At 43.4% G+C, this 210,827-nt stretch overlaps 4 protein-coding genes across 8 annotated transcripts; 1 reads left to right on the forward strand and 3 right to left on the reverse strand.

Annotated features, from left to right (window-relative positions):
* Positions 1-11,839: 11,839 nt before the first annotated feature.
* Positions 11,840-52,483, forward strand: LOC117368923. Of its 2 annotated transcripts, XM_033962700.1 has the most exons (5): positions 11,840-11,969; positions 14,471-14,693; positions 31,485-31,622; positions 45,494-45,607; positions 51,757-52,483. In XM_033962700.1, exons 2-5 carry the CDS (start codon positions 14,516-14,518, stop codon positions 51,987-51,989), a joined length of 663 nt encoding a protein of 220 aa, XP_033818591.1. In that variant the 5' UTR covers positions 11,840-11,969; positions 14,471-14,515; the 3' UTR covers positions 51,990-52,483. The 2 variants fall into 2 exon arrangements, with proteins under 2 accessions (XP_033818591.1, XP_033818592.1); XM_033962701.1 differs by lacking the exon at positions 45,494-45,607.
* A 20,473-nt stretch (positions 52,484-72,956) lies between these two features.
* Positions 72,957-113,162, reverse strand: LOC117345717 (lens fiber membrane intrinsic protein-like). 3 transcript variants are annotated; one of them, XM_033914786.1, is made up of 5 exons: positions 113,142-113,162; positions 88,742-88,947; positions 88,504-88,653; positions 84,038-84,148; positions 72,957-73,236 (listed from the first exon to the last, which is right to left on the reverse strand). In XM_033914786.1, exons 2-5 carry the CDS (start codon positions 88,905-88,907, stop codon positions 73,187-73,189), a joined length of 477 nt encoding a protein of 158 aa, XP_033770677.1. In that variant the 5' UTR covers positions 88,908-88,947; positions 113,142-113,162; the 3' UTR covers positions 72,957-73,186. The 3 variants fall into 3 exon arrangements, with proteins under 3 accessions (XP_033770677.1, XP_033770675.1, XP_033770676.1); XM_033914784.1 differs by lacking the exon at positions 113,142-113,162 and adding an exon at positions 111,584-111,641; XM_033914785.1 differs by lacking the exon at positions 113,142-113,162 and adding an exon at positions 100,958-101,063.
* Positions 113,163-115,639: 2,477 nt separating this feature from the next.
* On the reverse strand, positions 115,640-145,047 carry LOC117369383 (lens fiber membrane intrinsic protein-like). Its single transcript, XM_033963867.1, has 5 exons — positions 144,535-145,047; positions 135,395-135,604; positions 127,569-127,718; positions 119,192-119,326; positions 115,640-116,065 (listed from the first exon to the last, which is right to left on the reverse strand). The coding sequence occupies exons 2-5, from the start codon at positions 135,567-135,569 to the stop codon at positions 116,004-116,006; spliced, it is 522 nt and encodes a 173-aa protein (XP_033819758.1). The 5' UTR covers positions 135,570-135,604; positions 144,535-145,047; the 3' UTR covers positions 115,640-116,003.
* Positions 141,667-204,247, reverse strand: LOC117369382 (probable serine/threonine-protein kinase DDB_G0284251). Of its 2 annotated transcripts, none has more exons than XM_033963866.1 (5): positions 204,061-204,231; positions 192,424-192,589; positions 188,563-188,689; positions 184,430-184,537; positions 141,667-141,905 (listed from the first exon to the last, which is right to left on the reverse strand). In XM_033963866.1, the coding sequence occupies exons 2-5, from the start codon at positions 192,576-192,578 to the stop codon at positions 141,897-141,899; spliced, it is 399 nt and encodes a 132-aa protein (XP_033819757.1). In that variant the 5' UTR covers positions 192,579-192,589; positions 204,061-204,231; the 3' UTR covers positions 141,667-141,896. The 2 variants fall into 2 exon arrangements, with proteins under 2 accessions (XP_033819757.1, XP_033819756.1); XM_033963865.1 differs by lacking the exon at positions 141,667-141,905 and adding an exon at positions 167,326-170,876 and having other exon boundaries at positions 204,061-204,247.
* Positions 204,248-210,827: the final 6,580 nt, after the last annotated feature.

Here is a 210,827-nt window from a genome sequence, read left to right on the forward strand (position 1 = left end):
AGATAGTTGGCAATCCAAGGCTCCTGAGTCCTCAACTCATCTGACAGCCCCCCGCCCCCTAAAATTTTGAGTCGAAGGCATATTCTTAGTTTGCCTATGCCTTAATCCAGCTCTGGCTCCAGGTAGCTGAAAGAAACCCATAGTACTAATAATGTATTTTTGCAAAACTGTCAGCTAAGGAAAGCTGCCAGCAATCATTGGATATGAACTGATAGCTTTTAGGGTCAGCCAAGAGCAGAAATAACTGAATATTTTTTCATGCTGTTACACACACATTCAATACTTTTTTCTTTTTTTTTCAGATAATAGGAAAGTTACAACATTTCCCAGCAACTTCACAGCAATGTAATGCCAATGTTTGTGAAAGACCCATAGCCCAAACTTATGTCATTTCCCAACTGTCAAAAATATGGTGTAAAAAATAGAGTTGGAAATGTAGTGACATTGTGAACGCTAAGGCAGGAATGACCCGGTCCTCTGGATCATGAGTTACAAGTAGAGCCAGGGCCACCTTTGCCTTTTTTCATCTACGGATTTAACATTTGTCATTCTAAACTCAATTACTATAATTCTTTATTAATAAATATCACACAAAAAGAAAAGAAGCGCTTTCAGATAATCCAGAATACTGCCATTAAACTCATTCATAACGGGAAAAAGTATGATCATGCCACTCCTTTTCTGATTAAATCACACTGGCTCCCAATTAACCACTTTAAAAATTGTACTCGTGGAGGGGCATAATCGAAAGGGTCCATTTACATCCTTCTCGCAAGTCGTCCAAAGTAAAAAACAGCTTAAGACACATTTTCGAAAGATACGTCCAACTTTTTTTTCATTTTGAAAATCGTCTAATTATACGTCCTGCCAATCTGATCATCCAAGCCACTAAATCGTCCATCTTTATACCGCATTTTCGTCCAACTTTCCTTCCTAGTCCAAAACGCCTAGAACAAGCTTTGTTGGACATGGGAGGGGTCTGCAAAGTGATAGACTGCACACCCAGACATGCCACCTAAATAGTGGGGTACCTTACAGGGCACTGTTGTGAACTTCACAAAAAGGGTGCCATGGCTTCTCCTCCCTACAGCTCCCTTATAGGTTATGGTGAGCCCCCCAAACCACCTCCAGAATCCCCTAGACCCAATTATCTACCACCCCAATAGCCCTTATGGCTGCAGGAGCCACTTATATGCCAGTACAATAGGGTTTTGGGGGTGTATAGGGCAGTGCACATGTTTAAGTATCAATGCAGTGATTACAAGGGCTTATGGGCATGGGTCCTCCTCTCTATGGGTCCCTAACCCACCCCCAAGACAACTTAAGCTGCCTCTGTGCTGGATGACTAGGCTTTCCTATGCCAGGCAGCCAGGTGATGATGGTCTGGAGGCTGAATTTTAAAGATGTGATTAAAATTTTTATGGGGATGGGGGGGTCGTTGATCACTGGGGTAGTGTATGGGGATCTGTTTTATGTGTTTTCAGTGCTTATCTGGTGATCTTAGGTGGGTCTTTGTGACTTAGATCATGGACTTGGACCATGGACTTAGACCATGGACTTAGACCATGGTCTAAGTCACAATGTCCAAGTTCCGTCTAGGCTCTGTTGTAAAACTTTTGGTTATACATGCTGTACGACTAAGTCTAAGCCAGCCCACGTCCCGCCCTCGACACTCCTTCCGAAATGCCCCGTTTAGCTTTGGTCGTTCAGCGGCACTATGAAGGCCTAGGTCATTTAGAAATACGTCCAAAACCCGGTTTTATTATTGGCACTTGGACGTTTTTGAGAAATGTTCATCCAAGTACCGACTTAGGCCAGTTATTGGATGTTTTTCTCTTTTGATTATGAGCCCCTTAGTATTTAAAACTCTTTCCACTAATGAACCACAATTTATTAATAAATTTCTTATCCCTTATAGTACATCACGTTCTCTACGGTCCACTAATCAAAAGCTCATAGTAGTCCCCTCTATGAAAGTTATCGGAACTTGACAACATGATATGTTCTCAGTGATGGCTCCACAACTTTAGAACACTTTGCCTCAGCATATAAAAGAAGAAAATGATCTTAGCCATTTTAAAACTAACTTAAAGAGTTTCCTTTTTAAAGATGCTTTTAATCTTTAAATTATGTTCAAATTTTATACTAGTTCTCATCCAGGTTTCTACTTTTCCCTCCCTAATGTTCTTTCCATCTATGGTTCTTTTCTGTACTTTAAAGCATTTAATTGTAGTTCTATCCCTCCTTACCTTGTGTATTGATTAGTCTGTAAGTCTTGGTCTAAACCATCATTTTTAAATTTTAAATGGTAGGTCTAAATATATGTTTATATTTTTTTATTAATGTTGTAACTCGCTTAGTAAATCTAAATAAGCGATTTATCAAATTAAAATAAAATTTGAAATTTGAAACTTGAACTTAAAAAGAATTCAAGACCAGAGATGTACTATAAAATGAATAAATTAAGATTGGGTTAACAAAAGACTGCAGGTCTAGTTAGCCAAGGGCATAGAAAGAGTAGAGAGGGACAGATTCTTCAAACTTTCGAAAAATAAAAGAACAAGAGGGCATTCGGAAAAGTTGAAAGGGAACAGATTCTAGGAAATTCTTCTTTACCCAACGTGTGGTGGACACCTGGAATGCGCTTCCAGAGGACTTAATAGGGCAGAGTACGGTACTGGGATTAGACAATTTCCTGCTGGAAAAGGGGATAGAAAGGTATTAATAGAGGATTACTGCACAGGTCTTGGACCTGTTGGGCCGCTGCGTGAACGGACTGCTGGGCATGATGGACCTCAGGTCTGACACAGCAAAGGCATTGCTTATGTTCTTATGGATGAACTGTTCCCCATCTCTGACCAATATACATGTATTTTTTGAAGGCCTTAGCCCTATGGAATAAGCAGACAAGATGCCCAGGGCTAGGGGTGGCTGAAAGCATTCTGCTACCTGAGGTGAGGGATGAGCTAGCACCCCCCCCAAGCATAAAAAATGGGGGGGGGGGCAAGAGCTGCTCCAACTATCAGGCAACACTGGCTAGCAACTTCTTAGAGGGTAGTAGCTTTAGTAACACAGTAAATGACAGCAGAGTCTCGCACACCACTCCTTTTAGGCCCAGGTCATCTATGTTTAAAGCAAAACAATAGATCCTGTCAGACAAACTCAAAGAACCATGTTTCTCGCCACACATACTTTAACCTGCTTTTTAGCAAAAACACAAAGGACGTATATGATGCTCAAACAACAAGGAGCAAAATGAGAAAAAAAAAAAGAAAAAGCGCAGTTTAACACAGCACAATAAAATTCTACCTCCCTATAATGTGCAGATCAGAACCAGAACATTTCTCCATGGAAGTCACCATACAAAAAAAATCCCTCTCGCTCTTTAAGATCATCTTCCCAAAATTTATTAGTCATACCCTCTTTGAAAACAATAGGAACAAGAAGAGCAGATATGTTCTCTGTCATGGGCCCACAATGGTGGAATTCTCTTCCTCAATTTATTGCAATTGAATGAGATTTACATTATTTTAAAAAATCTTTGAAAACACATCTTTTTAAAGATGCTTTTAATTCTTAATTTTTTAATTTTTCTTAGCATTTTAATTTTTTAATCCAACCCTTTCCCTTATGTTTTTTTTCCCTTTTTGTTTTCCTAACTAAGACAAATGTAATCTTTTCCCTTTCTTTCCCTCCGCCTCAAGTTTGTCCTGTCCTAATCTAATGTTATTGAGTTTTAATATTGTATATCTATATTTTATGTTTTATATTGTACATCGCTTTGTAAACAGATTCAGCGATAAATCAAATGTTAATAAACCTTGAACCTTGAACCTTATCTGAGCAATAGCAACACAAAGCTCTTCACTATCGGGCATATTCTGAAATACAAAACCTGAAAAGGGGCTCCATATTTTGTAATGAATAAAGTACAAAGATATCTGCAATTAATATTTACCAAAGCTAGCATATTTCAATTAATAAATTCCAAATAAAACACCTTATTCTACTTTTGTTTTACAGATGATTTCTTGTTCTGTTATGTTTAACGTGACAATTAATTTTTTTTCTCAAAACGGAACAGGACTTCCCCCCGGACTCCCTCCCCTGTTCAAAATGGGACGTATGGTCACTTTAAATATAGTGAAAAATATATACAGCAGATATAAATTCTCAAAACTGACACATTTTGATCACTAAAATGAAAATAAAATCATTTTTCTTACCTTTGTTGTCTGGTGATTTCATGAGTCTCTGGTTGCACTTCCTTCTGACTGTGCATCCTTTCTTTCTTACTGTCTTTCTTTCTCTCTCCCTGCCCCCTCTCTTTCTTTCAGTCTTTCTTTCTCTCTCCCTGCATCCCTCCCTCAGCCGCCGCAGCAGCAACAAGCCAGGTACATACAACAACTACACAAGCCTTCCCCCCACCCCCAATGTCAATTCTGACGTCAGAGAGGAAGTTCCGGACTAGCCAGGCAGTGCTGCGCTGCCTCTTCCTCACAAGGCATATCTTCAAACAACATCAAGCAAGGACTGTCCTCAATTATTTTTATCCTTAGACTCTAGATAATCGAGAGTACCAGTGACTAAACATATTATTTCTTCTTGGATTGCAGACTGCACTTTCTTTTTTAATACCCAACATATTTTCATAGCCAAATCACCATTTACAAGCAATGACAACAACTATAGCCCACATGCATGGCTGTTGCAGAAGTGTGTTACACTGTGTGTTTGGCAAATGTCACACTTTCCAGTTTTGAAGGTACCGCTTGTGTGGCTGAAATAACTCCTATCCAGTTGCATACCTATAACGTGTGTTCTCTGTGGATAGTAAGGATATTTCAGCTTTAAGATTCCACCCACCCTATCAGGAGTTGAGGTTTGCTTATTAGTGACCTGAGGAGTACGAGTTACTATATAGATATTTTGTATATTGTATAGTGGCTGGAAATTCTGTGCATTCTCAAAGCTTTATTCTAGATCTTTGATGTTTGGAATCTTCTTCTGTCAGCTCCGTCACCCTGTGACAAAACCACTTTGGTGGCTGAAATATCCATGTGCCCACTAATTGCATTTTCAGGAACACAGAACTCCATGCTGCAAAACTGATGGGGAAGTCAGGAAGACTGGCTAAGGAATGTCTTATCAATGGGCTTACAAGCAGTGGTTCCCAAACCTGCATACCTGTCACTTCCATTATATGCAAATCTCTCTCATGCATATTCATTAGGGATATCTTGAAAACCTGACTGGCTGGGGGTCCCCCAGGACAGGTTTGGGAACCACTGCTCTAGAGCATAGAACATCAAGGTGTGGGATATACAAGCTTCCAGCTTTTTTGGCTTCCCTAGAGAAGGGGAGAGATACCTGTAGAGGTGCTGAGAAAAGAAAGAGTTGATAGGACAGTGGAAGGGAAGGAAGTGGGCAATGAAACTATGAGGAGAGTGAGAGAAGGGCTGAAATGCTGCTGGCAAAGGAGCTGATAAAGGAGCTGGGACAGAGCAGGTGCCAGCTATAAAAGCGGGTATTGGTTGCAGAAGTGCTAAGCGTGGACCATCCCAAAGAGTGAGATGAAAGGCCAGTGTGTAAGATTGTTTTCAGAGGGTGGAAGACTGGGTAAGCCAAATCTGTGTCAAAGGGGAGCCAGCTACTGGGGAGCAAAAGGAAACAAAAAGCTAGGTTAAGGGGACTTGAGAAGCAGAGCAGGCTAAGTAGTTGTAAAGAATAAAGAAGGCAGAAAGCTGTTAATGCTCCCAACCCCAAATATAAGAGGTCACATGGTATTTGTGCAGAAAAGAAAGAATTAAAAAGTACAAAGGGAGTAAGAGGGGAAAAGAAAACAAGGAGGAGTTAGGGGAATGTGAGAATATGAGGGAGGAATATGGTACAGATGGGCTGGAGGGGGGGTAGAGATACAGACTAGTGAGGACTGCTTAGGACAGTGGTAGGCAATTCCAGTCCTCGAGAACTGGAGCCAGGTCAGGTTTTTAGGATATCCACAATAAATATGCATGAGATAGATTTGCATCTCAAGGAGGCAGTGCATGCAAATCCATCTCATACATATTCATTGTGGATATCCTGAAAACCTGATCTGGCTCCTGTTCTCGAGGACCGGAATTGCCTACCCCTGGCTTAGGAGGAAAGGATGGTGTGGATGGGATGAAAGAGTAGAAAGTATATGGTGTGGACCAGCTGCAGGGGGTGGGGAAGAAGGAAATGAGAAGAATTTGTATTCATCCCTAGCTTTAGATTTGACACATAATCTGTTGTGCTGTATACATTTAGATTCAGGCTGTTCGTTCAAACTCACAACTAGCTATATTTTATTTTTCCCTTTATACTTAGAGGAGGGTAGGTAAGATCTACAGCCCCCTCCCCTTGTAGACAGTTGCTAGTACAGGAGTTCCTGCCTCCATCACTCTTTGAACCCCAGTAAGTTGGAGTGCCAAGGGAGTTAAGGGGAGGGACTTTGCATGGAATTACATACTCATATATTAAAGATAGGTGGCTAGTTTTCTGTATTGTTTTACACTTTCAATTTAGTTTTTAAAACTTTTCCAAATATGAGGTGAGTTACAATCAGGTGCACATGCCATTTCCCTGTCTAGTGGATTTACTTAGGAAGAACTGTTAAGGTGAAGCTTAAACAAGCAGTCAGTTTTATAATACACCTTCTCATAAAATACACCTCTAACTACAAGGAGACACGTACTTCATCATAGGTGCATGGCAGGTCAGGTATTAAAGATATCATGAAAGAACACAAGAATAGCCATACTGGGTCAGACCAATGGTCCATCTAACCCAGCATCCTGTTTCCACAGTGGCCAATCTAGGTCACAACTACCAGGCAGAAATCCAAATATTAGCAATATTCCATGCTACCAATCCCAGGGCAAGAAGTGGCTTCCCCCATCGTCTCAATAGCAGGTTATGGACTTTTCCTCCAGTAACTTGTCCAAACCTTTCTTAAACCCTGCTACACTAATCACTGTTACTACATCCTCCAGCAATGAGTTCTAAAGCTTAACTATTCTTTAAAAAAATATTTCCTTCTAGATGTTTTAAAGATATTTCTATGTAACTTCATTGTGTGTTCCCCTACTCTTCGTAATTTCACTTTTACCCATTCTACACCACTCAGGACCGCAACCATATCTTCTCTCAGCCATCTTTTTTCCAAGCTGAAGAGCCCTAACCTATTTAGTCTTTCCTCATATGAGAAGAGTTCCATCCTCTTTATCATCTTTGTTGCTCTTCTTTGAACCTTTTCTAATTCCACTATATCTTTTTTTGAGATATTGCAACCAGAATTGAATACAACAGTGACATACCAAGAGGGGTATGTGTGTGTGGAGGTTGGGAAGGCCAGTCTGCCCCGGGTGCACGCTCTAAGGGGGTGCACAGCCAGTCCACTGGGTCCGGAACCTCCCACCCTATTCTGCCAGTGCTGCTTTCCTGAACCAGCAGCAGTGGCAGTAAACTTTAAATTCAGTCATCGCAGGACCTTCTTGCACTTCCCTTTGGCTGCCGGTTGACTCCCTCCAACGTCACTTCCTTGTTCTGGAACAGAGGCAGCAGCTGCGGGGAAGTGTAGCAAGGTCCTGCGATGACTGCATTTAAGTTTACAGCCTCTGCTGCTGGTTCAAGAAGCATACAGAAGCTGTGGGGAGGTGAGAGGGCAAGATACTTGATAGCATTGGGGTGGAAGGCAATGTTCCCTCTAAGCTGCACAGGTGTGCAGCTGTGAACTTCTCTTCAGAGCCCAGCATAGCAGCTCTTGGCTATCGTGAACCAAGATCAGCACTTCCCACCACCAGAATGTACCTTGGAGCAGGCCAAGCAGCTGCTCTCTGCATACTGGGGTTCCATCCATTCCCCTCTCCCCTGTAAGATCCATCTCTGCAGCTCTTTTATCCTTCAGGCAGCTGGCAGCATGAGTGAACACACGCTTCGATGGCCCAGAAGCTCTCTCTCTGCTACTGCTTCCTATCACTTGTCCCCTCATAGACGGGAAGCAGTAGCAGAGGGAAAGTTTAGGGGCTACAGAAGGCAGTGTGTTCACTCATGCTGATGGCTGCCCGAAGGATGAAAGAGCAGCTACCTTAATAGATCCCATAGAGGGGAGGAGTGCCTGGTGGGGGTGGGGGGTTGGCATTAGAGAAATGCTGGACCAAGGGGATGGAGAGGGAAAAAAAAAAAGATGTCAGACCTTCAGGGTAGGGACGGGAAGAGAAGGACAGAAATGCCAGACCATGGTAGGGAATAGGAGGAGGGAAAAGAAGAAGAGAAGAGGAGATACCAGACCAAAAGAAGGGAGAAAAGGAAGGAGAGAGATGGACTACTGGAGGGAGAGGGAAGGAGAGAGAGATTTGCCAGACCATGGAACATGTGGCGATTACTATCACCAGCGATTCGTCTCATGTAAATTTAGCAAAACCTTGCTAACCTCATTTGTATGCGTGATTTTTTGAGACCCTTATTTGTAGTTTACCATGAAGTGTCATCAACAGCATATTGAATATTTGGATACAGAAAACACCCGCTGGTTTTTCCACCACATTGTTTAGGAAAGAAGTTACACAAAATACTTTCTACATTATGGAAGTTTCCACCCTTACAAATTGAGATATAATCTCCCAATTGGACATTTTTATGTATCTGTCACATTTGTTCAACAGAAGAGGAGTTCAGGATACAATCAATTTCTCTGGAGAGAAGATTCTTAGAGAGGGGGTACCCTAAAAGTGCGGTTAGAAAGACATTGTAAGGGCCCGTTTTGCACAACGGGAACTGATGTTGACACAAACACACAATTCAGATCAAGATTTTGAACAACTGACGTGTACTACCGTTCTCTAGAGCAGCTGAACATTTGATTCAAATAATGCGAACTCACTGGCCAGTCTTACAACTTCACCAGACTCTAGGGAGTTTCCCTAGAATAGGTTATACTAGAGGGAGAACGATAGGCCAAATGTTTGATTTTCAAAAATTTGGGGTAAGGAGACAAACCCATGGTAAAGGTTCTCATAAACAATGTTATAGATGCCAATGGTGCTCTTACTATAGAGGGGGACTCATGGAAAGTCCCAGGTAGAGATTTAACTTTCTTCTCAAACAAATGCACGGATTGTAATAGCAAGAATGCCATCTACGCTATTGTCTGCCCCTGTGCCTTAATATATATTGGACGGACAAGTAGATCCGTGAAACTTAGGCTGACAGAGCACAAGTCTCAGATTGCTACGAAGTCTTTACAAGTTCCGTTGGTCCAACATTGGATAAGTAAGAATCATACATTGGGGGACTTGCGGTGGCATATTATAGATCAAATTAAAGTTAGGGAAGGTGGTAATAATGAACGTTTTAAAAATTATCTTAAGCAAAAATGGATTTATAAAATTAATTCTGTAGTGCCCGGGGGTTTGAATTTAGCTTTAGAATGGGCTTCTCTATTTTGATCTAGATGTCTGGTAATGATGACATCAAGGGTCAGCTGATTTGAAGGGGGTATAAAGAGGCAGAGAAAAAAGCTGCCGCCATCTTGACACATTGTAAATGAATGGTCAGGTGACGACAGAGTGATTGTGGTGAGTGCTAGGATAATAAAATAATTTTTAACATATATATATATATATATATATATAAATATTTACTCTAATATGTTTTTTACTTTTCTAGAGAAACAATCCTTGATAAAGCATTGAATACGCGAAACATATCGGATCCGAGTTTCCCGATCATAAAAACTGAGATAAGTCATAAGCCTTTAGTACATATGTAAAAGCATTTGACTAGTAGCACTTTAAGGCACTTTTTAAGCACTTTGAAACTATTGCACTTTAAAAATTGCACATTAAATATTGAAATCCGATTAGGATAAAAAAGTGGGTCAATGAGGAGACAACACGTCAAGCTTATCGCTATGATAAACATTTGAACGATGAGTGATGTTACTGAGATCCGAAGCTTCAGTAAAGTTATGAAATTTATAGATATTAAGAGTGGTTGAATCATATATTACAATGGATATTTATCACTTGGAATAAGAGGTATTATTGATTTTTTGAGAATGACACGCCTTTTTGAAATCGCTACAATAATGGCTGCGATAGTGGCCCATCGGTTTTTACCACAAAATTTTGAGAATCTAGTCCTAGGTGTGTTAAGTGCAGAGTATGAGTGTGAACTGCACAATGTGGTTAGCACACAGTACTTTCTACACACTGTTACTTGTACAGTTAGTTCTGGTACACTTACTGCGAACTAATTGCGAACAGTCTTAAGGCATGGTAAAGACCTTTTCAGCACCACCACTGCAGAGGATATGCTGAGCATGCTCTCAACAATTACAGTGAAGCCTTTACACTTATTGCATGTTACATTTTGCAATTAAATCATAATAAGTTCAAAACATTATTGAACTTTAGTTAAAGGGCCTCTTAGTCTCCCAGCTATAGTCTTGCATGTGGGAAAGAGGAAGCCGTATTATAGCTATATGATGCAGGGTTCCATGTTAGGATTCACTGCCCAGGCAAAGGATCTAGGTATCATCGTTGAGGATATGTTGAAACCCTCAGAAATTACAAATGAAAAAAGATTCCTTGTTTTGTAGCCAGAAATGACAAATGTTTTCTGATGTTTCTAGAACCACCCAATACAGGCGTAAACAATTTCTTCAATACAAATCTCGAGTAATTTATTTGTGTGCAACTTTTTTCCTAAAATTTCCAGCCACATGTTTGGTTACTTTTCTTAATATATCGTACGCTTTATTTGAACCGGATCAGTATGAAAGATTCCTGTTAGATAAAGAGACAGTGGTTTAAATTAACTTAAAATGTTGTAATACAGGCAAATTATTTTCTTCTTGTATTTTTTCCTATTGGTTAATATGTATGAAAATATTCCTCTCTCTCCTTGACATGGACTCATATTTGCTTTAGATTAGAATATTGTATGTATCATATACTGTAATATTCAAATAAATAAATAATAATTAAAAAGATGTAGCAGAATTAGAAAAGGTACAGAGAAGGGTGACGAAAATGATAAAAGGGATGGGATGACTTCCTTATGAGGAAAGGCTAAAGTGGCTAGTGGTCTTCAGCCTGTTGCTTGAACACTGCTTTGGTATACATTTTTTAATAAATATACATTTTTAAATAAATAAATATGATGGAGATCTATAAAATACTAGGACTAAGGGGCATGCAATGAAGCTACTATGTAGTAAATTTAAAACAAATCAGAGAAAATATTTCTTTACTCAACATGTAATTAAACTCTGGAATTAATTGCCAGAGAATGTGGTGAAAGCAGTTAGCTTAGCATGGTTAAAAAAAGGTTTGGATAATTTCCTAAAGGAAAAGTCTATAAGTCACTATTAGATGGACTTGGGAAAAAGCCATTGCTTATTCCATGGATAAAACAGCATAAAATCTGCTTTACTGACTAGGATCTTGCTATGGATTGGCCACTGTTGGAAATAGGATATTTGGTTTGATGAACCGTCGTCCTGTCCCAGTATGGTAATTCTTATTATGTTATGAATTTTTTGTTCCTCAATCGTATATTCATCCAACTGACTCTCACACAAGCTTCCCGATTTGAATGTGCCTGAAAATCATTTTATTATGAGTTTTTGTCTCTGTGGCAAGCTTCTTTTATAATTCAGTTCTAGCCTTCCCTATCAGTGTTTTGTATCTCACCTGACAAAGTTAACACTGCTTCTTATTTTTGTCATTTGGATCCTCATTTTCTTCCTTCCTCTTGTCCTTTTTGTAAGGACATTGTTATGAATACACTCATACCTGTGGCAATTTCCTGTATTGGGAAGTATTTCTCAATGATTTCTGAAGCTTGTTCTTACAGTTCAAAGCCATAAAGTACTCCGGATAGTCATCCATAGAGGTGTCTTTCTACTCCCACAAAAGATCCTGAGAGAACGCCATAGAACGGTAAGAAAATAAAACAATCTTCAGTGAATATGTATTTCTTTAACAATACTATCATGAAATGAAATCTCTTTGAAGGGTTTCAAATTTGTGATGGGGATATTTGAATTAGCAAGGACTCAGATGCAGTTTCCTAAGGTGTTTTTGATAAAACTGCCTGCACAGATGGCCTTAAAATTATCATGTTGTTGTTATGATATTGTTGAGGATATATGTGCCCAAAGAAACATCAGGGTAACAGACGTCTTCTAGCCAAGATTGTAGAAGGTACAAGATATTCAAATGATTTCCTTAATATCTTGGCTGCAGTGGTGGGATTAGAACTGGCATTTCATAGCTCGCAGAATTTACTAAAATAAAGCCAACATATTTGCTTCTGTTGAATAATACCTTTATAGGGCGAGTGCTAGCCAGTGTTTTAAAGCAGAAGCATGGGGGTGACCGAGGTCCTCTGCTCTATCAGTGTCCTCCTGCACTATTTCTGCAGCACTGTGCCTTTTAAATATGAGATCATGTACCTCATTTCATAACATGACACGTTGGTGAGACGTTCAAAAGATGCCTATTTTGCTTCCAATTTATAAAGTAGTCTCCCAGAACCAGCTCTGATGCCGACGTAACCATTTATACTTGCTCTGAAGCTCATGTTAATGTGTGCTCGTGCTACATGTGATCCTGTGTATTTTATAAAATACATGCATGCATCATAGGTTTGCGGCCTCACTGCTTGAGCTATGTCTTGGGAACACTCACATATGGATTTCATTAAAATAGGTGCACAATTTAAGGCATAGTAGGGTGGAATTGTGGAACTGGAAAAATTCCATCTTAGAAATATACAGTACTTATTAATGTACCACTAGTATTAAGCTAGGATTCTTCTGGAACTAGTAAGATCATTAACTGCACTATGTAAGACCCCCTCTGCTGGATGTAAATTACTTCACTGTCATTATCATGTATAGTGTTACTTGATAGAGAACCCTTTTGGAAAGGAAAAACATAAGTCACTCATATCTTGGGTAGTGACCAGTTTATAGCTCTAACAAATAATACATAATCAGATGGTCAAGGGGTATAAGAGTCTATCACAAAAGATATAAAACAAACAGATGAAATCATTAGTAAACTAATCTATGCACTTGTAGTAATGAATCCTTTTATGTATTCTTTGATCCTTTGTGTTCAAAATGCCAAATTTCCTATATAAGGGGCTGGCTTCTGATTAGCATTTTGAACATACCTTGTCTGTCTTGCATGTCCTTATATATCAATATATTAATAAACAATTGTTAAACCAGGCTACAGCCTCAGCACTCTGAGGTTGTAGGTTCAAACTTCACGCTGCTCCTTGTGATCTTGGACAAGTCACCTAATCCCCTATTGCCCCAGGTACATTAGCGAGTCACTGTAAAAACATATATAAAATATAAACAAATACACAAAACATACTGTTCACTCATACCTCAATATATTATTTCTCATAACCCTTTCTACCTGACATAGTCATCCATAAATCAAATGCTGCAAAATCAGACTTAGAGAAAATGTCTCTGGATTAAATAGTTTTCGCCACCTTTCTAAATTGAAGCAGACTGATAACAGCTGGAAGTATCGACTGACGAGAATTTACAAGCCTCACATTTTTTCAGAGCTGGAACCTCAAGGCTCAATGTGTGCCCAGAACGTAAAGACCTAGCTGGTTGATGTATATGAAGCAATGATCTAATAACTAATGGGCCATCGTCTTTGAGGGCCTTAAAGATCACACAGAGAATTTTAAATTCAATCTGGCTTGCAATGGGTCACCAGTGGAGCTCATACAACATAGGTGTGACATGTTCAAATTTAGATGCTGGACCGCGCCATCTGTGCTGGCTTCACTGTGGAGACAAGACCATTCACTGCTCCACGGGGCAGTGAATGGCCTTGTCCCCGTCCCCGCAGCGACCTTTATTTTTCTCTCCCTGTAACCCGCGGCTAGCCACGGGTAACAACCACCGTGTCATTCTCTAGTTGGGAGGCATGATGGCTAAGACTGACTACTGGGAATTGGATAGGGACTAGCTGGGATAGAGCTGGAGGAGAGGAGTTGGGTAGCAGGGATAGAGAATGTCTGGGTGAGATGGGCCTAGAGAAAGAGAAAATGTGTATGTATGTGTGGCGGGAATTGTAGATGTACAGTAGACTTTATTTTAGTTAAAATATGCTTGAGTTGCCAGACTGACAGCATCAAGACCCCTGCTGCCCAGTGGGCCATCTACTGTACTTTGTTCAGCAATGATCTTGGCTCTCACTTTGAAGGATTTTTAAAATCAATGTTTGTTTATCTTTACTAAAAACTTGATATACCCCCTTTCTACCAATCAAGGTGGTTTACATAAAATGAAAAAGAAACAGAACAAGAATTAAGCCAGCAGCAGCAAGGTTCCTACTAGCAAAATAGTGAATTTAATTGGTCTCTAGCAGTTCCTGTTGTGTGCATTTCTCTGCTTTCTTTGCAGGTATAAGGCCTTGCACAGGGGTAGGAAGAATATTGGTGTGTCAGAATGCTGCTCATCTCATTGAAGGTGGCCATACTGGCTCTGATCTCCCTCAGCACCTTGTTCATGCTGATCTGTGTTACTTCGAATTACTGGGTGATAGAAATCTCTTTCTCTACTGTGAAAAACTGGGGCCTCTGGAAAGTGTGTGAGAATGATATCTGTTACCCTGCTACAGGAGGAGGTACATTTTATTTGTATTTGCTCATTTATAAAATTTGTATGCACTTTTTTTTTTCCTGAAAATTAATTAAAAAATGGTTTATAAAGACAATGAAACAGAGAACCAACCCCCTTCCCCCCCTTTTACTAAACTGCGGTAGATGTTTCTACCGCCACTCAGACCGTTAAATACTTTGACTCTCATAGAATTCCTGGAGCATTTAGCACCTCGGGTCGTGGTAGAAATCTCTACCGCGGCTTGGTAAAAGAGGGCCAAAGAGAGGTAGAAGTCATAGAATATTAAATACGACTCTCACTTTCCCATTTTCAGTAAATAATAACCTCATAAAAACCAACATAAAGTACAAAAAAAAACCTCATCATACTGCCCACCCCACCTAATTTACCACTGACAGAGTAAATATACTTGAAATATCCTTGAAATGTTTCCTGAACTGCTGAACATCTTACTGAACCTGTAAATCCTCTGAGAGTTTACTCCAGGAACTCTCACTTGAAATGCTTTTGATCTTCACTTTACTTTCCTCACTTCCCTCACTGTATCAATATACGGGTCATTTCACAAATAATGCACACTATTTTTTTTTTTTTAATTTACATGTTTTATTTTTTTTTCAAGTATTTCTTTACAATCCTTCAAAATAGTCTCCCTGCTTTGCAATGACCGAGTCCCAACGTCCGGGAAGATTCATTATTCCATCCATGACACCATTTTGTTCAGTTGCCGAATGGCTTGGGTAATGGCGGAAGAAAGCTCTTCCAGAGATGTAAAACGATGTCCATGCATAGGTTGTTTCAACTGTGGAAAAAGGTCGACGTCTGAACTGTATGGAGCATGAGGTAACACCTCCCAGCTGTATTCGCGTAGTTTTTCAATAACGAGTGGAGAGCTCCATCTTCCCCACGACCAAAAAAATTTGATGAGCTCAGTCAAAAATCACACAAATGATGATTTTTGCTTATGATCATGAAAGCATCATCATCACAGATAAAGTTGCATGTGGAAGAAGTGTCACAGCAGTGTATTATCCTGATTTATTTGCAACACATGCGCAGAAAAATGCACAAAACCCAACCTCAGTTGCTCTTGGCTGCTGAGCCACTCATTCTTCACGACAACACTCGCCCACACATAGGGAATGTCATTGAAAAACTATATGAATACGGCTGGGAGGTGTTACCTTATGCTCCCTACAGTCCAGACATGAGACCACCAGACTCTGACCTTTTTTCAAAGTTGAAACAACCCATGCATGGACATCGTTTTGCATCTCTGGAAGAGCTTTCTTCCGCCGGTACCCGAACCATTCGGCAACTGAACTAAAATGGTGTCTTGGATGGAATAATGAAGCTTCCCGGATGTTGGGACTTGGTCATTGCAAAACAGGGAGACTATATTGAAGGATTGTAAAGAAATACTTGAAAAAAAGTTAAACATGTAAATTAAAAAAAAAAAATAGTGTACATTATTTATGAAATGACCCTCGTAAAATAACAATGTTTTTTCACAGAAAGAATATAAATAAGGCAAGACAATTGAGCATTTTCATACCTTTTCATCCCTGTCAACAATCATGCTTCAGCATTCTATCATCTGTTGCATTGTTCTCAACTTTATAGGAAGACCTATGTATAAAACATAGCCTGCTTTCATGCTGTTTATTCAGGAGCACTTAGGGGCCCTTTTATTAAAATGCATTAAAATTTGCAATGAATGCAGCTTAACGAGGGATTTTATCGCACATTAGCTGCAAATCCAATGCGGCAATTAGTGAAGGCATTTACAGTAATTTTTATTCAGCTCATGCATTAATGGTCTCATTAGTGTGTGATACCTGCTCACAGTTAGTACCGGAACATTTACCACTTCCTATTTAGGAGGTGTGTGGGAGACTGAAAAAGCTCTTGGGGTAAAAGGACACACTCTGAAGGTTCAACAAAAGCTTTATTGTTAATAGTTCCTGAGTCAGTTCCGTCACAGACTCAGGGGTTTCAACATACTTCTCACTTCATATGACATCAGTGTACGCCAGCAGGCTAGTTCTCTGGTTCTCATATACTTATTTAGTCAAATCTATGTAGGGTTACCAGATGTCCAGGAAACCCCGGCCATGTCTTCTTTTTAGAGGACTGTCCAGGTGTCCAGACAGACTTTTCAAAACCCAGCAGTTTGTCTGGGTTTTGGAAAGCCCTGAAGAGCTCCGGCTGCATCTGGAGGGCCTTTGAGCATGCGCGGATGATGTCACGTATCTGCGCAGGCAGAACTGGGCGGAGCCATGGGCCCGGGGTTTTCGGCCCAAAATATGGTAACCCTAAATCAATGGCTATGATCAATCTCTGCCAAGCCCCAGTTTATTCATCATAGAATACCAGTTTACCTTAGCCCATCTATCAGTTGTCTCACCTGGACAATCCCATTCACAATTCCACGTCTTCCCAGGGCTTCTTTTCAACCCACAACTAATGAAGCTGCTCTTCATTCTTTCTCAGGGCTCCTTATCAGCCCATAGCTAAGGAAGCTTCTCTTGTGGAAGTCTCCTCCTCGAGACATCTCTGAATGACTCCAGCCTGGGGCAGAAGTACTCCTCCCTGCCTGAACCCCGCCCCTCTTACTCAGCAGGGTTCCATTATTTTCTTCATTGTGGCTGACTCATGCTAGCGACCCTTGCTATCCAATAATATAACAGTTGCATTAGTGAGGGAAAACCCCGTACTCTCGCATAGTGGCTTACTCTGAAACTAGCGCCTCATGCTGTCCAATAATATAATAGTCACATTAGTGAGGGAAAACCCCTTACTCCCTCACAAGGTGCTAAGTGGTCCCACATTAACTGTGCATTATCCAGTTAGCACACAATAAGTATAAAATGCTAATTAGATAATGTTTTCATGCCCATTCCTCACCCATGCCATGCTCCCTGAGAGAAATTCTGAGAAAGTCATTGTTGTATGGTTTATTGAGTGATAGTAAAGTACTGCAAAATGCCTTAACACATTAGCAATTTTTTTTACGTGTTAAATGTCTAATGCCCTGTAATAAAAGGAGCCCTTAATTGAATAGTGCTTCTGAATATCAACTATTTCTACTATTCAATTAATGCTGAGGCAGTGCAGGAGGTGGAGTCAGGGTGGCTAGCAGTGATATTCAGTCGTCTAATCAAGTAAGTGCCTGGATAAAACTAGGACAAGAAAATGGCTGTTCTAACTTTCTATGGACACTGTTTCCTCTAAGCCAGGGGTCTCAAAGTCCCTCCTTGAGGGCCGCAATCCAGTCGGGTTTTCAGGATTTCCCCAATGAATATGCATGAGATTTATGTGCACGCACTGCTTTCAATGCATATTCATTGGGGAAATCCTGAAAACCCGACTGGATTGCGGCCCTCAAGGAGAGACTTTGAGATCCCTGCTCTAAGCTGAGCAGGAGTCCTCCAACTGCATTGCTGCCAGTGAGGGGTGGTTGTTCAATATTGAGTTTTTAATCACTAAGGACAGGCAGGTTCCCTGGAGTCCTGCAGAGCTTGCCTGTCGCTCACTATTGAAAATGTGAGAGTGAAACAGTACCCCTCACTGACAGGACAGTAGATGGAGTAATACTACTTCGTGTAGAGGGAACAGTGAATCCATGCACATGACTAAATATTGGCAGATAACTCGATAAATCTAAATGCGCTGTGTCGCATGCTAGGCCCCTGTCTAGACCAGTAGGCGGGGCTTGCAGTGATTACCCTAGGTCTGGACATGTTTCTTGGAAATGAGAAACCCCTTCAGGGCGATATTGACCAGGCTCCTGCCTAGTGTAGCGGGCCTTATTGTGGAATCAAAGGTGTGGTAAGTATAAAGCAAAACACAGTGTTCAAAAAGAACCAGCTCAGAACTTTTATGCTGTCCTCTGTCCGGGCTCAGTTCAAGAAAGCCACCAATTCATTCAAGCAAACAAAAACACATTTCTTATTCTTATTCATGCACAGCACTTGAACCCCATTGATTGCCCCTGGGCTTCCAGTCTTTAGTTAGTAAGTCCCATTTACCAGGGCAATTTATTCTTGGAAATTTCTCATTGTAAAGTTCACCAATTTTCACCAGAAAAAAGGAAAAGTTCATCATAAGGAAAACAAGTCCCACACTTTAGGCACTTCTCATATTAGCTGCCTGCCCAACAGGTGGAATTGAGCTTCAGCAGGTTCTGCACATTGTGGCAGTTTCCCCAAACTTTCCACAGAAAGCAAGCTCTCTCACTGGGATGGAAAAATCCAAGGCTTCTTTTAGGCAAAACAAAACTTCAAGCAAAAACAGAGCTATATTAACACTCGCCTGGCTGAGTTTAAAGTAATTCCTTGTCAAACTTGTGCTGGAAAATCCTTCTGTGCTGTCTACCAGCACAGCTGGGCAAAAATCAAATATCAAACACAAAAACCACATTGCAGAGTCCATATTGGTAACACACAGTACTTTCCTTTTCCTTCACAGGGTTTTAAATTAAACCAGACAGCAGGTAGTGTTCAAATCCCCAGAGAAACACATACAATTCAGGTTTACTTTTCTCCACCATTATGGACCCACCTCCACGCTGTCCTGTGGCTCCAGGAATTCTGCAGGCAACTCAGTAGTGTCCATTTCCTCCAAATCCTCTGGTCTTTCTGTGCTTTGGAAAAGGGGCTGTTCACTTTCTTAAGGCATCTCCTCTTCCTTGCTAGTGCTGCCCAATTCACCAATTTGAATAGATTCATTGATTCACTTTGATGAATCAATCCAAATCAATTTGTTTTTTAAAAAATTGGGCTCGCTGATTCATTGACCAACCCTCTGCAGCACGTTCCCTCTGCTGCGATTCTGCCCCTGACGTCAGAGGAGGACCAGGACCACGGCAGAGGGAACATGCTATGGAGGCTGATGGCAGCCTATTAGGATCGTTACAGCACCGGAGATCCTCTTCAGGCTGCCCTAATTAACTGAAGGTGAGACAGGGAGGCCAGGGGGGGAAGCTGGAAAATACTACAAAGAAGGGGGGAACATGCAGGCCTTTTGGGAGTATCCTGATGTAGAAGTACACAGGGGGGTGACCCTGGTGCAGAAGTACACGGATGGAGGGAGGGAGGGAAGGAGGGGTCCAAAGAGATGTGCATATGCAAGACTGAGGGGGGGGAGAGAGGGGGGAAAGAAATAATGGGTCTAAAAACAGAAGAGCGGGAGAGAGATAGTGGACAATGGGATTTAGGGAGGGAAGGAACAGAAAGGGAGAGAAGTTGGACTCAAGGGATGGTGTAGAGTGGGGATAGAGATGCTGGATAGGAGGATAGTTGGGAAGAGAAAGGGAGAGATGGTGGACCCTGTGGTGGTGGGGAAGGAGGGAGAGATGCTGGATGAAAGGGTAGTTGAGAACAAGAGATATGGTAGATCTGTGGATGGTGGGGTCCAATGCTGCAGCTGCGGGGATGGAGATGAAAAAAAAGGAAAGATACCAGACTTCCGGGGGAGGGAAGGGAAATGGAAGGGGAAGACAGAGATGGAAGATGGATGGTTAACACCGAGAAAGAAAAAAAATGACAAATGGGAAGGAGACCCTGGCAAGCGAGTTATCAGAAGACAAAAAGAAACCAGATCCTGGGATCAATATGATTTGAATAATGACCAGACAACAAGAGGTAGAAAAAATTATTTTATTTTCTGTTTTGTGATTACAATGTGTCAGATTTGAAATGTGTATCCTGCTAGAGCTGGTGTTAGACCGTGAACGTGAGCTAGGATTTAATAGAGAGAGGAAAAGTCTCTTTTGTTTGTTTATTTTGTTTACACCACAGCACCAGTGTGGGTAGGAGAGGGCAAAGGGGGTGGGGTGGGTGAAGAGGCTATAAAATAAACCCACCAGGATGTTTGGAAAAAAAACCCCACCCAATTGGGCAGGAAAATCGAATCAAATAAAAAAATCGATTCAGTAGGCTGAATCAGGCAGCACTACTCCTTGCCCTGTTAAACTTCTAGTGGAGTGTTCCACCTTCCATGTTCCTGCCACACCCATACCTCCTCGAAACAGACCAGAACCTTACAAACCTCCAAGAGAACATCACCTCATGCATAATGAGACTTCATGCCTGGTCCCTCTCTGTTCAGATGAAATTAAATGAATCAAAGACAAAACTACTCTGGCTCGGCCCAAAGTTAGCACACCTGCCCACCCTCTTCACTCTACCCACAGGTCCTGCTCTTCGCCTTGAGTTCTCAAGCAAGGTCCTCGGCATCATTATCGATTCTTCCCTCTCCCTAAACGATCACCTGAACTCCTTGGCAAAATCATGTTTTTTCAGCCTCCACATGCTTAGGAAAGTTAGATCCTATTTCCACCAAAAACACTTTACCGTCCTGGTTCAATCCATCATCTTATCCAAACTCGATTACTGTAATGCCATTTACCTGTGCCTAACAAAAAAAAGTCTTCACAGACTCCAGCTCATCCAGAATACTGCGGCCAAATTGATTTTTGCTAAACGCAAATTTGATCACGTCTCCCCCTTACTTACCAAGCTTCACTGGCTCCCTGTACTTTCCAGAATTCACTTCAAATGCTCCTGTCTAGCTTTCAAGATAATTCATGGCATCCTTCCGCCACTAATCCCTCTATCCTTCCTCGCCCAAACGCCTGCTACCACCAGATCCGCCCACAGACATAAACTATCCTTCCCCTCTCTACGTGGCATCCCCCACGCAGGCAAACTGGGAAGATCCCTCCTCTCCAAAATCACGGGCCTTTGGAACGATCTCACTATCCCGCTGCGGAACCTGGGCCCCCTCCAGCTGTTCCGGAAACAACTGAAAACCTGGCTTTTCTCTAATATATAACATCTCCTTCCTACTTCCCCCTTTTCATATGCCCTTGTAAACTCTCTCTCCCCTCTCTTCTTGTATTTTTAAGCTTTGTAAACCGTGTCGAGCTCCGCTTCCGTGGAGATGATGCGGTATATAAACTTAAGGCTTAGTTTAGTTTAGTTTAGTTTAGAAGAGGGATGGGCCTTAGCTTCCTTGAATGCAGTGTGTGTCTTTCTCTATATGTTGTGCTCTGGAGCTGTCTTAAAGAGACAGACTTCTTTCTGGGAACTGCAGGCTTGCTAAACTTTAAACCAGGATTATTCTGATAAGGACTTTCTGCCTATCAGTACTGACAGAGCCCCTATACAATTCCCCCTTGCTTTCCTAATTATATCCTTACTGAACTTGGTGGGACAGTATTTTAAGGAAGTTCTTAAGATACCAGAATAAGCTCTATCCCCGATTGAAAGAGCACAATATGTATATTCGGGAACAGCTGCTCCAGATTTGAATGACTGGTTTTCTTGAATTCTCACTTGAAATAGTCATACAGAGGCTTACTTTAATTGTTACTTTCTCTCTGGAATTGGATCATAACAATATCTTACATTTATATTTCTGCATCGGAGGTGACCAGTGGAGTACCGCAGGGCTCAGTCTTGGGCCCGCTCCTTTTCAACATATTCATAGGTGACCTAACTCAGGGGCTTCAAGGTAAGGTAACGTTATTCGCTGACGACTCCAAACTATGCAATATAGTGAGAGATGGCAATTCACCCGATAGTATGACACAGGACCTACATTTGTTGGAGCTTTGGTCCTCGACCTGGCAGCTGGGCTTCAACGCTAAGAAATGCAAGATCATGCACCTCGGCAGCAGAAATCCATGCAGAACTTACACCTTGAATGGTGAGACCTTAGCTAGAACTTCAATAGAACGAGACTTGGGAGTGATCATCAACGCAGACATGAAAACTGCTGATCATGTGGAGAAGGCTTCATCTAAGGCAAGACAGTTGTTAGGTTGCATCCGCAGGAGTTTCGTCAGCCGGAAGCCTGAAGTCATAATGCCATTATACAGAACCATGGTGAGGCCTCATTTGGAATACTGTGTGCAATTCTGGAGGCCACACTACCGAAAAGATGTGCTGAGAGTAGAGTCGGTGCAACGGATGGCCACCAGGATGGTCTCAGGGCTCAAGGATCTATCGTACGAGGAAAGGCTGAAAAATTTGCGGCTGTACACACTCGAGGAACGTAGGGAGAGAGGAGACATGATCGAGACGTTTAAGTATATTACCGGCCCGTATCGAGATGGAAGAAGAGATTCTCTTTCTCAAAGGACCCTCAGCTACAAGAGGGCATCCGCTCAAACTCAGGAGCGGGAAATTTCATGGCGACACCAGGAAATATTTCTTCACCGAGAGAGTGGTTGATCCTTGGAACGAGCTCCCGGTGCAGGTGATCGAGGCAAACAGCGTGCAAGAATTTAAGAGCAAATGGGATGCCCAAGTGGGATCCTTTAGAGGGTTAAGCCAAGGGAACTGTCACCAGGAGTGGGATCCCTAGGATAGTAGACTTGGGGGTGGGTCAGTAGAGTGGGCAGACCTGATGGGCTAGGGCCCTTATCTGCCGTCATCTTCTATGTTTCTATGTTTCTATATATTAATCAGCAGTTTATGGGTTCAAAAATACTTACCGTATTTTTCGCTCTATAAGATGTACCTGACCATAAGACGCAACCTAGATTTAGAGGAGGAAAACGAGAAAAAAACCATTCTGAACCAAATTCTCCCTGCCAGGCTCTGCACCCAATCCCATACTCCTTGCCAAATTCTCCTTGCCACTCTGCACCCTGTCCCCCCTCTGGTGGTCTAGTGGTAGGCCAGGACAAGGCACAGGGCAGGCAGGCCTAATGGCTGGCAGGCAGGTAGGGACAGGGCACAGGGCAGGCCGGGACAGGGTAGGTAGGCCTAGTGGCTGGCAGCCAGATAGGCAAATAGGGCCCCCTGAACTACAACTCCCAAGGGCCTCTTAGGCCGGCAATTTATGGAGACCCCCAGTCTGTCTTTACTCTCGGTACACCTTAGCCATCTGGATACCTGGTGACGCTCCGGCCAACCCCCAGCGAGCATCGTAGTATCCCAGTTTGGAGGAAGTACTGCAGTGGCATGGAGAGGAAAAACACCGGCACCACCACCAATTACAGCTCGACTCTTCCCTTTCCATCTCAAAACATGCCAGCGCAATCTTCTTCTAGCCCTCACATCTTCCATTTCAAAGGGCGTAGGGGAGGAGCGAAGGAGAGATGGGCGGCTAATGAGTGGTGCGTCTGGGTGAGGAAGCGATGAGGGTGTTGCCCTGGGGAGGACGCTCGAGCAAAAAGGCGAGAAGACGTAGTAGACCGAGCCAAGGGGTTCATGCGTGTGCCCTGTGGGGAGGAAGGGGGCTACGGGTCAGAGGCCGGGTGGTATGACATCATAGAGCTTGACATTTTTGAAGATGCTGATTACCTCTGACAGAAAGAGACGGCGTAAAAGATCGGACAGCCTATTATCAAGATGTGGCAGGCAATGAGGCACGAGACAGTCTGTTAAGTACATAGCATCTAGGAATCTAAGAGCCTTGTTCACCGCTCTGCCTCTCACTGCCGCAGGTATGGGGGGGGGGGGGGGTAACTGTGGTATTTGCTCCATAAGACGCACCCTTATTTCCACCCACTTTTTAGGGGGGAAAAAGTATGTCTTATGGAGCAAAAAATATGGTATTTTTCTGATCTTCTCGAGATACACAGTAGCATTACCAGGCATTTTTGAGGGTGGAAGCCTTGGGGGCCAATTTTGTGTTGAAATTTCCTTATATTTTTGTGATAGTTGTTAAAGGGACAGCTTATGATTATTTTAAATCATAAACAGCCACTGGATTTTATTTCTACAAAGGAGAAACTTAAGGTGGTGGTATGAATTCCTTAGAGAAAGTGATTTACTGTTAGTAAGGTAAGCTGAGATGTCTATGTAGTGTTACCCTCTCAGGGTTTTCTTTTTCTCCTCAGTTGTGTGTGCAATTCAATTGGATAACAAGCAGAGCTTTAGTTGGTGTTTGGGTGCAGATCCTGGCATTATGTGATAATCTATAAATGGCATCCAATTCAGAGCAAAAAACAGAAGACAAATCCACGGCAAAACAAAAAACAAACACCACCACTATGGAGGAGACAAAAAAGCCCAAAAATTCCTATGAGCGTCAGAGCATTTAGCATTCCAGTCGTGATAGAAACCTCTACCGTGACTTAGTAAAAGAGGGTCTAAATGTGGTGAAGACTCAAATTCTCTGGTTATCTCAGTTGGTGGGCACTTAACTACAACCTCCCTCCCCCCACACAAACTCACGAAAAAGGCCACCATCTAGACGTAGTAGCCATGTCCACAAAGGAAATCCCAGACCCCATCATCTCCTTACCAGGAGGCACCTGGTGTCATGACATCTGGTCCGACCACTTCACTTTCTACTTTGAGCTAATCTGGTTCCAACGAAAACAAATTACTCGACCAAAAATTAAAAAAAAAGAACATCTCACGAGAGGCCACATCAACCCAGAAAATACTGGGCGCAATATAAAACTACAAGCAGAGATAAAGGAAGAAGTTGATTTCTGGGATCACTGGACCACTACCAGCACCTGCATTTTAGACAACATTGCATCTAAACATAACAGTAAAAGTAATGCAAATAAATATAACAAATGGTTCGACATCGAACTCCTAAAAATGAAACAGTTAGCCAGGCGTCTAGAAAGAATATGGAAAAAAACAGGAGAATTATCAGACCGTAACAATTGGAGAGCTAATATAAAAACCTACAAACAACTGATAAAAGATAAACGCAAAGCATTCTACTCAAACAAAATCAATTCATCCTGCAACAGCTCACGAGGAGTCAATACAAAAGAGCTGTTCAATCTGATTACTAACTTATTCTACACCACCCACTACACTCTACCTACACACAACATTAAATTACCCTCGGCGAACGACCTAGCCCTGCACTTTGACTCAAAAATTAAAAACCTAAGAAACAATTGCTCAACAAAAGAACCTAGTGATCACCATATAGCTAACACACAAGGAAATGAAACCCCTGCAGACATGATCTGGAATTCCTTTCAAGACATAGATTGGAATAACTATACCAAATTATATAACAAATACTCCAAATCATATTGCTTCCTGGACTCATGTCCCCCGGAAATCATGAAAGCGGCACCACTTGAATTTAAACTATCACTACTGCACTACTTAGCCCATAACCTGAAAAACGGAAAATTCCCCACCAACAAAGGCCACATAATAATAACCCCTATCCTAAAAAATAGCAAAGAATCGTCAGCCCTAGTTACCAACTATAGACCAATTGCTTCCACACCACTCATCGTAAAGATCCTGGAGGGACTGGTACACTCCCAATTGATGGAATATCTCGACCAGTTCTCACTCCTTCATGAGACTCAATCCGGCTTTAGACCGCTTTTCAGCACGGAAACGGTAATTGCGGCCATCTTAGATTACTTGCATCTACTATTAAGCAAAGGCCTCAATGCCCTGATCATGCAATTCGACATGAGCTCTGCCTTTGATCTTGTAGACCATGCGAAAATGCTACAGTGCCTAGACGTTATTGGCATCAGGGGCGAAGTGCTAAACTGGTTTCATGGTTTCCTTTCATCCCGCACCTATCAGGTTCGCTTCAACAATGATCTCTCCAACACCAGGAGCAACCCATCCGGCGTACCGCAAGGGTCCCCACTATCTCCTCTGCTTTTCAATATCTACATGACCTCACTGAGCGTTCAATTAACTCAGTGGGGATAAAATTATTCAGTTACGCTGATGACTTTACGATCATTATCCCATTTGCCAACTCCATCTCGGAAACAATTGCAAAAGCATCAGAAGCCATAAACTTGATGGAGCACTGGATGACAGACTTCAAACTCAAGCTCAATACAGAGAAGACAAAATTCTTTGTCGCTTCCCCACGCCCTCTTGACACCAAAACTCCACTAGACATCAACAAACATAACTACCCCATACAGCCCACCATTAAAATACTGGGTGTAACTCTGGACCAATGCCTCACCATGAAAGACCAGGTGGACTCCCTAATCAAAAAGGGTTTTTTCACCCTCTGGAAACTTAAATCCATTAAAGCATACTTTGATAATTCTGCATTCAGAATCCTGGTACAATCCCTCGTATTGAGTCAACTCGACTACTGTAACATCGCCTATTTAGCAATCCCCTAAAAGAATATGCGACGCTTACAATTAATGCAAAACCTGCGGTCAGACTAATCTTCGGTCTAAAGAAGTTTGATCACGTGACGCCATACTTCAAACAGCTACACTGGCTGCCGATGGAGGCTCGTGTAAAGTTTAAGTTCGCCTGCCTCTGCTTTAAAGTTCTTTACGGTCTAACCCTTAAATACATCACTGACCTCTTCTCCTTCTCAGCCAACAGACACAAGAGAAGCTCCCACTTGCACTTCGTTTCTCCCCCGGTTAGAGGTTGCAAACTAAAAAAACACCATGAGCATCTTCTCTCACATCAAGCAGCTCGATGGGGCAAAGACCTAGAACAACTCCTATTGCCCACCACTTACGAGGTATTCAGGAAATGCCTCAAAACTCACCTATTCCTGAAATATCTAGACAGTTGACCCACTCCTCTCTTTCCCCTTGCCAACGGTGTTCCTGCCCTTTCTCCCTATTTTCCCCACATCCCTTAAGTTATCTCAACTTGTACTTCACTAATCTTTTGTAAACCGCATAGAACTTAACGGTACTGCGGTATATAAACTGTTATTATTATTATTATTAGTGCTAGGCTCAAGAATGCTGTTTGCTTTACCATAGTTCCTTTGCCTACTGACCGGAAAAAAGCACAAGTGTGCTCAATGGCATTTTCTGGAATCTTCCATTCCAACTCCAGCAGATACCAGCCCAATGGATAGTTTTATTCTTTGTGCCGATGTGACAGCACAGCAAACTCCAGGTGGCTTGCTTGGGATTGTGTCAGCAAGAAGAGGCATGATGTCTCAAGACTCTTTCCTCAGAGTTTCGGAGGAACGGCAGGAGAGGGGAGATAGAGATGCTTAAGTACCTACTTAATGTAAATGCGCATGAGCTGAGTCTCTTTCATTTGAAAGGAAAACTCTGCAATGAGAAAGCATAGGATGAAGTTAAGAGGTGATAGACTCCGGAGTAATCTAAGAAAATACTTTTTTACAGAAAGGATGGTAGATGCATGGAACAGTCTCCCAGAAGAGGTGGTGGAGACAGAGATTGTGTCTGAATTCAAAAGGGCCTGGGATAGGCACGTGGGATCTCTTAGAGAGAGAAAGAGGTAATGGTTACTGCGGATGGGCAGACTAGATGGGCCATTTGGCCTTTATCTGCCATTATGTTTCTATCAGAGGAGCCTGGATGTAGTGGCTCCATTCAAGGGACTCCAGTTGAAGCTCTAGCTGTGATGGCACAGGAGAGGATCCTTGCAGCAACTAGGGGATGGCAGCATCATGGTGCAGAGCCTCAAGGGCTGAAGAAGCTGCAGGAGTTTTAATTTCTTCAACTCAAGTAGTGAAACTGAAGTTTCATATATCCTGGCTTCTACACTTGTGAGATCAGAAAATATTATACAGTGGCAGCCGGTTAGCAGAGGCAGCGCTATAAACAAGCTGCTTGCGATCAGCCCCGACAGGGCTTTCCTCTGCCGTGTCGGAAGTGATATGACAAAGGAAAGGCCCTGCTGGGGCTGGAGGGGGGAGGGGGTGGAGGTATTCTTACAAATCCAAAAGAAGTTGAAAAGAGTTATAAAGAAGGGATACATACTGTTTGTCTGTCTTCTAGAGGCAAAATAACTCTTCCAAAATGTGATGGAATGGGACATATTAGATTTTGTTGTCAGAGAAAAGCCCCCCTCCAAAAGATCCAGTTCATTTCCGTAAGAAAAGGAGTTCCAGCTTTCTGTAATACAGAAATGTAGAGTGAAAGAAATGTAGCAGTTAGAAAACAGGAAAAATGTAGTTTAAAAGGTGTAATTTCCTACTCTCCCAAATCCTCACTACCCCCCTAAAAAAAACCTTCCCCCTCGCAACTGCTTTATCTCTCCAAGCTACCCCCACAGCCAAAAACTGCCCCCACAACCCCAAAACTATCTTCTCACAATTGACCCCCACCAGCAAATTTCCCATTCCCCCCAAATTCCCACCTGTAATGGTTCCACACCACTTCACAAACTTCCCTGTCCCCCAAACTGTCTACTTCAACTGCCTGACACCTAAGAATTAACCCTGCAACTGTCATACCACATACTGTCCCACCCCCTAAAACTTCTCTCTGGAACTACTTACTACACCACCTCACCATCTATCTCACCCCACATAACTAATTATCTGCAACTACCCCACCATCCTAACACACACACATGCAGAAGGGTTAGAATTCCATGAGGGAAAACTATTGTAATATTAATATGATATAAAATTCTGATAAAGGGTTTATTTAATTCACATTGTAAGAACATTTAATAATAATTTCAAGTGTTTTTTCATAATTGAATGTATTACATGTATTTCACTTGATGTAAGAATTTAAAAAAAGAATAAAAAATATTAAAAAAAAAAAAAGAATTCCATGAGACAAGCTCTGCATGCTTTTTCTACTTGTTGAACTTTTCATGAGGGGAAAATATGAGCAATGTTCTGGAAGGATCCCTGTCACCCCCATTAAAGCTGCAACTGTTCATTTTATATTGTTGCATGACCAGCAAAATTTAGCCATCCCTCCCCCCACCCTAACCACAACATCCTGTCATCTAATGAACTGTTACACTTAGGGCTCTTTTTACAAAAACATGGTAGAGGTTTCTACTGTGGGCTGGAGAGGTAAATACGCTAACACTCATAGAATTCAATGAGCATCAGAGCATTTCCCTCGCTGGCCTGTGGTAGAAACCTGTACTGCCGCTTTATAAAAGCCAGCATTAGTACTGTGCACTTACCACTTTTTGTCCAACATACTACAAGAAACTTTGTTTCCAACTTGCCAAATTGAAGACCCTTCCAGGCACATATTAGACCATGGGAGATTGCCGGTGATCTCCCGCAGTCCTAAGTGATTCTGGAAATTCAGTGTCGGTACCGTATCAGGCAACTTGCATTAAATTTCCAGTCTATTTTTGGCCAGCTGAGACATAGCTGGTTATGCTAATAGTCAGCATCTACTACCAAACACACAGATCATTACTCACAATATCCAACCCACAATATTAGTAATCAAAACAGAAAAAAGGGGGTATGAAGGATAACTAATACTACAATTATTTTGATAAGTTTATTTTGTGTGTCTATTTTATACCTCAAATCTTATTTATAGAACAGTCTATTGTTACTAGTGAACCGCATCTACCATCTTTATCTTCAGCATGCACTTTTACCCTGATATGTAAAGGAATCAATTCATCAATTTAGATTGAATGTAGTTTAGTTTAAGAGGTTGAAGTATCATAATAGATGCATTGTTTTCAGTAAAGAGACCTCCTATAACCTAGATGTTATTCCAAGTCTTCATCCTGAATGCATGTGGTATAATCACTTACTTTACACCTCCTCCCTACCTTTTAAATCAATTTTTTATTTTTATTTTTAGTTAATTGATCAAACTATCAGCTGATTAGGTAATTCATTAAGAGTGCATAATTGAATTACTTAACTATATTAAACATATCAAAAATCTTTTTAATCAATTTAAAACTGCTTAAAAATACAATTCAATTCATCCATTTTATCAACGATAAATTAAAATGTATGAAAACCAAAGAGACAGCAACACTTATCTTTGTGGTTTCCCAGCCAAAACCAACGTTGGTGGGTTGTGAACTACCCGACGCTCAAACTATTTTAGAGCGTTTCAGCTATCAACTAGCCTTCATCGGGGGACAGTGTGGTTGCTGTGCCGCATGCCACCGCAGTAATAGTTGCTCTCAGGTCTCTCAAGATAGGCAGTTAACTGTTTTAATAGTCAGCATCTAGGCAGCTAAGTCTCAACGTCCAAAGATATACTAACATTTTAGACATTATCTTTGGCCAGCAAACTGCTGAATATTGACAGTGACTTGCTATGATGCACAACATAGCTGGTCAGCAGCAAATCTAGAGACCGGGGGCCCGAAATTCAGTGCTGGATGGTCAGAAATGGCTCCCTACCATCTAAATAACATATAGCCATCTATCTGCTGATATTCAGCGGGGGATAGTCAGCTATCTCTCGCTGAATATCCCAGTCTTCGGATTGGCTGGTGACCAGCTAGGTCATGCAACATAGTTGGTCACCACCAATATTCAGGGGCTCATTGGCTATGTTCAGTGGTCAAATACAACTGCCTAAAAGGGTGGTATATCTTTAGCTGTTGAAACTTAGTCAGCTAGCCAATAATATTAGCATAGCTGGTTATCTTGGCTGGCCAAAAATAGACTGGAAATTCAATGCTGATTGACGGATACAGTGTTGGCATTGAATTTCCGTTATCATCGCTGAATGTAGGAGATCGCTGGTGATTTCCTGCGGTCTGAATTTGAGCCTGTGGGGTATTCAGCATGAGATACCCAGCTATCTCCCGGTGAATATAGGCAGAAAGCAGCTATGTGCTATTTAGATGGATGGGAGCCATTCCCAGCCATCTAAATAGCACTGAATATCAGGCCTTTTGTCTATAAGGTTTCCTTCTTTACTTTATCACATGACTTCTACGAGACAGTCATTTTGAAAGTCCCATGTATCACCAAAATTGCTGTTTATTTGGCTAACTACTAGGTAAGAGCAGGAAATGGTTCTCATTCTGTTTCATGGATCAGTCTTAGAAATGACTGTTATTGAACTGAGGTATTTAAACAACCATTTTATGACACTGATTAAGTTTCCCTCTTTTGCTATTAGAATACACCAAGACCTTTCTGATCCTTGGGTTGATTTTTAGTTTCATTACCATCTTTTTCGCTGGTCTGGAGTTGAAATTTGGAGCTAATGGGACCATGGGCTGCCTGAAGCTGTTGACTTATATGAATTTTAGTATAGGTAAGTTATTTTCAAAACTCAAGGGTTCATGGAGGGGTTTTTAGAATGAAAACATTTAGGGATGGATGGTTAGGGGTGTGGGGGTGAAGAACCACTCTTTGTTGTCTGCTGGGAGTTGATCAAATGCTACATCAGGAAGTGAGGCTGGTACATTTTGGAGTATATGGGGGCATCTCTATGTGATAGAACCTATAAGTAGACTATGATGATCACATCTTTGAGATAAAATGTTATTAAATTGGACTTAGAAAGAAGATTTAAGGACTAGTAATTCTTTATTAACTGAAAAAGCTATTGCGCTATGGGGTTAAATGAGTTCATTTTCTCCTTGAAATAAAGCTTAATTTTGAGAAAGAAAGATTATATAAACTTTTTGACCGGCCATCTTGGACTTTACCAATTACTGTCCACACAAGAAAATGAAGGACAATAGGTATCTAAGAGCTTGCCTAAAAGTTAAGTGGATAGCAATAGTATTTAGTTGCTTTCTGGGATACATTTATCCACCTAGGGAGATTGCACAAATAGCAGTCCTAGCTTAAAATGCAAATGCATCTTCAACATCCTTCCTAAACAAATAGGGCTGCTGAATATGAAATAGAAATCATCCACTTATTTGTATATGGCAACAGTGCTTTCATGCCTTCAGTTCATACCATTGATTTCATAAAATGGCCAGATTCTGTTATAATGAGAAAACAGGAAGGCATGCGGTATACTAGATCCAATATAAAGAAAAAAGAAAAAGTAGACCTTAGAGCCACAATTAAAGGTCTTTATTTGTACATATAGAGGGGGCAATATTGATAGGACATCTAAGTCTGAGTTTGGACGTTTTGGGAAAGATGTCCAGAAATCAAGAAGAGAAAATGTCCACTCTCAAAACAGCAAGACATTTATTTATTTATTTATTTTAAATGACCTATGTAGACATTTTGGTCCTTAGTATGTCTATCTTTTATGGCCATTCTCAAATATAAAGATGTCCACATGAAAAATGCACAAAAGCAAGTTTTTTGGATGTTCAATCAGCCAGCATTCGTAGCAAACTGTTCATAGACAGCTGAGCATTCCTAAGCACAGCAGGATTACTGTACAGCAGTGATTCCCAACCCTGTCCTGGAAGACAACCAGGCCAATCGGATTTTCAGGTTAGCCTTAATGAATATGCATGAGAGAGATTTGCATATAATGGAAGTGAGAGGCATGCAAATCTGCTCCTTGCATATTCATTAGGGCTATCCTGAAAATCCGATTGGCCTGGTGGTCCTCCAGGACAGGGTTGGGAACCACTGCTGTAGAGAATGTCATATTAAAAATACCAGGTACAGATGTCACTTTAACTTGCTTCTGTTGTATAATGAGTCCTCCAAACCCCACCCAAAACTTACTGTACCCATCTGTACACCCTTATGCCTGTAGGTGTCATCTTAATGTAGGTGCAGTAGGTTTTGGAGGGATCACCATACAATAGAAGCAAGTTAAAGTGACATCTGTATCTGGAACTTTTAATGTGAAATTCACTGCAGTGACCTTTAGAGTGTCTCTCTGGGCTCAAATGTCTATGTTACCATCTGAAGCTGTAGGAGGGGATGCTGAAAAGTTCACAGTTCAGCCAAGAAGAGAATGACATGGATATGGTTCAATCAGTGATCTGAAACAATGTCAGAACATAGAATTTTGTTTCTGCAAATTGGCACTAAACGAAATAAGATAACACACTTTGCAGCTGCAGTGGCAAAATAATGCTCAGAATTTAGGAAGTTGAATGCTTGGCTGAGAACATTTCAGCACCCCTTCTTTTTTTTCACATCTTTGGGTGGTGGGAGGGGGTTGTTGACCACTGAGGGGTCATCTGCTCAGTTTGGGCACCTTTTTAGTATTTAGACGCTTTTAAAACAAGTCTAGTGCCAATGTCTAAAAAATGCCCTGGATGTTTTTTTAAAGATTTGATTATCCCTGCCAAGTGCCCTAAGCCCACCCAAAGCATGATCCCTTAAGATTTGGATGCACTGGAGACAAAATGACCAGAAAGACATCTAGAAAGTCTGTTTTGAGAATGCCAACCTGGATGTTTTGACTAGTAAGACGTCCAAGCACTGGTTTATGCTATCTTTTGGACATCCTTTTTTTTTTTTTGAAAGGAGCCCCATAAAGTCACAGGGATTAAAAACTGATAAGAACATAAGAAATGCTGCTGCTGGGTCAGACCAGTGGTCCATCGTGCCCAGTAATCCGCTCACATAGCAGCCCTTAGGTCAAAGACAAGTGTCCTAACTGAGACTAGCTTTACCTGCGTATGTTCTGGTTTAGCAGGAATTTGTCTAACTTTGTCTTGAATCCCTGGAAGGTGTTTTCCTCTATAACAGCCTCCGGAAGAGCGTTCCAGTTTTCTACCACTTTCTGGGTGAAGAAGAACTTCCTTACGTTCGTACGGAATCTATCCCCTTTCAACTTTAGAGAGTGCCCTCTCGTTCTCCCTACCTTGGAGAGAGTGAACAACCTGTCCTTATACTAAGTCTATCCCCTTCAGTACCTTGAATGTTTCGATCATGTCCCCTCTCAGTCTCCTCTTTTCAAGGGAGAAGAGGCCCAGTTTCTCTAATCTATTGCTGTATGGCAACTCCTCTAGCCCCTTAAACATTTTAGTCGCTCTTCTCTGGACCCTTTCAAGTAGTACTGTGTCCTTCTTCATGTATGGTAACCAGTGCTGGACGCAGTATTCCAGGTGAGGGTGTACCATAGCCCGGTCAGCTGCATGATAACCTTCTCCGATCTGTTTGTGATCCCTTTCTTAATTGTTCCTAGCATTCTGTTCACCCTTTTCACCACTGCTGCAAATTGCACGGACGGCTTCATCGACTTGTCGACCAGAACTCCCAAGTCTCTTTCCTGGGAGGTCTCTCGAAGTACTGCCCTAGACATCCTATATTCGTGCATGAGATTTTTGTTACCGACATGCATCACTTTACATTTATCCACGTTGAACCTCATCTGCCATGTCGATGCCCATTCCTTGAGCCTGATTATGTCACGTTGCAGATCTTCACAATCCCCCCTTCGCAATCCCCCTGTGTTTTCACTACTCTGAATCACTTCGTATCATCCGCAAATTTAATCACCTCACTCGTCGTACCTATGTTCAGATCATTTATAAAGATGTTGAAGAGCACGTGTCCAAGCACCGAGCCCTGTAGCACTCCACTTGTGACACTTTTCCAGGCCGAGTATTGTCCATTTATCCCCCACTATCTGTTTCCTATCCGCCAGCCAGTTTTTAATCCACATGAGTATTTCATTCTCGATTCCATGGCTCGCAATTTTTCAAAGTAATCGTTCATGTGGAACCTTGTCGAACGCCTTCTGAAAATCCAAATATACAATGTTGACTGGGTCACCCATGTCTATCTGCCCATTTATTCCCTCGAAGAAGTGCAACAAGTTCGTCAAGCAAGATCTTCCTTTGCTGAAGCCGTGCTGGCTGGTCCTCATCACATCGTGTTCGTCAAGGTGGATCAATGATGCGGTCCTTTATCAGCGCCTCCACCATCTTTCCCAATACCGAGGTCAGACTCACCAATCTATAGTTTCCATGATCTCACCTCGAACCTTTCTTGAAGATTGGTGTAACATTCGCCACTTTCAAGTCTTCCGGAATCCTTCCTGATATGATCGACAGATTGGCTATTAGTTGAAGCAGTTCAGCTCAGTGGCGTACCTAGCATATGTGACACCCGGGGCCCATCATTTTTTGAACCCCCCCCCCATCTGTATGAAAACATGATTTTTAGTAACAATCCACATGTCACACATGAATACCTAGGAAAAGGCAGCATCTTACATACTGCAGTGAGCAGTACAACATCAATACACCCATTGTAAAACTAAACAAGCCAGACTAGTACAGATCAATCCTACACCGTCAGTCCTAACAGAAAACCATGTCTTTTTGAACACACAGAACACAGAAAACACCTTTGCCTAGTATGTAATCACAAACGAACCCCTCCCCGTTTTACAAAACTGTAATGTGGTTTTTAGCCACGGTGGTAACAGCTCAGATGCCAACGCGAAAAAACGCTCTACAGTTTTGTAAATGGGGAGATAGAATAAAAATACGTAGACAAAGGTTAAACTGAAGCACCAAGAAGCTGGACTCTGCATACAATGCAACATCACAGAAACAGTGAAGCATCTCACCTAAAGCAAAAAAATAAATAAATAAATAGAATTTTTTTTCTACCTTGTCTTCTCTGGTTTCTGCTTTTCTCATCTTTTTGTCACTCTCTTTCTTTAATCCATTGTCTACCCTCTCTCTGCCCCTTCTATATGGCATCTTCTCTCTTTCTATTCCCGTTCTAGAAACTTTATGCATCCCCCTTCCATTTCTCCCTTCACCCCCATTAGTCTGGCATCCATCTGCTTCCCTTCCCTCCTCCAATGGTCTGGCATTTCACTCTCTCCTCACCCTTCCCTCCACTTCCATCAGCATCTGCCCCCTTTCTCTCCCTCCAACCCAATTCCATGCAGTATCCTTCCCCTTATGTCTCTTTCCCTACAATTCCATCAGCATCTGCCCCTTTCTCACCCTCCACACCCTTCCATACCACCCTGACCCCTTTCTCACCCTTCACCATGATTCCATACCACCCTGACCCCCATTTCTCATCCTTTACCATGTTTCCATTCCACCTTGACCCCCATTTCTCACCCTTCACCATGTTTCCATACCACCCTGACCCCCTTTCTCACCCTTCACCATGTTTCCATACCACCCTGACCCCCCTTTCTCACCCTCCACACCCTTCCATAACACCCTAACCACCTTTCTCTCCCTTCACCATCCTACTATGCTCCTTTCTTTCTTCATCCCAAATCAGCAAGATCCCGCGATGACTGCTTCTGCTCCGGATGGAAGAGGTAAGTGACGTTGGAGGGGGCTGGACCGGCAGACTCAGGGAGATGCGGCAAGATCCCATGATGATTGCAGCTGCCGGTCCACCTCCCCCCTCCACCAATGTCACTTACCTCTTCCGGTACAGAGGCGGTAGACGGGGCAGTCATCGCGGGACCTTCATTCACTTCAGCACGGTTGCCGATTCTGCTCTGTTATAAGTAAGGCAGCCGTGCTGAGGTGCTTTTTGGAGCAGCGCGGGAGGATCCGGATCCGGCCGGCTGTGCACCCCCTTGGAGCGTGCACCGGGGCGGACCTCCCCCCCACGCCCCCTCCTTGGTGCGCCACTGGTTCAGCTATAGTCCCTTTCAGTTCCTCGATTACTTTCGGATGGATGCCATCCGGTCCCGGGGATTTATCGTTTTTAAGTCTATCAGTCTGCCTGCATACCTCTTTTAGACTGACTGTCAACCCTGTCAGTTTCCCATCTTTGTTTCCTGCGTATAGCCTGTTGTGTATATCCTGTTCGGTAAATACAGACGCAGAAAATGTGTTCAGTTTGTCAGCGATGGCTTTGTCCTCCTTTAGCACTCCCTTTATTCCATGGTTATTCACTGGCCCCACAGCTTCCTTTGCGGTTCGTTTCCCCTTAATATAGTGAAAGAATGGCTTGAAGTTTTTTGCCTCCTTGCCTATTTTTTCCTCGTAGTCTCTTTTGGCCCCTCTTACTGCCTTATGGCACCTGCTTTGATGTTGTTTGTGCTTTTTCCAGTTTTCGTCCATTTTTTACCTTTTCCATTCCTTAAACGAAGTCTTCTTGTCTCTGATCATTTCCTTCACTGCTACAGTGAGCCACGCTGGTTCCTTGTTCTTTTTCCTCTTGGATCCATTATTGATATGCTGTATATATAGATTTTGCGCCTCGATGATCATCTCCTTAAAAAGGGACCATGCTTGCTCTAGCATTTTTACATTGCTTATCCTCTTCTTAATCTTCTTCCCCACCATGAGTCTCAATCCTTCATAATTCCCTTTTCGGAAGTTCAGTGCCATGGCCGTCCTTCTGGATCGATGTTTTGCCCCTGTGTCCAAGTTGAAGCGGATCATATTGTGATCACTGCTTCCCAGCGTCCCTTCTACTTATATACCTTGCGCTGGTCCTCGCAGTCCTTTTAGAATTAAGTCCAGAATTGCATTTCTTCACGTATTTTCTTTGACAAGTTGTTCCAGGAAGCAATCGCCTACAGCATCCAGGAATCTGGTCTCCCTACTGCAGCCTGAGGTGCCTAAGTTCCAGTCTATCACCGGATAATTGAAGTCACCCAGGATAACTGCGTTGCCTCCCTTGCAGTTGTGTTTAATCTCGTCTGTCATTTCTCCATCAATTTCTTCGGACTGCCCTGGGGGTCGGTAGTAGATGCTGATCTTCGTTTCCGTTCCATTTGTTCCCGGAATTTTGACCTATAGAGACTCTACCTTATTTTTCATTTCCGGGGTGTTCTCTCCAGTAGACTCAATTCCCTCTTTGACATATAGGGCAATACCCCCACCTTTTTGACCCACTCTGTCTCTGCAGTATAGCTTGTATCCTGGTAGCACAGTGTCCCAAAGTTTGTCCTCGTTCAACCACGTTTCCGTGATGCCAATGATGTCAAGGTTATCTTTTTGTGCCCTAGCTTCCAATTCCCCCATCTTATTCCTTAGGCTCCTTGCGTTCGTGTACATACACTTGAGTTTGTGGCCTTTTACTTTCTTGCATTTCCTTCCCTCTTGCATTTCCTTTCCTTTCGACCCGTCAGGATTTCTGTGTTGCCTATGATCCGGTGAGTCTTCCTCGCTATCTTCCTGCATGGTATCCTCTAGGTCAGGGATCTCAAAGTCCCTCCTTGAGGGCCGCAATCCAGTCGGGTTTTCAGGATTTCCCCAATGAATATGCATTGAAAGCAGTGCCTGCACATAGATCTCATGCATATTCATTGGGGAAATCCTGGAAACCCGACCGGATTGCGGCCCTCAAGGAGGGACTTTGAGACCCCTGCTCTAGGTATACCAGTTCCCGAACCATCGACTCTTGGTCGACTGTCGGCTTTCCCCTTCTTCCTAGTTTAAAAACTTCTCAATTTCTCTCTTGATGTTGCTTGCAAGTAGCCTCGTTCCATCTCCGCTGAGGTGGAGTCCATCCTTCCTGAATAACTTGCTCTTCCCCCCAGAACGTCGTCCAGTTGCCCAGCATGGCCATGTTTCATCGTACACATGCTGCATCAGGGGCAATAAAGCCAGTAGATGTATAGACCACAAATTTCACCATCTGTTGACCCAGGAGAGGAAACATTGCTTGTCTGTTGGCGAAGTTTGTGGTTTTTATATAAAATTGGTTTCATTGCCCCAAATGTTGACTTTGTATGGCAATACATGGCCATATTTGGCATCGTTTTTTAATCCCTAGGACTTTATATGTTATAGACTAGTTGTGGTCTTGGGCGAGTCCCTTCATATATTTGGGCCTCAAGTTTAACTCCAGCCCTGCTTCTGTGTTGTCTGTATCTGATTTATTTGATAATATTTGATAATCCTACCAATTGCAAACTATTATTTGGATCAATATGCAAAGTATTTTAAGCAAGTAGGACTCCCAACATTTTTCCAAATAACCCAAAATATGTTCTACTGCAGCAGAAACTTCTGCCTGAAATTTCAGACATTTCTGAGTACTTTATTTTTCAACAGGATAGTTTATAGTGTATTACTTGTATTCCACCTTTATTCAAAACCTACATACCTAATTAAAGCAATACAAAATAACAATCATACATCACATACATCAAACTTAACATGAAAAAAAATCTTCTAAAAATTTCCAAAATGTGAACGAAGGTGCTGACAACCCATCAAGTCAAATGGATCTTAGGCATTAAAGTGCATATTTCACTTGACAAAAAGATGACGCTTCAACAATTTCTTAAACTGGTGCAAATCTTTCAGTTGTTGAAGGTATACTGTGAGTCTGTTCCATTCTATTGGCCCAGCACATGAAAATATACTCTTAAAATGTCAAGATGTAATTTTATGTGGAAGGATATAACCAGGCCTAATTGAGCTGCAGTGGTCTAGATCAGTGTTTTTCAACTCGGTCCTGGAGTACCCCCTTGCCAGTCAGGTTTTAATCCACATTGAATTTGCATAAACTTGATTTGCATACACTGCCTCCGTTATATGCAAATGTCTTTCATGCATATTCATTGTGGATATCTTGAAAACCTGACTGGCAAGGGGGTACTCCAGGACCGAGTTGAAAAACACTGATCTAGACCACTGCATTCTGCCTTGTAAGTATTTGGGTAATGACTGGTGGGTGATGTCTGGTTTAAACTCAAATAAACCATCAGCAACAGTTTATACTTTATACAAAATTCCATAGTTAACCAATACAATGCAACAAAATTCAAAGTGACTTGCTCAGATCTATTAATCCCACATAATAAACGTATTACTGAATTCAAATACCTGGGCTCAAAATTCATTGATGGCAACCCCCCCAAAAAAACAATGTTGCAGTAATTTAGACCAGTAAGTACAATTGACTGGACAACTTTTTTGAAATCATATCTAGCAACTGGAGGGGCATTTTCGATAGGATGTATAAGTCTAAGGTTGGACGTTTTGGGCAGGATGTCCACAAACCCATTTTCAAAGCTGCCGGACGTCTATCTTTTATTTTTGAAAATGACCTAGGTATAAGTGTTGGTCCTTAGGACATCTACCTTTTTTGGCCATTTTCAAAAATAAAAACATCCACGTGAAAAACACACAATAGCAAGTTTTGTAGATGTATTCAACTACCTTGTCTGATCGGGGCAGAGAAATCATCATCAGCTGAGCCAGTTGTGGGGATCCCTGCCGGCTCAGCTGAAGGGGATTCTCCTTGCCAGGATCATTTGGAGCCCTACACCATTCATATCCTCCAACATTCCTACCCCCCCCATCACCGGACACCCTCAACATCATATAAAACCCCTCCACATCACTGGACACCACCTGACTTCAGGCAACACCCCCCTCACATCAGCTGATACCACCCAACTTCAGGCAACACCCCCCTCACATCAGCTGATACCACCCAACTTCAGTCAACACCCCCCCCCCCCACACACACACACATACATCAGTGGATAACACCCAACCTTAGGCAACAGCACCCCCCCTCCCACATCACCCGACATCCCTGTACCTTGCACTGCAAAATCGTCAAGTGGGAAGCCCACACCCTCCTGCCTATAGGTCCACGTGCTGCGAATGATGGGCCTTCCCCCTCCCAATTCAGCCCCACTTTAGACAAGATGCAGAAATAGATGTCCAGGTCAGGTCTGTTTTAGAATAGAACTTACTTACATAGAGGCTGTTCTAAAATACAGGAGAAATCAATGTTTGTTTGCCAAGTATAGGCAGCATAACATCCATTTTAGAAATACAAAAACATTGAAAACGGTCATGGGTTGAAACCCAGCACATAAACGTGTATAGAAATACACAGTTTGGATATATAAATATGTGTTTTTCCAGTGCTGTCATGGAGACCAGTATTCCTTGCAAGTTTGGCTTTTGGGAAGAAGAAAAACCAATGGGGCATTAAGGGGCAACCTCCCCTTCTCCATCCAGTGTAGTAGTACTGCTCAAGGGCAGCTGTTTACCAAATCCAAAACCTGCTTAGTAGCAGGTGTAATTTCCATTGTTGATTTTTTAGACATTGACATTTATTTCCCTTCTGAAATCTATATATATAAAATCGGAGGTATGTATGTGTGTATGTATGTGTGTGTGTATGTGCCGCGATCACGCAAAAACGGCTTGACCGATTTGAACGAAACTTGGTATGCAGATCCCTCACTACCTGGGGTGATATGTTCTGGGGGTCTCGTGGCCCACCTGCACACATGGGCGGAGCTACAAACAGAAAATCAGATTTCACCCATTCATGTCAATGGAAAAAATGTAAAAAGCTGCCAACGCAAAAACGGCTTGCCCGATTTGAACGCAACTTGGTATGCAGATCCCTCACTACCTGGGGTGATATGTTCTGTGGGTCTCGCGGCCCACCTGCACACGTGGGCGGAGCTACAAACAGAAAATCTGATTTCACCCATTCATGTCAATGGAAAAAATGTAAAAAGCTGCCAACGCAAAAAACGGCTTGCCCGATTTGAACGCAACTTGGTATGCAGATCCCTCACTACCTGGGGTGATATGTTCTGGGGGTCTCGCGGCCCACCTGCACACATGGGCGGAGCTACAAACTGAAAATCAGATTTCACCCATTCATGTCAATGGCAAAAATGTAAAAAGCTGCCAACGCAAAAACGGCTTGCCCGATTTGAACGAAACTTGGTATGCAGATCCCTCACTACCTGGGGTGATATGTTCTGGGGGTCTCGCGGCCCTCCTGCACACGTGGGCGGAGCTACAAACAGAAAATCAGATTTCACCCATTCATGTCAATGGCAAAAATGTAAAAAGCTGCCAACGCAAAAACGGCTTGCCCGATTTGAACGAAACTTGGTATGCAGATCCCTCACTACCTGGGGTGATATGTTCTGGGGGTCTCGCGGCCCTCCTGCACACGTGGGCGGAGCTACAAACAGAAAATCAGATTTCACCCATTCATGTCAATGGCAAAAATGTAAAAAGCTGCCAACGCAAAAACGGCTTGCCCGATTTGAACGAAACTTGGTATGCAGATCCCTCACTACCTGGGGTGATATGTTCTGGGGGTCTCGCGGCCCTCCTGCACACGTGGGCGGAGCTACAAACAGAAAATCAGATTTCACCCATTCATGTCAATGGCAAAAATGTAAAAAGCTGCCAACGCAAAAACGGCTTGCCCGATTTGAACTAAACTTGGTATGCAGATCCCTCACTACCTGGGGTGATATGTTCTGGGGGTCTCGCGGCCCACCTGCACACGTGGGCGGAGCTACAAACATAAAATAAGATTTCACCCATTCATGTCAATGGAAAAATGTAAAAAGCTGCCATTCTCACAGTAATTCAAAAACGGCTTGACCGATTTGAACGAAACTTGGTATGCAGATCCCTCACTACCTGGGGTGATATGTTCTGGGGGTCTCGCGGCCCACCAGCACATGTGGGCGGAGCTACAAACAGAAAATCAGATTTCACCCATTCATGTCAATGGAAAAAATGTAAAAAGCTGCCATTCTCACTGTAATTCAAAAACGGCTTAACCGATTTGAACGAAACTTGGTATGCAGCTCCCTCACTACCTGGGGTGATATGTTCTGGGGGTCTCGCGGCCCACCTGCACACATGGGCGGAGCTACAAACAAAATCATATTTCACCCATTCATGTCAATGGAAAAAATGTAAAAAGCTGACATTCTCACAGTAATTCAAAAACGGCTTGACCGCTTTGAACGAAACTTGGTATGCAGATCCCTCACTACCTGGGGTGATATGTTCTGGGGGTCTCGCGGCCCACAACTCTATGTTGCTTGCTCAAGGGTGGGTTCACCCAAGAATTTATATGTTCTTGCTCCAGGAGGTGAAACTAAAATTGTTGTTTATAATCACGTTTTGCGTTAGTTGTATTGTATTCATTTTGTCAAATATTTCACATTATAATTTGAATATTGTACTTTTTATTAAGCTGTAAAAAAATATTTTCATTCACCACTATAAAGTATCTTTATTTGAATCCATTTACAGTGTTATTGCTATAATTAAATACCCGTGCAACGCCGGGGCATCAGCTAGTCTAATCTAATTTAATCTAATACAGACCTTATTTACTGCACAAATTCCAGCTGGAGTTTCTAAGCAGTTTACAATAGAAGAAGCCCATAGAATTACAGATGGGAAATTACAAAATCATCAAGAAATAAAATTATTAAAATTCTAGTGCAACAGACAATCCATTCCTGAACGTGTGGGTAGTCAATACCTTCTCACGAGAAATGTTGTAGGGAGCTTCATTAGCATTCTTCTGCTCCGCCTCCCATCCTTCTGGACTGTTCTCCAGTTCCTCAGTTGTCTCTTTACAAGTGAGATGGTAGAAGCCAGTCTGCTCATGTTTATTTTTCAATTATATTCAGTTTTTTAGACCAATTGCAAGGCTTTTCAGTGCTGAACAGGATCCCACTCTTGGGATAGCTTTGGCTGTGGGAGATCGTAGATTCTGAGGTCGAGGGTCTGCTTCCAAAGGGCAGACTGCTTTGCAGTGCACCAACTTGGACAGCCTGCACTATCAATTTGAGGGCTTAGGGACTGTTCCCTTGGGAGCAAGGCTTACCCCAGGTTCATCCACAATGGACTTGAGCACAGGTTAAGAGGCTCCCTGGCAGTTTTTACAGCAGCGGGGCTGACTGTTTTCCTCCCCTTGTGTATGCATTATCCGGTAGGGATTGAGGTCTCCAGCTGGTTTGTTGGACCAGAGAAGCAGTCAGAAGATACAATCAGTCCAGATTCCAAGTTTGTTGAGGCAGAGGTTCTCACTGTAAGCTATTTGCAGCACACAGCATGACACAGTGAGTAACAGGTTGACAGACTGTATAACAAAATCAGGGAATTCTTTAAAATTGATTTTTTGGGGGTTCTGGGGTTAGAATTCGATTTCCCCATATCTAAAATCAATAATTTTTATTCCCCAGTGTAATTCCGTCCAGGAAGTCTCATCAAACCTTTGATTATCTCTGCAGGACAACTAAGCCTGGGTTGGCTCACATCCTGCCCTAACCACTCTTTCAAAATCGCCCCTTTCAGCTCTGGGCACACAGCAGGATTCAGAGGCCTAAAATGGCCCTGAATATGTCCAAAAAGCCATTGTGATTATCGGCATAAAGATAGACATACTGGCAGTCTGGACGATCAAATTCTTGGACGTCCAGAAAGACGATTAAAAAAAAATATTATTTTACATTACTGTACATTGATGTCTTCTATCCTGCCAATACCTTTCAGTTCTAGGTGGTTTACAAGAAATTAGCCTGGGCATTCCCAGGGAGATTACAAGGTTGATAGTATGCATCGGGATCTGGGAATGGTCGATACAGTTTGGTTAGATCATGTGACAAATTTCTTGAATAGTATGGTTTTCAGTTTTTTCCTGAATATTTTATAGTTGGGCGTCGTGGTCAGCAGATTTGAGAGGTGGTGGTCTATTTTTGTTGCTCTGGTGGCTAGTAGACTGTCATATATTTATTTGCTTTGCATGCCTTTGATTTGGGGGTGAATAATGTGTGCTTGAGTTCTCCTTGGTCTGGATGTGATTTTAGACGTACTTTTCGAGAATGGACATTTTCCTGCTGCCGACTTTGGGCGACTAGCGCTCTACATCCAAAACTAACTTAGACATATGTTTTGATTATGCCTCCCACATGTTTAATGATATGAGCAGAACAGACATGTTTCTCTGGGAGTGTCCCCATACCCCCCTCTTCTGTTTCCTCTCCAGGGCTGACCATCTACTTTGGTACGAACTGAGGGATTGGAAGACATCCCAGAAGGATGGATAGTGGAGCAAAAGAAGAAGGGTGACTTTTCAGCCTTCCCTTTGGAGTTTCATTTCTCTGAGTGCTTTACTTGCATAACTGATCACTCTCCAAAGACAGTTTCTTATTGAAGTCAGTCTCCTTTTTGTAATATATACATTTTTCTAGACACAACAGTTGCAATTAAACAAAAATAGGGAATAAACATGTATTTACCTGCCATGCTCTTGTCCCACCCAAATCATTCCAGACGTGCATATCTCAGTTTTATAAAATGGAACTTAATTTATGCAAGGTAAATATTTTAATGCCAAGTTTCAATGACCACCAGTGTGAAACATTTGCTGTGAACATCTGTTCATGGTAAATGGAAGAATATTATATATGAATGGACAGACCAGATAAGCCATATGGTCTTTATCTGCTGTCATTTTCTCTGTGTTTTTATAAAAAGCCTTTTCTTATCTGCATTTCAGCTTTTATTGAATTAATTGGGATGGTTCGAGGAAGTTTCATCTTCACTTATAAAGCAAGCTTTTCCTGGAGTTATAACATCGGGTGGGCGGCTGTCGCAATGGCAACTGCTGCTGGTAAGTTAAGAACCATGAAGAGAAAACATTAGGACGACCAATTAAAGGAGACCTGATTCTAAATGAGATCTTTATTCAGGACAGAGGAACAGTTCAAAAGGACTTGGCACAGGCCATGTTGCAGTAAATAATGCCTGCATCTGGAATCCAATGATTTGATACAAAATAATAAAATACAGATACAAATAGAAATAGAAATAGAAAATAATAAAATTAGAACACAAATATACACTTCTCCCTCCATATTCACGGGGGATGCGGGCGGACCATAGGCGTGAATACGGAAAAACCGCAAATAACTTTTTAAATGTTATTCTCGGTTTTTAGAAAAAGCCTTCCGTTTTTATTATTGGAGCCACGAATAACTTTTAAACAGAGATTTCTGGGTAGGCAAGAGCAGCGATTTCTGGGCAGGCATGCTGGGAAGAAGCCTGTCTCTCTATGGATGCTGGGAAGCATGGAAGCAGCACATTTGTAGGAGAAAGCATGGTAGCAGCGATTTTCAGAGTGAATGGTAAGCGATACATTTTTATCGGTACAGTAAAAGGAAAAAGAACTTTAATGAAGATGTCATTTTGGGGGGCAGAATCAGCTTCCGAAAAATCGCAAATAAGTGAATCCGCAGATACCGAAACCACGGATACGGAGGGAGAAGTTAACATTTATATTGACTAAACATCTCATTAGGAACCATGTCTTCTTGACCTTCTTTTGGTTGGGGTGTCCCTACTGTGTTCTCTTTATTTATACCTCTGTGGGGAGTTGTTATTTTCTTTTTAAGTCAAACATTATATCACCATGGTGGGATTTAAGAAGGACATGATAGGATGCATTTCTCTACACATGCCCTAGTTTTGCTACTGGTTCTGTTGCTTCTGCTGTTGGAGACAGGCCCATATTTGGCATGGTAAAATAGGTAACACTCTCTGGCACCACATTTTGATAGGTGCTAGAGCTTTGCTAGGGCAGAAAAGAGTAGCTGCAGTCCAACAAAACAGTAATTCCTAAAAGCCACTCAATTCAAAGAACAACCAGCACATACTGTAACCTGCATTTATATAAGATACTAGCTGATGCCCCGGCGTTGCACGGGTATTTAATTATAGCAATAACACTGTAAATGGATTCAAATAAAGATACTTTATAGTGGTGAATGAAAATATTTTTTTACAGCTTAATAAAAAGTACAATATTCAAATTATAATGTGAAATATTTGACAAAATGAATACAATACAACTAACGCAAATCGTGATTATAAACAACAATTTTAGTTTCACCTCCTGGAGCAAGAACATATAAATTCTTGGGTGAACCCACCCTTGAGCAAGCAACATAGAGTTGTGGGCCGCGAGACCCCCAGAACATATCACCCCAGGTAGTGAGGGATCTGCATACCAAGTTTCGTTCAAAGCGGTCAAGCCGTTTTTGAATTACTGTGAGAATGGCAGCTTTTTACATTTTTCCATTGACATGAATGGGTGAAATCTGATTTTATGTTTGTAGCTCCGCCCACGTGTGCAGGAGGGCCGCGAGACCCCCAGAACATATCACCCCAGGTAGTGAGGGATCTGCATACCAAGTTTCGTTCAAATCGGGCAAGCCGTTTTTGCGTTGGCAGCTTTTTACATTTTTGCCATTGACATGAATGGGTGAAATCTGATTTTCAGTTTGTAGCTCCGCCCATGTGTGCAGGTGGGCCGCGAAACCCCCAGAACATATCACCCCAGGTAGTGAGGGATCTGCATACCAAGTTGCGTTCAAATCGGGCAAGCCGTTTTTGCGTTGGCAGCTTTTTACATTTTTTCCATTGACATGAATGGGTGAAATCAGATTTTCTGTTTGTAGCTCCGCCCACGTGTGCAGGTGGGCCGCGAGACCCCCAGAACATATCACCCCAGGTAGTGAGGGATCTGCATACCAAGTTGCGTTCAAATCGGGCAAGCCGTTTTTGCGTTGGCAGCTTTTTACATTTTTTCCATTGACATGAATGGGTGAAATCAGATTTTCTGTTTGTAGCTCCGCCCACGTGTGCAGGTGGGCCACGAGACCCCCAGAACATATCACCCCAGGTAGTGAGGGATCTGCATACCAAGTTTCATTCAAATCGGTCAAGCCGTTTTTGCGTGATCGCGGCACATACACACACACATACATACACACATACATACCTCCGATTTTATATACGTATATAGATTTGTATGATGACTGTTGAACCTCAGGAGCTGGGGGGGAGGGACGACTGCAGACTAGGTACCTGAAAGTTAATTGAAAAGGTGGTATAAGGCTGAAGGTTCACCTTTGACGACCTCCACCCTTGCACCGGTGCTGTGCCTTGCCTTCACTGTCATGTATCAGTCTGAACCTGATCCTTTATTTATTTATGGGTCCTTTGACTAAGGCGCTCTAGCCGATTTAGCTCACGCTAAATGTAAACGCGTCCATGATGTTCTATAGATGCGTTAGCATTTAGCGCGTGCTAAATCAGCTAGCGCACCTTAGTAAAAGAGGAGGTTAATTTGTTTTCTATCCCATTTTCCTCACGGAACTCAGAACGGGTTATAGGTTAAATATACATAAAATACAGTTAACAGGTTACAATATGACAGTTACAGTACAATTTTATAATACAAAGTTGTGTCCTAATTCTATACATACTCTGAATATTAACAAAACAAAATCCATTCTATTTAAATGGAAAAAAGATATTTCACTCATAAAACCTTTTCTTATTAATAATATACCTATCAGCACGGAACCTACGGTTAAAATTCTTGGAGTGCTACTTGATAATAACTTATCCTATCATGAACATATCTCTTCCATTGTTAAACATTGTTTCTACAAACTTCGACAGATAAGATCAATTTCCAAATTTCTCTATCCTTCATCTTTAAAGATTTTAATCCATTCATTCATCATAACTAAAATAGACTACTGTAACGCCCTTTTTTTAAATATCAGCCAAAAAGAAAAAAGAAGACTGCAAATCATTCAGAACACAGCCATAAAGTTAATCTACAATGCAAAAAAATTTGATCACGTCACCCCATTATTAATTGACGCGCATTGGTTACCAGTTAACCATAGGATCCTCTACAAGCTGATGTTCCTAATTTTTAAGACCCTCACATTCAGCGAACCACAATTTATTTTAAAATCACTTATCCCATACACACCCCAAAGATCTCTGCGCTCATCTAATCAAAATTTATTAACTGTGCCATCATTAAAAGTCATCGGAACAAGAAGAGCTGAAATGTTTACTGTCGCAGGGCCACAATGGTGGAACTCCCTTCCCCATTACATCAGAATTGAAAGTGATATCCTAACATTTAAAAAGCTTTTAAAATCTTATTTATTTAAGGACGCCTTTGATTTATAATTTAACTAAAGGACGCCTTTAATCAATTTTAATGCATAAATTTTTACGCATAAATTTTTATTCATAAATTTTACCCTACCTTTCGTTCTTTCCTGGTTTTTTGTTTTTTTCTTCTCCCACATTGTAACTTTACCCTCCTTCCCTATCTTTCATGTGAGTCTTAATAGATTTTGTAATTAGGTTAAAGTTTCTATATTATATTATTATGTACATCGCCTAGAATTTCGAATTAGGCGATTCATCAAATGTGAAATAAAACTTGAAACTTGAAACTTGATACTGGGGTCTAACGCCAAGAAACACAATATAGAGTTCACAGGTTACAATTTGCCATAGTTATGCTTAACAGTGGAAGTGTTTCAATACAAGTTTTTATCCTAACTAGACACACATTAGGGATCTAATACCAATATACATGGAGGGGAATAATCAAAAGATACGTCTAAGTTCCTTTTGGGCCTAAGTCGGACATGGGAAAAGGTCCATTTTCGAAAAATATGTCCAACATATTTTTTTTTCCCGAAAATCGTCTAACTGTACCGTCCAGCCGTCAGATCGTCCAGACCGCTAAGTCGTTTATCTTTTATACCCCATTTTCGTCCAAAAATTCGTCCAAGTCAAAAACACCTAGAAAAAGGACCTTTTGGACATGGGCGGGGGTCAGCAAAGTGATGGACTGGACACCCAAACATTGCACCAGAGTAGTGGGATACCTTACAGAGCACTGCTGTGAACTTCACACATCTCACCACAACAACTTTACAGGTCATGGTGAACCCCCCCCCCCCAACACCCCCTAGAACCTACTAAACCCTCCTGTCTACCACCCCAATAGCCCTTATGGCAGTGCACAATAGCCCTTATGGCAGTGCACATATTTCACAATGCATGCAGTGGTTAGAGTGGCTTATGGGCCTGAGTCCTCCTCTCCATGGTTCACTAGCCCCCCTCCCCCCCAAGACCTCTTAAGCCACCTCTGTGCAGCTCTATTAGGCTTTCTTATGCCAGGCTGCCAGGTGCAGATGTTCTGGAGGCAGATATATGATGTTTTTATTACAAATTTTATGGCGGTGGGGGGGGATCAGTGATCACTGGCGGAGTGTGTAGGGGTCTGTACTTTGTCCCTGTAGTGGTTATATAGTCACTTTGGATACCTTCTTGTGACTTAGACCTGGTTTTAGATGCCTAAGTCATAACGTCCAAGTTCCTTCTAGGCAGTGTTAAACTTTTGGTTATACATGCAGTACGACTAAGTCTAGGACAGCCCATGTCCCTCCCAAATCCCATCCTCACCACTCCTTCTAAATCAACTCTTTTAGCTCTGGGCATACTGCAGCACTGTGAAGGCCTAAGTCGTTTTTAGATACGTCTAAAACCCGGTTCGATTATCGGCACTTGGACGACTTGTCTTACTGATTGTCTAAGTGCCAATTTAGGCCGGTTTTTAGACGTATTTCCATTTCAATTATGAGCCCTATAATGTACAGTTCAAGGTTAAATTTGTCATAGTTACAGTGAAAGATTTTACAATACAAGTTTTCCTTACGTGACATACTGGGATCTAGTACTTATACACATTTCTTTTTAATCCATTGGTCAAGGGCAGGGGGGTTAGGTGAAGAGGTATGTTTTTATTGCTTTCCTAAAGTTGCGGAGGTCTTCAAGGGATCTGTTCTGCAGGAGCAGTCGCAGAGTAGGAATGTCGTTTGGCAGTTTGCAGTTGAAGGGCACCACCAGGAGGCATTTTGTGGCGTATTTCATCCTGGGACCTAAGAGACCTGATCGGCACGTACGGAGAAAGCGTTGCCATCACGTAGTCTGGTGCCATGTCCTTCTGCAGTGAAAAGTACAGAGCCTGTGTCTCTATGCCTCCCAATTCTAGAATCTCCTGTCTGTGTTCCTATTCTCCCCTATGTCTAGCATCTTCCCTCTGTGTCCATATACCCCCTCCCATATCTGTCATTGCCTGTCTGTGTCCATGTACCATCTCACTTTTTTGTCCTTGTCCCTATGCTCCCCTCTATGTCTATCATTTCCCCTCTTTCTATATAAATTCCTGTTTCTCTGCCCTCCCTCCCTCTGCTGTTTGTTCAGAATTTCACTCCCTCTTCTTCAATCCCCTTAGTCTGGCATCTCTCTTTTCTCTTCTATTTTCTCCTCCCCTCCATCCCCCAGGTCTAGCACCTCCCTCCCTTTCCTTCAGCTCCAGCACCTCTCTCCCTTCCTAAATGCAAAATACATGTTAGAGCTTAATATAAAATTACCAAAATGTTTATCCCGTACTCCTCCCTGATACAATAGAAGGAAAAACAAAAAAACGTGAGTCCTGCGTAGGGTGTATTCTATTAATAAATTCAAAATGATCATGAAGATAACTAGGTATAAGACCATGCAATGACTGTTTTTCCCCTCTTCCCCCTGAATTTCTTTCTTTCTTTCTTTCTTTTCTCTTCTTATTTTATCCCACCCTCTTGGCTTGTTCCTTTCCCACGTCCTTTATTTTAATATGATGTATCCTTTTACCATCTTCCCTTTTGTTCTCAGTGATGTTTTTTAATTGTTTTTAATAGTCCGTGCAAGTTTCCCTTATATTTATACTCTTGTAAAACTGCTTAGAATTTAATAGGCGGTATATCAAAATGTAATAAACTTGAAACTTCCCTCTCTATTTCAGTCCTTTTTTTTTTCTCTAGCTTTTTTTCTTTCATCCTGCCTTTATATCACACACTGTCCTAATTGCTCTCATGTTTCTCTTTCCCTTTCCAGGAGCAATCAGTTTGTATAATCATTTAAAAGAGCCAGTAGAATCTCAAGCCATTGTCAGAATGGAAGAAGGTGTGAATTCAGTGCCACCCCCTGGAACAGAGTCAGAGTCATTGCCAAAGGCAGAGGTGCCACCTGCTTCTGAGATGCCACCATCATATGAGATATCAGTATCTCAGCCACACCCACAATACATGAACAGTGTTGCAACAATCACCCCGGAAACAGTGGCCTAAGGCAGTGTTCTTCAACCTTTTGACACCTATGGACTGGCGGAAATAAAATAATTATTTTGTGGACTGGCACTGGTCTGCGGACCGGCAGTTGAAGAACACTGGGCTAAGTCGTGCCCATCTCCACCCAATATCCTGCCCCAGACCCAGATCCCAATAATAGTACTAATTGTAACACCATTTTTTCCATCCATTTTTCATATATACACACATACAATATAATCGTATTAACAACACATAATGGTTAACCACAAAATTAAAATACACAAAGCACACTGTATGCTTTTCAACATCCATTCCTACCAGAAAACAGATAACCCCATGCAAATGCAGGACCAAAAACTAAAAGTACTAATATTCACAAACAAGCCCTAAGATGCAAGACTCTGCAAGCATTACAACCCCCAGAGAAAAACAAACAAATGCATTTCTTCCTGAACAGACAGTTAGGACAGACAATTAGGACAGATGTAAAATCACTAAATAAAAAAAATAAAAGCATTTCCCCTACCCGTTGTTGTCTCTCTCCCTCCATGTGCTTTGCCTTCTGGTCTGCCCCCCGGTGTTAGCTTCAGGCCGGTCCACGGTGCGATCAATGCAGGGTTTTCGGGCCGGCTCCCTGAGTGCTGCATTGCACAAAGCTGTGGGAAGCAGCTCCTCGAGCATGTCTCACGCCTCATCTGGAAGTCTTCCCTCTGACATTGCGACATCAGAGAGAAGGCTTCTGGGTTAGACGTTTCCCATGGTTTTGTGCACTGCAGCACTCAGGGAGCCGGCCCGAAGATGCCGCATTGATTGTATCAAGGACCGGTAGCTACAGAACAATCTCTTGGGCCCGATGGAGGTGCCGACCCTGTGGACCGGCAGAAAATTTCTACGGACCGGCACCGGTCCATGGACCGGCAGTTGAAGAACACTGGCCTAAGGCACGTTGCATTCCTCTTTCACAGGGAACCAGAGAACATTTGAAATACACTTCTCCCTCCGTATTTGTGGTTTCAGCATTCACGGTTTCAATTATTTGTGGTTTTTAGTTTGCTGGTTCCTCTCTCCCCAATTACATCAGTTTGCATAGAGAAATTGCTGATTCCAAGCGTTTACAGAGAAAATCTTCACCGTGTTTTGCCTCTCCTTCAGGAACAAGCCAGGTCTCCCACCATGTTATTCGCGGTTTCACCATATTTACAATGGTTTTTAATAGAAAACAGCGAATAACGTGAAAAATTTATTCACGGTTTTTCTGTATTCATGGGTCTGTTAATCCCCTATCACAGCAAATATGGAGGGAGAAGTGTAGGTGCACACATTCAGAATATGCTGTATTGTAAAATCAGAGCATATAGCAGCACTCCTTTGCTCCTCTGCTTCATAACCTTGAGATCACCAGATATGAGCACACTAAGGTGTCTTCTGCTTTTTTGTGCACTTCAGTACCTCAGTATTCATCACATATTAGGCATTTGGATTTCCACACCCACATGCATGATTCTACACTCCATTTTCTGGAACTCACCCACTCTCTACGATTTTATAGGTGTCTCCTTATTCTGCAGCCTCAGTGGTATTCAGTGATGTTCTTCAAGGACCACAAGCTGCTCAGGTGTTCAGGATACCGCTAATGAATATGCATACCTCTCCCACTGTATGCAAATCTATCTCATTATATTCAGTAGATATATCCAAAAATACTTACCGTATTTTTTGCTTCATAAAACGCACTTTTTTTCCACCCAAATTTTGGTGGAAATTTCAGTGCGTCTTATGAAGCGAAGGTAACTTTTTTAAAAAAAACACCCCCCACCCACCCCGGTGTACCTTTTTAAAATGACCCACTCGTTGGGGGTATGTGGGCAGACTGCTGCCTGCCGCTGCTCTCCGCCACCACTGCTCACCGCCGCTGCTCCCTGCTGGCCACCGCTGCACCACAACTCAAAGAAAGTAAGGAAAGGGCCAGCTTGCAGCGATTACACGTCGCTGGCCCACAAGCCTTCTCCCGACATCAGAACTGACATCAGTTCTGACGTTGGGCGAAGGCTTGTGGGATGACGACGTGCAATCGCTGCACGCTGGCCCTTCCCTTACTTTCTTTGAGTTGTGATGCAGTGGTGGTGGACTGGGTCCAGAGGAGGAGGAATCGGCAGAGGGTAGGCAGGTTTCAGCATGCAGGTGGGAAGGAAGGTAGTTTCCGGCACAGCAGGGAGGACGAAGGACAAAGGCTGGAAGGCAGTAAGGGCAAGGAGGCATGAACTCAGGACATGAGAGGGAGAACAAAGGACAAAGGCTAGAAGGCAGTGAAGGGGCACGAACTCGGGACATGGAAGGGAGGTATGTCAAAGAACAAAGGCTGGAAGTGAGTGGGAGGGGGCACGAACTTGGGACATGGGAGGGAGGGAATAGAAAGGGACAATTCTTGGGCCTGAGTGAAGAAAGGAAGGAAGAAAGAAAGGAAGGAAGGAGACCCATGAAATCACCAGCAACAAAAGTAGGAAAAATTATTTTATTTTCAATTTAGTGATCATGTATAACTGCTGTGTGTATTGTGTGTATATGAAAAATGAAATGAACAGCCTGGCAGGGAAGGGGAGACAGGGTGCAGAGCCTGGTATCTAACTTTTTCAATTAACCCTTTTGCAATGTTACTTATCAGATTATTGAAGGAATCATCCTCAGGACTGAACTGCGGAGTAATGCTTCTCTGTGCAGCCCTCAGGAGATTCACAATAAATATGCATTATATGATTTTGTGCACAGTACAGTACAGCACAGTACAGACAATATTTCCACATATTCTGTATTTCATGCAAATTCATTTGCAAATTTCTTGAAGCTGTATCTTGAGTACAAGGTTGCGAACCACCACTCTGAGGCTATCCTCTAATAACATCTCTTTCTTTAGAGAGAGCTCCATTTGCCACAGCTATCTCTTGTCTATCACTTACCCAATCAGATAGCTTGGGCCCGGATTCTATATTGGACGCCCATCCTTGGTGTCCTATAAAGAATCGGGCCTACACCTGCCCATAGTAAACCCGATCTGTAACTGACGTCCAGAATCCCCCCTTGGGCTTACCTGCTTGTTGGCCAGATGGGTCCTCACACCGTCCAGCCAGCAGGCCCGCCTCTGTCCAAATGAGGCGGGCCCGGCTCTCCCCTGCCCAACTCAGAGGATCCTAGGGCCTGATTGGTCCAGATGCCTGAGGCCCCTCCCACTATAGGAGGGGCCTTAGGCGCTTGGGAAAATCAGGTCCTAGGAACTTGTGGGTTGGGCAGGGGGAGGGGCGAGCTCACCTCATTTGGACAGAGGCGGGCCTGCTGGCCGGACGGTGCGTGGACCTGTCTGGCCAACTTGCAGGTAAGCTCAAGGGGGAGTTCCGGGGTGGGGGGGGGGGTCCGGCAGGAGGGGTTGGGCACCCTCCTGCTGGTGATCTTCGGGGGGGCCGTTTGGGGGTCCGGCAGGAGGAGTTGGGCATCCTCCTGCCAGCGATCTTCAGGGGGGCCATTGGGGGAGGTCAGGGAAGGGGAGTTGGGGCATTTTGTTTGAGGGGGTTGTTGTGGGGGGGGTCCGGCAGGAGGGGTTGGGTACCCTTCTGCTGCAATCGTCGGGGGTGGAGTAAGGGGGCCTACCGGCAGGAAGAGTTGAGCATCTTCCTGCCGTCGATCGCGGGTTATGTCAGCGGGAGGGGTTGGGCACCCTCCTGCTGTGATGGTCCGGGGTGGGGTGGGGATGGGGCCTACCGTCAGGAAGGTTGAGCACCTTCCTGCCGGCGATCGTGGGTTTTGTTGGCAGGAGGAATTGAACACCCTCCTGCCGCGAACGTCGGGGGGTTGGGGAGGGGAGACTGGTGGCCACCTAGATTCGTCTAAGGCCTTAGGTGAGCTTAGGCAGGCTTGTGGGCCTCCCTAGGCTCCCAGAGGCACCTTCAATATAGGTGGTCTGCCTGGGGAGCATTTTTTTTAAGAAAACGTGCCTCCCGATTGGCTGATTAGACAGCTGTAGGACACCTACAGCTACCTACACTCGGGATGCACTTTGCAGAATCAGGGCCTCGGAGCCCAACCTCAAATAATTCATGAACTTCCTATACAGAACATTAGTACTGGAGAGAAGCAGAAATCAGCACTGCCCCTGACCCAATTGCAAAGAATAGTCAGCACATTAAATCACTTACTCTTCACAAGCTCATGTGTATAATAAACAGCTGTGCTTTTTTCTAGCATGGATTTATGACTGGCTTCATGTCTACAGCTCTGATATAACTTTCAGTTCTGCACTATTCTCAGGGGATTAGGATAGAAACATAGCAAAGAAATGGTATAGCCACTCATTCAAAGTCTGCACTTTCTCTTCCCTCTGCTAGTTGCATTGGTAGATGAAGTATCTCATGAATGGTAGTCCTGTTAAGTTTCTCCTGTCTGTTTTAATACCATCTAACTTTTCTTTATTCTGCTCCCCAACTGCAGCATGTTCAGAGGTTTCCCAAGAGTTGATGCATTTCCAGGGTGCCACATCCTGCTGACTTAGGAGGAGGAAACTATTATTTTTGTAGCCCCATTTCTCTCAGATGCTGGCAAGGGGCACACAAAGTAAATTTTATTTGTTAAGACCAGAGCTGCACCTGTGTATCAGCTGGAGTCCCACAGCATGCCAGCAAAAGATACTCCTTTTATTCGTTGAATAATGCAGAACACACCAGGATTTAAAGTCCAAAACAAAATCCAGCTTTACATCTTCTTGACACCAGGAAGAGGCACACACTTGAACAGGGAACAGTTACTTTCAGAATACAGTCCAATGTTGTCAGTGGCATGTGGTCAGCGCCTTCAAGAGATTTAGTGAATCCCCTGAATGTTGAAACAATTCGCAGCTACAGGCTCCTTACCTCATCCTAAGCATCCTGCTGTCAGGGGATTCTCTGTCTGGTAGTGAATCCGCAGCCCTACATGCTTTTTTTTTTTGTTTTTGTTTGCTACAGTTTGGTTGGTTGAGTAGAAAACCTGCTCAGTCAATCAAACTGCATGAAACAAAAAGAAAGAAAAAGCAAGGCTATAGGTCTGTGATCCTGTACTGCCTCCTGAATCCCCTAGCGCAGGGGTAGGCAATTCCGGTCCTCAAGAGCCACAGGCAGGTCAGGTTTTCAGGATATCCACAATGAATATGTATGAGATGGATTTGCATGCGCTGCCTCCTTGAGATGCAGATCTATCTCATGCATATTTATTGTGGTTATCTTGAAAACCTGACCTGCCTGCGGCTCTCGAGGACTGGAATTGCCTACCCCTACGCATGCAACTTTTGCTTCAAGCAATTTGAATGGTGGAGCAAGCAGCTGATCAACCAATTCAGTTTCATGAAGCTAAAGTTGCACACTCTCAAGGGATTTGAGGTTTTTTTAAGAAAATCCAAGCCCTACAGCCATGCTGGGCCTTTAGTGGAGTAAAAGAATCTCGTTCTGCCCCACTCCCCCTGGCCAGCTCCCTTCTCCCTCATCTGATGCTCATTCCCCAAGCCATTGAGAATTGTTCATGTTGCAGGAAAGGCCCCAGATTCCTCTCCCCTTTCTCCAGCCCTCCTACCCTTACAGGTCCAGTGATTCTCCCTTCCCTCGCAGGTCCAGTGCCACCATGCCTTCCTTTCATTTTTTCTACTCCCAGTCCCACCATGGTGCACTTTGCTTTCAATGTCACGTGTCACATAGGCCTGCTCCAGGGCCTTCCTTGTGCCACATAGAGGAAGACCCTGGAGCAGGCTGAGGTTGGTCATGTCTGGTTTATCTCATCCACTGAACCCCCTGCTATAAATGTCATAGCACGCCACTGAACGATGTACAGATTCTCCTTCACTCCAGGATGTTATTCTCTAATTTGCAAACTAATTTCAGTGATCATAAGGTGGGCTCTGACTAACAGAAGCCAAACCTCTTAATCAACTATGCACTGGTCAGTTGGTGGGTTCTGCCAAAATACAAATCTCCTGCCCATATCCAGATCTTAAATCTCTCCTCTGGAGCGAGGTCACAGAACTTGAGACCACCTTCTAGGAAGACCAAGAGCTGGCTTGACTTCTCTACAGCTTTTACTTAGGCTTCTGGAAACTGCTGGAACTCCTGTTCTGGGTTCCTGGCAGTTTCAGAGATTCCTACAAAGGGGTGCTGAAAAGTTCTCAGCCCACCCAAGAAGACAATGATGTGGACATGGTTCAATCAATGATCTGAAACAATGTGAAAACATAGAATTTAATTTCTACAAATTGACACTTAACCAAAATAAGATAACACTCTTCTGCTACAGTGGCAAAATAATACTCAGAATTTAGGAAATTGGTTGGTTGGGCTGAGAACTTTTTAATACCCCTAGTACTTGTCTGCAAATAGTCTGTGGTTCCATAGAACCCAGGTGCATAAACCTTTTTTCAAACTCCCTAGGTCAAAAGTTCACACCCTCTAGAAGTTATCCATTTAGCAAAGGGTTGTCCAAAGTTAGAAACATAGAAAAAGACGGCAGATAAGGGCTGCGGCCCATCTAGTCTGCCCAACCCAATGACCCTCCCCTATTTATCTCTGTGCAGAGATCCCACGTGACGATCCCATTTCTTCTTAAAATCAGGCACGCTGCTCGCCTCAATCACCTGAAGTGGAAGTCTATTCCAGCGATCAACCACTCTTTCGGTGAAAAAGTATTTCCTGGTGTCGTCGTGCAATTTCCCGCCCCTGATTTTCCATGTATGTCCTCTTGTCGCCGTCGGACCTTTGAAAAAGAAGATATCTTCTTCTACCTCGATACGGCCCATGAGGTATTTGAACGTCTCGATCATGTCTCCCCTCTCTCTGCGTTCCTCGAGTGAGTATAGCCGTAATTTATCCAGCCGTTCCTCGTACGGGAGATCCTTGAGTCCCGAGACCATCCGGGTGGCCATTCGCTGGACCGACTCAAGCCTCAGTGCATCCTTGCGGTAATGAGGCCTCCAGAATTGTACACAGTATTCCAGATGAGGCCTCACCATGGATCTATACAGTGGCATAATGACTTCAGGCTTGCGGCTGACGAAACTCCTGCGTATACATCCCATGATCTGCCTAGCCTTAGATGAAGTTGGTCCTCAAGGGCTGCAATCCAGTTAAGTTTTCAGGATTTCCACAATGAATTTCTATTAAATCTATTTGTTTGCACTGCTTCCATTGTATGCAAACAAATCTCATGCATATTCATTTGGGAAATCCTGTAAACCTGACCTGGCGAAAGCCGAGGTTGGACACTCCTGATTTAGCACATATTGTTTTACTCCAGTTGCCAAAGTGTGCAACTCTGAAAATCAGAGCTGCCCTGTGAACTCCAGAACTCAGCATACAGCACTGATAATGTTAAAACTGTAAGCTTTCAGCGCTGGAAAATAGATGCACTCCTTTACTCCTTACTTCAGTGCATATTGCTGTATGTACCCAGGGCTATATTTTCTTTAGTATGGTACAGTAGGCAGCACCTTTAAGAAGTCTGAAAAGGATAAACCTTTCCAAAAATAATTTGATTGACGCATAAACTTCTAACCAAAAGATACATCAACAGATGTGACAATAGAAGTTGAACTTGACTGGTGTAGAGTCCAGAGACTGGAAATGCATATTTAGCTAGTTTGGTGTAGATCAGGGATCTCAAAGTCCCTCCTTGAGGGCTGGCCCTCAAGAAGGGACTTTGAGACCCCTGGTGTAGATGGAAACACCGGCAGGATAGTTACAAAAGAAAGGGCTGAATTCTGAACATGTTCACCAGCTAGAGCCCATCCAACTTCTGCTCAACGAAGAAGAAAGAGAGATATACAGTAGAACACAGGCCTGAAGGGCAACAGACCCCATGCTAGCACTCAGGAACACCATCCTGCAAACACCAGGAAGCACTAAGGAGAAAACCCTACACCAGTGATGGCTAACCTTTTTGAGCCCGAGTGCCCAAACTGCCGCACAAAACCAAAGAATTTCCTCAAAGTGCCAGCACGTCAATTAAACCTTAATAACAAGATTTTAGTATCTAAAAACTCTTTATAAAGTTGCCTGAACTATGTAACATCATTTTTAAAGGTTGGAATCTTTGTATTGTCAGAGAATCAATTTGATTCACAATCCTTTGGTTTTCATTTCAATTTATTGGCAATTTATAATGTTTTAATGATTTCATTCAATTTAATGAATTTAGGAAGAATTTGATTCAGTTACACAATATATTTTAAATGTATTATGACAGAAGAACGCTCGGTGCTGTAGGCGAGTACTGGGGCAGGTTCAGAGGCGGAGGCGAGGAGTGAGACTTTGCTTCTCACAGCCCCACGGCGGTTCAGGCAGCCGCGAGGAACACATTGCCAGGCAGGGCCGGACTGGGACAAAAAATAGGCCCGGGCATTTTAGGTTGAGCAGCCCAATCACATGACCTCACGCAGGCCCCGCCCATTGAAGTCCAGGGGCAGGGCTAAAATGCAGAAGCACAATGTAATTTAAAGGAAGATGCACAGGAAAGATAATCGTGCGATATGTTCAAACTTTAATGTTCTATAAAAGCAATGACAGACTCTCACCTTTGAAACAAAAATAACAAGCGCTTATCAATAAAACCAAACCACAGGGTCTGCGTTTTTAACAATGAAAAATCCGGATAACAAGAGGCAGCTCAGCAATGTCCAACCTTAGTGAGCTGGAGGTTTATGTGACAGCAGAGGACTAAGAAGAGATGTTTTATTTGTAGTCTTGATGTATTGGAGAAGTGACTGCGATTCCCCAAATAAAATGACCTGTAAACTGGATTAATCGCATTAATGACTATATAACATTGGATTCATCACAATAACAACTAATTAAGAGGTGACCTGAGTGTATGGGAAAAGGACTTTTATTTTTCATTATTGGAGCCTTTGTTATTTTATTATGATGTTTACAAAAGCACTGTGAAGGGCCACATATACACTTTACTGTTTTTTTGCCATAAGGTACAGCGCAGAGGATTAGTGTGTTGGTTGTTCACAGAGAGCCCAGCCCTCCTCTCAGCTTACTGAACTTCTCTATGCAATCATCATAAGCAACTTTTTTATTTCCTCGAATTTAGCATGTCCCCCATGGAAGATACAGAGGTTTTTACAGAGGAGCACATTATTAGACACATTAAAATCCCCCCATATCCTCACCTCTCTAGCATGAGAGCACTAGGAACTGTTCCTGATTACAGATGTCACATGTGGAGTCACACTACAGCCTCACTGAGTTCCTGTGACAGACTCAGTGTGAAGCTTCTCTTCCTCCCCCCACTTCCCCCTCACACACTGCCTGGCTCAAAGGATACTAAGGGGAAGACAGGCAGGCTAAACATCCACTCACAGGACTGCAGCCAGCACAGGAGGATGGGCCGCGGCCCACCGGGACAATGCCCGGTCCTCCCAATGGCCAGTCCGGCCCTGTTGCCAGGTGAGCTGCAAAGCAGACACCGGCACACTCGCCTCCCGCCGCGCCGCATATCTTAATTGCGGACCTTCCCGCGTGCTAGCTGCAAGGCCTTCGCGTGCCACAGCTGGCACGCGTGCTATAGGTTCGCCATCGCTGCCCTACACCATCACTCCAGAGAAAGGTGACTGGTGCTCCTGTAGATACTGGGGAGCACTAGTACTCAGATACTACTCAGCAACACCTTCCTGCAAATACTGGGGAGCAGTAAATTGGTAAGATCAGACTCCATACCTGCACTCAATAACAACCTCCTAAAAATAATGGGAAGCAGTAAAATGATAACAGGAGACCCTGAACCTGCACTCAGTTATACCCAGGATGGCTAAAAATAAATGATTTTTTAAAAATGGATTTTTTAAAATTAAAATTTAATTTTTACATAAAATGCCATTTTTGAGCAAAATTCTATCTAAAGATAATTTTCTATTTAAGATACATTATAGTTAAAAAGTTATTCATCATTAAATAAGAATTAGTTTTAAATTATGTAGCAGGAAGCTGTATATTCATGCAATTTTTTTTGTAAATGAATTATATTAATCCATTCATAATGGCATGGGCAATTTTTCTATTTAGATTATCAGAGATGCTTGGTTTTGTATTTCTCAAAACTGTGAGTTTGGGTCTGTAGAGATAATATGCTGCTTCTTCACAGCAAAAATGTTATAAAATATACAGAGTTAGAAAAAGACCTTAGCCCCATTGTTCTTTGAGAAATCAATGTTGTACACAGAATCAACTCCTTACTTCTTATGTGCAAAGTTTATAAATCTGCACAAGGAGCTAAGTGTGAGGAGGGAGGGGCAAGCAGTAAAAATGAAAGTGAAAACTTTTGAGCAGAATACTCCATAAGTCTTGGGATCTTTGTGTGTATAGCCTGAGGGTTAGCATATTATTCTCTCCTTGGAGGAGAAAACCTATAATGGCAGCAGATCATTTGGGAATATTTTAATGAAGTTCCTCTATCTATGGGCAAGGCAGGCATGTGTGCAAAATGCAAACGCTGCAACAAAGAAATGTAAGGCCTGGTGGGCCAAATGAAATATCATGAGAAGTGCTTTGATGAAGGTGACAAAAGAAACATGTATGAACAGACAGGATCTTCAGGTTGGTAAATATTTTGATTTCATCATATTTCTTAAAGACTGCCTTGAGTAACTGTCATATTTGAGCAAAAATATATTTTTTATTATTAATGCATGGTACCATATTTCAATACAGTTGTTATGAAGAAATAGAGTTAAAACAAGTAAATATTCCTTTTTTTGACGGTACTTAATGGCAGTGAATACAATGAGAAAAACATGATTTAGGGCTAGATTCACTAAGGACACCCAATTGTTCCCCGACCCGATTCACTAACCTTGGTGCTGATCAACCTCCGATCCAATCTGATCCACGCATGCAAATGAGGGAAATGGCATGCAAATGTAGGAAGGCAGCGATTCACTAAACAATTTAAGGAACACCGACTGGGCTGGCTGATCAAAAAACAAGCGACTGCTGAGGACCAGTTTCTCACGTCTTTTCCTGTTCTCTGTGCCCTAAATCCTGCTCTCTCCCCGCCCTGCTTCTCTGCCGTCCTGACTGCATTTCTGCTACTTCTTCTCTTAGCCCTGAAAGGAATCAGTGTCCCGACTCTCCTGCTCTTTCCGCCCCAATTCTCCTGCTCTCGATCGCTGTTCCCTGCAGTGCGAGCCCATGGTTTTAACCTGTGGGTTTAAAGCGGGGCTGCACTGTGGGGAAGGGCGGCAGAGAACAGGAGAGTTGGGGCAGCACGGACTTCTCATTTCAGTCTTCTCCTGCCCCAAAAACCCACTAGATCACCAGTTAAAGCTTAAGGGATGCCGGGGGAAAGCGGGGGTGGGGGTTGGGGGGTGGGTCAGAGCCGGCCCAAATATTATTTGCGTTTTTTTAATATTCGCGGGCCAGCTCTGCCCCTAACCGTGGATATGGAGGGAGAAGTGTATTGAAACACTTTGATCAGCACCAACTATGGAATTAACAATCTTTGCCTATATTTAGTGGGGACTGTAGCTAGCTGTAGAGATAGTTGTCAATGTTCAGCCACTCTCTGGAGAGCCAAGCTGTTTTAGCTAGGACAGTCTTTTTCCTGGAGTAATTTTATCCTTAAAGCTATCCAGAAGTAATGCCCCCTTCAGGGTGGCTCTGGGTCTGGAGCCCAACCTGGCTGGAGTCCCCCAAAGGCAGTCTCTGTCAGTCCCTCACTTGGATAACGTTTAGTGCTTTCACCTGGGGAAAAGAAGTGTTAGTGTATGGGTTCACCCTTTTTTCCCCCAGTAAAAATCTCTTAAAACTTCTGTGAACAAGGTTGGCTAATAAATAGGTTGTTTCAACTATGTACATAGGCCTAATCATAAAGCAAATTGTCATGAACAGCGTTCTAACCAATACTTATACAGTTAACTCAACAACATTAGTCTATGTTTCAAATATTCAAAACCATTAGCTCATAGTCTTTTGAACCTTTAAACTGTCAGCTGTTTTAATATTTTGAATCTTTAAACCTCTTTCAGTTCTGACTGCCAACATTGTAGCTGCAAGCTCCTCCCAAATTTCTCAGTTTACTCAATAGGTGGGCGTGGCTGTGTGCCTAAATCCCTCCTCTCCTTTCCAGTCCACCCTCACCCAGTCCCCAAGATCTCACTCTCTATTGAAGTTCTCAGAAGTAGGTGGCTGCTGTTCTTCCAGGCCAGCAGACTTCCTGCTGTAGTCTTTTGCTTGTTCTCCTTGAGCTCTGAGGACCAATGACCTCTCAAGAACTCTCCTCCACTGCTATTTCTAGGGAGCCCTCTCCCTCATTGGGCTACTGATGCCAATTGAACCCAGGTAGCCCGTTCCTCCACTGGACTACTAGTACCAACTAGTGCTGCCCGATTCACGATTCGAATCAGTTCACTGATTCGAATCAGGTGAATCGATTTGAATCAGTTCGTTTTTGTAAAAAAACGGACTTACCGATTCATCCCGATTAAAGTTCATTCTTTTTTCACTGTCGGCCGCCGGACTCGTTCCCATCTAATGTAACTTTCAGTTTTGCAAAACCGGAAGTTACATCAGAAGAAACGAAAGGACGTGGGATTGTCGAGGGGGAGCGAGCAGACCTTGTGCAGCGGACCAGTCGGAAGCAAAGGGTATTTTTTGGCTGTCTCTGCATTTCTCTTCTCTTCCCCGCGATTCCACATCCAATCGAGTAAGTAACTGAACCAGCAGGGAGGACTGAGAATCGGCAGGGGGGTGCTCAGAATCGGCAGGGGGGGCTGAGAATCGACAGGGGGTGTTCAGAATCAGCAGAGGGGGCTGAGAATCAGCAGGGGGTGCTCAGAATTAGCAGGGGGGGCTGAGAATCTGCAGGGGGGCTGAGAATCGGCAGGAGGTGCTCAGAATCGGCAGAGGGAGCTGAGAATCGGCAGGGGGAGCTCAGAATCAGCAGGGGGGGCTGAGAATCGGCAGGGGGGCTCAGAATCGGCAGGGGGGGCTGAGAATCGGCAGTGGGTGCTCAGAATCGGCAGAGGGGGCTGAGAATTGGCAGGGGGTGCTCAGAATCGGCAGGGGGGGCTCAGAATCAGGAGGGGGGCTGAGAATCGGCAGGGGGCAGAGAATCGGCAGGGAGTGCTCAGAATCGGCAGGGGGGGCTCAGAATTTGCAGGGGGGCTGAGAATCGGCGGGGGGGTGCTCAGAATCGGCAGGGGGGCTGAGAATCGACAGGGGGTGTTCAGAATCAGCAGAGGGGGGCTGAGAATCAGCAGGGGGTGCTCAGAATTAGCAGGGGGGGCTGAGAATCTGCAGGGGGGCTGAGAATCGGCAGGAGGTGCTCAGAATCGGCAGAGGGAGCTGAGAATCGGCAGGGGGAGCTCAGAATCAGCAGGGAGGGCCTGAGAATCGGCAGGGGGGCTCAGAATCGGTAGGGGGGGCTGAGAATCAGCAGTGGGTGCTCAGAATCAGCAGAGGGGGCTGAGAATTGGCAGGGGGTGCTCAGAATCGGCAGGGGGGGCTCAGAATCAGGAGGGGGGCTGAGAATCGGCAGGGGGCAGAGAATCGGCAGGGAGTGCTGAGAATCGGCAGGGGGCAGAGAATCAGCAGGGAGTGCTCAGAATCTGCAGGGGGGCTGAGAATCGTCAGGGAGAGCTCAGAATCGGCAAGGGGGGCTCAGAATTGGCAGGGGGGGCAGAGAATCGGCAGGGAGTGCTGAGAATCGGCAGGGGGACTGAGAATCGGCAGGGGGGCTGGGGATGGAAGCTGAGATTCAGCAGGGGGGGCTGGTGAGTCTTGGAGGCTGGAAGCTGAAATCGGAAGGGGGGGCTGGTGAGTCTTGGGGGCTGGGAATGGAAGCTGAAATTGGCAGAGGGGCTGGGGGTGGAAGCTGAAATTGGCAGGGGGACTGGTGAGTTTTGGGGGCTGGGGATGGAAGCTGAGAATTGGCAGGGGCCTGGAAAAACTGAGAATCAGGCAGGGGGGCTGGGAAACTTTGGGGATGATTTGCTTTGGGGAAGCTGTGAATCTATGTTTCTAACTAATTTTACAGCTATGTTATAGTTTGGATGTTCCTATTTTTGACATGATATTGCCTTGGTTAAATAAAATGTTTAAACTTAAAAAGCTGTGTCATTAACAGTGAATCTTATCGAATCGGAAAATCGATGCAAAAGGGTGAATCGAATCGAATCAAAATATTTTTCTCTGAATTGGGCAGCACTAGTACCAACCATAGCTTGGTAGCCTGGTTCCTCCATTGGACTATTAGTGGTGACTGCACTCCAGTAGCATTATCCATCTTCAAGAGGAGCTTCTGGGGTAGCTCCCTGCTGGAATTCAGACTACCAGCCCTTAACTGGGTTCCCTCTAGAGGGCAACCTCTGCTCTTCCGGCCCTTTTCTTCTGCCTTGAGCTGCTGGTCTTCTTTCTTCAGCCCTGAGCTTCAAGTTCCCAAGGGCTGCTGGTCTTTTCTTCCAGAGCACCTCTAGTGGCATACATCTGCTGTTACTCATAATACCAGCTCTCATAAGAGCTCTGTAGTAGTCAATAACAGGGTTTCCCTTCTAGAAAGCTGTCTCCCAAATGAGTGCAATGCACAGATATAATTTTGTACAGTACAAAACTCATTTCCACCAAACTCCAATTCTAACTCAGCTTATTATGACTCCGTACCATTTTTACCCTCCTTTGAACTCATGGGGAGTAGATTTCCACTTCCCCTATTCTGATTCAGCTCTTCTGTTTATATCCCCACATTCATTTGGACCCACATGCTTTATTCACATTCATGAAATAGTCCCTCAAATGTATGTTTGTTCACCCTCAATTCATGATTTGCATATATATATATATATATATGAACTGGATATAATTCTCCTGTATCACAAATAGATTCAGACTCAAAACCTACTTCTTTGAATTCCAGTTTCCATCCCACCTGCTAAGCACCAATATTTATCATATCATTCCCCTTGTAATTCTCCACCTGAGCACTGTGTATAGATGCACCTTCTTGTCCAGTTGTCTTTCTTAACTAGATTGTAAGCTCTTTTCAGCAGGAACTGTCTCTTCTATGTTTTGATGTACAGTGCTGGGTATGTCTAGCAGCGCTATAGAAATGATAAGTAGTAGTAGTAATCTGCAGGGACTGTTTTCTTGCTCTTTGTGACTCTGTGCAGCGCTGCATGCATTTGGTAGCGCTATAGAAATAATTAATAGTAGTAGTAGTAATCACAACTGTTCCCATTCAGTTTCAATGCCGGTTTATTTCCAAGGGTCCTTTAATAAAAAATTGAACGGGATCCTTACAAAGTTTATTTGGCTGGGTAAATCTGCTAGAATAGCTTTAGTATCTTTGCAAAAACCACAATCGGTGTGTGTGGGGGTAAATTTTCCAAATTTTTATAGATATCATCAAGCTTTCATTATGCGTCAGGGTATGTACTGGATCCTTCCTGAACTCATGGAGCATCTTCCGGACTGGCTTATTTTAGAATGGCAACTTATGTCCCCTTTAAGGTTAACTTTAATACTCTGAGCACTTCACCAATTTTTAAATTTTATATTTTGAACTAATTCTTGAGCCTCAGCCCCACCACTCACCGCCTCAAAATACTTTCATCGCGGCAAGCTTTACGTGGTTATTTCCTCGTTGGCTCATTTACTTTCTACGTTTTTTCCTTTTCTTTTCAACTATTTTAAAAGTGCATTGTGCCTTATATTATTGCAAATTTTCCTAATACTTATAAATCAAAGTGCTTAGTGCTTACTTATTTCATCAACTTCATATATATATTTATTTTATGAATAAATAAATAGATGTAAATACAGCAAAATAACTTAGCTTTATATCGTTCATTCATTCATCTAACTTCATAAACCTTCAGCTTAGTTTTGCTTGGTTTGGGAGGGGTCCAACATTAAAATTCATTAACAATTTAACATCTATACCAGTACAACAATCCACGTGTCAGTCCTTATGGTTGAACTCCAAGATTCAAATAGGCAAGTCTAAGATCCTCTGGAAGCATTGGCTGCAGGCAGGTATACGTTCTTTAGATGATGTGTTATCAAATGCTTGATTTTTCATAAATGCAACAATCATTTGGCATTGCAAAATCTCAAGCATATAAGTGGTTGCAGTTGAAGCACCTCTAGTGGCATACATCTGCCATTCAGAAGGGGTTCACTGATTGGCGAAATTTAAAGAATCAGTATAGCTTGCCGGGCCTATGATTCCAGACAGATTTGCTAGGGCATCAGGCTGCCAATTGGTATAAATTAATATCGGAATATTTGAATAAAAAAACCAAAAACTAGTTTAAAGGATATCTGGAGCATTGAGGTAAAGCAGAAGATTTCTGCTACTCAATGGCCACAGATTTGGACTTGGAGGATGAGATGTACAGCATCAGCATCTATGAGACAAACTTGTTTTTTTCTGTTGCATAGAGTTTTTTAGACCCCAGTTCGTTTGCAGAAGTTAGACAGTTCAAAGTCTAATAGATGCTGGCATTGTCATCTTGAAGTAGGGACACTGTTCTATTATCCTTTGATACTCATCTTTTGGAAATCAATATCGGGACAAATTAATTTGATTTTGGAGTCTTCAATTCCATTATCGTATGAGGTGGTTATTTGTGGTACATTGTTGTCAACTAAACCTCCTTTAGACAAGTATAAAAATAGATTATTTTCCATCATGACTGGGATAGCCATGCAAATGGTTACCAAAAACTGGAAAAATTCAGATCGACTTAATTTCTCCTTTTGGTGAGACTTTTTATGTTTATGCTACAAATATGAGAAAATGAATTCAGAAATGTTGTGTAATAATAAGTTATTTAAATTAACATGGAGTTCATTGACAGATTTTGTTAATGATGATTAGCTGGTTTATTCTCCTGATTTCTTATTTGATTTACACATCCAGGGTAGGTGATTTTCACTATGGGCTCTTTACTAAGCTGCGGTAGTGTTTTTAGCGCACGCTGCAGATAACCCCATGCTATGCGGAAAAACTAACGCCAGCTCAATGGAGGCGTTAGCGTCTAGCATGCATGGCATTGTAGCGTGCGCTAAAACTGCTAGCGCAGCTTAGTAAAAGGCGCCCTATTGGCCTGTTTTACAAAGCCGTGTAGCAACAGTCCCAAAGCCCTTTAAATCTCTAAGGGCTTTGGGGCCGTTAGAACAGTGCAGCCGCTAGCACGGCTTTGTAAAAGAGATCTTATATGTCTGAAATAATGCATTTGGTTTTTGTTCTTGTATTTGGGTGGGAGGGAGGGAGAAAAGTTTTTGAAGTATTTCTATGACTGATATAAATGCAATTTTGAAATTAATTATATGTAAATGTATATTTTAATGCATTGTTTTTGAATGAAAAATTAATAAAAAGTTTTAAAAAATGCAAACAAATAAATGCTGATTTTAAACAAACTGTACACAAAATTTTCTTCTTTTCAAGTTCTGTCAGAAAACCACCCCATGGGGGATTTCATAGATAACTGTTGAATACTGCCATCTATCTGTAGAGCTAGGCAGAATGCCCATGCTCTACTCTTGCTCTTCCCTGGTGCTATCTGGATAGTACAGTGGAACCTTGGTTTACGAGCATAATTCTTTCCAGAACCATGCTCATAAACCAAAATACTCGTATATCAAAGCGAGTTTCCCCATAGGAAATAATGGAAACTCGCTTTGATATGTTTTCCCCTCTCCCCCCCCGAGGCCAGCAGCGCTGCTCCCCCCCCTCCGTGCGAACCGGCACCCCCCCCGCCCGAACAACTTAAACTTACCCTCCCGTCTGGCACCGGCACGCAGCCCACAGGACGTGCCGGTGCCGCTAGAAGATCTTCCTGCTTCTGCCGGCCTTGAGCATGCATCTGCGCATGCTCAAGGATTTCTAATTCTCCTTCTCGCCAAGATTCTCGGAGATCTCCAAGACGGGGGGAGGGGTAAGTTTAAGTTGTTCGGGCGGGGGGTGCCGGTTCGCGTGGGGGAGGTGCAAGTTCAAGCGGGGTGGCCTTTGCGAGTGGGTGGGGGGGGGAGAGATGCCGGTTATCGGGGACGACGACAAGTTTTGCCTGTACCTCTGAATATTGATGGGAAAAGGGCACAGGGCTGGTCTTAGCAATTGTGGGGCCCTGTGCACACCAGTTCAGTGGGGCCACTTCCTTAGGCCCACCTCACCTAGTCCTGCCCTACCTAGACCCAGCTCTGTTGATAATATTTTTTTTAAATTTGTATTATTTATGAAATTTCAAATGAAGGCAAATCAAGCAAAACTTGTATAGAAAAACTGATTCCTATAAGCACAATGCTATCATGGTGCAATGAAAATAACCAGAAATTATTCAGTTCAAGTCATAACATATAGAAGAATAAAAAAAACAACATTAATTAACTAAGAAAAAAATATGGGTATGTGGGCAGATTATTTTCAAATTCTCCTATTACTGTAGCCCATCAATCTGTAATAGCAGCACTGTAGATCTCTTAGTAGCCCAAAAAGACATATTTCACTAAACAACACATTTACACAGGAATTTTAAGTAAAAATTTGTACCCAGTTGGAACACACCAGGATGAAGAAGCAAAAATTAATTTCTGTGCTTACACCAGAACAAAGTTAATCAGTGGAAAGCCTTTACTTTTGTGAGAACACATTCTTTTGTTTCTCAAGAAGTCTGAAACTAAATTCATGCACACTGATAGGTAAAAAGAAAGCTCTCTTCAATCACATGGAAGGTTCTAGAGCAGTGTTCTTCAAACTTTTGACACCTATGGACCTGCGGAAATAAAATAATTATTTTGTGAACTGGCACCGGTCCGCGGACTGGCAGTTGAAGAATACTGGGCTAAGTCGTGGGCCAGACCTCGCCAATCTCCACCCCAGACCCCACCCCCTTAATAGTTCTAATTGTAACACCATTTTTTCCATTCATTTTTCATATATACACACATACACAATATAATCGTATTAACAACATATAATGGTTAACCACAAAATTAAACTACACATAGCACACTGTATGCTTCTCAATATTCATTCCTACCAGAACACAGATAATCCCATGCAAATACGGGACCAAAAATTAAAAGTACTAATATATACAAACAAACCCTAAGGTACAAAACTCTGCAGTACAACCCCAGAGGAAAAGAAACAAATGCATTTCTTCCTGAACAGACAGCAGATGTAAATCAAGCACTAAATAAAAAAATTCCCCCTACCGTTGTTATCTCCCTCCCTCCGCCTTGACTTCTGGCCTGCCCTCCAATGTTATCTTTGGGCCGGCTCCCTCTTCTTCAGTGCTGCAGTGCACAAAGCCATAGGCAGCAGCTCCTCACGTGTCACACGCCTCATCTGGAAGCCTTCCCTTTGACGTTGTGACATCAGAGTGAAGGCTTCCGGTTCAGGCACAGGATGTGCATAGGAGCCTCTGCCCACGGCTTTGTGCACTGCAGCACTGAGGAAGAGGGAGCCAGCCCGAAGACAATGCCGCATCGATCGCACCGTGGACCGGAGGCTGAAGAGCACTGGTTGGGGTCCGATGCACGTGCTGGTCTGTGGGCCGGCAGGAAATTTCTGCAGACTGGCACTGGACCACGGACTAGCAGTTGAAGAACACTGTTCTAGAGAGTTCATTTTGTCTTCAGCGTATTTTTTTTTTAGAGAGGAGTGATTTTTCATTTACTGTAAAATGGATGAAGCTGTGCTAGGGGATCTCTATCTAGCATAAGCTGATCATTCTCAGATAATTTTTTATGTTTATTTCAAGAAATGATAACTCACTACAGCTCTAATGTTTACTAATCAGAAAAATGAAGGAGGGCCTGGCCACAATGTTTTCTGGAATTCATACTCTACAAAAACATGCCTCACTCACAAAATATTTTAACACTTCAAGTAGGGCAGTAAAATATGGTTCTTGCAGTGCTTATTAAATTAGAAAACAGAAAAGCAAAGCAGAGGACAATCGGTTGCCTATTTGCCTGGGGACAACAGAGAAGAAATAGTAAATTGAGTCTTTATTCCCTAATACTAGGTTAGATTAAACCTAAGTAGAATTTGCTGTAAATATATCCCTTACACAGAAGGGACAATGAAGTTAACATTTCAGTGGCACACACAAAATTGTGCATAGAGGAGAAACAGATAAAGAAGTTTACCGTGCAGTCCATCACGTGGCACAAAATTATAAAATGTCCTTTAGTATATAAAGCTCAATTTTTTTTCCTTGAATGAGATTGATTTGTTCTTGTATTTGGAGATGGGGGTATTCGAAGCCAATGCCTTCAAATACCCCCATCTTCAAATACTTCTAGCAGCTGTCTCAGGGGAGTACCACACCACATCAAAACTGCCACTAGAGGTCATAGCGGCCATTTTGACACTGGAACCAACCTGGGTAGGAGCTACTTACTGGGCATTGCTCCTGTCCTGAAAACCACTTGACCACCAGGAAATTGAAAAGTAGTCTGGAGAAGGGATACCAGAGGGAGGATATTGGAGGGAGGGAGGAAAATGGAATCAGATGAGGGAATGGACATAGTGCTATATGCTGCAAGGACCATACAAGTACAGTCAAACTTGGATATTCAGTGCAAGTGTCTGGATATGGCACAGCATTGAATATCCAAATCTAATTTAGCCAGCAATGGTCAGCATATAAAATCTGCTGACTGCCACTGGCTGAATATTGATTGATTCAGAGACATTGGCTTTTCCACCCATTATCAGATATAGGTCCTTTGGGCTGTGAAGTGTTTCTCCGTCCTTTTCAATGAGCTGTACTAACATAGATAGACAGGCTGTCATGCACATCATTATTATATTGGGTCTGATCATTTTTGTTAGGATACAAAATGGATTAATAGAGAGAAACCCTTCTTGGATCTAATATTCAGTATCATCTTCCTTGTACCGTTTACCTCAGTGTTTTATTGTTCAGGAACATTGTATAGGACTGAAATTAGAGAACAAGGTTGCACATAATAATAATAATAGTATTTTGTATTTCTGTTCTCTTTCCAATTTACAATAGATTTTTCAGATGCAATAAGTCCCTGCCCTGAGGAGCTTACACTCTTTGTGAATACCTGAGGCAAAGGGAAATATAAAGACTATCTGTTGGTGAAGCAAGATTTGATTCCTGGTTTCCCTGCTTTGTAGTCCGTTGTTCCAAGCACTAGATTACTTTTTCTATACAACATGTGAGATCATTAAGACAGGCTCTGCGGTTCTGTCTTGAAATCAATCATGACGACAACAGCTAATGAAAGAGAAGAAGAAGAAAACATTAATCATGGAGAAAATCTGGGTCATCACTCGATCCACATCAGGCACCAGCTCTGTGAGTGCTAGAGCACCCTCAATATTTTTTGCAGCACTGCTCAGACATCAGAGCTAAAGTCATCCCCATGTAGAGCTGCAGGGGAATGCAGGAAGTAAGACTGTCTCTGAAGCTACTGATCCTGCCTCCCCCTACAACCTATTGGTCAGACATCCTTAGCCAGCCAATAAGCTGCAAAGGAGGCAGGATGAAGTGGCTTAAGAGACACCATTGGTCAGACAGTCCTTAGTCAGCCAATAGGCTGTAGGGGAAAGTAGGCCAGAAGATTAATGTCTCCAAAGCCAGTGTTCTTCAACCTTTTTACACCTATGGACCGGCGGAAATAAAATAATTATTTTGTGGACCGGCAAACTAATAAGACTGAAATTTTTAAAAACCCCATCACCGCCCCGTCCCCGCGAGCTCGGTCTCATCCACACAAGCCTCAAATAGGTATGATTTTATATTGAACATATTTTATTAAAGTATAAAAAAAAACAATATTCTGTACAATTGTCATTTTCTCTTCCCCCTTTCCCCCTTGGGTGCAGCAGCAGCAGTTTATATATTCTCCTCTTCTCCCCTTGGGTGCATCAGCAGCAGCTTTTCTATTTCCCCCTCCCCCTCTTGGGTGTAGCAGCAGCACTTCTCTTCCCCTATCCCCTCCCCAATTGGGTGCAGTAGTAGCTTTTCTCAACCTCTCTACCCCCGTTGGGTGCAGCAGCAGCAGCAGCTTTTCTTTTCCCCCTCCCCCCTTGGGTACAGCAGCAGCAGCTTTTCTCTTCCCCACTCCCCCCTTGGGTACAGCAGCAGCAGCTTTTTTATTCCCCCTCCCCCCCTTGGGTGCAGCAGCAGCAGCTTTTCTATTCCCCCCTCCCCCCTTGGGTGCAGCAGCAGCATTTCTCTTCCCAATCCCATCCCTCCCATCGGCAGAGTCACAAGCTTCCCTCCATCGCTGACCTATCTTGCATAGGTCAGCGATGGAGGGAAGCTTACAACTTGCTTCGGGCCTTCCTCGTTGCCGGGTCCTGCCTTCATGGAAACAGAAAGTAGGCAGGAGTCGGACCCAACAGCGAGGAAGGCCCGAAGCAAGTTGTAAACTTCCCTCCGTCACTGCCCGTAGTGAACTCCTGCTCCGGGGCTCGAACGTGTGCATGCCGGCTTCCCTTCTCTTCTCCTTCCTGCCGGGATGTAACTTCCAGTTTCAGAGGGAAGAGAAGGGAAGTTGGCACGCACATGTTAGAGCCCCAGAGAGTGGGTTCAATTTGAATGCTGGAGTCAGCCTGGGAAGGAGCATCGGTGGCAGGAGCAGGATTAGCTGGGCACAGAGAACACTGCGTGGGTTTGGCACTGGAGGGACAGTCCCCTTGTCCCCCCGCACAGCTTCAGGATGCTGTCCCTGAAAATGGGACCTTTTGGCGTCCCGAAGCAGTGGCTCTGGACAACGGGACGGTCGGTCCAATAACGGGACGGTCACATTGAAAATTGGACGTATGGTCACCTTAATAAAGTATCAAATTATGCTTATGTATGAGGAGAAAAATTAAAAAATGCAGAGGAAGGATGGAGGACGGAGAAGATGATATTTGAAAAAAATAAAAAAAATTGGGGAGGAATAGTCTGGTGTAGATGGGCTGAGGGAAAAGAGGGACTGGTTGGAGAAAAGTACTATAAATGGCTTGAATGGAGGGAGGGGGAGGGAGAGAAAGAGAGAGTAGGGTTACCAGATGTCTGGATTTCCTAGGACATGTCCTCTTTTTCGAGGACATGTCCGGGGCTCCGGACGGCTTTTCAAAACCTGACACTTTGTCTGGGTTTTGAAAGTTTCCAGCTAGCAGCGACGTCAGGATGGCATTTGTGCATGCAGGGATGCAACGCGGTGACATCACACACATGCATGTGATGTTACTGCGTCACACCAGCGCATGCACAGATGCCCTCCCAACAAATGAACAGGTTGAAGGGGGTAGAATAGGGCAGAATTTGGGCAGAATGGGCCCGGGCCGGGCAAAACTGGGCAGGGCAAAGGGTCCGGATTTTCATTATGGAAAAACTGGTAACTCTAAGAGAGAGGGAGAGTATGATGCTGACATGATGAGACGGGAAGGAAAGAGGGGTCATACCCTAGCTTTTGGTATGTCCATATTCCCTGCCTCTGCTCTTGACATTTAGGTACAGGCTGGCCACCATTTGCTACCAGATGTATTTTATTATTCCTTTTTTTTTACTTTGCTGGGTAAGGGGAAATTTATTGCGAGTTATGAATTGAGCACCCCCAAAAATTTTCAAAAGTTGGCTCCTATGCATGAGAAGATGTCAATTTTGGTTCAGCTCCATTGCATCTATGGACTTATGGTCTCATTTTCTCAAGGAACTGCAATATATTGATGCAATGGGGCAAAATAAGGATCAGATCAGTCTCTCAGGGTGGACCAGGGTGGTAACCCTAGGGACAATCTTGTCCAGGCATCACATGGATGTGTACAGAGGAAATACCACCAGCTGCTTCCCTCAGACATTGGGATTTTGCGCCAGAGGGAAGGCTTCTATCAGCCACCGGCAGCATGTAGTTACCACTACCTTTTGAAGATGGCAAGTTTGGCTGCACTGAATAAGGAAGAAGGAAGCAGGAAGCATTACTTGGACGTCTGGAGGCAGGTACACTCTTGCAGCAGGGGAGGGGGAGGGGGATGAACAAGACATAGGATGGAGGGAGGGAAAGAAAGATACTGAAGGTGGGGGAGGGAAGAGAAAGGGAGAATTGTTGGGCATGGGTGTGTGGAGGGAGGAAGAGAAAGTGAAATGGTGCACATGGAGAAAGGAAGAAAGAGGAGAATTGTTAGGCTTAGGAAGGGAGAGAGAATTATTGGACTTGGTGGTGGAGGGGAGTGAAGCAGTGATGCGTAGGAGAGAAAAAGATGAGAGGGAGAAATGTTGGATATGGTAGTAGAGAAGGAACAGAGGAACAAATCCTGCATGGGGATGGAAAGGGATGTGAGAAGGAGAAATGTAAAGCATGGTGGTGCAGGGAAGGGAAGGAGAGATGCAACATGGGGCTGGAGAGGGGTTTTAGAAGGAGAAATATTGGGCATGGGGCTAATGGGGAGGGGGAAAATATGCTGCATGGGGTGGAATTAGAGAGGGAGAAATGTTGGATATGGCAATAGAGAGGGTGTTGGACCAATGTGCCCTTGATCCAATATCTCTCTCTTTTTTCCCACTCCCTGTGCCGCAAGGGAGAGAGAAATGGTAGACAATGAGAGAGAAGGAGACATGCTGTATATGGAGGTGGAAGAGAGAAGAAGAAGAAATGCTTATAGGAGAGAGAAGAGACAAGGGAAATGTTGGATCCAGGGGCAGAAGGGAGTAAGGATGCTGTACAATGGGAGGGAGGGAGGGAGGGATGGATGGAAGAGAGAAAAAGACATGCTGGACCATGGCAGGTGGGACAGGAAAAAAGAAAGATGGGATAGGAGGATAAGAACTGCCATCTCCGGATCAGACCTTCGGTCTATCAAGTCCGGCGATCCGCACACGCGTGTACACCTGGCGTAATTTTAGTCACCCATATCCCTCTATGCCTCTCGTAAGGAGATGTGCATCTAGTTTGCTTTTAAATCCTAGAACAGTGGATTCCGCAATAATCTCCTCTGGGAGAGCTTCCAGGTGTCCACCACTCGTTGCATGAAGCAGAACTTCCTGATATTTATCCCGGACTTGTCCCCCCTTAGCTTCAGTCCATGTCCTCTTGTCCGTGTCACATTGGACATTGTAAATAATTTTTTTACTGCTCTATTTTGTCGTTTCCTTTCAGTATTTTGAAAGTCTTGATCATATCCCCTCACAGTCTCCTTTTCTCAAGGTAGAACAATCCCAGTCTCTTAAGTCGTTCCTCATATTCCAAGTTCTCCATACCTTTTATTAGCTTTGTTGCTCGTCTCTGCACCCACTCCAGCAGTTTTATATCCTTCTTTAGGTTGGGATACCAATGTTGGACACAGTATTCCAAGTGTGGTCTGACCATTGCCCTATAAAGCGGCATTATAACTTTCTCCGATCTACTCGTGATTCCTTTCTTTATCATGCCAAATATTCTATTTGCTTTGTTTGCCGCTGCCGCGTATTGTGCCAACGGTTTCAGGGTCCTATCTATAAGTACACCCAGGTCCTTTTCTTGTTCGTTCTTACCCAGAGTTGCACCTGACATTTTATACTCGTGTTCCTTGTTCTTTCTGCCTAAATGCATTACTTTGCACTTTTCCACATTAAACTTCATCTGCCATTTCTCCACCCATTTCTCTGACATAAGTCACTCTGGAGTTCCTCGCTATCCTTCTGCGATCTGATTGCCCTTCATAGCTTTGTGTCATCTGCAAACTTGATGATCTCACTGGATGTTCTTTCTTCTAGGTCATTGATGAAAATATTAAATAAGATGGGCCCAAGTACCGAGCCCTGGGGCACACCGCTAGTCACTTTCTCCCAGTCTGAGAACTTCCCATTTATGCCCACTCTCTGCTTTCTGTTCTCCAGCCATTTGCCTATCCATCTTAGTATATCTCCCTCTATTCCATGGCTTTGTAGTTTCCTGAGAAGACTTTCATGTGGAACCTTGTCGAACGCTTTCTGGAAGTCCAAGTATATTATGTCCACCGGTTCTCAACTATCAATTTGTTTGTTCACAGTCTCAAAAAATTGAAGAAAATTCGTCAAACATGATTTCCCTTTCCTGAAGCCATGTTGACTGGCTCTCATCAGGTCGTGTGTATCCAAGTGCCGGACTATACTATCTTTAATCAGTGCTTCAACCATCTTTCCAGGGACAGACATAAGACTTACAGGTCTGTAGTTGCCCGGTTCTCCTCTTGATCCTTTTTTGAAAATTGGCATGACGTTCGCTATCTTTCAATCGTCCGGTATCTGTCCAGTTCTAATTGACAGGTTGGCAAACTTTTGCAAAAGCTCTCCGATTTCAACCTTCAGTTCTTTTAAGACTCTCGGGTGAATTCCATCAGGTCCAGGGGATTTGTCGCTTTTAAGATTGTCGATCTGGTAGTATATCTGGTCCAAATCCACTTCTACTGTGGTGAGGCTGTTCTCTATTACTCCTTTGAACACTTTCACTGTTTCTGGTATTGTTGCAACAAAACAAATCTCCCTAGCCCCAAGAAGGAAAACTGAGTGCAGGGGAAGAGACTGCCTGCGCAAGCAAACAAAGTATAGTACTCACGTAAAATAAATAATTTGTAATTTGTAAGAAGAGCCCTCAGTCGCACAACCAACCTCCACCTCAGGAGGAAACGGCTGCCACTGGTTTGCACCTAGAAGGTGTCAACTGTGAAACATCCTAGGGCTCTCCTGTGAATTAAGGTGCTGAATAACTCAAAAGTGCTGTTTGTGCAAACAAATCAAAAGTGCACTGCGAGCAGTCTCTTCCCCTGAACCAGGGGGGCAAAAGAACCAAGTGTCCAAATTCAGTCTATTGAAGCAACAGGAAGATACTTAGCTTCTCTGGTGAACAGTCAGAAAGTCGCCAAACGTCCAACGGGACTCCGTTTCGGGGGAGCACTCCCCCTTCCTCAGGATATACAAGACACGGACATTCTGGTGACTTTTGATTTGGAGTCCCTGTACTCCAATATCCCACAATCCGCGGCCTTTGATTTAATATCTAGATTATTCATGCAGGAGGTCCAACATGAAAGAATCAGGGCAGACTTGCTTATTCAATTGGTGGAGTTGGTTCTTTATCGGAACTACTTCCAATTCGATAACATATTCTTTCTCCAGACGCATGGAGTTGCAATGGGCACTGCAGCGGCCCCCAGCATTGCAAATCTCTATGTGTCCGCATTTGAAGAACAATTTTTATATCCAGCAGTATGGCAGCGATATATTAAAACATGGCTCAGATTCATAGACGACGTGTTTTGCGTCTGGACGGGTCCTATTGAATTGCTTGCTCATTTTTTGGACTGGCTTAACACCTTAGACCCTAATCTGAGATTCACCATGTCTTTTGATAATCAAAAAATCGCTTTCTTGGACGTTTGGGTTCAGAAGAATAACAACATTTTAGTCACCACTCTGTACAGAAAATCTGTGGAAGTGAACAATTACTTGGACTACACCAGCTGTCACTCCACCAAACTTAAGCAGTCAGTGCCCATCAGCCAATTTCTACGCGTCCGCAGACTTTGCACTGATGTGGGCGAGTTCCGTAGGCAAGCTCGAATACTGTATGCTCGATTCAGGGAACGGGGGTATCCTCATAAAGTTTTATCTCAAGCTTATAACAGGGCTTTGTTTGCTAATAGGTCCCTGTTACTTTCTCAGGCCCCCCAAAGTACGGATGCCAAGACCATTTGCGTGCTTACGTTCTCTGACCAAGCCTACGAGGTGGCCCGGAGCATTAGGTCCCACTGGCACATTCTCCAGCTTCATCCTGATTTCCAGGACCTTCCCTGTATAGCCTATTCACGCCCTAGGAACATCGCTGACCGTGTAGTTCATTCCAAGTACATCTCCGAACGTACTCATGACCGTTCGGGGGGCCAACATGATAAATGTGGGAACAATTGTGATATATGTTCTATTACCATCACTGGTACCATGTGGGAGCATCCAAGAACCCATAAACAGTACGCCCACAGATCAAATACCACATGCACATCTAAGTGGGTCATATATATTATCATATGCCCATGCGAGATGATATATGTGGGACGTACCCAAAGAGCCATTAGAACTCGGTTGATAGAACATCGCAGCCGGATCAACACCAGATCCATGACTTCCCCTCTGGTACCTCATTGTACACAATTTGAACACACGTTTCATGACCTGAGGTGGCTGGTTATTGAACAGGTTTATACAGATTATCAAGGCGACAAACTTACCCATTTGCAAAGGAGGGAACAATACTGGATTTATGAACTTCAATCATTGATTCCCACAGGACATAATGACTTTATTGAATGGCACCACATGTTTTGATTGACAGTCCTTTTTTTCTTTCTTATTTTTTTTTCTTTCTTATTTTCTTTTCTTGATTTATTCCCCGTGATCAACAATACATTATCATCAGTTTGTTCATTACCCTTTTTCAATCTGCACCTGGTTGGGTCATGTGATTTGATATGAACACTCCCCCTGGTCTGCAGGTTTAAAACAGAGGCGTCTGTTCTGGTTCAAGCGCCATTTTCTACTATTGCCAATTAGCTCTTGCCTGTGATTTTCAGGCTCTTGCTCTCAGCGTCTGTCGTTCCTGAGGAAGGGGGAGTGCTCCCCCGAAACGGAGTCCCGTTGGACGTTTGGCGACTTTCTGACTGTTCACCAGAGAAGCTAAGTATCTTCCTGTTGCTTCAATAGACTGAATTTGGACACTTGGTTCTTTTGCCCCCCTGGTTCAGGGGAAGAGACTGCTCGCAGTGCACTTTTGATTTGTTTGCACAAACAGCACTTTTGAGTTATTCAGCACCTTAATTCACAGGAGAGCCCTAGGATGTTTCACAGTTGACACCTTCTAGGTGCAAACCAGTGGCAGCCGTTTCCTCCTGAGGTGGAGGTTGGTTGTGCGACTGAGGGCTCTTCTTACAAATTACAAATTATTTATTTTACATGAGTACTATACTTTGTTTGCTTGCGCAGGCAGTCTCTTCCCCTGCACTCAGTTTTCCTTCTTGGGGCTAGGGAGATTTGTTTTGTTACAGTTTTGCTTTGCTCCCTATTTTTTCGGGTTAGTTCTTGATTCTGGTATTGTTGCGGCATCCTCCTTTGTAAAGACAGACGCAAAGAAGGAATTTAGTCTGTCTGCAATTTGTTTGTCTTCTTTGATGTACCCTTTTCTTCCCTGGTCATCCAGCGGTCCCACCGCCTCTTTTGCAGGTTTTTTTCCTTTTATGTATCTAAAGAAGGGCTTGAAATTTTTGGCCTCTTGCGCTATTTTCTCCTCATAGTCCTTTTTTGCATCCCTCACCGCCTTGTGACATTTCTTCTGATTATCTTTGTGTTTGTTCCAAGCTTCGGTTGCTTTCGTGCGTTTCCATTTTTTAAAGGAGTCCTTCTTTGCTTTTATGGCTTCCTTCACCTCTCTAGTAAGCCATGCCGGTTCTCCTTTGTCTTTAGTTTTCCTTTCTTTGGAAATCCGTAGAATGTAAAGATTTTGTGCTTCCGTGATAGTATTTTTCAGTAGGGACCTGCCTGATCTACCATTTTAACTTTGTCCATCTTTTTCTTGAGCCGTTGTTTCACCATGGCTCTCATGTTATCGTATCTTCCCTTTTTAAAGTTTAAGGTCGTGGTTAAGGTTTTGGTACGTTTCCTTTTCCCGATGTCAAGTTTAAAGTTGATCATGTTGTGATCGCTCGTTCCCAGCGGGACTGTGACTTCTACTTCTTTTGTCGGCCCCGTAATGCCATTTAGGACCAAGTCCCAAGGTGGTGTTTCCTCTCGTCGGCTCTTCCACCATTTGTTCCAGGAAGAAGTCTCCTAGCGCTTCCAAGAACTTGACCTCCTTGCCGCAGTTTGAGGTACCCAGGTTCCAGTCTCCCATGATTATTACATTACCTGTCTTACATTCTTGTTTAATTTCCTCTATCATTTCTGAGTCTGTCTCCTCCATCTGTCCTGGGGGTCGATAGAAAAGGCCAGTTTTTGTGTCTGCACCATTGTGTCTAGGAATCATGATCCAGAGGGACTCCAGCTTCTCTGTCCTTTCCGTCGTAGCCTCTCTAACAGTTTCTACTCCATCCTGAACATATAGGGCAATACCTCCACCTTTCTTCCCTACTCTATCTCTTCTGTATAGTTTGTATCCCTGTAGTACTGTCTCCCATTTGTTTTCATCATTCTACCATGTTTCTGTTATGCCAATGATTTCCAGTTCATTGTGTCTTGCTATTGTCTCTAATTCTCCCATTTAGTTTCTCAGACTTCTAGCATTCGTATACATACATTTGAGCTCCCTTTGTGTTACCTTCTTGGACTTTCTAAACTTAGCAGTCTCTACTGTTTCTTTCACAGTATCCTTTCTTGCTCCTGTGTTGTCTCCCTTATTTGCTTTGTAGTCGTCCCCTCCCGTGTCTGAGTAGTTGTCCATAGTTCCTTCTTCGGGGCATCCTGTCACCCGGGCCATTGCCTGGTGGTCAACTGTCGGCTTTCCCCTGTCCTTTAGTTTAAAGCTTTCTCAATGGCCCTCTTCATGTTGCCTGCCAATACTCTTGCTCCTTCCTTGTTGAGGTGTAGTCCGTCCTTTCTGTAGTACTTGCTTTTTCCCCAGAACGCCGTCCAGTTGCGCACGAAGTCAAAGCATTCCTCTTCGCACCATCGTCTCATCCAGGCGTTGATCACTTGCAATTCCCCTTGTCTCTTTCCATCCGCTCTTGGTACCGGGAGGATCTCGGAGAAAGCCACCTTCACCTCCCTGATCTTCAGTTTTCTTCCGAGGATGCTGGTGGAGAGAGGGGTAGAGTGGACAGGGAGTTTTTAGGCTTTGAAGTTGTGGAGCAGAGAAAGAGGGAGCAGGGCAGAAAGGGTAAAGGGAGGAAGAAGCTGGGAATGGTGGTACCAGTGGGAGAGGAAAGGGGCTGGGGGGGTGTTTGACAGGGAAATGAATGAGCAGCGGACAGTGATTACAGTGGGTAAAATATGGTAATAGGGGCCTGTATATAGAAGAACATAAAAATAGCCTTAATGGGTCAGACCAATGGTCCATCAAGCCCAGTAGCCCATTCTCACAATGGCCAATCCAGGTCACTAGTACCTGGCCAAAACCCAAGGTGTAGCAATATTCCATGCTACCGATATAGGGCAAGCAGTGGCTTTCCCCCATGTCTTTCTCAATAACAGACTGGACTTTTCCTCCAGGAACTTGTCTAAACCTTTCTTAAAACCAGCTATGGATTGGAAGAATGGGTGAGAGAATAATATGGAAATATGTTAGGAAGCTGAAAAGTAAAGATGAGAAGGGAGAGAAATTTGCATGCCTACTACCTACTTTATAGGCAAATCTCACTCATGCATATTCATTAGGGATATCTTGAAAACCCGACTTGCTGGGGGTCCCCCAGGATAGATTTAAGAACCACTGAGCTAGAGTATATGTAAATGGGTTTCTACCAGAGCTTCTAACGTACTTCAGTAACATAATTAAATGAAATAACTACTTCTGAAGTTTATGGGGATGGAAGAGATTACTTGTGGGGACAAGTGGGGTTGTAATGGATCATAGCAGGGATGTGTTTGATTTCTGCCCCCGTGCCACTCTCTAGTCCCAATGTCCCTAGACCTTAAAAGCAGCATCGGGCTCTTAGCTGCTGCCTCCCAGTGCCTCCTCCTTAGCTCCAGTAACATGCCCAATGTTCCCTTTAAGCTGCACTGCTGTGCACTTTTTGGTAGGAGGCTGTGCAACCCCACTACACAGTTGGCACATCAGGACCTAGATATAGAATTGCTCTTAATAAGCAGAGGGTGTTATAGTGAGAGGCTACTAAAAATAATGATTAAAGACAGGGTTTCCTAAACCTTCCTGAGGAGCTCATAGCCAGTGAGTAAGCATGGCCTTCATTCTAGACAAATTTATTTCATGCATATTCACTGTGGATATTCTGACTGGTGGGGGATCCCCTGCACAGTTTTGGAAAGCTATGATTTAGGGTGACTTTATGAGTTAGGAAAGCTATAACAAAATGCAGCTGAATATAATGGACCATAGCGGTGCACTGGGAGTGATGGGACTTACCCGCAGCTATACTCAGTAATGCTGCAAACCATCCAAGGCCAAAGGCCCAGCCATATGATGCAGAACTGAATGTCCCTGTGAAGATAGCCATGCCTAGGAATGTTAAGACCGCTGAAATAAAAACAAAAAAACAAAACAGAAGTGGAGGAACATTTCTGTAAGTTTTCCAGGTCACTGCCAACAATAGTTTCCTATTCTTTCTGTATAGCATTACTGGGTAACCCACCAATGCCTTACATAACATATTTTGGCATTAGAAGGTAATTCTGAACAGGTCTGTTAGTTGTATAAGCTGAGCTGCCTGCAGGAAGTTAGTCAGGGGTGTCCATCCTCAGTCTATGAGGCAGGGGCGTAGCCATAGGTGAACCTGGCTAACCCAGTTTGGTTTCAGGCCCAGCCACCCAGTACCCATAAGCCACTGGCAGAGGATTGCATCTTGCATTAGAGGGAAGGCATCTGGGTTGACTGCCAGCAGTGTGTAAGAACTGCTGCCTGCAATCTGAAGAAATGGTACATGGGCTGGGAGGGTGGAAAGGAAGGGAGAGAGAATCATCTGCATAGGCTTGGGGAATAGGGAAAGAGGGAAATAGAGAATTTGCTATATGAGGTGGGGTGGGTGAGAAAGGAGGGAGAGAGAGAGAATTTGCTGCGTGGGCTGGGGGAATGGGAAGGGAGGGAGAGAGAGAGTTTGCTGCACAGGCTGAAGGGGGAAGGGAGGGAAAGAGATGCTGCTATATAGGCTGGTGGGGTAGGAAAGGAGGGGAAGAGAGAGATGTCATCTCACTTTGGGTTCAGGCCCACCCAAAATTGGCTATCTGTTTATGCCACTAGCTAGAAGGTAGCTATCCAATTGGATTTTCAGGATTTCCCCAATGAATATGCATGATATTTATCTGCATGCACTGCTTCCAGGGCTGGCTTAACCTATGGACCAGGTGAGACTCTGGCCCAGGGTGCCAGCAATCAAGAGCACCAAATGCCCAAGTCTGTGATGTCACCAGCTCGTAGTTTAAGTTGGCCCACACTTCTCAGAGGCAGAGGAAGCCCATGGACCCATCACTTTCCTGCTTCAGCTTCCAGCTGTTCAGCCCTTCTCCCAGCTTAGGGTTACCAGGCGTCCAGATTTCCCTGGATATGTCCTCCTTTTCGAGGATATGTCCAGGAGTCAGGATGGCTTTTCAAAACCTGGCAGGTTTTGAAAAGCTTCCTGTAAAAATCGGGTCGGGAGGGAGCATCCGCGCATGCAACATGGTGACATCATGTGCACGCAAGCATGCAAGTGACATCATTGCATTGCGTCCGCGCATGCACGGATGCCATCTGGGGCAGAGTTGGGGTGGAACTGGGCAGGCCTGTGAGCATGGCCATGGGTTTGGGAAAATCTGGTAACCCTATCCCAGCTGCACTCTTCAACCGACATTCAACACTGCCAGCACCATTTCCCTGATGCACCCCATAGCCCTGGAGCTCCCCTGACACCACAGCCCTGGAGCTCCCCTGACCCTGCCAGCCTACGACCGCAGAACTTTCCTCCCTTCCCCACCCCCGCTCCCCTGGTATACCTTTGCAAGAGTTTTTGGGTTTTTTTAATGCTTGGCCTCTCAAGCCTCCTGCCCCCCAGCTGCACCAAAGCGATGCATATGTGCTGCTTGTATCATCCCCACAATCTTCACTCTGAACATTACACATATATGGAAACAGGAAGTTGTCAGAGCAAAGGGCTGTGAGCAGGGCTCCAACAACATGTATACATGGCTGCAGTACTGCCAGCCATACTTCAAAGTACACCCAGGTTGCAGGGGGCTTTAGAGGCCAAGGGAGAAAGGAGATGCCAGTTCACCAGTTAGGGAGGAAACAGGAAGCAGAGATGCTCGCCACCGGCAAAGTGTGGGGGTGGGGGTGGGTGGGGGAGGAGAACAAATACTGGCCCACTGGGAGAGGGAGAATGGAGACATGTTAAGTGGGGAGAGACATGCTGGCCCACTGGGAAGAGAAGGGAAGGGAGAAAGAGTTATGCTGGATCACTGAAGAGGAAGGGAGAAAGAGACTTGTTGGTCCATTAGGGAGGGAAGGGAGAAAGATATATAAACATGATGGCAGATAAAGGCTAAATGGCCTATCCAGTCTGCCCATCCGTAATAACCATTATTTGTCCCTTTCTCTAAGAGAGGATCATTAGGGAAGAAAAGAAAGGGAGAAAGATATTCTGGAACATTGAGGAGAGGCTGGGCTGAATTGAACTGGAAAGTGGGGTTGTTAAAAAAATATTCCAGGACATCAGGGCAGGAGAAAAGCTGGAATAAACAGAAGAGAAAATATTTGGGGGGCTGGGGGGATTAAAGCTGGGAAAAGATGAATAAAATATTCAGGGAAGGCAAAACCTGGGAAAAACAAAAAATATTCAGGGTGCTGGAGAGACAAAAGCTGGCAAAAGAAGAGAAAATATTCTGGGGCGGAGGTGAGGCAGGGCAGGAGATGGGATAAGGTGGGGAGTGGCGTGTGGGGTGTAGCAGGGGCACAAAAACAAAAGTTGGCCCAGGGCACCACAACCTCTTGAGCCAGCCCTCACTATCTCCATTGTATGCAAATAGATCTCATGCATATCCATTGTGGAAATCTTGAAAATCTGATTGGGCAAGGGCCAGGATTGGATACCCTGCTCTAGATCTTTCTTGTGGTAAAGTTATACCTGGCAGTGGACCAAGTTGCTGCTCTGTGCTAGCCAGTTCTGCCACTTCTCTGAGTACAAGAAACCGCTGAGCTGCAGCAGAGACATACTTGATTGCTTATCTTACAGGAAAACAAAATATCCATCAACCTCATCCAATCATCCCTCATTCCATGTCCTCTGTACTATCAATCAGCCCCTGTCTACCATTCTTCATCTCATGCCCTTCACTGGATACCTATCCAATGCCCATCATTCTTTATCCCTAGGGACAGATTTCTGCCTTCCTCTCCCCCATCTCCTCCTAGTGTACTTTTGATGTCACATAGCCTCTCCCACCAAATTTTGGATCTAATCCTTCAATTTCCATTTCCACCTGTGAACCTCCATTTCCATTCAATTTCCTCCCCCACCAAAGAACCTCCATTTCCATTCTATTTTCTCTCCCCCCACCTCCCACCAATGAAACTCGTTTCCATTCTATTTCCCTTCTCCCCTCCAGTAATCCTCCAATTCCATACCATTCCCCCTTCTTTCCTTGCAGATCTCCAGTTCCTTCCTTCCCCTCTTTGTTCCTCTCCCCTTTCCCATGTGGATCTATGATGCCCAATCTGTTCCCTATAAACTCTGCCCTGAGGGCATCAGAGCTCCAGTCACTCTGTGAAAAGAAGTCCTTGAATGCAAGGACCAGATTATTGTAACACTATACAGATAGTGCCAGCATTGTCAGTGCCTCTGATATTAACCCTAGAGACTATGATGTAGGTATTTAAAATGATGTAACCAAGTAGGAAGATTCCTCCCCAGTTAAAGCCTGCTACGCACCCCTAGAGCACTGGATATGTGCTCTGACTGTGGTTGCATTATCCAGTTAGTGATGAGCACTTCAGGGATGGAGTCAGAGCAAAGCCAGGACTTAACCAATTAGTGGTGACTTTCAGTCTGCTAACTAGGTGAGTGCCTGACTAAAATTAGGATAGCAAGGAGGCTGTGTTAACCTTAGCTAGTCAATTATCCATGTACTGGTCTGAATATTGGCCAATATTCAGATAACTTCCAGCAGCCAACCAGTCCCTGCCTTACAGATTAATTTGGGCATTGAATATCCAGCTCTAATTTGGCTGCAGAGTGAATTCTGACTGGTATCTCGTAAAATATTCCTAAAGAAAGTTATTGATGACAAAAAAAAAAATCCAAAAGACATATGCAAAAAGCCACATCACCCCAATATCAATAAGACCATGAGAACAGTACACAGGAGAAAGTCAGAAGTTGCTCCCTGATCCTCTCCCACTCATGCCCCTTTCCAGTATGGAGGAGGCTGGATTATTACTCAAAAGATTGGCAGAACAGCTATATCTCTCCTTCAAACCTAATCTGAAAATAGTTCTCATGTCTTATGCCCACAGGCTGATAACTTAAAGAGGAGTGCCTGTGAGATACAAGCCCTGCAAAATGGCAAAGTTAGGGCAATAAAACCTTCCCCTACCTTCCCCAACATTAATTAATCAGATTAAACCTGGACAAACAGGAAAAAAATAAAATCTAAGTACTTCCACTTTTTGCCAAGTGTTGAACATAACATAAGAAAGAAACAGTAAAGGAGGCTCTAGTGCTCAATCACTTTTATTAATATCAAGACTCCTTCACTGTTTGCTTCTTACTTTCCGAGCATTTGGAAAGTTGGCATCTCCTGTTTTCCTGGGAACACAAGATAAGTCACGTCTGCCTAGCACTCAGCACTGCTTTGATCAAGGTAACCTACTGTAATTTGAATAAAAGTGTTTGTCAAAAGTACCTGCAGAAATGCCCAGGTTGGCCGCATGCTTCATTTTATTGATGGATGGAAGGGCAGTGTTATACCACAAGGCCATAGCCAGAAGGATAAGAGCCGCCACCCAGAAGAAAAAGGCGATGAGGATGAAGGCTCGAACCGCAAAATAGCCACCTTAGAGAAAACATGAGAGAAAGAAGGTGAAAGCCTAGCAGGCACTAGTAGAGGATTGCTTAGCACTGGATAACATAGGCCATCTTACCATAACCAATATCAGCTACTGAAGCACAACCTCTAGTATTGCAGAAAACCCAGAGGCCTAAGTAACCTTCATGTATATTAATCCAGTTGGGAGAAGCCAGGATCACTAGCACAAACAAAGTGCTCAGCGCTGTGAGGATAAACCCAGGCAAACTCCAGATAGACATCTTCTGAGGCTGGGAGTCGGACTGCCACCCAAACTGTCACCTGTGGGGAGTAAAACAAGATGAAAGCTATGGCTTGAGAGATTTTATATTCTGTAAGTCATGTTGGGGGCTACTTAAGAGGGATGACTTCAACTTTACTGGCCAAGGCTGATTTTGAACAAGAAAATGCTTTAACTGTGACTAAAAGACTTTCTGCTTTAGATCCTGACTCATACTGGGAAAGGTGTATTCGTGGGCTCCCTGCCTCTGTTGTACACAGTCACACTTCACTGGGCTCTGATACTGGGAATGGTGTGTGGGTGAGAGAGAAGCTCCCTGCTTCCAAGGTACAATTGTTTTCATGTTTTGGATATACATTTGTCTGGTAAGACCAAAGTAACTGAGTATGTTTCCATGACAGAAAATTGCACACTGAAACCTGGTTTTGCATAAGTCATGTAAGAAAAGAAAGGGATGTTCAAATTGGGACATTCAAAACTTGCAATATATATTTTTACAGAAGGCTTGCTGAATGTGGACTCTTCTGTAAAATATGTACAAGGTCGCAGTCAAAACACATATTTTTCGTAGTATGCAGAATGAGAACTGCCGTTTACTATATATATTTGGAAAGAGTGACATTGTTCAGGGCTCTGTTCTTGTTAAGTGATGGAGTTTGCAAAACAGGATATTGGAGAGAAGCAAGCTATGGAGTAGAGGTCCAAAACCCTGATCATTTACTGTGTGAAGAAATTATCACCTCCATTGCTCTCCAAAGCCCACCTGTTGAGCCTGGATGCAGGTCTAAATGCTAATCAAGGATCTTTTTTATATCATGTACAATTGCATTCATGTTGTCCAAAACATCAAACTGGTATGTTCATAAGCAGGCAGAAGCTGTTTAAAAATCACTACTTACATGTGTAAAAACCAGGTTTTTACGCACGTAGAAATGATGTATAATCCTCCTGAAATGACCTCTTCTTCGTCTCAGTTTCCTAATGCCCTTATTTCTTCTTTATCTCACTCCTTTCACATCTCATTATTGTCTGGATGCATTTTCCAGACGGGATGGACACTTCGGCCAATCTGTTTTGCAAAATTTATTTTCATAGCGGCCAACCTTCCCTCCATCCCTCTTTTTGTTAGCTTGGAGGTCACCCATCAGTCAAGAATATGCTGCCTGCTTGTCCTGGGATAAAGCACAGTTACTTACCGTAACAGGTGTTATCCAGGGCGTCCCACCCTCCTCCCCGGGTTGGCTTCTTAGCTGGCTTATCCTAACTGGGGTCCACGCGCCTCCGTCGGGCGGGAAGGCACTCGCGCACGCGCGGTGCGGCCTAACTAGAACTTTCCAAGTTCTTAGAGTGCAATCACTCTAAAATTGTCCGTACCGGGGCTCCGTCGGTGCCGTCACCCATCAGTCAAGAATATCTGCCTGCTGTCCCTGGATAACACCTGTTACGGTAAGTAACTGTGCTTTATTCACTGATGCTTTTGAAATCTGAAACCTTATCTTCTGGGCTCGCTCAGAAAAAAAACTAAAAATTAATCTTTCCGCTTAGACAAGATCCTCCCTCCCTTATGCACTTCCCTTAAATGTTCTACTTTTCTACATATTTTATGGATTTCCTCCCTTATCCTTCTGTCGCCAATATGTTTGTGATGTCTTGTCCATATAGATTTGTATTATCAGTTTGTAAAACCTCTTTTTTTTATTTTACTATTTTATATTCTAAAAGTATGATAAGTATGATAAAAGTATGATAAGCGGTATAACAAATTTTAAATAAACTAAACTAAAACTAAAATCCAAGATCCGTACGCACACTAATTAGTTAATCAATTAGTGGTATTTATGGCACTAATTTGGATCTTATGTGCATAACTGGCACCAGTTTCGGCTGATGAAGTGATGAGGATGTTTGAGGAGTATGGTGGGTCTGGAATATCTGGATGTGAAGCAATGATATGAACACCCCTGACGCAGCGATTTTATGCGAAACGGAGGGTTCCCCGTTGGGTGTAAGGAGTGCCTGGCCTGGATTTGGAAGCCATTAGCAGCTAAGTTATTTTTTCTTGCTTTTGGTGTGGATGTTATGAGCTGGACTATACTGCCTTTTGTTACATTCACCTACTGATTTTCATCTGTATTAGTCGTGCTGTTTGATACCACCTGGCAGGCTACTTTAGTTGCCTTGTTTTTGGACTATTTTTCAGCATTTACACATAAATAGATAAACAGCTTTTGTAGGAGTGGAGTTTTTTTGGCCAAATGAAGCTGAACTGAGGCCTTTTTCTCCACTTCTTTTCTTTTCTTTTTTTTTTCTCCTTCCCTTTCTCTTTGGGGAGTGTGAATGCTGTTGGTTGTAAGTTTAAGGCCTTGTAGTGTTGCTGGGTGTGTGTATCGTTTGTCCATGTGGGGCTTGTTTTGAGTTAATAAGGGATATATTCGGGCCCTAATCCTTGAGTATTAATTTCTAGTGGGTTGTACCCCCCCCCCACCCCTCAACGGCAGCGCGAAGAGTATGAAGTAAAGTGGGGGTTCCCCTCCACGCCCCCATCGGAGCTCTTTAAAAGTAACTTTTTAGGCGGCGCACTGGGGTCTCGCACCGATTTGTCTGCACTGCAATGTCAGCACGCCAAAGTCTCGCACGCTTTTGTCCCGTCACCATCCTATCCCTTATATCTTTGATAAATAAATAATTTTTTAAAAATCCCATCTCCTTTCCTTTCCTATCTAGTGGATGGAGGCCTAGCTGGACTTTTAACCATATATATAAAGAGGAATTTTGAGTCAGCTGAGCTGGTCACTACAGGTAAAACATATTTTACCCACTTTAATTTCTCGTTCTTACAATAAAATAATTCTTACAAGAAATGGAAGAATGTAGGGAGAATGCAGTTCGGTTCACAGCAAAGATTTATTTAAGTCTCTGGCTACAACTCAACCCCTGAAATCTGTATAATGAATTGGCTATATTGAAAAAATATCATAGAAAAATATAAAGCTAATTATATATTTGTATGTGGTCAAATTAAAAAAATGATTCAAATATATCCCTGAATAGGTTATATGAAGGGGTGCTGAAAAGTTCTCAACCAATATGGTTCAATCAATGATCTGAAACAATGTCAAAACAGAATTTTGTTTCTGTAAATTGGCACTTAAAATAAGATAACACTCTGACATCACAATCTCAGCTCTGGTTACCAGAGACTGAAACGCTTCACACTATGAGGGGGGTGCTGAAAAGTTCTCAGCCCAACCAAGAAAAGAATGATATGAATATGGTTCAATCAATTATCTGAAACAATGTCAAAGCATAGAATTTCATTTCTGCAAACTGACACTTAATGAAATAAGATAACACTCTTTTCAGCTACAGTAGCAAAATAACGCTCAGAATTTAGGAAGTTGGTTGGTTGAGCTGAGAACATTTCAGCACCCCCTCGTGTGTGTGTATATCTATAATTTATTTATTGGGATTTATTAACTGACTTTGGGCCCCTTTAACAAAGGTAGTGATTCCCCCAAGGCAAATGCGCTGAAACCCATTCAATTCCTATGGGCGTCGATGCATTTGCTGAGGGAGAATCGCTACTGCAGCTGTGTAAAAGGAGCCCTTTATGAAGAAATTCACTCAATGTGGTGTACAGCAGCAGGTTATGCAAATACATCTTAATTTGTGTATGGGGAGGCACAGTTTTAAGGAGCCAGTTTTAAGGAGTTATGTGGAGATTTTATAAACCGCATAATGAATTTTCAAAAGGAAACTGCCCACTTCGCGTCCCTTGGAAAATGCACGATAAGTGATCAAAAAATGCCTGATACCCTTTTACCTGCTCTGTGTGCTGGTGGGGAAATGGAACACCTATACAACCCTAAGGAGTATCTCATTACAATGCCAATAAAAGGTGTGATACACAGAACATAAGAACATAAGAGTTGCCTCCGCTGAGGCAGACCATAGGTCCATCTTGCCCAGCAGTCTGCTCCCGCGGCGGCCCATCAGGCCCATTGCCTGAACAGTGGTCCCTGACTAATTTTATAACTTACCTCTAATCCTGTCCCTATAATCTACCTCTACTCTTATCTGTACCCCTCAATCCTTTTGTCCTCCAAGTACCTATCCAAAGCTTCTTTGAAGCCCTGTAGCATGCTCCTGCTTATCACATCCTCCGGTAGCGCGTTCCATGTATCCACCACCCTCTGTATGAAAAAGAACTTCCTGGCGTTTGTTCTAAACCTCTCCCCTTTCAGTTTTTCTGAGTGCCTCCTTGTACTTGTGGTTCCCCATAATTTGAAAAATCTGTCCCTGTTTACTTTTTCTATACCCTTCATGATCTTGAAGGTTTCTATCATGTCTCCTCTAAGTCTCCGCTTTTCCATGGAGATAAGCCCCAGCTTTTTCAGTCTGTCAGTATATGAGAGGTCCCCCATGCCCTTTATTAGCTTAGTTGCTCTTCTCTGGACCTTCTCAAGTACCGCCATGTCCTTCTTGAGGTACGGTGACCAGTACTGAACACAGTACTCCAGGTGCGGGCGCACCATTGCACGATACAGTGGCAGGATGACTTCATTCGTCCTGGTCGTGATACCCTTCTTGATGATACCCAGCATTTTGTTTGCTTTCCTTGAGGCTGTGGCGACTGCGCCGACACCTTTAATGTTGTATCTACCATCACTCCCAGGTCTCTTTCAAGGTTGCTCACCCCTAGCGGTGATCCCCCCATTTTGTAAGTGAACATCGGGTTCTTTTGCCCTATATGCATGACCTTGCATTTCCCTATGTTGAAGCTCATTTGCCACTTTTTGGCCCATTTTTCCAGTGTTGTCAGATCTTTTTGGAGATCTTCGCAGTCCTCCATGTTATTGACCTTGCTATATAGCTTGATGTCATCCGCAAATTTAATAACCTCACATTTTGTTCCTGCCTCCAGGTCATTAATAAATATATTGAACAGGAGCGGTCCCAGTACCGACCCCTGCAGAACTCCGCTCGTGACCCCTTGCCAGTCTGAGTAATGGCCCTTTACTCCAACCCTCTGTTTCCTGTCCGCCAGCCAGTTTTTGATCCATCGGTGGACCTCCCCTTGTACCCTGTGGTTCCATAGCTTCCTTAGCAGTCTTTCGTGTGGCACCTTGTCGAAGGGTCCCGCGGCAACAAGGGGGCATCCGTGGAAAATCAGGGGTGGGAATCTGCACGGTGACACTAGGAAGTTCTTCTTCACTGAAAGGGTGGTTGATTGCTGGAATAGTCTTTCACTTCAGGTTATTGAGGCCAGCAGCGTGCCAGATTTTAAGGCCAGATGGGATAGACATGTGGGATCTATCCGCAAAGATAGATAGGGAGGGTCATTAGAGTGGGCAGACTTGATGGGCCGTGGCCCTTATCTTCCGTCTACTTCTATGTTTCTATGTTTCTATGAAGGCTTTTTGGAAGTCAAGGTAAATGATGTCTATGGATTCCCCTTTATCCACCTGGCTGGTTACCCCCTCAAAGAAGTATAATAAGTTCGTGAGGCATAACCTGCCCTTGCAGAAGCCATGCTGGCTCGACTTTAGCTGCCCATTGTTTTCGATGTGTTCCCAGATGCTGTTTTTAATCAGCGCTTCCATCATCTTTCCCGGGACTGAGGTCAAGCTCACCGGCCTGTAGTTTCCTGGGTCTCCCCTTGAGCCTTTTTTGAAGATGGGCGTGACATTTGCTATTTTCCAGTCCTCCAGAATCTCTCCAGTTTTTAAGGATAGGTCGAAGTGACTCAGCTATTTTATTTCTTAGTTCCTTGAGTACCCTTGGGTAAATGCCGGACCTGGCGATTTGTTGCTCTTTAGCCTGTCTATCTGCCTGAGGACATCCACCTTGCTCACCTCTAGTTGGACCAGATTTTCATCCTGCTCTCCTTTTACGATCTCCTCGGGTTCCGGAATATTGGTTGTGTCCTCCCTCGTGAAAACTGACGTGAAGAACTCATTTAACCTGTCAGCTATCCCCTTCATCCAAGGGTCCCACTTCCTCCCTTGCTGGTTGCTTCCCTTTAATGTACCTGAAGAATGATTTGAAGTTTGTTGCTTCCCCCACCAGTCTCTCTTCATATTCTCTTTTTGCTTTCCTAACCACTCGGTGACACTCCTTTTGGTGTATTTTATGCTCCTTTTGGTTTTCCTCTGTTTTGTCCTTTTTCCATTTTTTGAACGATGCTTTCTTGTCACTTATCGCCTTTGTTACTGCATTTGTTATCCACACTGGGTTTTTTGTTCTATTTTTTTTTGGACCCTTTCCTGAACCTGGGGACGTACAGGTTCTGTGCTTCGTGCACTATGCCCTTGAGTAGGGTCCAGGCTTTTTCAATGGACTCCATCTTCTTTGCGTTGTTGTTGAGTTTATTTCCCACCATTTTCCTCATGGCATCATAATTCCCTTTTTTGAAGTTGAGTGTTGTCGTTGTAGTTCTTTTCACCTTTGATGATCCGATTTCTAGCCTGTACTTGTTCGTGTTGTGATCGCTGTTTCCTAGTGGGGCTAGTACCGCCACCTCCTTAGCGGGTCTCCCTAGTCCGTTGAGGATTAGGTCAAGAGTGGCATCACCCCGTGTTGGTTCTGTGACCAGCTGTTCCATGAAACAGTCCCTCGTAACCTCCAGGAATTTGGTCTCCCTCATGCAGTTTGAGTGCCCGATACTCCAGTCTATTCCCGGGTAGTTGAAGTCCCCCATCACCACCACCCTTCCACTTTTGCATACCTGCCTCAGTTCAGCCTCCAGATCCTGGTCGATTTCATCCGTTTGTCCAGGTGGGCAATAGTACAGACCCAATTTTATGTCTGTTCCAGTTCCTCCTGGTAGCTTAACCCATAGTGATTCCAAGTCGTCCACCCTTACAGTTGTTACCATCCTGGTTGAAGGTATGGAATCTTTTATATATAGCGCTATTCCTCCACCCTTTTTGTGTGACCTATCTCTCCTGTAGAGTTTGAATCCTGGTAAAGCCACATCCCATTTGTTGTCATCAGTCCACCACGTTTCTGTGACTCCAATTATGTCTAGGCCCATTTTGCTGGCTAAGACTTCCAGCTCTCCCATTTTAGCCTTTAGGCTCCTAGCATTTGTGTATAGGCAAAGTAAGTCCCGGTTGTTCGCCTTTCTTGCTGTTCTTCCTCGTGGTTTGGCGCTCCTGGCGACCCCCTCGTGAGTTGCCAGTCCCCAAGCCTCGTCTCGGTCATCCTCCTCCTGTGGTGTGTCTGTTTCGTCCTCAGCTTGTTTCCCTATTTTTGGTTGTCCCTCTGGATTCCGTTGGACTTTATTTGTGCCCTAGACCCCTGCAATTCTCCCTTAGGTCCTAGGGGTTAAAACGCACATTGGTTGCCTGTTGAACACAGGATTAGTTATAAAATTCTATTACTTACATTCAAGACAGGCCAAAGTAACCAACCTGAATTTATCAATAGCTTAGTATTGTCCATCGAAAACACTTCGTTCTATGACACAAAACCTTTTTGCAGTCCCATCTCTAAAGCATATTAACACGATAAGATCAAATAACTTTGCAGTGACCGCGCCATCGATCTGGATTTCTGTTCCTAATTACATTTGTGAAGAATTATCTATGTTTCATTTTAAAACCAAGCTAAAAACATTTCTGTTTCAAGACGCATTCAATACCTAACTGCCCTTGTAAGGGCTAAACACATGCTGATTGCAGATGGCAACATCCTTCCCCTCCCTGTCGTTTCTCTTTTTTGCAAAATATTGTAGTTCCTCCCCTTTTTCCATTTGTTCCTGTCCATCTTTGTCTGAGCTTATTAAGTAGATTCTAATTGTCAAAGGTTCACCCTTATTTTATTTGATGAAAGCTGTATTTTTATTATACACCGCTCAGAAGTCTGATTGAGTGGTATAAGAAATTTTAAATAAACTTGAAACTTGACTAAGAAACAAGGTTCAAATCCCACTGCTGCTCCAGTAATCTAGGGCAAGTCACTTAGGGCTAGATTCACTAAGCAAAGCGATTGTGATCCGATCGGTTTGCGAGCCCTTTGCGACCAAATTTCCCTCCAACCCCATTCATTAATGCCTATAGCGATCCAATCCCGATCCTCCCATGCAAAATAGAAAAACCCCATGAAAAATAACCAAGCGATTGATTCCTTAACAATTGCTTGGCTATTTCAAATCGGGGTTTTACTATTGGCAAACCTGACTGCTGCAGACCTGTCGGTAACTGAGTTACCGACAGGTCTGTAGGTTTTTTGGCAGGCCTGCTTGTCTTTTTTATTCTTTTTTTTTTTTCCATGGCACAGATATTTTGCATGTGTTACACACGAAAAAAATGATAGGTCAGGCAGACCTGTAAAATGGCCAAGGGGCCTCCCCTGACAAATGCGATGTCCACTCCCTCCTGCCACCACCCAACACTTTCCTCCCTGCGTGAATATGGCAGGAGAGATGCCAACTCTCCCTCCTGCCACCAACCGACACTCCCGACCGGCACTTGCCTCACCCCCCCTCACCCCCGACCGGCACTGCAAGGCACCCCCCTGACCAGCCCACTGCACCATCAGTCCCCCGACTGGCCCAACACCCACCCCTGGTCGGACCTGGCCCTAACCGGCCAGAAACCTCCTCTGTACCTAAAAGTTGGGAGCAGGAGGGGTGTTCAATCCCTCCTACTCCTTAGGCCTCCAGCACTGTCTTCTGCTGTCTTTGGGAGCAGAAGGAACCCCAAAGTCCTCCTGCTCCTGTTCCTGGCCATGATGCACCATGAATGTGGGCCTTAGGCCCCACCCAGTGCATCATGTGATGCACAGGGAGGAGTCTAAGACCCTGACTGGCTCAGGCTCCTTCCTTGGGCAGAGCCTGGGGTGCCTGAGCCAATCAGGGACTCCATAGGGCTGAGCCTAAGGAAGTCCCTGATTGGTCATGGCCAGGAACAGGAGCAGGAGGACTTTGGGGTTCCTCCTGCTCCAGAAGACAGTGGAAGACAGCGCTGGAGGCCTAAGTCGCAGGAGGTGTTGAGCACCTCTCCTGCTCCGTGAAAGGTGTGGAGAAGGGGGGGGGGGCAGCGAGGGGACCGGGAATGGGGAGGGGGCATCCGGGAGGGGTGTCAGGAGGAGGTTGGCATTCCTCCTGCCGTTAGTTTTTGGGTGGGACTGATAGCATGAAGGAATGGGAACCCTCCTGCCATAATTTTAAAAGGGGTTGGTTGGGCCCAGCCAGCCAGCTGGCCGGCATCGAAGGAGGCCTGGAGCAGGAGGGGTTGAGCACCCCTCCTGCTCCTTGAAAGGTACGGGGAGGGGGGAGTAGCAAGAGAAAGTTGCTATTCCTCCTGCCTTAGTTTTTGGATGGGACTGATGGCAGAAAGAACCCTCCTGCCATAATTTTAAGTGGCGTAGGAGGCAAATTTTTTGTGGGGTTCAGGGAGGGGTGTTCGGGGCACTTGTTGGGATGGGGGTTTTAAATTTTTTTTTTTAAGTCGGGCAGATATTTTGCGTGTGTAAAATACGCAAAATTTCTGCTCGATTATAAAAAAAAATTTAAAAGCCGGCAGAAGCCCTGACTGCAGCGACAGGAGGCTGTTTCTCCTGTCACTACTGTCAGGGCTTTAGCGATCCGTGCAGTTGGCTGGGGGCATTCCAACAATCGTCTTCGTTTGCATGCAGGCCTTTAGTGAATTCATCGGCCTGCATGTAAATGGAAATGGATTGCATGCGGATCTGAGGGTTAGTGAATCTAGCCCTTAGGGGGGGATTCATCATGGGGTGCTAACCAATTTAGTGTGCACTCACTGATTTAGTGCATGCTTAATGCTAAGTCACCAATAGGAATATAATGGGTGTTTTAGCATTTAGCACATGCTTGATCGGTTAGTGCCCCTTGATGAAGTCACGCGTAATCCTCCATTACCTCAAGTGCAGAATTATATCACAAGCCATCCACCTGGAGTTACCATTGAAAAGGCATGAGTGTGACGCAGTAGTTAAAGCTACAACCTCTGCACCCTGAGGTTGAAAATTCAAAGCCATGCTGCTCTTTGTGACCCTGTGCAAATCACTTAATCCCTCAATTGCCCCAGATACATTAGATAGATTGTGAGCCCACCGGGACAGAAGGAAAAATGCTTGAGTACCTGAATAAATTCATGTAAACTGTTCTGAGCCCCCTGGGAGAACAGTATAGAAAATTAAATAAATCCAATTGTGTTACCTCATAAAATTCACACATACTTGCTGCCCACACTAATAGGGAATGGCAACTAGAGGGTAAGGCTGGATTATGACTAAAAGCTTGGCAGAACAGTTACATCAGGAGTGTCCAACCTTTTGGCTTCCCTGGGCTGCATTGGCCGAAAAAAAAATGTTTCTGGGGCCTCACAAATGCGCAAAAGCTGCAGCAAGACAGAGGAGGGAGCCGGCAAGACGGTAAACACCCGGGAGCAGCAGAGGAAAACACTGCATCACCCTCAACCGGGGCTGCACAAGATACTTCACGGGGCCGCAGGTTGGACACCCCTGAGTTACATCTTTAAATGCAAGTTAAAATCGGTTACACTTATTTCTTATGTCTAAGGGCCTGTTTTACAAAGCCGTGCTAGCGGCTGCTGTGTGGTAACGGCCCTGAAGCCCATAGAGATTTAAAGGGCCAAATTTGGGGCTGTTTCCGTGTGGCTTTGTAAAACAGGCCCTAAGTGTCTTTGAAATCTGACCTCATTATCTTTAGCTAAGATATTCTGCCAGTGCTCTTGTCATGCAAACCAAATAAGAACAGAGTAAAACTGCATCTTAAACCATAAAACTGTAGTACATGTCACAAAATTATAATGAGTTACCAAACTATTTATTTTAAAACAAAAGTTATATCTTTTTTTTTTAACTTTATTAATTTTCCATTCAAAAACAGTGCATTAAAATATACATATAATTGACTTCAAGACAGCACTTACAATCGATCAAAGAAATGCTACAAAACATTCCCCCACCCTAATTCAAGAACAAAAACAAAGTGGATACATACAGTAAAAATCATAGACAGCACTTTCATTTGGTCAATGAATACAAGAAAATATAATACCCCCCCTCGATGTGTAAATCAAATAGGAAATATGGGAATAATCCAGCTAATCAGTGAGAGATTGGAGAAACTGGCCCTCTTCTCCCTTGAAAAGAGGAGACTGAGAGGGGACATGATTGAAACATTCAAAATACCAAAGGGAATAGACTTGGTAGATAAAGACAGATTGTTCACCCTCTCCAAGGTAGGGAGAACGAGAGGGTACTCTCTAAAGTTGAAAGGGGATAGATTCTGTTCAAACGTAAGGAAGTTCTTCTTCACCCAGAGAGTGGTAGAAAACTGGAACGCTCTTCCGGAGTCTGTTATAGGGGAAAACACCCTCAAGGGATTCAAGACAAAGTTGGACAAGTTCCTGCTAAACTGGAACATACGCAGGTGAGGCTGGACTCATTTAGAGCACTGGTCTTTGACCTGGGCCCGCTACGTGAGTGGACTGCTGGGCACGATGGACCACTGGTCTGACCCAGCAGCAGCAATTCTTATGTTCTTATGTAACAAAATTTGTCAATAGACCCCCATGTTAATTTAAATAGCTTATTATTATTATTACTACACGTAATTTCTGAATTCATTGTCTCACATTTGTAACATAAACATGAAGAACCCCACCAAAAGGAGACATTAAGTCTATCCCAATTTTTCTAGTTTTTAGTAACCATTTGCATGGCTATCCCAGTCATTATGGCAAATAGTCTTTTATATCTATCCAATGAAGATTTAGGTGACAACAATGTACCACCTCATAAGACTATGGAATCGAAGACTCCAGAATCAAATTTATTTGTCCCTATATTGATTTCCAGTGTCCCTATTTCAAGATGACAGTGCCAGCATCTATTAGATTTTGAACTGTCTAACTTTTGCAAACGAACTGGGGTCCAAAACACTCTATGCAACAGAAAAAAAAAACAAGTTTGTCTCATAGATGCTGACTCAAGGTTCACTTTGCTCATTGCCTGATTCTATCAGTTTGGTTCCCTGAAGGACAGAAAGTCACTTACCTAAGTGAATAGGGAACTAAATAGCCCTTCAGCAGAGTCCTGTACCGTTCTGATGCCAGCAATCGTTCAGGCTTCCTATTTAAGACGGGCACAGGCAACGTTCAAGCTGTAAAGGAAGCCAGGAGGTTGACTGCAGGAGGACAAGTCAGCAAAGGCACAGAAGAAGTATCACTTCTCATTCTCTGTCTTTGCTCATGGGTAAGCAATGACGTTGACAGCAGAAATATAACCATAACTGGATGGTTAGTGCCTAAAAGAATCATTGCAGGAAGATCATTCAACTGGCACTGTAAATGATTGGTCCCCTATATTCAGCTGCTGAAATTAGTGTGTTTTTAAACTCTGGCCATGGGAGTTACAGATAATGCGGATATGCACCGCTGGAATCCAGATTGCAACTGGACAGAGTGGTGAGTGCCGTTGCTATCTCGAGGCTGATTTGTCTGGATGCTTGATGCTGCCTTTTTTATATCCTAACTTTATCCACTTTATCACTGCTATATGGTTAACGAAGGGTTTCCTCCCCACTTTTTGCATGGACAGCTCTGGATAGTGTTGAGGCAAACAGGTCAAGACATCCAAGTCAGTATTCAAAGCCATCCATTTGGATAACAGCTATCATTGCCTGGAAGAATGACTTCACTTGCATAGGCCACAGATATTCATTGGCACTACCTGGAAGTGCTGTTGTACACCCACAGCCAGTGGCAGTTAAACCATTTTTCAGGATTCAAGCAGCTGTTGTCCAGATGAATGGCTTTGAATATTGACCCAGAAGTCTTTTATAGCATAAATGCAGGAAAAAAAAATTAATCTTCTAAAAAGCTCAGAATGATATCCCAAGATCGAAAGGCCATCATCATTCCTTGATGCAGAAGAAACAGCTGCATTTGCAAGAAGCCAATATGTCGATAGTTTTCAAGCAGAAATTAATATGAACATAAGAATTGCCATACTGGGACAGAGCGAAGGTCCATTAAGCCCAGTATCCTGGTTCTAACAGTGGCCAGCTCAGGTCACAAGTACCTGGCAAGGTCCCAAAGAGTGAAACAGATTTTATGCTGCTTATCCTAGGAATAAGCTGTGGATTTCCCCAAGCCCATCTTAATATTGGCTTATTGATTTCTATTTTAGGAAATTATCCAAATCTTTTTTTTAAACCTTGATAAGCTAAGGATTTATAACATTATGAACTATATTTTTGGCAAAATTAAAATTTGAGGACTCCTGATGTAGGCACAATTGCCCCGATTCTATAAATGGCACTGAAAACATAGGTGCCGAAGAATGTGGCACATAGCACATGTCAATCATGAGTTAGTTGCCGATTATAGAATTGCACCTAAATTTGACTTAGGCACCCTCTATTTATCTGAGTTTTCTTGGCCTAAATACCGCCACCTAACTCCAATTTAGGCAACTACATGCAAAACACACATGATCTGCCCTTAACTACACTCACGTTTTGGCAGACAACTTGGACTGGACACCTAGCTGAAAGTTGTAGGCACCTACTGAGTTAGGTGCCTAGAAAGCAATTAATTTTAATTTAAACCAATTATCAAGCCTATTAAGTGTGTTATTGGCACTGATTAAGCTAATTAAATAATTAAATTAGGAAACTAGATCGGCTAGGTGCGCTGTTCTAGTTACCTAATTTTAGGCATCTTTTATAGAATCTGGACCAATATGCTGAAACATGGTCCATGTTGGGCTTATGTGAATCCATATCAACAAAATATATAATAATAGGGTTACCATACATAAGAACATAAGAATTGCTGTTGCTGGGTCAGACCAGTGGTCCATCGTGCCCAGCAGTCCGCTCACGCGGACCAGTGCCCTATTTCAGTATAGCCCTACCTGCGTACGTTCTGGTTCAGCAGGAACTTATCTAACCCTGGAGGGTGCTTTCCCCTATAACAGCCTCCAGAAGAGCGTTCCAGATTTCACCACTCTGGGTGAAGAAGAACTTCCTTACATTTGTACAGAATCTATCCCCTTTTAACTTTAGAGAGTGCCTTCTCGTTCTCTTCACCTCGGAGAGGGTAAACAATTTCTTTTGTTCTTAATCTTTCCTTTTCTATTTTTAATGGAGTTCTTTTCCTGATGCATGTGATTTATGCTTTGTAAATCGCTTGGATCTTTTTAGGCTGTTATGCGGTATATAAAGTTTATAATAAACATAAACATAGTAACATAGTAGATGACGGCAAATAAAGACCCGAATGGTCCATCCAGTCTGCCCAACCTGATTCAATTTAAATTTTTTATTTTATTTTATTTTTTTTAATTTTTCTTCTTAGCTATTTCTGGGCAAGAATCCAAAGCTTTACCCGGTACTGTGCTTGGGTTCCAACTGCCAAAATCTCTGTTAAGACTTACTCCAGCCCATCTACACCCTCCCAGCCATTGAAGCCCTCTCCTGCCCATCCTCCACCAAACGGCCATACACAGACACAGACCGTGCAAGTCTGTCCAGTAACTGGCCTAGTTCAATATTTAATATTATTTTCTGATTCTAAATCTTCTGTGTTCATCCCACGCTTCTTTGAACTCAGTCACAGTTTTACTCTCCACCACCTCTCTCGGGAGCGCATTCCAGGCATCCACTACCCTCTCCGTAAAGTAGAATTTCCTAACATTGCCCCTGAATCTACCACCCCTCAACCTCAAATTATGTCTTCTGGTTTTACCATTTTCCTTTCTCTGGAAAAGATTTTGTTCTACGTTAATACCCTTCAAGTATTTGAACGTCTGAATCATATCTCCCCTGTCTCTTCTTTCCTCTAGGGTATACATATTCAGGGCTTCCAGTCTCTCCTCATACGTCTTCTGGCGCAAGCCTCCTATCATTTTCGTCGCCCTCCTCTGGACCGCCTCAAGTCTTCTTACGTCTTTCGCCAGATACGGTCTCCAAAACTGAACACAATACTCCAAGTGGGGCCTCACCAATGACCTGTACAGGGGCATCAACACCTTCTTCCTTCTACTGACTACGCCTCTCTTTATACAGCTTCTGGCAGCAGCCACTGCCTTGTCACACTGTTTTTTCGCCTTTAGATCTTCGGACACTATCACCCCAAGGTCCCTCTCCCCGTCCGTGCATATCAGCTTCTCTCCTCCCAGCATATACGGTTCCTTCCTATTATTAATCCCCAAATGCATTACTCTGCATTTCTTTGCATTGAATTTTAGTTGCCAGGCATTAGACCATTCCTCTAACTTTTGCAGATCCTTTTTCATATTTTCCACTCCCTCTTCGGTGTCTACTCTGTTACAAATCTTGGTATCATCTGCAAAAAGGCACACTTTTCCTTCTAACCCTTCAGCAATGTCACTCACATACATATTGAACAGGATTGGCCCCAGCACCGAACCCTGAGGGACTCCACTAGTCACCTTTCCTTCCTTCGAGCGACTTCCATTAACCACCACCCTCTGGCGTCAGTTCCCTTCAATATCTTGAATGTTTCAATCATGTCCCCTCTCAGTCTCCTCTTTTCAAGGGAGAAGAGGCCCAGTTTCTCTAGCCTCTCATTGTACTGCAACTCTGAAGTCGACATATTTTTCAGCGTGAAGCCGACATCGGACCGGCACAGGAGAGAACACATGCTGGGCTGTTAGGAGAGATGGGCCAGCGTAGGAGGGAAGTCATGCCATGCTGTGAAGAGAGAGGGACCGGTGCGGAAGGGAAGGCATGCTGGGCTGTGAAGAGAGAGAAAGAAAGATGAAGACAGAGAGAAGTTGGACCTGGGGTGGTGTGATGGAAGAGGGAAACAGATACTTGAACGGAGAACTGTTGGAAAGAGAAAGGGAGAAATGATGGACCTGTGGGGAGGAAAGGAGGCAGGCAGGCAGACAGAGGGAGAGATGGGGCAGTTGGGAAGAGAAAGGGACAGAAGTTGGATCTGGGGATGGAAGGGAGGGAGAAATATTAGGCCTGGGGGCGTAAGGGAGAGAGAGATGCAGCATCTCTTTTTTTTTTCCTTCCATCTCATTGTTCAGCATCAAGGGGGGAGGGAAGAACAACAACAGAAAAGAGAGGGAGCAAAATGTTGGACCAAGGGGAGAGAGGAGGAGAGATGTGGGAATTGGGAATAGATAGAAGGAGATAGGAGGCTGAGAATGGAGCGAAATGGGAGAGCTAGGGACTGAGAGGAGATGGAGAATTGAGAGGTAGCTGAAAATTAAAAAGAAGGGTGAGAAAGAGGGCTAGATTTGAGTGTACAGAGGCAAAAAAGAAAAGAAAAAATTAAGAAAGCTGAATGGGAAAAATCAATATGTTGGAGACAGGCAGAAGTAGGGAATGCAACAAGAGAGAAGAGGGGAAAAAATGGACAGCAGACACTGGAAAGAAAATTAGTAGAAGATAGACACAAAGCAGAAAGAGAAACTGGGACCAAGATGATAGAAAAGCAAAATGACCAGACATCAATAGCTAGAAAAAATAATTTTATTTTCTATTTTGTGATTACAATATGTCAGATTTGAAATGTGTATCCTGTCAGAGCTGGTGTAAGACAGCAAGCATGAACTAGGACCTAAAAGAGAGAGGAAAAGTCTTTTTTATTTATATCACAGAGCTGGGATGGGGTTGGAAAGGTTGTATCCCTATACGTCTACTAAGACTAAGGGCTCCTTTTACTAAGCTGCGTTAGCTTTTTTAGCGCACGCACTAACCCTGCACTACACGGCTAGAACTAATGCCAGCTCAATGCTGGTGTTAGCATCTAGCGTCCGCGGCAACTTAGCGCGTGCTATTTCACGCGTTAATGCCCTAACGCAGTTTAGTAAAAGGAGCCCTAAATATCTTAATAAAAAATTCAGCCCACGATTTAGCCTGTGTTTTAGATTTCAGCCCCTTATGCGATTTGAGTTTGACACCCCCTGCTATAAACTATCAGATCCTATAACCCAGGGGTGTCCAACCTTTTGGCTTCCCTGGGCTGCATTGGCCGAAAAAAAATTTTCTGGGGCTGTGCAAACGCTGCAGCAAGACAGAGGAGGGGGCCGGCAAGACGGTAAACACCCGGGGGCAGCAAAGGAAAACACTCCATCGTCCTTGACCGGGGCCGCACAAAATACTTCACGGGGCCGCAGGTTGGACACCCCTGCTATAACCTGTGACTACAACTAGGAGACTGGTCCCATACAAAAGAGGAAGCTGGTGGACTATTAAGAGCTCTTCATCCAACTAGGCACAGGGACTGAGCGTCTGGAGGAAGAACTAGGGGGTTAAGACCTTGGGGAAGCTAGATTACAAGGGGGATCTAGGTCTAGGGGTCAGTGGGAAGCTGGGGCCAGAACTGGTGCCAGAAGTAGCATTAAAGGTTTGCTTATGGTGCACAGTATTCCTGCACTGGTCCTTTCTAGACAGAAAGAGTGAGGAAATGCATCTTGTAACAGAAAACCTGACCTTAGGCAAACAGGAAAACAGTGATAAATTTATGGAGACGTGGTTTCCGTTCGTGCAAACTTATACCCAGACTGCAAGCCAAAGCTAGCAACAGCTTGTTTAATTCAGTTACACAGAACAGAATCATTAAAGAAGGCATTTGTTCCTGTTGATTACATTTTAAGAAGCAAACGACCTATACTCTCTCTTAAATCCTTAGAAAATATATTAGTAACATAGAAAATTCTCAATTTAGGCTGTTTTGTAGAGGGAATTTAATATTCACCATTCAGTATTGATGTGTAAAGATGTGAGGGGCTTTGTGTGATCTTTAATTGGGATAAGCAGTTGTTTGAAATGACATAGGAAATATTGGGCTTAGAGATGATAGTTAAAAGCACAACATTTCATCTGTCTACTACTAATCATTTCTATAGCATTACTAGGCATACACAGCACTGTACATGGTATATACAGGTACTTTTCTCTGTCCCTGGTGGGTTTACAATCTGTTGGGTACATGGGGCAATTGAGAGTTAGGTGATTCCATGCCTAGAAAGCAATGCTCATTATTTGCAAATAACATTCACTACTGAAAAATAAAACAGTGTCATAGACATAGTAGTTGATGGCAGATAATAGTCTGCCCAACAAGATAAACTATAAGTATGATGTGATACTACTGTATATACACATTACTGATATTGATTTGTCCTTCCCATTTTCAGAGCATAGACCAGGGGTAGGGAACTCCGGTCCTCGAGAGCCGTATTCCAGTCGGGTTTTCAGGATTTCCCCAATGAATATGCATTGAAAGCAGTGCATGCAAATAGATCTCATGCATATTCATTGGGGAAATCCTGAAAACCCGACTGGAATACGGCTCTCGAGGACCGGAGTTCCCTACCCCTGGTTTAAACTATGAAAATATTGTTCTTTTTTTTTTTTTTTTACCACAGCCAATATTCACTTTTTTAAAACTTTATTTAGTTTTTGATGCCAACAAAAAGTGCAATATAATTTATATACAAATAATAATAATTAACCAAGCACTTATAATCAATCAGTATCTATATAAAAGATAAAAATTCCCTCCCCCATCCATCATTACCATCAGGAATAATACCAAAACAAAAGATATACCCCCCTCCCGCTCCCACCTCCCCTGGATGTGTGGGAAAAAAACAACAGAAAATAAAGATAAAGGACAACTATAGCAAATCTACAAAAGACGTCAATGGACCCCAAACTAGTTTGAATATCTTATTATGCCCCAACATGTCAGCATTCATTTTCTCATACTAATAAGTTAAACATAAGCTCGCCCACCAAAAAGGAAAACTAAGGTTTTTTTAAAAAAATTCATGGACACTGTAAGAACATAACCCCCATGAATTTTGGGGGTCGACTGTACTTGGTATACACAAATGATTCATTGTATACAAAGACTGCAAACTGATGGCTGCAGACTTAAAGAGCAAAGTGCGAGCTGGAGCCTGCAATCACCTTAGCAAGGAACTTACACAAGATTTCCCAATGAGAAATTTGACTGTTGGGAAATGATGAAATTCATAACAGGAATCTGTAAGAGGAAATGTCCTATATCCTGAAAGGGTATGAGTTTCCAAACTACTGGATCAGGGCTGCCCAATTCCGGTCCTCAAGATCTACTGGCAGGCCAGGTTTTCAGGATATCCACAATGAACATGCATGAGAGAGATTTGCATACCAAGAAGGTAGTGCAGGCAAATCTCTCTCATGCATATTCATTGTGGGTATCCTGAAAACCTGGCCTGTCAGTCGATATCGAGGACTGGTCTTGGGCAGCCCTGTACTGGATCATGTCATGCTCTTCAGGGACTCATTCTGCACAGCCTTGTTCTTTGCTCTATTTGTCTCTCTTCATCAATGGCCGCAATCCAGTCGGGTTTTCAGGATTTCCCCAATGAATATGCATGAGATCTATTTGCATGCACTGCTTTCATTGTATGCTAATAGATCTCATCCATATTCATTGGGGAAATCCTGAAAACCCGACTGGATTGCAGCCCTCAAGGAGGTACTTTGACACCCCTGCTCTTTTTGATTTTGTAAAAGTGAGACCGAATGATCTGCTGATGTATTTTTTGCACCGCCATTTCTTTTCAGACTTAAGAAGAGCAGGGTGGTTCTGCTCTAACCTCTCCCTTTCTGCCTGCAGAGGAGGGGAGGGGATGAGCCCAGAGAAGAACAGAGATAAGGCATTCTTCTCCCTAATTCAGCTCCCTTTTCCTAGTGCTACAGCCCCTCACCCACCCTACTTCCTTCTCTAGCTCCTCTGTTCCACTTTCTTTTTGCCTACAAATGAAGCCTGTTCTTGTTTGCAGACTTTGTATCTCGCTTGTCCCTTAGCTGATCTCTCTTGGCAGTCTTGTCTGCATAGCTCTTGCCTTTTTGGACTATATATTCTAGCTGTTGCCAACATTTTAATTACTAGTTTTAAACAATGTAGGCATATGAAGTGCTGTGTGGTCTTTCTGTTGGTTGGTTGGTTGTTTTTTTTAATTTCAACCTTTATTGAATCTTTATATTCAAACAGACACAATACTTACACACACAACACAACAATGAACACAGTGTTAAAAGACCAGTTGCACTGGTATGTTCACACACATCAAAAGGTTGTTCTCCCTGCCAGTAACACTGTTCTTCATTTATCCCTTTGGGCTTCCCTAGCCTAGGGTTATCAGAAGTCCAGGAAAACCTGGAGACAAACTTTCCAAAATCTGCACTTTGTCTGGGTTTTGGAAAACCCCAGCTGCTAACCATGATTTATTTATTTGTATTTCCTATATACTGCATCTATCTGAAGCGGTCTACATTCAGGTACTGTAAATATTTCTCCCTATCTGTCCCAGTGGGTTCACAATCTAGCTACAGTACCTGGAGCAATGGAGGGTTAAGTGACATGCTCAGGGTCACAAGGAGCAGCACAGGGATTAAACCAGTGGTCTCAAACTCAAACCCTTTGCAGGGCCACATTTTGGATTTGGAGGTACTTGGAGGGCCTCAGAAAAAATAGTACTGTCTTATTAAAGAAATGAAAATTTTGCATGAGGTAAAATAGAGAATGACACGGTGACGGTTTACCCGCGGCCACCGCATTTAAGCCGCGGGTCACCGCCGAAAACGGGGAAGAAAACTAGCAGTCGCTGCGGTGACGGGGACAAGGCCATTCACCGACCGCGGAAACGGTGAACAGGTTTGTCCCCGCGGGCCAATGTACCCCCTTCTAGGAACCGCTATTTCACCGTGCTCCTCATTTGTCATTTCAACCCTTCCTGCCAATCGCAGCAGAAGGATACCCAACCCCTCCTGCCGGTCCTCCCAATGGCCTCCCCTAAGATCGCCGGCAGGAGGGTACCCAACCCCTCCTGCTGGACCCCCCCCCCCAACGAACCCTCCCACCCCGGAACCCCCTTAGTCTTACTTTTCAAGTTGGACCGGACAGCTCCTCGCTCGTCTGGCCAGCAGGCCTGCCTCCGTCCAAATGAGGCGGGCCCGCCCCTCCCCTCCCCTCCCCTCCCCTGCCTCCCAATGGCCTCCCCTAAGATCGCCGGCAGGAGGGTACCCAACCCCTCCTGCTGGACCCCCCCCCCAACGAACCCTCCCACCCCGGAACCCCCTTAGTCTTACTTTTCAAGTTGGACCGGACAGCTCCTCGCTCGTCTGGCCAGCAGGCCTGCCTCCGTCCAAATGAGGCGGGCCCGCCCCTCCCCTCCCCTGCCTAACCCACAGGATCCTAGGGCCTGATTGGCCCAAGCACCTAAGGCCCCTCCTATAGCGGGAGTGGCTTTAGGTGCCTAGACCAATCAGGCCCTAGGATCCTGTGGGTTGGGCAGGGTAGGGGCGGGCCCGCCTCATTTGGACGGAGGCAGGCCTGCTGGCCAGACGAGCGAGGAGCTGTCCGGTCCAACTTGAAAAGTAAGACTAAGGGGGTTCCGGGGTGGGAGGGTTCGTTGGGGGGGGTCCAGCAGGAGGGGTTGGGTACCCTCCTGCCGGCGATCTTAGGGGAGGCCATTGGGAGGACCGGCAGGAGGGGTTGGGTACCCTTCTGCTGCGATTGTCGGGAGGGCCGTTGGGGGGGTCTACAGGAGGGGTTGGGTGCCCTCCTGCCGTGATCGCTGGGGGGAGGGGAGACTTGCAGCCGTAGCCGCGGTCACTATGCTAATCACGGCAGCATTTAAAGTACATGTCGTGTTTGTTTTTGCATTGCTAGCCCCAGGGGTGGTGGAAGATTAGTGATTGAAAAAACTGTATGAAAAATAACTATTTTAAATTTAGTGATCAAAATGTGTCAGTTTTGAGAATTTTTATTAATTAATTTTTTCTCTGCGTGTTTTGTTTTTGTATAGTTATTAACTAATATTTAACTAAGTTTTAAAGTTTTAAAGAATGTTTCCTTTATACGTAAATAAAGAAAAGTGAATGGGATTGCAGTGGCGGTGACGGGGCGGTGAATGGGGTGGCAGTGGCGGTGACGGGGCGGTGAAGAGGATGGTGAGACGGGGACGGGGCGGTGACGGGGATGGTGAGACGGGGACGGGGCGGTGACGGGGATGGTGAGACGGGGACGGGGCGGTGACGGGGACCAATTTTTTCACCGTGTCATTCTCTAAGGTAAAACTCTATAATTTATAAATCTTTCCTTTTGGCTAAGTCTTAATAATAATTGTAATTTATAGCTAGAGATACATATGATCAAGAAATTGTGTTATTTTACTTTTGTGATTATGATAAACATACCGAGGGCCTCAAAATAGCACATGGCGGGCCACATTTGGCTCCCGGACTGCGGGTTTGAGACCACTGGATTAAACCAACAATCTGCCTCTGGGTCCTGAGGCAGGAGTTCTAACCACTAGGCCACTCCTCCACTCCTAGTTAAAAGTTACATGCACATTATAGACTCACACTTAGCGCTAGTGTATGTCATAACTTTTAGGCACACCTATTTAGGACAGCTAAAACTAGGCATTTATGCTTGTGCCTAAGTAATGTGCCAAATTGTTTGGTGCATAACGTCTAGGAAAATCCATGAGTCGCCACCAGATCATGCCCCCTTTTAAATTCACACACTGGACATAGTGCATAGCACTTTGGGCTAGATTCACAAAGCAAACCGATCATGTACCGATCGGTTTGCGACCCCTTTATGAGCAAATTTCCCTCCGGCCTGATTCACTTACCTCTCTGCCGACCATCCTCCGATCCACGTATGCAAATGAGGGCAACAGCATGCAAAGTAGGCAGAGTCGCGATTCACAAACCAAAACCCTGCAACACCGACTGGGCTGGCCACTCACAAATAAGCGACTGCTGAGGACCAGTCGCTCAAGCCTTTTCCAACTGCCCTGCTCTCTGCCCTGTCAGCCTCGAACTCTCCTGCTGCCCCGAACTCTCCTGCTGTCCCAGATCACCTGCCTGCCACAATCGCCTGCGTCCCTGGAGCTGCCTGCAGAGCTGTAGTTGGGGCTGGGTGGAGCTGTGGGTAGGTTGGGTCAGAGCTATGGGTGTGTTGGGATGGAATTGGGGGTGGGATTGTGTGTTGGGATGGAGTTAGGCAGGCCCTAATTCTCTCGTTGGGAAAGCTGGCCTCCTTGGCAGCTCTGCTTATGCCCAGCAGTGACTAAAAAAAAAAAAAAAAAGGCCTATGGGTCAGTGAATATTCACAGGCCCTGCTCCCTCCTCCTGTTAATCTGAAAATCCACCTTAGTACTCTGGTACAGCTCTTCTCACAGTATCAGTCAACACTATAGGCCTGCTGAAAGGGGAAGCTGCTCAGCATGTGATTGCACTAGATGACCCACTAAAGCGAGAGTCTCCCACTCAGTATTGGAAACTTGGGAGGGAGGGAAAGAAATCCTTTCTGTGACCTCTTCCACTGATGAAGTGACCATATTAAAGGTTTTGATCCAAGTTTGGGAACCACTGTTATACATGGTAAGAACGGAGTACGATTGGTAGGTGGATTCTCAAAGAAGGCCTTTCCAGGGTAATGGTTTTAGAATAATTTAAGCGTGGTAGTGATGACCTGGGGAAGGAGCACCAGAAAAGAAACCCAAAACTGCAGTCGGAATGAGAAAGAAAATGTCATTTTTGTTCAACCTTTTTTCCGGTCATTTCATTTCATAAATAACTTGAAAGAAATTGTTATTGACACATTTCCTTCTTTGTTTCAAACCTCAGCACATCCCAATCGTGTGGATATCCTGAAAACTTGGTTGGCCAAGTGATCTGCAAGAACCAAGCTGAGAACTTCCAACCAAAGGACAGAGAACAGGTATAGAGGAAATTCTTTTGTAACAAAGTAAGATTAAATCAGAGATCAAGTAAGCTCTGTGGCATCACAACGGGAAGGAAAAAGGAGATGACCTGGATGTAGGGTTACCAGACGTCCGGATTTACCTGGACATGTTCTCATTTTAGAGGGCATCTCCAGGCGTCCGGAAGGCTTTTCAAAACCCGGCACTTTGTTCAGGTTTTGAAAAGCAGATCACGTCAGGATCATATGAGTGGATGCAACACAGTGACGTCACATGCACGTACGTGTGATGTTATCGCATTGCATCCGCGTATGCGCATGTGCCCTCTTGACTGAGACGAGCAGGCTGATGGATGCAGAGCTAAGGGCGACTCTGGGGCATGGCGTGGGCATAACAGGGCAGGGATGGGTAGAACTGGGCGGGCTTGGGGGAGCGGGTCTACGGGTCCGGATTTTACATACATAAAATTTGGTAACCCTACCTGGATGGACTGTCTTCTCTTTATCTGACAGGATATTCACCTTTCTAAACCAAACTGGAACAATAGGTAAATGCAATGGGGGGAAAGGTAAAACCCAAACTGACTCAGACTGTTCCTGGTGACGAGGAACACCTTGACAGAACTCTGATTAGGATCCACCACCTGTCCTGAGTTCCTATGAGGCCTAATTGTTGACTTCTGTGGTTGAGGCTGCAGTTAAGTATCACCCAAGTAATCCAAACATCTTTCATCTATGACCCTTCTTCTGTTGTAGATTTTGGGTATTCAACTGATGTATTACCCTGGCAAAAAGCCCAAAACATTCATATTCAGGGTTAACAGAAAATGCTCTGTGTGCTTTTAGCCTCTTATGAGTTTGGATAATCTTTGTATTTTATCAACATTTTATTCTGAAACAAAAGTCTTCCGTACTTAACAGTGAAAATGATCTCCAATATTTCAAATAAAAAAAAGCTGGAGCAAAACACTGAGAAGTATCCTTATAAAAGGCATATTGAACAAACATATTGAATTTTTTAAGTGTACATTGAAACTTTTAAGTGTACAGTATAGAGCTCATAATCGAAAGAGAAAAACGTCCAAAAACTGGCCTAAGTCGGCACTTGGATGATCATCAGTCCAAAACGTCCAAGTGCTGAAATATAAAACTGGGTTTTGGACGTATTTATAAACGACCTAGGCCTACATAGTGCCGCTGAATGACCATAGCTAAACAGGACGTGTCAGGAGGAGTGTTGAGGGCAGGATTAGGGCAGGACATGGGCAGGCTTAGATTTAGTCATACTGCATGTATAACCGAAAGTTATACAGCACAGGATCAATGGAACTTGTACGTTGTGACTTTGACCATTTAAAACATGGTCTAAGTCACAAAAACCCACCTAAAGTGACCAGATAAGCACTGCAAACACATAATACAGACCCCCACACACTACCCCAGTGATCACCGACCCCCCCCCCAAAAAAAAATATTAATCATAACTTGAAAATTGTGCCTCCAGAACATCATCACCTGGCAGCCTGGCATTGGAAAGCCTAGTCATGCTGCACAGAGGTGTCTTAAGCCCTCTTGGCGGTGGTTAAGAACCCATGGAGAGGAGGACCCATGTCCATAAGCATCTGTAATCACTGCATTGATATTGAAACATGTGCACTCCCATATACACCCCCAAAACACTTTTTTACTGGAATATAAGTGGCTCCTGCATCCATAATGGCTATTGTGGTGGTAGATAAGTGAGTCTAGGGGATTCTGGAGGTGGTTTGGGGGGCTCACCATGACCTGTAGTAAGATGAAGACATGGCACCATTTTTGTGAAGTTCACAGCAGTGCTCTGTAAGGTACACCACTATTTAGGTGCCATGTCTAGGTGTTCAGTCCATCACTTTGCAGGCCACTCCCATGTCCAACAGGGCTTGTTCTAGGTGTTTGATCGCTGGAATAGTCTTCCACTTCAGGTTATTGAGGCCAGCAGCGTGCCTGATTTTAAGGCCAAATGGGATAGACACGTGGGATCTATTCACAGAAAAAGGTAGGGGAGGGTCATTGGGGTGGGCAGACTAGATGGGCCGTGGCCCTTATCTGCTGTCTATTTCTATGTTTCTATGTTTCTTTCTGCATTATCACATTTGTAGTTCTTCCCCTTTCCCATCTTGTACCAGTTCAGTATTGTACGTCTGTTTGAATTTGTCCATTTATGTTATTGTCCCCCCCCCCCCAATTTTAGAATTATAACCGCTTAGAAATATGTGATAAGCGTGTATATAAAATTTTAAATAAAACTTGAAACTGTAAACTGTAATAGTGCTGTGATGGAGCTCTGCCTACACTAGGGTCAAGCCTGGATTAGGAGACAAACAGAACAGAGCAGCCAAATAGCAGACTTGCCAGAAAACCAGAATAACTCATTTCACATGCTTCCCAGAGAATGGAAACAGATTTATAATATCTCTTTTAGCAAGACCAACCCTTTTCACATAAAGAACTTTGTAGATGTTATGGAAATAATATTGGGTGTGTTGTGTAGAATGTAGACAACTCGTATCAGGCACTGTACTCCACCTTGGTAGGGCAACTGGGTTCATAGACAAAATTGCGCGAGACAACAGCGCGCCGACAACTGAGTGCAAGGTTGACGGCGCGCCAAAGAAAAGCACTATTTTAAAGGGTGCCGACAGGGGGTGTTGGTGGGGAACCCCCCTATTTTACTTAACAGACATCGCGTTGGCGTTGTGGGGGGTGGGGTTTGGGAGGTTGTAACCCCCCTCATTATACTTGAAACCGAACTTTTTGCCTGTTTTTTAGGGAAAAAGTTCAGTTTTAAGTATAATGTGGGGGGTTACCAACCCCCCAAACCCCTCACAACGCCAGTGCAATGTCTGTTAAGTAAAGTGGGGGGGGGTTCCCCCCCCACACACCCCGTCGGAGCCCTTTAAAATAGTGCTTTTCTTCGGCGTGCCGTCAACCTTGCGCTCAGTTGTCGGCGCGCCGTTGTCTCGCGCGATTTAGTCCCGTCACCGGGCAACTGACAGGGGATTGGGTGCAGTTCAGGCCCAACGTTCAGGAGGATGCAGAGAAACTGGAGAAAGTGCAAGATCTTGCAAGTCTTGCATGAAGAGTGTGAGCATCCATCTTCGAAAACCAGTTAAAAGAGCTGTTTCCAAAAACAGGCATGCAGCAACCCCACACCTCATTCTTTAAAAATTGGCGTAGGTTTTCTTCATTGGTTCTAGGCTCATGTGGTTTGTTTCACTGGAGCTTTTTCTCATTTTCTTTTCCACATAAGGAAAAGTGGTCATCTCTTGACGGGAATTTGGGATGTCATGGAAGGAGCGCACTTCTTAATGTGGTCCAGACACCCTCCGGCATTCATTCATTTTGTAAGCGTACATGTAGAAAATGCCTGAGTGGAAAACACAGAAAAGAAGTGTCATACAACAGTGTGCAGAAGATTTCACCCTTTGGCATGAGTTTAACAGCCACCAAGCTGCAATGATTTACAGAGCAACTGGGAGGAAAGGATGATTTCTGATAAGACACCAGTGGGTCGCTATTCAAAGCGATTTAACCAGCCTGAAACTTCTCCTGGCCAGTTCAGTAATCTGTTTGGGGCTAACTGCGAAGTTTCAGCAGAACTTAACCAGTTAATGCTGCCGAAAATAACCAGTTAGCGACATACTGAAAACTGGCTATTTTGGGGAATTCTGGGTGGGGGGGGGGGCAGAGTCATCACTTGGCCAGTTCAGTGCTTATATTCAACACTGAAGCGGCCAGAGGAACCACATAAATAGGACCACATAAAAGTCAGTCCTATCTTTATGTCATACTGAATATTACACTTAACCAGCTACTACTACTATTTAGTATTTCTTCTTTTTTTTTTTAAATATATTTTTATTGAGAATAGCAAATGGCCCAGACAAAAGAAATCACAATCATCAGAATGACAATGCAGGAAGAACAAGAGGAACAATGGAAAAACTAGCAGTTACAAGCCTCCCCGAGGAGAGAATCCAACAGCGAGCAGACCGGAACCCAGCAGAGAGAGAAACACCATACCAAACCAAATCCACATCACCTATGACAGGTATAACTCCAATCCAGGCCATCAGCCATATTATTTTTACTTTAGAAAGCCCACCAACCCTCAGACAGACAAGCACTAACCCATACACCCCAGACCACACAACAAGCATACTACATCCAGCTGAAACAATCTACCCAGTCATACCACCCCAGCACTATTCAGCTTCAGTATCTAGAATATTAAGTGAATAACTTCAGAAAGCAAAATGGAAGTTCTGAGTTATTCAGTAAACTATCTGTATAACAATATTGAACGTCACTGATATCTAGATAAATGCAGCGGTCGCTGGTATATGTGGAGACTCAACTATAACTTCAAACACTGCAGCCAACATTTAAATGAAGCGACAATCATGGGATCGGAATATTGATCAGTGTAATTTTATTGCCAATATTCAGTTCAACCTAGATAACTGTAAGTGCAGTACATTAACTATGTGGCTAGAGAATGAGCATCCAGTGTCCTGGTTAGGTTAGTTTTAAAAGGACCTTGTGGGTTTGAAGGATTCCTTGCACACATCCTGCTCTTGCTGTAATCAGCACCGGGTAACTGCTTAACCAAGTTTTTCTTCTCCAGCTATAATTTTTTGGAACCTTGTTCCTTATTACAGTATAGTAAGTTTAGAAAAGCAATTTCTCCACCAACTACTAGTGCAATCTCCTTTTCATTTCTGCAACAGAACTGTCATCACCTGCCTTACTGAAAGGCTTAGTTTCCTTTATGTCAGGGGTAGGGAACTCCGGTCCTCGAGAGCCATATTCCAGTTGGGTTTTCAGGATTTCCAATGAATATGCATGAGATCTATTTGTATGCACTGCTTTCAATGCATATTCATTGGGGAAATCCCGAAAACCCGACTGGAATAAGGCTCTCGAGGACCGGAGTTCCCTACTCCTGCTTTATGTAATGGAAGGCTGCATTGGCCATGTTGGCCGGTTCTTGGGGATCTTCTCTCCTCTGAGCTTATACACTGGGGTTCCAACTCTGAATCCAATGACTCCTCCCATTTTGAAATACCTCAACATACAACAACCCTATTATCTCTTTTCCCCTCCACAGGCTATGTTACCTCTTCACCCATGTATACAATTCCTTACCTCATATGCAACACATCTCTCATGCCCATGACATTCAGTCTGCCTCATGTCTTCCACATACAACTTCTACCTATGCCTCTTCCCCACCTGCAGTCCCTTTCTTCTCTGATACCTTTAGAATCTATTCAAGGAGGAGTAAAACTCCCTCTCAGTCAAACCCCAATCCAGTAGAGATACTGAGTCAGTACTGCTTTTAAATCTTCCATTTGTGGATCTGTAGTCTTAGCTACTTAATGTGAGACTATTAGAAGCATAATCAAAACACAAAAAATCCCCCAAGTGCCGATTTTTGAAACTAGAAATTTGGATGTCTTGTGGGTCGTTTGTCCTCCAGAACTTCTAAGTCTAAAAGGGGCATATTATGGGCATGGTTTAGACTGGCTTTGGGGCAGATTAGACTTGGACATTTTGCAGTGATAATCAAACCTTTTGCAAGACATCCTAGGCAGAACATATATGTTTTTGCTTAGACCTGTTTTAGAAGTGTCTAAGTGCCATAAAGGGACAACACTGACCAGATAACCACTGGAGGGATTGAGTACCGTAATGACCCTCTCCCCCAGTCCGCCAGTGATCACTGTCCCCTCTCCCATCCCCCAAATTTCTAAATAAAACAGTACATACCTGTCTGTAGAACAGTAGCACCTGGTATGGGAAATCCTAGTAAAGCATTACACAGGTGTCTTAAGTAGCCTAGTAGGTGGGCTAGTGAACCATAGAGAGAGGGAGCCAGCCCCATAAGCTACTCTAACCACTGCATTTATGGTGGAAAATATGAGTCCACAAAATCCCTACTCTATGCCTTATAGGTGCCACCTGCAGCTATAAGGTCTATTAGGGTGGTAGACAGGTGGGTATAGTAGGATTTGGGGGAGTTTTGGAGGGCTCACCATAAATTAGAAGGGGGCTATGGTGATGTGTACATCTGGCACCCTTTATGTGAAGTTCACAGCAGTGTCTTCTAAGGTGCCCCACTGCTCTGTTGGTATGTCTATGTGGCCAGTCCATTATAATGCTGACTCCTCCCAAGTCTAAATAGTGCTGATATGGATGTTTTTAATTTGGATCTTTTTGTGGTCAAAAATGGTGACTAACTTTAGATGTCCTGGTGGTCTAGACATTTTGGTGGCCAAGACGTCGAAGTAGGTGATTTTCATTAAAAAAACACAAACCAACCCAAAAAAATTATTTGGATGTCCTGTTTAAAAATGAATGTTTCTCCACTCCCGAATTTGGATGGTTCTCAGAATGCTTGGAGCAGAGAGTTATAAAGTCAGAAGTAACTCTAAACATCCCAGATGGAATGACACCAGTTGAGTCTTTTCAGAAGGCTATTCACCTGTACCTGCAAATAAGGTCATCCAGAGAGCCACCCAGCCCAGGATGTAAGACCAGGAGAAACGCCAATCCCCAAACCGCTTCCCAAGGAAGTTAACGGTGACACCAGTGTAGATGGCCATTGCCAGGAGCACGAAGAAAGCTAGGAGAGGGAGAAAGAGAAGGACAGAAATCAGGAAAGTTGTGACCCATAGTTGGACTATGAAAGAGAAAAGGGAGGGTAATACTACCGGATCCTGAAAAATAGTGACACCTTTCAGCCTCTCAACAGAGATTAAGGGCTCCTTTTACTAAGGTGCGCTAGCAGTTTTAGAGCGCACTTAGCATGCACTACAATGCCATGCACGCTAATGCCTTCATAGAGCTTACGCTAGTATTTTTCGTTTAGCGCACGCTAAAAACGCTAGCACACCTTAGTAAAATGAGCCCTAAGTATTTCTAGATAATGTCACTCACAGCGACTCTTCCTACCAGCCTCACATAATTCTATGTATCCCTTTCTCCCCAGTGCAGCCACACAATCATTCCTCCTGGGCTTGCTGTTATTGATTCAAGTGTATATTTTATTTTCTTTGTTGTAATTTCCATTGTGACACCTAAGGATCCTTTTATATAGCCACAGTAGAAAGTCCCGGCACAGCAAATGTGACGTAGCCCATAGGAACTGAATGGGTTGTGTCACATTTGCCGCATGGGAATTGCTACAGTGGCTTTGTAAAAGGGGCCCTTAGTGATTGAACTATGTTGTTTGATACTCGTTGATCTGTATACTGTACTGCCAACTGGTGGTAGAGAAACACAGCAATAGCTGTTGCCATGAGCCTGGCATCTTGTAGCTAAATTTTAAAATCTATCTCTTGCAATGAAAGCAGTGTCAGATTTACCTATAAGCTAAATAAGCTACAGCTTTAGGCCTCACAATCTGCAGGGGCTTCATAAAAGTTCAGAATTTTTGGGGTGCTCTGTAAATTTTATGTGGCTTTTTATCAAACCTCTTTAAATGTTTTGAGAGGTTACTTTCATCTGTACTGTACTTTTAAAATGGCTCCATATGTAATGAATTTAGGTAATATTTTAAACATAAATTTTCTATTTTCAGGCTTATCAGTTTTCTGATTTTGCAAACAAGTTTGTTGTTATTTATATTAATAAAAGTGATCCAGATTGCTAATTTTGTTAGCATTATATATAAGTATGTATCTATAACTATTTATATATCTCAATGTACACTAAAATTATTTTTTAAATTCCACTTACATATTGTTTCTAGGGCATACGATATGGTGTAACTTATTAACAAGGGGCATCCAAGTTTTATATTGTTTAGGGCCTCACCAAGTCTATATCTGGCACTGAATAACAGTGATATGTAATGGATAGATACTGTATATTATCACACTTGGTTTCATTTTTATTGTTCTTTCTCTATCAAACTGCCCCCTCACCTTGTCCTTGTATCACTCTCCTACTACTTTCTCTTTTCTCACTCCTTTATGTTTCTTCCCTCTACCTTTCTCTTTTTTTCACAATTATCTTCCCTCTCAGATACCCTTCTCTCTGTTTTCCTCTCATCACTTCTCTTCTCTTCGCTTCTCTCTTTCCTTCTTAAATTTGTGCTAGCCAACCCTTACTCAGTTCTCTTATCTCAGCCCATGCGCCTTCTCTCACAGCTTCAATCCCCTTCTCTCAGTTCTACTCGTCCTCTCGAAGTCCATGTCTCTTTACCAGTCTCTTCACTCCCTGCCTCTCGGGTGCTCTCCTCCCATTCTGGCCCAATTTCCTTCTTTTGGTTTCCTCTCACACTCTTACAGTAATATTATAGTTTTCAACCAGTGCCTCCTTTACAGCTAGTCTTCCCTCACCCCCAGTCTCTCTATTAGTTTTTCTGCCAGGAGCTGTCTCAGATCCCTACTAGGTCTTCCATCCTGCCTTTTTTAAAAGTTATTAAGACTTTATTGTTTCAAAAATATTACAGTTAATTGACTTGTGCAGGACAGAGATATTAAGAGTTAGATTGGGCTACCACAGGTGTGTATTGAATGTTACAGTATGTAAGATATCAGTATATAAATATGTATATATTGTGCTAACAATGAGATATTATAAACTGTGTTGATACTAATGTAGATTATGGTATATCATGTTAATAAATTCAATCCTTCCCTTGCACTCTCTTACTTTCTCCCTTCCCCATGATTTCTATCTGAGTCTCCCCACGCCCTTCCCCCATGGCAGACCAAGGGCAAGTAACCTCTCTGTCTCACACTGCTGCTACTTCTCTCTACTCCCACTGCAGCCCATTAGCCAGATATTCCTCAGGCAGTCATTAGGCTGCAAGGAGGAATAGGAGCATTAGCCCAGACTAGAGAATGACATGGGGACTGTTTCCCACAACTAGCTGCGGCTAACCCGCAGGAATGGGGGGGAAAAAATCAGCCGTTCACCGCGGGTATGGGAACAAGGCTTTTCACTGCCCTGTGGAGCGGTAAATGGCCTTGTCCCCACAGTGAAAGATCTGCCGCAAGTCACCTCCATTTCCACCTCTCCAGGACAGCAGCCCTCCTCGTGATCATGGGGCCAGCAGCCCCCTCACAAGTCCAGCAGTCCCCCTACCTACCTCCCTATCACAGATCCAACAGCCCCCCCCTCCCTGACACCCTTCTTCACTCGCTCCCGATCGCAGGTCAAAACCAGCAAAAAAAACCCAAACCTGCAACTCACCTGGGTCGGCCCCTTTGTGTTTCCCGGGGCAGGCCTACCAACCTCTTAGAAGCTTCGTGGATGAAGAGACAGGCAACATTGCACACAGGTCTGCTCCGGGACCTTCTTCCAGCCAAGTCCCTCCTTCTGATGTAACTTCCAGCGAACTGGAAGTTACATCGGAAAGAGGGACTCAACCAGAAGAAGTCCCTGGAGCAGGCCTACCAACCTCTCAGAAGCTTCGTGGATAAAGAGGCAGGCAACATTGCACACAGGTCTGCTCCGGGACCTTCTTCCGGCCAAATCCCTCCTTCTGATGTAACTTCCAGCGAACTGGAAGTTACATCGGAAAGAGGGACTCAGTCAGAAGAAGTCCCTGGAGCAGTTCTTCCGAGGGGCTGGTCAGCCCGCCTGGGAGGCGCAAAGGTGCTGACCCAGGCGAGTCGCAGAGTTATTTGTTGCCAGTTTTGACCCACTATTGGTAGCGAGGGAAGGGGGCTGTTGGACCTGCGATAGGGAGGGGGGCTGCTGGTGTCGTGAGGGGGGAGGGCTGCTGTTGCACCCACGAAGGAGGGAGGGGGTTTAGTTAGGCTGCTGGACTGACTGGAGCTGAAGAGAAGGGAGATTGTTGCTGGATCTGGTCTGGGGGAAAGGGAAAGAGATGCTGGGCCCATGTGGTGGGTGGAGTGGAGCGTGAGGGAATGGAGAAGTGCCAGACCCACACCTGGGTGCTGAAGGGAGGAGATAGAGGTGTTGGGCCCATGGGAAGGGGAAGAGAGGTGTAGGACCTGCAGGGAGGAAGAGAGAAGGGAAGGGAAGGGAAAGAAAAGTTGAACCAGTGGGATGAAGAGTGAGTGAAATATTGAATATAGCGGAGGGAGGGAGGAAAGAGAGAGTGTGAGAGACACATTGGTGTATGGGAGTAAGAAGGGGAAGAAGCTGGGCACAGGGAGATATACAATAAGAGGGGAGGGAGATGGGCATGGATGGGAGCATAGGAACAGGGACAAAAAGAGGAATGCTGCATGGGACGGTATATGGACACAGAGAGAAGATGGTTAGACATGGGGGAGAATAAGAATGCAGAAGGAAGATGCTGATATTGTGGGGGGGGATAGAGATATAGATGAGTGATACTGTACACAAGAGGAGGGGATTATAGAATGGTAACATGATGAAGGCAGGGAGATGAACACAGGGAAATAATAGAAACGGACATATAGGAGACATTGAGAAGGGAGACCCTGGCAAGTGAGTTAAGAGAAGACAAAAGAAAACAGAAACCAGCGCCTGAGACCAATATGATTTAAAGAATAAAATGATGAGACAACGAAATTTAGAAAAAAAAAAAAAAATTATTTTCTTTTTTGTGATTAGAATATATCAGATTTGAAATATACAGTATATCCTGCTAGAGCTGGTGTTAGACATATCTGGGGACTGCAAAGCCCAGGCTGTGCTTCTGTAGCTTCCAGCTGGCTCAGGGCTCTCTCTGACCAGGGGGCAGTTGCCCTAGTTGCACTCCTCTAACACTATTCCTGTCACGTGTGACTACGGTATTCTGTTAGTATGATTTTTCTGTGTAGCATTCTGTGGTAATTTGGCTTATTCAGTTTTCTCGACAGTGGAGGGGATATTTGTGAAGGGGAGGGGAAGGGAGACAGGGATTCTGCATTATTTGTGTTTATAAAATGACAATTGTACAGAATATTGTTTCTTTTTATACTTTAATAAAATAAGTTCAATATAAAATCATAACTATTCAAGGCTTGTGCAGATGGGATCACACGATTTGCAGGGACGGGGACAAGCTTGTGGGGATAGGGCAGGGACAGAGACTGAGCTTGCGGGGATGGGGCACAGACAGGGACATAGCTCACAGGGATGGGGCATGGACAGGGACCGAGCTCACGGGGACAGGGACAAATTTTTCCCCTGTGCCATTCTCTAACCCAGACACAAGCTCCTGCTTCTTGCTAAGGTTGACAACTGGATCCAGATTTTCCTGATAGAATTGATACAGTACAGTGCAATGCCAATTATCTGGACTGTCCTCCGCAGAAGGTAGTCCAGATAATCAAAAATCCAGATAATTGGATGGTAATTTTTTGTCTTTTATTTTTAATTAAAAAAAATACCTTCAGCGCACCCCTTCCCCAAACAAGAAAAGGCAGCATTACCCTCCCTCCCTAACAGGCACCACCAGCCCCCTCCTGGACCGACAGGAAAGACCCCAGGCCTACCTTGTTTCCCTGGTTGTCTAGCAGCAGCGTGGGGGCAGAAGCGATCCTACTCGCTCCTGCCCATGCCCGTCAGCGACGAAAATAGCTGCTGAGACTTCAAGGGGCAGTCTTGCGAGGTTACTCATAGTGGTGCCTGTTCAGGAAGGGAGGGAGAATGCTGCCTTTTTATGTTGGGGGGGGAGAGGGGAGGAGGGTGAGCTGAAGGTATTTTAAAATCAAAAACAAAAGAATAATACTTTGGAATAGTACTTCGGGGAAACTAAAATATAAACTGAGATTCCGCCCCCCCCCCAAGCAATCTGGATAATTGGAGTTTGGATAATCAGCGTTTCATCCCCATTGTATGCAGGGACTTGTAGTCTTGCTTTACTCAGAGAGCACAATGGGGAAAAATCAGAACTACATGGAATGAGGTAAACCCAGGATTGGATGAACCCTGTCAGGTACATCTGGATACACCTGGCAACCCTATTCCTGTTTTGCCCTGCAACTTTCAGCTCATGAATCAGCAGAGATACCAAGTTACTCAGCTCCAGGCTGGACATTTTTGGATAGTCGTGGAATTTGATCACTTCATCCTGGTGCATTATGGGACTTGCAGCATTGATTTCAATTTGCAGAATCAGACACTACAAATACCACTCTGCTTAGAAATATAAGTTAAAAAAAACAGAATTGTCTCAAAGCCTTAACATAGATCTTGGCATCTATGGACCACAGATGTGCAGAAAAGAATATTGGGACTGCTAAAACACCCACAACACTCACAAAGGGGAAGGGGTAAAACGCGGACCTGACGGACCTCGCGGATCTAAACCCGTACGGCCTTAAAAATCTGAGGTCCGTGTCCCTGCCGCTTGTAGTTTCTGTCGCTGACAGACCTTGATGAGATTTGAGCGCTGACGGATCCATCTCAGCATAGGGAGGGAAAAGTGTTAGGATCCGTCAGCGCTAAAAATCTCTTCGAGGTCTGTCAGAGCCAGAGACTAGTGCTGGACTTTGGAGACTTCTTTTCCATAACGCACGTCCAAAACCTATGTCCCCGCTCTGCCGCTCCAGCACTAGTCTCTGGCTCTGACAGACCTCGAAGAGATTTTTAGCGCTGACGGATCCTAACACTTTTCCCTCCCTATGCTGAGACGGATCCGTCAGCGCTCAAATCTCAATCAAGGTCTGCCAGCGACAGAAACTACAAGCGGCAGGGACACAGACCGACAAGGACCTCAGATTTTTAAGGCCAACCGGGTTTAGATCCGCGAGGTCCATCAGGTCCGTGAGGTCCGCGTTTTACCCCTTCCCCTCACAAAGCTGATACCAATTGCTACAAGTTCCATGAAATACCTATTGCTACCTGGCCCAGTTATATCCCCATTTTATCTATAAAACCCTCTACAAGAAGATGGAACCACACATGCATTGATTGCATAGAACCCAAGCAGCCACCTCCTGAATGGTTTGGCTCCTTCCTCACATCTCATATACTGCTGCAGGTCTTCTGGATCAACTAGGACCCTGAGACTGGTGCTCTAGGTTAGTGTTTCTCCACACGCAGTACGTGTACCCTTAGCCACCGCTGGTGATTCCTCTTTCCTGCCTTCCTGTCAAGCCGCTGCCGGGATTCCTCATTCCCTCCCGCCCTCCTCCACCAAAGATGACCCAGAGGGCTTGCCTCTGAAGTCAGAGCTGACGTCAGAGGAAAGCCTTCCGGGTCAGCAGGGAGAGAGGGTTCCCAGTTACTTCCTTCTGCAGCTCTTGTTGCAGGGACGCGCAGGCAGTAGTTCACATGCTGCATGTAGCTAACCCAGAAACCTTCTCTCCAATCTCAGAGTTGATGTCAGAGGGAAGGCTTGTGGGTCAGCCTCGTGCAGCATGTGAATCACTGCCTGCGCATCTCTGCAAGGAGTGCTGCTGAAGGCAAGTAAGGGAGAGAGGGAACATGATCTGGGACAAAGGGAGAAATGAGGGGAGGAGTGCTCTTTTAACGAGTCACCGGGCAAAGGGAAGCAGTGGGCAGGAACGTGTGCTCAGATTTCTTTCTACTAGCTGAACCACTTCTCTAAGGCTGGCCTCTCATGAAAGCAGTGATCAAGATCAAGAACACTGGTACTGAAGCTCTAATGAATGGGAAATAGGACTCAGAGAGTGTGAAAGTGTGGAAGCTTATCTAATCTAATCTTCAGTTTATATACTGGGTCATCTCCCGAAGGAGCTCAACTCGGCTCACAATTGATTAAAATTAGAAAGACATAATAGTAGGCCTGAAAGAGAGAGTGCTATTGGTGTATCATTTCCAGAAAAAGCACTGATAATTAAAATTGAAGGTATGATATGAAAAACTAAAAGAATAAAATATACTGTTATTATAGCACTTCGGCAGATAGACTTTTAAGATATTGCGTAAACAACCAAGGGCTCCTTTTACTAAGGTGCGCTAGCGGTTTTAGCGCGCACACTAGACGCTAACGTCTCCACAGAGCTTGCGTTAGTATTTTTCATTTAGCACGGGGTTTTGCGTGCGTTAATCTTCAGCGCGTGCTAAAAACGCCAGTGCATCTTAGTAAAAGGAGCCCCAAGTTTTTAAATCTTTCCGGAATTGTTGTAACTGACCAATTTAAATGGCAAAGATTTACTAAGCTTCCCAGCATATTTAAATCCTCTAAAAGAAGGGAATGATAATTTATATATTGTTATAATCCTTGAATAACAGGATCTAGTAGCATCCCAACATAAAGCTTTCAAATGAGTGTGATTTTAGCTAGTCCTGGGATTTTTACAATCCCATCTTGATATGGTTTACAATTAAAATAGAAATAGAATGCCAAGTATAATAGGAAAGAAAACTCTTACATTAAGGGGTCCTTTTATCAAGCCGCGCTACATTTCATCATGCGGACATTTCATCATGCGCTAACCCCCACGGCCAGCTAAAAAACTAACGCCTGCTCAATGCAGGTGTTAGCGGCTAGTGCGGCAGGCGGTTTAACATGCGGTATTACGTGTGTTAAACCCCTACCGCAGCTTGATAAAAGGACCTCTAAGAGTTTTGAGTTCAAATGGCAGACTCAGGAGCTTAAAATACCACAATGCATTGGCCATAATGGCCAAATCTCTCCTTCAATGAACTGGCATACTTGGCAACTCTGATGTTGCCTGGGCTGCTCTGTATCCTCCATGTGCCCTTATTCTCTAAACAGGAAGAATAAATATTCTCTAAACAGGAAGAATAAATTCATGTAAACCGTTCTGAGCTCCCTTGGAAGAACGGTATAGAAAATTGAATAAATAAATAAGAAACAGGGAGGAGGCAAGTTAATGCATTGAAGAAAGGACGGAGTAAAGGATTCAGCTACTACTGAAAAGCATCGTTCTAAATCTCTTCCCTTTTCCTTCCTGAACTCTAATTGTGGACCATAGTAGATGGTTGACGGTGCAGTTACTCACTGGAGATGAAGAACATGATGCTTGCAGCCAAGAGCTTGTTGAACTTCTCAAAAGTAGAGAAGTGGGAAAAGGACAAAATGCCTGTGATGATGCCAACGAAGCAGCCCAGGGCTGAGAGGATCATGAAGGCCCCGGTGGCATTCCAGTAGGCTGAGGAAAGGCAAAAAGAGAACAGAAGCAGAGTATGCAGCCCCCTCTAGAGGTAAAAATATGAAAAACAGGCTTTGTTGCATTAGAAAATTTTGCATGACTAATATTTCACTCCATCAGATGTAAAAAGAAACATTTTCTTGATGAAATAATAGGTACAAAATCTACTTTCCCAACTCACTGGCAGACTGCCTTTCCATTCTACATTTCTTTTTTTCTTTTTAAATAGCTAAAAGTAGTTACCTGAGTGAAAAAACAGGGTTTAAAGAAGATTTTGAAGGATTTTTGAAGCAGAGAGGATCTGGAATGTAAGAACTGTGGGGGTTTTTTTTTCTTATTTTGAGAGGTTTGGTTTGTATTGTTTATATTGGTGCAGTTTTGAGGTTTTATGTTGCTGATTTCCTGCACAGGTTTGCTGTCCTAGTGCAGAGATCAGCATCAGCTGTATGAACATACTAACTGTTAGATTTGACAGTTGGGAGGGTGACTTGGTTCTGTGAGGAGGTGTTTTGGCTTGTGTGGCTCTTGTGAAGGTAATTATAGTTGATTTTATTGAATTCTGAATAGGAATTGTAGGTTTTGGTTGAAGTTGAGGTTTAATTCATAGATTCTGGTATTTATCCAAGGTTGAAACATTTCTTTCTGGCGGATGTGAGGAATTGTTTTATCTGTGAGACTATTGGGTGTTAGAAATAGTCTGTGAGATTTCTGTGTAATGTTGTGAGGGAATATTGGTGAAGAAAAGTTGATAAACTGTTTTGGAAATTTTAAATTGGTAATATCTCCTGTAAAGTTTTTTGAGAATTGGGTTTTATTTGTATTTTTGAGATATAGGAAATTCTGGGGAGGGAAAAAGTATAGAGAATATCAATTATCTGTGGGGGTTTTTTAGCTTAGAAAGTATTTTAGGGGGGTCACGTGATGCACACGAAGTGAACGGACGTGCGCTGCTGGGCTCCGCGATCCGATTCCCTATTTACCTGCCATACACCGATACTCGGCAATCGCGCGGGGTATCCCCTGAGCCGCAGTCACAGATCACTTGGAGCCCAGTGGATCGGCGGTGTTTTTCTGTGCTGGTGGAACCCCGGTATGCCCTTTAAAGCAGCCAAACCTTCGAAGAGCAGACTCAGCACGCTGGACCCAAAAATGGCGTCGGCTCCCGTCTCTCCGCCGCCGGAGTTGGGTGACTGGGCCCAAGAGATCTCCCGCCTGGTAACTACCGCCCTGGAGGACCGCCTAAATAAATTACAATCGGCGGTGGACGGTATCCACGAAAAATTTGAGGCCCAGGCCCAGCGGCTCACAGAGGTGGAACACCGTGTTTCTGCCAGAGAGGATGAGGCCCTTCAGGCACAGCAGCGGGTAGATAGCCTGCAATCCCAGGTGGCAGCCCTCACAGAAAAACTTGAGGATACAGAGAACCGTCAACGGCGAAATAATCTGAGGGTTGTGGGGCTCCCGGAGCTGCAGAACACTGATGCGCTTTACCAATTCTATCACACATGGCTGCCAGCACATCTTGGCCTGGAGACCTCGGCCACGGCCTTTGTGTGTGAAAGGGCGCACCGGCTGGGAACTACTACAGGGGCTAATCCGAAGCCTAGAGCGGCTATTGCCCAGTATGTCAACTGGAGGGAGAAGGAACAAATCTTGAAGGCTTATCGTTTGGCTGGTGGTCTGCAGTATGAGGGACAGCGATTACTCCTCTTTAATGACTATTCTGCTGGAGTTTCTTCTCGGCGGCGGGAAATGGCACCCATCTGTACCTCCTTGCATCGCAAGGGGGTACGCTTTGCTCTGGTTTACCCTGCCAGCCTGCGGATCTGGAGAGAGGGCAAGGTGCATACTCTGCTGACCAAGGGGGAGGCGCAGCGCTTCTTGGATACCATCAATGCCGCTGGTCCTTCTGGAGAGGGCGGAGGAGTCCCGGGCAGCTGAGATCGGCAAGGGTGGACCACTCAGAATCGGAGAGATTCCCCTGTTGTTCTTGGGGGTCCTCTTCTGGGACTGACTGTTTGTATGGACTGCAGCTGTCTGGTTCTGGTATGCCCTTTGCATCTATGCTCTGGACTTTTTCTGGGGTTTGCGAAAGGACTCCTGGTGGTTCTGCGGGGGAGGCCGCTGCTGGCCTCTGCCTTTCTCGTGGCGGGGGTGGCTGGTGTGCGTAGCCACCCTGCTGGGGGCCTGGTTTCCCTGTCTCTGTCATGGGACAGTTCCTTTCGAGAGCTGGAATCTTGGCTTTTGTGAGACACCCCTTAGAAAGGGGGGTGGGGGATTTTCTACTGGTCTTCCCTATTTTCTATGCTTATTCTCCCCCCCCCTTTTTTCTTTTCTGCTCTGTGAGACCATGGTATATTGTTCTGGATCCTGTCTCCTCTAGCAAGTATTGGATCGTGGGTTGCCCAGCTTTAGTGACCCCTTCCTCTTCTCTCTTCTTCATCTTCTCTGACTTCCCTTATGGGATTTTGTTTTCTTGTTCTGGTTTTTTCGGGTTTGTGGGGGGTTTGGGGAGAGTCCTGGGGGTGCACTCTCTGGGATTGGGGAGGGGGGAGGGGGTGTGTGTTTGTTGGGGTGTATGGTAGTTGTTTGAGGGGTGCTTGGAAGTTTGACTGGCTGTGTTGTTTGGGGTGGGTTGGGGGTGTGTGTGTAGGACTGGCACCTTTCTCTCTTTTCTGGGGGCCCGCGGCTTCTGGGCGGGGCCGGAGGTACGTGGGGGCTGCTGTTCTCTTGCCAGGGCCCTGCTTGCAGCGAGGGAAGGGTCTTAGCTGGGAGGACCCTCTCCTCTCAACGTTGTTTTTAGTATTTCCTATTTTGTTCTTTAGGTCTATTTTTGATACTGGTTAACCTCCGCATTTCCACCTATAATGTGGATGGTATCCACTCTCCTGTAAAGAGAAAGAAATTGTTGAATTGGTTCCGGAAAAATCACATAGATATTGCCTACCTGCAGGAGACTCACTTGTCGGGTGTTGAGCATGCCAAGTTGCGCCGGGAATGGGTGGGGGAGGTATGTTCTTCTTCCTTTAACTCTAGACAGCGGGGGGTTGCGATTTTATTCTATAAACAATTGCCCTTACATATCCATAAAACTCTACAGGATAGGGAGGGGCGATATGTGATAGTTTTGGGGGAATTGTGGGGTCAGAAATGGATGTTTTGTAATCTTTATGCCCCTAATGTTTATAGTCACCGATTCTTTTCTGGGATCCTGGCCAAGGTAGCTCAGTATTCTGACTATCAACTCCTTGTGGGAGGTGATTTTAACATCTCGGCTGATCCCTCCATGGACTGTAGACCGGCGAGGGTGTGTCCGGGGGACCACGGGGCCAAGGGGGTCAATTTTTTGATGGACCAGTTGCATTTGTTGGATCTGTGGCGGTCTTTGCATCCTACTGAGCATACCTATACTTTTTACTCTCACCCTCATGATGTTTATGCCCGTTTGGATTATTTTCTGGCATCGCCCTCGCTGCTCCCGCAGGTAGAGCATGTTTCTATTGAGGAGGTTCCATTATCGGATCATTCCCCGCTAATATTGTCAGTCCGGCTTACGAATGATACTCTGCGACGGGGGTGGCGGTTCCCGAGCCATCTGTATAGGGATCTGGAGTTTCATAGGTACCTCCGGGAACATTGGCAGGAGTATTGTCATCATAACATATCCCCTGATGTTGACCCGGTGATATTTTGGGAAGCATCTAAGGTTGTACTCCGGGGATACATTATTGCTTACGTATCTAGGGCACGGAGGCGACAGGATGCTGACCTTTTACGGCTTTCTGGGGAGTTGCAGGCTCTGCGACGGCGACATGTCGCTACGCTTTCTGTGGAGGATAAGCGTCGGCTGGGGGATGTCCATTCACAGTTGGAGGTCCTTTTGACGCAACGGGCCAATAGGGATATCTACTTCCAACGCTATCGCTTGCATAGATGGGGGGGGGAAGGCCGGGCGGCTTTTGGCCAATCTAGTGCGTCCTCCTCGCAAACAACAGGTCATCATGTCTATTAAAGATGGTGGGGGTCGGCTTTATACCGGGGCAGACGACATTCAGTCCCAGTTTGTGCACTTCTATGAGACTCTTTATTCCCGTCACGAATCCTCCGAACCTGATCGCACGGAGTTCTTCCGGGACTTGGTTTTGCCTCGGGTGAATGGTGCCCAGCTTGAACTTCTGAATGCTCCGGTCACGAAGGCGGAGATTCAGCTGGGTATCAAAGCTTTGAAGCTCACGAAAGCGCCGGGCCCTGATGGGTATGGGCCCGAATACTATAAGATTGTGGCCGATTTGGTCCCTTCGGCGTTGGGGGCTGCTTTTAATGAGTTGCATTCGGGACAGGGCCTGGGACTGCAAAATATGGCCCATGTGGTCTTGCTCCCTAAACCCGGAAGGATCCTGCCCAAGTGGGGTCATACCGCCCGATCTCTCTGCTCAATCAGGACGTTAAGCTGTTGGCTGCGATACTGGCCCGCCGTCTGAATACCGTCCTCCCTCTATTGATTCATGAAGATCAGGTGGGTTTTATTCCGGGCCGGTATGCTTCTATGAATCTGTTTCGGGCATTAATGGCCTTGCATTCGAGACGGGGGACGGGGAGTAAATCGGCTATCGTGGGGTTAGACATGGAAAAGGCTTTTGACAGCATTTCCTGGCAATTCTTATTCTGGGTTCTGCAGCAATATGGCCTGGTTGGCCGCTTCCCTGAATGGATTCGTAGTTTGTACCTTCGCCCGCAGGCGCGCCTGCTGGTGAACGGGGGGCTTACTGCTCCTTTTCCTTTGGGTAGGGGTACCCGGCAAGGATGTCCCCTTTCCCCCCTTCTCTTCGTGCTAGCCCTTGAACCCTTGGCGGTAAAGCTGCGCACCGATCCCTCCATTCGGGGAATTCGGATAGGAGATAGGGAGAGTAGGATAAATCTTTTCGCAGATGACATCCTCCTCTACCTTGATAATCCTATAGACAATCTGGAGAGAGCGCTCGGGGTGGTTCGAACTTTTGGCAATTTTTCAGGGCTGCGGGTTAATTGTGCCAAGTCTGAGCTGCTGCCTTTGGATTCTACTCTCAAGGAGCCTTGGCACTCCGCTCTTTCTATACCACCTGTTGATGGGCCGTTGCGATATCTTGGCGTGTACCTGACCCCTGACTTGTCCCTTCTGTATCAGCGTAATGTTCGTTGCCCTCTTGAGCAAATCGCGGCTCAATGTGATCGTTGGAGGGAGTTACCGTTGGGCTTGTGGGGTAGAGTGGCTCTCACCAAAATGGTTCTCCTGCCAAAGATCTTGTATCCTTTACAGACTCTCCCTGTGTGGCTTGCCGCCCGGGATGTGCGGGCTTTTCGCTCCACTATTTCTACTTTCATTTGGAGACGCAAAAGGGCGCGCATTAGCTATACTAAATTGATGCTGGATCGATCTCAGGGGGGCTTGAATCTTCCGGATGTTAGACATTACAACGTCGCGGCTCTGTTTCGATATATTCATGAGGGCTGGACTGGACATTACAAATATGCCCCTGGGGGGTGGCTTTCTTCATGGTGTGCGCCGCATTCCTTTTTGGCCCTTCTCCATATGTCGCCTTCAGCGGTTCCCTCGACCTTGAGCCTTCTCCAGCCGCTTAGGATGGCATGGCGGTGGTGGAGGCGCCACCAACAGAAAACGCCTGCTGCGTCGGCGCTCTTGCCTTTGTGTGGCAACCTTGCTTTTGTCCCTGGGATGGGCCCTTCTCGACTACAGGTGTGGGAGCAGCGGGGGTGTAGGACCTTGAGGGATGTTTGGGATGGGGGTGGTGGGGATGCATTTCCTTCCTTTGCCCAGATTCAGCGGAGATGGGATCTGCCTACGACCCATTTCTGGGTGTATCTTCAGATCCGCCACTATTATACTACGCTAATTCGGAAATGGGGGGATGCTTGGCTCTGTGGTCCTCTGGATGCACTCTTCTTTCTGGTTCCATCGGCCCAGAACAAACTCTCTACGTGGGGTCATATGCTGCGGGCGAGCATGTCTGGGGATGCCCTTGATGGAGCGGCCTCTGCGTGGCGGAGGGAGCTGGGCTTTCTGGGTGATCGGAGCGCGTTCCTTGCACTGTTTGGTCATCTTAGACTTCTGGGAGGCAACTCCGATCTCCAGGAAATGCAGTTTAAGATATTGCACAGGGCGTATATCTCTAGGCAACACGGGGCTCTCATGGGCCTCTGGGAAGGGGCTGGCTGTACTAGGTGTAGCCACTCGGCTGGGACCTTGGTTCATCATTTTTTGGAATGCCCATCCACTGATTTGTGGTTGAAGGTTCTCCCTTTTTTGGAGCAAATTGTGCACCATCCTATTCCGCGTGACTATGGCATGCTCTTATTGGGCGACCAGAGAATGATGGAGGAGGCTGGGTTTTCGTTTCCTCAGCGGAAATTCCTATATATACTTCCTCTTGGTGAAAAAACTCCTCTTGCAATATTGGGTATCTGATCAGGCGGCTTCCTTTACTCATTGGCTACATCGGCTTGCTCAGGTGGCCCAATTTGAAATTCATCGCTCTCCCAAGGGGGGGGGGGATTGACCTTCGCTGCTATGTGGGGCTTTGGAAAGCGGCCTTGTTGCTCTGTCCTGGGGAATCGGTGGCACAGCTGGATACCCCCTCTTGAGGCCGCAGTTCCTTCTACTTCTCCTCTCTTCTTCTCTTTCTTTTCTCGTTCTTCTCTTTCTTCTTAGTTAGGGGCTTTGGTGTAGCTTACTATGAAAGGTGTGTGTTGGTGTGTGTGGGCGGGGGTGTCTGTGGAGCGTTTGTTGTGGATCGTATGGCGTGTCTGGAGTTTGTGCATCTGTGGTATGATTGGGGGGGTTGCTTCTGTTCTCTACCTAAATAAAAAAAAAAATTTGCGGATGGCGACTGGAGGGTACAGAGCTCGTCCGGCCCAATTTTCTTTTCTGTGATTGTCTGCTCGTTTACAGTTCGATTTATATTCCCTCTGTTTTGGACCTTGTGTCCTTGTACCGTTGGATTTCTGTATCTTCTGTGTTGCATCTGTTAATAAAAATTATTTGAAAAAAAAAAAGAAAGTATTTTAGGCAATTTTGGGGTTATTAGATTAGGATAGGGTTTTCCCTTATTGGTTTGCTTAAGTCAGAGTAGTAGGTTGGTTCCAGCAAGAGAGAGTCTGCTAGCAAGAGATTCTGCTATCAACAGCACACCAACGTGGTACCCCTACATAGAAAGAACATAAAGCCTCAAATACCCAAATCTGGGGAAAAAGAAGAAATTTACAGAGTTTGAGTAGAATTTCTTTGTTTAGATTTGATATACAGCATTTGTTTATTAAATTTTATTTCTTTATTCAATTTTGAATCCTTAGTGCTTCTTTATATTTATTTTATTATATGTTTAATAACTATTTTTATTCCAAGGTTATACCATATTATTATATATTATTATTTTGTTTATGTAATTTACCCCTTCTCCTGGGGAAAGGTATCAATTTAACCCTCGGTGTTCACATCTACAAAATAAATCTTATTTCAAGAGGGATACCTTTTACCTCAGTCTGAGAAGGAGGGGTTACATTGGCAAACTTTTCTTTTTTGTATGAATTATTTGTTCAAAGTCTAAGGTGAATAGGTTCATAAAGTTTGTAGTCAATTTGTTTAACATTTCCAAATCAGTAAAATTGTGGTGCTTCCTTACCCATGCTTTCAGTCTGCAGGTAGCACTTGCCAGTCATGCAGTACCTCCAAAGGCCCTGGTGTGCAAAGCTCCCAGACAGCCAGTATTGCATCCAGTGGTCTGTCACCGTGGAAACCACTAGCAGGATATTGCCCACAAAGGCGCAGAATAGGCCTCCTCCCATGAAACTGTACATCCTGGATCCCTGGTCAGCACTAATGTCAAAATCCACTGAAAAAATGAACACAGAGATGCTTAAACTAGAGCATAAGGGATCATTATAGAAGGCATGAGGAATGAGACTCAGGAGAAACCTAGAGTAATATTTATTCCTGAATGGCAGCACCATAAAATCATCATGGAGGGAGTGAGAAACCTAGGAGTATGGCTAGATCCAAACCTGGACATGCAACACATTGTGAAAAATGCTTATGGCAAATTTTGCTGGGTTAGAGGACTAAAACCCTACCTAACCCATCAAGCAATGTCCAACGTAGTAATATCCCAGTTAATTTCAATCTTCGACTACTGCAATGCAATCCTGCTGGACATTCCAAAGTACATGATCAGACAGATCCAAATAGTACAAAACGCAGCAGCTAGATTTCTGATGGGAAAATCAAAGCAGGCGAGTGCCACCCCACCACTGAAAGTTACACTGGCTCCCGAATGAAAGCAGGGTGAAATTCAAGATAATTTTGCTGACACACAAAACCATTCATCTGTCAGAACTGCAATACCTAACAACTAGACTAGACAACCGTACACTAGCATGTGCCTTCCACTCGAGCCAAGAATACCTACTGAAAATACCCTCCTTCAGATAGATACATCAAATTCAAAAATGTCAGAAAAAGAATGTTCTCAGTGATGGCCCCAATGTGGTGGAACTTCCTTCCGAAGGAATTAAAACTAGAAAAGGACACCAAAATGTTCAAGAAAGGAATAAAGATGATACTCTTCACAGAACATTTTAGCAAATAAAGAAACATTTAGGTGGAGTAGCAACATGGAGGAAACAGCAGGCTACTCCCCACAATACAGTATAAAGAAAGATGAGTATATGTCAATACAGAAACAATGATTATAGTATATTTAGGTAAGATTCACATATACTGTATTTAGCTCATGTATTGTAACACCATTACTAGAACTCATGTATTGTAACACCTCTACTGAAGCAAAGCTGATTGACAGCTAGAGGTAAAAGAAGGACCTCCCATCCCACAGCAGCAGGAAACACCTTCATAAAATAGCAGTGGCACAGTTAAACTGTTATAGAATACTAACTTAAGCCAGTTTGGCATGCTGAACTTTAGGTGTGACCAATTATGCCACGCCAATGGCTGACATAAGTTGATGTGCCTAAATGGGCCATACAACATACATAATTGATACTATTCTGTATGTTGAGTGTGTCTCTTGCTGACACCACTGGCAACATTGGTTCAAAACTTCAATGTCAGGGCACAATGTCCTGTTGGATTTCATGAGCATAGGTTTTTGTAGCACAGTTCGAGTGCTTTGTTAAAGCACAGATTTTTCTAGTACTTGGTTTTATATTCATCTTCACATCCACAACTGATCTTTTCTTAACTCATAGCACATACTAGGACCCCTGAGGAAGGCAGGTTTGTCGAAACACGGATCGTGCTGGGTCTTTTTCATCCTATGCATATGTGAATTGTTCCTGTATTACTAAAATAAACTGAATTAAAACCTGCATCAAGAACATCTTTTCCACAATTTCTTTTGTTTTTTGTTTTTCCATTCACTGTGGAACTGTCGGGTTTTCTTCTTTTGTTGCTATTGGATTTCAGACCACAATCCACAGCCTTCCTCGGCTCTCCTTTTTTAATATGAATATTAGTTTGGTTCAATAACTTTGATTCTTAGGTGTATGGCTGTACTGAATATTCAGAGTCAATCTCATTCAGCCCCAAATATATTATTCATATTTGGCCAAATAGTGAATTAGATTAGAATACAAATAATCTGGGGCCTTACTAGTTTAAATCTACTGAAATAAACATCTGATCTCTGATTACACATAGGGCTCCTTTTACAAAGGCGCGCTAATGGGGTTAACGCATGCAACTTTTCATGACACGTTGGCCAAAAACTACCGCCTGCTCAAGAGGAGGCGGTAGCAGCTAGTGCATTCAGTGGTTTAGCACGCGCTATTATTAAACCGCTAGCACGCCTTTGTAAAAGGAGCCCATAGCTTCTTTTATTTCTTATGTTACAGCTCAATTCCTATTATTCATATTCAGTATTCGTATTCGGCTGAATAATATTATTCATTATTCATATTCAGCCGAATAGTAAACTATGCAATTCAGTAGAGCACTAATAAGTATGATTCTTGATTCTCAAATATATATTTCCAAGCACAAATTTCTCAATCAGACTTTCTCTTCCTGTACTGGCTTCTTGATTTTCCTACATTACACAAGCTTATACAGGTATATTTGATCTCAAAACTTGACTATTGCAACTCCATGTTTACCAGTATTCCTGAGTCCCAGCTAAGGCAGTGTCTAACCCTGCAGAATATGGCAGCTCTTTTGTGTGTGTGTGTATTTGGTAATGCCCTTAGATCCGATCGTGCTTCTCCACTTCTATTCCGCCTACATTGACTGACATTGCACTGTCATAATTGGTTTAAAATCTTGTGTCTAACCTATAAGGCATATCATTTAGGTGCTCCTCTATTTTTGTCTTCCTTAACTGCCCTTTACACTCCTAACCATGCCCTTAAGTCTATTGACTCCAGCCAATTTGTACTTCCCCTCCGCAGAAGCACACTATAAATTGCTATTATCTGACACTATATCTATGGAATAACTTTCCACCTTTCCTTTGAACTGAATTGTGTTTGCCAAATTTAAAACTGATCTAAAAACCCATTTCTTTAACTTTGCTTTTACTAAGCCCTAATAAAGCTGGTCTGCTAAGTGATGACCTGTCCACTCAGAACAGTCTATATTGGTTTGTTTGTTAGCATATATGTTAAGGTAAAGTGTAAATGTGTGACTAGGGTGATGTCAATAAAGAGGACACATGACTTTACCCCTGTCCTACCCATGACTCTACTCCTTCGCACCTGCACCCACCTCAGCCCCAACCATGGCCCATCTCCCACTAGTCTCGCCCCTGCCCTTCCCCACCTTTCACCCATTTCCTTAGTCCCCCTTCTCATTTTCTATACCCTTTTGGTATTTCTCTCTTTCCCTCCTTCTCTCTCTCTCTCTGTCCCTCCCTCCAGCTTCCCTCCCATGGGTGCTTCTCTATCTGTCTCCCTCCCTTCATACATACCCCTCTTCCCCCCGTAGGACTGTGCTTCTGTCTCTCTCCTGTCCCCCACCTACCACCTCGCTGAAATTGAATGTTTGGGCCAGCCGGCAGCAGCAGTAATGTGAGCCTGCTGTCATCAGCCTGCCCTGGAAGCCACCTCTCTAGAGCACCCTGCCTATGCAGGAATAGGAAGTTGCTCCAGAGAGAGGTTTCCAGGGCATGCCAACAGCCGCAGGCTCACCTTGCTGCTGCTGCCAGCCAGCCCAAAGATTCATTTTCAGTGGAGCCAGGAGGCAAGTGGGAGATAGGTTAGGACTCGAGACACTTTCTCGCCAGACAGGGGAGAAAGCCTTCCAGACAGTCCTCTAAAGTCTAACTGTGCAAAATATAAAGATAGCAAAAGTATATTACAGTCATTACATTATAGGTTAACAAATATAAATAAAACAAAATTTGGGTAATATGATGCCATTTTATTGGACTAAATACATAGTTCAATTAGCTTTTAGAGGCCAAAACTTAATTCCTCAGGTCAGCACAGTATACAGCAGTTATGGTACCCTGTCCTGACACTGTCTTTTGGTCAGAACCCACCAACTGGCCAGTGCAAATCTGTTTAAGAAGGTTGGCTTCTGTTAGTCAGAGCCCACCTTATAATCACTGGAATTGGAGTTGGGAATTAGAAATAACATGTTGGAGTGAAGAAGGAGAATCTGTACATATAGGTACTTGGGCTGTGTTCTGCCAGAAACTGTTCCTTGGTCAAGTGTGTGCCTCTTCCTAGTTTCAATATAACATAAAACATAACATTTTGGACTTTACATCCTGGTGTAGTCTGCATTATTCAAGGAGTGAGAGTAGGGCTACCAGATTTTCAGTAAAAAGAAAAAAAAATAATATATATATATATATATATATATGTAAGAGCCTGTCCCATTCTGCCCCCAGCTCTACCCTGTTCTACCCCCAGCCCTGTCCCATTCCACACTCCAATCCCGGCCTTGGCACTCAAACAGTCCTCTAAAAAGAGAACATGTCTGAGTAAATCCAGACATCTGGTAACCCTAAGTGAGAGGAGTGTCTGGTGCTTGCTTGCTGTGGGACTCCAGCTGTTAAGTTGATCCTAGCTCTGGTCCCTAACAAATAAAATAACTTTGTGTGCCCCTTCCCAGCATCTGGCTAAGCAAGGGGTTACAAGTGTCTGCCTCCTCTCTCCCTCCCCACATCCAGCTTTCACCCTCTTTCCCCCTTCCAATATCTGTCCCTTTTCTCCCCCCCTCTCCACATCCAGCATGTGTCCCCTCTCTCCCCAATTCAACATCTGTCCCTCTCTCTCTCTCTGACTACATTATGTCTGCTCCCTTTTCTTCCCCCTCCCATATACAGAATCTGTCCTCTTTCTTCCCCTTTCCGAATTCATAGGGTTGTCATATTTCTTCCTGCAAAAAAAGAGGACACATGGCCCCCCTCCCCCAGACACACCTATTCTGCCCAAGCCACGCTCCCATTCTGCCCCTGTCCCACCCCCACACATACCTCTTCTTCTCTTCTTCCTGAGCTTGGGGCCATGTCTTCGAGGGCCTCCGAGCATGTGCAGATGTAACATGATGAGGTCACACGCATGTGCGCATGCGTGGATGCTCTCCAGACGTGGTCCCGAGCTCCTAATCCCAGACAAACTGCTGGATATTTGAAAAACCGCCCAGATAGTCCTCTATAAAGAGGACGTGTCTGGATAAATCCGGACATATGGTAACCCTACACATTCAGCATCAGTCCTCTCTCTCCCGCTCATCCACTCTGTTCCCCCTTTCTTCCCCCTCCCACTTCCAGTATCTACCCCTTCTATCCCCCTCATCCAGCATCTGTCTCCTTTCTTTAACAGATAGTATAGAAAGCACCCAACTGAATGTATCTCTTCCAAAGTACGCAAGAAAAGGGGAGTGGAGGGAAATAAACAACAAAGTCACTCCATTGATTATAACACCTGTGTTATTGAGCACTGCTTAACCAGCGAAAAAAAAAGCCTCAGAGCGTTGAAGAAGTGAACCCACACTCTTACCACCTTCATATCATCAGCAGAAAAAACTTTCATTATTGTGGTTAGAAAAACAAGAGGTGAAAAACTTTCCACAATACTAAACAAAAATGCTTTTATGTAGATAACACTGATAATTTGACAAAAAAAGACCGACAATCGTTTCGTGGCATAAAAGCCACTGCTTCAGGGCCTCTAGAAAGAACAGGCTATCTGCTCAACAGTTTCTTCCAGAATCTTTAGGGGGGGGGAGGGGGAATCTGCCATGAAACAGCCTGGTCAGGGTGAAACATGAATTTGTGTTGGCATCTAACCCCCCTGATATGGCTATAAAAATAAGTTCTAAAAAACAAACAAACTTTAGATGACTACTTTTCAAGAATTAAAAAATATTTATATTTTTAAAAACTCATATTTAAAATATGGACTGATGAAGAAGTGATATTCACGCATTATGCTATGCTGAACAGAATACGGTGTATACCTCTGATGGTCCAAAATCACTAAAAGGCATTTTTTGGGTGTGGTGTATGCATAGTTTCCTTTCTTCACCACCCACCCAGCATCTGACCCTCTCTCCCCCTAATCTAGTGTCTGTCCCTTTCTTCCCCCCTCCCACATCCAGCGTCTACCCCCTTCTCACCCAATGTCCCTACTACCATTGCTGCTGTTCTCCAAACTAGCAGTGGTGGCAAAACAAAGAAAAAGAATCTGCAGGGCTGCACTCTTGGCTTTGCCGGAACAAGAAGGGATGTGAGAAGTTGGCGGGACTGGCAGCCACGAGGAGGAAATGTGCAGCCGTGTGGTTTCTTTTTCTTTGTTCCACAGCCTCAGCACTACAATGATGGTTTCAGTGGGGAGATCCTGCAGATTTATGGGGATGCCATGTCACCTGTGGCTCCCCCCTCCCCCTCCCCCCCCCCCCCGTTCTGATGCCTATGGATGGTGGGGGCTTATAAATTCCAAACAAAGAGGTGTCAAAGTACCCACACAAAAAGTCAATGAACAGCAAAACAGAGTGGGATAAAGCATCACTGTATCAGGATGAGCACACAGAAATGTACTGTTGAGATAAATCTTGATTGTAGATAACAAGGAGTAAATACAAGACAATTCTCAAATGTAGATGGTGGTCACTGATGTAGAATAGGACATAACACGGTCCATAGTTCGGCATAGATGCCTTCCTCAGGAGTCCTTAAAGAGATGTAAAAGTATACATAGGAGTATACATGTATAAATAGGGAGAACCAAAAGAGAGGGTCAATATAAAGCCAATAATAAAAAATTTAAAACAAAGTGAAAAAAATATGCAATTGCCGTGGAAGTCAAAATCCAAATAACAATGTGAAGCTCTGAAAGTGATAAGGAAATATGTATATACAGTATAAAGATGTTATAGTGAAGCTTTGTTATGAATACTCAAGCAAATGCATATTTTGTGAGGATATGACATGCATTTAAAATGTGAATTCAAGGAAGGAGACATTGGAAAGAGCATTGACATACCGATTGCCTATTTAGATGTCTTGGCCAACAGAATGTCCAATTTTAGGATGCCTAATTTTATTTGCCATTTTTGACCACAGATACGTCCAAGTGCAAAACATCTAAATCCAGACCATTTGGATGTGGGAGGGGCCAGTGTTGTAATGGATTGGCCACACAGACATGCCAACAGAGCAGTGGGGCACTGCTGTGAACTTCACATAAAGGGTACCAGAAGTACATTTCACCAAATCCCCCTTATAATGTATGGTGAACCCTCCAAATTCCCCCCCCCCAACCTACAATACGCACCTCAATAGCCCTTATAACTGCAAGTGGCACCTATATGGAAGTATAGTAGGGTTTTGGTGTCCTCACACTTTTCATCATAAATGTAGTGGTTAGAGAGGCTTATGGGCCTAGGTCTTCCTCTCTATGGCTCACTAGTTCACCCACCAGGTTACTTAAGACACCTGTGTGATGCTCTGCCAGGCTTTTCCACACTAGGTGCTGCTGTTCTAGAGATAGCTAAGTACTGTTTCGTTCAGATTTTTGGAGGGGTGGGACAGGACAGTGACCACTGGGGGAGTGTGTGTGTGGGAGTCATTACTTAATCGGTTTGGGGAATAGCCCCTACCTTTCTCTTACCTAATTTCGTGCTATACAGCCCTACTAGGATAACCAGAAATTGTAACTTATTTGCTTACCCAAGGATCACTGGTTGTAAATACAGGTCCTTTTTGGATAGAACATTCATGTTTCAAGCAAATAAATAGCAGTTTGGTTAGGAAATTACATCAATGGAGCCAGGTTGACCTATGGCGCTTTTCGGAAAGAAATTAAAACTGCATTGTTTGACAGATTTATTTCCTAAACAGAAGTCATACTATATTTAATAATTTTATACTGACTATCCTTGAGAAATGTGTTGTACTTTTACTATTTGTATTTTGTAAATCACTGATTGTCCAATTCTCTTCAGTGTAAACCCCCTAGAAGTCATATGATTGTGGCAGTATAGAAGAATAAAGTTATGTAATCCCTCCAGTGGTCATATGGTCAGTTTGGGTACTTTTTGGCACTTAGTCACTTTATAAACAGGTCTAGCCTCGGAAGACCTGTCTTCGGAAACGTTTGATTATCGCCGCAAGACGTCCAAGTCTAAGTACACCCAAAGCCCACTCAGAAACTCCTCCAAAATGTCCTCCTTTAGTTTTGGATTCACAGCGGGTAGAACATCTTGCAAGACATCCAGAAAAATGGTTTTGAAAATCGGTACTAGGACGTCCTGGCTCCTGGTGATTAGGACATCCAAGTGCTGATTTTTGCCATTTTTTAAAATGTCTAGTTTTTTGAAAATACCCCTACTAGTATTCTAAAAGCAATGAATCATGAACAAAGAAGAGAAGCATTCCCAAAAATAATAAATGTACATAGAGTGTAAGAAGAGACTTTACTATAATCTTACAAGAGCAGAAACAGAAGCAGTGAGGTCTTTGTCACAAAATTGTAACATTGTCATTAAACTTGCAAAGGAGGCAGTACAGTATTGTCTTACTTGCATGTCATAAATATATACTGGAAACTGAATGGCAGATTATAAGACAAGGATTTTTATAGTCCTCTGAATGAAGACCCCACAGATACTCTTTAAAAGATATTAAAGAAATAGCTGATGAAAAAAAGGCTTTCTGATTGATTTTTAAATATCCTGTCATCCCCACCAGATACATTTTACCTAAAGTACACAAATCTATGACAGATCCTCCAGGCAGACTCATAATGTTGAGTCATTGGTTCATTTTAGAACTATTGTCTGACTTTGGCAGAAGAGCTGTGAAAGTGAGTGCATAGGTGATGAGTGACAAGAAGTATGAGAGTGAGTGGGTAATGAGCTGCAGGGTGTGAGAGAGTGAACGAGTGATTGGATGGGCAATGAGTGGCAGGAGGCTCTGCCAGTTAGTTCATGGGAAATAACTGCACTTACTGATAACGACAGTCAGGATGGAATTTCGTTGATATGTAGCTGTGTTTTGCAGATGAGACTGCCTAATTGATGATATTATGCACAATCTTTAGTAAATTAACTGCAGCACCCGCTCTGCACATAGATCCCAAAATGTAATCTTAATACCAATTTTAAATTATACTCTAAGGAACTTCAAACTTTTTAAGTGCAAACACTTTATGTGAAAATTCTTACCTCGTCTGCCTTTGAAAGCCTGGAAAAAAAATGTCATCTTGCCGTGCTGCAGTTTTCTCTGTTACTTGCTTGAGTGTATGTGTGTGTAATTGTGTTAAGCGAGCACTGGTGTGCTCAAAATTCACACAGACCTACCTGAGTTAAGCCCTTGGACTACGGTCTAGGCAGTAGAGGCTGGCACTACTTCTCTGGTGCTGAGAGAATGCCAGAGACCAGGATCACACTGACCTTCCTAAAAGTTATCACTTTTAACATTTTTGTTGGTGTAGGCAAATCCTTTAATGCCCAGAACAATCCTGTGGGAATTAGGGAGCAGGGTGCATGATCCTTTTGGGCCAATGGCAGTCCTGGCCACAGTTTCCAGAACACCACTTTGCCGATACTTGCAATTCCAGCCCTCTTGAATGTAACCGCTGACTCTTTCAGTTTTGAGAGAATTCACAGGCATCCCATGACTGTTCCCGAGTCAGGTTTCCCAGAGCGATTAGAGGGACAATGGCCCTAGGCTGAAGGATCTTAATTAAAAGAACACTGCTGTGCAGAATGAAACCAGGTAGAGAAGAAGGAGGGGCAGGGCATGGCATGTTCCTTCGGACATTGAAAGAGACTCATTTCCAGGACTCAGGCTGTGGAATCAGTTGTGATGTGGGACTCTAGTAAAACAACATAATACAACACACTGTACATTCTGCATTATAAAAATCAATTACTGGATGTTTTTGTATTGGTTATTCATTGGTGTCACTTGCCATTGGTACAATATGACATTAAAAATCTAGAACAATAGTCCCCCACTGATTTTTAGTTGGGACCCCTTTGGATCCAAATGAGCTGAAGGAAAGCCAAAAATTTTATTATTTTAATATTTATACACTGGTAATAGCCTAAATGGTTTATATTCAGGTACTCCTCCCTATCTGTCCCAGTGGACTCACAATCTGGGTCCATAAAATTCACAAGACTTGGACTTTTTTTTTTTTTTTTTAATAAGGCTTGGTTTTACATAGATGATATGATTTTATGTTATTTTTGCTTATAATAAAATTGTATTTGTTCCTTAATGTTGATATGTTCAGTCCCTTACCCACTCCTTCTTTGGCTCATAATTCGACTAGAGTGTTCAGCAACTTGCCCAGGGTCACAAGGAAAAGCATAGGCTTGAACCTGCAACCCTAACCACTAGACCAGGGGCAGGCGATTCTAGTCCTCGAGAGCCAGAGTCAGGTCAGGTTTTCAGGATATCCACAATAAATATGCATGAGATAGATTTGCATCTCAAGGAGGCAGTGCATGCAAATCCATCTCATACATATTCATTGTGGATATCCTGAAAACCTGACCTGGCTCTGGCTCTTGAGGACTGGAATTGCCTACCTCTGCAGTAGACCAATCTTCCACTCTCACATCACAACACTGCTAACCACTCCACCAGCCTGCCTTCACACTTATTATTGGGTGTATCCTCAAGAAGGGCATTTCCACATATTTTCTTTTTGTCTAGTGAGAAATGCTTTGTCCTTCAGACGTGTAGCTCTCCCTCCCATCCACTTCCTCCTTTCTGCCATGAGCTTGGGAAGAGATTGTGTTCATCTCCGAAGACCTGGATGTGAGTAGTGTGCAAATTATCATGAGATGTGAAAAGCAGCATGAAGTCTGGAAGGGTATTTAGAGAGTTCCCTGAGGAGAAAGGAGCTGTGCTAATGCAAAGGCATTCGACCAGGGGCTCTAAGCTCAGTTCTCACCCAGCCAGTCAGGTTTTGAATATGCATAACTTCTGTGTAGTGTCAGTATCCTCCAGTGTGACTTGAATTTCCTCTCAGATTCACCACAATAATAAAATCCCCCCTCCATATGAAGCGACACCCTCCAGTTCTGCTCTCTCCCTCCTTTCCCCCCCAGGTCAAAAGGCCTACCCTAGATCCAATCCCCCTCCCTTCCTCCTGTCTGTTCCCCAAAAGCAAAGTCCTGCCTCCAATTCAAGTCCCCTCCCCTTTATAAAGTCAAAAGGATCTCCCCTGATTTAATTCCTCTCCACAAAAGCACATAACCACCCCTAATTCAATACCCCTTTGTCTCTCCCCCTCCCCAGTTCAAAATGTCTATTCCCAAACTGATTCTACTTAATTTCTGAAAAAGCAAAGGCCCGCCCCGATTCAATAATTCTCAATCTCTTTCCTCTTCTCTTCCCAAGATCAAAACCCATCCTCTATTGAATCTTTCTCCTTCTCCCCTTCCCCAGAGCCTTCTAACCTCCAACATGGCTCCCCCCCCCCCTATACTATGCAGACCACCCTCCCCTCTGCGCTATCTTTGAAATCCATAGTAGTCTAAGAGTCAAGGTAGGAGCGATTCCTACTCAATAGAGGTTTCAACAGCCATTTGCAAATGGAGACATGATGGGCAGGATCAAGTGGGGCTTGTTCCTGCTTCAATAGATTTAAGTAGTTGATAAATTTCTTAAATAAATAAATAGGCCTTAGACTGCCATGGATTTTAATGGTAGGTCTGGGAGAGGAGGGTCCCTACAGGATCTGTGTGATGGGTGACATATTGGAGTTGCAGGGCAGAGTTCTCCAGACCTCATCAACCAATATTTGAATAGACTCAAGACTGGCAGAGTAGTGGATGCCCAAAAGGAAAAATGAGGTATGGAATAATGGTTTAAGAAGAGGATGATTGAGGCTGGGGTGGTTGCTTGGGAGTGGGACGGATGACATGCTGATGTGGGTGAATAGCTGAGGATTTAGAAGGGTTGAATGAGACCATGAGAAGGAGCTACTGGAAGACAGAGGGAGTGACAAAGGCCAAAAGGGGATTGGTGGAGGAGGGGAAGGAACGTCTGATGCCAAAAAGTTGTAGGAAAAAGGGTTAATGAAGGCCTAAGCAGGGACTGCTTGGAGAGGAGAGGGCACAGCAGTGGCGTACCTAGGGTATGTGGCACCCGGGCCCATCATTTTTTTGACACCCCCCCCCACCCACCCTCCATGTAAAAAATATTTTTTGTAATAACCATGAAACGGTATAAATGGTCAGAATAGAAACAGGGAGTGAAAATATTCTTTTATTGAACCTCATATATGTAACCATTATTCCAAACATAACATAACATAAATTATGTCTGAATTGTCATGACATCAGAAGTACGTATGGAGTAGTTGTAGGTGATGCTTGGGACAGTTCTGATTGTGTTAGTTCGGTTTTATGTGTTTTTTGAATAGAAGGGTTTTTATTTCTTTTTTGAAGGTTTTGTAGTCTGTGGTCGAGGTCAATAGGTTGTAGAGTTGGGGGTCGAGTGTTAGGAGGATGTCGAACAGTTTTTTTCTTTTGACGTTTTTGGTTGGAGGGTGTGTGAATGGTGTGCGAGTTCTCCTATGTCTGGTTGAGGTGGATTTAATTATTTAGCTGAAGAAATTAGTTACCCCCCTCCCCCCATTCCACACACATTAATTCTCTTCCATTTTTGTTCCCATTATAAAAAACACTGATAAGTTCCCAGAAAAAAAATACATTAAAATAAGGAAACCAAAGGCCCCTACAGATGAGAACATAACATAAGAATAGCCTAACTTGGTCAGACCAATGGTCCATCATGCCCAGTAGCCCATTCTCATGGTAGCCAATCCAGGTCACTAGTACCTGGTCAAAACCCAAAGAGTAGCAACATTCCATGCTACCGATCCAGGGCAAGCAGACACTTCCCCATGTCTTAATAACAGACTATGGACTTTTCCTCCAGGAATTTGTCCAAATCTTTCTTAAAACCAGCTAAGCTATCTGCTTTTACCATAACTTCTGGCCACTTCATTTTTAAGCTTAGATCTTTCCTTCCAAACAGAGACCTTGCTAGATGTCAAATACAACACAAGGGAACTTCACACGGACTTAGCTGTGCAGGAAATGTGAATCTCCTCATACACCCACCTATAGTGCAAAAATGTGCAAAGGTCTGTTTTTTTCTTCTTTCGATCACTAGATAGCCTAATGCCACACAAGCAGCACTGTTACAAAAGGTCAATGCTAAGGTTAACAAAGTTTCCTTCCTTGGACCACAAGGAGATACTGACAAACCATTGGAAGAGATCCCAAAACAACTACCTAGGCACAATACCCAAAGACCCACTCAGTGTGTGAACCAGTTGAGTGGAGTGGACTAACTGGGGGGTGGAAACGGGCCCGGAATTTGCTCAGGAGAATTTCCCAGACCACCTCTTCCTCTCAACATATTGACACACTACCACCACCACCACCACCACCACTAGGAACACCTCACTGGGTAGGCCAGCAATGCTTATAAACTTTATAAAACACATTATTATATTTTTTTTATAAAGCACATATTTTAACTGAACTGAATCCTCAGCCTTTCCATTCACAAAAATAGAAGGAAGAAAAGTTCCCATTTCCTGCTGTCTCATGTCCCCGGCCTAAACAATATTTTTCTTCTGCAGACCCTTCAAAAGTCTGACCAAATCCTCATTTCACTTGCATTATAAAGTACTGAGGATGCCATCTCTCCCCAATCCCAGGTCCTAATGTCTGAGACAGTAGCGCAAACTGCCCGATTCAGGAAGAAAAATTTCGATTCAGCCTATTTAATTGGTTTTTCGATTCGATTTTTCTGCCCAGTTGGGTGATTTTTTTCAAAAATCCTGGTGGGTTTTATAGGTTTTTCACCCCCTTTGGCTTCTCCTAACCACACTGGCGCTGTGGTGTAAATAAAATAAAGAAACAAAAAGGACTTTTCCTCTCTCTGTTAAATCCTAGCTCACGTTTGCGGTCTAACACCAGCTCTGGCAGGATACACATTTCAAATCCGACATATTGTAATCACAAAACAGAAAATAAAATTAATTTTTCTACCTTTTGTTGTCTGGTTATTTTTCAAATCTTGTTGGTCCCAGGCTCTGGTTGTCTTCTGATAACTTGATTGCCAGGGTCTCCTTCTTTCTTCATGCTAACCATCCATCTGCCATCTCTGTCCTCCCTTTCCATTTCCCTTCCCTCCCCAGGAAGTCTGGTATCTTTCCTTTTTTTCCATCTCCCTCCACAGATCCACCTTTTCTTAACTACCCTTTCATCCGGCATCTCTCCCTCCTTCCCCACCACCCCAGGGCCCACCATCTCTCCCTTTCTTTTCCCAATTACCTTCCTATCCAGTATCTCTATCCCTCCTCCAAACCATCCCTTGTGTCCAATTTCTCTCCCTTTTTGTTCCTTCCCTCCCTAAATCCCATGGTCCATCATCTCTCTCCCTCTCCTCTATTTTCAGACCCATTATTTCTTCCCCCCCAAAGTCTGGCATATGCACATCTCTTTGAACACTCCCTTCCCTCTGTGTACTTCTACACCAGGGTCCCCCCCCCCAAAGGCCTGTCCCCCCCTTGAAGGCCTGCACCCCCTGAAGGCCTGCACCCCCCTGAAGGCCTGCACCCCCTTGAAGGCCTGTCCCCCCCTTGAAGGCCTGTCCCACCCCCTTGTAGGCCTGTTCCCCCCTTGAAGGCCTGCCTGCCTGTCCCCCCCGAAAGCCTGTCTCCCCCATGAAGGCATGTCCCCCCCTTGAAGGCCTGCACCCCCCAAAGGCTGCACCCCCCAGAAGGCCTGCACCCCCCCGAAGGCTGCACCCCCCAGAAGGCCTGTACCCCCCGAAGACCTGCACCCCCTTGAAGGCCTGTCCCCCCCTTGAAGGCCTGTTCCATCCCCCTGTCCCCCCCTTAAAGGCCTGCCTACCTGTCCCCCCCCCTTGAAGGCCTGCCTGCCTGCCCCACCCCGAAGGACCGCTCGCCCTCCCCCTCCCACCTCCCATCCAGACGTCTGGTTCTTCCCCTCTGGCCTCCCCGCACCATTTAGAGTAGAAGCAGCCTGCAGCAAGATCACGATGTCAGCGATCTTGAGCTGCTTGTGCTGTCCTCCGCCGCGGACCCGCCACCCTCCTCTGACGTCAGTTGAGGGGGCGGGACCATGGCGGAGGACAGTATGAAGCAGCGCAAGATCGCTGACATCGCGATCTTGCTGCAGGCTGCTTCGGTACTCTTAATGGTGCGGGGAGGCCAGAGAGGAAGAACCAGACATCGGGGGGGGGGGGGGGGGGGTAACGGACGCCGGAGCACCCCTTCAGGGCTCGCACCCGGGGCGGACCGCCCCTCCCGCCCCCCCTTTGGTACGCCACTGGGGCACAGAAATAACCCATAAATAATCTAATTCAAAACGTATTGTAGATTATGTTTAGTAGAAGGGTTTCATTCATACCACATAAGAAAAATATTAACATAACACAAATAGTGTATAAAACAATAGTTACAAAAAATGGAGAAAAATAAACCTCAATTGCAAGCAGCCGGGACTACACAAGTACCCTAAGCCACTTGCATCATCACTGATTTGTAAAAAAACTCCGTACAAATATATATACTATTGCTTTCATTCATGTGCAACAAAATTTATATTTTTAGCATTCTGTTAACTTCATGTGTCAAAAGTGGTGAAAGAGAGCCCAAACTATCTAAAATATTAATGAGGGCAACAGCTCAGCTTCAACTTCAAAAATTCAAACGGTTTTAACAAACGTGGAATCAAGAGCAGTTATGTCAGATATAAAAAGATAGCACTCATCTGAAGGTGTTGTAATCAAAAAACCTCTCTTCCAATATCTGGCTTCTCATCCCGACTGAAAAGTCTTTCTGTTTCGCCCAAATTGGCTATTTCAGGGGATCCATTTAATGTAGAACTTCTCCACGCTTCTTACAAAACAATGGCAGTGGAACTGACTCCTCTCAAAATGGCTCTAGGACTGCGAGACGTGCCCAGCTCGTTCAAAAAGACGAAGGAGCCAAGCGTCATAACGTCATCACGAAAACGTGTTGCGTGATATGCTAAACACCAATACCAGAAGTATATTCCAAATGGATAATATTAAAGTTCTAATTTGAAAACTTCAACTCAAAAACAGATATCATAATCAAAAGAATGGCTGCCATTCAAAGGCTCAATTGTTTGTAAACGATTAATCCACTGTTGCTCTTTCTGCCATAACAGTCTTCTAATATCTCCTCTTCATAAAGATGGAACTAATTTTTCAATTACCCAGCACTTCAAATTTTCAAATTTATGTTCAAAATGGACACAATGAGCAACCATTGGAGCTGTCATCTTACTTGTGTAGTCCCGGCTGCTTGCAATTGAGGTTTGTTTTTCTCCGTTTTTTGTAACTATTGTTGTATACACTATTTGTGTTATGTTAATATTTTTTCTTATGTGGTATGAATGAAATCCTTCTACTAAACATAATCTAATTAGATTATTTTTGTTATATACGATTGTATCCCTTGATACATTTAGTTGTTTACAGAGATAACCCAGACATCAGAAAGAATCATCCACCTGATTCAGCTCTGGCAGGCAGTGCTTTCACTGCCTTTCACTGGCATTCAACCCAAACATTCATTGCACTTAGTCAGTTAAGACAATATTCAGACAACTAACATTGGTTTATCGAGCAAAGATAGACCTGCTGTTTATGCAGCCTTATTTGCCAGCTAAGCCTGGCTTCTTAAGTTCCAAATATTGTGACAAGTAAACACACCCAACAGCACTGGCTTTTTTTCTGCACTAACAAGGCATTTTCAGTGATGATAACCAGTTAAATGGTTCCTGAAAATACCCAGTTATTCACTAAGATACGAGTTAACTGTTCCTGGCTAGTTAATTTGTGCTGAATATCTACTAGCATGTTCTTTAGCCTTCAGTCTCACTGGGTAAGGGGTAAAGTTATCAAGCTGCATTAAGGCCCTAAGTTGTGTTATTTGCCCCTTAGTGCATGGTAAAGGACGCTAATACCATGTTCAGTGCCTAACACAGCAATGTGAGTCACTGCAGTAATGAGATGCAAAATATAAAATGCATGTAAAGGAGCTCATTACTATGTACATATCACAGCATGGCTTGCGATGTGCACTGGGTGCATACACAATCCATGATATAGTCTCTAAAATAACCCCAGCAAAGGCCCAGCTGTGATCTGATTCTCATCTCCCAGAGCTTTCTAACCTCCAATATGTCACCCATCACACAGATCCTGTAGGGACCCTCCTCTCCCAGACCTACCATTAAAATCCATGGCAGTCTAAGGCCTATTTATTTATTTAAGAAATTTATCAACTACTTAAATCTATTGAAGCAGGAACAAGCCCCACTTGATCCTGCCCATCATGTCTCCATTTGGGCCTGGATTTGCCCTGGGCCTGGATTTACATGTTCACTAGCAAGTCCTAGGGAACTTTGGTTGCATCCCTTCTCTGATCCTCAGCTTCTGTCCACATCTTCACCACACTGGCATGACCTGTAAAATTCCAATGGCCCTGCTGCTCTGGCAGAGGGTGGTAGTAAATGGAATTTATGCAGAAAATACAAAGGCAGGTAGTGGAGTGTCTCAGGGATTAGTTCTGAGGCCCATTCTATTAAACGTTCATGACAGACATTGTTGAAGGATTAGAAGAAAAAGTTTGCCTTTTTTGAAATTATATCAAGATTTGCAACAGAATGGAAACTCCGGAGGGTGTGTACAACATGAAAAGGGACCTAAAAAAATTAGAAGAATGGTCTAATATTTTTGGCAATTTCAATTTATGGCCAAAAAAAAAAAAGCACTTAGGATGTAGAAATCTGAAAGAGTAATATGTGTTTGGGATCATGAGACTTACACATGCAGATCAAGAGAGAGACCTTGCAGTGAGTGTCTGAGGCTGTGGCATACCTAACTTTGGTTGCCAACTGGGGTGGAGCACCCCTTTCCTCTGGGCTCACCCCCTCACACCTGTCCACCTGCTTTTCTTCCAGTATGAGGTGCATTGAACAATCACGGAGCTGTAGTCTACAAGCACATGGTTAAAGGCTCTGCTGGTCCCTCGCTTTCCTCTGTCTGTGCTCTTAACTCTGTTTCCAGGGCCTCCTTTCCATTTTCTATTTATTTTCTGGCCTATATCTGGCACCGATCGTTCATGTTCAGCTTTCTTCAATTTTTATGCCTCCTTCCCAAATCTGTCTTGCTTTCCCACTACCACCCTCTACACCAAGGCATCTACTAGCGCCTACTGGCAATTAGGCATGGTTTGGGGTAGAGTTTGGGTGTGGATTCAGTTAGGCACCACTATATTAGGCCAAGAAAACCCTACCTTAATATATTGACACTTAAATTGTACACATCTACTGGCCCCTAAGTTGATTTAGGTGCCAGTAGGTGTGATTCTACAAATGGTGCCTAGCTTTGATTGAAATGTGATAGGCGCCGTTTTCCTAGGCACCTACTGAGTTAGGCACTATTTACAGAATTTGGCCCTAAGTATAAATTTGGGTGCATAGGTATAGAGAATTAGAGGGTAATTCCTTTAATAAAGAAAAGCCATAAGTTGGGGAAACATGCAGAGCATGGCTCAAGGAATTCTTTCTAGTTCCTCTGCATGAGCACATTTGGGGTTTTTTTTATAACATATCTTTATTGAGAATGGCAAACAGCTCAAACAAGCAAATACAGCAGCAAAATAACAAAGGCAATACAGGAGGTTGCAAGAAAAACATCAGTAATAGCAAGCAGATAGAGACCGCCCCAGGGCGAGGGAGCCCACTGAGGCGCATGTCAGGGTGCAACAAAAGAGAAACTGCAGGCCCTCCCCAACCCCTAAAGCCCCCACCAGGTGAGGGTGGATTGTTAGCAACTGCTCTCCATTTCATGAGCCACCAGTGAGAAGTGGCATTGCCAGGTGTACATATGAGCTTTTATTTTTCCTCATGGACTTTCATGTTAAGAACTGGAGCAAAGTCACTACGTAAAAATTAGCCATGAATTTTGTACCAGTTTGAGTGGATAGAGAATAAGCACCAACGTACATTATTGGGGTGTGCAATAAATTAATTAATTGGATACCAGGAGCAGCCAAATGAGCAATTCACAAAATACCCTTACTGAAGTCAATAGTAGAGTGAGGGTTGGCTCAGGATGATAGACACACCTTTCATATAATTCTTTCCAACTGCTGATGGTTTAGGATAAGTATTTGTGTATCTGTCATTTTGAGTGGTAACAACATTACTCTCCAAAGATTTAATGGAGTGGGATGAATCAAAAGACACAATACATAAAAAAATGGGCCACATATGTCAGATGATTCTAGGGAAATAAGCCTCCCTCCAAAAAAAAAAAAAAAAAAATCCAAACAAATTTGTATAGGAGGAATTCCAGCTTCTGAAGCCTAGAAACATACATACAGTGAAATACAGCAGTTAGGGAATTTTTCCATTCAAACTGCCTCTCCCTGTTTTCTATTCTCCCAACCTCCAACTATTTCCACTCCAAAAACTGCCCCATGAACCATGTGCTCACCCAAAAACTAACATCCCACAATTACCTCACCACCCTGAAAACTCCACCCCTAAATTACTCTTGAAGCAACCCCACTACCCTACAAACTGCTGCCACTTCCCAAAACTACCTCAACTGCTCCACCCCCTGCATGCTGCTCAACCCCCTATAATACCTTCCCACAACTGCCCCAACCAATGTTGGGGCAAACTGCTCCACCCTCCAATAATTAGCCTTCCCAAATACCATAGCACCCTAAAATCTGCCCCATCCTGAAAAATACTCATTTTTAACAGGCCCATCATCCCGCTAACTGCTCCCATCCCCAAAACCTATTCTATACGAGACTTGTCCAAAACCTTGCAAAAACTCACTCCAACCTTATTACTATCCCCAAAACTACTCCCATAAGAACATAAGCCGTGCCTCTGCTGGGTCAGACCTGAGGTCCATCATGCCCAGCAGACCACTCACGCGGCGGCCCATCAGGTCCAGGACTTGTATACTAGCCCTCTATCTATACCCTTCTATCCCCTTTTCCTTCAGAAAATTATCCAATCCCTCCTATCACAGCGCGTTCCAGGTGTCCACCACCCGTTGGGTGAAGAAGAACTTCCTAGCATTGGTTCTGAATCTGTTCCCTTTTAATTTTTCAGAATGCCCTCTCGTTCTTGTAGTTGTCGAAAGTTTGAAGAGTCTGTCCCTTTCCACTTTCTCTATGCCCTTTGTGATCTTATAAGTCTCTATCATATCCCCTCTAAGTCTCCGCTTCTCCAGCTAAAAAAGCCCCAGTCTCTCTAATCTTTCAACGTATGAAAGGTTTTCCATACCTTTTATCAAACGCGTTGCTCTCTTCTGAACCCTCTCGAGTATTGCCATATCCTTCTTTAGGTACGGTGACCAATATTGGATGCAGTACTCCAGATGCGGGCGCACCATCGCTCGATACAATGGCAGGATAACTTCTTTCGTTCTGCTTGTAATACCCTTCTTGATTATTCCTAGCATTCTATTTGCTTTCTTAGCAGCCGCTGCACATTGTGCCGCTAATGTTATCACCCCACAAATTTCTCCATCCATAAAATATACTTCCTAGAACTGTCCAACCACCCTGCCAACTGCTTCTCACTGAAAACTATTCCCAACTACCCCACCACCTCTCAAACTGCCCCACAGCCAAAATCTATCCCCAGCAACTGCCCCATCACCCTGAAAATTGCTCAACCCACAAAAAGGTACCCTCTCATAAAATTTACCACCATCCCACAAACTGTTCCACCCTTAAAAAATATCCTCTGCATATTGCTTCATCCCTGTAAACTAACCCCTGGATTCTAAATATGGCACCCAGATTTGGGTGCCCAATGTTGCACATACTCCTGAGATGTATGTGTGCAAATTAATTGGCTAATGAGTCAATTAACACCAATAATTGAAATGCTAACAACCAATTACTGACATTAATTGATGCCAATTAATATTTGAGAGCACATCTAGCTTCACACTATTCTATAATGCTGGGTGCCTAACTCCCATGGTACGTATCTCAAAAGGGGGCCTGGCCATGAGATGGTTATGGGAATCAACGCTAAACATAATTCTATAGAGGGCATGCCCTTTACATAATCATGTTTAGTGCGAATCTTTTCCGCTGCCCATTTTTGAATCCAGCCCTAACTGTCCCTCCACCTTGCTACCTGCCTCGCATTCCCAAAATATTCTCCTGCTAACTGTCTCCACCCCTAAAAACTACCGCTATACTTGTCCTAGCCCCACATCTGCACTACCCTTTGCAGTAACCATTGTCTAATGCTACCCTACAATTGGCCCACCACCATCCCATAAACTGCTCCCCCCAAAAAATAATAATAATAATAATTTTATTTCTTATATACCGCTATACCAGAAGTTCAAAGCAGAGAAACATAGTCAGAGATTGAGATACAAGTTAAACAAAACATTCAGTCTGATACAGGATAGAAACAAGCAATTTGATACAAGGTAAAAACATTCAGACTGAAATACAATTACAGTTGAAAGAGTACATCGGCTAGATCTAAAATCTAAAAATTGGAACAGTGGAGTAATTAAGCTGTGGACGGCTGTTGGGAATTGATAATGAGATTGGTGGAACACGATTGAAGATTTAAAAACTTGTCAAACAGATGTGTCTTCAGTATTTTTCTTTAAAGTCAACGTAAGAAGTGGCCTCTAATATGGGTTTTACAAGCCATGCGTTCGATTTAGCTGCATGGAATAACATTCTATCAAAAAACTTCTTGTATTGACATGATTTCAGGGGGGGGGGATAATTAAATAAGTTTGTTCTGCGGGTGCTCTTATTAGAACAGTTTAGAGAGAACTGAGAGGCAAGGTAAGCTGGTAGCATCCCAAAAACAGCTTTGTAGCTAATGCAGGCAAATTTGAAGAGAACTCTAGATTCCACAGGCAACCAGTGAAGTTTCTGAAAATAAGGGGTAATGTGTTCCCATTTTTTCAAACCAAAGATTAGGTGGACCGCAGTGTTCTGAATTAATCTCAGCTTATTAAGTGTCTTTTTATAAGCTCCTAGGTATATAATATTACAGTAATCCAGGGTACTCAAAATGGATGATTGTACTAGTAAACGAAAAGACGATTCATCAAATAATTTTTTGATGGTGCGAAGCTTCCATAGGACCGATATGCATTTCTTGAACAATAGATCTGTATGATTTTCCAGGGTTAGGTGCTTATCAAGGGTTACAACTAGTATTTTTATGGTTTGATCAATTTTGTATTCTCGACCGTTCAAGTGAATTTTATTTTCTTTTATCTTTTCATTGGGAGTTGCCAAGAAGAATTTAGTTTTTTCTGTGTTGAGTTTCAATTTGAAGGCTATCATCCAGAGCTCAATTTGATTTAGAATGTTGGTTAAGAAATTAATAAAATCTGACGACAGACAGGTTACAGGGATCGCTAAAGTAATGTCGTCTGCGTAAATGTAAAAGTTGAGTCTTAGGCTTTGTAGCAAATTTCCCAGTGAGATGAGATAGATATTGAACAGGGTAGGAGATAGAGAGGTAATCCGCAGTTGTTGTTCCAGCTGTACGAGAGTTTGTCATCCTTGAATACCTGATAGGATCTATTCTCTAGGAAGCCCTGGAACCAATTGTGGATGTTTCCTGTGATACCTATGGATTCTAAACAATTCATTAGAATGGTATGATCTACTAGGTCGAAGGCGCTACTTAGGTCCAGTTGCAAAATCATAGCGCTTGTACCTTGACTAAGAAGGGAATGTAGATGGTTTAGTAACGAGGTCATAATCGTTTCGGTGGTGAAACCAGATCTAAAACTTGATTGGTTGTTATGCATTATGTTAAATCTGTCTAGATAGGTGTTTAGTTCCGCATTTACCATCCCTTCTATTAACTTAGCAGCAAGTGGAATGCTTGTGATAGGTCTGAAATTGGCTATATTATTGGATGATTCTTTGTTGTTCTTTTTAATAGGTGTTATTACAATTTGACCCGAATTTTCTGGAAACTTTCCTGTAGAAAGTTGTAGGTTAGCCCAGACTAGTAGATTGGCTTTAAAGTTGATTGGGGCCGCTTTCATCACATTAGGAGGGCAAGGGTCCAATCTGCAATATGATTTGACATACTTGTAAAACTTATTGAATGTTTGCCAGTCGGTCTCACGAAAGTCAGACCAAGTCATGTCAGCTTTAGAGGCATCTGAGTTTTGAAGAATGGTATAAGCCCAGTGGGAGTCTTAGGAGCCCGTTAAAGAGAGTCTGAAGATGGCCGCGGGTGGCTGGAACTAGACGCCACGGACGATCCCGGACTGCTGTTACCTTGAAATGGTGAAACGAAAGTCTAAACTTTGGGTTTTTCCCGACAAATCTTTGCCAGCAGCAACGGGTCCGATGGACGCCTTTCTTCAGCGAGGGACGCCAATACAGCCAGAGGATTTCTCGGCTGGGAGAGACACGCTGGCTGAAGCGTTACAGCTCTCCCTCGAGGCAACATCTTTAACTCCGGAAAAGCGGAGTCCTCCGAGTCGCCCGGGGGCATTTGACCGGTCGATGGAAGAGCTAAGTCCTCCGAGTAGTTTGGGGGCATTTGGCCAGTCGACGGTGGAGGAAATGCCCCGGGGTGTTTGCTCTCCAGACCTGCTGAGATCGGGAGTCGGCCCAGCAGGAGGAGGGGTGAAGCCAAATCAACCATCTGTGCATTCGGAGGAGTTGGAACAGAAACTGCCTCAGGATTTCCTGACACTGACTTCATCGCCTGCTGAAGCTCCAGGTACTTTTTCATCAGAGGTTTTGGGTGCTGAACTGATACCAATGCAGAGGCCCAAGGTTTTCAATATGGAGACAATTTGGAAAGCAATATCTAGTTTGCAAATCTCTTTGGGAACTCAAATGCAGCAACTTACCACACGTTATACCTCTGTTGTGTCTGAAAATTTGGAAATGAAAAACAGGATATCCAGCGTTGAAAATAAAGTGGATGGACATGAAACTAGAATAAAAACAGTGGAGTCCCAGGCTTTGGTCTGGGTAAGAGATAGTGGAAACCTTAATTTTAAGGTGGAAATGTTGGAAAATATGACTAGAAGAAGTAATCTTTGGATTATTAACTTTCCAAAATTACCACTTATCTCAGCACAGGATACATTTAAAAAGTATTTGAAAGAAGTTCTGAAAGTTCCCGAAACCTCCTATCCGCCTCTCACTAAAATATATTACCAACCAGAGCATCTGTTCAAAAACCAAACCAGCAGAATTTGTCTGCTGATAGTTTGGATTTGACAAATTTTCTGGAGAGGTCAGGTGAAGAGATACCGGCAACTGCTACGCTACTTGTACAATTTGCCATCGATGCTGACAGGGAATGGATGCTTAAATTGTTTTTTAAGTTTAAAGATGTACCATTTATGACTAAAATAGTGAGAATGTATCCAGACGTGTCACGAATGACCCAAAAGAGAAGAAAACAATTTCTTATTTTGAGACCCAGGGTTCTGCAGTTAGGTGCGACGTTTGTACTCAGATTCCCCTGTAAATGTGTAATGACCTATCAAGGGAATAGATTTATTTTCTTTGAACCTCAGCAGTTGACAAAATTTATTTCAGCTAAAGAGCAAACTTAGAATTCTTGAGAGAATTTCAGTCCCAATTTAGCTCAATTATAAGGTTTATGGTTTTTGTTCTCTCCTGCTACCATCTTTTATTTTCTTTGTATTATTTGATAAAGATTTCAGCCATTGTAAAGCTTTCTCCCCCTTTGATTGAGGTCTAATGATACAAACCAGTAAAAACTTACTTTGGGTCTAATGTTTTTGCCATATGAGAAAGAAAAATTTTGTTTTGTTCTTGTATTTCAATTGTATATGTTCATTATTACCTATTGTCTCATTTTAATGTTTGAACTGAGTTGTATTATTTTCTTATTTTGACTAATATTATATCAATACTATAAAATGAAAATAAAGAATTAAAAAAAAAAAAGAGTCTGTTTTTTTATTTTTGAGTTGAAGAAATCCACCAAATTGTCTGCTGTCACTGTGGATTCTTCTACCGGATTTGTGTAGGATTGAGTATCATACAGGTCATTGACTAATTTAAAGAGCTTACTGCTGTTTATGGATACATTACCTATTTTGTGGGCATAGAAGATTTTCTTCTTTTCCTTGGATAAGTTTTTATAGCTATTCAGCTTTTGGCGCCAGACCTCTCTAATCTCTGGAGTTCCTAATTTTGACCATTTCCTTTCTAACTTTCTTAATTCCCTCTTTATCTCTAAGTCAAACCAGCCTGTTAGGTTTCTGGGTCTCTTCCTTCTTTTTTTCAGTGGGGCTATTTCATTTAGAATTTGGTGCTGGTGCTGATCCAGGAACTCATAAATTGCTTATTTTCTTCATCTTGGTTATGAATAATATCATAGAATGACCAGAATTCTCTGGGGTTGATCTTGCCTCTGCTGGTATGAAATTGTTTGGTGCTATTCTTGTCTTTCTTGGTGACTACGGTTGTCTTCCATTGCCAATTGAATTCGAAGTTACATATTTTATGGTCTGACCATAGTGAATCTGGCCAATTTACTGATTTCAGTGGATAGTGGGATTTATCAAGTTTTTAGAGGACAGTGAAACCAGGTCTAATTGGTGTCCTTTCTTGTGTGTTGTTACAGGGGAAGCGTTAGGAAATTCTAGTGAAGCTAGAAAGGACCAAAATTCTATGATCTCTGGTTGATCAGATTGCTCTAAATGTAACCTTATATCTCTACTTAAGAGGCTGTATGGACCTGATAGGGAATTGGTTAACAGAAATTCGGAAAATTCCTCTTTTGCTGAAGTCCATTTTTTGGGAGGAATATATACTAAAGTGATCATTAGGGAATCTGCTAGTAATTCAGAGAATAACTTTAAGAACATAAGAACATAAGATATAGGATTTAGAGATAGGATTTCCAGATCGGGGGAAGATTTGGCACTTAAAATGGTGCAATTTAAGTTTTCTTTGAAGATTACAGCCAATCCCCCACCCCTTCCTCTTGCACAGGATAGAATTCTGAAGTCAGGGGGTAGGCATTCTTGAATGATGATGTCATCATCAGATAATAGCCAAGTCTCAATAAAACAGTCAGGATTGTTATCAGTTAGCCAATCGTTAATTAGTAAGGATTTATTCCTCATGGATCTTATATTTAGGTAGGATCCTCTGAGGTTTGAGTAATATAACGGGACTTTAGAAGTGGGATAAGAAGAAGCCAAATTTTTTTAGCACTCAGTCTTTTTTAATGTGTGGCCTGGTAGGTCTGCAGGACGCTGTAAGAACTGGGATTATAGATGGACCAGATTCTGAGTAGTCATTGAGAACCCTGTGTTGTGCTATTGAGGGTTTGGACTTGAAGCCACATACTGAAGAGTGGTGGATAGAGATTGGGAAAAGGTAAGGCAGGACAGTAGCCTTACTTCTAAAACCAATTAAGTAGAAAGCAAGATGTAACATGATTGAAATTGAGCAATAAGAGTAACATATTGAAATTGAGCAATAAGAGAATAAATTATACAATGGATGGACAAAGCAAGATACCTGCCCTGCAAATTGAGCAATAAGTAACTTGACAAAGCAGGTTATACTAAGTAACTGACAAAGCAAGGTTGTAATAAGTAACTTGGCAAAGCAGGTTGTACTACGTAACTTGGCAAAGCAAATAAGTAACTTGACAAAGCAAATGAGTAACTTGACAAAGCAAGTTACCTGCCCTGAGTTGAGCAATAAGAGAGTAAAAATTCTACAATGGATGGACCATGCAAGTTACCTGCCCTGCAGGAGATCTGTAAGTTCTGAAAGCTCTTCACCAGCGTCACTTTGCTCCAGGACTGATCTGTGAGGTCTGATCTAGCAGTGAAAGGCTGGCTACTGCCAAGACATCAGGGGAACTAGGTCAGACTTAGGTCTTCTGAGTGCTTCAAGTCAGTCACCTTCTCAAGTCGCTTCACAAAGGCGCACACTAAGGCGCATGCGCCTTTGCCATGCGCCTTAGCCGGCATACCAAATGGCTGTGCGCCATTGGCGCTGCTGCTTTTAAAGTGCTCCCCGCTGGATCGGGGGAGGGGCGAAGCAGAGCTCGCACGCCTAGCTGGAGCGGGCTCCCGACCAAACTCTGTCGGCCCGCTGGTTTCGGTGCTTTTAAAGTGCTCCCCACTGGATCAGGGGAGGGGCAGAGAAGAGCTTGCATGCCTAGCTGGAGTGGGCTCCCGACCAAACGACTGTACTACAACCCTGCATAGTTCCACGCCCCTAGAAACTATCTCCACATTCCAAAAGTACACCATAACTGCCCCATTACCCCACATACTTCCTTGACTATCCAAAATCCCCCTGCAAATTGCACCACCATCCCCAGACACACATATATTTAATATATTGAAGATCATAGTCTTGAGTGTTGCAGCTAAAATTTAATACTCATACATGCTTCCAACAGAAAAGATGGAGATGAGGCTTGTATCTGAATTTAAGACAGCAAGAAACAAGTAGAGGATTCTCTGAGGCAGTGGAAGGGATCATATGACGGGTGTTCAATAATATATCTACTTGAGTATGAAAGAAAGTAGTAAGCATGTTGAAACAAGTCTGGGCATATTGTGACATGTCTCAAGGTTGCTCATGCACATGCACAGCTGTGAGTCTAACATTCCAAGAGACAGAATGTTAAGGGAGACCTCTTGCGTGTAGGGATGGAGATCTGATAAGTTCTAATCAAGTAAGAAAATGCTAGATTCGGAGTACTATTCAGTGATAAAAATTTCTCACAAAAGGGAAAAAGCCAAAAGGTGGTCCAGGAGTGCATGACTGCAGTTTATAGTGAGTCTACCCATCATTCTACAAAGTAAAATTTTGGAATAAGCAGTTTAAGTGGAGTAGAGAGTCCATTGAAGATTACCTTCACAGTGGATGGCCTATGGAAGCAACTTCCACAGAAATGTATAAGAAAGTTAAGGATTTAATTTTGTCAGACAGACAAATTAAGGTCTCTCGAATTGCTGAAGAAATGGGCATCTCAGCAGGTACAATTTGGAAAGTAATTCATAAAAAGTTGGGCATAACCAAGATTAGTACAAGATGGATTCCAAGAATGCTGATGCCTTATTAGAAGGCCACAAGGCTCCAGTGCGGTCAGGAGGACTTGGAGATGCTCTGTGAAGACCAAGTGAAATTTTTTTTCATTGTTTGGTGACTGGAGATGAGACTTGGGCCTATCACTGAGATTCAGAGTCCAAACTGGAGTCAGTGCAGTGGAAGCACAAGGCATCCCCCACCCCCAAAAAAGTTTGATAGAAAAATCTGCAGGCAAAGTCATGGCAACTATCTTCTGGAATGATGAAGGACTTTTAAGAACTTAAGAATAGCCTTACTGGGTCAGACCAATGGTTCATCTAGCCCAGTATCCATTCTTCGTAGACGCCAATCCAAGTCACAAGTACCTGGCAAAAACCCAAACAGTAGCAGCATTCCATGCCACCAATCCAGGGCAAGCAGTAGCTTCCCCCCATGTCAGTCTCAATAGCAGACTATGGATTTTTCCTCCAGTACCCTGTCCAAACCTTATTTAAAACCAGCTACTTTTGCTTCTGGAATTCATGCCACACAAGACAACCAGGTTTTTTTTAATGCAATTTCTGACCACTTGTCATTTGCTGAGGAATATTCCTTCATATTGGGAGGTGATTTTAACATTATCCAAGAACCTAGTATGGATAGAAAATCTCATACTCTGTACAAGAAGTGCAGGGCTTGGTATAAACTTCAGGATTTGATCACTAACTTTGATTTGATTGACCCTTGGCAGTTACAACATCCTCAGGAACAATCGTTTTCCTTTTATTCCATGCATCATTCTACGTACTCCCACATTGATTTTTCCTGATTAGAGGCTCGCTTTCCACCTTTGTGGAATCTTCCAAGATTGAAGGAATTATAATATCAGATCATTCAGCAATAATGTTATGCTTCCACAATCTGTCCAACTCCAATTGTCAGAAACAATGGAGATTCAACGGAAATAATGAAGATTCAACGGATCCCTATTACAGGAGCCTGCCTTTGTGGACCATATTAATTCAGCGATTGATGATTTCTTTACTGTTAATAGGGATAGCGATTCAAATTGGGTAGTTACCTTGGACACATTTAAGCACTCATCAGGGGCAAAATTATTTCGTACTCAGACTACCTAAAGAAACAAAAATTGAAGGATGTGCAAGAATTGGAAGACCGTATTAAACAGCTGGTAAGAGACCATATTCAATCTTCAGGAGACTTTACCATACTAACTAACCTTCGTGCTCTCAGATTACAACACAGTGTTGTCACTAGTCAATTGGCATCCAATCACTTTTATTAAAGAATGCCACCTATTACCTGGAAAACAATTGCTGCGGGCACTCTCTGGCCCAATACTTAAAAGGAAAATCTGCCAAAACTTATGTGGTTGCCTTAAACACACCTGATGGATCTTCTACTACTGACGCTTCTAATATTGTGCACTTATTTCAAAAATTTTACTGTGACCTTTATTCTTCTGAGATCAATGACACCAACTCAGCAAAGGAAGTTTTGGAGTATCTAAAATATGACACACTTACTGAGGAACAAATTGAAGCCCTTCCTCAACCAATAAATGCCTCTGACATTTCTACTGCAATATAATCCCTGGCTAAAAAGAAAACACCAGGTCCAGATGGGCTAAATGCTGAATTCTACCAAGCATTTCTGCTACATCTCTTTCCTTTCCTTCTTTACCTCTATTTAGAGCTCATTCAGAATGGCCATGGAGATGGATCTTTCACAGAGTCAACAATTTATAGTTCTACCCAAACCTGGGAAAGATAACATGGATGTTAAAAACTATAGACCCCTATCGCTGATTAATACTGATGCCAAGATTTTTGCAAAAATCATAGCCTTTAAATTACAACAAATCCTGAATGTCCTTATCACTCCTGACCAGACTGGGTTTATGGCTGGTTGCCTATCCAGTGACAACACCAGGCTTTTTGCAAATATTATTCATCAATCTGGCTTACATCAGACTCAGATGTTAGCGATAGGATTGGATGCCTAAAAAGTGTTTGACCGCCTTGAGTGGTCATACATATTTCAAGTATTACATTGGTATCGATTTCCGCCTTACTTTCTATCATTGATCAAAGTGTTATATTCTAACCTGATGACAAGGATCGAGATCAACAATCTTTACTCTTCACCATTTCAGCCGGCTAGGGGCACCCGTCAGGGGTGTCCATTGTCCCCATTACTGTTTAACATTGCCCTGGAACCTTTGTTGATTGCTCTGAGAACCAATAAGAGTATTAGTGGATTTCAAATGGGAAATATTGAAGTGAAACTGTCCGCTTATGCGGATGACGTGCTCATCTATGCTTCTCCATCTTCAGTTTCTCATATTCTGGAAGTCATTCAGGGTTATTCCAACATCTTGGGTTATAAATTGAATCTGACAAAGTCAGAGATCATGCCCTTAAACTGCCCTGAAGTTGGCGAAGACATTAAAAATGAGTCTGCCCTATTGGTTTTCTCTGGACATCAAATAAGATCAAATATCTGGCAGTGTTTTTTGGAACATCTTTAAAGAACACTGTTAATTTTAATGTCAATTACTTTATGGACAAAATCAAACGCCTCACAGCTCAATGGTCACCACTTAAGTTGTCCTGGTGTGGCTGCCTGGACACTATTAAAATGATGGTGACTCCGGTAATCAAGTATGTACTAAGTATGATTCCCTATCTGTTCCAAGAAATGTATACAAAAAATTGGAGAATCTCTTGGTTAATTTTCTCTGGGTTAATAAAACTCCACATATTAGTCTCCAAAAACTCAAATGTTCCAAAAGTAATGGTGGAATTTCTTTCCCATGTCTCTACGATTATCACTTGGCATTTCTATTATGCCATGGTACTAAATAGAATTATACTTTTAGAGAGACCTCATCACCACCTTGGCACCTGATAGAACTCCATTCCTGTCCATTTCAGTTGAAATATCTCCCTTCGATGTGCAACCAACCAACAGTGGTCGATCACCCCATCATCATGTCTACAGTGCAAGCTATTAGGGAATTAGATGGCTTTATGGATGTTAAATGGGAAAACTCTTTGCTAGCCCCTCTCTGGAATAACTCCAAAATTCAAATCCAAAACAACCTGGTTTCCTGGAAGTTGTGGCAAAGCTGTGGTCTATAGAACACTGGTCAACTATTTGATGAAATTTGCAGAACCTATAATCTTCCTCCATCACAATTTTTTCGCTGGCTCCAGCTTACTCATTCTATTAAAAAGGATATACTAGTATGACCCAAGCATTACTATCAGGCTTAAGAACATAAGAATTGCCGCTGCTGGGTCAGACCAGTGGTCCATCGTGTCCAGCAGACCGCTCACGTGGCGGCCCTTAGGTCAAAGACCAGTGCCCTAACCAAGACTAGCCTTACCTGCGTACGTTCTGGTTCAGCAGGAACTTGTCTAACTTTGTCTTGAATCCCTGGAGGGTGTTTTCCCCTATAACAGCCTCCAGAAGAGCGTTCCAGTTTTCTACCACTCTCTGGGTGAAGAAGAACTTCCTTACGTTTGTACGGAATCAATTCCCTTTTAACTTTAGAGAGTGCACTCTCGTTCTCTCTACCTTGGAGAGGGTGAACAACCTGTCTTTATCTACTAAATCTATTCCCTTCATTATCTTGAATGTTTCGATCATGTCCCCTTTTTTCAAGTGAGAAGAGGCCCAATTTCTCTAATCTCTCACTGTACGGCAACTCCTCCAGTCCCTTAACCATTTTAGTCACTCTTCTCTAGACCCTTTCGAGTAGTCTGTGTCCTTCTTCATGTACGGCGACCAGTGCTGGACGCAGTATTCCAGATAAGGGTGTACCATGGACTGGTACAGCGGCATGATAACCTTCTCCAATCTGTTCGTGATCCCTTTCTTAATCATTCCTAGCATTCTGTTCACCCTTTTCGCCACTGCCACGCATTGCGTGGATGGCTTCATTGACTTGTCAACCAGTACTAAGTCTCTTTCATGGGGGGGGGGGGTCTTCAAGTACTGCACTGGACATCCTGTATTCGTGTATAAGATTTTTGTTACCGACATGCATCCCTCATTTTTCTCTCTGTGATAGAATTACTTTCAAATGACACAAAGCTTCTCATTGGTACAAGTTATTTCAGCATCACAAATTCTCAACTGACTTTCCATTGAGAGAGGTGTGGCACAAAGAGTTAAACTTGACATTTACTGATGACATATGGAATGAGTCTTGCTTATCCATCACCAGGGTACTGCACTCTTCCTCTATGATACAAACGGCCTACTTTGTTATGAATAGAGCTTTATGGACATCGCACAGGCTTGCTAAACTTGGGTCTCTATATCAGGATAAATGCTGGTCTTGCAACATTAGTGTGGCCTCGCTTAAACATATGTTTTTTTTTACTGCGCTATGCTGTAGAAATTCTGGGTTCAAGTATGGAAGACAGTGGGATTAGTTTTGAATATACATCAACCGTTATCTTTTGCTATTGTTTTGTTTGGAGCTGGAGCGCTTCAGTGCTCCATTACCACACCTCAAGCTCTATTACTACGTGGATTAATCATAGTAGCACTTAAAGCAATACTATCAAATTGGAAGACACTAGCTTGGTGGGCTGATGCTTCCATTATTGTTAAATATGAACGTATTTATGCTGAAAAGTTTGGATCTTTGACCAAATTTCATGAGATATGGGACCCCATAATGGAGTTTTGTGCCGCATGGCTAAATTGATCTGTTCATTATTTCACTTGATACCACCTCTTATAGCTCCACCATATGATTGCTTATCAGCCTTGATTGGCCATTAACTGTTTTATTGCGGTTTATTTTGTGTATATTAGTGATGTATTGTACACAACATAACTCACGTTGGCATATTTACCATTTTCTCTAACTGATGCTTCTTTACCATGCCATATTGAATATATTTGATGATATTGGTTATCTCTCTATTGCTCAGACATTGGATATTTGCCTTATTCCTGCTATTGATGTTGTTTCTGTTTGTTTTTCATTACCTGACATTTTGTAATTTGTTGATAAATGCCAATACAATGATCACTTTACGGGAGTCAAATCAAGGAGAAAAGACAAGGAAACCGCACATAATGCGCCGGTGTACATGTCATGACAATTACAGGCTGCCAGCTGAGAATGTGGATTTCAGCAGCTGAGCCATCCACCCTACAGTCCTTTGCTGGCTCCCTCAGATTATTTTCTGCTCCGGGTTTTGATAAAATCTCTCTGTGGACAGCAGTTTTCAAGCGATAAAGCCATCAAGGAAGCTGTGATGTCCTGGTTTGAAGGTCAAATGGAAGATTTTTTTTCAAAGGGGTTAAATACATTGCAGAAAAAGTAGATGAAGTGTATGGAGCTATCAAGGAAATATTGTTTTATTTTTCAGTAAACTCTTCTTTCATACTGAGGTAAATAGATTATTGAACGCCCCTCGTAGAGCTTAGTAATTGTGTGTTTGTGTTTGTCCACATGATCCCATTTTTCAGTTCCTACTGGCTTATGTACTACTACTACTACTTATTATTTCTATAGCGCTATCAGACGCATGCAATGCTATACATTAAACACTCAAGAGCTGGTCTCTGCTCAAAAGAGCTTACAATCTAATTAAGACAGGCACACAGGACAAAAGGTGAATCTATTCATACTATTCATAGCACTCAAAATCAGAATAGATATTAAGAGGAAGCATTCCTAGCCTGATTCACTGGGGAAAGATTTCTAACATAACTTAATGTTTCTCTTTTTTTGCCAAGGACTCCATCCCTGCTAAACCTAGTTAGTTTTTAATGGTGGATGGGATTAGGTAAGATTCCTGCCATCTGGACAGTATGAGGATTCTTCCCACAAAAAGCAATTTCTGGATTGATTAAGTGAAGGTAGACTTAAAATAAATCTGTATTTTAACATCTCCTTCATGACTTAATTTATCATCTGCATAGCTTCATCAGTGGGGATGGGATTAAAATATGTGTTCTCAGTTTTCTATTGCTGGCATCCACAACAATTGAGATTAGAGAACATGGGGTAGCAAGCTTTGATTTTCACATCCTATCCCATGATAGATACATTAAATTACCAAAGAGAAATAAATTGGGGATTTAAGCAAAGAGTTTTACATGAAAGCAAGTTCTAAAAAACAAGAGATGACATTGACAGGGTTGGACTTGCCAAGGGGGTACAATCAGGAGCAACAACATTTCTTTATTGAAATACTGGTGAATGCACAGAGCAAACCCTTGGAGGACTGGAGGGGGGAGGGGGGGGAGATCACTAAAAGACTACCAAAATTTAGCAAAGCATAGAATAAGCAGAGTGGAAGGTAGGGAGTGGAACCCAAAACAGCAAGGGGATAATCTCATTGGATGGAGAACCTGCATGGAAAGATGATGATTAAACAGAGAAAGGACCCAAGTATTGGATTAGGTATTGGTCTTGTATGAGTTAAAGTTGAAGAGGAGAAGTCCTAAAATATTCTATCCTCAGAGATGATAGCAGATTATTCTGGTAGCAGATTTTTGAGCAGCTGCTTGGGATTGAAGGATAATGCTGGGAAAGAAGTGGAGAACTTGACAGTCTGAGTGAAAAATAAGATGAGGGTGGAGTTGATATTGGGTGGAGGAAATTTGTATTTTCATTTATCCAAAGCAGGATTTCAACTGAGCATGCTGGAGGAACCAATTTGATATTTCTGTTGTCATTGGCTATCTTACATCCTTCTCCAACATCTATCACTGCTATTACAATAAATCCTATGTTTTATTTGCTTAATTTCATTCCTAGTAACTGGCAGGTGATAATGTGTCACTATTTTCAACTCCGTCTCCTGCCTTTATGAGTGACAACTAAATGTTGGATCTTAGTTAGGAGTTTTTTTTGTTCATCACACTTATTTTTTTTCCCCAGCTTGTCCCCTGTTCTCCCTCCCTTTCTCCTCACTATCTTCTCAAAGTCACTCATGCATATACAAGTTATTTGAAATGTAACTATGGTTTATGTACTGTAGCAGCACCTGCAACAGAGACAACTGCACCCACTAAAGCAACAGGAGCTGCACCAAGTGCTGCAGCACCCGCAAAAAGGAATGCACCTCCTACCATACATGCAACTGAAAAGACGTTGGTGGAAGAAACAATAGAAGTAACTCCATGAATGCTTTGTATGACATCACTCATGTGCACCCTCTGTTTTTTGTTCCCATGCAGCATTCTACATATGGGCTCTGCAAACCCTTTGCCTGAAAGCAATTTCTTCACATTGTGTGGGACGCATTCATCAGTTGAGAGGCGTCTTCCCAGGATGAGCTCAGCCATGATCTTCCCCATGGCCCAGACGTCTGATCTTCTAGAACGTATCAATCCCTGTTGAACCTCTGGGGCATAGTAGGCCTTATTTCCAAGGTTTCTGCCACTGGTGATCTCTCTACCACTTGCAGTGTAATCAATGAATTTAGTCAATCCAAAATCAATTAGCACAGCCCGGTTTGTGCGAGCCTCAATCTATAAAATAGGAAATCCAAAATTATAGTTTTTTTTAAAAAACAATACAATAAAAGAATACATATCCCTACAGTTGAATTGACTTTAAATTTGAAAGCCTGCTCATAGATGTAGGCACTGGAGAATGACAAGGGAAACCCGCCAAAATGGAGAGAGAAAAAACTGGTCACTGTGGGTACGGGTCTTGGAGCAGTGAATGGCCTTGACCCAAAATAAAGTATCTGCCGCATTGCTTCCCTTCCCACCTCTCCTAGTCAGCAGCCCTCCTCACGATCGCAACACTTGCTCTGTCCCGCCGGCGGCAAAAAACCCCATAAAAACAACCCATCCGGGTTTCTCTTCCCCTTGTTGGGCCATCTTCCTCCCTTCCCATCACCTTTGCAGGTGCTCTTCACTTTCTAGGTGTCCGAACGTGGTAACCATTCTCACAAGTCCCGCACGACTGCCCCAAAGCTTCTCCTCTGACACACTTCCTGTTTCTGCCTGGGTGGCTTGCATCAGAGGAGAAGCTTTGGGGCAGTTGCGCGGGACTTGTGAGAACATTGCTGCGTCCGGACACCTGAGAAAGTGAAGAGTGCTTGCGAAAGTGAGGGGTAGGGTAGGGAGGAAGGTGGCCCAATGAAGGAAAGAGATTGAGTGGCGCCAAAGGGAAGTGGAGGGAGAGGGGGGAAGGGTAACAGATGCTGAAGGAAAGTGAGGAGGGGAGAGAGGGAGGAGCAGATGCTGGATGGAAGTGGGGAGGGGTGAGAGAGGGGAGCAGACACTTAAATTGGAGAGAGAGGGAGCAGATGCTAAAAGAAAGTGGGGAGGAGCGAAAGAGGAGCAGATGCTGGATGGAACGGGAGAGAGAGAGGGGAACAGACACTGGATAGGTGAGGATAGAGAGGGGAACAGACTCTGGAAAGAAGTGAAGAGAAGAGAGAGCACATACTGGATGGAAGGAGGGGATAAAAAAGAGCACATGCTGGATCGGGGAAAGAGGACAGATTTAGTGAGATACTGGAAGGGGTGAGGGAAAGAGGTGGCAAGCTGTAGGTATACACAATGAAAAGGAAATTGAGGACTGGAAAGTAAGTAGACAAGAGGTAGAGAACAAATTGAGAGGGAAGAGCAGAAAAGAAAAAGAAGGGAGAGGAGAGAGAGATACCGGAGCATTGGGGGAGGGAGAGGAGATGGATACCAGATCTGAAGGAAGAAAAGGAGGAGAGATATGCTAAAAACCATCTGGAGGAGAAGTGAGAGATAGAAGTGAAGAAGACAGAGATGCTAGACCATGGGGGTAGCAGAGGGAAAAAGATGGGTGCCAGACCAATGAGGGTGGGGGTGGGGATGAGATGGAAGGGAGAGGCAAACAGTTTCTGGTTGAGGCATAGAAATAGAGCAGATGCCATATGGAAGAGGCACAGAGAAGGCAAATAGTGGATGGAAGGAAGAGAATGATGAGATGAGGAAAGCAGAAACCAGACAACAAAGGTAGAAAAAAATTTCTTTTTCTTTTTTGCTCTAGGATAAAGTAGTATTGTAGCTGTGTTGATAAACATTTATAAAACAAAGCCCTGCCAGCTGAAGTTCAGCAGCCAGAGCTCTGATTTATAAAATGACAATTGTACAGAATGTTGTTTCTTTTTATACTTTATTAAAATAAGTTTTTATTATTAACAAGTTTATTAACTTTTTAATATACCGACCATCAACAGGTATCTGGCCGGTTTACAATAAAATTATAAAGAGAGAAAAGAGTCATAAATATAAAAAGCAGATGGGTGAACATCAAAAACATAACTTGACTAACATGAAAGTGAGGATAAGAGGGAAAGGAGGGGGAAAGTTACATGTTTTGGAGAAGAAAGGGAGAAAGTGGGAATGGGGGAAAACATATTGGATAGGGTCGCTTTTTTAAAGCGGTTGGTTAAATAAATTGGAACCAGCTGAGTGAAGGAGAGAAGAAAAAGAAAAAAAAAAAAAAAAAAGAAGGGAAATAGAGAAGAAGAAGAAAAGAAAAGGAAGGTAGCTTTAAGGACAGGCAAAAGCGTCACGAAATAAGAACGTCTTCAAGTTAGTCTTGAATTTATCTAGATATTGTTCTTCTCTAAGTTGTTGTGGTAGGGCATTCCATAACGTTGGGGCGACTACTGTAAAATTTATTTTCCGGGTATAATGGAACTCTTTTACGGAAGGAATTCGTAGAAGTTTTTGGTCTGTTGACCTCAAAGTACGTGAGGAACATTGGGGGAGTAGATACAGAGCGAATCATAAAACAAGGGCATAAAGAAGTAGCAACCAGACACAGAACAATACATACACTCACACAAGCAGAAAGAACCAGTAAAGTAAAAAGCACTTCCAAAAGGACAGACACCAATGGAAGCAGAGGGAATCCAGAAGATGAGCTTTCCAGTGTTCTGCACTGTCTGTCATATGTATGACTACCTCCCCTCGGGGAGACAGTCGTATGTATGCGGTCGGTGTCAGGAGCTGGAAAGCTTGAAGAAAGAAGTCAAGCAACTGAAGGACAAGATACAGGAACTGGAAGGACTTCACATCACAGAGGACCCAAACAGGTCAGCTGAGATCTTCATGAGAGAGAGACACATAGAGGAAGAAGTCAGGGAGCTCGAGGACTTCATTGAGGAAGCCTACAGGAGACGGGTGCAAGAGAACGAACTTCAGAATGCAGATGAAGTTACACCAACACCAGCATGGAAGGTAGAACAAGCAGATGACCTCATAGAAGACACCTTCAGAGGAACACCACATGATAGGGAGAACAGGGCTAGTCGATGCCCAGGTGAGGAAGCAGTGAAGCACCCTGAAGACATTGATTTGAGACCGAAAAGAAACCTAAAGAAGGGAAAGTCAGTGATCCTAGTGGGTGACTCGATCCTGAGACATGTGGACAGCCACATAGCAGGAGGGAGAGAGGATCGACTGGTGACCTGCCTTCCAGGAGCAAGAACCAAGGACATCGTGGACAAAATTGGAAGGATCCTGGAAGGAGCGGAGACGGAGGAGACCACAGTAATGATCCACATCGGGACGAACGATGTCAGCAGGAAAGACTACAGGAGAAGCACGCTGATAGAACAGTTCAAGACTCTGGGAATGAAGCTGAAGATGAGGACTCAGAAGATAGCGTTCTCAGAGATCCTACCGGTACCGAGGGCAGATGTGAAAAGACAGGAGGAACTACAATCAATCAATGGGTGGATGAGGAAATGGTGTGAAGAAGAAGGATTCCACTTCGTGAGGAACTGGACAACGTTCTGGGGCAAGAGCAAGCTCTACAGGAGAGATGGACTACATCTGAGCGCGGCGGGATCAAGACTTCTAGCGAACAACGTCAAGAGAGGAATAGAACAGGCTTTAAACTAAGAAGAAGGGGAAAGCCGACAGTTGACCAAGCGTCGATGATTCGGAAGACGGTATCCCGTGAAGATACCGAGGGGAAAAAAGGCTGGGAAGAAACAATGGACAAATCACAGGAGTTGACAAACCCAGAAGAGGAGGTTATAAGGATTGTAACAACAGGGAAGAAACTAAAAAACGAAACACAGGGAAAGGAAATAAAGACAAGGATATACAAGGATCTAAAGTGCATATATACAAATGCAAGGAGCCTAAGAAACAAAATGGGGGAATTAGAAGCCATGACCAATGCAGAGGACATAGATATCATTGGAGTCTCTGAAACATGGTGGAAGGAAGAAAACAAATGGGATACAGCACTGCCGGGGTACAAGCTCTATCGCCAGGACAGGTCAGGACAAAAAGGAGGTGGAATAGCCCTTTACATAAAAGAAAGCATACAATCGACAAAAATGGACACAGCAGAAACGACCAACAAGCTAGAATCGCTATGGGTTAAAATACCTGGAAGGAAAGGGCTTGAAATAAAGATGGGCTTATACAATCGTCCGCCCGGGCAATCAGGAGATATTGATGAAGAATTGGAAGCCGAGATGAAGCGAGAATCCAAAAGCGGTAACGCGGTTATTATGGGAGACTTCAACTACCCCGGAATAGACTGGAGTCTTGGAAGCTCAAATTGCACTAGGGAGACAAAATTCTTAGAGGTTATACAAGATTGTTTCATGGAGCAGCTTGTCAGAGAACCGACGAGAGGAAATGCCACTCTGGATCTAATCCTAAATGGGCTAAGGGGACCTGCTAAAGAAGTAGAGGTAGTGGGACCGTTGGGAAACAGCGATCATAATGTGATCAAGTTCAAGGTTGAGGTAGGAATACCGAAAGGAAAGAGAACCATAGCGACAACTTTAAACTTCAGGAAAGGAAACTACGAAGCAATGAGGGAAATGGTAAGGAAGAAACTTAGGAACACTTCAAAAAAATGGCAAAAGGTAGAACTTGCCTGGTCTTTTCTCAAGAACACGGTGAGCGAGGCGCAAAATCTATATATCCCCAGATTCAGAAAGGGGTGCAAAAAGAGTCGAATAAAGGACGCGGCGTGGATAACCAAAACAGTGAAGGAAGCGATAGGCAATAAGAAAAATTCATTCAGGAAATGGAAAAAGGACAAAACTGAGGGGAACTGGAATGAGAACAGGAAGTATCAAAAAGAATGTCACCGAGTGGTTCGAAAAGCCAAAAGAGAGTATGAAGAGAGGCTAGCCAGGGAAGCAAAAAATTTCAAACCGTTCTTTAGATATGTTAAAGGGAAGCAACCGGCTAGGGAGGATGTGGGACCGCTGGACGATGGTGACAAGAAGGGAGTGGTGAAGGAGGAGAAAGAAGTGGCAGAAAGACTTAACGCGTTCTTTTCATCTGTATTTACAAACGAAGACACATCCAACATTCCGGAACCTGAACAATTCTTCAATGGAAATCAGGCAGAAAAATTAACAACCATGGAAGTGAGCCTTGAAGATGTACACAGGCAGATAGATAAATTAAAAACAGACAAATCCCCGGGTCCGGACGGAATCCATCCAAGGGTTCTGAAGGAATTAAAAGAGGAGATAGCAGAACTACTGCAGCAAATTTGCAATCTATCCCTGAAAACAGGCATGATCCCGGAGGACTGGAAGATAGCCAATGTTACGCCCATCTTTAAAAAGGGATCAAAAGGTGACCCAGGAAATTACAGACCGGTGAGTCTGACCTCGGTACCGGGGAAAATGGCAGAAACACTGATAAAAGAAAAAATTGATGAACATTTTGAAAAAAACGAATTGCTGATGACCAGCCAACACGGGTTCTGCAAGGGAAGATCATGCCTAACTAACTTATTGCACTTCTTCGAAGGAATTAACAAACGGATGGACAACGGAGACCCCATAGACATCATATATCTTGATTTCCAAAAAGCCTTTGACAAGGTGCCCCATGAACGCCTACTCCGGAAACTGAAGAACCATGGGGTGGAAGGAGATGTACATAAATGGATCAGAAGCTGGTTGGCGGGTAGGAGACAGAGGGTGGGAGTGAAGGGCCACTACTCGGACTGGAAAAAGGTCACGAGTGGGGTCCCACAGGGCTCAGTACTAGGGCCGCTGCTATTTAATGTATTCATAAATGATCTAGAAACAGGGACGAAGTGTGAGATAATAAAATTTGCAGATGACACTAAACTATTTAGTAGAGCTCGGACTAAAGAAGACTGTGAAAAACTGCAAAGGGACTTGAACAAACTAGAGGAATGGGCAACGAGATGGCAGATGAAGTTCAATGTTGAGAAATGTAAAGTATTACATGTGGGAAACAGAAACCCGAGGTACAACTATACAATGGGAGGGATGTTTTTAAATGAGAGTACTCAAGAAAGGGACCTGGGGGTGATAGTGGACTTGACAATGAAGCCGTCGGCACAGTGCGCAGCGGCTGCTAAGAAGGCAAATAGAATGCTAGGCATCATCAAAAAGGGCATTACAACCAGAACGAAAGAAGTTATCTTGCCATTGTATCGAGCGATGGTGCGTCCGCATCTGGAGTACTGCGTCCAATATTGGTCGCCGTACCTTAGGAAGGATATGGCGATACTCGAAAGGGTTCAGAGGAGAGCGACACGTCTGATAAAAGGGATGGAAAACCTTTCATACGCTGAGAGATTGGAAAAACTGGGACTTTTTACCCTGGAGAAGAGAAGACTTAGAGGGGATATGATAGAGACTTACAAGATCATGAAGGGCATAGAGAGAGTAGAGAGGGACAGATTCTTCACACTTTCAAAAAATAAAAGAACAAGAGGGCATTCAGAAAAGTTGAAAGGGGTCAGATTCAGAATGAATGCTAGGAAGTTCTTCTTTACCCAGCGTGTGGTGGACACCTGGAATGCGCTTCCAGAGGGCGTGATAGGGCAGAGTACGGTACTGGGGTTCAAGAGGGAATTGGACAACTTTCTCCTGGAAAAGGGAATAGAGGGGTATAGATAGAGGATTACTGCACAGGTCCTATACCTGTTGGACCACCGCGTGAGCGGACTGCTGGGCACGATGGACCTCAGGTCTGACCCAGTAGAGGCATTTCTTATGTTCTTATCAAGATATAGAGGCTGGTGTGAGAGTTTTATTTTGAAGGTGAGCAAAATGATTTTATAGGTTATACGATGTATGATGGGCAACCAATGTGCCTCTTTCAGAAGCGGGGTAACATGATCATATTTGCCTATTTTGTAAATGAGTTTTATTGCTGTATTTTGTATTAATTGTAAACGGCGGGTTTCTTTTTGTGGGAGGCCGTTATAAAGAGAATTACAATAGTCTAAGTGAGAAATAACAAGAGAGTGAACCAGAATTGTGATTGCCTCTATCCCTAGGATTGAAGTTAATGAACGGATAAGACGAAGTTTGAAAAAACAGATTCTTACTACTGAACTGATTTGATCATGGAATGTGAGATCCTCGTCGATAATGACTCCTAATAATTTTATTTTTGATTCCATTTGTATAGGAGTGGATTTGATAGAAATTTTGCCAGATAAAGATTCACTGTTTTTGATTGGGAGTAATAGGGCACAAGATTTATCAATGTTGAGAGAGAGTTTATTTGTATAGAGCCAGTCATTTACAGTATCCAGTTTATTGTTTATGTCTGTTATATCTGAAGTATTTGAGGTGTTGATTGGGTGGAGTAGTTGTATGTCATCAGCATAGGCGAAGATTGTGAATCCAATAGATTGTGCTAGCGTAAGAAGAGGAGACAGAAAGATGTTGAAAAGTAGTGGAGATAGAATAGATCCTTGTGGAACACCATAGGTTGGTGCTATAGGTTGAGAGGTTTCATTCTTTACGTGAACTTTAAAGCTACGTTCATTAAAGTATGAAATGAACCATTGAAGAGTCGGGCCTGTAGTCGGGTCTTTAAGTCGATTAATAAGAAGAGAGTGGTCAATAGTGTCGAAGGCTGCGGACAGGTCAAGGGAAATAAGAAGAACTGATTTTTGGTGTTCATGATAGTAATGAATAGTTGAAGTAAGGCCTAGCAGTGACAGTTCAGTAGAGTGTGAAGAACGAAAACCTGTTTGGCATGGATGAAGGGCATGGGTGTTTTCAATAAATTCTGTAAGTTGAGTGTGAATGATTTTTTCCGTTAGTTTAGAGATTAAGGGTAGGTTAGCAATAGGGCGGTAATTTGCTGGCTGAGAAGGGTCTAAGTTGTGCTGTTTCAATTTTGGGATAACGAGTGCTGTTTTCCAAGCAGTAGGTACTAGGTGGTCAGAAAGAGACTTAGAAACCATTTCCCAGATGAATGGGCCGAAAAAGGAAAAAAAAAATTTAAGAAGTGAAGGGGGAATACTCTCCATAAGATTGTTGGAGGTATTTAAGGATTGTAAGATAAGGAGAAGATTAGCTAGAGAGGGCATTTTGAAATTTGAACAGGTGCTGAATGAGAGATGGGAAAATTAATCGGAAGTGTGGGAAAGAGAAGCAGAAGAGGAAGGTCCTAGATATGATCTAATGTTTTTGATTTTTGTATCGAAGAAAAGTGCCAGCTCATTGGCAGATGGTTGTGTAGTTGAGAGTGTGGATTTTTTTTTAGAGGATTTAGAGAGAGATTGAATTAGATTGAAAAGAGCTGAAGAATTACGGGTGGAGGAGATAAGTTTAGAATAGTATTCTTTCTTGGTTTGTTGTATGGCTGTTTTATAATGAGAGGCTTTTTCCTTGAACAGAATGAAAAAATTATTATGGCGTGTTTTGCGCCATTTATGTTCGACAGATCGAAGTTGTCGACGAAGGAGGGCAAGTTTATTGTTATACCAGGGTTGTTGTTTTTTTGAGTCTGATTTGAGATGAGTTTTTATTTCTTGTTGAGGTGCCAGGGAGTCCATTAGAGATTTTGTAGAGGTTTCCCAAAGAGAGAATTGTTTGTCAATAGGATGTGAGGAAAAGTCATTGAGGTTTAAATTGAAGGAGTTTTGGATAGAGGGAAGAGTTATTTTATTAATGTTCCGGGTGATATAGCGATTTTTTTATTGGGTATAGTAAGAGAGTTCAGGGAGGTCCAATTGCCAGTTAATTAAAGTGTGATCTGTCCAAGGCAGAGAATGAGATTGAAAGTTTTGAAAGAGGTGGCAGACAGAAGTTGGGCAGAAAATCATGTCAATGGTGTTACCAGCAGAATGGGTAGGCATTGAGATGAGAGGGGATAATGATAAGTCAGAAATTAATGTTAGGAGTTCTGAGGTGTTAGGGTGGTTGGGGATATTAACGTGGATATTAAAATCGCCAAGGATGATAGAGTCAGGATAAGAAATATTAAAGTCCGAAATAGTGGAGATAAGGGTAGAGAGCTAGGTTTTGGTTACTGGAGGAGGGAGGGATATGAGAAGAAAATTAAGAGAGGGGGAGTGTTTTATAGTGAATTGAAGGGATTCTACTGGAGCGTCTGAATAGGAGTTGGAGGTGTTGGGCTGGAGAGGAATAGAGGTGTGAAAAATAACAGCTATTCCTCCTCCCTTTTTGTTCGGACGGGGTTGGAAAATTGCCTTGAAGTTAGTAGGACAGGCTTGGGTTAGATAGGCCTCCTCTCCCTGAGTCAGCCAAATTTCTGTGAGGCATAGGATATGAAAGTTTTATTGAATAATGGTGTCATGTATTAGGTGGTGTTTATTTTTGATGGATCGTACGTTTACCAGACCTATATTTAATTTGGAGGGGAAGTAATGTGAAGTGGAATGAAAGCTGGGGGTAGGGGAAATTGGAACAGTGATATAGTTTCTTGTCTGGATTTCAGTCAAGCTAGGGGGAGGTTTTAGAGGTCTACGGCCCCATATAGTGGGAATGGAGGCCATTATTTTAGGGTTGGAATATTGGGGTGTTAATGAATTAGAGTGGATAGATGTTTGAGGTAATGAAAAAAGAGTGAGGAGGATGTATATAAAGAGAGAGATTCTGACTTGAAATAATGAGATATGAGAGGTTTTGATGGAAGGAATATTGTGTAATGGGAAAAAATGAATAAAAGTATGGACAAGAGTTTGAAGTAGCTGCATGAAGGAGCGCATAAAGGAGCAGGACCTATTCAAGGCTTGTGCGGATAGGATCATATGGTTTATGGGAATGGAGACCAAGCTTGTGTGGAATGGGGACAAATTTTTTCCCCGTGTCATTCTCTAGTCGGCACTTGAATTCCACTAATTAGCCAACAGCAGGGCAAGAGAGAGAGAGAGCATACTTTACTGGCAAAGAATGGGTAATGTGTTGCTTAGTTGCAGTGTTTTTTGCTCTACTAGTAGAAGGGGCTTCATTTTAAATACTGGGTCAGATTTAGAGGTGTGTATGGGGACAGAGACAATGAAAGCCTGTGGAAATCTGCAAAAATCCACAGGGATGGGGATGGATCAAAAGTGAATGGGGACAGGAAGGGATGGATTAGAAATGAATGGGGACATATGGGGATGGGGAGCAGATTATGTCCCCATGCACACCTTGACTCAGAAACTTGACATAAGCATCTCGGCTTAATTAAAAAAAAAGTTTGGAAGATGAGCTCACCTTATACCCTTCAAAATAATAATAAAAGTGACCCCAAAGAAGTATATGTCACATATACGCTATAACTCACATTATCTGCTAATATATCCAAAACTGATGGGTGAATGGATTTTTTGAGCTTAGAAAGCCACATTTCATCATTAGTCCAATGTGTAAAGTTCCCAAATCAACAAAGTGCTATTCTATTTCATTTTCTTTAGCTTTGTTGTTTTATATTTAAAAAAATATCACAAACTTATTTTATTTTTTATAAATCTTTATTCATTTTTAAAACTCACAATAAGTGTAACATAAAATACAATCCGTGTAACTTAATATATCATCAAATTTGAACTCTCATCAAATATTCCCCCTCCCTTATACCCAACAATTATTCATAAGGAAAAGAAATCATGAAATATTCCCCCCACCCTGGATGTGTATGAACAAAAGGGAAAAATTAATATGTATTCTATGCAGTAATTTCAATCTTTATAGTATCTTGTTAATGGCTCACAAATAACCTGAAATTTCTTAAAATTTCCCTGTTACATTTTTAAACTCAGAAATTAGAGTAATGAGCATAGCCAGCTGAAGTCCATTCACACATCAGTTTTGGGTATAGTAGTGGATAATATGGATTACAGTGTATATGCAATATAAGGTGTTTGGGGATCATTTTTATTGCTAATATAAAAACAACATTTTGAAATGAGGTCTGGATAGGTTGCACAGGTTATAATTGTAATCTTGTAATCTCTCATGGATTTTCAGTCATCATCAAAAACTGAAGTTGATCCTTAGCAATATTGTTTACAAAATTGTTAAAAAGAAGGGTGGAAGGGTGCTATAAGCAGACTGCAGTTCAAGTTGTAGTCGAGGTACAGCCAATTGCCAAACCACCAACCAAACATCCACAACAAGAAGACCCCAAGGCAGATTTTTTTAGGAGACTTATTCAAGAGCCAGAAAACAGCTTCTGTGATTGAAGTAAATACATACATATCGAACTCAGACAAGGAATTCTGCTCATCTCTTACTACCTACTGGCAACAGAAGTCCCATGTGTGGACAAAACTGACATGTTGCCTGCTTCCTGCTTGGAACTCCTGTCACCAGCTGTTATGCCCAGGGGGTAAATGGACTCAGTATAATACGTGACATGTCTCCTCAAGTCTGCTTATCTGACCTCTTTGTCCTGAGTGTTACCTTGACTACACCAAAAGGATAGCATCAAAGAGACAGTGCAACACCTATCCTGACTTCCTTTATTTGAGTGACAACTGGATAGCATCAAAGAGACAATAAAACTGCAACACCTCCGTGCGTATTTGAGATCCTGACCTCTTTGATCTCCACAGGACATAAGACCAGATGGTTTCTACAATAAGTTTGCTTAGCTAACAGCTTGACTTCCTTTGCAGCTCAAATAACAACAGTAAAGACAGATGGGAAACTACATCAAAAAGAAAGGGATAGTGACAAGTATCTGCTATCTTGACCTTTTTGACCTAGGAGTTGCCAAAACAGATAACAAAAGACCAGAACCGGCTGTCTTACTAAGAGGGCAGCAGTTTTTCTCTATAAAAGAGACGAACTCAGCCCATAGAAAATGAATCCAGTTTCGTTGCAACCAAGGGACAGCCCGGTTCGGTTCTCCTCTCCTATCAATCGTTGTGGATTCCCGATTGTGAGGGATGGTGATGGCCGGAAATACAGTGATGATATTCTATTTTTATATTTATCTATGCATGTAATAAAGTGTTATTGTTTAGGCTTTATATAGTCTGTGTGCTTTTCTGAGTGTCACTGATCATCCCACTTGACAGAAATACGTGGCGGAACACCAGCACAACATCAAAACATTCTTTTTAGTTTCAAGACAAACCATTGAGGAACGCAAAATGGAACTGAACTCTAGCTCTTTAGATGGTTTATTATTTTTACATAGTTTGAAATTATTGTTTTCTTATAGTCCATGTTAATAAATTACATGTTTTTTCTTACATATTTAACAGTTATGCCTATTTTTTACCCCATCATATTCAGCTGGTGCTGGTTAGTATGCTTTTACAAGCTGATCACCGCTGGCTAAATTATCCAGTGATTTTCAATGCTGGGCTATGTCCAGGCATTGGCATTGAATATCTCTTGATAATTTTGGGCAGCCTGGCTGCCTGGAGCTTATATAGCTCGGCTAACAATCAGCTGAGGGCGCATAAGAGTTCTGTGGACCCAGCTGAATATCAGGCCGGCTGCATAAGTTGGATTTTTATATATATATAAAAGAAAAAGAAACCCTGATCCGCCCCCCTCATTCTCACTACCCCACCCATGCTGTGATCCCCCCGAAACTCCAACCCACATGATGGTCTAAGGGTCAATGAGGGCAGAAGTGCATGCAGTCTCTTCACTCCTGCCCCTAGTGGCGGCTCTTCAAAATGTCTGCCATTACTTCTTGCGGCAGCTCGAAATACTACAGAAGTTATATACATACTAGTGTTAAAGCCTGTTACATTAACGGGTGCTAGAAAGCAGCCCTCTTTCCCTCTCCCCCTCCAGTTCCTCCCTGACTGTCTCTCCGTGGCCCCCCTTCTGTCTTCCCCCCCCAAGCAAAGATGTCTGCCTCCCAGCACACCCCTCCCCCAAAGTAGTCCCCTTTCCCTCTCCCCCCTCCAGTTTCTCCCTGACTGTGTCTCCATGGCCCCCCTTCTGTCTTCCCCCCCAAGCAAAGCTGTCTCCCTCCCAGCACACCTCTCCCCCAAAGCAGCCCCCTTTCCCTCCCACCGACCCTCCCTTCCCGCAGTGTGGCCGGCTCCCTTAGTCCCTTGCCGCCCCCTTCCCGAAGTCCCGACAAACGTCCTGAATCCAGCAGCGGCCGCAGCACTCTAAACACGCTGCTTCATGGCCTTCTACTGGCCTGATTTGTTCTGCCTTGTCGGGCAGAGCAAATCAGGGCAGTAGCAGGCTGCGAAGCAGCGTGTTTAGAGTGCTGTGGCCGCTGCTGGAATCAGGACGTTTGTCTGGATTGTGGGAAGAGAAGAGGAGCGGCGGCAAGGGACTAAGGGAGCCGAAGGGAGGGTCGGATGGGAAGCTGAACGGGGGTTCAGGTGTGCCGGAGAGAGGGGTGAAGATGACGCCGACGACCTTTACAATTGGGGCCTTGACTCCCTTTAGTTCTGACCGAAGTTAGTTTTAAGTTCTAAGACACGGCAGCGGCTTCTCTCACGATCCCTGCCTGCGTCGGAAGCCTTCTCCGACGCAGGTGCGGCTCGTGAGAGGAGCCGCGGCGGCTTAGAACTTAAAACTAACTTCGGTCAGAACATTACCTTGGGTTCCGCGATTGGGTCCTGTTTGCAGAGTTTGGCCTTGCAGTGTAAGAGAGTCAGCCACAGCGGTCAAGTGCGGGCCGTTGTAAGCTTGCATGTGCACTCTTGCCGGCCACAGGCATACGGATCATGGAACACGCTGGCAAGAGTGCGTATGCGCGGCTAGAGTTTTATTATATAGGATAGCTTTAAGCAGAAAATGCATACTGTTAAAACTTAACCCAAGGCTATTTGCACATTTTGCTAGAAGCTTAAATCTGGAGTTCTGTTCTGTCTCTGCCCACTAGCTCACCATGATATTGTCCGGCTTTAGGTCCTGATGAACAATATTCTTCATGTGGATGTAATTTAACCCATCACACATCCCATGGATAATGATCACGTTTGCTTTATCTGTTAGCTGGGAGAGAATAATTGAAAAAAGGCTGTGAGTCATTTTATGGACAATTCTATAATTCTATAATAAGTGGCTTATTTTTATGCAACTAGGGGCAAATTCTATAAATCTGCCCGGGAAATCCAGAACAACTTTTTGCAGTTCTATAAGACTTTGTATTGCGTAGAGGTAGAGGCCAGCGAGGAAGATTTAGGCTTATCTTGGCACCTTGCAAATGGGCTCTATTGTGGCTGACAGCATTTTGTGATTACATAGGCCTATTACTTTGATTGAGGCCAGATGAGCTTTGTAGACAGTAAAACGGAAAATCAACAGGTTTGGATGGTTTCTCAGTGAAATTTTTTAGGACTTTTCAGGATGTATTATTTCCCCTATTGTTGTCCCTGTATAATTCAGTCAATGCTGACAGTAAGCTTCCTTTTATATGCGGCGGTGACGGTGATACTAAGGAGGGGAAAGATCCTCTGGCTTGTGCTTCCTACTGTATTATCTCATTGTTGGGAGTTGATACTAAGATCTTTGTTTGGGTTTTGGGTGTTGTTGGATCATTTGTTGAGTTTGGTACCCCAGCTGGTACACAGACCAATCTGGATTTATTGCTGGGAGCCAGGTAGGAGATAACATTAGGCGTATAGTTGATTTAAGAGAATGGGTGATGCGTACAGCATAGGAAGTATTTTTTGTGTTAATTGATGCAGAGAAGGCCTTCAATCGTGTCTCCTGACTGTTCATGCTTAAGGTGCTAGACCATACTGGACTTGGACCACAGATGCAAGGATGGATTACAGCCCTATATAATGCCTCTTTGGGTTGTATAAAAATCAATGGGAGATATACTGAGACCTTTCCCTTGTTCTAAGGCCAGGCTGGGAAGTGGGCGTTGACGCGTAGTCAAGCAGTGATGAATACAGAGTGATGTCATCCGTGATGACACCCACGCATGCGCAGTAGTATGAAGTACCAGGGCCAGGATGCGACCTAGTGGTGCCGACAGGTGCTGAAGATTGGAGAAAGGGCCAGCCAGAGCCCAAAGAAGCCCCGAAAGACCTGGAGAGGCCTAGGAGGACTCCGGTGGGACTGGCAGCAGAGGTGGAGAGCAGTTGAAGGAGTGGGAAGGGAGAAGTGGACCGTGGTGCAGAAGGGTTCAGGGAAAGTGTTAGGAACAGTACTGGGAGATGTGTCCGGGTCTGGGAAGGTGTTGGGAGGTATGGCTGGTTCCAGAGCAGTGCATAGTGCTGCTGCTGGCATCCAGAGGTGATGTCAGGGCTGGGGCTCAGTTCCGGGAAGGATTTAGGATGTGCCGGGGTTGGTGCTGGGTTCGGAGATGGTGTCAGGAATTATAGCTGGCTTTGGGGGAGACTGTTGGGGTTTGAGCAGGCTTCAGATCAGTGTCCGGTAGTGAGCTGTGGTTGGGGAGATCAAGGCCTGGTTCAGGGTGCTGACCTAGTTTGGGGTATCACGTGCTGCATATTCCTTCCAGCCTCGTGCAGTGGTTGGAAGGAAGCAGAGTAGTGTTGGACATTGCCTAGCAATGGCTTGAGTGCAGAGCTGCTCTGCAGGCTCATGCTGAGGCTCATGAGGAAGATTTAAATAAGAATTTAAAAGTGTAAACTTGTTCCCTGAAGTTAGAGAACAAGAATAGAGGTATATTTATATTTACCTTTGTGCTAGGGGTGTCTTATGGCTCTATAGCAGGGGTCTCCAAAGTCCCTCCTTGAGGGCCAAATCCAGTCGGGTTTTCAGGATTTCCCCAATGAATATGCATTGAAAGCACGTAGATCTCATGCATATTCATTGGGGAAATCCTGAAAACCCGACTGGATTCGGCCCTCAAGGAGGGACTTTGGAGACCCTGCTCTATAACTTTGTTTGTAGGGCTATGACAGCTGTTTTCTGTTACATGCAGGAGGAGGTTGCTGAGACAAGGATCAGCTGTTAGTTACAATGTTCTGAAGTTGACAGTTGGGAGGGAAAGATGAAGAAAGGCAGATGTACTTTGGAGACTGCCATTCCGTGCTGTGCGAGTGTGTTTGTGACTTTAAAAGTAAATTGTTGTGGAACTGGAATTTGAAAACTGTTCTTGGTCTGTGCAAAATTCTGATCTATGACCACAGATTCCATTACTTTAACAGACCTTTAAGTAGTATGACATTTTCTGTTAAAAGAAGCTGGTGTTGAGTGCAACTAAGGTGACACAGCTTCTGTTCAGGAGGGGCTTTGAGTGTGCTCTCTTGTTTTAAACCAAAGGTGACTTGGCTTCTTCTTTTAATTATAAGGAAATTGCAGATACAGTAAAACCTTGGTTTGCGAGCATAATTCGTTCCAGAAGCATGCTTGTAATCCAAAGCACTTGTATATCAAAGCAAATTTCCCCATAGGAAATAATGGAAACTCAGACGATTCGTTCCACAACCCAAAACCTTTAATACAAAATACTATATGTACTCCTATTGCAAGACCTTGCTCGTTTAGAACAGTCACTACACTCCTGCAGCATCAGAGAGAGAAGAACCATCGGAAAGAGATGCTGTGGTTGCTGCTGGGGCGCCACTGGTTCTACGGCAACCCCTTGGCAGTGGCTGGTGGTCTTAGTGGCTGCTGTGAATGGTGCCACTTTTATCCGGTAACTGTTCGGGGGACAACGCAGTGGTTGCTGCTGGGGTGCCACTGGTTCTGCAGCACCCCTTTTGCCAGCTGTCCACCAGCTGGGGGGCTGTTTTATTATGCGACTTTGGGATGAGAGGCTGCTGGGTAAGGGTAATCTAAGGGCTTGTTGGCTGAAGGGTTCCTGGCGCTGCAGGGTATACCTTGTGTCTGAGGGTTTGGAGCCGGTTGGCATGTTAGGCTTTCTTGGGCACAGTGGGTCTGGCAGCCCAGGTGGCTTTTCTGCTCTGAGTCCACATTAGGTGGGGGGTTCCTTGGCCCTCTTCAGCATGCCCCTATGGGATTGCTGGTGTACTTTTGTCCTTTCCTGGATAGAGGAGATCTATCAGGTATTCCCATTTGGGAGGAGGCCTATGACGTGCTTGCATGTGGGTGCACCCTTCATGTGCGTGGCGGGGCCCATGCCGTGGTAGCGGGTGCCTGTCTGCTCCCCCTGGTGGGTCTTGGGGTGGTAGTGGGGGGGCTCCTATGGGGGGGGGGGCAAATTGGAGGTAACCTTGGAATGTGTCAGTTCTGTCATTCTTGGACCTGAGTGGTTTTGGCGAGAGCGGTGGTCCTGGAGTCTGGCTTTGGATTCTGGACTGGTGGACTGTGTTTGGTGGTCATTGTGCCGACGATGGGGGCACAGTTGAGCAGGCATGCTGTTGTAGGGTATTCAGGGCAGCGAGGGTCCTAGTCATGGGCTGTTTGCAGGCTGGGGTGCTGGGGCTGTTTGTGCTAGGTGGTTGTTCCCTTGGGTCACAGCAATAAGAAAATGAAATGAAATGAATAATGAAGCACGAAGTGAGAAGCTAAGAGCTTTTTTTAAAGATTATTAATAAAAGATTGGACTGACGAAGACTTTTTGTAGCTAGTAGTATAAAATGCCTACACGCAAAATATCTGTGCCATTAAAAAAAGAAGAAAAAAAGCCGACAGAAGCCCTGACAGTAGGAACAGGAGGCTGTTTCTTCTGTCACTACTGTCAGGACTCTGCACCGACTCAATCTCTCACTGAGCGATTGAGTCGGTGAGCTTGCATGCAAATGATTTGCACCTCTGTGCAAATCATTTGCATGCAAACTAGATAGTGAATCAATCGCTGTTTGAAAATCAGCCAGAGAATCGGCCAACAGCGATTGAATCACTATCTTTAGTGAATCTGGCCCTAAGAAAATGAAACCATAGAGTCACAAATGGATAATAATGTATCTGTAGTAAATGGTAGAAGGGCTGGTTAGCTGACACAGGTTTATTTGACTACTATATATGCAGTATACTGTATTTTTGTGACATTACTTTATACCATGGGTATCTTTGTTGATGTGATCATCCCAGACTGGAAAAGCCAGATTCCCTGAAAACACTGAACAGGCACAACTTACTGCTCCATTCTTGAACATCAAGTCTTCTAAGGTGCTTCCTGAAATATACTCTAGTGGGAAATACCACTTGTCTCCACGCTTCTCTGGCTCTCCAAGCAACTTCACAATGTTTTTGTGGTTTAATTGACTGCAGTAGAAAAGAAATACAGAGATATTTATTTTAGGAGCTTATGAGTGCAGAAGAGCCACAAATCAGATCCAGCCACAAATCAGATTTCCTGTATTTCAATATTTTACAATGAGGTGCTTTGCGTGCCTTCCCTAGTCTATTGTATTCTCGTGGATGTGAGTGTATATTTGTCGGGGAAGGATAAATAACTAATTCACAGTTTATAGTACTACTGAGATTCTGGACTCCTTTCAAGATTCCATCCCTTCTATCTTGCTACACCATATGCTTGGAACAGAATGCCTGAGTTAGTATGTCTGAAGGTATTCAAATCCAGATTATAAACCCACTTTTTTGAGGCTGCTTTTTACTCCCACTCAGTTGTAAATACCAATGTCTATTTTATCATTCCTTCTGTGAGAAATTCCCTATTTGTTCTGTTTTGTCTATTTTAATTAACGTATTTTTCACTCTATAAGATGTGTCTGACCATAAGACGCATCCTCCTGAAGAGGAGGAAAAGCCAAGAAAAAAATTCTAAACCAAATGGTACCCTGTCCCACCTCTGGTGGGTTAGTGGTAGGCCAGGACAGGGCACCAGACAGTGTATCCAACGATCCTTTAAATTCCGGCAGGCAGGGCACCCCCCCCCCCCCCCAGGTAATTTTCATGTATTTATTACTCAGAATTTTTAAGTGAATGGGTTCACCTTTTAACCAAGTGACCACAGATGCAAATTTTCCCACATTCAGTCTTGAAGGGCTTCAGTTGTGTAATTTAGAGTAACAGCTTTGTATAGCGTTTCCCCTGATCACTGCCAAAGCTCTTCATATCATTCTCTAGTAAGTGGCAGCAGACACATGTTTCCCCCCCTTCCCTTCCCTTTTCTGGGAAAGCTCATTAATTTACTATCAGACTGTATTTGGTGTTGGTTTTTTTGCCTCATTTTCTCTTCCATTGGCAGGCAAGATTTCCCCCCCCCCAGGTAATTTCCACATATTTATCACTCAGAATGTTTAAGTGAATGAGTTGACCTTTTAACCAACTGACCATAGATGCATGTTTTCCCACATTCAGGGCTCCTTTTACTAAGGTGTGCTAGTGGTTTTAGTGCCTGCTACAATGCCACGCATGCTAGATGCTTCCATAGAGCTTGTGTTAGTATTTTTCTTTTAGTGCGTGGTTTGCACACGTTAAAAACGCTAGCGCACCTTAGTAAAAGGAGCCCTCAGTTTTGCAGGGCTTCAGTTGTGTAATTTAGAGTAACAGTTCCCTATGACATTTCTCCTGATCACTGCCAAAACTCTTCATATCATTCTCTAGTAAGTGGCAGCAGACACATGTCTCCCCCTCCCCCCTTCTCTCCCCTTTTCTGGGAAAGCTCATTAATTCACTATCAGACTGTATTTGGTGTTGGGTTTTTATGGCCTCATTATCTTTTCCACTGGCAGGCAGGGCCCTCCCCCCCCCTTACCTTTGATGATTGTTTCTTCACCTTTAGCTTTATATAAAGGACTTACTTTACTTCACCTGTATCAAACAAGGACTTACTTACTGTATTCTCCTTCATGCAAGAGCTCGGTCTCTTCCTCTCACCATTTTTTTAAATTCCGGTGGTCCAGTGCTCCTCCCTCCCTTGCTGGATGGTTGCCCCTGAGTCCTGCTCATCTCTTGTGGCAGAGTGGCGCAGAAGGCAGGCGCGAGCTTTTCATGTGCCTGCCTGGTCCCGTGCCACTCCCTGAATGGCTGCTGTCAGTTCTCGCAAGTCACGTGAGACCTGATGACAGCTATTCAGGGAGCAGCGCAGGGCCAGGCAGGTGCGCGAAAAGCTCACACCTGCCTAATGTGATTTCCACCCACTTTTCGGGGGGGTGGGGGAAAGTGCGTCTTATGGAACAAAAAATACAGTAGATTGTAAGCTCTATGGAGCATGGATTGTCTCTTACATGTTAATGTACAGAGCTGCATGTGTCCAGCAGTGCTATAGAAAATAAGTACAGTATTCCCCCGATATTCGCAGGGGTTCCGTTCCAGGAATCCCTGCGAATCTTGAAAAACCACGAATACGGTTTTTAGCGGGGGAGACAGGAGAGGGCAGCCGGAGAGAGCAGCCGGAGCGCCGGTGAGTGAAGGAAATCACTCGCGGTATGCTCCAACCACCTCTTCCTGATCTAAAGTCAGGCCTCACCAATCAGGAGCTACTTTGACATGAAGCTCCTGATTGGTGAAGCCTGACTTTAGTGCAGGAAGAGGCGGTCAGAGCATACCACGAGTGATTGCCGGCACTCCAGGTGCTCTCTTCTGCCGCCCTCTCCTGCCTGGTCATTCGCACTCACAAAATACCACAAATGACTAGGGGAGCACTGTAGTATTTTATGTATGTATTTAATTTTCTATACCTTTCTCCCAGGAGAGCTCAGAACAGTTTACATGAGTTTATTCAGATACTCAAGCTTTTTTCCCTGTCTGTCCTGGTGGGCTCACAATCTATCTAATGTACCTGGGGCAATGGGGGGATTAAGTGACTTGCCCAGGATCACAAGGAGCAGCATGGGTTTGAACCCACAACCCCAGGATACTGAGGCTGTAGCTTTAACCACTGCAACACACTCTCCCAGTAGTAGTAATGAGGCTTTAAACTGTGGTCTGAAGAGGAGTAAGACATTAACTTGTTCTTTGTGCTCAGTGTGAGTTTCATACAGAAAGAAACAGTGGAAATGTCCAAAAGAAATAAGTTCTCTTTATTTACAAAAGGACTCGACAAGTACATGTTTTGGCCCATAGGGCCTGCCTCAGGAGTCTATAAACATATACAAAAAATGTAATGCATAAAATACGTAAGACCACAAGAACAATAATGTAGCTGAATAAAACAAAAATTAATAAATAAATAAACTAGGAAGGTACAGTATAAGCACAATGCAAACTTTAAAAAAAAGCTAAGGGAAGAGCAGCAGTGAAAGTGCTCAACTGCAGAAATTTAAATGGTATTATACTGACACAGATCTAACCCTCTGCAACTTTTAATAGGTACCCCCTCTAGGATTGGTGCCACTACCACTGCTCTGCCTTCGTCTGGGTGAAATGAGTATGGCTTGGAGCCTTCCTCCAAAGACCTGTGCTCCTGAAATGCCACATTCTCGCCCCTCTATCTTCCTGTGCAAGAGGGTACAGAGCTGCTAAGGGGGCCAACCCACTCAACGGAAGATTCAGGGTCGCTCGCCCAGCTCCCCATTGCTCTCCCTGACCTGCCCATTGCTCTATTCTAGCCTGCCCATCACTAAGAACCTGGCACAGCCGATAAGCAATCAGAGGCAAAAGAAGTTTCCTCCACATGCTACGACTGCCTGTCTGTCCCATCCAACTCCTCCAGGTGATGATACAATTATACACAAAATATTGATTCTGTGGCTAACACCCCCCATAAACACATTTCCCTGTGTGCTCTCCCATGTTTGGTTATTGTAGCTGGACAGACTAGAAGGGCCATTTGGCCTTTATCTGCCGACATGTTTCTATGGTTACATCTTTGGACACAAATAATATTTACACTTGATGAGATTTTTTTAGTGCTTACTTCTAAAGCACAGTTTATTTCATCAGCCCCAGAGAATGGCTAACACACACTCCCAAGAGAGCCACTCTCAGGTTTCACAATCTCTCCCTAAGGCCAAGAGAGAAATAGCCTCAGGTTCAGCACAAAAGTCTGGTGAAATAAACCAAATGCAACTGTATCAGTCATATACACATACCCAAAGGCTCGGCATTCTCTGTCCAGCTGGTTCTCATCTAATTTGTGGTCCGGTACCACTTTGATTGCAGCAGTTTGTTCTTGATATTTCCCTTTATACACTTTACCAAAGCAACCTTGTCCAAGTGCAGGATTCTGTCTGAAAATGCTATCCATGGGGTCGTTTTCTGTAAAAGAAAAAAAAAAAAAAAGGGGAATTCCTTACCTAAAAGCATACCCTTCCTTTCAAATACTTTAAGCTTTCCCCAGGAGATACCATGTAGAGGTAGAATCAAGGGTGCAACTAACCCTGAGCTCTCTATTCTTAGAGGTGATAGGCTCTGTATCCTTGTGTCCATCCCCTGAGCCCTCCTGTCTTAGATAGGCTCTGCATCCCTTTCCCTATCTCTTGAACCCTTCAGTACTAGACAGGGCTGGTGTTAGGGGGAGGCAAAAAGGGCTCTGGGTTCTACAGCAGTTTGAGAAAAAATTAACATTCAAGGAAGTTCGAGGAATATTAGTGAAAGCCCATGCTATTATTCATCAAAAGCTGGAGTTTTTTGGAGAATTATGAGAGACGTTTGAATTTGCATTTTATTAAGTTCCAAGTTTATTTAAATTTTGTTATCCCGCCTTTTCAAAGTTTCAAAGTGGTTAACAGTCACAATACATTTGAGTAGGATAAAGACAATTAAGATAGAATAATAAAATGACATCAAATATTAAAATAACATCAAAGTTTAAAAAACAAAACCAGTGGCGTACCTAGCATATGTGACACCTGGGGGCCCATCATTTTTTGACACCCCCCCCATCTATATGAAAAATATGATTTTTAGTAACAATCCACATATTGCACAACAAGAGTGTACCTAGGAAAAGGCAGCTATCTTAAACACTGCAGTGAGCACTAGAACACCAACACATACATTATAAAACTAAACAAGCCAGATCCCGCACAGTCATTTGATCCTGCAGTCAATACCAACTGAAAACTATGTTCTTTTCATACACACAGAACAGAAATACATCCTCGCCCAATATGGAATAATCACAAACTAAAAATAGAAATATGTCGACAAAAGTTAAACTGAACCGCCAAGAAACCAGACTCTGCATACAATGCAACACCACAAAAACAGTAATGCATTTCTTCTAATACTGTACAAAATATAAAGACAGTAGATGTAAATTTGAAAAAACTGATACATAACAATCACCACTTTACAAATTAACAAATAAAAATAAAACAACTAATGAGAAATAAGAAAATACCATTTTATTGGACTAATCCCCATATGCTCAGTCCCCATCCCCGCAAACCACCTGATTCATCCACACAAGCTTTCAATTGTTTTATATTGAACTCATTATATTAAAGTATAAAAAGAAATAATATTCTGTACAATTGTCAATTTATAAATCAGCGTCTTCTCCCCACTCTCTCTTCCCCATTTCCCTTCAGCGTCCTCAGCCCACTCTCTCTCCACTTTCCTTCAGCGCACGCACATAAAAACAAGCAAGTAATTTTATATAATTTTCATTCTATTCATTCATAGAAATTAAAGTCTAAATAATGCCAGTCACATAACAAAACATGATTTTACAAAAATAATTCCCTGCACAGTCAAGCCTGCAAGGATTACTAGATGTTTTTCAACAGCTCCCCTCCCTCCCCCTTACCTTCGTGGCCAAGTCAAAATGATCTACCAACAATAAAATTTTAAAAACACAAAGCACACTGTATGCAGAGAAAATGTTAATTATCATTTATATTCCGCGGTTTTCAAAGAGGTCAAGGCAGATGACTTTATGCAATATCACCTCAGTAACAACTATACAAAAATAGACAAATATACCCCCTCCCTTTTTACTAAACTGCGATAGCGTTTTTTAGCGCAGGGAGCTGCAATGAATGCTCCATGATGCTCTCGACGCTCATAGGCTTCCTGCGCTAAAAACCGCTATTGCGGTTTAGTAAAAGGGGGCCATAGTGCAAAACATAGACAGCATATATAAATTCTCAAAACGGATACATTTTGATCACTAAATTGAAAATAAAATCATTTTTCCTACCTTTGTTTGATAATTTCATCAGTCTCTGGTTGCACTTTATTCTTCTGACCGTGCATCCAATATTTCTTCCCTTCTTTCAGCCTCCTGTATGCTTCCTCTCCTCCAGACCTCATTCCCTCCCCAAACTTTTTCTTTGTTTCATCCTGCCCCCTTCTTTCTTTCTCTCTCTCTCCATGCCCCCTTTCTTTCTGTATGTCGGTCTTTCTCTCTCTCTCTCTCTCTGTGCCCCATTTATTTCTTTCACTCTGCCCCAATTTTTCTTTTTATCTCCATGCCCCCTTTCTTTTTCTATGTCTGTCTTTCTCTCTCTCCGTGCCCCATTTCTTTCTTTCTTTCACCCTGCCCCTTCTTTCTTTTTCTCTCCATGCCCCCTTTCTTTCTCTATGTCTGTCTTTCTCTCTCTCTCCGTGCCCCATTTCTTTCTTTCACCCTGTCCCCTTCTTTCTTTTTCTCTCCATGCCCCCTTTCTTTCTCTATGTCTGTCTCTCTCTGTGCCCCATTTCTTTCTTTCTTTCACCCTGCCCCCTTCTTTCTTTCTTTCTTTCACCCTGCCCCCTTCTTTCTTTCTCTCTCCATGCCCCCTTTCTTTCTGTATGTCTGTCTTTCTCTCTCTCCGTGCCCCATTTCTTTTTCTTTCTTTCACCCTGTCCTCTTCTTTCTTTCTCTCTCCATGCCCCCTTTCTTTCTCTATGTCTGTCTCTCTGTCCGTGCCCCATTTCTTTCTTTCTTTGTTTCACCCTGCCCTTCTTTCTTTCTTTCTCCATGCCCCCTTTCTTTCTCTATGTCTGTCTCTCTCTCTCTGTGCCCCATTTCTTTCTTTCACCCTGCCCCCTTCTTTCTTTCTCTCTCCATGCCCCCTTTCTTTCTGTATGTCTGTCTTTCTCTCTCCGTGCCCCATTTCTTTCTTTCACCCTGTCCCCTTCTTTCTTTCTCTCTCCATGCCCCCTTTCTTTCTCTATGTCTGTCTTTCTCTCTCTCTCTCTCTCTCTGCCCCTTTCTTTCTTTCTGGCTCCCTGTCCCCCCCTTTCTTTCTTTCTTTTTCCCTGCCCTCCCCCATGCCACCGCTGCCGTCAGGAACAGGCCAGCGCAGAGTTCTCCCTCCCTGCTTTTCTTCCCCACTGGGCCGACCAACTCTCGCCACCCGACGTCAATTCTAACGTTGGAGAGGACGTTCCGAGCCAGCCAGGCAGCGATTGGCTGGCCCAGAACGTCCTCTCCTACGTCAGAATTGACATTGGGTGGCGAGAGTTGGTCGGCCCCGCGGGGAAGAAAAGCAAGGAGGGAGAACTCGGCACTGGCTTGTTCCCGATGGCGGCAGTGACAGCCTTTCCCCGGCGGCAGCCTAATCCCCGGTGGGTGGCCATCTGTGCACCCCCTTGGGGTGTGCACCTGGGGCGGACCGCCCCCACCTTGGTACGCCACTGAACAAAACAAAACCAGCAACAGCAACAAAACTAAACTTTAAACGGACGAATGTACTTGCACAAAAAGGAGGGAGAAGAACTACATTTTTGAAAGGAAAGAACAAAAATGGAAAAAACAAAAGGTAGGGTGGACACTGCAGTTTTTTCCTGAGCAGAAAGACTGGTCAGAAGAAAATTCTACTATTTGGTTAAAAGAGAACATCCTTAAAAGGACGGTTGCACTGCAAAAGCATCTTCAAAAAGCGGTTTTTAAGCTGGATTTAAATTTGTCTAATGAATTAATTTCTCGAATATAAGCTGGCACTGAATTCCATAATGTGGGGGCAGTGATAGAGAAAATGTAATTTCTCATAGTATTAATAACCTTTAATGATGAGATTATGAGTAAGTTCTGGTAAGATGAACGGAGTGTACTTTGGGTAGAGTGGGGAATAAGGAGTCTATTAATGAATTCTGGCTGCCCGGTTTGTCTAGTTTTAAATTGCCTATATTCTCTCTATTGGATATACTAAATAAATCTGTTTGTCATTGTGGGTTTTTTTTAATTTTTTGTATTTTAAATTTGTTTTTATTCATTTAAATTGTATATCGCTTAGAAAAAAAGATAAGCGATTAATCAAATTCATATTAAACTTGAAAACTTGATATATTCTATACCATCTATAACTTTGTAGATTGGAGGGGGGGGGTCTCCTCAAGGAGCAAAAAAACAGAAAATCAAACAGATTCACGTGACTTCACATCTGCCACATTAATTGCTTTCTTTGCTCTGGAGCCAGATCATAACTGAGTTTCTAGGATATAGAGTACAAATATTTCCTGACCTGTCCAGGGTCACTCAGGTCAGAAGAAAAGCCTTTTTGGCTTTGAAATCAAATTTACTGGCCCTGGGAGGCCTTTTCTTTCAATTTCTATGTAAATGCATTGTTAAGTTATAATCTAAGACAGGACCCAGAACATTTTAAGAATTTTCTAGAAGCGAGAAAGCCTCCTAAACCCATTTTGGCATCCACTCCGTCTTCTAACCTGGTTTAATTCACAGCACATTTGTAAAATTGAGACAACCCATTCTTCTACAAAGCCGCACGGCAACAGCCTCGAAGCCCTTTAAATCTCTATGGGCTTTGGGGCCGTTACCGTGCGGCAGCCGCTAGCACGGCTTTGTAGAAGAGGGGGCAAATTTGATGTGTGATTATTTCTTTAGTTTTTCTTTATGATGCTCGTTTAAATTCTCCTGCTAACTAGCCCCTTTCTGTTTTCTTTTATTTCTTTAGTATTATGTTTTATCTGGTTTCTTATGATCAATTTAAATTGCCTTAATTATTGCTGTAATAGAACTTTTTCATTACCGAGAATTGTCTTGACAGTGTTTGAAAACTTCTATAAATAAAAATAAATTATAAAGGGGTTGCCAGTGCAGCACTGATACACCTCAGCACTGTTTCTTTGCCACGGTTGGCCCAAGTGGAAATTGCATCAGAGGAAGCAGACTGTGGCAGAAGAACAGTGTTGAGGGGGCCGCGAGAAGCACTGAAAAATCACTGCTGCACCAGTGACCCTTTTACATTTTAAAAGGTGAGGGGGAGCGGGCTTTGGACTTGGGTGGAGAGAAAAGAAGGACATTCCGGCTCGTGGAGGTCCCTTCGAGCACCTGATTTTAAAATGATGAGAGAGAAGCTGGAAGGGAGTGCATTTTGTGGATCTGGAGATATTTAATGTGAGCAAGTGCAAAGTGATGCATTTGAGAAAGAGGAACCCAAACTATAGCTATGTGATTCTGGGTTCTGTGTTAGGAATCACTGCCCACAAAAAGGATCTAGGTATCATTGCTGAGGTTATGTTGAAACCCTCAGCTCAATGTGCGGCAGCTGCTAAGAAAGCAAATAGAATGTTAGGAATTATCAGGAAAGGAATGGAAAACACTGATGAAAATGTTATAATGCCCTTATATTGCTCTATGGTACAGCTGTACCTCGAATACTGTGTGCGATTCTGGTTGCCGTATCTCAAAAAAGATATTGTGGAATTAGAAAAGGTACTTAGAAGGGTGAAGTAAATGATAAAAAGGAGTGGGACGACTTCCCTATGAAGAAAGGCTAAAGTGGCTAAGGTTCTTTAGCTTGGAGAAGAAATGCCTCAGGGGTGATATGATAGAGGTGTATAAAATAATGAGTGGACTGTAAGGGGTAGATGTGAATCAACTGTTCAGTCTTTCCAAAAATACTAGGACTAGGGGGCATGCGATGAAGCTACTAAGTAGTAGATTTAAAACAAACTGGAGAAAATATTTCTTCACACAATGTGTAATTAAACTTTGGAATTCTCTGCTGGAGAATGTTGTGAAATCAGTTAGCTTAGCGGGGTTTTAAAAAGGTTTGAATAATTTCCTAAAAGAGAAGTCCATAGGCCATTATTGAGATTGCTTGGGGAAATCCACTGCTTGTTCCTAGGATAAGCAGCATAAAATCTGTTTAACTATTTGGGATCTAGTTAGGTACTTGGGACCTGGTTTGGCCAATGTTGGGAAACAGGATACTGGGCTTGATGGACCAGTATGGCAATTCTTGATGGAACAGTATGGCAATTCTGTCCCAGTATGGAAATTCTTATGTTCTTAAGGAGGTGGTGGGGAGGAAGGTAAGGAGGAGGAAGGGAGAGATGCTGAATGGGAGGGTAGTTGAGAAGTGGAAGGGAGAAGTGGTGAACCAGGAGAGAGAGATACTGGATGGAAGGGCATTTGGTAGGTGGGGAAATCGGGAGAGGGAGTACGGGGAAGAGGAAGAGGAATTGAAGGCAGTGGCATAGTAAGACAGTGAGGGGGGTTGGACAAACCTGTATGCCGTCTTAGTGGGGGCACTAGCACCTCTATGCCCCTCCAAGCCACACTTGCTTCCTCCCTTCTCCCCCGTACCTCTTTAAATTTTCACCAGAGTGGGAAGCTTTTCCCACCTACTGCTCATGCCGGCCTGGCTCCCCGATGAAATCACTTCTTGTTCACAGGACCTGGAAAAGTGATGTCAGAGAGAAAGCCAATGCTGGGGTGAGCAGCAGGCCAGAGAAGCTGCTTGTGCTGGTGAAGATTTTAAGAGGTACAGGGGGATGGGAGGGCAGAAGTGTGGTATTAGGGCGTGGAAGTAGCAGGGGCAGAGACGAGGGCACGGGAAGGGTTGCTAACAAATTAGACGCATCCTACCCTCGCTATGCCAATGATTGAAGGGCCCCCTCCTTAATTTCTGCCCTGGGCCCAGGCACATTTAACACCAGCCCTGATACTAGAGGTGACACAGTCTCCTTATCCCTGTTTCCATACCCTGAGCCTTTCAGTACTAGAGGTCACAGGCTCTGTATCTCTGTGCCACTTACAAAATACAGTGTGGTATACAAACACTTGTACAGTACAAAAGGAAGTGGGAACGGACAATGAACACTCCACTGAAGATCACTGATGTATAACCAACTTGTTTATTTCATAAAAGGACACAAGCAGAAGCTGTGGACCCAACACAGCACTATGTTTCAGCGTCTGAGGAACGCCTGCATCAGGGGTCACTGTGGCGTATATGTTCACAGACGACAGGTCTGGGATAAAACAAAGCTCGGCCCAACTAACATGCCAGAGTAACCAAAATCACTGAAATTGCTTTTATAGCAAGCTTCTGCTTGTGTCCTTTTCTGAAATAAACAAGTTGGTTTTACATCGGTGATCTTCAGTGAAGTGTTCATTGTCCGTTCCCACTTCCTTTTGTCCTGTTTTATACCCATGGGTTCTCTGTCCTGTTGGACTTTTTGGTGTTTACTTGGACTTCACGTACACAAACACTTGCCACATTGTGTGTTTAATTTATAACATTTTATTGAAGGAAATAATATATTACAAATAGATTTCATTTCAAATAGATTTACAAATATCATATTTACATAAATATTTCTAACATTCCTTCAAAATAAATTTTCATATGACCCCAATCAACCCCCCCTAATATTCCTCACCTTCCTTCCCCCCTTTCCTTCATTTCTGCCCCACCTTTCCCTTCCCCTTCCCCTTTTTAATGTATAACTTTTTTTTTTAATCTTCTTTATTCATTTTCAACATTACATTAAGTGTTAAAATATATTCATTCACAATAACAATAAATACATCACTTAAAAACAATCATTGATACATTTCATATGAGTTAATTTATATCATATTTTTATAAACTTGTGTATTTGTATAATTCCTTCAATAAAATGTAGGAATGGAACATTTTATTGAAGGAATTATACAAATACACAAGTTTATAAAAATATGATATAAATTAATTCATAATAATTAAATTCACAAAAATATTTGTCAAACAATGTTCTATTATTCCTCCAAAATATATTTTCTTCTATAAACCTCAATACATTCTCAAATTTAAACCCCTTTTTTAATTCCTCAATTCCCTCCTCCTCCCTTCCCAATCCCCCTTAGTTATGTGCAAACCTTTTATCAAAGAAATAAAATAATCCAAAAACTAAACCCCCCAACCCAAATGGAAGTTGACAAAAATAAAGAATAATAAAATAATGAACTGGAAATTTAAATAAAACATCAAAGATTCAATGTAAATCATTAAGAATTAAACTTCTTGCCTTAGGTGAAAGACTCTGAATACACGGATCCCAAATTTCCATAAACATACGAATTTTCCTAGCCGAACGCCTAACTTCCCAAGTCTCAAATAATAATAGACGATGAAATTGATTACTCCAATGCCAGAAACTAGGCGCTTCTTTCGATAACCAAAATTGCATTATACATTTATGACCAATCATACACGCCTTTTGAAATAAGAGGCACATTTTCCAAAAATACCACAAGCCGCAACTTTACCAAAAATGACTCCCCTTGATGAATCTACAACAGAACTAACCCATAATGAGCCCAAGAATAACAAGATGGCAGACCAGAATGACCTAATTAAAGGGCATGACCAAAAAGCATGAGTTAAAGTACCAGAATTTTTATTACACTTAATACAAATTGGGGTATTAATCAAACCCGCATGAAAGGCTTGAATTTATGAAAAATAAGCTCTATGTGAAACTCTAAATGAACATTCTCTCCAAACAGAACCTGTAATAACTTTAGGCATTCTATTAATAGCTTGTGTAAAATCCAAAAGTGAAATTTGACTTCCCAATTCCTCACTCCAACTCTGTAAAAATTTTCCATATGTACAATCAGGTAAAAAATCCCACCACAATTTATGTAATATAGAAACAGAAATAAGTATATCTTCACATTGGTTAAAAAAGAAAAAAATGTTATCATGTACTCCAATTGGTGTTTAAAGTTATATCAGGTCTTTGGGTGGTGTAACTGCAGGTGCCTAAATGTAATGTGTGTTTGTACAGGGTGAAACTAATAGAATAGGCAGTCACTGCGCAGTATTGGAGTGCGTTAACAGGAGGCGCCCACTTACAGAATTGCCCCTCCTCCCCATTATGGAATTTCATCTGAGGGGGTGGAGAGTTAATATGGATTCACTGCTAAAAGATGCAGACCATTTAATACCTCAATTAGATTGTAAGCTCTTCTGAGCAGGGACCGTCTATTGTATGTTAAATGTACAGCACTGCATATGCCTTTCAGCACTTTAGAAATAATAAATAATAGTGGTAGTAGTTACCATAGGGCTGCAGAAAAAAGAGGACGGATTGAGACATCTGGGTTTTACTTCCATTGCTTACAGTGGCAGTAAAACCTGGATGTCTCATTCCATCCTCCTTACTTCCTTTGCTTACAACGGAAGTAAAGCCTGGATGTCTCATTCCATCCTCTTTTTTTCTGGAGCCATGTGGCAACCCTAAGTCCAGATGCAGAGCAGATTGCATTCTGTGTTAGCAATTGTGTCATTAACATGCAATGATGACTAAAACCTTGCGTCAGCTGCAGGCTGCCTTCTTCCTACTGCCGAGAATGCCAGGAGATAAATTCTCCAGGTTTTATAGATTTAGATGCACTAACTGCAAAAACTTAATTCAGTTTAGTGAGGAGGTTTTTCTTTCCATAAAGCAGTTGCTAAAAATAAAACGTTTTGGGGGCAATTTATTTTGGTTCATTTTAAAATTAAATGACATGAACTAAGCTGTTCCTTTGCATTTTTCCTTTCTTTTCCAAAGGAACTCATATCCATAAAGAATAATTTGTCCCTTAGAATTTCAAAACAATTTGTTTTATTAGATAAACATTCCAGTTGGACATTTTCTCTCAAAAGAGATCAAGGGCTCCTTTTACGAAGGTGCGCTACACGCTAATGCCTCCATAGAGCTTGTGTTAGTATTTTTCATGTAGTGCGGGGGTTAACGTGCGTTAATCTTCAGCCCGCGCTAAAAACGCTAGCGCGCCTTAGTAACAGAAGCCCCTAGTGAGCAATCCAAGTAAAGGTTTTAATACAAACCAAGGCCTAAAGTTAGATGTTTCAGTGGATAATTTTAAAACAGAATAATTAGGAAAGACATTTTTTCTACTTCATAAAGGGGATGGGACTTGCATATTGTTTTTTCTGTGTGGTTTACCCAATCCCAATGGATTTTATAATTTTTTTAGACCTCTCCTTGGGACAATGAAGTGTTAAGTGACTTGCCTAGAGTCACAAGGAGCTGCAGTGGGAACTGAACTCACAACCTTAGGGTGCCGAGGCAGCTGCTCTAACCACTAGGGCATACCTCTAAAAGCAAGCTCCTTGCCTATGTAAAATAGTCTACCTGTAAAGTTATGTCTGTTCCAAGGCAAGCATACATTTGTGTATTTATGTGCCAATACAAAATGGCAGATCACAATTACTAAATGAGCTACATTATTAGTTACTTTTAAATCAGAAATGGAAAATAAGGCTATCCTAAAATTGCATTTTCTAAAAAAAAAAAACAACAAAAAAAAAAAACTGGCTTTGTTTTGTGGGCAGCAAGTTATGGGATTTCCTGATGTATCTAGACAGACCCAATGTAAAAGGAAACCGTTCCTGCAATTGAAGGGGCTTTGGCAATAGGAAACGTTTTCTTTTTAAAATTTCCTTGCAAATGCCTTATATCATTTGGAAGTGATAAAAATGTGTTTTTGGATCCAGTTCAGTTAGAGGATTTTCTTACGGATAAACCTTTGCAAAATATTTCATAATTAAAAATCTTTTTCTTTTAGTAGAGGTGTTGTAGTGATACAGATATAGAAGGCCATATTAGCCTGCTAAAGTGATAATTAATTAACCAAGTTATTTTCCTAAGTTAACGGTATTAAGCGGCCACGTAAAGTGGACTAGATCATTTGGTTTTTATTTCCTATGCTGCAGGTATATTTGTTTATACTTTTTCTTGATATTATTGATATGTCTGAATATTTGTTATTCATTTATGAAACAAATAATAAATAAAGAATTAAAATTAAAAAAAAGAAATGGCAGATCACAATCATTTTATAAAATGCAATCCATTAAGTAGTAATGTCTGCTAAATCCATATATTTTTCATCTCCAGAATGCAAGGGGATGATGAGCCACAGAAACTGTGATGACTCAGAACCAGGCTGCACAAGGGAAGAAGCAGGAACATTCAGAAGATGACAGAGTGGGTTTACGAACATGTGGTGTGCGAACATGAAAGAGCAAGGCCTGGTCACCAAGCTTTCTCCAAGCAAAAAATATACTAACAGTTGAGAAAAAAAAAATCAAAATATCTACAATAAATCTCTCAAAAAATATATGCAATTGTTTTCAATTATTGGGTGTCTATACCAATAAAAGGGAAATGAATTTTAAACAAGTTTGAAGGAGGAAAAGGCCTCATGTCCCTGTATGCCAGAACTTATCTTACAGGCTGAATGGAAAGGGAAACCACCTCATCAGCTGAAAAAAAAAAACAATCTTTCTCCTGTATTCCCTGTGCACAAACGTTTTAGTTCTAAAAGTCCATATTAGTTACCAAGCTTCCCCTCATCAGAGCAATTTGGGAGCAGAGCAAGTAAGAGAAAGAAATTTTTCAAAGGGCTCTTCTCTCTTTCACTCCCCTCGCTCATCTCAAAGCAAGCAGAGTCAAAAGTTCTGAGCTATCTAAATCTTCCTGACATCTCTTTCCCCAGGCCACATTTTGTATCCACATTAAATAACATACACAAAGCAGAGGTACTCCCTACATACCATAAGTTTGCAGAAATTTCCTTTACAACAGAAGATCCACTTCACGTCTGAGTCAGCTGATGTCCGATTACAAGCTTTTCATAAAATGGTGTGTTACAAGTTTCGTTTCGATTTCAAGGGTTCTCCCCTCAAGCATTCTTCATAACTCCGCCCTAATTTCCCTTCTGCTAGTAAAATACAGATGCCTCATAAACACAGCAGTCGCAGAGGACATACACAAAAGAAGCAGGGGTAGCAGATATATAATTAGGAGTGGGACTGCACATACAGTAACAGCACCAAGGACACTACATAGATTCCTACACAAGAAGAAGCCACTTCAGACAACACTGACACATAACTCGCACGCAGCAGGAGAAGGCATATAGGGAATAATAAGAAGCATAGAGGACCTGGGAAACAAGGAGAAAACACTAGAGAATGACACGGTGGCGGTTTACCCGCGGTCACCGCATTTTAGCTGCGGGTCACCGCCGAAAACGGGGAAGAAAACTAGCAGTCGCTGCGGCGACGGGGACAAGGCCATTCACCGCCCGCGGGGCGGTGAATGGGTCTTGTCCCCGCAGTGAGGCATGAAGGATCGCGCGGTCCCCGCAGCTCACACCCGCCTGCCCAATCGATTCTAGTGTTTAGCCAGCTCTCTCCCTTCTCCTCACCTTAGTTTGTAGATTTTCTTTTTCGGCGACCCGCACGCTATCAAAGAGCCGCTGCTGCTCAGTTTCGATCTTCTGCTCTGACGCAACCGGAAACAGGAAGTTGCAGCAGAGCAGAAGATTGAACACTGAGCAGCCGCGCATGTGCGGCTCTTTGGGAAAGCGTGCAGGTCGCTGAAAAAGAAAGCCTGCAAATTAAGGTGAGGAGAAGGGAGAGAACTGGCTAAACACTAGGATCGATTGGGCAGGCGGGTGGGGGCTGCGAGGACCGTGCGATCACCCGTGTTCCCGGCTCAGACTGTAAGGAGGGAGTGAAAGGGAAAAGGATTCTGGGCCAAGGTGATGAAAACGGAAAGAAAAACCCACAGCAGGAAAGAAAGGGAAGGACAGGCAGGTGAGCCAGATGCTAGAAGCAGGGGGGGGGGGAAGAAAGAGGGAAAAAAGCTAGATGGGGTTGAAAAGAAGAGACACACTGGTATGGAAGAGGAAGATAGGGGAAATCTGGACACAGGAAGGTAACAGAAAGAGGGGAAATTATGTGCATGGGGCATAGGGACAGAGACAAAAAGGGGACATGCCATGGGGATGGTATATGGACACAGGGGGGGGCAATGGCAGATACATAGGGGAGATATTAGAAAAGTATATAAAATCGTACCCGTTTGAGGCTTTTATGTATGCAGCGGTGACGGTGACGGGGCGGTGAATGGGGTTGCAGTGGCGGTGACGAGGCGGTGAATGGGGTGGCAGTGGTGGTGACGGGGCGGTGAAGGGAATGACGGTGACGGGGCGGTGTAGAGGATGGTGAGACGGGGACAGGGCGGTGACGGGGACCAATTTTTTCACCGTGTCATTCTCTAGAAAACACTTCAGGCAACAAACCAGCAAGCAGACAGCAATGGAAGCAGCAGATAGAAGCAGGATGCTGACCTACCCAGTTTTCTGCACCGTTTGTAATATGTATGACTACCTCCCCTCTGGGAGGCAGTCTTATGTATGCACTTGAGGAATGGGCATCGACATGGCAGATGAGGCTCAACGTGGATAATTGTAAAGTGATGCATGTCGGTCACAAAAATCTCCTGCACGAATACAGGATGTCCAGGATGGTATTTGGAGAGACTCCCAGGAAAGAGACTTGGGAGTTCTGATCAACAAGTCGATGAAGCCGTCCACGCAATGTGCGGTGGCGGCGAAAAGGGCAAACAGAATGCTAGGGATGATAACGAAGGGGATCACAAACAGATCAGAGAAGGTTATCATGCCGCTGTACAAGGCCATGGTGCGCCCTCACCTGGAGTACTGCGTACAGCACTGGTCACCATACATGAAGAAGGACACGGTACTATTCGAAAGGGTCCAGAGAAGAGCGACTATGATGGTTAAGGGATTGGAGGAGCTGCCGTACAGTGAAAGATTAGAGAAACTGGGCCTCTTCTCCCTTGACCAGAGGAGATTGAGAGGGGACATGATCGAAACATTCAAGGTACTGAAGGGGATAGACTTAGTATAAGGACAGGTTGTTCACCCTCTCCAAGGTAGGGAAAACGAGAGGGCACTCTCTAAAGTTGAAAGGAGATAGATTCCGTACGTACGAACGTAAGGAAGTTCTTCTTCACTCAGAGAGTGGTAGAAAACTGGAACGCTCTTCTGGAATCTGTCATAGGGGAAAACAACCTCCAGGGATTCAAGACAAAGTTAAACAAGTTCCTGCTGAACAAAAACGTGCGCAGTGAGCAAGGGACATTGACGCCATTTGTGAAAGCTTCAGGTTTGAAAATAATTCTACATGCAAAATGACACCAGCGCAAGGTTTTAAAATTATAACCAGGATTTATTGAATTATTGTTTCTATTTTTCCATTATTAGATCAAAAGAACAGCATAATTGCTTACGTTGCGCTTATGGGAGATCATCATCGTGGCCAAAGGCTGGCCTTCTCACAATGGTCTCGTTTTCATATCTCATTTCATTCCATTATATAACTTTTGGTTTAGTGACATCATCAAGGTTGACGACCAATAACATTTCTATGGGTGGTCTTAAAGTTTAGACAAAGAAACATTCCTCCATGTTTAAAAGTTATACAAAGTTTTCAGAAAATTACTTTTGATTTCTGAATTAACATTATAACATTCAAGAGAATCTATAATTATTAACATGGTGCTGAGAAATTCTCAGCCGTAAAGGAAAAAACTCTTCCTAAGCTGACAGGTTCAAATTGCACAGCCTTACACAGAAACCTTACTCTGGAGGAAGGGGGGGCAAATCCCCCTCTCCTCTCCCTGAAGCGTGGGCTTCCAATACCCCCCTTCTTCCTATTCTTGAGACTGACTCTAATTACTTCCAGATGTTGCCTCAGGATTTTCCTTAGTGTTTCTTCAGGTTTAAACTATATAAAATATTGGAAATTAAGTACACACCATTCTTTCACGTATCTTTCATACATGATATGTATCTTTCATACATATCATTCGTTCGGGGCCCCTTTCACACACAACACAATATATTACATTAATACTTAATACACGTTATATCTCAGTTTGGAATATGGAGTTAATATGCTCTTCCTAACTGGCCTAAGCACATCTGTTATCAATTAGAACCACGAGGCTAAAGGCGGGAAGCTGAACAAAGAACCAGAGAGGACAAAGAACAGCAGGGAACCAAGATGGAGTTCTTAATATCTCTATGCATGTATGTTATGCTTTACCTAATTTCCTCTATGATCTGGCTTAATAGCAAAGTACATAAAGAGAATATTATTATTCTTTTTCTTAATATTTATCTATAGTGTGTTTTTCTGGCCTTGGCAACATCTATATTCAGATTTTTATTCACCTGTTTTTCCGTACACTTCTATTTGGGCGCGGTCCTTAACTAACACAGATGTTTGTCTAACTAGAATTACCCAGAATCATACGAAAAACTGGCCTTTTGTAGAAAAACGTCCACAAAAATACTGCACTATCACCCTAACATCCATTCCCATTTCTGTCCCATAACCAGCGCTGGCCACAAGCCACGACTCAAGGTAGGGCTAGTCTCAGTTAGGGCGCTGGTCTTTGACCGGAAGGCCGCCGTATGAGCGGACTGCTGGTCATGATGGACCACTGGTCTGACCCAGCAGCGGCAATTCTTATGTTCTTCTTATGAGGGCCTGAGGAAAGCAAGTCAGACTATTGGAGGGCAGAGTACTAGAACTAGAAGCACTTCGAGCAGTTGAGGAGATCAGAGAGATAAAAAACTTCATGAAAGAGAGGAACATTGAAGAAGAAGTCAGGGAGTTAGAGAAGTTCATTGAGAAGGCATACAGAGAGGCCGTGGAACATCACCAACAACAGAAGAACTGCCAAGATACACCTACAGTGAGTGAGGACCACCTGGAGGACAATCACAAGAAAGGAATAGATGTCACAGCAGCAGGACCTGGAAACAGCAGAGGGAACCCACAGGAAGACGAATCCAGTGCAAGCCACTGTCGGGAGGAGGAAAGATGGAAGTGCACCAAGGACATGGACCTCGGCTAGAGAGATGGACGTACACCGAGGACACGTACTGTGACTAGAGAGACAAGAGAAGATGGAAAAGACAGCAATCGTCGTGGGGGACTCCATCATCTGACAAATCAACAGCCACATAGTGGGAGGAAGAAAGGATCGGCTCGTGACCTGCCTACCAGGAGCCAAGGTGGAGGATATAGTGAGCCGCATCGACAGGATCACTGACAGTCCGGAAGGGGGAGATACGGCGGTGGTGATCTACGTTGGGACAAACGATGTGAACAATAGGAACTACAGCAAGGAAGCACTGAAAGACCAGTTCCGGATGTTAGGAAGGAAGCTGAAGCTCAGAACGCCAAAGGTTGTGTTCTCAGAGATCTTGCCATTACTCAACGCCGATTGGAAGAGGCAAACGGAACTGCAAGCATGGATGAGGAGCTGGTGTGAGGAAGAAGGATTTCACTTCGTATGCAACTGGACTATGTTCGTGGGGAAGAACAAGCTATACAGAAAGGATGGACTCTACCTCAGCAGACGGAACGAGGCTACTTGCATGCAACATCAAGCAAGAAATTGAGAAGTTTATAAACTAAGAAGAAGGGGAAAGCCGACAGTTGACCAAGAGTCGATAGTTCGGGAAACAGTATACCCAGAGGATACCATGCAAGAAGATTGCAGGGAAGACTCACTGGATCATAGGCAAGATAGAAATCCCAACGGATCAAAAGGGACGGAAGTGAGGGAGACAGAAGGAGAAGGAAGTGCAAGAAAGTAACAGGCTGCAAACTTAAGTGTATGTATACAAACGCAAGGAGCCTAAGGAATAAAATGGGGGAATTGAAAGCTATGGCACAAAAATATAACCTAGACATCATTGGCATCACGGAAACATTGTGAAACGAGGACATCTGTACTACCGGGATTCAAGCTATACCGCAGAGACAGAGTAGGACAAAAAGGTGGGGGGTATTGCTCTATACATAAAAGAGGGAATTGAGTCTATCAGACAGAACACACCAGAAACGAACAATAAGGTAGAATCTCTATGGGCCAAAATACCAGGAACAAATAGAATGGATACGAAGATCGGCATCTACTACCGACCTCCAGGGCAGTCCAAAGAGACTGATGGAGAAATGATGGACGAGATTAAACATGAATGCAAGAGAGGCAACACAGTTATCATGGGTGACTTCAATTATCCAGGGATAGATTGGAACCTAGGCAACTCCAGCTGCAGTAGGGAGACCAAGTTCCTGGATGCTGTAGGCGATTGCTTCCTGGAACAACTTGTCATGGAAAATATGAGAGAAAATGCAATTCTGGACTTAATTCTAAATGGACTACGAGGACCGGCACAAGGTATAGAAGTAGAAGGGATGCTGGGAAGCAGCGATCACAATATGATCTGTTTCGACCTGGATGCAGGTGAGAAACATCAGTCTATAACAACGTCCATGGTGCTGAACTTCTGAAAAGGGAATTACAAAGGGATGAGACTCATGGTGGGGAAGAAGATTAAGAAAAGGATAAGCACTCTAAAAATGCTAGACCTGTATGGAGGTTCAATAATACATTGCTTTCAGATTCTAGCTTTATTGAGGAATTTCAAATAAAAATGAAGGAGTACTTTCAAATAAATAATTCTGGAGAAATATCTTTAGAAACTTTATGGGATGCTTTTAAAGCTACCATGAGAGGTGAGGACTAGTGGCTCGTGGCCAATAGGGGGTGATGTCTATGGGATGTGAATGGAATGGACATTATGACATGATGGTGCAGTATTTTGAGGAGTTTTTCTACAAAAATGCTTGCTAGTTAGATACAAGCATATGTGTTAGTTAAGGCCATGCCCAATAGAAGCGTATGAAAAACTGGTGAATAAAAATCTGAATATGGATGTAGTCAAGGCCAGAAAAACACACTACAGATTAATATTAAAGAAAAGCATAATAATATTCTTTTTATGTACTTTGCTATTAAGCCAGACCATAAGGGAAATCAGGACACACTTCTGGAGGGATGAAACTGTCTCTATGTTTTTTTCTCTTTCTCTCTGCATTTCTCTTTGTTCAGGTTTTTCCCACTTTTAGCCTCGTGGTTCTAATTGATACCAGATGTGCCTTAGGCTGGTTAGGAAGAGCATATTAGATTACGTATCCCAAACTGAGATATAACATGCATTAAATATGAATGACATACAATGTGTGAAGCTATGAATGTATGGAAGGGGCCCCGAAAGAACGAATGAATGGATGGATGAAAGAATTTGTACTTAAAGTGAAATGTTTTATATAAGGAACACGAAGGAAAAATCCTAAGGCAACATCTGGAAATAATTAGAGTCAGAAACTGCTGTATCAGTCTCTAGCATAGGAAGGGGGGCATTGGTAGCCCACACTTAGGAATGTGTCAGTTTCTGTAAAGTTCAGAGAAGGGAGGGGGAAATATCCCTCCTCCTTTGTCTGATACTGACAGGAACGGCTAAGAACTTTTCAGCAGGTTACATAGACAAACTGTCTGAAATAAGTTTTGAGAATATTGAATATGTAATAATAAAATGTTTATGTATAGTCAGAAATGAATGTAAACAAAAAATATGGTTTCTGGA

This window comes from Geotrypetes seraphini, chromosome 11 (assembly GCF_902459505.1).
Source record: "Geotrypetes seraphini chromosome 11, aGeoSer1.1, whole genome shotgun sequence".
Classification (NCBI taxonomy): domain Eukaryota; kingdom Metazoa; phylum Chordata; class Amphibia; order Gymnophiona; family Dermophiidae; genus Geotrypetes; species Geotrypetes seraphini.

Bases quoted from the DNA above. Each gene is read 5' to 3' on its own strand.
- LOC117368923 (XM_033962700.1), top strand. From the start codon at position 14,516: ATGCTGCTCATCTCATTGAAGGTGGCCATACTGGCTCTGATCTCCCTC. The intron at 14,694-31,484 runs GTACATTTTATT...TTTTGCTATTAG, and splicing joins TTACCCTGCTACAGGAGGAG to AATACACCAAGACCTTTCTG. The intron at 31,623-45,493 runs GTAAGTTATTTT...TCTGCATTTCAG, and splicing joins TTATATGAATTTTAGTATAG to CTTTTATTGAATTAATTGGG.
- LOC117369382 (XM_033963865.1), bottom strand. From the start codon at position 192,578: ATGGATAGCATTTTCAGACAGAATCCTGCACTTGGACAAGGTTGCTTT. The intron at 188,690-192,423 runs GTATGTGTATAT...TTTCTACTGCAG, and splicing joins AGAGAATGCCGAGCCTTTGG to TCAATTAAACCACAAAAACA. The intron at 170,877-184,429 runs GTGAGCTAGTGG...CCTATTTTATAG, and splicing joins TAAAGCCGGACAATATCATG to ATTGAGGCTCGCACAAACCG.
- LOC117369383 (XM_033963867.1), bottom strand. From the start codon at position 135,569: ATGTACAGTTTCATGGGAGGAGGCCTATTCTGCGCCTTTGTGGGCAAT. The intron at 119,327-127,568 runs GTGAGTAACTGC...TCCCTCTCCTAG, and splicing joins CATCATGTTCTTCATCTCCA to CTTTCTTCGTGCTCCTGGCA. The intron at 116,066-119,191 runs GTACAGGTGAAT...TTTTCCACTCAG, and splicing joins CTGGATGACCTTATTTGCAG to GCATTTTCTACATGTACGCT.
- LOC117345717 (XM_033914786.1), bottom strand. From the start codon at position 88,907: ATGTCTATCTGGAGTTTGCCTGGGTTTATCCTCACAGCGCTGAGCACT. The intron at 84,149-88,503 runs GTACTTTTGACA...TTTTTATTTCAG, and splicing joins CAACCTGGGCATTTCTGCAG to CGGTCTTAACATTCCTAGGC. The intron at 73,237-84,037 runs GTAAGTCCCATC...CTCTTTCATTAG, and splicing joins ATTACTGAGTATAGCTGCGG to CTGTTGTCGTCATGATTGAT.